Source organism: Cajanus cajan, chromosome 3 (assembly GCF_000230855.2).
Source record: "Cajanus cajan strain Asha chromosome 3, NIPB_CcT2T_4, whole genome shotgun sequence".
In the NCBI taxonomy this organism is placed as follows: domain Eukaryota; kingdom Viridiplantae; phylum Streptophyta; class Magnoliopsida; order Fabales; family Fabaceae; genus Cajanus; species Cajanus cajan.
In genome coordinates, this window is record NC_138519.1 from 74797196 (window position 1) to 75085553 (window position 288358).

At 32.3% G+C, this 288358-nt stretch overlaps 26 protein-coding genes, 2 non-coding genes and 2 pseudogenes across 81 annotated transcripts in view; 20 read left to right on the forward strand and 10 right to left on the reverse strand.

Annotated features, from left to right (window-relative positions):
- Nucleotides 1-24024: 24024 nt before the first annotated feature.
- LOC145956463 (uncharacterized) lies at nucleotides 24025-24588 on the reverse strand. The gene has a single exon (XM_083072067.1). It carries the CDS (start codon nucleotides 24586-24588, stop codon nucleotides 24025-24027), a length of 564 nt encoding a protein of 187 aa, XP_082928193.1.
- A 1416-nt stretch (nucleotides 24589-26004) lies between these two features.
- LOC145956464 (uncharacterized) lies at nucleotides 26005-26550 on the reverse strand. The gene has a single exon (XM_083072068.1). The coding sequence runs from the start codon at nucleotides 26548-26550 to the stop codon at nucleotides 26005-26007; it is 546 nt and encodes a 181-aa protein (XP_082928194.1).
- A 7842-nt stretch (nucleotides 26551-34392) lies between these two features.
- Nucleotides 34393-36365, reverse strand: LOC109789191 (aspartic proteinase nepenthesin-2). Its single transcript, XM_020348092.3, has one exon. The coding sequence runs from the start codon at nucleotides 36115-36117 to the stop codon at nucleotides 34516-34518; it is 1602 nt and encodes a 533-aa protein (XP_020203681.2). The 5' UTR covers nucleotides 36118-36365; the 3' UTR covers nucleotides 34393-34515.
- Nucleotides 36366-39228: 2863 nt separating this feature from the next.
- LOC109789180 (GLABRA2 expression modulator-like) lies at nucleotides 39229-41773 on the forward strand. 2 transcript variants are annotated; one of them, XM_083071307.1, is made up of 3 exons: nucleotides 39229-40090; nucleotides 40274-40542; nucleotides 40839-41773. In XM_083071307.1, exons 1-3 carry the CDS (start codon nucleotides 39769-39771, stop codon nucleotides 40989-40991), a joined length of 744 nt encoding a protein of 247 aa, XP_082927433.1. In that variant the 5' UTR covers nucleotides 39229-39768; the 3' UTR covers nucleotides 40992-41773. The 2 variants fall into 2 exon arrangements, with proteins under 2 accessions (XP_082927433.1, XP_082927432.1); XM_083071306.1 differs by having other exon boundaries at nucleotides 39233-40090; nucleotides 40818-41773.
- Nucleotides 41774-43850: 2077 nt separating this feature from the next.
- On the forward strand, nucleotides 43851-48768 carry LOC109789181 (uncharacterized). 3 transcript variants are annotated; one of them, XM_083071305.1, is made up of 7 exons: nucleotides 43851-44153; nucleotides 44500-44616; nucleotides 44871-44984; nucleotides 47504-47562; nucleotides 47611-47868; nucleotides 48332-48385; nucleotides 48496-48768. In XM_083071305.1, exons 1-7 carry the CDS (start codon nucleotides 43910-43912, stop codon nucleotides 48538-48540), a joined length of 891 nt encoding a protein of 296 aa, XP_082927431.1. In that variant the 5' UTR covers nucleotides 43851-43909; the 3' UTR covers nucleotides 48541-48768. The 3 variants fall into 3 exon arrangements, with proteins under 3 accessions (XP_082927431.1, XP_082927429.1, XP_082927430.1); XM_083071303.1 differs by having other exon boundaries at nucleotides 43852-44153; nucleotides 47504-47868; XM_083071304.1 differs by having other exon boundaries at nucleotides 43855-44153; nucleotides 44500-44592; nucleotides 47504-47868.
- Nucleotides 48769-56322: 7554 nt separating this feature from the next.
- Nucleotides 56323-61528, forward strand: LOC109805414 (uncharacterized). 3 transcript variants are annotated; one of them, XM_020367473.3, is made up of 3 exons: nucleotides 56323-56833; nucleotides 57060-57194; nucleotides 61072-61528. In XM_020367473.3, the coding sequence occupies exons 1-3, from the start codon at nucleotides 56449-56451 to the stop codon at nucleotides 61293-61295; spliced, it is 744 nt and encodes a 247-aa protein (XP_020223062.1). In that variant the 5' UTR covers nucleotides 56323-56448; the 3' UTR covers nucleotides 61296-61528. The 3 variants fall into 3 exon arrangements, with proteins under 3 accessions (XP_020223062.1, XP_020223063.1, XP_020223064.1); XM_020367474.3 differs by lacking the exon at nucleotides 61072-61528 and adding an exon at nucleotides 58156-58817 and having other exon boundaries at nucleotides 56329-56833; XM_020367475.3 differs by lacking the exon at nucleotides 61072-61528 and adding an exon at nucleotides 58038-58819 and having other exon boundaries at nucleotides 56335-56833.
- A 139-nt stretch (nucleotides 61529-61667) lies between these two features.
- Nucleotides 61668-64423, reverse strand: LOC109805413 (2-oxoglutarate (2OG) and Fe(II)-dependent oxygenase superfamily protein). Its single transcript, XM_020367472.3, has 2 exons — nucleotides 63592-64423; nucleotides 61668-62119 (listed from the first exon to the last, which is right to left on the reverse strand). The coding sequence occupies exons 1-2, from the start codon at nucleotides 64387-64389 to the stop codon at nucleotides 61871-61873; spliced, it is 1047 nt and encodes a 348-aa protein (XP_020223061.1). The 5' UTR covers nucleotides 64390-64423; the 3' UTR covers nucleotides 61668-61870.
- A 5920-nt stretch (nucleotides 64424-70343) lies between these two features.
- Nucleotides 70344-79490, forward strand: TIC40 (hydroxyproline-rich glycoprotein family protein). 3 transcript variants are annotated; one of them, XM_020368249.3, is made up of 14 exons: nucleotides 70344-70783; nucleotides 71625-71736; nucleotides 71929-71986; nucleotides 72085-72102; nucleotides 72802-73093; nucleotides 74142-74248; nucleotides 74331-74367; nucleotides 75332-75404; nucleotides 76551-76591; nucleotides 76957-77002; nucleotides 77501-77595; nucleotides 77943-78046; nucleotides 78166-78213; nucleotides 79081-79490. In XM_020368249.3, the coding sequence occupies exons 1-14, from the start codon at nucleotides 70591-70593 to the stop codon at nucleotides 79135-79137; spliced, it is 1281 nt and encodes a 426-aa protein (XP_020223838.1). In that variant the 5' UTR covers nucleotides 70344-70590; the 3' UTR covers nucleotides 79138-79490. The 3 variants fall into 3 exon arrangements, with proteins under 3 accessions (XP_020223838.1, XP_020223837.1, XP_020223836.1); XM_020368248.3 differs by having other exon boundaries at nucleotides 74151-74248; nucleotides 74331-74394; XM_020368247.3 differs by having other exon boundaries at nucleotides 70345-70783; nucleotides 74331-74394.
- A 500-nt stretch (nucleotides 79491-79990) lies between these two features.
- LOC109805509 (uncharacterized protein At1g65710) lies at nucleotides 79991-82878 on the forward strand. The gene is made up of 2 exons (XM_020367597.3): nucleotides 79991-81469; nucleotides 81688-82878. The coding sequence occupies exons 1-2, from the start codon at nucleotides 80249-80251 to the stop codon at nucleotides 82627-82629; spliced, it is 2163 nt and encodes a 720-aa protein (XP_020223186.1). The 5' UTR covers nucleotides 79991-80248; the 3' UTR covers nucleotides 82630-82878.
- Nucleotides 82879-83338: 460 nt separating this feature from the next.
- On the reverse strand, nucleotides 83339-88532 carry LOC109806691 (nodulin MtN21 /EamA-like transporter family protein). The gene is made up of 7 exons (XM_020369164.3): nucleotides 87910-88532; nucleotides 87761-87808; nucleotides 85703-85825; nucleotides 85007-85156; nucleotides 84471-84642; nucleotides 84152-84212; nucleotides 83339-83851 (listed from the first exon to the last, which is right to left on the reverse strand). The coding sequence occupies exons 1-7, from the start codon at nucleotides 88471-88473 to the stop codon at nucleotides 83749-83751; spliced, it is 1221 nt and encodes a 406-aa protein (XP_020224753.1). The 5' UTR covers nucleotides 88474-88532; the 3' UTR covers nucleotides 83339-83748.
- A 5179-nt stretch (nucleotides 88533-93711) lies between these two features.
- LOC109806545 (NDR1/HIN1-like protein 6) lies at nucleotides 93712-94939 on the forward strand. The gene has a single exon (XM_020368985.3). It carries the CDS (start codon nucleotides 93966-93968, stop codon nucleotides 94704-94706), a length of 741 nt encoding a protein of 246 aa, XP_020224574.1. The 5' UTR covers nucleotides 93712-93965; the 3' UTR covers nucleotides 94707-94939.
- Nucleotides 94940-96196: 1257 nt separating this feature from the next.
- On the forward strand, nucleotides 96197-99200 carry LOC145955901 (uncharacterized). Its single transcript, XM_083071308.1, has 2 exons — nucleotides 96197-96356; nucleotides 96547-99200. The coding sequence occupies exon 2, from the start codon at nucleotides 96552-96554 to the stop codon at nucleotides 98994-98996; it is 2445 nt and encodes an 814-aa protein (XP_082927434.1). The 5' UTR covers nucleotides 96197-96356; nucleotides 96547-96551; the 3' UTR covers nucleotides 98997-99200.
- A 1067-nt stretch (nucleotides 99201-100267) lies between these two features.
- LOC109806389 (Ubiquitin carboxyl-terminal hydrolase family protein) lies at nucleotides 100268-103256 on the forward strand. Of its 2 annotated transcripts, XR_002240379.3 has the most exons (3): nucleotides 100287-101868; nucleotides 102735-102857; nucleotides 103057-103256. XR_002240379.3 is itself a non-coding variant. In XM_020368778.3 (2 exons), exon 1 carries the CDS (start codon nucleotides 100594-100596, stop codon nucleotides 101842-101844), a length of 1251 nt encoding a protein of 416 aa, XP_020224367.1. In that variant the 5' UTR covers nucleotides 100268-100593; the 3' UTR covers nucleotides 101845-101868; nucleotides 103057-103256. The 2 variants fall into 2 exon arrangements, 1 of the variants encoding a protein (XP_020224367.1); XM_020368778.3 differs by lacking the exon at nucleotides 102735-102857 and having other exon boundaries at nucleotides 100268-101868.
- Nucleotides 103257-104325: 1069 nt separating this feature from the next.
- Nucleotides 104326-106585, reverse strand: LOC109805437 (uncharacterized). Its single transcript, XR_014432647.1, has 2 exons — nucleotides 105034-106585; nucleotides 104326-104948 (listed from the first exon to the last, which is right to left on the reverse strand). It is a non-coding gene; the product is annotated as an uncharacterized LOC109805437 (transcript).
- A 4005-nt stretch (nucleotides 106586-110590) lies between these two features.
- Nucleotides 110591-124962, forward strand: LOC109805638 (lysine-specific demethylase JMJ26). Of its 2 annotated transcripts, XM_020367809.3 has the most exons (11): nucleotides 110593-111312; nucleotides 112154-112253; nucleotides 112355-112487; nucleotides 112967-113030; nucleotides 113128-113860; nucleotides 114878-115207; nucleotides 122115-122888; nucleotides 123419-123491; nucleotides 123574-123659; nucleotides 123846-123965; nucleotides 124739-124962. In XM_020367809.3, the coding sequence occupies exons 1-11, from the start codon at nucleotides 110666-110668 to the stop codon at nucleotides 124814-124816; spliced, it is 3138 nt and encodes a 1045-aa protein (XP_020223398.2). In that variant the 5' UTR covers nucleotides 110593-110665; the 3' UTR covers nucleotides 124817-124962. The 2 variants fall into 2 exon arrangements, 1 of the variants encoding a protein (XP_020223398.2); XR_002240330.3 differs by lacking the exon at nucleotides 123419-123491 and having other exon boundaries at nucleotides 110591-111312; nucleotides 124739-124757.
- A 495-nt stretch (nucleotides 124963-125457) lies between these two features.
- Nucleotides 125458-131463, reverse strand: LOC109805392 (putative metal-nicotianamine transporter YSL7). Of its 2 annotated transcripts, none has more exons than XM_020367448.3 (6): nucleotides 130879-131463; nucleotides 128469-128632; nucleotides 128156-128253; nucleotides 127934-128068; nucleotides 127460-127649; nucleotides 125458-126753 (listed from the first exon to the last, which is right to left on the reverse strand). In XM_020367448.3, the coding sequence occupies exons 1-6, from the start codon at nucleotides 131234-131236 to the stop codon at nucleotides 125668-125670; spliced, it is 2031 nt and encodes a 676-aa protein (XP_020223037.1). In that variant the 5' UTR covers nucleotides 131237-131463; the 3' UTR covers nucleotides 125458-125667. The 2 variants fall into 2 exon arrangements, with proteins under 2 accessions (XP_020223037.1, XP_029128669.1); XM_029272836.2 differs by lacking the exon at nucleotides 130879-131463 and adding an exon at nucleotides 130319-130412.
- A 3145-nt stretch (nucleotides 131464-134608) lies between these two features.
- On the forward strand, nucleotides 134609-136300 carry LOC109805776 (NC domain-containing protein-like protein). Of its 2 annotated transcripts, none has more exons than XM_083071317.1 (2): nucleotides 134609-134900; nucleotides 135440-136300. In XM_083071317.1, the coding sequence occupies exons 1-2, from the start codon at nucleotides 134807-134809 to the stop codon at nucleotides 136075-136077; spliced, it is 732 nt and encodes a 243-aa protein (XP_082927443.1). In that variant the 5' UTR covers nucleotides 134609-134806; the 3' UTR covers nucleotides 136078-136300. The 2 variants fall into 2 exon arrangements, with proteins under 2 accessions (XP_082927443.1, XP_020223566.1); XM_020367977.3 differs by having other exon boundaries at nucleotides 134619-134900; nucleotides 135443-136300.
- A 744-nt stretch (nucleotides 136301-137044) lies between these two features.
- LOC109805777 (GRIP/coiled-coil protein) lies at nucleotides 137045-138969 on the reverse strand. 2 transcript variants are annotated; one of them, XM_020367980.3, is made up of 3 exons: nucleotides 138755-138969; nucleotides 137547-137658; nucleotides 137045-137311 (listed from the first exon to the last, which is right to left on the reverse strand). In XM_020367980.3, exons 1-2 carry the CDS (start codon nucleotides 138893-138895, stop codon nucleotides 137590-137592), a joined length of 210 nt encoding a protein of 69 aa, XP_020223569.1. In that variant the 5' UTR covers nucleotides 138896-138969; the 3' UTR covers nucleotides 137045-137311; nucleotides 137547-137589. The 2 variants fall into 2 exon arrangements, with proteins under 2 accessions (XP_020223569.1, XP_020223568.1); XM_020367979.3 differs by having other exon boundaries at nucleotides 137045-137316.
- Nucleotides 138970-139089: 120 nt separating this feature from the next.
- LOC109805775 (FLUCTUATING-LIGHT-ACCLIMATION protein 1, chloroplastic) lies at nucleotides 139090-165152 on the forward strand. Of its 8 annotated transcripts, none has more exons than XM_083071310.1 (13): nucleotides 139090-139238; nucleotides 139966-140360; nucleotides 140685-140790; nucleotides 141519-141574; nucleotides 141760-141921; nucleotides 142111-142194; nucleotides 143049-143162; nucleotides 143252-146866; nucleotides 147157-147205; nucleotides 147365-148170; nucleotides 148256-148339; nucleotides 164501-164600; nucleotides 164741-165152. In XM_083071310.1, exons 2-8 carry the CDS (start codon nucleotides 140010-140012, stop codon nucleotides 143372-143374), a joined length of 996 nt encoding a protein of 331 aa, XP_082927436.1. In that variant the 5' UTR covers nucleotides 139090-139238; nucleotides 139966-140009; the 3' UTR covers nucleotides 143375-146866; nucleotides 147157-147205; nucleotides 147365-148170; nucleotides 148256-148339; nucleotides 164501-164600; nucleotides 164741-165152. The 8 variants fall into 8 exon arrangements, with proteins under 8 accessions (XP_082927436.1, XP_082927437.1, XP_082927439.1 ...); XM_083071311.1 differs by having other exon boundaries at nucleotides 147365-147971; XM_083071313.1 differs by having other exon boundaries at nucleotides 147365-147464; nucleotides 147779-148339.
- An 8599-nt stretch (nucleotides 165153-173751) lies between these two features.
- On the forward strand, nucleotides 173752-180734 carry LOC109794337 (retrovirus-related Pol polyprotein from transposon TNT 1-94). Its single transcript, XM_083072069.1, is given in 10 exon segments — nucleotides 173752-174187; nucleotides 174290-175716; nucleotides 175801-176448; nucleotides 176578-177626; nucleotides 178147-178211; nucleotides 178666-178721; nucleotides 178907-179068; nucleotides 179259-179342; nucleotides 180194-180307; nucleotides 180397-180734. Coding segments are annotated over 10 exon segments (4164 nt in total). The 3' UTR covers nucleotides 180520-180734.
- Nucleotides 180735-190740: 10006 nt separating this feature from the next.
- Nucleotides 190741-196685, forward strand: LOC109800640 (uncharacterized). 18 transcript variants are annotated; one of them, XR_014432656.1, is made up of 6 exons: nucleotides 190741-191382; nucleotides 193604-193652; nucleotides 193814-194781; nucleotides 195730-195922; nucleotides 196035-196134; nucleotides 196275-196685. XR_014432656.1 is itself a non-coding variant. In XM_083071318.1 (2 exons), exons 1-2 carry the CDS (start codon nucleotides 190849-190851, stop codon nucleotides 191699-191701), a joined length of 555 nt encoding a protein of 184 aa, XP_082927444.1. In that variant the 5' UTR covers nucleotides 190741-190848; the 3' UTR covers nucleotides 191702-191849. The 18 variants fall into 18 exon arrangements, 1 of the variants encoding a protein (XP_082927444.1); XR_014432649.1 differs by having other exon boundaries at nucleotides 193814-194413; nucleotides 194698-194781; nucleotides 195730-196134; XR_014432654.1 differs by lacking the exon at nucleotides 195730-195922 and having other exon boundaries at nucleotides 193814-194413; nucleotides 194698-194781; nucleotides 195923-196134.
- Nucleotides 196686-203978: 7293 nt separating this feature from the next.
- Nucleotides 203979-206885, forward strand: LOC145956465 (FLUCTUATING-LIGHT-ACCLIMATION protein 1, chloroplastic-like; annotated as a pseudogene). The gene is made up of 6 exons (XR_014432750.1): nucleotides 203979-204060; nucleotides 204779-204834; nucleotides 205020-205181; nucleotides 205372-205455; nucleotides 206306-206419; nucleotides 206509-206885. The product of XR_014432750.1 is annotated as an FLUCTUATING-LIGHT-ACCLIMATION protein 1, chloroplastic-like (transcript).
- A 3987-nt stretch (nucleotides 206886-210872) lies between these two features.
- On the forward strand, nucleotides 210873-227436 carry LOC109819312 (lysine-specific demethylase JMJ27-like). 12 transcript variants are annotated; one of them, XR_014432674.1, is made up of 10 exons: nucleotides 210873-211363; nucleotides 211458-211507; nucleotides 211590-211648; nucleotides 211849-211897; nucleotides 212056-212155; nucleotides 212470-213033; nucleotides 223136-223464; nucleotides 225319-225400; nucleotides 226075-226149; nucleotides 226346-227428. XR_014432674.1 is itself a non-coding variant. In XM_083071320.1 (8 exons), the coding sequence occupies exons 6-8, from the start codon at nucleotides 223207-223209 to the stop codon at nucleotides 226079-226081; spliced, it is 342 nt and encodes a 113-aa protein (XP_082927446.1). In that variant the 5' UTR covers nucleotides 210875-211363; nucleotides 211458-211507; nucleotides 211590-211648; nucleotides 211849-211897; nucleotides 212056-213033; nucleotides 223136-223206; the 3' UTR covers nucleotides 226082-227436. The 12 variants fall into 12 exon arrangements, 2 of the variants coding, with proteins under 2 accessions (XP_082927446.1, XP_082927445.1); XR_014432673.1 differs by having other exon boundaries at nucleotides 210875-211363; nucleotides 212056-212662; nucleotides 212950-213033; nucleotides 226346-227417; XR_014432670.1 differs by having other exon boundaries at nucleotides 210875-211363; nucleotides 212056-212862; nucleotides 212950-213033; nucleotides 226346-227416.
- Nucleotides 227437-236558: 9122 nt separating this feature from the next.
- Nucleotides 236559-238671, forward strand: LOC109792611 (putative metal-nicotianamine transporter YSL7). The gene is made up of 5 exons (XM_020352060.2): nucleotides 236559-237108; nucleotides 237268-237431; nucleotides 237644-237741; nucleotides 237825-237956; nucleotides 238464-238671. The coding sequence occupies exons 1-5, from the start codon at nucleotides 236559-236561 to the stop codon at nucleotides 238669-238671; spliced, it is 1152 nt and encodes a 383-aa protein (XP_020207649.2).
- Nucleotides 238672-242189: 3518 nt separating this feature from the next.
- On the forward strand, nucleotides 242190-242939 carry LOC109792519 (putative metal-nicotianamine transporter YSL7 pseudogene; annotated as a pseudogene).
- A 5997-nt stretch (nucleotides 242940-248936) lies between these two features.
- LOC145955902 (FLUCTUATING-LIGHT-ACCLIMATION protein 1, chloroplastic-like) lies at nucleotides 248937-254250 on the forward strand. Of its 2 annotated transcripts, none has more exons than XR_014432675.1 (4): nucleotides 248937-248955; nucleotides 249488-249571; nucleotides 250423-250536; nucleotides 250626-254250. XR_014432675.1 is itself a non-coding variant. In XM_083071321.1 (4 exons), exons 1-4 carry the CDS (start codon nucleotides 249284-249286, stop codon nucleotides 250746-250748), a joined length of 345 nt encoding a protein of 114 aa, XP_082927447.1. In that variant the 5' UTR covers nucleotides 249136-249283; the 3' UTR covers nucleotides 250749-254250. The 2 variants fall into 2 exon arrangements, 1 of the variants encoding a protein (XP_082927447.1); XM_083071321.1 differs by lacking the exon at nucleotides 248937-248955 and adding an exon at nucleotides 249136-249297 and having other exon boundaries at nucleotides 249478-249571.
- A 6206-nt stretch (nucleotides 254251-260456) lies between these two features.
- LOC145955903 (uncharacterized) lies at nucleotides 260457-261355 on the forward strand. The gene has a single exon (XM_083071322.1). It carries the CDS (start codon nucleotides 260563-260565, stop codon nucleotides 261100-261102), a length of 540 nt encoding a protein of 179 aa, XP_082927448.1. The 5' UTR covers nucleotides 260457-260562; the 3' UTR covers nucleotides 261103-261355.
- A 3150-nt stretch (nucleotides 261356-264505) lies between these two features.
- On the reverse strand, nucleotides 264506-264578 carry TRNAE-CUC (transfer RNA glutamic acid (anticodon CUC)). Its single transcript has one exon. It is a non-coding gene; the product is annotated as a tRNA-Glu (tRNA).
- Nucleotides 264579-266101: 1523 nt separating this feature from the next.
- Nucleotides 266102-275091, reverse strand: LOC109795446 (auxin response factor 8). Of its 2 annotated transcripts, XM_020354964.3 has the most exons (15): nucleotides 274874-275091; nucleotides 274441-274515; nucleotides 274114-274229; nucleotides 273860-273958; nucleotides 273711-273767; nucleotides 273454-273609; nucleotides 273295-273379; nucleotides 272409-272499; nucleotides 272153-272317; nucleotides 271945-272067; nucleotides 271531-271606; nucleotides 270493-270640; nucleotides 267603-268609; nucleotides 267334-267524; nucleotides 266102-266633 (listed from the first exon to the last, which is right to left on the reverse strand). In XM_020354964.3, the coding sequence occupies exons 2-15, from the start codon at nucleotides 274481-274483 to the stop codon at nucleotides 266462-266464; spliced, it is 2529 nt and encodes an 842-aa protein (XP_020210553.1). In that variant the 5' UTR covers nucleotides 274484-274515; nucleotides 274874-275091; the 3' UTR covers nucleotides 266102-266461. The 2 variants fall into 2 exon arrangements, with proteins under 2 accessions (XP_020210553.1, XP_020210543.1); XM_020354954.3 differs by having other exon boundaries at nucleotides 274441-275091.
- Nucleotides 275092-286081: 10990 nt separating this feature from the next.
- PQL3 (PsbQ-like 3) overlaps nucleotides 286082-288358 on the forward strand; it is a 2655-nt gene continuing 378 nt past the window's right edge. Inside the window, exons 1-3 of one of the 4 annotated variants that reach the window (XM_020357500.3) lie at nucleotides 286082-286198; nucleotides 286481-286917; nucleotides 288317-288358. The exon at nucleotides 288317-288358 is cut by the window's right edge and continues 378 nt beyond it. In XM_020357500.3, coding sequence (XP_020213089.1) covers nucleotides 286492-286917; nucleotides 288317-288358 — 468 coding nt within the window. In that variant the 5' untranslated portion in view covers nucleotides 286082-286198; nucleotides 286481-286491. The other 3 variants (XM_020357508.3, XM_020357516.3, XM_029270849.2) reach the window with 3 other exon arrangements.

Consider the following 288358-nt stretch of genomic DNA (forward strand, 5'->3'; position numbering starts at 1 on the left):
CATGTGGCGCCATACGGAAGATTCACAATTCATCGTTGGTGACCCTAAGGTACACCTGGTTACATCACTGGTGACCCTAAGGTACACCTTGTTAGCATGTTACATCGTGGGTGACCCTAAGGTACACCTTGTTAGTCGTGGGTGACCATAAGGTACACCTTGTTAGCATGTTACATCGTGGGTGACCATAAAGTACACCTTGTTAGTCGTGGGTATGCGGCCTCAGCGGCACACCTGGAGTAATATATGCATATGATGCATGTCATACATTTATAATCTCATTAACTCAACATTTAACTTATTACATAATTTCATTTAGTACATCATATCATTATTTGTCATAGTAACATAATCATAGTTTGTCTCAATAGTCCATTCTTAGGTCTCATGTCATTTGTCCATATTTCACGTGGTCATGTCATCAATACTCCTCATAAGGTCCGCACAGGAATTCACAGAGATCCAGAGAGCATTCTTGTTCATATTAAACCTCATTTATTATTAACATTAATTTTATATTCATTTATTACTTTCAACAAAGAACAAAGTAGAATAAATAGAAAATCGGACAGAACAACGGCACCTTCAACAAAAACAAAGTAGAGTAAATAGAAAATCAAACAGAACAACGGCACCTTCAACAAAGAACAAAGTAGAGTAAATAGAAAATCAGACAGAATAACGGCAAGGGATTGGGGCCAATCCGACAAACAACTATCCAACAATTATCCCCACACCCCTGAGCGAGGTTCTCACTCCCCCCCTTACCTGGATAAGCAGAGCTGAAACTTAGGCAGAGCCTCCTCCTCTGGATTCCCTCTTCCTTTCTCTCTCTCTTTCTTTCTCTTTCTTTCTCTCTCTCTCTCTCTCTCTCTCTCTCTCTCTCTCTCTCTCTTCTCTTTCTCTCTCTAAAATTTCACTTTCTTCCTCTGTATAAAAATTTTCACCCCCTGCCCCTATTTATAGGCAATCTGACGCACCCGGAACGGCCCGTACTGATTTCGGAACGGCCCGTTCCGGATCCTTCAAATCTGGGCAAAATTTGTAACTGGAACAGCCCGTTCCAAAATCGAAACGGCCCGTTCCCAAAAAAACCAGAACGGCCCGTTCTGAAACCAGAACGGCCCGTTCTCAATCTCAGCAGAACGGCCCGTTCTCCTTCCGGAACGGCCCGTTCTCCTTCCAGAACGACCCGTTCTCCATACCGGAACGGCCCGTTCCAAGGCCGTTCTGGGACTACAAAAACCTCACATTTTCAACATTTGGAACGGCCCGTTCCACTTTTGGAACGGCCCGTTCCGAAACCCAAAATACCCCTATAACTTTATTAAAATTACGAAAATGCCATTAAAAAAATAATAATAATAAAAATTTGGGTGTTACAATTCTCCCCTCCTTTTAGAAATTTCGTCCCCGAAATTTTACCTGAAAACAGAAATGGATGAGCTTCTCGCATCTTGCTTTCTAATTCCCATGTAGCACTTTCTTCAATATTTCCTCCCCAAACGACCTTAACCAAAGGGATTTCCTTTCCTCTTAGTTGTTTCACTCTCGTGTCATCAATCCTTAGAGGAACCGTTTCATAAGTAAGATTATCCTTCAACTGAATGTTGTCAAACTCAATGATATGGGAAGGATCATGGACATACTTTCTGAGTTGGGAAACATGAAAGACACTATGGAGATTTGAAAGAGATGGAGGCAAAGCAATTTGATAGGCCACTTCACCGATTCTTTTAAGAATTTGATATGGACCAATGAAACGTGGAGTAAGCTTACGGGATTTCAGTGCTCTGCCTACTCCTGTCCAAGGAGTGACTTTAAGGAATACATGATCACCTTCTTTAAACTTAAGGTCTTTTCTCCTCTTGTCATTATAACTTTTTTGCCTACTCTGAGTTGCTCTCATCTTCTCTTGGATCATCTTAACCTGTTCAGTAGTTTGTTGAACTATCTCAGGTCCTAACATGACATTCTCTCCAGGTTTTACCCAACATAAAGGTGTTCTACATCTCCTACCATACAGAGCCTCATATGGTGCCATCCCAATACTAGAATGGTAGCTATTATTGTAGGTAAATTCTATCAAAGGTAGGAAACTATCCCAACTACCCTCATGTTCTAAGATGCAAGTCCTCAACAAGTCTTCCAAAGATTGTATGGTTCTCTCAGTTTGGCCATCTGTTTGGGGATGGTAAGCTGAACTCAATCTAAGCTTAGTGCCTAAAGTCTTATGCAAACTCTCCCAAAATCTAGAGGTGAACCTAGGATCTCTATCAGACACAATACTAGTAGGAACTCCATGCAACCTCACGATCTCACTGATGTACAACTTGGTTAACCTCTCCAAAGAGTACCTAATATTAATGGGAATAAAATGGGCAGACTTAGTCAATCTATCCACAATGACCCATATAGCATCCAAGTTCTTCACAGTCTTAGGTAACCCAACTACAAAATCCATAGAGATGTTATCCCACTTCCACACAGGCACATCTAGAGGTTGCATCAAACCTGAAGGTTTTTGGTGTTCTACCTTAGCTTTCTGACATACTAAGCAAGCATACACAAATTCCTCCACTTCCCTCTTCATCTTAGGCCACCAAAACATCTTCTTAAGGTCTTGGTACATCTTAGTGGCTCCTGGATGGATACTAAGGATACTCTTATGACCTTCTTCCAGGATTGCTCTCTTAAGTTCTGGCACACTAGGAATGCACAACCTATCCTTAAGTCTCAAAACTCCATCCACTCCAATTCTAAACTCACTTTTCACACCTTGATTCAACTTCTCTACCCGACTCAATAAGAAAGGATCCATCTTCTGACCTTCTCTAATCTCATCTATCAAGCTATTAGTCACTCTTAAAGCTCCCAACTTAATACTCTTAGAGGTCAACTCACACCCTAAGCTCATATCCCTAAACTCCTCAATCATTTGCATTTCCCTAATCATCAAGGAAGACATTCTCAAAGATTTTCTACTCAAAGCATCAGCTACAACATTAGCCTTGCCAGGGTGATAATTTAATTGAAAGTCATAATCCTTAAGAAACTCTAACCATCTCCTCTGCCTCATATTCAATTCCTTTTGGTCAAACAAGTACTTAAGGCTTTTATGGTCACTAAAAACCTCAAATCTAGACCCAAACAAGTAATGTCTCCACAACTTGAGCACAAAAACTATTGCAGCTAACTCAAGGTCATGGGTAGGATAGTTTTGCTCATGAATTTTAAGTTGTCTTGAAGCATAGGCTACTACCTTACCCTCTTGCATAAGCACTCCTCCTAAACCCAATTTAGAAGCATCACAAAATACCTCAAAAGTCTTACTAGGATCAGGTAACACTAACACAGGAGCACTAGTTAATCTCCTCTTAAGCTCTTGAAAACTCTCCTGACACCTAGAATCCCACACAAAAGGTTGGTCTTTCTTCGTCAGCTTAGTCAAAGGAAGAGCTAGCCTAGAGAAATTCTCTATGAACCTTCTGTAATAACCAGATAGTCCTAGGAAACTCCTAATCTCAAATACTGATTTAGGTGTTCTCCACTCTAACACAGCTTCTACCTTAGCAGGATCTACAGCTATTCCACCCTTGGATATCACATGTCCTAGAAAGTTCACACTATCCAACCAAAATTCACATTTTGACAATTTAGCATACAACTGTTTCTCCTTAAGGGTTTGAAGAACGATCCTAAGGTGCTCAACATGCTCTTCCCTAGTCTTGGAATACACTAGGATATCATCTATGAAGACCACTACAAATCTATCCAAGTAAGGGTGAAAGATCCTATTCATGTAGTCCATAAAAACACCAGGTGCATTAGTCACACCAAAAGGCATAACTAAATACTCATAGTGCCCATAGCGGGTTCTAAAGGCAGTCTTAGGAACATCCTCAGTTCTCACTCTAATCTGATGGTATCCTGACCTTAAATCTATCTTACTGAACACACAAGCTCCAACTAGTTGATCCATAAGGTCATCTATCCTAGGCAAAGGATACTTATTCTTAATGGTCACTTTATTCAGTTGCCTATAGTCTACGCACAACCTCATGCTCCCATCTTTCTTCTTAACCAATAAAACAGGCGCTCCCCAAGGCGAAACACTAGGCCTAATGAATTGTTTTCCTTGTAATTCCTCTATTTGTCTCTTAAGCTCAACTAACTCTTTAGGGGACATCCTATAGGGTGCTATAGATATAGGTGGGGTACCTGGTACTAAGTCTATGCTAAACTCAATCTCTCTCTCAGGTGGTAAACTAGACACATCCTTAGGAAATACTTCTGGAAATTCTCTCACTAAGGGAATCTCATCTAGCTTACTATCAGTCTCAACACTACAAAAAAAAGTCAAATTTCCCACGGATTATTTCCCACGGACCAAAATCCGTCGGAAATTTCCCACGGATTTAAATTCGTGGCAAATTTCCGACGGAATTTCCCACAGATTTTTACATGAAGGAATTTCCGACGGATTTAAATCCGTGGGAAATTTCCGACGGAATTTCCGACGGATTTATATCCGTCTGAAATTTTCGACGGAATTTCCCACGGATTTAAATCTGTCTAAAATTTTTGACGAAGTTTCCCACGGATTAAAATCCGTCTGAAATTTCTGACGGAGTTTCCCACGTCTAAAATTATTAAATAAAATTTAAGCCAATTATTTTTCAAATGCAACCAATCTTAATCGCATCAATACACACAACAATCCACTATATAATGTTTTCATTATTATATGGGTGTTTTCAAAATATAAATAAGATAAATATAAATCAAAGTGTGTGAGGTATGACTTATATTACCTATATATAATTATATGTTTAGGTTATTATAAATTATAAACTAATTAGCGTAAATGTGTTTTTTATTACTTATCTTGAAAAATACCAACACATGACGTTCAAATTTAAGAATAACACATCTTTTCTTTAATTTTTAAAAATCACTCATCTCTTTAAAAATAACGTTATTAATTAAATAAGGGGGAAAAAGTTAAATTATGTTCTGCAAATCATATGTATCTATCATTTATTTGTAAATTACATCCAATATGTCATTTTGATGAAAACTTTCATTGATCTTCAATTTTGAAAATAAGATTTTTTTCAATTCATTTTTAAAATTATTACTTAAATTTAATATATTTTTTTAAATCACAGTGTGCATGATATTTAAAATAAATTTCAAAAAAGTTGAAATAATGAAATAAGAGATCAAATCTCATTTAATTATTGATATTTGTATTAATAAATTATTTTCTCTTAATAGTATATAAATAGTATTATCTTATATAAGTAGTTGTATGTGCCTCTTAAATAAATAAATAAGAAAATTAATACTCACTTAAAAATTTGAGAAGAGATATATGTATGACGTTATTGAGAAAAACTTCAAGTATGGGTTAATGAAATTTTTTCTAGATTAAATCTTCTTTATTTTAAACTTAAAAGATTAAAGTTAAAATAATTACACTAAATAATTATTTTTGTTCCTAATAACTGATTGATTTAAAAATCTCTTTAAGTTGTAGTAATTTCTTAAATTTACATTTTATTGATTTCTGAATTTTATATTTAAGTAAATCAGTAAAATACAAAGTAACGAGTATAAATATGAGTATTTAAAACTTCAATGAATCTATATATAGAAAGTAGAGATAAAGACAGAGAAAATGAATAGAAGAAAAATAGTTAAATATATAGTTATTTGATTATCTATAGTAATAGATAAAGGGAAATATACGTCATCTTGTAACTGATTTTGTCTAATTTTATTTGTAATAATATGATTATATATTTAAATAGTTTAATTTTAATAATTTTTTAAATATATTTTTGTCTTTTCACTTAAAATATTTGAATTTCTATATTTTAATTTGAATTATTTTTTAAGTATATTTTTGTCTTTTTGTCATAAATTTTTGAATTTCTATATTTTAATTTTAATAATTTTTATTTCTATTATTTATTAATTCTTTTCATTTTAAATATTTTATAACATTAATAAAATTTTATAATTTTAATCTCTCTAATTTTATCTTACTTTTTATTTTATAAATATAATTTGGATTATTCATTTTATAATTAAATTAAATTTTTTAAATTTTTATGAGTTTACATTCTAAGAATGTATTGAAATTCTTCAATATTTGATTATTAGATAGCAACAACATGGATATTCTGATTATTAGACATTATGTTATAATTCTACTACTAATCGTACTATATGTTATTTTTAAATTTGAACTCCTAAACTTTATTTGTTATGTATGACATTTTATTTTGTATGAATGAATTTGTTTTGATTTACATAATTATGATTGATTTAATATCTTTAAATAGGATAATTATTTAATAAAATTTTGAATTTAAAAAAAATAATTTTTCATAGAATTTCCCACGGATTTCCCACGGATTTATCCATGGGAAATTACCCACGGATAAATCCGTGGGAAATCCGTGAGAAATTCTGTGAAAAATTATTTTTTTTTTTAAATTCAAAATTGAGGAGTTTCAATACATTCTTAGAATGTAAACTCATAAAAAATTTAAAAAAATTAATTTAATTATAAAATGAATAATCTAAATTATATTTATAAAATAAAAAGTAAGATAAAATTAGAGAGATTAAAATTATAAAATTTTAATAATGTTATAAAACATTAAAAAAGAAAAGAATTAATAAATAATAGAAATAAAAAATTATTTAAATTACAATATAGAAATTCAAAAATTTAAGACAAAAAGACAAAAATATACTTAAAAACTAATTCAAATTAAAATACGGAAATTCAAATATTTTAAGTGAAAAGACAAAAATATACTTAAAAAATTATTAAAATTAAATTATTTAAATATATAATCATATTATTACAAATAAAATTAGAATATATAAAATAAAAATCATTTAAGGGTATGATTATCTATTATTTTTTAGACAAAATCAGTTACAAGATGACGTATAACTTTATATTAAATGTGAATTTTGTAAATTCAACCGTTAAATTAAAAATATTTTACTCTTAAATCATATATACAAAATGTTATATTAATCGAAGATGATTTCTTATAAAACAAAATTAAATATGTTGAAAAATTTATATTTTCGATGAGAAAATTTTTTGTAGGAAAAGCTATATTATTGATGAAATATTTCAGACAAATTTATATTTGTCGAAAATGTAAGAACTGGTTTTAAATTTGATATGAAAATATTATGATATTATTAGATAAGATTTTAAGTTAGTATTTTATTAATAGTTGATAATTAAAAAATAAAACAAGGATAAATACATTTTTTGAATTTTATATGTTTGATTTAAGATAACTTATAAAATAACTCTTTGGTAAAGTTATTCCGCTTAGTAACTCATGGCGTGTGTTGAATTTTATCGATCTAATTAATTGTTAAATTAAAAGTTACTAAATTTTACTAATAATTAATATAAAAAATTAATTAGTTTTGGAATAAATTATTTGTGAATTAACAATATAATTGAAACATTAATTATTTTAAATTATTTAACTAAAATCTTATTGACAATTTACTATATGATCTTAATATTTTTGTATAATTAATATCTGATTTTACTATATGATCTTAATATTTTTGTATAACTAATATCTGATTTTAAATTTGATATGAGAATATTATATATAATTAGATAAGATTTTAAGTTAGTATTTTATTAATAGTTGATAATTAGAAGAAAAAGAAACAAGGATAAATACATTTTTTGAATTTTATATGCTTGATTTAAGGTAAATAAATATATTAAATTAATTAATAATTTATTTAAAATATTAAAATTTAATTTATAAGTATGTATTAAATAAATATTTATAATTTTTTAAATTATATTATCATTATAAATTATAAAATTAAATAATTTAAATTATAATTTTAAATATAAAAAAGTAGACGTTAATTATAAAAGTAAGTACATATAAATAAATAATAATTAAATATATTATTATTATTAATTATTATTATTTGTAATATACAATTATTATATATTATTATTATAGTACAAATATGAGATTGTATATTTGAGAATGACTTAAATAAATTAATTTGTACAAGTTATACTGACAACATACATATACATTTCGGTAGCTTACTCATAAGAACTTCACAGTTAAGCGTGCTTGACCTGGAGTAGTACAGGGATGGGTGACCTTCTGGGAAGTTTCCCAGAAATTGCACAAGTAAGGATAAAACACACTAAATAATGAAATATCGTGAAATAGAACCCTTGAGAGGCCAAATATGAGGGTTGTTACATTAATAAATTTATTAAAATTAAAAAAAATTGTAATTTTAGGGTAATTTCCCACGGATTTATCCGTGGGAAAGTTACCCACGGATAAATCCGTGGGAAATTACCCACGGATAAATCCGTGGGAAAATCCGTGGGAAAGTTACCCACGGATTAAAATCCGTGGGTAAATTTCAGACGACCAATTTACCCACGGATTAGTGTCCGTCGGTAATCCGTCGGAAATGCCTCATTACCCACGGATTTTGGGCATTTCCCACGGATTTTTGCCGTCTGAAATACCGAATTTTCTTGTAGTGCAAGTGTTAAAGAAGCTAAGATCATGTACACTCTTTCATTGTCTTTTAAACAAGTTTTAATGTCAGCAGCACTAAGAAATTCCGTACTCTTACATTCACCAAAGGAAATAGATTTCTCAAAGCAGTTTAAAAGGACATGGTGAGAAGATAACCAATCCATGCCAAGAATTACATCTAATTGACTAAGAGGCAAACAAATTAAGTCAACTAGAAACTGCTTATCAGAAACTGTCAAAGGACATTTCAAACACACTAGGGATGTAGTCACAGGACCATTAGTAGGGGTTTCAATAACTAGATCAAAATCTAACAAAGACACAGGCAAATTCAATTTTTGGACACAAGAGACAGAAATAAAGGAATGAGTTGCACCAGAATCAAATAGTACAACAAAAGGAGTCTCAGCTATGAAACAAGTACCTTGTATCAAATTTTCTGACCGAGAAGCTTCAGTACCACTAAGAGCAAATACTCTCCCCACAGTCTTTGGACGCTCAGTTTGCGAACCCGATCCAATAACACGTGTTCTTCGTGGTTCAGGACATTGGGTACTGATGTGACCTTTACCATTGCAGTTGAAGCAGGTAACTTCCCTGTCACGACACTCAGACTGATTATGACCAACAAGTCCACACTTCCAGCATCTTACTGAAGGAGTGGACACAGACCCTCCAACACTTCCAGTAGCACTAACAGTGGATCCTCTAGTAAGCAACTTGCTTTTATTAGCAGCAGCTTTACTCCCTTGAAATCTATTAGAAGCGGAGTAAGGCTTGCTCCTACCCGAAGTACTAGAACTCACAGCACGGATAGGACCTCCGACTCCTTTATAAAAAGCAGCACGAGCACGGTTGTCATGATCATAAATGCTGCACTTATTGACCAGAGTGGGAAAGTGATATATCTCCTGATAGTTAATTGCAGTTTTCACTTCAGGACGCAGACCATTTACAAATTTTATGCATTTAGCTCTTTCACCACCCTCACCATGGTAGTGTGTGCAATAACGAACCAAAGCATCAAATTTGGCAGCATACACAGCCACTGTGTCGTTCCCTTGATTCAGCTCAAGGAATTCCATTTCTTTTCGACTTCTCACATCATCCGGGAAATACTTCTCAAGAAAGACCTTCTTGAAGTTGTCCCAATTCAAGTGCACCCCTCCATCAATCATCCTCCGAAGTGCTCCTTCCCACCAAAAGTGAGCATCAGCAGTCAACATGAATGTGGCCAACTTCACCTTCTGAGCGATGGGACAATCCATAACATTGAAAATTTTCTCTATTTCTGTTAGCCAATTCATAGCAGCATCAGGGTCATATCCTCCTTTAAAGGTAGGTGGGTGATTTCGTTGAAATTGCTCCAACCAGTTAGGAGTAACTTCAGTCCTATTGTTATTATTCATAGCTTGTGCTAATGCTTGAAGAGCATCGGCAATCGCACGATCATTTCTACCAGCCATAGTCTAAGAAAATAATACAATCAATAAACATAATCAATCATCATACTAGCATACCAACAAGTTTAACAATCAGTTTAGTCCATCATTCATGTACCAAATAAACATAGTAAATCAAGTAAGCATAGTAAACTCATAACTCACGGTCGATTAGATCGACCTGCTCTGATACCACTAAATGTGACACCCTCTACCCCATTATTAATATACAACAAATGTAACAATAAAATATTTCTTTTCTTCTTTTTGGGTAAATAAAATCTTTCATAGTTGACAAATATTTCAAATATCACAAGGTAGAAGATTCACATTCGTAACTCATAAATCATAACTCCAGTGTAGAAATTATAAAAGAAAAGAAGTTAAGATTTTCAATACAATTTAGTGAAAAACAAGAAATCATATATATACAAATAATAATAAAGGAAATATAAATTAACTCCAGTAAAGGTGGCAGTGCCTCCTAGTTAGGGATTAATTTATACTCCCAAATCATATAATAATAAATATAACAAAGATGTACATTTTGGTCTTTTCTCAAGAACGTTCAAAATTACATAAGAAGAGAAAATTAAAGCTTTTAAAACAATAACATCCCTAAAAAAAACAAGCCTAGCTATGCCCGATGTCACATCCTATCAGAGCATGCCCCACTGAAGCCTTAAGCCTCATCACCAACATCCCCATGATGCTGATCATCTGCAACACAATTTAAAACATATACAAAAACAACAAGGGAGTGAGAAACATCTCACTCAGTTTCAGGTGCAGAAATAACTGCTAGATAGCACACACACCCACAACATATATAAGTCACATGTAAACAATACATAAATAGTCAATATCACATATATATATACTCATTTATCATGCTTATGATGTCATGGACTCAACTCATAAATGCATGCATGTGGCGCCATACGGAAGATTCACAATTCATCGTTGGTGACCCTAAGGTACACCTGGTTACATCACTGGTGACCCTAAGGTACACCTTGTTAGCATGTTACATCGTGGGTGACCCTAAGGTACACCTTGTTAGTCGTGGGTGACCATAAGGTACACCTTGTTAGCATGTTACATCGTGGGTGACCATAAAGTACACCTTGTTAGTCGTGGGTATGCGGCCTCAGCGGCACACCTGGAGTAATATATGCATATGATGCATGTCATACATTTATAATCTCATTAACTCAACATTTAACTTATTACATAATTTCATTTAGTACATCATATCATTATTTGTCATAGTAACATAATCATAGTTTGTCTCAATAGTCCATTCTTAGGTCTCATGTCATTTGTCCATATTTCACGTGGTCATGTCATCAATACTCCTCATAAGGTCCGCACAGGAATTCACAGAGATCCAGAGAGCATTCTTGTTCATATTAAACCTCATTTATTATTAACATTAATTTTATATTCATTTATTACTTTCAACAAAGAACAAAGTAGAATAAATAGAAAATCGGACAGAACAACGGCACCTTCAACAAAAACAAAGTAGAGTAAATAGAAAATCAAACAGAACAACGGCACCTTCAACAAAGAACAAAGTAGAGTAAATAGAAAATCAGACAGAATAACGGCAAGGGATTGGGGCCAATCCGACAAACAACTATCCAACAATTATCCCCACACCCCTGAGCGAGGTTCTCACTCCCCCCCTTACCTGGATAAGCAGAGTTGAAACTTAGGCAGAGCCTCCTCCTCTGGATTCCCTCTTCCTTTCTCTCTCTCTTTCTTTCTCTTTCTTTCTTTCTCTCTCTCTCTCTCTCTCTCTCTCTCTCTCTCTCTCTCTCTCTCTCTCTCTCTCTTCTCTTTCTCTCTCTAAAATTTCACTTTCTTCCTCTGTATAAAAATTTTCACCCCCTGCCCCTATTTATAGGCAATCTGACGCACCCGGAACGGCCCGTACTGATTTCGGAACGGCCCGTTCCGGATCCTTCAAATCTGGGCAAAATTTGTAACTGGAACGGCCCGTTCCAAAATCGAAACGGCCCGTTCCCAAAAAACCAGAACGGCCCGTTCTGAAACCAGAACGGCCCGTTCTCAATCTCAGCAGAACGGCCCGTTCTCCTTCCGGAACGGCCCGTTCTCCATACCGGAACGGCCCGTTCCAAGGCCGTTCTGGGACTACAAAAACCTCACATTTTCAACATTTGGAACGGCCCGTTCCACTTTTGGAACGGCCCGTTCCGAAACCCAAAATACCCCTATAACTTTATTAAAATTACGAAAATGCCATTAAAAAAATAATAATAATAAAAATTTGGGTGTTACAGGAAACACCGTTTCGTTTCATCCTTGATTGTATAGTGTCAATTTGGTAGTAAGTGGTTCACTCCAGTTTGACTACCAATGAAATAAAACTTGTCACCATTGTCCTTAGTGATACACTGCATCGTCTTTAATGATACACTGTATAGCCCAAATGTTTAGCCATTGAAGTTATCAATCCCCATTAACAATAGAGAAATTCTACGGTACGCACTATAATTGTGGGGTACCGGAACAATCATTTTTTATTTATTTATAATTATTTGTTTTATTTTTTATTTTAATTTAATATTTTTAACAATTTATCTGTATCTTTATATTATTTTTATATTTTTTAATTTATATCTTAATATAGCATCTATTATAATTAAAAAGTTTAATATTAATATTTTGTTAATATGTTTTAGTTTTTCTTTGGTGATAACTTTTTTAAATTTATAGTATAAATTAGTTTTTCAGTTATATTATTTATTTTTTTTATTTTAATATTTTTATAATATTATTATAATTTTTTGTTTTTAATTTTTTAATTTGGTTAGATATAAATAAAATTTATTATGAAAATTGACCTTTTGATTATTTTGTTTTAAATTATTCTTTTTGATTGATTTATTTTATACAAATTTTTAATTTAAAATTTATGTTGTTTTGAATTTATTTTTTAAAATTTATTTGTTCACATCATGTGATGTACCAAAATCCTTCAGTTTTCATGGGTACCGTAGCAGTTCCCTTAACAATACCAAATATAGTGTTTGAAATATTTTGTACTTTATTTTTTTTTATACGAAATTCTGGAACCAGAACGGCCTGTTCTGAGACCAGAACGGCCCGTTCTGAGACCAGAACGGCCCGTTCTGGTTACACTGTTAGTGTGTTAATTTTGATCCTGGAACGGCCCGTTCCAGGTACAAAATTTACACACCATGTATTCCAGTATTTTGGGATCCACCTATGTGGCATCCACCTGACATCCACGTAGCCACCAGTTAACTTCGTTTAAATCATTTAGACGGAAGTCCCAAATTGCAATGATTTAAATTATTGGGGACCAAATTGAGACCTAAAATTAAAGTAGGACTAAATTGAAACAAAAAAATATTATAAGGGACCAAAAGAGGTTTTTAACCTTCTTTTAATTAACTTGTTTTGTACCCGGTCAAAAAGGTGACAAAAATGCATATATTTAGTATATAGTTTATCTATATATATGTTATAAATTATGATTAGGCTATATTTTGTATAATATATTATCATATATTATAAGAGAAAAAATTCACTTATTTTAAAAATAAATTTTGATAGATTTATTCTATTTAATAAATTATATTTTTATATTAAATTTTAACAATTAATCTAACTTTTAAATTAAAAGTTTTTAATGGATAAATTAAGTCTACAAATTTTAAAAAAATTGAAAATTATATAATACTTCATTATATAAAATTCAAATAAACATATAAAGTATTTTTTATAAGCCTGTCAATTTGAATTAATAAAATGAAGTATTAAATTTTTTTTGTAGAGTTTTAAAAATTTATAGACCTAATTTATACATTAAAAACTTTTAACTTAACCGTTAAATTGTTAAAATTTGATATAAAATATGAATTATTGAATATAATAAGTTTACTAAATCTTACTCTTAGAATATGTGAATCCTTCTTTATAATATAAATTTACCAAAATTTACTATTAGTAACAATTATTTAATAATAATAAATTAATTATCTCTATTTTATTATCTAATAAATTAATTACCAACAAGAGTTATTTATGCAAATGTACGTGATATTCGACTGGCCGGGAATTGGGTATACAACTGAAACAGAAAATATATGCTTCTTATACATTATTTTCCTTTCAAATATGAAGTTTACATATATTAGTATGAAAATAATATTTGTTTACGGTATAATAACCAATAGAATAAAGTTATAAAATAAAAAAAAAAAAAAAATATATATATATATATATATATATATATATATATATATATATATATATATATATAATCCTATTCATACATCCAAAAATTTTTATTTTGGTAACATAAAAACAAGTTTTGTGTAATTATTATTTCTTTATTTGTTGTTTTTATTACGTCTCATTTTATAAATATCTATTTTTCCCCTTTCTTTCATCCCTAAAAGATTTTAATATTTTATACATTCAAAAGATGTATAATATTTTTATTCCTAACTTTTTTTCTAAAACGCATAAGCATATACTATAGTGTTTGAGTTTTGCCGTGTCATTATGTAATTGGTATGACATCATAAGTTGATGATCACAATTGACAAATGAAAAAAATACTACATCTTATATATATATATATATATATATATATATATATATATATATATATATATATATATATATATATATATATATATATATATATATATATATATATATATATATATATATATAATTTCATAAAACATAAATAAATATTTAAAATTATGCATAAAATTATGATTAATTTTCATTTGTTTTAATTTTATACAAAACTATTCATTTTTAAAATTTTAATATTACAAAATTGTATGTCTCTAACCAGAATTTGATGAAAAACTAGAATCATATAATTTTTTTATATTAAATGTAAGTGTTAAAAATAAATAAATATTTTCCAAGAGTTTAAAACAAAAAGATATATTTAAGTCAAATATTTAATATTTTAATTTAATAAATGAAAAAAAAAATTTATTGTTGGGGGAATTTAAAATTATTCTTCTCAATGAATCATGTAATGTTGTGTCAATAGATAATTAGCCTTGAACACTAACATGTAACATGTAGATAATTTTGTCCTTTAAACATGTAGTCACGAATTCAATTTCTAATTAATATACATGGAAAAAATACTTGTTATGAAAATCAATAATTTAAATAGATCTTAATATTTCAGATGATTAATTTTTATTTTTCAATTAAGAGATACCTTGTTTAAAAAAGAAAAAGATTAACCTCGACAAATACAACATGACGACGTAGCATATTTTTGTTCTGGCTTCATTGAGTTAAAAACTAATTCTGTAATTCTATTTGTAGCAATGTGATTATTGTTGATTTGATGAGTTTTTATACCCATAAAAATGGAATATGAAAATTTTCCAAAATAAGTCATTCTCACATATATACAGTGTGTGAGTGCAACATATTTAACTACTACACAATCCATCAAGTCAGCATATCGACCTTATCACGCGGAATAGAATTTTGATAATTTGCATGGAGTACATTGTTAGCTTCGTTTTTAAGCAATAAAGTGGATATATTCCCACACTACATCGGAACGTGTCTGCAACTCTATAAAATACGATCAACTAATCCTATCAATAATCATCAAAGAAGGTATATATAGAAAGAAAAAAAAACTAGAGAGTTTGGAAAGAGATCGATTAATTTTATGATCGAGAAGGAATACAAAATTATCTTGATGATCATATCATAGTCAGAATATATACTAGCTATAGTGTGTGACAGAAGTGGTTTATATATATAACATTACTGCAACCATGTCATTCTATGGTGAAAACTACTACCGTGGTGCATACAACAACTCATTTAGCAACGGATACAATGGTCCTCAAAACTTCTCTGGTGCAGCTGTTAACAGTTTCAACCCGAACCAAAACTACTCTGGTGCAACGCTTCAAAGTTCGGCACGTTCAACTGCAGATTTTAACACTAGTTACTCAGGTTACTCCAACCAAAATCTGTATAAAGAAAATTCCACCTATTCAGGTCTCTTTCAAACAGATAATAACTATCGCTTATCTAGCCCACAAAACCGACATATCCCAATTGTTTTTCATCATTCACCCGTTCATGTTATTGCTCCCCATGCTAAGATTCACTATCATTCAGGTTAATAGTATTATGATGAATCTCTAGGATGATATAGTTATAGAACTTTACAAAATAGTATGGATAAGATGTTATATCAGTGTAACTTGTATAAAGAAAGAAAAAAAAAATATTAATATGTATACAGATTTGACTATTGCAAGAATATTTACTTTGTGTTTGTTTTATTCTATTTCTGAATTTCAAAATGAACATAATTTTACTTTCTTATAATTTTGTCTTTGAACAAAACTAGACAATGATACAAATATGCTCTTAGTCAATATAAAAAATGAAAACTTTAAATTTAAATTATATGATCTCAATACTATTATAAGTTAGTTGAAGATTACATGAATCATGTATAATTTTCTTTTAAATTTGACCGTTCAAATATATAGTTCTTATTTGTTATAATAATTAAGTGTTATCATTACCTTAAAAAAAAAAAAGTGTTATCATGTAAGACACGTACTCTTTATGTTGGGGTTTTGTGGATGTCAATTAATTATTAGGGTTTCTCTTGTATCATGAATTAATTTTCCAGCTACTTGTATAAATTAATGTACCCTTATATGAATGAAATAATTAGATACCTGGCTTTCTCCTTAACTCTCTTTTTCTATTATCTATCCCTTTTACCTTCTATTTGTCTAGTTTCACAACACATTACCTGCATGATTTGCATGTTTGTGAAGTTTTTTCCACCACTATTTTCTATTGATCAAATCCCACATGAATAGGGATGGGAAAAAATATATTTCAAAAGTTTTTTTTTTTTTTACAAAAAGTTTTTTCTTTCTTCAAATTTTACATTTTCGAGTGAGAATATGTATGAAATATAATGTTCTCAAGGTGTTATTATACATTTGAATTTGTTGTTCATATAACATTACCATTAATCTTGCTGTACAAAAAGATAAATATCAAAACGTCATAAGTGTTATAATATATTAATTATAGTTATAAAAACTAAGTAAAATTCTGACACCTATAGTGCAACAATTGTAGCACCCTATACTAAACTTCACCAAACTCCATCATTTTATTTGCATAAAGAAAGTGGTTAGAAGTTTACGTAGTGACGAATCGGGTGAAAGTACAACACTTTTCTTATTTACTTGTACCATTTGTAGTAAAGTTAGCCAGACAATTTCAACCTTCTTTTAAATTAAGGTGAAGACTCCATTTCAAAGTTATTAACCAAATTTTTCTCCTTAACTTAAAGTTTCATTAAATGACGTACACTTTTACCTTGTAATTAGGGGTATTAAAGAAGGTTAAACTAAACTAAATTATATTAGTTTCACTAAACTATAAAAGTAGTTTACCTAAATTCAACTAAACTATAAAATAATCCAAAAAATTAAATTAAATTATTTTTCAATTTAGTGAATTATATTTTTAATAGTTCGAATTACAGGAGAATTTAAACTAAACCAAACTTTTGTTTACTATAAATTTAACTACATTATAATTTTTTATTTTAAATTATCTCTTATTTTCAAACTTATACTAATAAAATAAATTATGTCCAACATAATTGAATTTGAAAACATTAAAATCTTTTAAGTGATAAACTAAAATCGTTTACCAAAAATCACTTACAAAAAATTAAGGAAAAATAATTGAAACTCCCTAAAGAAGTAATTATGAAATCACTAGTCAATGTTCTATCTACTTGAACTATACTCTTGATTGAATTAAACTATTTTTGTACTCTAAATTAAATTTTTTTCTTTTGATTTGAACTAAACGAAACTAATTTTTATAGTAGTTTAGTTTTTAAAACCAAATTTAAGTTCAATTTAATTTTTTATATAGTCTAATTCAATTTAATTTGAAATAACTTTTTAAGAGTCTGTTCCTGTGTTAGGATACACACTTCAATTATCCTTGCTGTAGCGGGTCAGATCCTGGGTCTCGATCTTCTCGTTTCTATCCGGGTAGTCCGATGTGAAGGGGGTGTGCCTGCAAAGACACTCCAACGCTCAAGTAAGTGTTCAGCGTAATAAATGCGGTAGTTAAAAGTTGATTACATACCTTGTTGGGGTCCTATTTATAGTGATTCTTATTGGGCCGTAATTAGGGATTGGGCCCCGAAAAATTAGAGGGGTTAATCCGATGCATTACGTTAATTAAGCTCTTCGTAATCTTGGCGTAATCCCGTGTCTCGGCCGAGCAAATCGACACGTTTTGTTCCGTGAGTGGTCGGTGGGCTCGGGTGTTCGGTTTTGTCGGTCCCGGACTCGGGTATTCGGCCGAGTTGTTTACTAGCAAGGGTGTTCTGCCAAGTCGGCCTCCATACGGTATACAACCCCCGCAGCGTCGAGGATGGGAAAGACGAAGACGGTCTGAGCTGTGAGGTGGTGGTCTTCGGCGTAGGAGGATAAATGTTATCATCGATCGCTAGTGGCGATGCGCGCGTTTCCATGACTTCAGTGGTTGTGCCAGGACGTCGCATTCGGCTATCATGTTTAACCGACTATTTTAGTCGATAACGTCATCGTCGTTTAGCTGGGCTCTGATGGTATGCCGAGACCTCAAGCTGATGAAGTCTTTGCCGAGGTCTCGCTATGCGGGGTCTATGCCGAGACCTCGGCAGCATGAGGCCTGTGATCTCCCTGGGTGGAGTTTGTGCCGAGACCTCGGCTGGAGGGGGTCTGTGCCGAGATCTCAAGCGTCGAAAGCCATAGCTGAGAACTCGGTGGGTGTGGTCTGCCACGTTGGCCCTAGCGGTTACGAGTCTATGCCGAGACCTCAGCAGGATGAGGCCTGTGATCTCACTAGGCAGAGTCTGTGCCGAGACCTCGGTTGGGGGGGTCTGCCACGTAGGCCCTAGCGGTTACGGGTCTAACGGTTATTAAATCTGGACCGTTGGATGATCTAGATCGAACGGTTGCGGCTTCGGCGCGTCTGTTCACCTCCCTCGTTTACCTTGCCTATAAATAGGGGGGATGTTTGAGAATTTACTTGCAGTAAATTCTCCAAGGTCTCTAAGTTCAAGTGTCTGTCCGAGCCTACCGATCAAAGGTACAATTTTGTATTTTTTTATTTCCTAGTAATAAATGGGTAGGGACTATTCCTCGACAAGGAGCTGGACGTCCTCGGCGGCGTCGGGTGTCGCGTTTGATGGAGAGGGGTCGGGTTCGAGTGAGATATCAAGGTTGCCTCCGCTGCAGTGTGAAGTGGTATTTCCCTCCGGTCGTGCCGAGGAGGAGGATAGTGGGGATGAGGTGGTCGAAGTATCGCCCCCGGTTACTTTGGTCGTGGCTTTGGCTCGAGCTACCAAGGTGGATGCCAGAGGTTCAGGCTGTGCAGACCAACAACCCGTTCATGCCGAAGACAGTGGGGATGAATTGGAGGTACACGGCGATAATCGGGGCAAAGGCGTGGCTGGACCGAGCACTAGGACGAAGGCGAAGATTGACTACGGCACCGTGGAGATAACCGGATATGAGTGGGTGGATGGGGAGGTCGGCATATACTTCTCGTCTCTCTCGAACCAAGGGTTATTGGACACCTTCGTGTCTTTGGAGAAGTGTTTCGGGAGTGGCGAAGATGAGTTTCCACTACTTGCCGAGGCGTGCGAGGATGAGGGGCCGAACATTGATTTCATATTCATGGAATCGGAGCCCGATGAGGAAGACTACTTTTATGCCTACATGTGTTGGTTCGATGACCTTTGCATAAAGCTCCCATTTGATGACTTTCAGATGGGAGTTCTCCGGGCATTGAATGTGGCGCCGACCCAACTACATCCGAACGCCTGGGCGGCCATGCAAGCGTTCCGGAATTTATGCTTGTGCCTGGGCCTTACACCCCAACCACTAGCTTTTCTCTATTATTATATATGTCGTCCGAGCAAGACGGTGAAATGGGTCTCGTTAGCTCGAGTGCCGAAACGTGGGTTTCTCCGGGCCTTTACCTCCTCTTATAAGGGGTTTAAAAGTGGGTTCTTCACGGTTCGCTGGGGTCTGGAAATGAGGACCTGTTTTTACGACCGAGAAGACTCTCCTTTATGCCCTTTCTATTGGACGAGGCGGCCGACGCGTTTCGAGGTGATACCCTCATCAAAGCTCCCTGCCGAGGACAAAGAGATTGTAGATCTCCTGGACAAGTTGCCGAAGGGTTTGCCTGTCCGAGGCCTCTTGGACATTTTTGAAACATCTCACTTTGAGATGGCTTTGCTAGGTATGTGTTTTAGGCTTCGGTTGTTTAATCAGTTTTAAATTGATGTTAAGATTTATTTTGTTGCAGGTTTAATGGTCGGAGGCAATTTAGATGTGACCGCTATGCTCGCCAAGAGGGCGAAATATGCAAAAGCCAGTGGGAAGGTGCCACCGGCAAGGTCAGCCTTGAAGTTGCAGCGGGATAAGCCCCCCAATGTGATCATCCCTCTGGCCGACGCAAAAAAGAAGGGAAGCACTTCTCGGGTGCGTGCAGCCGAGCATAACATAGAGCCGGAGCGTCTGAGCTCTTCCAGCAAGTGCCCGAAGCAACTATCCTTGGAGCAATCGGGTTGCGGTGCTTTTGCTATTCCAGCTGTTGTTGTTGGTTCAAACTTCCTCGCCTCGAATGTGCAGACCGAGAACCTGGTCAGCCTAGACCTCACTACTGGGGGAGGGTTGCAATACTTGGAGGGCATGTCGACTGAGGCCGACTATAAGCTCTTCTGTGAGCTTGATGCTCGGACTTCTCTCATCGCCAATCATGTTATGATGAGTCACGCCGTCTCAGAGGAGAGGCTCCATGGCCGACTCAAGGAGGCCGAGACCACGGTGAAGGAGGCGTTAGCTGCAAACGCCAAGGTAACCGAATCGGCTGAAGAGTTGAAGAAGGTCACCGACGCCCACAGAAGGGAGGCCGACGACCTAAAGTTGGTCGTTCAGAGATTGAAGGTCGAGGCCGCCACCTCCGCGAATGAGATTGCCCGGCTGAAGGAAGTCGCTGCCAAGTTTGAAGCCGAGGCCACCGAGAAGATCCTTGAGCAGCACGACGCCGGATTTCGGCATGCGGTTCGACAAGCCTTCTATTACCGCGAGGTCCCGACTGATTTTGAATTTGACGTTAGTCGGGACGTCTATGGTGGCAAGTTCATCATCTATGCCGAGTTCTCCCAAGGGGCCGAGCCTGACGAGGAGGCTCCTCGTCGAGGCATCTCTACTCAGGTCCTGGTGCCGCCGACCACGGAGGAGAATGACCCCATCATTGATGTGGTCGACGATGGGAACCCGGAGGACTCGACCGCGGTGTAAGGGGTCGGCTCTGGTAACAGTAGTCTAGGGTTAGGATTTTTTGTTGATTTTTTGTAACCGGGCCGTTAGTGCCTTTTGTAATTTGGCCATTAGCGCCGGTGGACAAGTGATTTCTTGTAAGCAGCCGTTATGGTCGGCCATACTTTATACTTAAATGATATTTTTCTTTCCAATTTTTTGCATGTTTATAAGCGCCTAGTAATGGAGTCATAAACCGAGTTGTATGTTCAGCCGAGGGGGTGAATTTTTTGGAATTAGTTGATTGCTGCATCGTGTGTTCGTTTACACGAAGTGTGGGGTATGCGAGAGCGTTCGGCTAGAGAGTGGTCGGTTTATTCGTGCTCGGTTTTAGAGTGATCGCGAATCGCAAACATGCGTGGTTGGTTCGAGTGTGATCAGGCTGATCGTGCTTGGCCTTGGGATGTCGGGTTATGCGACGTGTGGAGTGTTGAGTACGAGAGTGCTCGGCTTGAAAGTGTTCGGTTTGAACGTGTTAGATTTAGCAATTTGATACGCGAAGTGCGGAGCGTGCGAGAGTGTTCGGCCTGGGCGAGTTCGACCTAAGCGTGTTCAGCCTTAGGGTAGGTCGCGATTTAATACGCGGTGTTGGAGCATGCATGAGTGCTCGGCTTAAACGTGCTCGACTTAAGCGTGTGAGGCCTCGGAGTCGAGTCATGATTTAATATTCGAGGCATGTTGGATTGCGCGAGAGTGCTCGACCTCGGAGTTGGATCATACGATCATGCGTATTTGATCTCGCGAAAGCGCTTGTCCTAGGTACACCTTTAGTTGAGGAGGGTACTCGGGAGGGAAACCTGTCGAGCTCGAGTACGCCTGTGTATGGTCGGCCGAGGGTTGCTCAGTGTTGGCACATGTCGTAGTGTTCGGCCTAGGTACATCCTTAGCCGAGGAGGGTGCTCGGGAGGGAAACCTGTGGGGCGCGAGTGCACTAGTTTGAATGGTCGGCCGAGGATTGCTCGGTGACGTCTTGTGTCGTAGTGCTCGACCTAGGTACATCCTTAGCCGAGGAGGGTATTCGGGAGGAAAGCCTGTGGGACGCGAGTGCACTAGTTTGAGTGGTCGACCGAGGATGACTCGGCATCGGCATGTGTTATTCGAGGTCGGTCCTGCATGAGCGTGACCTAAGCATATATGCATGGTTAAATAGGAAACGAAATATCAATGTTAAAAAATGTCTATTAATAAAGTGCCTCGTTAAAAACCTTGCCGACCCAAAACCCTCCTTAGAGAAAAAAAGTCGGTCAAGGAAAAGAGTGCACTATTACATCAGCTGTAATACACTTTCAAATGTGAGGAGTTCCAAGTTCTCAGAATTGGTTCTCCTGATAGGTATTCTAGCTTGTATGCCCCGTTGTTTAAGTTGTGTCGCACTTGGAAGGGTCCGTCCCAATTTGGGGCAAGTTTTCCTTGTCTTGGATCTTTTCTTGCTTCGCCTGTGACTCTCCAAACGAGATCTCATTCGCGAAATTCTTTAGGCTTCACCTTGCTGTCAAATCTTCTCTTGTAGCGCTGCCTGGTGGCCGAGGCCACCACCAGAGCGCAGTCTCGAACTTCTTGTAGAACATCCATGTTTGCTCGGAGCTCGGCTTCGTTGTTCGATTCGTCAAAGTGAGCTCGGCGAAACGATGGCTCTCCAATCTCCACCGGGAGCATTGCGTCGGATCCATATACTAGTCGGAAGGGGGTCTCTTGCGTGGTTGACTGGGGCGTGCATCGGTAGGCCCAAAGTACCTCGGGTAATTGCTCGGCCCATGCTCCCTTTGCCTCTCCTAGCCATTTCTTCAACTCTGCTAGGATGACTTTATTGGCTGACTCGGCCTGATCGTTCATTTGTGGGTGCTCGACCGATGTGACCTTGTGCTGTATTCCTAGGCCGGCTAGGAACTCGTTGAGTTTTCGGTCGGTGAATTGGAGGCCGTTGTCGGTCACTAGGGTGTGTGGGATTCCGAACCGGGTGATGATGTTCCTCCACAAGAATTTTTGAACTTGATGAGCCGAGATGCACGCCACGGGCTCGGCTTCAATCCATTTGGTGAACAGATCCACGGCGACGATGAGGAATTTGCATTGCCCCTTAGCAACCGGGAAAGGTCTGAATATGTCGGCCCCCCATGTGGCGAACGGCCATGCTGGGGGAATTCAATGTAGCTGCTCGGCTGGTCGGTGGATCAAGTTGCCATGTTTCTAACATGGTTGGCACTTCCTTACAAACATTGCACAATCGGTGTTCATGGTCGGCCAATAGTACCCGACTCGCAAGAGTTTGGAGACTGTCGTCCTTGCTCCTGAATGCATTCTGCAAATGCCCTCGTGTACTTCTCTCATCACGTAATCGGCCTCGGTGGGGTCTAGGCACTTGAGTAGGGGGGTAGAGAAGCCACGTTTGTATAACTGCCCGGCAATGACGATGTATCTACTGGCTTGAGTCCTCGACCGTTTAGCTTCGGTCGGGTCGTCCAGTGTGATTCTGTTGGTTAGGAATGCCTTGATTTCGGCCCGCCAGTCTTGGGGGTCGTTGGGATCGGCGTGATCGGCACCGACACTTCCTACCATTTACGCCTAGACACTAGGGTGGTCGATCTCTTGTTGGATGATGGTTCTTAACTGTCCTGGCTTCTTGGTCGCGGCCAACCTAGCCAACTGATCGGCTCGGGTGTTGTCTTCGCGCGGGATGTGTTCGACCAACACCTCCTGAAAGTTCGCCTTCAACTTTTGATAGGCATGGTAGTACTTCATCATGTTGTGGTCTTTTACTTGGAAGTTACCACCCACTTGTTCAGCCACCACCTTGGAGTTAGTTCGACATTTGATCCTTGATGCTCCCATGTCCTCGACCAACCTTAATCCGGCCAGCAAAGCTTCATACTCAGCTTGATTGTTCGAAGCTTTGAACCGAAAACGTAAGGATTGTTCTAAGGTTATCCCTTTCGGTCCCTCTAAGATCACTCCTGCCCCGCTCCCCTGGCAATTTGAGGAGCCGTCCACATGGAGGGTCCACCAGTGCTCCTCAAAGTGGTCGTGCGGGTGGAGTTCATTTATAAAGTATACCAAGCATTGGGCTTTGATCAGCCCTCTCAGCTTGAAGGTGATGTCAAATTGTGAGAGCTCCACTGACCAGGCCATCATTCTCCTTGCGAGCTCGGGCTTGCCTAAAACCTTAGAGATCGGGCAGTCGGTGTGTACCACTACTCGGTGGCTTTGAAAATAATGTCGTAAGTGTCGTGAAGTGTGTACTAAGCCGAGGGCAACTTTTTCTATCAGTTGGTACCGGGTCTCGGAGTCCTGTAGGAGTCGGCTAACAAAGTATATGGGAGCTTAGGTACCTTCCTTTTCTTGTACCAAGACCGAGCTGATCGCCTCATCGGATACAGCCAAGTATACTAGGAGTGGGCTTGAAGGATCAGGTCTCGTTAGGATCGGCGGCGTCGCCAGGGTTGCTTTCAACGCTGCAAAGGCTTCCTCGCATGGTTCGTTCCACGAGAAGGCCGAAGCCTTCCGTAGAAGCTTAGTCATCGGGCTGATCTTGTCGGCTAGACGGGGGAGGAATCGGGACAATGCAACTAACCTTCTGAATAGTCGTTGCATTTCCTTGAGATTGCTTGGACTCCGCATGTCTAAGACAGCTCGACATTTATCTCGGTTCGCCTCTATTCCCCTAGCCGATAGCATAAACCCAAGAAATTTGCCTCTTTTAACTCCGAAGGTACACTTCTCGAGGTTGAGCCTCATGTTGTGCTTGTGTAATTCATCAAAGATTTTGGCCAGGTCCGTTATATGGTCGGCCAAGGAATTGGACTTGACCACCATGTCATCCACATAGATCTCGATGTTTCGGTCGATTTGACCTTGAAACACCTTATCCATTAACCTCTGGTAGGTCGCCCTGACGTTCTTCAACCCAAACGGCATCACCTTATAACAAAAGTTGGCGTCCTCGGTTATAAACGCCGTCTTCTCTTCGTCGACCGGGTGCATCTTTATCTGATTGTAACCGGGATAGGCATCTAAGAAGCTGAAGATAGAGTGTCCGGACGCGCCGTCTACGAGTCGGTCGATGCAAGGGAGTGGATATGCATCTTTGGGGCAGGCTTTATTAAGGTCGGTGTAGTCGGTACACATTCTCCACTTCCCATTCGCCTTTTTGACCAACACCACATTGGCCAGCCAGGTGGTGTAGGTGACCTCTCTGATGAATTTTGCTTGCAACAGTTTCTGCACCTCGGCATTGGCGGCCTTTCTCTTCTCGTCTCCCATCTTCCTCTTCTTTTGCGCAACTGGTCGGGCGTCTCGGCATACGGCCAGTCGGTGGCATAGGAATTTGGGGTCTATTCCCGGCATGTCCGACTTCGTCCATGCGAAGAGGTCTTTGTTGTCTCGAACCACTCGTTTGACCCGGTTTGAGTCGACCTCGCCCAACTGAGATCCCACGTGTGTTACTTGTTCGGGTGCTCGGCCTAGCTAAAAAGGAATAAGATCCTCCGCGAGCTCGATCCTCTCTTCCTCACCTATCCGAGGGTCGAGGTCAATGCTATCTGTCACCTACTGCCTTACTGCGTTCACACCTTTCGTCTCCAGGGGGTCAGCAATTGACTGTACCTTTAGGCTAGAGAGGTAACATTCTCTTGCCGTCTTTTGGTCGGCGTGCACGGTTATCACCTGTCCATCTCTCGATGGGAACTTCATGCACAAGTGAGGGGTCGAGACGATGGCTCCTAGCGCATTAATGGAGGGTCGGCCCAGTAGGATGTTGTACGACGTGTTCGCATGCACCACGATGTAGCGGATTTTGATCTCTCGCGAAGACTTCTGGTCGAAGCCGAAACAAGTGTATAGGTCAATGCATCCTCTCGTCATCACTCTTTCGCCTGAGAATCCTACTAATGGCTCGTGAAACGGTTCTAGGCTCTCCTCCAGGATCCCCAGCTGCACAAAGGTATTCCAATACAAAATGTCGGCCGAGCTCCCCTGATCGACCAAGGTTTTCTTTACAATGCAGTTATGCATTTCGACCGAAATCACCATGGGGTCGTCCTGAATGGGATCGACGCCCCAGAAGTCTCGATCGGAGAAGGTTATTGGCGGCATCCTCGGCGTACTCGGCTGATTCACACTATTTACTGATCGCACTGCTCGGAGGTGCCTTTTCCTTGCGGAAGATGTGGAACCTCCCCAGCAAAGCCTCCGGCTATTGTGTTTATTATCTTCCTCGGCCGGTCGTTGTCTTCTCGGGAATGCCGTGAGTGGTCTCTCCTTTCTGCTGACCGGGATCGGTGGCGTCAATCTCTCGGTGGTGGTGCTTCCCGAGAGTGATGGTCTCTCCCCCTTGACTAGTGGTCTTGGGGGGTGACGAAGCTCCTGAGGTGACCTTGCTTGATAAGGTCCTCAAGCTTGTCTTTTAGCGCAGAGCATTCTTCCATCGAGTGCCCCCTATTTCGGTGGAATCGGCACGTCTTAGCTTTGTCGACTCTAGGGGGTGTGTTCGCCCGTTTCGACATCACAAGAATCTCTGATGCGAGGGCCTGCTCCATCACCTTAGCCCTACTCGCATTGAGGGGAGTATACGCTGTGTAGCGTGGTCCTTGTGGGGGGTGATCATTTGAAGGCTCGACATTCGTCTTTTTCGTCGGCTCTCGGCCGGATTCCTTTCGGTTGTAGCTCTCCTCGGCCCTAACTTGATTTCGGGTTTCTGCTAGCTCTTCCATTTGCATATACTTTTCAGCTCGGCGTCGGAGATCATTCATATTAACGGGTGGCTTCTTGCACAAGCTATTCACGAATGGCCTCGGCCTGAGGTCAGTGCTCAGTCGGTCCAACGCTACGGCGGGGTTAAGATCGTCGATTTCCATGGAAATCTTGTTGAATCGGTCCATGAAGCTTCTCAGACTTTCCTTCTTTTCTTGACGGACCCCGCTAAGGCTAACGAGGTCATCTTGTACGGCTTGCTCGTCGCGAATTGAAGAGTGAATTGAGATGACAACTCGTTGAAGGAGTCGATGGAAGAGCTCGGCAATCTCGTGAACCAACTCAGGGCCCTTCCTTTCAGCGACGTGGGAAATATTCGGCACAAAGCCGAGTTGTCTTGAGTGGAGAGGGTCGCCTATGTCAGGAAGACGTTCAGGTGTTCATCGGGATCGGTAGATCCGTCGTACTTCTCAATTGGAAAACTCTTCCAATGATCCAACAGGGTTGCTTCCATTATCCTTCGTGAGAAAGGGTGTCTTAGGGAGTGAACGCTGGTGTCGGCTTTGTTACCTATCAAAGAGGTAATTGGTGTTCGGGTCACATGGTCAGTTGGGGCATGGTATGCCGACTCCTCTTGGAGAGTGGGAGTTGACGGCACGTAAGTTTGGTTCAGGCTCCAGAGCTCGGCGTTTTGCCGACGCAGCTCGGCCAGCTCTCAGGCATCGGCTTCCCTCTGTCTTTGGATGACCGCCATTTCCTCGCGCAATGCGCGCAAGTTGTCTTGGAGGTCAGGCTGAGCTCGGTCAATATTCGGCTGGACCTCTTGTATCACGGGTTCCGGTTGCGTCTGAGGCATTCCGTACGGATAACGTTCTTGGTTGTTCATGGCGGGATTGTTTTCGAGGTTAGGGATCGGTTGGGTTGTTGTTGATTGTCCTTTGCGTGTTTCTACCATGTCTCGGTCTCAGTTGTAGAGTTCTAAGGGGTTGAAAATGTCTCCTCGGCCCGGTGGGCGCCAAATGTTCCTGTGTTAGGATACACACTTCAATTATCTTTGCTGTAGCGGGTCAGATCCTGGGTCTCGGTCTTCTCGTTTCTATCCGAGTAGTCCGATATGAGGGGGGTGTGCCTGCAAAGACACTCCAACGCTCAAGTAAGTGCTCGGCGTAATAAATGCGGTAGTTAAAAGTTGATTACATACCTCGTTGGGGTCCTATTTATAGTGATTCTTATTGGGCCGTGATTAGGGATTGGGCCCCCGAAAATTAGGGGGGTTAATCCGATGCATTACGTTAATTAAGCTCTTCATAATCTTGGCGTAATCCCGTGTCTCGGCCGAGCAAACCGACACGTTTTATTCCGTAAGTGGTCGGTGGGCTCGGATGTTCGGTTTTGTCGGTCCCGGACTCGGGTATTCGACTGAGTTGTTTACTAGCAAGGGTGTTCGGCCAAGTCGACCTCCATACAATATAGAGTCCTATGCTCCTTTTTATGGGTAAAAAATTTGTTTCAACTTAATTTAATTCTCTTGAGTTTGAATTATATATAAATATGTAGTTGTATTAAATGTTTAAAAGAAAAAACAGGTGATTCATAAAAATAAAATTTTAAATTATTGTAAGTATTTTTTTAAATGTTAAATAATTTGATTTATGAAATCAGTGTGTTTTTAAATGAAGTTTAATTTTAATACATTGTTTATATATAGTCAAATCAATTAAAAATTATTATAAATATAATTTATCAAATAATTATTTAAAAGATAATACTTTAATTGTTCATGTTAATGTGTAATCGAATATCAACATTTTAAAAATTTTAAAATATATAATTTTATTTGTAATAAAAATTATCGTACTACAATACTGAATACAATAATTATGTAAAAATCATTATAACAAATTTTTTTTAATATAGTGCACTAAACTACATATTATAATAGTTTAATTTTTTGAGCAGAACTTAAAATATAATTTATTTTAGTTTTTATAAAAAAGTAGTTTAATTTTTTATAATTTAATTTATTTTTCAAAATAATTTAATTTAAAATAATTTAATGAATACCTCTACTAGCAATCAGTAAAAAAAAAATACGAAATGTCTCTTAATTTTTTTAAAAATAAAAAATAATTATTTAAGAGATTTTTTTTCTTAAAAATATAATAATTCACTAAAAATAGAAACTAAAAAACAGTTATATAATGACATCCTTTATACCATGTAAAGATAACGTCACACAATATTTTTCAAATCACTAGTAGAAATCAACGACATCAAAATCTTAAAAGCACATTATGTGGTAGCTATAGGGGTCAATAATCAACAATATTCTAACGATTAGAACTCTTATTCGAACTCAACCTTTGTTGATATGTGAACCATATTTGGCAAAACTCTGCGAATATATATAAATGTACACACTGCTGGAATCCACCTTGTAACACTGAGCAGAAGTGGAAATGGAATCATCAATAAATTCAAAAGACTATCACATTTTAAAGTGAGATTTTTTAAAATAAATAAGAATATTTTTGATAATTTTTTTTAAAAAATATATATTTAAAATAATAATTATATTTATATATCTTTTAAAGATGAATATTTTATAGTAATTTTTTTAAAATTATAAAAAGTGACTTTTAAATTATAAATTTTAGAAAAAACTATATATAAAAATATATTAATGTACAATTTTTTTAAGGGAAAATAAAAACTTTGTTCACCTCATGCTGTCATTTTGTAATTGGTTTCACATTTTTGTTATGCAAAAGTAAAGTCACATTCACATTGGTAAATGTCTCCACTAACATTTTTTATATTTAGTTTTTTTTTATATATGTATTATAAATTTATAATAATGTGTTCATGTCATATTAAAAATTAAGTATTTCTACCTTTTTTTAATTTTTATTTTATAAAAAAGTCAAAGTTAATATATATATTTTTTGAAGTATTTATTTATAGTATTTATAATACTCTCTCTATTACATAATTATAAATATCGTGCTCAAGAAAAAATAAGCTCTAATAAGTTTCTCAATGTAATTACCTTTTTTATTTATACCTTTCACAATATTCTTTAGAAAATGGATACTATATTATATTGTTTATAATAAATAAAATTAATCACAGGTTTCTTTATTTTTTACCTATATAAAATAATTTAGGACAATACTTATTTTAGGATGGAGAGAGTACTAATAATAGTTAAGTCAGTAAAATAATTAAAAAGTGATGATTGACCCAAATTTATATTATACTATTTAAAAAAAAAGTTAAAATTTTGATATAGAATATAAGTGATTAAAGAATTGTTTAGTTACTTATATAAAAAGAGATATTTTTAAAAGTGTTAAAATGAAAAAATCATTCAATATTTTAAAATATGAAATATCATAAGGAGTAATTTAATATATATTTATATTTCAAAAAATGTGAAATTATATATTTAATACTACATATTTATTTATGAGTCATTATGCAAAAGACAAACAAAAGGTGATGATCTCAAAATAATTTGACTATCAAAAAAATATTATGGTAATAAAACTTTTATAAATTAACTTATATATAAACTAACTTCAACTTATGTTATTTTATTTTTCTTTTTTATTTTCCTCTCTTAAAAGTGTTTTTAAAAAAATTTACTTGAACAAACTTCATATATCTTAAATAAACTTCACAAAAACATGAATGAATACTTAAATTTACCCATAAAAATAGGATTTTTAAATTTATTTTGATTTTTATAATTTTTAAATCCTGATATTAAAAAAGTCACGTGCTTTTAGCCTTAATTTGATTATAAAAAAAAAGAATCATATAATTTTTATTAAATGCAAGTCATATATATATATTTAATATTTTTCATTTAATAAATGAAAGAAATAAACAAATTAATTATCGTAAGGGAATTTGAAATTATTCTTCAACATGTGTCGATAGAATAATATTAGCCTTTGGCAAATGCAATAATAAGGGATATGTAGCTTCATTCATATAAACCATATCATGTCGAATAGAATTTGGTTACTATAGCATGGAATATATTGTAAGCTTAGTTTTTAAGCACCGAAGTGGATATATTCCCTACACTGGTTCATGAATGCAGAATTAACGTGTCTGCAACTCTATATAATATAGTGTTACCTAACCGAAAATAAATCAAGCCTATCAATAATAACCAAATTGGGAGGGAAAAAAAAGAAAGAAGTTGAGGTTCAAAAAGAGAGACCAACCTTATGATCAAGAAGAAACACAACATGTTCTTGATCATATCAGAATTAGAAAACTAGTGTGTGGAAAAGAAAGTGGTTGTGAGTATATATAGAAATAAGGAAACAGTTATAATATTACTGCAACAATAGTTATAAGCATGTCATTCTACAACCAAGTTCCAGATGCATACAACAACTCATTTAGCAACGGATACAATGGGCAACAAAACTACAGTGGTGCGGGGATTAACAGTTTCAATCCGAACCAAAATTTATCTGGTGCAAGGCTTCAAAGTTTGGCACATTCAAGTGCAAGCTATGGCAGTAGTTACTTAGGTTACTCCAACACAAATTTGTCTCAAGGAAATTCCACATATCCAGGTTCCTTTCAAGCTGAAAATAACTACCGTTTATCTAGTCCACATAACCGACATATCCCCCTCACGTTTGATCATTCGCCAGTTACTGTTTTTGCTCCCTTTGCTGAAATTCATTATCATCTACGTTAATATTACGTATATATATGTGCTGTGTTAAATAAGATCAGTTCTCATTTTAAAGAATGGAAGAACTTTGAATTATAATTTTGCAGCTGTGGTTGAAAATCTCACATCCAATAATGATAAAATTAACATTATAATCTTACAAAAGTTTATAAGATTGAGTTAGATTCCTAGATGTCCATCCATAATTAGAATTTCACTTTTATTATGAATTTTCCAGCTACTAGAATAAGTATCCTTTATATGAATGAAATAAGATAACTCCTCCTCTGAACTCTCTTTTTCTATACTTTACTCTCTATATCTTTAATTTACCTTTTGGTTGCATTGCTTCATAACACGTACGTTCAGCACATGATTATTCACATTCTGGCATGTTTCCCAAGCTTGAATTTGTTTGTGAAGTTTTTTCCCCGTAAAACATAATTTTTTAATGCGTAGAACTTGTAAGCACCGTTGCTTATTAAGCAACCCAAATAATATACTCAGTGTCAAGTCATCCACTCTAATGCAATTTTTTTAAGTAAAATATCTTAATAAGCAACCCCAATAAGGACCAGCATTGAAAATGCTCTAAAATAACAAACCTCCACCAAAAACATAATCAATATAAATAGTTAATTAATGAGATGAGAAAATGTGTTAAAATTTAAAAATTGAACGGTAAACAAATGTAATTTTAAAAATTAGATAAAAACATTTACGAAATTGTAAAATATGAGTGACAAAAAAAGTGTCATTAAATCTTTTTTTTTTATATAGTTTTTTATATATATAATTATTCAAAGAATGTGGTGGTTCCTATCGGGAAGAAATTTCAAAGTCCCTTATGTCTGTAGTTGAACATTTTGATACTGTATTAGGAAGAAAATCAAATCATTCTCTATCCTCTATCCTTAATGTCAGTGACAACTATAAAGTTCAAATTTCTATCAATGGTTATGTATTTCTTAATATTTATTCTTAATTATTAACTAAAAAAAATATTATGAATCATGCATTTTAAATACTCAATATTTAAAATTTCAAATTTAAGGATAAGTTGTATTATATCTGTCTTATTTATAAAACTCAATTTTAAACAATTGTTCGTTCTTTTCTTTATATAAGACATAATTCATATTATTTCATATATTAATTATTTTATATTAAAATATTTCTAATTAAAGTATATATATTTTTAATTTAGTAAAATGTATTAATTATAATATCTTAAAGAGTATGCATTCTAATTGATTAAGAGAAAAATAAACATTAATCAAGAGAAAGAAATAATATAATATATGCACTTTAATTGATTAGAAGATACATGCGTTAATTAAGAAAAATAAATTGTGTAAGGGTATTTTTTTTTAAAATATAAATAGGAAAAATTTACTGTTATCAAATAAATTAACTATTTTTCTTAATTTTTATGAATTAGATAATTAAATATTATATATAATAACAATGGTAATAATATAATATCCAATATTTCTACTTAATACTAAATTATTAAAAAAAAATATTTAATTATCATGATTATATAATAAATAATAATACGGCGAACAATTTAGTTTTCATTATATATATAGAGATGATAAAAAGATAATTAAAATGCCCCTTGTTAAAGTCTAAAATCCATTAATGTGAAGAATATTTCAATTTTGATTCTTAATCGAAATGATTTAATAATGCAATCAAGAATTTGAGTCATTAACTCAAACACTAAGTAGGTTTAATAGTGAGGGTTAAAATAATATACATAATACGATTGTCTTTTTATAATTTTTACATAAACAAAAAATATTTGATTGATGACATATTCTCAAAGAAAAAACTGTAACATAATGAATGAATGACTGACAAGCAATCTTGGTTACTTCCAAAAGGGAATGGTTCCTTTTCAAACTTTCTGAACGCGAAAAAATCTCCATGTTGAAAATCCACAACCCCGTGTGTTGAAAATTGCAATCAACACAAGAGTACTACAAAAAAACCAGTAGATAAGTTACATCGACAACGATATTGTAGTACACAAATAGAATAGTAGCTATCCATATAAAGTTCACACGAGAGCTTCAATTCTTTGGATTAACTTCTTGCTTGGAGCCTTAAAGGTTGTCAAAATTACTAGTCTAGGATTCGAAATATATCACATGCCAGACATAAGGGACAAACCAACTAATTGACTTGTTCTCATACTATATAATATTGGCCACATACCTAACCATCACCCTCAAGTGTCAACCCATGAATGACTTTTAATCTTTATCAAGTGTTTAATCAACACCCCACATTCCCTGCAATTACAAACAACTGTTAACATATATTTTTTACCGAAGTAAATTATGGTGGAGTCGGATAAAAACTATTACAAATAATAAGATTGTCTCTTTGAATATTTAACATAACCATATATACATGACTTCTAATATTTCCGAGTCCCAATAATTGAGCAAAGACAAGTAGACAACTATATGTTTGATGCATGTAGGACTATACAAAAATCAATTTTCTGATTATTTGTTTTGAGTGAAATAGCATACAATAAACTTTGGTCTTCCATCTTATTTTGATTGAACTTGAAGAATAGAAAAGAAAAAATATAAATAAAAGCTGACAATCAAAACCCTTTAAATTCCATTTCCCACACCCCTAATATGATGCTAAACCTCAGCACACTTTCTGGGAGAATATCCCAGTCTAGACCTTTTCACATCATACAGAATGTGAAAATTCTGCTGTAACAAGTTTCCAATAATTGTAAGTTGAGAGTGATTAGGAGTCTTTATAATTGCCAAACAAATAACTTCATTAGGTTCATATTGGTAGAAGTAGTTTTCAGCAGGGAAATTCCACACAGCCCCATCAGCAAAATGAATCCCAAATTCAGGCAGCTCCAATTGCTGCGCTCCTGACACATTGTAACATGGAGACATAATAAAACCATCTTCAGAAACTTGATGCAGTTTAATTCTCTTCTCAAATGCTTCTTTGATGATACCATAAGCAGGGTCAGGGAAAAAAGCCAAGGTAGAGCCTGAATCAATAATTGTACCACCACCAGCACCTTGTGTTGACCAATTCCAAGTTTGTTCAGGAATATCAAGCACTTCCCCACCAACCATGATGGACTTTATCCTAAGATAGTAAAATGTATCATCTGGACTTTCTTCTCCATCAAGCAATGAAGTGAAGTTGAAATTGTTGTGGTTGTTCAATAGCTCCTTGTCCTCACCAAAGACCAACTTGCTGCTAGTACTTGTGTTGCTGAATATGTCAGTGAGACAATAAGAAAATGAGTGACCATAAATTGATTGCATCTGTGAGGCAAAGGATAGGGGTCCTCTCCCAAGTCCTAGTATTCCATCAGCCCCATGAAAAAAGCCCTTATTCCAATGACCACAACCAAACATCATATCCACCACATGTTTAAACTTTTCCTTCCCATTATTAGGCCATGTGAGATTCACAGTAAATGTTTCCAATGCAAAATCTCCTGTTGTGTTTGAGCCATCTGCATAGCCATAGAAGTAAGGACATGTTTGGTTTTCATCTTTGCAAGGCTGAATAGGGTCAGGGGAAGGAACAAGTTGACACTGGTGATCATAGCAGGTTATGTTCCTATAAGAATTTGAGTCCTTGGGGTTATAAAGGGGTCCATTTTGTTCAAAACAATCATAACAAGGATCACATTGAATCCAAGTGAGGTCACTGCCAGTGTCAAGTATCAACCAAACATGTTTAGGAGGTGTTCCTATAAACATGTCTATGAAATACTCTCCTGTGCCAAGAGAGGCCCCAGATTCCAAGGTTGCCATGATGTTGCCTGAAAACTCATCTTTAGAAGATTCCATTGATTCTAAAACATCATTAGCAGGGTTGTTCTGCTTCTGGATGGTGATACTCTCCTTCACTTCTTGATACCTTGAGATGCTGTTTGTGTACTTTTTCTCTATGACTTTTCTGTGAAGAGTCTGAATTCTGATCAAATCCCTCATTACAGAGTCTTGCGCTTGTGTTTTAGGCTCATTCCCATGATTGATTGGCCTTTTCCTTAGGTGTAACTTTGCTGATATAGCACCATCTCCATCTTCTTCCTTTGTTAATCTGGTTGATTCTGAAATTTTGGCTTTCTTGAAAAACTCTTTGTTGGTGAGAGTTGGATCATTGTTGTGATCATTTTGAGCATCAACTTCGGTGTAAGCTTTGAAAGTGACACAGAAAATTGAAAGGAGGACCAAAATAAGGGCAACTTTCATGACCATAGTGCTGCTTTAATTCTCCTTGTTTGATGTAATATACAATATAACTAAACGATGGAAAACAAAACTTAGGTACTAATCCTAAGGCCTGTAAAATGGGGATAGACACAGTATTTTCTTTCAATTTCTAAAAGACAAGAAAGAAACATGGACAACAATTCACTAGGAGTTGCGAAAGCATATATTTGATTAAGGTCTAAAAAAATACAGAAGGAGAAACTTTGATATGCAAAATAAATAGAACATGAAACATATGATGATATGAAGGGAAAGGTAGAAAGGGAATGAGTGAAGTTTTAGGCTTTTAGCTGAAAATAGGTTTGATTAGGTGAGCTAAAAGACAGAGAAAGTGAGTGATATATGTGAAAATTTAGGGTAGTTTGAATCTGGGGATCATGTATATGTTGGTTACAATGAAATGAAAAGGACTCATCAAGTGTTATGGGTCATGATCACTACAGACAGGTGGTTTGATTATTTATTTATTTACTTTTACCAAATTGGACTATTTACTTGGAATTTCAGGGAAAGTCCAAACTCAAGCGTCACATGTAAGATTTTGTAATCTGCATGTATAATTTATCATAAGAAACACATTTTTTTTAAATCCCTCTTTTCAACAAGGCCTATTTTATTACTTATTTTCTTTTTTAAAATTACAAAGTTTAGTAGGTCATACACCCTATTCAATAAATCATTCTCATAATTTTATAATTGATGTATTTATTAAATATTATATATGATTATTGTATTTATTAAATTTAATTAATATAAAATATATTTATTAAATGTATTCATACCAATCTCTCTATATATATATATATATTTAAAATATATGATTAAGCCAGATACACAAGATTTTTTAGTTTATACCAAATATCTTTTTTCATAGACAATTTTATTCAAATTGGATAAAATCATTACTGACGACGACAATATTCTCTTTTTATATATCTAAAACTTGAATTTGATACCATTGGTTAAGTTGGAATAATACTTTAGTTATTGATTGATGCACCCGATAATAAATATGCAAGAGGTACAAAAATTAATATAACATTAATGTTACTAATAAAACATTATATAATATATAAATAAGTAGATTTTTTCCTTATATATTATTATTTATTGCTTTTTTAACTATAATAAAGAACTTTTAAATAAAAGTGGTTTCTTTCTTATATAATATATTAATAATTCATTTACTCATTAATTAAATATTTTATATAATTAACTTTGATATAACAAAAATTTGTAGTATTAGCCCTCAAGTTGTAGAGAGGCAACAACAATCTCTTTCAAGAGATCATATTTTGTTCTATAATTAGAGACAGGTAGTGATATATATAAAAAACACTCTAATATTTAAATCATAAGAGAATATTAGGATTTTTTTCATATGAATTACGTTAGATTTATCTATACAATCTAAAAAAGAAATTATTTTAACACAGTAATGTTATATCGTTAAATTATTTTTTTCATATGAATTACGTTAGATTTATCTATACAATATTACAATCACAGTAATGTTATCTCATTAAATTATTTTAACACATTTTTTTAAAAGAAATTATCATAACGAGTTAAATAAATGTAAAGTAAAAGTAGAACATAACATGAAATTCCTTTTCAAATGTGATCAGTACGTGGTATGCAACTATGCATCCATATAAGTGTGAACTAACCAAGCACTGGACAACGAAAATTGAAATGATGAGAGTCATTGAAATTTGGATCAACTTGCAGGGGATGGTCATCTTGAAATCTAATATCTCCTATTAAAATTCCATGTGTCATTAAAAATAATGAAATAGATTTTCTAACAGTAATTAATCGTCAATTATATGAATAACCTTCGACTATTCTTTCATTCGTTCTCTTTCTTTTTCCTTTGGGGTTGATGCTTCTGAATTTGAAGTTGACACATCATGGTTTTAAATATAATTAACACTCCAAAAAGTCTTGGACAAATCTTTATACTGTGTGCTCGTTTTAAGCATGAATAATGTCTCAAAAACTAGAAAACCAAAACATGTCACATGTTATAGTATAGATATATAGAAAAATAGGTGTAACTAGCTGGGGTTGGTGTGAAATGTGAATTCAACTTTGGTCATTGCATCACCCAATGCGACTTTTGACTCTATATATGATGCTAAAAGACAGCGATTATTGTTGGGATTGTAATTAATTGTTGCAAAATCCCAAATGTTGTTTATTTGGTTAATGTTCTATTCAACTAATTTAGAGGAATTCTTCAAAGCTATACTGTTTCATTGACCTAATCGACACATTAATAAATAATGGAATTCTCAAAACCATTTTAACACCCTTGATTTCACTAAATATTTAAGTCAAAGCTCAAAACTCTTGTTTATCATTAAAAAATAAGAATTATAAATCTGAGCAATATGATCATATATAAATAGTAAAAACTAAAAGTTAGTTAAAAAAATATATAATTCTTTAGTCTGATTCTTCATAAATCAAATTTTGTGGTGTGGGCCCACCTCTGAAGAAAAGCCCAGCCCATCCCAGCCCAACACAAAAGAGCCTAATAGTGGCGGTAAAGTCTGGCGCCATATGAAAAATAATCAGTGATTTAAAATTCGGATCGAATCGGCTGGTCGGACCGGTTGGACCGGAAACCGGTGGTCCAGCCGGTTCGAATCTTAAGTTGGATCGGTTATGCAATTGACCCGTTTCAAACTGGATTGAACCGGTTAATTTTTCGGTTCAACCGGTGAACTGGTAGGTCAAACCGGTTCAACTACTTTTTTTCTTATTTTTTTTAAATTTTTTTAAGGGACCATAAACTACAAAAATAATAATGAAAATTCAATCTCTTAATAAAAGAGCAAAGAGTCTTATTAAATATAACAATGACTATTTGTTCTAATGTATTTGTTTGTAATATATACAACTTAAATAACTTCTATAACATATTATTAATTTTAAATTATATATTTAATAATATAATATCTATGTAGATATTATATATATTATTTTGTGATATCAATTGCAAACATATTATATATGTACATATTATTTATATTTTTAATTTGTATTAATATACAATTTAACATGTAATTTTTTATGTATTTTTTTATAAAATAAAAATAAAAATAATTTTAAATAAGATTAAAAAAATTGAAATTTAAAAATAAAATATAAATTTATAAAAATTTATAAGTATAAAATATATTTAATATGAATATTTTTTTAATAAAAATAAATAAAAACCGAGTCATGCGATTCAACTATGACCCACCAGTTCAACCTTTGACTTACTGACCCAGTACTTTAATCGATTTGATAACCAGTCCGATTTAAAAGTATGAAAATAATAAAACCCAGCTCTGTCTTTTCGAAAATGAATTAAAAAAATAAGTTGAAATTTAGTAGAATCAATACCTTCTTATCCTCACTCAATTTTATTCATCAATCGTATTGGAAATATTGAAAGGGAATCCATCATCTATTATATATTTGATTACAAGATTCACTGTGACGCTTCTTCTCCTTGACGATTTTACATTATTTATTTCGAATTTGGACAATGTTCTCTTTCCGGCCTCTCTCCAACACTAATAACTATTAAATATATTTAACGGCTCAAAACTAAGAGTGTGATGATTACAAAGGCATGTTATGATGAGCATGGAGAAGGAAGATGTTGGGAGTCGGATATACTCACTGTTGTATTTGAAGGCCACAAAAGTGAGTCACGTTATCTATACAAATGATGCATTCAACAACGGCCATGGCAACCAAAACTTGTCTTCTGCAGACATTCTATCTTCTGTTCAAGGCAAGCAAACATCCTCTGATGCATCTCATACCAACAACGTTGATTCAGTCAGGAGGAACCAGTTTTCATCCCGTACAACTATTACTTTAGATTCGGTACTCGGCAAATGGGGGAAGAAAGCCGCCGAGACCACTAAGAAGGCCGGCAATATGTGGCAGCACTGTATGTATTCATTTCCTCTCATTCTTTTCTTTTTTCTTTTGTTGGAAAATAAATGAGAGATTAAAAGTGGACAAAACTTTTTGAAAAGACTGAAAATTGAATCTTAAAATAGTTAAGGAGGAAAAACTTATTTAACCCTAAATTTTTTCTTCTGTTTTTTTAATGTAATTTTGCGTGGAGCAGTAAAAACGGGTCCGAGTTTTGCTGATGCTACTGTGGGAAGGATCGCTCAGGAAAGTAAGGTTCTTGCAGTAGGGTACGAGAATATCTTTAGGCAAACATTTGAGACGGTTCTAGAAGAGCAGCTTCTGAAAATCTATGCATGTTACTTGTCCACCTCTGCTGGACCTATCATGGGAGACTTATATTTGTCAACTGCAAAGCTTGCGTTTTGTAGTACTAACCTACTTTCTTACCAAGAGAATGACCACACTCAATGGACCTATTATAAGGTAAAGCTACCTCCAACACTCTTCCTTCAATGGTTGAAAGGTGTGACGTGTGACATAATAGAATAGGACATAGTAGATATATGTGAATGACTTATTTTCTATGATTACTTGCTAAAGATGCAGGATATTATTAAACAATGTGTAGTTCATAATTTTCATCTATTTTCTCATATTCCTAGAAGATGATCCTAACACATGTTTACTTCGATCCATTGTCCTATATATTTCCATCATGATATGTAGTTTATATATAAATACTTGCACTCATGCATTAGGTGGTCATTCCATTGCACCAGCTGAGAGCAGTAAACGCGTCTACAAGCAGGATCAATCCATCTGAAAAATATATACAGATTATCTCTGTTGACGACCATGAATTTTGGTTTTTGGGCTTTGTGCACTATGACAACGCTGTTAAAAATATTCAAGGAGCATTGCAGCTTCGCTGACACACGCGTACGGGATCGAAAAGCACCGTGTATTATTTATTCCAAAGAAGGTTTGTGTTATTAATAAACCATCCTTCGTAGAAACATTTAAGTGTGTTTTATCTTTATATGCTAGGTTGCTAGTCTAGTTTGTTGAGCTGTTATAGTATTAAAATTGAAACTCATTCGGTGTACGTGATTGTATAGATAAAAGGAGCAAAACCAGATTAGAAAGCATTAAATTCTGTTACAGCACACACGCCATACTAGTTTTAATATTATTTTTTTTGACAAATACTAGTTTTAATGTTAACTACATGAATTTGGTGTATTGACTATAAGTGATATATATGGTGTCCTGGCTTTTTGAACTTTTTTGCTTTTGTGTAATGATTAGAATGGGACTTGGCCGAATTAAATGTAAAAATTAAATTATATTTTGACCGTTGTATTTTGCTAATGGGTGTTGAATTATGGTACTATTATTTGTTGAATTCTTTTTGCTGCAAAGTTGTACATAAGAAGTTGTTACAGAGTTACAGTGACATTTATAGCAACTTATTTATTATTGAATAAATATAAAAAAAAAATTTATTAATTTATTTTTCTCTTCATGTAGAGGAATGGTGATGTGGAGAGCTGAATATGAAGATTAGATATGAAGAAAATCGTTCTAGAGCCTCTCATATATTATTTAATTCATTTGGTGATGCTGAAGGACATGTAAGAGGCCACAATAGATTGGAGAAAACATGGTGGAGCCATCTATTAGCAAATTGAATTTTAGCTCCTTTCTTGTCAAAGTTTATACAAGTTTTTATATACAAGTTAGAAGTATGTTTTAGAGTTTCTCTATTAAAAATAAAAAATCTATTAAAAATAAAAAATACTTTTTAATAAAGAAACTCTCAAAAATACTTCTAAACTTGTATTCAAATAAACTTCAAGTATATTAAATTATAAAAATGACTCAATTATTATTCATGATCATATTATGTTATACACATATATAATACATTGAGACAATGACGTGCACAAAGTGAGGAGGTGATTTATCAATTACAATCAACAAAATTATCACATTGTACTAAAAAAATTTATTATTTGTTATTTTAATCATTTTTAACTAGTTGTTTTACTTTATAGTATGTTTTGAATTATGAATGGTTTGACACTGATTTATATATGTTGGATTCTAAGTACTATTAAGTACTATGATAAATATTAGCATGATCTTTTAAATTTATTTTATATAAGTTTCATTTATATAATATTATTAATTAATTTGCACCGGCATATATGATATTGCATAATAATTAAATTAATATATTTATAAATAATAAAAAAATTATTAATGACAAAATATTACTCATGGATAACTTATTGGTTATATAGATAATGAAGTTTGGTGATTATTTACAAAACTAGTAGTTATAAAGTTTGTTGATCATTACTGATAGATGATATATTAGTAGCTTTAACAGATAGCAAATTTTGAGTAATTACTAGTATATAATCTGTCGATAATTAAGTTGATCATTCTTATTAATGAATATATTTATCTTTGATACTTACTGACAAATATACCCATCAGAAAACTTAACATGTTTTACCAACAAATTCTATTGGTGATCATCAGTCATATTTTCATACTGATTATCTGTTGGTATAGATATTATTTTCTATGAAAGTATATATCTGTCGAAAATTATCGACAAACTAAAAATAACGAAATTATTTTTTGTGATACCATATAATCACTTTACTAAACCCGGTTATAATTACCTTTTCCTAGTTAAGTGTGGACCATCAAACACCTCAATCAAAAGCAGTAATATCTTTTTGGTTTTTTGGTGAAGAGCAGTAATATCTTTTATATATACTTTGCACAGGAGCAAACGAATGATGAGTATTAATATCCTCACTCATATCTAAATTGGCTACATGAGAGTATAGCAAACAATAGTTCTCTCTCTTATATCCAAATAAACTGAAAACATATATTCAAATTTAAAAGTGATATCCTAATGACTTCATTATTTAAATTAGTTAAAAAAAATTAGGATGAAATTCAGTAGAATCAATACCTTCTTGTCCTCTTTCCTAACCCCCCTTTTGAGGGAATCCATCATTTTTTATTTGATCACAAGATTGCAATCTTATTATGCCCTAATACATTTTCATTTGGACAACTTCACTTTCACGCTTCTTCTCCTTCACACCCACCGATGATTTTACATATATTCTGTCTCATGCAAAACTAACACTGTGTTAAGACACATTGAATTTTTCTACTTTAAGAAATCATGCAGGTAACATCTGTAAACTTTATTTTTAGTTGTAAGCAGTTAGGATTTCACAGGCACGAAAAGTGGTTCTCTATAATCTCAACAAAATAAAGAGAAATATTTTTTGTTTCAAAGATGTAAATATCATTAAAGTAAGTTGTTATCTTTCTAAACAATTTTTTTTACAACCACGGTCATAAAATCAAACTTTTGTGAACGTGCTTAATTAAAAAAAAAAACACGGTTATCTTCTGATATTTTAGTTATAACAAATTAATGACTAATCATTAATGTAGAAGTTGATTATATATAGCTTACATCTTTCATATATGCATGTTCTTTTTTTGCGATGTAAAGTTTGGCTGTGAAGTCAATATTATGGGGTGGCTTTTATTGAATTACTACACGTGACCCAATGAGCATATGCAAAATATTAAAAACAAAGAAAGACGTTGCATGGATAAATTATTGGGCAGTGGATGCTCCACTCCGAAGTAGGTTTACATAAAATATTATTAGCTTGGTTTCCAAGCCAAATAGTGGAATAATAACATTAACGGGATATGAATTTTCTATTCATGTATAAAATAAACGCAATGATAAGGAAACATGTCACATCAAAGTACTGAAACAGTGTTGTGACTTGTGAGCATGGAGAAGGAAAATATTCGGAGTCGGATATCCTCACTATTGCATCTGAATGCCACAAAAGTGGTTCATGTTACCTACACAAGTGATGCATTTAACAACAAAGCCGATGGCAGCCAAAATTTCTCTTCTGCAGACATTCTTTCTTCTGTTCAAGGCAAGCTAACATCCTATGATGCAGCTCATAGCAACAACGTTGATTCAGTCAGGAGGAATCACTTTTCATCTCATGCAGCTATTGCTAATGGTAATCATGTTTCATCCAACCATGAGAATCAACCTCAGCCTCTCTTCACCATCCTATCTATCTCTTAAACTTTTATCATAAATCTCGATCCAATCCATATAAAAAAAAAATCAAAAAGAAAGTCTCTTCACCAACTTTTCTGTGTAAGTAAAAATTAACTAATAATATGATTAAAATATATAAGTGGGGATAATACTTACTTTATACACTAGTTTTGTAGCTAGGATTGAGTTACATCATAATTTACAATTCTTAAAATCATATTAATGTTTATTTCTAACAATTGTTATTGAGTCTTTTGGAAAGTTTAGAATTCATGCAGGAATTAACAGCACTGGTGTTTCAGGCAGCTGGGAGCATAACCATATGAAGAATCAGCCTGTCATGACACCGTACCATGCTCCTCATTCCGTTCCTGCCACTACTCCTCGCCCTATTTGTAGTATCTCCATCCCTACTCTCAGTAATTAATCTTTGATCATAAATTTCAAATCGTTTCATTCTTAAAATGAAAATTACTTTTACTAGAATAGATAGATAAGAATTAAGAAGCTTATTTTTATATGAGAGTCAAATGAACAGACTTGAACTATAGAAATATATATAGATTATCAAAATTTAATATCATGTGACAGAAACAGAATAAAAAATATCATCTGATTTTCCAAAAAAAAAAAAAAATTCTCACACATGATATATAAACATCCTCTGATGCAGATAACAACAACGTTGATGCGGGCATGTGGAATGAAATATCATCTGATGTCAGTGTCAGAAATCACTCTGCTCCTCGTCCTGTTTCCTATCCCACTGTCACTGTGCTTATTCATGGTATCACTAACCTTTGGTCATAAATTTCAATCCATTTTTTTAATTGATTTTGGCAAAAACTGAAAAGTCACTTTATCAAATTTAGTTGAATTCCTTATAATTATACACATTTTTCCCCCAATTATATAAATCTTCTGATCTGATTCGATCTAGCTTAAATTAGTTTAAATTATTTTCATATTTTTTAATACATAAACGTTTCAACATAAAAAAAAATAATTTAATAAAATTTTAAATGTAATTTGAAATAGATTTATTAAATTATATTAATTAAACACAAGTTCAAAAACTTCATAAAAACGTAAGTCTAAATTTTAATATAATTTCAAATTAATTGTCAACTATTCACTATATATATGTCATATTTTGAAACTAAAAAATCCTAAATTAATTAAGATATATGAATAATGTAGAAATTTTAAAACAAAACATTATATTAGAATATAGATAATTTTGGTTTATTTCCATTTTTCATATTTTAATTCAAACGGCCTGTGGCTGGGCCCGTGCTTCTTTATTGATAATTTTGGTTTATTTCCAATTTTCATATTAAAACGGGTGGGCCTTGGCCCATGCTTCTTTATAAATTGTTTGATTATTTCGTAAAATTAAAGAGTTTTGTAAAAAAAATTGAAACAAGAAAAAAGTAGTATAAATTATAATATGTAGAAATTTTAACAATAATCTTTAATAAAAATTTAAAAAAAATATTTTTTAATTATTGAAAATAAAAATTACTTTTAATTTTCTGTGTAAAACCACAAATATTTATAAATAAAAAAAAACATTATATGTTAAATAATTATTTATTAGCAGATACATATTCAAATAATTATGAAACAAGGAAAAAATTTGGATTCCTTCTAAAGGTATCTGGACCCGCCCCAGCTTCGAAACATTCATTTCTTCTAACAATTTGTTTCAGCTATTGCTCATTTATAACTTACTCTAAAGTCACCATGAACTGTTTCTTCTCTTATATAAATCTACCTACATATCCATAAAAGCTTTTAGCATTATCATCCTATTCACTAAGTTGTCATAAATAATAGTACAATGAGAGTAAACATTAGGATAAGAAATTTTAAGAGTAATTCACTCTTTTCTTTGAAAAATTTTAAATATTTTGAGATTAGATGCTTTAATTTGTTTGAATCAATAATTTTTATAAAAAAAAATTTGAAATTCAACTATTTATGAAAATTTCTAAAATTGTAAAATTTCAAAATTTTCATATTTTTTCTATTTTATCACACCTACATATTTTCATATTTTTTTTGTCTTTCCTTCTCTCTCCTATTTCTCTCTTCTCTTCATCTCTTTTAAAAAAGTAAGAATTTTAAAATTTTTTACCCTATCTCACCTATATCTTCATATTGTTTTTCCTTCTCTCTCGATCTTTTTTGTTCGTCCCTGGAGTATCCACCGCCGACAGCAGTGACTAATCTCCTCGCTACGTTGGAGGCACCTCAAAGGGTGGGATAGTTGGCCTCAAGATTTAACGCGGCTGCATACACAAGGCAGGATTCGAACCCCTGACATTGCTTAAACGTGGATCAACCCCTACCGCTGAACCACACGCTTGGGGTTGCCTATTTCTCTTTTATCTTCATTTCTTCCGCTTTCTTTTTTCTCTTTTTATCTTTTACCTCTCTTTTTTCTTTCAAAATCAATATAAAAATATCAATATTTTTAATTATTAAATAATTAAAATTATTTAAAAGTTATTAAATATTATCTAATATTATTTTTTTAAAAAATTATTAAATATTTAATAATTTACTAATATTTATTGTTATAAAGTTTAATATTAACATTTTAATATATATATATATATATATATAAATATATATATTTAAAATCAATTTTACTTTTAGTGGAAATCAAATTACTCTACCCAACCTAAGAATTTTAAATTTAACAAATTTAAATTTATTTATCCAAATAAAATATTTAAAAAATAATAAAAACTAAAATCAAAATAATTTAAATTTTAAAATTTTACATCCCAACAAACTTTAAAAATTGTGATTAAGTACCGATTTATATAATTGTAGCTATTTGGACCATCCATAGCGGAACAAGCCCCCCTTCTAGGGCCAAATGTTCCTATCATAAGTCTGCTGTCATCGTTAGGGTCATTGCATCCGGGGTATTGTCCGTTTTGGCACTTGTTGAACCGTCATGGTTTTATCCTTTAAAAGGCGTCTTGGTGGGTTAAGGAGAGAAGGTGTTTATAAACTACCATTTACCTCAATTTCTAAACGATGTGGGACTTTTAGACATATCGGAACAAAAACTAAAATAAAAGTAAAATATTCTAAGAAATGTAAACACGAAATAAAAGTATAAAAAGTAATTCAATAAAGCTCTCACTTTTTCACTTTTTTTAATTAACAAGACTTAACTACCGTGCCTTATATAATGATCATGATCATTAATCCTTTGATTAGAAATTTTTACATATCCGTTCAATATAATTTATCACTGGTTAATGACGTGATTTGATGATTGAATAGTTTCCCCTGAGGAAAATGGTGAAGATGAAGATGAAGATGAAGATGAAGATGAAGATGATGATGATGATGATGATGGTGATGGTGAGTATTCAGAAAATGAGTATTCAGATGATGATGATGGTGATGGTGAGTATTCAGAAAATGAGTATTCAGATGATGAGGATAGAGAGTTTGAGGATTTAGACGACGAGGAAACAGATAGGAAGGTAAAAAAGCACGTTCATGTGGGTTTATTACAGCTTAAGGGAAGGAAAATCATAACAACTGTTGAAGGAATAAAGAAAAAGCATAACAAGATACTCAAGGACCTCATGGAACAATGTTCTTGTAATGGTCGTCTTGTCAACGACCCTCAGTTTGGCAAGGTTTGTGTTATCTTCTTCCCAACTAATGCATTATACAATACTATTTAAAACTATAATCAATAAAAATAATTAAATTATTTAATCATAATTAATGATATTATAATTTAAAATTTTATTCTAAAACTACTTATAAAATTAAATAGTGTAAATGATAATTATATTTAATAATACTACTCAAAAGTCAAGAAACAAAATTCTCAATTAATAGACATAACTTATAATGTTAGTTGTTCAATATATAAATACATTCATTTTTATGAAAAATAAATAAATATTAACTCATTAATACTAACATTGTAAAAAAAATTATACTATCAACTAATCATAAATAATTATTTATATAAATTTTAAAATAATTTTAAAATTTGTGATTGAATTATAGTATAAATTTATTATATATTGTGTGTGCATAAATTATTTTCTCATGAATGAAAGGCTAAAGATCAATTTTGTATGGATGCAGGTTATAGAACTTTTCGGAGATCAAAGAAGGACTGTATCTTCTTTCCTTGTTCAGGTAAAAACATGTTAAGTATATTGCAAAATTAATGTGGCAATTGTTCTTACTAAAGAACAGTGCAATTCATGATTTATTTGTAAATTCCTGTGTTTTGATGTTACAAACAGGAGGGCATAGTAAAGAAGAAACATGTCAAAATTCATGGTTTCTAAGGCCTGACCAACAAGCTACAGTCAAAGACATTTGCTTATAAATTTATATTCAATCACTCAATCGTATAAACATTATGTTATATTGTTGTTAAGTGTCTAAATACTCTATCGTTTACTTATTTTGGATCGTTGTTGTGTGTGCTAGCTTCTGTGACAATTATCTTCAATAACTTTGTTACTGTTCCTCCCTGTGCAATTGACTATGTATACGCTGAATTTTTTTTATAAGCCAAATATTATTATATACTACTGTGTCTCTATTATTTTAAAACAAAGTGATTATTAATTAGTTAAAAATTTACAAAAATAGGAAAGTAACCACATGTATTTTTAATAATCACTCGTTATTATATATTTTTATTATTTATTATTTATTAAAAATAATTCAGGGAGATAAAAAAGTATCTTTTGTACTTTAGTATGTTATAGATAAAGCATCCAAATACAATATGTATTAATATTGAGAAATGTTTCAGAGATAATAAAAAATGAATCCATTATATTGAATTGATTGCCATTGTTTAACAAATTAAGGAACTCTAGATTAATTCTATGTGATAAGGATAGAGTCAAACTTATTCTTATCTTGAACTAATTACTCTCGTTATTACTGATATATGATTAGTTAAAATAGAGTAAACTTTAGTTCTATGGACATTTGGGATAAATTTTACCGAAAGTATTTCAATGAGAAAAAAAAAAAGGAACTTTTTATATAAATTGAAATTAATTTATACAAAAAATAGTTTTAACTTGTAAAACAACTTATTTTATTTTTCTCTTTTATAAGTGTTGTTTTGAGAAAATTGACCCTATATGAATAGTTATGGTTGGCAGAATCAAAATGCCTGTAGATACGAAGTCAACAGTCCAGGATTAGAATTCACCCACGCTAAATACCATAGAAATTCCATTTATGAATTTAATTTATGATGTAAAAAATTATTATTAGAAGGTAGACTTGGAAGAATGGAATGGATACATGGCTTATTTTTCATTTCAATTAAATGGTATTTGATAAATTTTAAAATTAAATAAATGAAATGAGATTTTATTATATATTCATCTATGATTTTTTCTTCTTCTATATATTGTTATTTTATCAAATACTTCTTTGGGTCAAAGTTTTTATTTTATCAAATATTTAACTATTTTATATGAATTTCAGTCAAAAAAAAAACTTATATGAATTAAAAAAAGGTTAAAATGCTTTTTTAATTCCTATATTTTTACTTACTTTACTTTTTAGTATCTATAGTTTAAAATTGACATTTTTAGTCTCTATATTTATCTTTTTTAATTTTTGTTTCAAACAGATATTTCTACTTCCTATATTTACAAATTCTTTTAGTCCATGTTGTTATTTTTTTTTTGTAATGTTATGTACTTTGTGTTGATATGATAAAAATCTTCAATTTTGTAAGAGTAGAAAAAGGTGTCTCAATAATAAACTTTATAAATGAGAGTACAAAAGAGACATAAAGTATCAAGGGGTCTAATATAGAATAATTATAGCAAAATAAATTTAACATAAGACATATAAAATTGAATTAATACACTTATCATATCAACACAAAAGAGATATCGTTACAAAAAAAAAATGACATAAGAATTAAAATGATTAAAAAATATAAGTATAAGAACTTAAAAAATGTATCTTAAATTATAGAGATTAAAAAAATAAATATAAAGATTAAAAAAATCTATTTTAAACTATAAAATTAACAAATAAAATAAGTAAAATTATAGAATCTAAAATGTGTATTTTAATCATTAAAAAATATCAATATATTAATACTTTCAAAATTCGTTTAATGGTTATGATTATGAAATGAATAATGAGAAAAAGTGTTTTACTCTATATAGTTTCTTAATACTTGTATTAGGAATGGGACAACCTCTTCGGCCAGCCAACACGTGAAAACAAGGAAGCCAAGAAGAAACTTATTAATCAAGTAACACTAAACTATTCGGCTATGGTGCAAACCGAATACCCAACCCATCCGACCTTGACATGACCCAAGCATACATTTGGTTAAATCCTAGAACCCAACAATAGTATCACTTGAACCAAGAAAGGACACTTCAGGTAGGACACCAGTCAAATACCTATTCGGGCGTGGCATAAGTTGAGCATGTACTCGGCCAACAAAGAATAAGTTACCCTCTAATTAATCTGACCCACGTTAATAGTAAATTAAATAATAAATACCCACGTCACCATGAATTAAGATTTAATTTACTAATTATCCAAGTCATAATCAAGAAAGTCCATCAGACTCAAATACGTCACTATAAATAGGAGATTGATGAAATAGGAAAGACAGGTATGATCATTTAATACTACTGCATTTAGTGCTTTGAATCAAACACTTACTTGAACGTCGAAATATTTTTGCAGGTACCCACCCCACTACTCAGAACAAGGATTCGGGCTATTATTATCTCAGAGTTTCAAAGATTAGCAAATTGAGGAAAAGGTTAGCAAGGAAATGTTTCTTACATAAACAATACTTAATCAAATGTGCATGATTTACAAATACATGCAATATGGTACATGTGAATCACAGGACTATCTCGCGATCACGACTTAATTATCCGATGAATTCGAACTAAATTAAAAATAAAAAACTGGACCTTTTTTTTTAATAGCAAAGATTTTAACAGTTACAATTAGCATTAGAGTTAATCACTTATACACTGTCAGTGTAAAGTTTTTTTATACTGGCAACCAATTATATCTCTTAATTGTGTCATGTCACTGTTAAAAGTAAATGTGTTTACAGTGACATGACACAATTAAGAGATATAATTAGTTTTTAGTATAAAAAAACTTTACATTGGTAGTGTATAGGTGATTAACTCTTAGCATTACACCTGGGATATGATTAGCGAATTTAAATGTTTTATCTAATTAATAATATAATTAATTTGATAACATCTTTATATATATTTATATATATATATATATATATATATATATATAATTATAGGAGCGAGACAAGGGTGTTGAAATATATTTTAAAGATTAAATATAATTTTTCCTTCTATATAATTTATCACTTTCATTTTTAGTCTTTGTAAATTTTTTTGTTGTTATTTCATTTTTAATATTTTATAATATTTCAAAAATAGTTTTTACTATCAACTTTCATTAAAAAGAATCTCACATGACAAACTAAATATATATTATATGCATTATGTTCCACTTCATTATTGATAAATTGATTTTAATTTTTTTTAAACAAAATTTCAAAATACACTTCAGTACACCCAAATTCTCACCCTTGCAATCACACCTTGCTTCTCTGATCCAAATTCGTTGCCACAAACCCTAAAGCCCCCAATCCCAATTTGAATTCCCCCAATGAGGAGCAAATTCTCACAATCTGCAATCTTGATAATGAAACTGAATTCGTCCTCAATGACCAGGGTTGGCCCAAGCATAAGATTGCTCAAGCTTTAACTTTAGGCCCCAAAAATATTTTTTTTACTTATAGAACTTAATTAATTAGTTGTATTAGTACTAACTTTGGTTTGTTGACCATTGTAAGTCTAGTATTGTAAAAATTGGGTTTGATCCTAGTATTGTAATTTTTTGCTAAAAGTTTCTTTTTTATAGGTGACTGTTGATTTTCTTGTCTCTCTCTCATCTTTAAAAAGGTCAAACTTCAAAACTTGCTTAAAGCCTCAAAATATGTTGGGTCGGTCCTGTCAATGACCAACACTTTTGCAAGGTCATCACAGTCTCCACCTCACCATGGAGGTTAGAGCGTTCACAACTCTGTTAGTGTCGTTGTCAATGTTGTCTTCTCCAAGGTCAAGAAGAATTGCGTTAATTAGCTCAAGACATCAAGAACGTTATCACCTACCATTGTCACAACAACAAGTGAGACACCTCAACAGAGAAGGGAGGTCGGTGATCTAGCTTTGTCACCATTGACAACCAAGGCACAACGTTCAACGACATAAAAAGGTTGTGTATAAAGAGTACAATAAAATAGTAATAGTAAAGTGTATTTTAAAATTTTGTTTAAAAAAATTAAAATTAATTTACCTATGTGACAATGGTAAAATAGAATATAACAAATAAAATATATATTTCGTTTGTCATGTAAGATTTTTGTTAAGAGAAATTAATGATAAGAATTATTTTTGAAACGTTAAAAAAAATAAGAATAAGATAATAACAAAAACAATTACTAGAACTAAAAATGAAAAAAAAAATCATAAGGACAAAAATTATATTTAAATATATTATTAATGTTTATCCACCAACTAAATTTTTAAGTAGGAATTTAGCATTTACAACTCATTGAAGAAAAAAAAAACAAATTATATTTATATTTTACGTTATATAAGAAAACTTTATTAAATATATTAATATTTATACTTGTTAAATGCTCTTTATTCTAGAGATAATATTACATGACACTAGATTATATTAAGGTCTCATCAATTTTCACATTATACATAATCGAGTTGTATTAATTTTTTTAATTAAAAAATAATTAAGTAAGAAGTTATAATTCTTTTTTACCAAATTGACCTTATAAGATAAAATATTATTTCTAATTGTAGAATCATGTTCAAAATAAGGATCGACCATCAATTTTTAATTAAGAAACATAAATGCTAAACTACTTACATTATTAAATTATTGAGTTTGATATTTCAAGGGTAGTCTTTGGTCGAGATTGAGTTGATCGGAAATGCTCTTGAAAAAAGAAGAAAAATAAAATAAAATAACGATGACAAGACGCTGGATGTATGTTTTATTGGGATATCTAAAGCAGTGGTCACTACTACCCTAATAAAAATACTTTGTGACACTCTCTATCTAATATGCTTAAATTCAATAACAAAACTAAATCTAAAAGTAATTACTATGAATTCTTCCTAATTACTATGCAGTTAAGTATTCTGTGGAGGAACCTGAAGATCAACAACTGACATCAACTTATGCTTATCCAGATGAATTGCATGCAAGGATTTCCATTATGCAAGAGTTAGTTTTGAGTCTTAAACACGAAATTCCTGAGGAAAGAGGCTTGCATATAAAGCAGAAGAGGAGATCTATAGAGACGTGGCTATGCTTAAAAGGCAGATGCAATATCAAGACTAATTCTTTTACCTATTTCCAAAAGGAAAGTAAAGACTTGAAGAAAAAGTTATAAGAAGGATACGACAATTAAGGGGGGGAATTTATAGGTATTTATTGCTTATCTATTTGAGTTGCCAAATTTTGTGCTCTAATTCTCAATTCAAAACACATCATCTTAATGTAGAAACATATTATCAACATTATTTTTTATCGCTTCAATCAAAATTTACATAATATGCTTGTTTGAAAATTCACATGGCTTTATACTCTGATTGATTTGCTTGTTTTTTTCTACAGTTTGATTGTTATTATCTGCTCTGATATAATTATATGATCATAAGAGTATGCTTTGATAGGTTTTGATGATCATACATGCATATGTATTTTTAAGATATGGTTTGATATCACTATAATATTTATTTTTTTGTGCCTTGATGAAAATTAAATCATTTGTCTTGTAATCAACTAAGATTATATAATCTTTTTAGAAAGAAAATGCATATCTTTTGATCTTTTTCAATAAAATTTTGTAACTGATTATCATCATAAAAATAGAAAATATTAGATCATAGGATGATTAATTGCCTTCTAATGTTTTTGTAGCATTTTGTGCCCCCAACTTCATTCCAGCATCTTTGTGTCATGTAGGTGAAAATTATATCTTGTTAATGAGTTAACAACAAATTATATATACTAGATTCTGTATAAATATCAAGATACATTAATAACTCGACAGCATTAAGATATGCTACCTGCTCTCTTGCATTTCAAGAAAAATCTTGATGCTCATTTGAAGACCTCTTGAAAGCTTGTACATGAAATTGGTGGATAGAAATTACAATATGATACCTTGAATAATTTATTGTTCAAATTCACACATTTGTGTCATTCTCGGTTTGAGTTGTAATCCAAGATCCATATGAAAAAAGTATGATGATATAAGGAGTTTTGCATGATAAAGTAATTTTACTTCCTTTCACCCACAAGATACAAGACAGGCCATGAGGCCAGGAGAGAAATAAGCTCTAACCTAAGAATACAGCACAAGTGCATCAATATTTCGTTTTCCTATGACCCTTGGTATACCATGATAATACATAGTCTCCATAAACAGCATCTCGACATTTAGCAGGTGATGACTCATTTATCAATTCAGAAGCAGGGGAAATCTTGACTGTCTTAGCAGGGTCATGAAATGTTGCCACAGAGAGCCTTACTCTATCAGGATTAGTAATTGCTCTATGCTCACAGTTCCTGTACTTTTTCTTCGGTTATAATCTGGTGCCAAAAGAATTTTTTGTTAGTAGAATGGAAAAAATTTCAACTTTTTTTCTTGTTGAATTAAACCCAACTTTTATTTAACTTAATGAATGAATGATCTAGCAGGAGAAAATATATAAATCACAAATCATCAGAATCCGCTGTTAAAAGGGCACATTGTAGAATACTGAATACCATATTTACAAAGTAAAATGACTCTAACAAAGGCTTATAACTCAGTCAGAAACATTGTTTGCTAATTTAACTGAACTCAATGAATCAAAAGGACACTGCCATTTTTACCAGATAATCATTCTATAAAGAAAAAACACAATCTCTTTTCAGCAGATCAATTTTTCACCATACCCCATTTTTCATATTGGAGTGGAACAGCTTGCAATATTACATATAATATAGTATTCAGTAAATCATAATTGAGTGATAATACACGTACAACAATTTATACTGTATCAATTCAATCAACACTGGCCGCAAATAGGTCATCCTAGCCATTATTCCTTTGCAATGCACTTATGCACATATAATGTTTTACTTTTAAGACAATTGCACAGAATTTATGCTATACCATACTCGTGCCATTTGCTCCCATATATCCGTTTGGTCATGCCCAAGAATTTAAAATTTAAAATTAATGTCTTCCCCAAAACCCTTCAAGCAGCTAGTTTTTAAAAAAATTATAGTTAATAATATTGATAGAACAATCTAATTATATATTGTTGAACCAATAAATAATATATAATTAAATATATAATTTTAAATAAAAATACTATATAAATTATTTAGGCATGCATGTGGGTGCCGAACTCTGGACCATAAAATATTAGGAAATTGGTATGGTATCCATGAAAATTGAAGGATTTTGATACATGTGAATAAATAAATTTTAAAAGATAAGTTTAAAATAACATAAATTTTAGATTAAAAATTTGTATAAAATGAATCAATCAAAAAGACTAATTAAAAAAAATAATTAAAAAGTCAATTTTCATAATAAATTTTGTTTATATATGATAAAATTAAAAAATTAAAAACAAAAAATCATAATAATATTATAAAAACATTAAAATAAAAAAAATAAATAATACAACTGAAAAACTAATTTATACTATAAATTTAAAAAATTATCACAAAAAAAAAAACTAAAACATATTAACAAAATATTAATATTAAACTTTTTAATTATAATAGATGTTACATTAAGATATAAATTAAAAAATATAAAAAAAATTTATATAGATAAATTATAAAAAATATTAAATTAAAATAAAAATTAAACAAATAATTATAATAAAAATAAATAAATAAATAAAATAACTGTTCCGATATCTCATAATTATAGTGGGGTACGCAGAATTTCTCAAAAATACTATTAGCTTGGTTTCAAAGCCAAGTAGTGTTATAATAACCATATATTTTGCATGCTCCAAGCATTCGTCTATGGAATAAATGAAATGATTGATAAGTAAGAGGAAAGTGTAGCTAGGGACGAAAAGGGGGAAAGGAAAGTTTGGAGGAAGAGTCAAATGAGCAATGAGAGGAGAATTCGTCCTCGGAGTTGGACACTATTCGATCTGAGTGGCACAACACTGGTTTTTACAAGTGATGCATTCAACAACCAAGGCCACGGCAACCAAGATTTATCTTCTGCACACATTCTTTCTTCTGCTCCAGCCAGCAGGAACAACCAAACATCCTCTGATGCACCTCATAGTAACAACAACGTTGATACACGCAGGAGGAGCCAATTATCATCTCATGCAGACGTACCCATCACTAGTACTGATCATGTCTCACCCAGATGGGACCATATCAAGAATCCACCTCCACCTCCAGCTCCACTCCTAGTCCCACGTTACCAACCTTCTCCTCTTCACCATCCTTCTTCCTCTCCTCGCCCTTCAAATTATGGTACCCATATCTCATTATACTTTAACCATATCCACCTCTCAACAAATTCACTTAGAGTAACTCAATTTTATGATATATTATCCATGTGGATATCCAACACATCATACATCATGCTCACACCAAGAACGGAACATTTAGAGCCAAAAATTTGCATGAACACTTGTTGAGTTAGATTTTAGACGAGTTATATAAGTTTCTTAATTTCAATCCATTTTTTCTCATGCAGGCACTAACCGTGGTACTGTTTCAACCAACCGGGACCATATGAAGAAGAATCAGACTGTGAGTCCTTACCGTGATCCTATTGCTGTTTCTCATCAGTTTCTTCTTCGTCCCACTGCTACTCCTCTGTCTCTTCGCGGTATCCATCTCTCACTAAAATTTGAATTCTTTGACCATAAATTTCAATCCAGTTTTTGCAATGTCATTTTATCAAATTTGGTTAAATTTCTTACCTGGAAGGGGTGACCAAGAAAAAGGTTGAGTTGGGTTTATATCTATTCCTTCTCATTCTGAAATTTTATCAGATTATTTATTTAAATTTGAATTCAACCAGATCAATACTCAAAATATATGAACTCATGCCGGATTAACTCAACATTATAATATAATATGCCAATATTAATATTATAATATATTGTACAATATACATTTTTAAATAATTAATATTCTTATAAATATAATATTAAGTTATACAAAAAAAATCCGTTAAATAAAATAGTTTATTATTGATATACAATTGTCAAAAAAATTTAAAGAATGTAAGATAGTAAATGAAGCTGGAAAAATATGAATTCAACCTAAGAAAATGTTTCAATGAGTCAAATTTAAAACCTAAACTCCTCTTTTCGAGACTAGATTAAATCTTATTCATCTTATTATAAAATTTGAAAACTATGGGGATATGTGATTTTGTTAAAAAATTATTGAATTAAAAAATGTATTTGTGCTAATAAAAATTGAAGAAATTTTATCTCTGCTGGAATTTTATTTATTTTTTTTGTTTTATGTGAGTTTTTCAAGGAACAAGTTTATATTCTAACATATATAGGCAGAATGGTCTTTAACAAACATTTGTCTTTGTCCTATATAACTCAACTAAGAAGAAGAAGACGGTGATGAAATGTTGTGCTTGTAAATCTAAGTAGATTTTGAATTCTCATCTTTCTTTATGCATCTTGTTTTGCTTAAAAATATTTTGAAGTGGAAATTAGACTATGTCGGGAGATGCGACCTAAAACAATGGATCATGGGAAAGAGGTTAAAATTGTGATAAAGAATTTCCTCTTATAACATGAAATTCCCTTGTGCAAATCGCTTAGTCACACAATACGAGTCGAATCTCAACATGCAAAGTACATGGGAACAAATTTCCACACGCTTCATGAACAAGGAAGGAGGAAGCAATTATAATTGTGCTTCAAGGAAGTTCTTGGCTACTGAGAATCACATGCCCCGTTAGGACACTCGAGTCTTCAGCAAGCAAACCAAATTGCACAAGTGTCAAACTTGGTGTGTCCAAGTACCGTTTCTGAAGAAACTTACAAATATTTACTCAAATTCAATTCTATCCTATGTAGGTTATAAAGATGTCTTTAATTTTTTGTAAAAGTTAAAGCAAAGACTTCAAAGATAATAAAATTGGATGTTTAAGATTTTCCTTTTGAATAAAATTGCAGAAAAAATAATTTGTATGAATATGAATAAAAGCATTTGAATTTGATTTCGCTAGATCATCTTCACATATATTGGACAATCAATTGTTAGTTTTTAATTCAAATTATTCCAATAATCATAAATTTAATGAAATTCTAATTTTTTTAAGTGTGAAAATCTAAGTTTTTTTGATTAGTCTCCCAATATCATCTAAATTTAACCAAACGACTTGCATTATAATAAGAAGTTAGAAAAATTGGCTAATACCTAAGTTTTATTAATTTCATCTTTCAATTCACATATTTAAAAGCATTTTTCAATAAAATTCAGTCTTAAAAAAATCATGGGTGATCAAACCAAAATAACCATTAAAAATAGAAAGAGAGAAAATAAATAACTAAATAAAACATTAATAATTAATTTTAAAAAAAATAAATACATGGATTTAATTGAGTTACATCAACATCTAAAACGAGTGAGTTTAGTTACTCATGGTCATCAAGAAATTAAAAAAGGATAAAAAGACACATATGATGAATGGAGATGTCATGAAGGTGTCATGTAATCATCCTTTTTCTATAAATAAATAAATAAATAAAATGTCATTAGAATGTGAGATAGGTCATAACTTCTTTATTGGGCCTTTAAATAATAACAGTAATAATGATTCTTATCAGATGTGTGGTTAAATGACAAAAAGTGTTGCTCAAGCAAAACTATTTTATCTTTTGGAGTTTGACTCTCTTAAGTATGATTACTTCTCATTTAGGTTTAGCTATTTTTATTTGTCTTGCTTAAGTGATCAAAAGTGGTTCACGTGAGTTAGAGTCCATCTTTCCACAAATTCCTTCACCCCATAAAAGATAACCAAAACTAAACTAAGAGTAAATAAAACTCAGAAAAAATTTAAATTTATTTATTTATAATTTTACAAAAAAAAATTAACTTCAAAAAAAGTTCTAAAAGCATACAAAATAATAATTTTCATAATATATTTAGTAAAATCATAAGGAAATATATGTAAAGTCTACACAATACAACATTTAGAAAATCACAAGCAATGTTAAATAATAACAAAACATACAACTCGTCATGTAGAGATCATAGTGATTTAAGATTTAAGGACTACGTATATCATAGTCATTTTGAGAATTGTTTATGACATATGTTCATAACTTCTTTATATAGTGATTTTATGGCAAGACAATCTAATATTTTGTTACATAATTAATGTAAAGATTTAATATCTTATATTTATAATCTCTAATATGAGGTCATTGCTCACATACTAATCTCAATATATTATTGTTATCCATATTAACAAAAATACTTTACTAGATATATTTAAGAACTATTTTACAAATTTTATTATGTTATGATATGCACATAAATGAAATGCTCTATATCATTTATAAATGAATAAAACAAGATGCTAAAGTATATTATAATATGATGGCCACCAGGACTTGCACCACCAATATTAACCAAGTCTTATCTTGTACGTTTGTCTATTTAGACAATTATGGTCTAAGTTATACCACTAAGTTTTTTGTTTGTAAAATTGTTTGAAATTGTAAAAAAAAATACTTAGGAATGAGCCAAAGAGAATTGTGTGAAAAAAAAATGCAATTTTGAAATTAAAAACAGATGCTATATCAGTTCTAATTTGAACTAGTGTAAAGGAAATTTTGTACATCATTTTTTAAAAAAAAATTAATGTAAAATAGTTGTTTTAAATTATAAAAGTAACATCACATTACTTGCTAGGTTGGTTACTATACAATTGGTTGAACAATGTAAATAGTGATTTTGCTGAGGTGAAAGCATACAAAAAGTAGAAAAGGTTGATACAAATCACGAAACCACTGCCCCAAGCTATGATCCTGTCATTAGTCCTTACAATTACGAGTGGAAATACGGATACAACACGAATTTGAATGCTCCAGTGTTCAAGTACAGGCCTGTGAAGAGTCTGAAGACCAATTGCACGGTTGAATAACAGATCATGATGTAGAAATTTTATGTGCCTACTAAGATCCTTATTCTACATGGAGATCACGCTTAACAACACTGAAAATTTTCCAGAATGCCAAGGTTGGAGAGAATAAGATCGAGACTTATTTTTCACCTTAATTGAAAAGAGGAAGGCTATAATCAAGGACCTTGTCAAGATTAAGATGAATTGTGAAAGAAGAGGTCATAACATTTCCCTTTGTCTTGGAAGCATTCACACAACATTTATCAAGCCTAATAAGATGACCAAGCTTACCTTTGAACAGAAGGTCACGTGTATCACTAACAATGTATGCAAACAGTTTGTTTGAATACAAACTTAAAGAGTTTATTTAGAGTCTTTCTACTAAAAATAAAGAACTTTTTGTGGTGAAAAAAGTTGTCAAAAATTCTTTTAAACTCGTATAAGTTTTATGTCAAAGAAAAGAAATATCATTTTCCTATGAGGCAAATCAGGATAACAAGGAGAGCCTTGAAGTGTGCAGAATTTGAAAGAATTCTTCCTAATTAACATTCGTTTGCCAAAACTACCTATCCATTTGTTCATCCTTTTCTAACACATTTTGCAGAGAATCCTGCAGTTGAGTATTCTGTGGAGGAACCTGAAGATCAACCACTGACATCAACTTATGCTTATCCAGATGATTTGCATGCGAGGATTTCCATTATGCAAGAGTTAGTTTTGAGTATTAAACACGAAATTCGTGAGGAAAGACGATTGCGTTTAAAGGCAGAAGACGAGATCTCTAGAGACGTGGCTATGCTTAAAAGGCAGATGCAGTATCAAGACTAATTCTTTTACCGATTCCAAAAGGAAAGTAAAGACTTGAAGAAAAAGTTATAAGAAGGATACGACAATTAAGGGGAGAATTTATAGGTATTTATTGTGATAGATAACAGTGTTTTACCTTTATCATATGTGATAAGTTAATGAAAGAAATAATTGTAGCATTTTGTGCCTCAACTTCATTCCAAATATCTTTGTGTCATGTAGGTGAAAAACTATATCTTATTAATATTAGGTTGTGTATAAATATCAAGATACATTAATGCCTCGACAGCATTAAGATATGCTACCTGCTCTCTAGCATTTCAAGAAAAATCTTCATGCTCATTTGAACTATGGACCTCTTGAAAGCCTGAACATGAAATTGGTGGAGAGAAATTACAATCAATGTTTATGATACTTTGAATAATTTATTGTTCAAATTCACACATTTGTGTCATTCTCAGTTTGAGTTGTAACCCAAGATCCATATGAAAAAAGTATGATGATATAAGAAGTTTTGCATGATAAAGTAATTTTACTTCCTTTCACCCACAAGATACAAGACAGGCCACGAGACCAGGAGTGAAATAAGCTCTAACCTAAGAATCCAGCACAAGTGCATCAATATTTCGTTTTCCTTCAGGGCCCTTGGTATACCATGATAATACATAGTCTCCATAAACAACATCCCGGTATTTAGCAGGTGATGACTCATTTATCAATTCAGAAGCAGGGGAGATCTTGACTGTCTTAGCAGGGTCATGAAATGTCGCCACGGAGAGCCTTGCTCTATCAGGATTAGTAATTGCTCTATGCTCACAGCTCCTGTACTTTCCATTGGTTATAATCTGGTGCCAAAAGAATTTTCTGTTAGTAGAATGGAAAACTTTCAACTTTTTTTCTCATTGAATTAAACCCAATTTTTATTTAACTTAATGAATGAATGATCTAGCAGGAGAACATAGTTAAATCACAAGTCATCAGAATCCGCTGTTAAAAGGGCACATTGTAGAATACTGAATACCATATTTACAAAGTAAAATGACTTTAACAAAGGCTTATAACTCGGTAAGAAACATTGTATGCTAATTTAGCTGAACTCAATGAATCAAAAGGACACTGCCATTTTTACCAGTTCCAAATAATCATTCTATAAAGAAAAAACACAATCTCTTTTCAACAGAATTTTTCACCATACCCCATTTCCCCTATTGAAGTGGAACAGCTTGCAATATTACATATAATATAGTATTCAGTAAATCATAATTGAGTGATAATACACGTACAACAATTTATACTGTATCAATTCAATCAACACTGGCCGCAAATAGATCATCCTAGCCATTATTCCTTTGCAATGTACTTATGCACATATAATGTTTTACTTTTAAGACAATTGCACCGAATTTATGCTATACCATACTCGTGCCACACATTTGCTCCCATATATCCGTTTGGCCATGCCCAAGAATTTAAATTTTAAAATTTAAAATAAATACCTTCCCCAAAACCCTTCAAGCAGCTGGTTTTTTAACTCTCAAAGCACTTCAAATAAATGGCAAGGCAACTAATATTCTCTAAAACACTTAATTTCATATTAGAAGAATGCTGACACACTCATTAAATTTTCTTTCTTACACACTTACACTTTCATCTATTAGTTCAAATTCCCGTAACTCTCACTACTTTGGGAATAAAACCCACCAAATCAGAAATGTGACCCAGTGAAACTCTCGTGAATTTCACCAAATAAAAGAGTGTAAAAAGAAAGTGTTGTAGGGTCTATTGCAAGCATATTTCTTCGTATGAAAAGCACAACACAAAGTACAAAAAGGACAAAACTTAAACAGTGTATGTGTAAATCCGTGGTGAGTTGAACTCACCATGACTTTTAGAAGCAAAAAATAATTACTTTTACGGTGAATTCACCATGATTTAATTATCCACCATGGTTCTCTACCACCAAATCAAACACACTAACAATTCTTTACTCTTTTAAATCAGAATTAGAATTTCATCTTCGTACTCAAAACATGGAAGGTTTACATTAGATGTCAATTTTGCCTAACAATACTCGATACAACTACCTCAAAACATACAAATTCCAAAATCAATACTATAATTACGCAACTGTTTCTTCCAAACATCACTATCCGGTTACTGAGATAAAACTCCAATTCTGATCGAAAAACAACACCAACAACAGTATATAAGAAATCGTAGCTAAGTTTTGTTTAAGTCGAATGCAAAAATCAAACTTTCAACCAAATTCCCAATTTCATTGCGAGAAAGTAGAAAGAAAAGGGGTGCATTTGTTTACCTCAGTTTGATCAGCCAAGAGAACAAGAACAGCATCCTGCAAGGGCTGAACATTGACCCACGTGTCACCCTTGAGAACCTGAAGCCCGCCAACATCATCCTGAATGAGAAGCGTGATGGCCCCCATATCCGAATGGGACTGCAACCCCAGCGTGAGGTCCGGTTCGGGACACGGAGGGTAATAACTAACCGTCACATTCTGATAAAACTCCCCAACCGCATCTTCAATACGCGAAGCTCGCAACCCAACACTCTCCGAAATCACACCCAGCACCTTCTGCGCCAAACCCTTCATCTCCTCGCTGTACCTCGCCACCGTCTCCCGGTACTCGGGGGGAAACTCCGGCCACCGGAGAGGGTTCCGCCGCGAGAGGGGGAGCGTGTGGTGGTCGAAGTAGTCCCTCCAATCCAGCGCGGTGGAGGAGGACTCGGAGGTGGAGGCCAGCATCTTGCTTCCGTATCCCTCGGAGGCGGGGGCGGCGGGGGAGCAGGCGTAGCGGAGCTTTTCCGGCATGGGGGTGTCGATGAAGAAGGAGAGGGCGGCGCGGCGGAGAGCGGCCAGGAGGGAGGGCGGGACGCCGTGGTTGGTGACGTGGAAGGCGCCCCAGTGGCGGCAGGCGTGGGCGACGGCGGCGAGGTCGAAGGAAGAGAGGTCGATGACTGGAAGGGTCTGTGTCGGGTCGGGTTGGCGAACGGGTCGGGTTTGCGGTGGTTGGATGTATTGGGGCGGGACCCGGGAGAGACCCGATTGGGCGAGAGATTGCACCCTCGTCACGTTCCCTTCGTCGCTTACTTCCATTGGATAATGGAATGAGAGTGGCACGGATCGCTTAATAACTATTTTTTTTATATATTTTATACTATTAAAATTAAAATAATAAAAATATATTAATTTAATTGATATTATGATTAATTTATTAATTTTAAGTTTTTAATTTTAATTAAAAATATTTTTAACAATTTTTTAAAATAAAAAAGTATAATAATAAAAAAAGATAAAAATTAAGATAATTACTGAAAAAAGTATCGTATAAATTTAAATTAATATATTACATGAAATGTCTATTGTTGATCTGCAATCTGCATCATTCACCACGGATTCCAATTCTCTCACGGCAAGGCTCTAAATTTCCAATCATTTCTCCATGTTTATTCTTCTCACTTAAGATCTATTATTAAGTCCAGTGATAAAATTGTGTGTATATATAATATAATGAAATAAAGCTTCTTTTAATCAAAATAACAAATTTAAAATTTAAATAAATTTGACAATAGAGAAATAGTAATTTCCCATGTAAAATAAAAGTCAAAATAAATCTTTCAAAAGTGTTCACCATTTGAAAATATGTCAACGGTGAAAGAGAATAAGAAATGAAATTAAAAGTTGAATTCTGATACTGAAAGGAGGACTGCACAATTAATTTAAAAAGATTGTTACATCACGCCTCAGTTTATGAAAGTACAAAAATTTCTATCCATAATTTTTATCCTCAAAGGTTGTTTATAGAGAATCTTGTAATAAAAAAAAACATTTGAATTGAAGCAACATTAGTAAGTCAGTTTGATGTATATGAATAAAATATGTTGAATGTGTCAAACTTTTTACAACTATAAATTAGAGTTTAAAGTACCAACGATTAAATGATACTTTTTAAGATTTTTTTGTAATTCACGCTAATGATAACATATTTGACATAAAAAAATTATTTCTTTTTCAATATGCATGAAGTTAGAAAAAGTTTAAACTTATTTGGATATAAGTTAAATACAATATTAATGTATACTTTTTTCATTTGTACGAAGAGTTAATTAACTATATATTGTTAGTGTAAAGTTTTTTTACACTGACAATTAATTATATATTTTAATAATATTATGTCAGCTGCTTATTTAATGAAATAATAATAAATTAAGTAACTTTAAAAGATATGATTGGTTGTTAGTGTAAAAAACTTTACACTGACAGTGTATAAATGATTAACTCTTGTATGAATATCTATATCAATTCATATCTCAACATTACAAACTTATGTAAAGACTCATATTTACATGTCAACTTATTATATCTCTTCTCTTCAACAACTTGTTTAAAGTATTTGAAAAATTGGATAATATACACATTCAAATTCATGCAAGACTTAAAATTAGAATTCAAACATTTACTAAGTTGAGCACTTCACATTCCAAGTGTAAATTTTTCCTTCATGTGACATAATACTCATTTTTCTTAATTTAATTCAATTGTTATCATGAGCATTATAGTCTACTCAAACTCTACTTCAATGTCAATGTTATACATGCATTTTTTGAAATCTCTTACAAAATAACTTCTTTCTTTCATTAAATTACCAAGGTGCTTAATTCCATTTTGAAACAAGTGTCAAGTACATAAATCATTGTACAATAATACTACACCAAAAATCGTAGTACCTCTATAATGGTTGAAACTGAAGAAGAAAAAAAAATAAAACAAGTGACCTGTTGCATGATTGATACAACATGTAGTATCCAATGACACAACATCACCAAAATACCCATAATCCAATAACATATTTATATTAGCCCAATATACATTTGTGATTTACTTGTCTATATCTATTTAGTATACATGGAAGAAAGACAAGGTCTCCAACAATTATCGCTGAAAATATTGTAAAAAACATCCTATTTCACCATACACCATACTTTTTTGTCTTTTTGCTCTGAGATGATTTTTAACATCTATTTGTGTGTATCCAATTTTAGCTTTATGTCTTGCATGTGTACTCATTAGTTGAAATGTTGGCTTTTGTCTTGATTCAAAGTTATTTGTCCAATCAATTTCATAAGTTTATACTTCAGTTGTCTTTTTTATGCAATGCAAGCATGTGCATTGTTTTTGAAAGTTTGCAAAGGGTGATTATCTTTTCATATCTACCCTTGGTTTCCAATCAACATTTAAAGATTTCATAATATACTTCCTAGCAAATGAATGCAAAAATAAATAAATAAATAAATAACTATAACTTTCAATATATACTTGTACATTTTAAAATACCTTAATTTCATTATCATATAACCATAAACTAAAAAGAAGTAAACAAAACAAATTTAATTTAAGGGTTTTAAATATAAGTTGAACTATTAGATAAATGAATATTACAATATTGTTTAAGTACAAAGAATTTTTTTTAATATAGAAAACGTCCTTACCAAGATGTCATATAACATCTTTTAATGCTCTACAACAACTAACCATGGAAGCTCCTTTGCAATAGTTATGGAGGATGCTTCACAATAACTATGCTCGACAACCATGCAGGGTGCTCCGCAACAACTATGGTGAGAAACACCTTCGAATTCATGGAAGTAATCATAGGAGAAGATGAGTTGTCAAAGAAGATGAGACTTTGTAGTTTCTTCATTTGCAAGAAGCTTTCTCACTTTGTAAATGTATATAAATGTTAAAAGTATTTATTGATACATGTCAAAATCTTATTTGCTTTTATTATTTGATGGCCAAATCATTCAAAAGTTAGAGTAACTTTTGAGCACTAGAGGCAGGGGATTCAAATTCCATCCACCATTGCCACTCATCCCATGAGCAAAAACATGAACCACCATCACTACCTCTCCATCAAACTCTGGCAACAAATGATATCCTATCATCAAAGCATTTAATATGTACTTCACCATGCCTCAACCTGTGACCTATGCTCCTTCTTAATGGCAGGCCTACAAACAGTTGGTGGGTGCATAACTTTAAAGATAATACATGTATTTGTGTTGTGTTATGATTTTTCACCCCCTCTAAATTTATTTGAACTCATTGCCCCTAATTTTCTAATTGTTGTTTATTTTTTTATTAGCTAGTTTATTTATTATATTTTAGTCTTTTTTTAGCTCACTTTTTATTGTTAATGAGTGTTTTGTAATTTTTTTAAAAAAAATTATAGCTCTAAGTGTTTTGTAATAATTTTATGTTGGGAGGGAAGAGTAACTCACTCAATACACCACACTGCCTCCCTTGTCTTCTTTCATAATTTTTGTTGGGAAAGGTAAAAAAGGCAATGATGAGCTGGATTATGATCAACAATACAATTATACAAATGAGCTACAACAGATGTCTTGAAGGTATCATCTACTTATATGCATTGGGATGACATAAACACCTTTAGCAAAAGACATGTGTTTGTTTGTTTTATTCTATTCCCGAATTTTAAAGCCATGTTGAACGTAATTTTACTTTGTTATAACTTTTTTATTGAAAGAAACTAGAGGATGATACAAACATGCTCTAAAAACTTGTCGGTCAAGAAATCTATATTCTAAAGTATTATTTTTATTTTGATAACTTAAAAAATATTTCGTGCAAAATAATGAAAATATTTCCTTTAAATATATAATTAACTTTAGTATAATTTATAATAATTTTTAAATTAATAATCAAATACGTGAATCAACAGATAAATTGTTAAAATGCAACATATTTATTTTTATTAAGAGATGAAAATATTTACTTTAACATAAGATATGAAAATATGTAATATTTATATCTTATCGAGGGAATGTTAGTGTAATGGGTATTTTGATAATAATCATTTTATAACAACAGTTAACAGATTTTGATGAAAAATTTTGAAAATTGGTCAAATATTATATATTGAAATTTGTTAAGGGAAGCACAAACAGAACATTAGTATTTCAAGAGAGGAGGTGTAATTTACTTTATATTTTAACATAAGAGAGGAGAGTAGTGCAATATTCTTAATTTATGGGAGGGTAACATAATGTACTCATTTATTTATACAAATATTGAAACTAATTATACATATTATTAAATAATGAATTAAAATAAATCAATATGTACACTACATATTTTGTTTTCCCTATACGTTGACACGGTCAAAAAACCTAGTTTACTTTCAGGATAAAATTGATTTTGATGCCTTAATAACCGTATGAATATGTATAAAAAATAATCTTAATTAAATATTTTATGCTTAAATATATTTGTATTTCTTTAAATTTAGAATAAATTTATTTTTAATCTTTAAGATTAAAAATTGATTTTTTTAGTCTTATAATTTTTAAAAATATAATTTTAGTCTCTCAAATTAAAATAATTATGTAGTATTAATTGAGCTTAATTTCATGTTTTTACTAACAAGAAAATTAGTATATGAATTTTGTGTAAAATTTTTTAAAGATTCACCAACGAAATTTGACTATAAAAATTAAAACAAGATTTCTTTAAATTATAAGGATTAAAAAAATCTATTTTAAATTTGAGAAATCAAAATAAATTTATCCTAATTTTTAAAAACTAAAAATATAATTAAACCAATATTTTATATTGAAAGATGTATATATGAAAAATAATTCTCAACCAAATTGTTCGACTCAAATGGTTTAGTCACTGCATGGACCAATTCAATTAATTAGTTTGGTGAGTGATTTGTTAAGCTATATTTATACTAAAGTTTACTCCATTAAGTGTCCATAATTTCAATACCATTTTATTTTTAATAACTTCTAAAGAAAATTGTAAGAAACTATCATAAATATTAAAGCAGTAAAATTGTCATAAAAAATTATTATTTTCTCTAATTTTAACAAAGGCACAAACTACCTATTAATTATATATAAATTTTAGGATAATTTATTCCTATAATTATATCTGGACCACTTTTACTTTCATTATCTTTTATTTATGTATTTATTTATTTTCTCTTTCTTTTTCTATTTTAATAATATTCAATTTTCAAACCTCATTTTTTTTTTAAATAATCACTTATTATTCTTTTATTTTTATTTTTAATTAGAGAGACATGAATTGTTTATTTTTCTCATGATTTAAAATAACAAAAGTAAATTAGAGTTGTTCAGAACTAGTCAAAACATAATTGAAAGATTTTTTCTTTTTAAATGTAGATTGAAAAGTTTAAAAGATTATTTTTTTACAAATACTTTTATTAAAGAACTTTTTTAAAAGTATTTTAATAAAGTTTAAAGTTATTATCATTCAATATAATTATATTAACTTATACATAAAAAGTAGAGAATTAGATAATGTTATATATTTAATTAATTTTATATGAAAACAATATAAAATTAAAATTACATTAAAAATATACTTTTATATATTATACACAATTCACTATCTCGCATGATAATGATTTAAAAAATTTAATTTTAACGAGAACATTTGTGAGACGACCTAAAAAATTTCTTTAACTATGTATTTATTTCAATTTTTATTTATTATATTTATTTATAAATTAAAATTTAATATTTTAAAATAAAATATCAATAATTAAAAATAATTATATATCAATATAAATTATTCATCATAAATTTAAAATATAATTTATACATTTAAAATATTTTTTTTACAAATTTGAAATATTATTTATACATTTAAGTAAATATATAATACTTATATAGTTTTTTTTTATAAATTTTATTTATATATAATAAACATGTATCATTTACATTACACATATATCAATTATTTTTAATTTATTAAAATTATAATGATGATTATAGAATTTGAATTTAAAATTATATGTATATGTCAGTTAAAATACTAATTATAACTATCAAATTATATTTTTAATTTAAAATAAAAAAATTAAACACCTCTCCTTTACTAATCTGGATTGAAAATAATAGGAAAAAATAAATGTCACCAAGTATTCTATGTTTCTATGAGTTTAATTTCTACAAAAGACATCGTTCTAATATTTGTAAAGTTCGTAGTTTTTGTTTTGTTATATTTTTTTACTTATCCCTACCAACCAAAACTAAAACCTTCACTCGCCACTTCCCAAACTTGAAACCCCATTTATTCAAATCTCTTAAAGTTCATAAATTTCGCAAAAATTGGAATCCCCTTTTAATTCCAAAACCCACCACTGTCACTCCTATCACTACTGATTTCCACCGATTCAATCCATTTGTTGTTCTAAATTTCTGTGTTGTTTGACTTTGGGTTCCATAGCTTGGAAGCCAAAAGAAGATGGAGAAGCTTAACTTGGCCCTTGTGTCTTCCCCAAAACCTTTGATGTTGGGTCATGCTTCTGCTAAAGACGCTTCAGCCAGAGACGTTTTTGGGAGAAAGCCTTTCTCTTTTGGGAGGGCCTTAGTTGCTCCTCACCGTTGCAGATTCCGTGTTTCTGCACTCTCTTCCTCACATCATGGCGCAAAATCTGGTATTCAGTTTTGGAAATCTATTTTTGTTTTATTACTATTCTCTTTCTCTCTGTGTGTGTTGGGGGTGGGGTGGAGTTTATTGTTAGAATTTATGTTTGGTAGGAAAGAGATTCACTGGATTTTGATGGGGTTCAATCCAATGAAATGTGTGTTGTTGACTTTGAGGTGAATTGATAGGTCAATGATGCTGTTGATGTGGTTGTTTTGTTTTGTTTGTTTCTTCTTAAGTGCAACAATTTAAAGAAAAAAACTGAATTGAACATGTTGATTCTTTTTGGTATGTGACTAGAGCTATGAATACAATATGTTGACATTTTCGGGGGTTTAAGGGTGTGTTTGGATAAGCAGTTAAAAAAAAGGCACCTTTTGTTATATGGCCTTTGTTTTAGAATGTATTCTTTCTGACTTTTAAGAAAAGTTTAAAACTTTAATCCTATCCGGGATTTTGGCTTTTGAACGTGTTAAGATTATGTGTTTTTATGATAAAACACTTTTTTCTTAAAAAAGTGCAAACAGATGGCCCAAGTTTTAATAAAACACTAAAATGTTTTTGCAATTAGTTTTACTATTAGCATGTCGTGTTTGTGGACGGGATTGGATCCTGAATTTTGGAGCAAGGACATGCCCAAGGTCGATTGTAGTTGATAGAATTGTAAATCCATGGATAAATATTAGCTGCATGTCTGTGTATTTTGAATCCATTTTGGCAATGCATAATTATCGTGTGTGTTGACTTCTCTTCTTTTGTTATTAATGAGTGCATGCTGTACAAGTTTAATATCTGTCAATATTTTTAACTCATCTCTTAAAACACACAAGTAATGCATGCTGGGAATACAGTGCAGGAGAAGCTGATAGTGAAGCGTTTTGCTAGTGTTTCTTCTTCAAGGGGTCAAGAAACAACATCAATTGGAGTTAATCCACAATTAGCACCACCTCCGTCTTCAACTATGTAATCATTGACTATTTTTTTCTTTTTTTCTTTCGTCTTTTGCTTATTAATTTTCTTTAGAATCGTTTTGTCTCATGTTTTTATGATGGTTAATACTGGAGGTGGGTGTGGTTGATGTATATTTTATTCATTTCAATTAGTTGATATGTTTTTCGGTTCACATTCTTATTTGTCTATTTACTATATTTCTAGAGGGTCACCTCTCTTCTGGATTGGTGTTGGTGTTGGATTTTCTGCACTGTTTTCAATGGTGAGAACCGAGAAGCATAGTCACAACTCTACTTTACTTACACTGAAGAGTTTATCTTTGCTGTATGTTTAATAAATTGTGTGTTATTGTTTTCGCAGGTAGCTTCAAGATTAAAGGTGAGTGCCACTTTATTGCAAGGCATTGAATATTGATATAAGCTGGTTTGTTATTTGAGTTTCACTGTAACTGTGGGTGTAAGATGTAAGAAATTTTGAAAATCACGGATATAGGCTGCTGCATTCTTTGAGTTATGACATAACCTATAAGGTATAGGGACCATAGCAAGTCCGAGGAGTGGTTTGTTGTTAGAGTAATAAGAGCATATCTTCACCTTCAGATCTTAAATGAATAGTTGAGATTGGAAAGTAACCATCATGCAGCTTTTTTAAATGACACATGACCTTTTAAATAACTTTTAATCTTGGGAAGTATAATAAGAATACATCATTCTGAGAGTTTTATTGAATTTGAGATTTTGATTTATCTTTATGACAATCTGGGTATTGTTTGTGATGCCATCTTTTAGTATTTGTATTTCTTTGTGAAAGGGATGGGAGCATGGATCAGAAGTCAAGATTAAGCCCAAAAAGTACGTCTTGCAAGTCTTATAGCCTAAACTTGTAAGACATTTTTGTGCTTAATCTCAGCCTCTTGATCCATGCGCTCAGTCCTATCACTTCATCAGTTCTTGTAGATGCCCTGTCTAACTCTAACATTATTTTTCAAGGTTTTTGACAGGGTTCTTTGTAGAACTATAAGAACTAACCCTGAACATTTTACATAATTTAAACATTTGTCTTTTGATTTTCTTTTAGAAATATGCAATGCAACAAGCTTTCAAGACCATGATGGGCCAGATGAATTCACAAAATAACCAATTTAACAATGCTGCCTTTTCTCCTGGATCTCCTTTTCCCTTTTCAACGCCTTCAGCATCAGGGCCCACTACACCTGCTAGTTCTGCAGCTACACAATACCAAGTACCTCCAGCATATAATGCATCTCAATCTACTGTCACAGTAGATATACCTGCAACCAAAGTAGAACCTTCCCCAACTACTAATATTAAGGATGAAGAGGAAGTAAAGAACGAACCCAAAAAAATTGGTAACTAACAATCTCTGCTTAGCACTTCTATTTCTTTCTTGTTGGATGAGACATACTACTTGTGAAATTTATAAATGTTGAGATGATGTGTCCACTAGGAGATGAATATTTGGTTTTAGGTAAATTAAAAAAAAAGCCCATGATAGGCTCTTCATTTTATCTTTACTGCCTACATATTAGATTTACTACAGTTAGCTTTTTAGTGGAATCACTGTTCTAACTTATAATTGATATAACTCCGCTAACATGCTAGACAAGATTAAAGGGGAATTTGGTTTTGCTATGCTCAACTTGATATCAAAACATTCTTTTTGTGGAATCTTCCAAATAGTATTGCCAACTGGTTCATCCTACCATGAACGGTTCATTATTCTTGCCGATAAGATAATAAGGTTAAGCTTTCTTACTTCTGTTGTATCTGGGATGAATGTATGTCACTATTGTTTGAACTCCTTCCTGCATGCAAGTGTATCTCTCAATTATTTTTGTCTTAATTTTAGTGGCAAGCTACTGAGTATTAACTGTGAAACTAGAGAGCACATGAACCCATCTTTTAGCTCCCTTACTTTTGTGTAGTATTTGAGATGAGGCATGAGTGTATCTGTACCTATTATTTGCTTAACCTTTCTTGTATGCTAGTTTGCTAACCCACATGTTTTTCAGTGACTTGTACTCGCAATGTACTGTTATATCAAATTAGAGGATGAGCCAGTGAGTCCACAGCAATCATATATTCAGAAACTAAATTTAGAAAATGGATAATGTTGAGAAATAGAAAGTGGGAAATTAGGAATGAGAAAACCAAATGCAGAAGCTTAACTGTTAGAAATTGCTTCATATTAAAAATATTTGAAATAATTAATAACACTATTTCAATCAAGATAAGCTTTTTTTTTTTTTTTTTAAATAATTCTTCTGCAATGAAAAGTGAAGATGGAAAACATAGGGAGTCATAAGTAGCAGATATGATATCTGATGTTGTCTGATTTTATATTCATATAAACGTTGAATCTTTTTTTGTTAAAATTCCTCAGATTTTCTATTATAGCTTTTGTAGATGTTTCTCCTGAGGAAACTGCGCAGAAGAGTCCTTTTGAAAATTTTAAAGATGTTGATGAATCAAGTTCAGTCAAGGAAGCCCGGGTTCCAGATGAAGTGAGTTTTTGAGATATATGTTTTTGCTAAAGAAGTTCAGTGACTTGTGTTGTTCTTAATATGCAATATGCATTTATTGAAGGTTTCTCAAAATGGAGCACCCTCTAACCAAGGTTTTGGTAATTTTTCTGGTTCTCAATCTACAAGTAAGTAGAGTCCTTTGAAATTGAAAATGTCTACAATTTGGATTTATTGGTGGAAAACCCCATGTAATGTGATTGATAAGAACCTTAGGAGAATCAACCACTTTACTTTGTGCCAACTATTTTTCTTTGATAACTTTTGCTTGGCCCTCTAGGCTAAAAAATGTGTTCATGTGTTCCACTTCTGCCCTTTTTTTGTTCTCCTTCCTTTTCTTGTTTCTTCTTGTTGACACTTCTAAAATCACCGGCCCACCACATCTGCCACTGTACGAATACTTCTGTTTGGCAGCTCTGGCATCCACTTGACTGGCTGCGCACTAGTCAAAATGGGGTTGCAGAGTGTGTTGGGATGTTTTAGGATCTAATTTCATGGTATGGGACTTGATTCCCACATTGAAAGTAGGAGATTCTAGTGTGGTGTTTATTAAGGTCCCTTGGGCTCTCCCATTACAAGAGCTAGCTTTTGTGGTGTGGTTCATTCAAGGCTCTTACAAGAAATACATCTAGGAAATATGTTGGCATGAAAAATTGTTTTATATCAGTCCTTCCAAATAAGTTGCTCTTGGCATTATTATGATAGCAAATATTGATTTAATATTGCTATCATCGTTGAGTTTATGATGGATCATGTGCACTTCATATGTCTCTAGTTTTTCTCTTTACTATAAATTCATTCTTGTCAACTATCATATACTTTCTGGCTCTAAATATTTCATTACCTGAATTGAAATGGTGTCATCAAACAAATTTGTTTAGTTCCAAAATGGATCATTTTCTAATCATGTTGGTGCTACTGGCTTATATCAATTTAATTAAACCTTGTTTGTTGTCTTGAAATATTTGTTGTTTTTGCAATTATCTTCCTCTAATGTTTCCTTCAATGGGCTGCTTTCTGGGTTAATCAAATGTCCTAAATGTGTCATTTTTAATTTTTGGACAGGAAAATCAGTCTTGTCAGTGGAAGCTCTGGAGGAAATGCTGGAGGACCCAACAGTGCAGAAGATGATTTTTCCGTAATATTAGTTCCTTCCATCTTATATTGATTATAAATTTTCATTTCCAGGGTGTGTTTGGGAAAGCTGTAAAAATTAGATTATTTCAATAATCGATTATTGTTATAATCGATTATAATCTGAGAAAAATTTATTTGGGTAAATTTTCTGACAAGTGATTTGAAGATATTTAATTTCGTTTGGATACAACAAAAAAATCAGTTTGACATAAAAAAAGCTGTTTAGAAATAATCATTGATGATCACTTTATGAATATCTAATTTTTTTTTTTTGTATTTATAATATCGAACAATGTGATGTATATATTCTTTCAACTTTGTTAACTTTAGTGAAAAAAAATATACCATATACTTTTTAATACACATAGAAGGGATTGATTGATTATTTACGGTGCCACTTTGTATATGTGCATAGTTTCAAATTTCTAGCTTCATAAAAACAGCTTATTTTTCAAGGAAAAAAGCTGTTTACAAATTTAAGTTATCCTAAATCCAACTTTTTTTTTGTTTTGCAAACAGCTTTCCTCTAACAAAAACAGCTGAAATGGGAGATTTGATCTCTCCCAAACACTCACTAAATAGTTATCGTCTATTGTGGCTTTGTCAGCACAGTATAAATATGGATATGTTTAAACTTTAAGTAGGTTCTAGTTTTAAATATATTGAAGTCTCTAATTTTAGAAGTGCTGATGACAGTGGTACTAGTCCCTGTGATATTCATAATTGGGGTTTGAAGTGGTTCTGTTTTTTTGTTTATTTATTTTGAAACATTTACTTTGGAAGTTTAGATGTGTCTAAAATTCTACCGGTGCTTGTAATTATCTTTTTACTGCATCCTCTTGGTACTTTGCCTATGATAGTTTTAGGGGAAACATGTACTTCTGTATGCTTTCATTTCTAATAAAAACTCTGTATCCAAAAAGAAAGTGTAATTGGTTTGCCGGTAGCCTTTTAATTGTTGATCATTAAATGGAGCTAACTTATGCTGTGTCTGATTCTTACATTCTCAATAAACTGATTGCCGATGTGATTTTGTTTATGATTACTTGTTGAAAATTTACAGATATGACTTACATGCTTGTTTAGATTATTTATGGACCTTTTCCACTTATCCTACAGAAGTAACTTTTTTTTGGTTCTGTTGCAGCTATTTACCCGAGGAAATGAGGAACCCTGCTACCTTCAAATGTAATTCTCTACTTTTAACAGTTTTCTGCTAATCAGAGTTTTAAGATTCATCATTTGTGCAGAGTGTAATTTTCATTGTTTAGCACCTTCCTGGAAATAAATCATAGTTAACAATAATGCCGACTTTGTTATCACTTTTTTACATGTACAATATTGTCTATATACAACAGTTCTATGTGGATTTCCATTTTCATTTTTTTCCAACATGATATAATGGACGCACTTTATGTAGTTTGAAAATAGTTTGTGGGTCAAAAGTGATTTTTTTTTTCTTCTTCTCAACTGGTAGATATTAATTTCTACTTGACATCTTAATATAATTGGTCATTGAGTAATAGTTTCTGTACTGTTACTGTTTTTAATAGGGATGCTTAAGAATCCACAGTACCGTCAACAACTTGAAGAAATGCTGTAAGTTCTTCATACTGTTTATTCAGAACCATTTTGTTTCATCAATATTCTCATTCACCATGGATTCAATTGTTATTTGGACAGCTAAGCTTCTGGGAAAATGCTTACCTGCATTAAGCTTGCTTGACATATTTCAAGAAAAAATAGTTTGCTGGTGAATGAAAAAGTACTCTAAAATTCACAATCCAGTTATTAGCCTCTAAAATTCTCATTTAGTTGATTTAGCTTTAATGTTGTTAGGAATTAGGAAATAGGATTCACGTGCTTTTTAACTACAAGTGCTCAGTTTTTAGAGTTTACTAACAATCACATTCCATATCATTGCATTGACTGAGATCTTAATTAGCTGATAAATGTATTTTTATTTGTTATTTCCATCTGAAGCTTCATCCTATGTGCTGCACTTAGATAAATCTATGCATATTTTTGTAAATTTATGGTATAAAATCTTCTCGGATGTGTAAAGAGATTCATATGTTTCCTCTTTTTTTCTTTCAGAAACAACATGAGTGGAAACACTGAATGGGACAGCCGAATGATGGACACCTTAAAGAATTTTGACCTTAATAGTCCTGAAGTCAAGCAGCAATTTGGTAGGTTATTATAATAATATTGTTATGTCTTGCAAATTCACTAGCTAATCTTATTACTTATTGACTTGAAAACATTCTCAAATACATAATCACCTTTTTCGCTTCCGTTCTGTGGGAATTATATCTTCTACTTAGTTGATCATCTTGATTCTTGAAGATCATCACCAATTGCTCAATAGTTTCCCTGTCTCTAGGTTTAGTTAATCAAAATTTCCAAAGTTGCGAGACTGATGATTTAAGTATTTGATAATATCGCCTTCTATATTTCCTTTCAAATGTTAATAGCTTAAGTATGAACTTTTCTTCCCACTATTAGTCTTTTCTGAATATATTTATACTTTCACCAGATCAAATTGGGCTTTCTCCAGAAGAAGTCATTTCAAAGATTATGGCAAATCCTGATGTTGCAATGGCATTTCAAAATCCTAGAGTTCAAGCAGCTATCATGGATGTATGTTCTAATTTAAATATTTTATTGGTTATTCATATCAAAACTCTGTTCTAATTTAAATATTTTATTGGTCATTCATATTTTATTGTTCTAATTTAAATATCTTCCTGTGCTTGCAGTGTTCACAGAATCCGATGAATATTACTAAATACCAAAATGATAAGGAGGTATACGTTGATACTTCTCTGGCTTCAATTTTGTTTTCCCTGGAGGAATGTACTTATTGAGTTTGGTTTTTTCAACTTGTGTTTCCTGTTGGCTCTGTTGCATGCATGGGTTCTCTATTCCACACACTACCTTCCGATCCTTATTTTTTGGTCTAGATTGTAGTTAGTTTCAGGTTTATGTCAGGTGACAACCTTTTGATGACTTTCAATGAGACTACGTAGATAAGTTGATCATATTGGAATTACTAAATTTCCATGGTTCAATAAATTAATCAATGACATCATGTGGAGAAAATAAATATATTTTTCCCCCTTAAGAATTGATAGAGAGGTTCTAGTCAATAGCTTTTAATAGGAATATTTTGAATTTGCGTATGTTTCACCATGTTTCTAATGAATAATGCTATAATAATTATCCTTTCAGTAATTTCTAATGAATACAAATAAGGTTTAAGTCCTTAAACTAATAAAGTTGTAATTGGGTCCTTCATCTTTTTATATTTTTGTAATTTAGTCATTGTGGTTTGAAGTTCGTTTAGGATCTATGAAATTTCACAATATTTTTAATATCAGCATACTTAGACAACCATATTAGATTATCATAGTGTTATCATCCGTATGTATTAAGAATATTTTATGAAATTTTATGGATTTCAAACAAACTTTTTATCCCAAGGACTAAATTACAGAAATTTAAAAATATAGAAAGACTTGATTACAATTTTTTTTAGCATAGGGACCTAAATGAAAAATTCTAAAAAATCTCGGGGACTAAATGATATCTTAAACCTATAAACAATGTTAATGTATAAAGATTTGGATCTTGAATGTTTCCTCTAATGATGTTTTATGATCTTAACATTTCAGGTTATGGATGTCTTCAATAAAATATCAGAACTCTTCCCTGGAGTAGGTTCACCTTGATGCATCTGTGCGTTGTTGCTGTTTACTGGGTCAAGTTATGCATGCCTTTTCTGATGAGCAATGAGATTAGCTCTGCCTAACCACAAGAAACTAAGCAAAACTCATGCTCATGGCTGTATACTGCAGGCTCATGGTTACAGCATCCATTCCGACACGCCGACAGTGACTGTATGGCCTGGGCTAAAATGTTGCCATAGTTGGATTTTTTTTGTTTCACTAAAGTAGTTGAGATTGTAAATTGATGTTTTATGTTTCATTGAATATTTTGTTGGAGGCATTGCACCTGCAATGTGGTTTTTGAGTACTTACGTGCCGTTAAAAATGTGAATGCCACGCATAATCTTTTATTTTTATTTTTTATTGTTTCACATAATCTTTAAATAAAGCACAAGTTGCATGAGATTAAACTATTATGTAAGCGACCAAATAAGTTCCAACTATTGAATACTCAATGATGAACCGTATAATCAAGGGCTATGCATTGGAGTGCACATTTGGATAATGTCAGTGTTTATTTCTTTTTTAATTTTTGTAATTTAAAAAGTTTGACTGTCTTTTCCTTTCAAGCGTTCTTGTACCATCACAGTTGACTGGTTGGTAAAGGCAATTGCCAGATTTGTTGATGAAGTTGTGTAGACTAGACACTCTTGTTCATTACAAATTCCAAACGTGTAGCCGTTGCTTATTAATTTAACCAACAAAAATAAAATACAACACGGCAAGCAAATGAGTATAACCGTTGTACCAAATTTGAATGATGACAGAATAAGAAGGGCAAGCAAAATGCTATTTAATATTTATTACTGTATGTGGTAGTGGTACGTCCATGTATGGTCAAAAAAGACATTATGATATTTAAGTTAGTGATTTTGTGGGGTCAGAGAACCCAACTTGACCCTTAACGGATCTGTGTGTTGCAGCCCGCTCTGCATTTCAAATTTTGAATATTTTCTCTCTCTCTCACAAATAAAAAGGCTACAATCTTTTTTAAAAATTGATTCTTGGACAGCGTTCCACACCCCCTATTCTATTCCATTCTCCTTTTCTTTCTTTCTTAACACCATTTCACCTTCCATTTTTCTTCAGGTGAGAATCTTTCTCTCAAAATTCCATGGGTGCATGTTTCAGTAAGAAGAAAGAGTCTTCTCCTTCTAACCCTTCCCCTCTTGCTGCAACCAAGTCATCTTCTTCCACAGCACCTGCTGTGCCTGAGCTGAAGAGTCCTTCTCTTAGTGGTGTCACTGTTTCCAAACTCAAGGTGGAAACTGACCCAGAAGTGAAACTGAACAAGGAGAACACTAAGAAAGTGGAAGAGAAGCATGAGACAGTGCCAGAAGGTGAAGGGCATGTGAAAAAAGAGATTTTTATCATCAAGCACAGGAAGAGCCATGATGACAGAGAGAGAAACTCCAACACAGCTCAGCAGAACGCCACCACTGAATCAATGTGTGACAAAACTGCACCAGCAGCACCACCACCAGCAGTAGTAGCAGTGAGGACTTCAAGCTGCACGAAAGAAGAGGTGGATGCTATTCTCATACAGTGTGGGAGACTCAGCAGAAGCTCTTCAGGCAATGCTGTTGCTGCCTCTGGAGAACACAGGAGAAGGTACTCAGGCTCAAAGAGAAGCTACGATTTTGACCACTGTGACAATGACACCATCTCCAATGAAGAGGACACAAGGAAAGCCAATGCAAGTGAAAACAGCAGTGAATTGTGTGAGGATGACAGACATCAATACCGGCCGCGGCACCGCCAGTCGCCGAGTCCAAGGCCTTCTTCTCATGAAAGGAGGAGAAGAACACCAAGCAGGGAAAGAGAGCAGCAACAAAGATCAAGCAGTAGAGAGAGGAGAGTCAGTAGATCTCCTGGAAGAAGATCATCAGATAACACCACACCTGCTGCCAATGCAAGAAGCAATAATAGCAACGCTGTTTCTAGGCCTGGAAAAATGGTTTCTGTGCCTGCCACTGTCTCTTCACTAGTGATGGATAAGAGTAACAACAATGGTGGTGGTGAATCTGCAGCAGCCACTGGCATCAAGAGGATCACAGTGAAGAGAAATGTTGGTGCTGCCTCGCCACGATCTCAGTCTCCTGCAAGAGCAATTGGGAATGCAGCAAATGCTGGTAAAGCATTCAATGAGAGTCAGCAGCAGCAGCCATCACTTAGCCGCAGCTCTTCAAGGAAAGCAGAACAATCACCTTACAAAAGAAATCCACTCAGTGAGATTGAGCCTAATTCCCTTGCTTTTCCACATTCAACACCCAACAACAACAACAGCAGGGTGCAAAACAAACCCAGAAAAGAATTTGAAATTGAAGCTACTCAGGTATTACTCTCTCTTTAATATTTGGTTCAGAATTTCTCAGGTTTGAAGATTTTAACAAACTTGGATTGACTTGAAATTTTATCAGTATTTAGAAAAAAATTTCATTCATTTTAGTGACTAACTCCAATTGACATGAGATTTTGTTCATGTATAGTAATTGAGTAGTCTTATTGATGTGATTAATGTAAATTATGCAATGGTGTTTTTCCTTATTGCAGAAACCAAATGGCGGCAGAACTGTATTGGACAAGGGCATGATTGCAAATTGCAAGACAAAGGTGCAACAAGAGGAAGATGTGAAAATGCAGCCTTCAATTACTGATAATATTGTTGTGAAAACAATGGTGCCACCGGGGGTTGACAACCTAAAACCTCACACATTAACAAGAAGCAGATCTGCAAGGCGATCCCGGGATTTAGACCTAAACCCTGAAGCTCTATTGAATCCTCCACAGTCCTACACTTCACTGCTGCTTGAAGATATCCAGAATTTTCATCAAAAGAGCACACCTTCTGTTCCTCTCCCAGCTTGTGTTACCAAAGCTTGCTCTATCCTTGAAGCTGTTGCTGATCTCAACTCTAACACCAACTTGAATTTCTGTGGTGCAGAAGACAGGAGAAGTCCACCATCTTTTCAGTGTAGTAGGAATGATTACAATGTTCCGTTGAGTGCCAATGATTATGGGAAAGGGGAGCCTGATGCTGAGGACCCTGTTGTAGAATCTATGTTAGTTGTCAATGATGATGATGTGATGGAACCAAGCTTGCATAAGTATGTGACATTGAATAGGGGTGGTTCATTTGGTGGGGTGGACATGGACGATCAAGAGTCTTCAGGAAGCAACAGCTTCACGGTGAGTAGTGGTCAACAGCACTGGGGGATTTCTTCTTCATCATGGGAACCAAGTTCTGTTGAATCAAAAGATAGTTGGACTTCAAGATTGAACTGCTCCAGAGAGGAAAGTCTGAAAAGTCCTTTAGGCTTGGAAGGGAGGGTATCATCTGAAGCAGGGTGTGATGTGGATGGAGTTGGGAAGAGATTGAATAGCAAAAGGAGACAGTGTGATCATCAGCACGGCAGTGGGATAGGGCGTGGCAGGCTTGGTGCCAATAAAGTTCTTCACAACATACCTGTTGTCACAGCATCTACACCCACATAGATGTGTTGAATGAATTCACTTCCATGTTGTAACTTAAATACTCGACAAGTTTAACATTCCTTCTGTTTGGAGTTGCCCACTTTGCAGCCAGTTCTCATTTAATTAAGGTCAAAATTAACAATTCTGACCACTCATCTCTTCACTTGTAGCTTTATGTTTTTTATTTCTTCAAATTATAAACAGGTGATTGGTCATACTTTTTAGCTTCATATATATCAACTCGGACAATGATATATGTTACAATTCCAATGGTATATGTTATAATTTTCAAACGGAAATGGATATAAAAGCTGGTAAGTGAAATTAATTAACAGAGTTTATTACAGTTGTGGTATTGTGTGTTCTATAATCTAATCTTGGGGTCTCGTCATCGTGTATGTTGCAGACTTGAAATTGACTTCTGGCTAGCGCAGCTTTTCTGCATTTTAATGTAAAAAGTTCTGGTTTGTTGCAATGTTATATTTGTTATGACTACTGATTTTGATTAGTGCTTTAATATAAGTTTATTTCGCTTTATAAATTTGGATATTTTCATATTTAAGTGTTCTTATGCGCATAAACTAAATAGTACAAAAATTATATAGCTTTTAGTCTAATTAAATAAAAGTAGCATCATGGCACCATCATTGCAGATACTAGTATCAACATATGCTATTAGTCCACACTATAACACAAATATAGCATTTCCTACTTGCTATTGTGCTGAATATAGTCATGGGCCCAATATGTATATTTCTTTCAGAGCAGGTTCACTATACACAAAATTTGCAATAATAATATATACATTTTGTTCAGTCTTATTGTAATGCGTAAGCCATCTTATACAACAAAAAAACACCTTTACGGAAACAATTCATTCCGATGGAAGGCTTCCAAGTTTTTGGTATATTGCCTAGGAAGAGGCTGGAAGCCAAAATTAAATAACAAAACAAAATTGTATTTACACCACAAAGCATGATCACAAGGGCTCAGTTGTATATCACTCAAATTTCTCCTCTGCGCGTGTCCAACCTTGCTTCTAGCATTCCCAATTTGAGTTCACGGTAAACATCTAATTCCCCGAGAAATTATTTTCCATCGGATGGGATTAGGTTGAAAGAACCAAACAAAAATGGCAATTTATTCAGAATTGTTTCTGAAATTAACCATGTATATTCCCACCACAGTTACTAAGGCCCCAGCTAGCTGTACAGAAGAGAAAGTCTCGCCAAGATAGAGAAACCTAAAATACCAAAGCAAAATGTGAGTCTTACAAATGTCCTCAGAGAGGCACATAAACCTGAAATATGAAAGAAAATGCGAATTGCTAGAGGAAATACGAGTAGCAAAAGTATAAAAATTAGTTATGACCTTGAGCGGTCAAGACTTCAAAAAATTATGAAGGATGCCACTGGATTGTTATTCTCTTCCAGAATTTATAGATGTAAAAGGTGGTTACTTTTTCTCCTTAATGACCTTACTAGTCAAAATCTGAAATTACTTGAAAATCATCCGACTCTTTCCCATTGTCAGGTGGCCTTACCCAAAAATTGAAGCAAACATTGGGGTCAAAAACGTGAGTGAACTGAGCTTGGTCAAGCTACCTGCAGTGCATCACAAATGCAACGTCAATATGGTGTTTTATTTTTTATGGGATCAATATGGATTTTGAAAAGGAAATTCCAAATCTGAGTACAAATTAAAGCTAGAGCTGCAACAATAATACGGTCATTACACTATGAAAGAAAAAATGAACCATTTTGGATTTAACATGGAAACTGGAATTTGTATAACTTACGAGATCATAAAAGGAAATTCAATGATGAAGAAAAGAAAGATCTTGAAAGGAGAAACATACAGACCTTTAGTTGCACTATAAAAGAATACACCATAGCTGACAGCGCTTCCAAAAATGGATGTGTAGAGGAGAGCCAATATATCAGTCGAACTGTACTCTTTAAGACTGCCACTCACAGCAGGGTCATTGTTAAGAACTGAGAAAAGCACAAGTGGGAGACCACCAATAACCATATGCTGCAAAATAGAGTAAAGTTTTAAGCTATATGCTTACACAGAGTTCTTAAACCATACTTTATTTTGCTATAAAACTTCCTCCATTGCCTGCCCCTTTCCTCTTAGATAAGTTTTTTTTTCTTTCTTTTTCTAGTTTCAGATCCAAACTTATTGTTAAAATATATGATACTCTAAACACATCTGCAGAAATAAATATTGCTGCAACTATCATGAACCATAAAATAGAGTCCAGCATATCAAATTCATAATTTAGCAAAAATTGAAACACGCACAAAATCATTCAGTTAAGTTTCATAAGTATATAACAATGGTAATCAGCATAAAATTAAGAAACACTAAAGTCTAAAGGGGATTTGAAGCACACCCATCCAGTTGCCATGACAGGATCAGAGTATTTTGAGACCCACCGAACCATGACCGTGCCGACTGCCATACTCTGAGCTGCAAGAAGCATCCACCACTCGCCACTGCCCCACAGTGAGAAGTTGCTTTCATCAAATGATAGGACGGGTAACTGCAACGAATTCATCACTGCTTGCATTACTAAATAATACGTAGAAGGTATTTGACAGGCTCACAGAAATTGTATATTATCTCCTTCCCATTTATTTAAATATTTTAGCCTCTTTTTTTATCTCCAAAACAAATGATGTTTTGAAATTTTAAAGTCTAATTGATATTTTTTCTCAAATATACCCACATTTGTTATCCCACCATTATAAATATAAGTCAAATATATTAAACAAAGATATTTTGTCCAAATATATTAATATTTTACTTCTATTAAAATTTTTTTGTCCATGTATATTTATTAACCTTTATCCTTAAGCATCTCAAGATAGGAAAGCAGGTAATATTTCAAACCAAAAAAAACAGTAAACTTGGTAACTGTGAATCTTCTAGATACCATGGTAAAAATTGCAATACATATCTTTTAATCCTTAACATCCTTCTAAATCAAATATATAAGAATTCAACTGCTAATTCTGGGCTGTGCTTTAAGACACGATAGTTAATTTACTGATTTTTTGTTAGAATTAAATGCAGAATCAAAGTTTACCTCGAGTAGTACAAGTCCTATGACACCAAGTGCAAGCCCAACAGCTCCAACAACTCCAATTGACTCACCAAATAACAAAGCAGCAAGTACAGCCACAGTCAAAGGCTGCGAATCAATTATAACCTGCAATATATCCACGTTAGATAATTAAAGCAAGCAAACATCATTGCTGTCAGATGTGGAAAGTAGAATTTGAATCAACATTCACTAAAATCAAATTACTAGGGGTATACGGTAACCGACCCAATGAGATTGATTTGGATTTTTTGAGGTTCGGGTTATACCCGACCCGATAGAACCTGACACTACATGTGTTTTTTTTATCCGTGATACAACTCCACTCAGTAATAATAATAATAATAACAATAATAATCTACAGTTTAGTATAAATCTATTTTGAATTTTAGAATGTATTACTATTATTATTTGCCATTCGAATTGAAAACATTGTAACAAAATCAAATGCCTTTTAAATTTTTTTTATATAAAAATCTTAATTGTTTAGGGTGATAACAATGTAATAAGTCAACAAATTTATTTTAAAATTTAATTTGTATAATTATTAGTTTTATGTATTTATAACATTGCATTTATAATAAAATATCAAATAATTTAAATTTATTCTAAAATGTTTAATTTTTTGAAAATAATAAATTCAATTATATTAATTCAATTAGGTTGGACTAGATTTTTTAATAAAAATGCACAAATTTGATTCAGTTTAACTTGTTAAATTTTGATCAAATTGAGTAACGTATTAATCAAAATCCAGTCTGACCACTTACATCCCTACAAATTACACCCATAATAATTCAATTATATCCCCTAGGATACACATATACAAACAGCATTTTAGAGCATCTACATAGGTTCTTATTTGTGAAAATGCTTATAAAGCAATTGACGTCGAACTCGTACACCAACACAAACTAGATATAAGCAATGGTTGCTTAGTTAAAACACTGAGGTTATATAGCATTAAAAGGAAAAGGGTTTTATAAAATAAAAAAATTGTGTTGAAAACCTTTTGTTGTAGAGATATTGAGTTATTTGTGAAAATTTTAGTAAAATTTCAAAGTTGTTAAGCTGGAGAAAAGTGCAGCCTAAACTATATTTACCCGGACGCAAATATAAATTAAAAAAATGTTTAATGAACTAAAATAAAAGCAAATTTTAGGTAACGACATCCTTAAAATATCCTTCAGTTAATTAAGATGTTATTTCCAATGTCTCCATTTTATTTTTGATATCAAGTTCCAATTAAAACAATTTAGGAAAGAAAATTGTTTTTGTAATAATTACTTTAAAAATTATTCCTAAAATGATTTATAATTAGTTGACTGTATTAAAATTATTAAACTTATAGTTTATCAAAAGTAATCTCAAAATAATATTGGTTTAATTTTCATTTGCTATAGATGTAGTAATCATTTTTACATTATTAATCAGTGGAAAACATCCTAGACTTTTGCAATAGTTATTATAAATTATTATAAAAGTCAATAACAATAACATTCATAACAATGCACGATTGAATGAGATTCTAAAAAAAAAAAATTGTGTATCCATCTATGTTGCCATGATTAATAATAAAGTCTTTTATCCCAACTATGATTTTTTTTAATCTACAAAGCTTGACCTTATTTATGAAATATTAACTCAATCCAACTCGCACAATGCTTTGTCTTTTATAAATAAATGAGTATTTCTATATTTCATCCTCTAGTAGCTAAATTTAGAGCCTTGTATAAACTATACTAATCCCATGGTTTATAAAAAAATTGTGCCGACTGGTTAGCTAAATTGGAGTTAATGGTTGTGAGCCTCTTATCCCATTGTAAACTTCCCCGATACAGATGTTTCATATACTTGTATAAACTCTAGGAGCTCTTTTTCCTAGGGTAGTTAGTTTTTTTTTTTTTTTCTGTTTTCTTTTGTTGCTCCTTGTTTCTGTAATTCCCATTCATCAAATAAAAAACTCAATTCAACTTGCAGTAGATAAGAGGATTAATAACAGGAATTAAAGTTATTGAATTGATAATAGTAGTAGCAACTTACACTGCCCAAACCAGCGGAAGTCCTCTGCAACCCTTCTGCTAGAAAACCCTGTTACAATGCGCATAAATCAAAGTCCAAAAGAGTTCGCATAGTAAAAAGCACACACATCACACATGACACATGCAGCGAGCGAAATTACGAAGAAGGACCTGAAAGCAAGCGGCATCGACGAGGGCGAAAAGCGTGATGGAAATCCACGCATTGAAGCCTGAGGGGAGAGGCCTCCCTCTCCACGCGGCGAACCCCACCAGAAGAAACCCCGCCGGAATGAGGCGAAAGGCGGAAACGAAGAACGGACCGCATTTCGGAAGCACCTCCTTCATCGCCACCATCGTCGTTCCCCAGAAGAAGAACGGCGACACCAGCACCGCCCATTCCCAAAGCGCCTCCGCCAGACACGGCGCCGACGGTTCCAATTGCGGTTCCTTCTCTTCCGAATTGACCAGACACTCCACGTCTTGCCCCGTTCCCACGCAGTCCACGGCGTCCGGCGGAGGCGAACTCGGCGACTGGGTTCCGAAGGCGGTTTTGTTGGAGCATGGAACCCTAAATCGGAGGGAAGAGGGGGATGCGGTGGTGAGAAGGAAGGAGGGAGGGGGGAATGGGAGGGTTTGGATGCGGAATTGGGAAGTGTGGGGAGTGACAGAAGAGTGGCGGGTGGTGGTGACGGCGAGGGTGGCGGAGGGAGAGGAGCACCACCACGACGACGCCATGGTTGGAGTGAGAGTGGGTGATGTGTTGCGTTTAGTATCAGAAACAATAACGATAAATTTGTGGTCCTTATGAATTAAATATATTTAAGCCAAATTTTAATATTTACCGATTACTATAGAAATTTACTCACAGGCATCGTATATTTTGAAACTAAATTAAAGATATTTTGTTTGATAGAAAATAAAATAGATTTTTTTTCCTTCAAAAAAAAATAAAATAGATTTTTTCTTTTTATATTTTTAGCATAGGATAAATATATATATATATATATATATATATATATATATATATATATATATATATATATATATTCTCTACGTTGTAATAATTAACCCTTTTTTATTCATATTTTGTAACGTGTATGTCATGAAAAGAGTGTTGTTCCTCATTCTTATTTTACGACGTGATAATAAATAATAGCACAAAAAAAATCGTTGTTCTTCGAGATAAGGTTCTCAACTTTAGGTGAGAATTATAGTAACATAAAATTTAATTATCTTACATGAATAATGATCCATTATAACTTTAAAAAAAATTATTTGTTTAGAAAGAAGGATATTTGTATAGCAATTTTTTTTGGTAGTAAATTTGTTGATATTGTAAGTATAATTACATTTTAAGTATTGTTTATTTTAATTTACATCGGATAGTTATAATTTTATCTTTGAAAAGTTTTGATAAATTAAGAGAAAAGAGTGTTTATAAACTATTATTGGTCATAACTCCTAAATAATGTAAAACTTTTGAGCATATAAGAATAAATCTCTTAGTTGATACTAAGGGTAAGAGTAGTTTAGAAAATGTTTCAATTTAAAAAAAAAAAAATACTAGAGATAATCTAGTTGTTTGTCCAAATTCAGAATATTCAAAAGTATATTATGGTTATTTTTACCTTATAGTGAAGACTTTATATTTGATTATTATGTTTCTTAAGCCTTTAAAATCACAAGATTTTGTTAAAATTACATCTTATTATTGAGTAACATATTTTGGTACTCAATTACGATAATTAATTATTAAATTTAGTGTGTGATACGAGTCTTTAATTGAAAAAATGACGAGTTACTTTGAGTACAAAAATTAAGTTGGTTACAATTTTTTTTTATTTACAAAACTCTCCAAATAACACATGTCACTTACAATATTGGGATAATCTACTTGCCTACCAATTTATAACATGAATACGTAGAGACTAAATCAAATAATATTTCAAGTAACACATCTCAGTTATAAGTTGAGATACTTCACTTGCCAACCAACTTATAGTATGAGATGCATATAAGCTAAGTCAAATAATATCTTCAATAACACATCTCAATTACATGTTGGGATAGTCTAATAATAAAACTATAAAAAAAGACAATGTAATTTTTTTTCTCGTAAATTTTGTTCACTTACAAAAAAAAGTTTTTTTTAAAGTTATGTAAATTACTTTTTCATCTCCTCAATTAAATGTTATAAAATAATTTGAAAAAATGTTATAAATCATGTTTCCTATTTACCTTTCACTAAAATAATACATTGCCAATAAAGTTTGATTGAGTTGGTAAAATATAAATTTATATCTTACAAGAACATGAAATTGATTTCTCCTACGAGTGTGAAGGCATTGATAGTAGATAACCTAATTGAACTTTGAATCCTCCTCTAATCATTATAAATATTCGAAACTTAATTCACCTATTATTTTTTTATATAAAAATTAATACATTTTAAAGAAAAAAGGAAGGGATGTAGGGAAGTAGGGAAGGGATCTATTTCTTTAATAAGTAATCTATTTTAAAGAGTAAATATTCTAATATGCGTTCACATTTTAATAAATTCATGATTTATGATATAATATAAATAAACACATAATACCACCTATTGATTTTCTTATCAATACTATATTACAACATTTTTTTTACTCTTACTCGTTTAATAAGTTTCAAATTCATGAATCTCAAGCGTGTGGTTCAGCGATAGGAGTTGATCCATGCTTAAGCAAGGTCAGGAATTCGAATCTTGCTTTGTCTATGCAGCTGCGTTAAATTTTGGGGCCAGTTATCCCAAGCTTTGAGGTGCCTCCAAAGAGAGGAGATTAGTGACCGCTATCGGCGGTGATACTCCAGGAACGGAAAAAAAAAAAAAAAAAAGTTTCAAATTCATGAGAGGCGAGCCGAAGTGGTTGTGGTTTTGGGCTCAAATTTAGTTGTGGCTGACTCAGATCCATTGGGCTTAGCTAAGGAAAGGGATTTAGCGAAATACACCAGCACTTACAAAAAAAAAAGGCGATTTTTTTGGTTTATATTATTGTTAAGTTAGAATAATCACGCACCACTATTTATCGTTAGTGATAAAAAAAAGTTTTTAATTTTTAATTTTTTTTATGAAAATTGAATCCAGTATATATCATATAGAGTTCACAACGCTTAACACCCAATTTAACTAACTAATTATTAGACTCCTTTGTTATAACTTTATTTTAAGTGCATTAACTAATTTTTTTAGGTTTAAATTCAATTTAGGTTCTTAAAGTTACGCAATTGAGCATTTTTGGTTCAAATTTTTTTATTATAAATTTGTTTTCTTTAATTTTTGAAATTAAGCGATGTGTTCACTCATTATCATGTTATTCAAAATTAAACACAAAATACTCATGTACCAATGGATGACTTAGTCATGCTGATTTTTATATATGCAGAAAATAACATTGTGTTTTACTATATATATATTATGTTTTTCTTTAATTCCAATTAAAAAGTATAATCTATTTAAACAATGTTTTTTAAAATTTTAATACTATTATTATTCTATATGTCTAACTAACTGTTTGGCAATATACTAATTATTTAATTTTAAATGATATGTTAATAGGTGAAGTATAATTTAAAAAAAAAACATGGGGATCAAAATTGCATATTTATGTATAATTATAAGGATCAAAAGTGGATTTAAGGTTTATTTTTTTAATAAGAAAACGAAGAAGTGTTCAGCAAAGAAACAAACGAAAAAGTAAGAGCAGAAGATTTCCAAAGACTGCTTAATCCAACATGTTTTGTCTTTATGATGATAAGATTTTAGTTACGTAGCAATTTAGCATTGACATATAAAAAAAGACACACACTGGACCCACAGGGTTAGGTGAGTCATTAATATTTAAAATTAAATTAGTACACTTGTTGGTTAATTTATATGCTTTCCTTTTTTTTATTATATTATTTTTATGAAACTCTAACAATGAAGACTCAAGAGCCATCTACGACTTTATCTTTGGAACGCGTTATACACCGCGGGGCTGAAAAAGCATCATTGAATTTAAACCTTTTAAAACCTTTATTTGGATAAAATACGTGGATGCTTTTCACTCAAGCAACATATGTGATGTAAGTTGATTATATTAAGGAAGAACAGAAATTAATTGTCATGTGAATAATAATGGGATACAAGAGTTTTGTTCTCTATTATTCATGAGAAAGAATCTATGCAATGCGTTGAAAATAAACTAAGTAGTGTTTGGTATTCCCTTTATGTGTGTTTTTTTTTTTTCGTATAAGGCAATTCAAATGTTTTGACATTTACACCCACCACCTCATTTTTTGGTTTTGTATCATAGATAAAATAGGGAATAAAAAGAAAAAAATTAAAACCAAGTATGAATACATGAAAAATTTAATAGACTTGGCTATACCGTATAAGTTGAAATATTGCATTAAGAAGAGTTTATTCAAATGAGGGATGAAATTGTCAAACATTTGTGATGTTCGATTTGAAACTCCGGAACAGTTTTGAGTGCACGGCTACTCCTTTTCAATGGTTTATAAGTTTGGGAATTTCCTTCGGATAATGTAAATCCCTTTAAACGCCCTCTACAAATAGAAAAGTAATACTATAAATTCAGATACAAATAAAAATTAATAAGTTTTCAAAAATATGTAGAAAATAGCAAGTTATTGCAATTGCCATTGCCACTGAAAGGATGTATTTGAGTTCTATTTACATTTGATTGCTAAATTTTATAATATTGTTTTTAAAAGATTTTTATAACAAAAATATTATAATGATTAGGTGAATAAAAAATAATTTATTAATGTTCATTTACCTTGATATAGTATAATATATAACAAGTAAGGGATTGACAATATTTTGAATCATTTTATAGAATGGAAAAATTATTAAATAATGAGAAAAAGAAGAAAAAATTATACACTTAATTTGTGATAAATTATCTTATATAATAAATTATATTCAATTGTACGTTTACTTCTTTTATTTTTTTTCAATTTATAATTTTGATTTTTCTATTTTAAAATAAAGATATTTACATCTTCTAATTTTAAAAATATAAAATTTTAATTTTCTATCAAATTGACATCTACAAATAGTTAAATCTTAACATTTATTCATATTCAAGTGATAATATTTAATAGCATGACATTTAATGATAAAAAATTAAAAAAGACATGTAAATAAAATTTACTAACAAAATAAATATTAATTACTCTTTAATATTATATATATACATATATCATGTCATTAAATATCACATTAAATATCACACACATAAATAATAATAATCAAATAATATCAAAATTTAATGATTAACCCATATCAAATTAATATTAAAATTAAAATTTCACATTTAAAAAAAATAAAGAAATCAAATGTTTCTATTTTAAAATAAAGATACAAAAATTACAAATTGGAAAAAAATAAAAAATACAATTTAACCAATAAATTAATTTTTTACGATACTTATTTTAAAAAGTTATATATATCAACTATGATATTTTATTAATTAATAACAATATATGTTCGTTAAACTCTTAATAATACGTGCCATTTTAAAATTAAAAGATGAATCTTCTATCATTAATACACGTAAAATAAGCATCATTCATACCATATGATTTATTATATTTTACTTTCTCATATAGCATTTTTTTACAAGATATAGCATTTTTTTGTATATAAATATTGGTTCATAGTGACTTTTTGCATAAGGTCGCTAATGTATCGTTGTCTTACATAAGCAGGAAATAGGCCAATTATATGCAAAGAACTGACGTAGTGTAAACAGTATTACAAGAATATTGATTCCTATCTAAAATTACTTACAAACAATAATAAAGTTAGTTTGACCACTTCGACGGCATAATATTGCATCACTATTATAAAGACACAAGTTGAATAATTGGCACATGCGGTTACCAAGTCTCGATGGTGACCCTTCCAATTTTTAACCCTTCAAGTTAAACAATATTAATCAGAAGCTTCAACCCTTCTCAGAGGCCATTACCTGCTCCAAATACGCGTTCATCTTCTCACCCTATTCATCAAACTACACGCATTAAATACACCTAGAGAAGCCAAAAAAGAAAGGAAACAAAGAAATATATCATCAACACAGCTTTGTCTAGTGTCTAGTCTCTAGTGTCTACCACATACAAGATCAAGATCACACGTATAGTATATGATATCTTTCTTTTGATAATTTGACTGCAAAAAAAATATGTCAGATCATCAAAGAATTCATCCGGTTCATGATGTGGAGGCACCACACAGACCATTGGTGCCTGAAAACACTGCAAAATCTGACAAGGGTACTACTGATCTTCCTCGGCGAACATTTCCTGTGATGCATTCAAAGCCACCAAAGAAAAGAAGAAGCTGTTGCTGCAGGTTCCTGTGTTGGACACTCACCACGTTGTTGATTCTGATAGTTGCTATAGCCATCACTGTAGGGATCCTATACCTTGTGTTCAGGCCTAAGCTTCCAAAATACTCGGTGGACCATCTCAGAATAAGCCAGTTCAATGAGTCTGACAGCAACAACAGCCTCTATGCCAGCTTCAATGTGAGAATCACTGCAAGGAACCCTAACAAGAAGATTGGGATATACTATGAGGGTGGAAGCCACATAAGTGCTTGGTACATGGACACACAACTGTGTGAAGGGTCCTTGCCAAAGTTCTACCAGGGTCACAGGAACACCACAGTGCTTGATTTGAGTCTCAGTGGCCAAGCACAGGATGCTAGTGGCTTGTTGAGTAGGATTCAGCAGCAGGTGCAAGAGACCAACAATGTTCCACTCAATCTTAGGGTTAATCAGCCTGTGAGGGTTAAGCTTGGGAAGTTGAAGTTGTTCAAGGTTAAGTTCAGGGTTAGGTGCAGACTTGTGGTGGATAATCTTGGTGCTAGTGAAGATATTAGAATTTCCAGCAGTAGCTGTAAGTTTAGGCTTAGGCTATGAATTCATTAGTACATGGTATTGTTCATTAGTATAATATATGTGCCATTGTTCTGTTATATATTATATTACTATTTTGTTTCATCTTTTTATATATGGTTTGTATATGACTGAGATTTTTCATAAGCGGTGGAGAGGGTGATCGATCAGATGTGGGTTTTTCTTTCCATTGGCAATTTGAGATACATTCTTGTACTTTGATTCTGTTTACTCAGTTACTATTTCTTATTCACAAATTAGCATATGTTATTACCGATTTTACATGTTCAATACTTCAATCAATGAAATATATATATATATATATATATATATAATATTTTATGCAGTCTGTAACATAGCACACACAGCGGTTTCTAGATATATATTAAGGTTGTCAAAATTGAAATTTTACTTAGGATTGAAAAGAAAAAACACATAAATTGTGGAATTATAACACCGACAATGATATTTTATCTAAAATATATAAATTTTATTCAAAATCTATCTTAAATTGCTTTTTACCGATGCTGATTGTCTTTGTTTCTAGGATCAGTTTTATAATTGATAGATAGATAAATAGACTTAAAGTAAAGAATTATTAGATGAGTTCTTTTTTATCTAAAAAAAAAATGGAAAAATTATTATTATAATTTAAACATAAAATTACTTATTAAGTTATCATTGTCAAATTCATTTAACATTTCTTTTTTCAGTTGTAAAACTAATTCATTTAATCCTAATTTATTGAGGTTTTCTTAAGAAGTGATTAATATTTATAGTGTGTGTTTGGTTTCAATTTTGAAACGCAAATTCTTCATCTCTTTCCATGTTTAATTATCAATTTATGAAAAAGTTACTATTTTCTCCTTCCGATTAAACGTGAAAAAAAAACGGGGTAGTATCAATATTTTGTTGGCTTTAGCGTGTTTTAACAAACTCTGGAAAACACCTAAAAAAAAAAAAAAAAAACTAACTCTGGGAATGGCGCTACCATCTAAGTTACTCTAAATTTGTCAACAAAACACCTACATTTGAATACGAACCACTAATCCACCATTATTTTTAGGACACGATATCATCATGATCGGGCACCACCTAAAGTGGTGCAAGTACCACTACCACTATCCTTCTCAATTTTGAATAAACCCAAATGAGAGTATTCTAGATCGTATATATTCCTACATGAATGGAATGACCAAGGACGGAGCCAAGGGGGGACCTACGGGTGCCACGGCCCCTCCAACAATTTTAATTTTTTTTTATATACATATATATTACTATATGACACCCCCTATTTTTAATATAAACTCATATGTATAATTAAATGAATAACCCAAATTTATTTTTTTATTCAACTTTTGGACTTCTGGTACGGCCTGCTATGTGGTATCACTTTGGAATTTTTTTTTTTTTAAAAAAATGTAGCGCCTCATTTGATCATTCCAATTCTTGCCTTCTCAATTCTCAAGTAACACTGGCAATAGGAATAGGATTGGGTAGTGACTATTGACTAGTTAGCATCACAATTCACAGCTTGCACCACGTCAATCAATAATCATCAATTCGTCATTGATTCTTATTTCATAACAACACCTGCACCGCATCATTGGTTCTTCAATCTCTCCTTGGCTCCTTGCGTCTTCAATCTCTCTTTTTATTTTAGTTCTTCAAAAGGTAAATTAACACTTCTTTTTTGTTACTAATATTTTAATGAATGTTTTCTTTTAATTGTTTTAATATTTTCCCCTTTGCTATTATGCTGAAAACCCTTTTCCCCTCAATTTAATTAGAATTTGTTAAGAGTGTTACTGTGTTAGTGTTGTTGCCTATTTCGTATGATTTTTATAGTTTTAAATTCTTTTAGGTTCAATGAAGATGAGGAAGACAACTATTGAATCATTTTTCAAAAGAAAAGAGAGAGATGATGAAGAAACACTGTCTAATACACCAATTTCAAATTTAGATACAAATGTTGATGATGTTGCTGAAGTTGATGAGCAACAGCCACCTCCTCCCAAAGCTTTGAGGACTGAACAAGAAACAATTGAGAGTGGTACCTTGATTCGCGATCCTGGAAAACGTTTACAAATTTGGAACTATCCTATTAATCAACAAGATGATATTCGTAGGGCGTATGTGAAGTTTGGACCATATCAATTTTTAATGGATTTGTATCCACTTTCAGGTCTTGAAGATCATCCTCGCCGATTTCAAGCTCATTGGTTTAGAATGTTTTCTTTGTTAGAATATTCACCGGAAAAAGATGCTGCCTATTGTTTTCCATGTTTTTTATTTTCTAAAAAACCAAGTCCATTCACTTCGGCAGGATTTAGAAATTGGAAGAAAGTGAATAATGGAAAAGATTGTGCATTTTTATCTCACATGGGGAAAAATATTAATTCTGTTCACAATGCTGCTCTTAGATGTTTAGAAGATTTCAAGAATCAATCATGCCACATTGATAAAGTGTTGAACAAGCAAACTTCACAGCAAATTCTAAGCAATCGGTTGCGTCTTAAAGTATCCATCGATGTGGTTAAATGGTTGACATTTCAAGCTTGTGCTTTTAGAGGACGTGATGAGAGTTTGTGGTCAACAAATCGAGGTAACTTTCTTGAAATGATTAAACTCTTAGCTTCTTATAATAACGAAGTAGATCAAGTTGTCTTGGAGAATGCTCCTCAAAATGCAAAATACACTTCACCTACTATTCAAAAAGAAATTTTAAATGTTTTTGCTAGAAGGGTGCAAAATGAAATTCGAGAAGAGATTGGTGATGCAAAATTTTGTTTGATTATTGATGAAGCTCGAGATGAATCTAAGAGAGAACAAATGGCTATTGTTATTAGATTTGTTGATAAGAATGGATTTGTTAAAGAGCGCTTCTTGGATTTAGTACATGTGAAAGATACTACATCATCCACTCTTAAGCAAGAAATCTGTTTAGTATTGTCTAATCATAATCTCAACATTGAAAATATTAGAGGCCAAGGATATGATGGAGCTAGTAATATGCGTGGAGAGTGGAATGGTTTGCAAGCTCTTATTCTTCAAGAATGTCCTTATGCATATTATGTACATTGTTTGGCTCATCAGTTACAATTAGCTCTTGTTGCTGCATCTAAAGATTCAAGTGATGTTCATGCTTTTTTTCAAAACTTGAGTAGGATTGTTAATGTTGTGTGTTCTTCTTGCAAACGCAATGATGAGTTACATGATGCTTATGAGACTGAAATTGCACGTTTGGTTGCAAATGATGAGATTGAAACTAGGAGGGGAGCTAATCAAATTGGCACACTACAAAGACCTGGAGATACTAGATGGAGTTCTCATTTCAATTCAATATGTAGCCTTCTACGCATGTTTAATGCAACTACTTCAGTTCTTGAAGATTTGGTGGTTAATGGAACTGGCTCTCAACGAGGTGATGCTACTTATGCTTTCAGAGTATTGATGTCTTTTGAATTTGTTTTCATTTTACATGTTATGAAAGAAATTATGGGAATCACAGACAAGCTTTGTCAAGCTTTGCAGCAAAAGAATCAAGACATTGTGAATGCTATGTGTTTGGTTTCTAGCACAAAGTCACTAATTCAAAAGTTAAGGGATTTTGGTTGGGATTCTCTTTTAGAAAATGTTAACTCTTTTTGCAATAGCCGAGGTGTACCAATTCCTGATATGAGTGCTACTTACTCTGACATAATTCGAACTCGGCTTAAAAAGGATTCTGTGACAGTTGAGCATCATTATCGTGTAGATATATTTACTGCAGCGATAGATTATCAATTGAAAGAATTGAATAGTAGATTCAGCGAGCAATCAACTGAACTTCTTATGTTGAGTGTAGCTTTGGATCCTAAAGATGCATTCAAATCATTTAATGCTTGTGATATTTGTAGTCTAGCTAAGAAATTTTACTCTTCAGATTTTTCTGACCAAGAAATGATTCATATGGAATATGAATTGCAACATTATGAGTTTGATGTGCCAAAGGATCCCAAATTTCATAATTTGTCAACTCTTGGTGAATTATGTCAAAAACTAGTAGAGGTTGGCAAATCAAATGTTTATCCTTTAATTGATCGATTGATACGACTTGTTCTTACTCTGCCCGTGTCAACAGCAACTACAGAACGTGCTTTTTCAGCTATGAAGATTATAAAAACAAGTTTGCGCAACAAGATGGAAGATGGTTTTCTTACTGACTACATGATTGTTTATATTGAGAAGGAGATTGCACGAAGATTTACAACTGATATGATAATTGATGATTTTTACTTCATGAAACAACGACGGGCACAACTTAAGAAATAAAGGTACATACTTGAATAACTTGATCTTGCAATATGTTCGATATATTTATCAAATGTAAATATGAGAAATAATTTTTATTAAATTATGTTAATTATTATCTAGTTTTGTCAGATAATATGCTTTTGATACTTTAATTTTCATTTATTATAAATTATATATTATTTATTCTCGGCCCCCCAGTATTGAAATCCTGGCTCCGTCCCTGGGAATGACTTCACCCAAAACACCCATGTTTTTGCTTCATTTACATATAGTGATCATATGAAAAAACATGATGATATGGGCATGATGTGCAGCAACCTAGGCTTCCACGGTGGGCAGATATGTATATAGATGAGAAAGTGTACCTAGATGATCACTCTAAAATGATTAAATTAGAAACTCGTAATATCTAGAAGAACTAAAGAAGAAGAAAAATTCATTATGACAAATAACTCGAGTAGTTTTTAAACCTATATTTGATGGACTTGTCCTAGTCCATTGGGCTAAATTATCCCTATTTTTTGGACTGAAATTCAAATATTCATCCTAACTTCATTAATGGGTTGTTTGAGCTGGACTCAATATGTCATCTTTAATCCCCATTCCACATCTCTCAAACTCTTCTCCTTTCTTACATTTCTTTTTTTTAGGTTAGTTTCATTATTTATGTATATATAAAAAAATGTTTATTCATGAAAATAAATTGATTGTTATTATTAGTCTAATTATCTAATAGTTATTTAATTTTTATATATATATATATATATATATTAATATATATTAGACACGGTGTAAGTTTGAATGTTGTAAAGAGAATGATCCATGTCAAATTAAAGCTTTAACGAAATCAAACAATTTTTTTTTGTAACATGTAGATTTCTAGTTTTGATAAGTAGATACACTGCAGCTTGGTAAAAGTTTAAAAAATCCTCTAAAAAAATTGTTTAAATAAATTACATAAACAGATTATATGTAATTATTTTATTTATATAAAATAATAAATATAATACTTAATTAAATTGTGCAATTAAAATTACACTCTAGATAAAAGAGAAGATTAAAATCTCCCTCAAAATTTTTAAAGAAATTGATAGTTGATTCTAATCTATATGAGAGTGGTACTTTATCTAATATAAATTTTTATTAAAAATAAATGATCTTATTTATAAATATTATATATTACTTTAATTATTTTAATATTTATTTATTTCATTAGTTATGTGAGCACTGAGCACTAAACTAACTAATTTAAGAAAAAAAATTAAAAATACTAAAAAATATAAGAATAAAAAAATAACATTTTTTTAAGAGATACAGTCGCATCTGCAAGAATTTAAATCATATTTGAGTGAAAAACAAAACGGTATAAAAATTATGAGAAATGAAGTGTAAAATAATTTTGTTTACTTATGTTAGTCTCATAGAGTTAGATTATCTGCATTCTGCAGTGTTAAGCAACCCAAGACTCTCCAATAACAAAGCTGGAAACTTTTGCACCACAACATTCATCTCTTCACCGATTCTCCATAATCGGTCGGAAAATCGGATACTTATCCTGTGAGAGTGAGCCCCGCGTTTGGTTCGGTTGGTATTTGAGTCTCAGGTGTTCGACGAAATGTCAAACCGAGTTTGCATAAAAAAGGGGTTGTCGACACTAACTGGCGTGAAGTTTGTGGGCAAACAGGGACACCCAAATGATTTTTCCATGTGTGTTCGATCCAAAACAACGTCTGCTCAGTATGTAGCATCGAGATTTCGAGACCCCACGTTTGAGAAACTCATGGAAAACTACAAGAACCTTTTCAAAGTCATTGCCATTCAAGACCTCATTCTTGCCAACCCAAAGAACCCCTCAGTCTCCATTGATTTCCTCTCCAAGCTCTCCCAGAAGCTCCACCTAAACCGCGGCGCCACTGCCTTCCTCCGCAAGTTTCCTCACATCTTCCACATTTACTATGACCCTTCCAAATTGAAGCCCTTTTGCAGGTTAACTGATGCTGCTCTTGATGTTTCGCGGCAGGAGGCAGTGGCCATCAATGCCTCTTTGCCTGTTGTTGTTGAAAGACTTGTTCGGATACTGTCCATGTCTGCATCCAAAGTGGTGCCTCTTAGAGCTGTTTTCAAGGTCTGGAAGGAGCTTGGGCTGCCCGATGATTTTGAGGATTCAATCATATCAGCTAATTCTGGTGTTTTTCAGCTGTGTGATGCGCCGGAAGCGAATACGCATTTGTTGAAGCTGGTTGGTGGTGTTTCCAGCAATGGTTTAAGGGCAGCTGTTGAGGATTGGAGGGTTGTTGAGTGCTGCAAGGACGAATGCAGTGTTGATAGGATGGAAATGCAGTTCAGTTTCAAACACGGGTATCCTCCCGGGATGAGGTTGAGCAAGAATTTCAAGGCTAAGGTGAAGGAATGGCAGAGGTTGCCATATGTGGGGCCTTACGAGGTAGTGAGTGAGAAGAAGAAGTCTAAGGCTGGAATGATGGCTATGGAGAAGCGGGCAGTGTCAATTGTTCACGAGTTCCTGAGTTTGACAGTGGAGAAGATGGTGGAAGTTGAGAAGATCAGCCAGTTTAGAAAATGGTTAGGGATTGATTTAAATATAAGGGATCTGTTCCTGGACCACCCTGGGATTTTCTATTTGTCTACGAAGGGTAAAAGGCATACTGTTTTCCTGAGGGAAGCTTATGAACGAGGGTGTTTGATAGAACCCAATCCTGTCTATGATGCAAGAAGAAGGCTACTTGATCTTGTTGTTTTAGGACGTCGGGGCCTGCCAGCTATTAATTCGAAGTTGCAGGATACAAGCAGCTGCAATGAGGTTGGACAAGAGGAAAACCAGCAAAGACATGACTCATTACCATCCTGACTAAAGCATTACAGCCATGTTAAGGTGCCTTGTTTATTTGCTTTTCCATGTTTAGGGTTGCATAATTTTCTTGTGTGTTGCTTTTCGCATATAAGTACCTAAAAATGCAAGGATTACAACTTTGATTCTGACTTGGTTAAATGCTCTGCTTAGATCAGTTTGATATATAGGAAGACATCCTAATTAATGAGATGAATGGATGGATGAAACTCTGAGCATAAGTTAACTTCATCATGTTACTTGGTTTCATCTTGTTCTGAAAACTTCTTTGAAACTGTATCTGACTTTTATTACATTGAAAGGTGCTAAACTATGGTTCCCTGCTTATCACAGAAGCTTTGCTATAGAAACCGTAAAGAATATAAATTTCTTGTTTTTTTTATGCACTCCTAACACAGCACTTGGCTTGAATGGCTCAACAAATGAACTCTTAGTCAAATCATTATTATATTAGTGATGATATACTAATAATTGTATTCCCATAGTGTCGCAAGTCTTGCTTATTTTTGACATAGTTACCTTAACCTGGTTTCAAAATGACATTAAACAATTTATTTCAAGGTATAAACCAGAGCTTTTATGGCATGCCAAAAACAAACAAAAGCAACAAAGCCTTATTCCATTAGGCAGGTATTGGCTATGTTGATTAATTTATTCCATTGTGATCTATCAAAAACCCAAATTTCAACAAAATAACATTTAGATCAAAGACTTTCAAGGATTTCTGTTGATGCGTTCTTGGGTCTTATTTTATCCCTGTTGAACTATATTCCATTTCATCCACTTGCTATGAGAAATTAGGTTATTTTCGATGGATTTTTTTTTGTCTTGTAATAAGCAGCTGTCTTACCCGATATTTTTTTCTTCTTCTTGTTTTGCTCTAATTGAAGGAGAATGATGATTGGGCATTAGCCCAGGCAAGATGGGCATTTTAAACAAGGATGGGAACTTGCTTACGAAATTACAGAACATTAATTTATCTTTTCATTTCGAGGTTGAACAGAAGGTCAAAGGTGAATTCATTAACTTCTTTGGTTTTAATTGTGTCTAGAGAATTTAGGCCCTTAGGATAGTGGTAGCTGGTTGGAATGAACAATTGTTGAGGACATCAATATTGGCATATTGTTATTTGTGTTCATCTCTGTAGCTGGAAGTTTGAATCTAGATGTCTAATCATTTTTTTTTAATATATATCTATTATGTTTCTTGCAGTGCCTTTGAACTTTTGGAGAAACAAGCATCTTAGGAAAAGCAAGCAACCCTGCTGGCGTTATGACTAAATGATGTTGTTTTTTGTTCTGTTGATATAATTCATTCGAAAGTTGTATTCATGCAGCTTTGCATTTTAGTGTAATTAACTTATTTTAAATGAAAGAATGAAAGGATCTTTTGGAATCAGAGTACAAAGAAAACCTGATCCTTCTAGTATTTCTGCTTGCTTGTATTATCATTACTTTTGGAATGTATCAGCTAGTACTGTTCCCATATCAGTTACATAAATAACTTTTTGTGCCTTAAATGATTGAATCGAAAGTTGGAAACTAATTTTCGTTTAAGCTTTTAAAATTGATGTTCAACACATCAAACGTAGCATTCATGTTAGTTTCGGATCCCCACCTGCTGCAAGAATATGTGATTCTAGTTATGACTCCCTTGATTATCATATTACAGTTACATCTGAGATCTGACTTAAACCTAGACATATTATACACATATGTTTTGTACCTTCTGCATAGGAGAATATGGAAAAGATTAAAACCATGTTCTGAAATTCACTAAACCAGGAAAATGAAGAACCAATTCTATGGTTAGCTTGATCATTCCTCTAACAAAAAGCTTAGAAAGCGGTTAACTGGTCGACCTGTTAATTGGTCACGATGTCTATGATCGGAACAATTCATTACATTTTTTAATTGTTTGGAAGATGTAACTCAAGGCCCGTCTCTGAACGTGTCTTTTGACACCTTTTTCCTTTTCCTGTTGATGAATGTTATTTGTAAGTATGACATTTGTACTTTTAATATTGTTAGATGTTTTATAATTTCATGGATATACTACAGCTTGATCATGCCAAAGAAAATTTCGTACACTGGTAATTGACTTTGTCTGATGTCTGGACCTTATGCTCACCGTGTATTGGAATCAGAATTGAATTAGAATGCAGCATATCTCAATGCCCAAGAACTGCTGATCCTTCCATCAATGAGTAATAATTATTAAATCTTAATATGCCATCAACTACTCTTACCCTTTCAACCATAACTCAAAATTTGAAACAGTTTATAACTATACTCAAATATAACTCCAGTAGTTCCTACCAAAAAGAAACTCAAGTAATACTTAAGTACATATACTCAAGTAAACAAAAAATTTGGCTTCTATGAAAAGACGTTGCACAAACGTGCATTAAATATTGCTAACTATTAAAAAATAATGCAATATATTTTGGCATGCAAATAAGTAACGTTACCATAATCCAACTGTAGACAATATGCAAGGTCATTATTTGAATATTTTATAGAGGCACAATTTTCACCCTTCTGAATTCTTCAGTTCAAGATGTCTAGCCAAAAACAGGAAAAAAAGTGTCTTTCTTTTTTATAGTGTATAAAACACAGATATTGACCCCCCATTCACAATTGTACCTTACTGTCTGGACCACACAAAATTGACAGCTTTGTTTCTTGGCAAAAAGCCTAAAACAGCTATAATATAACCATTGCTTGACAAAACCCATAACGGCTATGTGATCAACCAGATTACAGGAACAAACATGATGGCATAGTAACAAACAATGAAATGTTACCATTTAACACGGGTTCAGTCACACACGGATATGATATGCAAGTCCAAATTTCAGGAAGGAGAAAATAAGAATATTTTCAAGTGTTTGATTTTCTTGAGACAAACTTGTGCCCTCTCAAGAACCAAATCGACCCTATCTTTCCTCTTGTTCTTCCTGCTTGAGAAATGCTTCATTACATCAATCTTGGGAGTTTCAAGCTCAGAATTTTCATCAACCTTCCCATCAGTTACGACTCTCTCTGCTAAACCAAGTTCTGAACCATGGCTACTACTCTTCCCTTGCTCCAAGCTGGTGGATTCTGTTTCACACAAATGACAAAAAAATCTAAAATCCATATGCCTCTTAGCATAACAAAATAGAAGTATAAAAAGTAAAGAAAAAACCTTGTGTATCTCTAAAAGCAAGGTTGCAGTGATTGTTTTCTGGAAGCGGTTCAGAATCCTGGTGCTTGGACTGGAGTTGAAAGATGAGGGACCTGAGCTCATGCTTTAGAAACTCATGTTGGTTGGGATATTGGGCTTCAAGCATCTTCAACTCTTCCTTTGCTTGTTCTTCCATCATTTTCCCTTTCTCATCATTTCATGGTTTTTCCTAGTTAGGTCCACTCCATCATAAAGCTCCCTCTCTTGCTTTCTCTCTCTGACTCTGCCACTCCCTATTAGCACTGATAAAATATTGATGACTCAAAAGCATGAGGTGATGGAAGTAGTAAACTTTTTGCATTTATCTTTGTTTTTATTTGGCTAAAAACCAACCCAATCCATCATTTAGTATTCACTCCATTATTTATTTCTGTTTTTGTTTGGTTAAAATTTTCATTTTCTATTTAATCTCAAGATTTCGTAGTAAATAAGATAAAATTAAGTCTACTTATTTATTTACATAATATGTTTATTTAAATAGGACTATTATGTATTATAATAGTATAATAATAGTAGTAATTGGCAACAAAAGGCAGAAAAACAGGAAAACCAAACAGCATCGGGTATTGGCATTGGGTTTTTGAAAAGTTATGTCGGTTTCTATTGGAGTTTCTATGCAAGTTTTATTTGTTGGTCTATTTGGTGGGAAATTGAATAGTTTATCAGTGCCAGAAGGACAAAGCATTAAGTATGGGGAAGTGCCATGCAAATAAAAGTTATTAGTCGAAGGCAGATTATAATATTATGTATACCAGTAACTTTGGACCGCATGTGCGTATTGAAGATCCATTCATTCGCAAGGAATGTTCCAAACAAATTGTCTAATGGATCTTTATGTTCCTTTTTGTCTTATTGTGAATTTGATCAATTAGTATTTTATGTTTTATTATGTTCTATGTCGTTACTTTCAGTTCAGTCTTGAAAAATAGTATAACTTTAGCCACTAAATAGTGCCCAACGATGAGTGAAAAATGATTTGAAAATAAATAATATAAAAATTATAGTTGTTAAGTAAAATCGAAATAAGTGAAAAATAGAAACATATTAAAAATTTAAATAATATTTTGAAAATAAAATAATTAAATTTAAATATATTATTACTATATATATATATATATTATTTTAATAATAATAAACATTTTTTATTTTTATATTTTAAATCATTTAGTTAAAAATAAATAAATATAACTTATATATATTACGTTAAATATTTATAATAATATATAATAAGTTAATCAACTATCTATATACATAACCGGCCATGACAATTGATTATATATTATTATAACCATCACATATTTGTTGGTATGATTGATTATGTATATATAACTAAAAACAAAGTGATGTTATTTATTATCTATGATATATATAAAGATAATAATCTGATTTGATTTGATGTATATATTTATTTAAATAATTTTATTTTAAAATTTTTAAATAATAAAAATAATATTAAAAATTAATTATCTTTATAACACAATATTCAAACTTAAAATTTTAAAGTTAGAAGACTGAATATACTACCAATTAATATAGTAAATATTAATAATTTTTAAATATTTTTATTAAATAAAATGTAAAAACACAAAATATCAATTATGAAAAAAATAGTTTGAATTATATTTTTAATGTAATACCAATGTGAAAAACACAATATAAGTAGTTTTAATTATTTTCTTTTATATCGGCATCACATACTACATAGAGTGAAATAGGCCTTCTTTAATAAAAGAATGAGTAAAAATAAAATACAACACAATATTATGTGTTAATTACTTAATAAAGAATATTGTCTCAAAATAATCGCATTATCATAATTTGTTTTAAAAATTACATGGATGTGGTGAATGAGACAAAGTACTTTTCACTTTTAAGTAACCAAATAAAATAAAAAGGTGAAACGTTTGTGAAAAGGTGTAAGAAAGGAAAAAGTGAGAAAGTGAATTTTTTTTATATATATAATGGACGTTGTGCATCATTTTCCACGCTTGTGAGTATGAAAAAAAATGTCAAAATAGTTTCATTGACAATTCAAAAAAAAAATATCAAACGAAATTATGTAAATTTTTATATCATTTTTTAATTTAATTTATACTTCAATAAAATAGGAAAAGAATATCATGTCCTTTTGAGAATATCTGAACTTATGTCCTTTCCTCGAAATATATTTTAATGGTCCCAACATATGGTCCAAGTAATAACATTTGTTCATTTATTACTAAAAATAACACGTGCCGGTTGAAAAGTAACATCCTATTGAATAATTTACTTTATAAAAGTTAAAATTGCAAGAGGATCTTCCTAAAAGATAAGTTTCTAAAAAACTTGCATATTATCACATATAGAAAAGGCTAACAATATATTTTGAACACACTTTTATTGATTAAGAATTAAAAACACATAATTTTATAATCATCAATAATTTTTGTTAAATGCATTAAAGTATTTTTGTTTAGAAATTGTATTATGTTATCCTGCTTCATTAGTCACGAAAGTAACATCCTGACCAAGAGTGTGATACATTTTTTCGCTAGTGTTTCATTTTGTGGTTTTGTAAAAAAAAAAAAAGAACCATTCAATGGTTCAAATAGTATGTAGTAGGTTCTAAAATTAAATTTGTTGTGTTATAATAATTTTTTTATTGATAAAAAATATAAGTATAAAGGTGAACATGAATTGACCCGAGACTTGGGATGTCAATATGGCATGAACACAAAGTATTAGTCCTATGTTATGAGACATAAAAACTTAAAACAAATGCATTTTAAGAAGTAGAATGATTTTTTTTTCAACTAAAAGCTTATTTGACCCCTTAAAAAATATAAAATAAAGAAAAATACAAATATAATTGGACAGAAAAGAAAATGAGTGAAATATTTAGAAAAGTGGAAGGCCTAAACATCACCATTCACCACTTTATCTATGAGAATTTGGATTCTTTCTTACAATATTTTCTCTCCAACTATATATAGCAACATTAATAATCATTAAATATATCTAAAGACTCAAATTTAATGTTATAAAAATCATTTAAAAAATTACATTAATTATAAGATTAAATTTGAATCATTAGATATATCTAATGATTATTAATGTTGTTGAAAAGAGACTGAAAAGAAAATATTGTAAGAAACAATCCAAATTCCAGGCTATAATGCATGAACATTCAACACAACCTCATATTTATTTAAAGAAAAATGATTTTGTAACGCTCGATTCTAACGCCCAATTTATATAATAATAATTATATATTTTCTTATATAATATTTTCACAATTAAATCGTTAACAATATTTTTTTTTTAATAAAGATAAAGGTAAAGAACAATCATATTTTGTGAATTTAATACATGATATATCGTTCTAAAATATTTACAATAATGTATTATTTTACACAATATATTTTTCTTTCACTTTTATTACAATATTTACATTGATAGTGAAAATAAATTTACAAAAATTATAATATATTCATCAAATAGCCTCCACATTCCAATTCCTTCTAAGGAAGACAACAGCTATAACAACTGCAAAATAATCTAGAATCCAAAGTAGATCCATCTATTTTGTAATATATTTAATTTATAAAAACAAAGAAAAGAGAGGAGTAACAACAATATCCAATAAATACAATAATTCAAAAGAATAAACAGAATTATTTATAATCAATATTAAACATATATATATGTATATATATAAATATAAATATATATACAACTCATATATTAGATTTTCATGATACAATAAAATTTGAATTATACTTGTAGTGACTAGTCAGGATAAATGAGCATCATCAAAATATCAATCAATAAAAAGATATTTCACCTTAACCAACAATAGGATATTTCACCTTCATTCTTTACTCATTTAAATCTCCAAGGTCAAACCTCCAGCTACAAATAATTTAAACTTTATCTTCTATGGCCATAGAACAATATTTATCTTCATAAATACGTGAAGAAATAACAACAAAACGAGTCCAAGATATCACAACTATATCATAGTTGATTATCAATATATTTACAATAAATATATTTACGTAAAAAAGAATATATTAAGAATATCACTTATATAAATAAAAATGACAATCATTATAAAATAATCAAACAATATAAAATATGAACACCTTAATAATTATTATAGACAAAAATAATCAAAGGTTAAGCAAATAAATGAGGTTAGGGACACCCCACTAAATAAATATGCATAAAAAATAACAAATAAATAAAAATAGTAGTAGATAAAATTTTAAAGAGATAAGGTTCTCCTCCCCCTTACCTAGGAGCTAAAACTTGAGCAGAACCTCCCCCCTCTGGATTCCCTCTTTCTTTCCCTCTTTCTTTCTCTTTCTCTTTCTCTCTCTCTCTTTCTCTTTCTCTCTCTAAATTTCCACTTCTGGCTGTATGATTTTTCACAGCCCCCTGCCTCCTATTTATAGGCAATCTGACGCACCCGGAACGGCCGTACTGAATTTGGAACGGCCCGTTCCGAATCTTTCAAATGTACGCAAATTTTTGAACTGAAACGACCCGTTCTAAAATCGGAACAGCCCGTTCCCAAAAAGCAGAACGGCCCGTTCCGAAACCAGAACGACCCGTTCTCAATAATGTAAGGCCTAATTGTATTAATATTAACCTCAATAATATATGTATATATATATATATATATATATATATATATATATATATATATATATATATATATATATATATATAGACATAGCTAAAAGAACACATGTATGATAATATTATACATTATACCATATCATAAGTACTTATTATTACAATATTTTACAAAACGCGCGTAGTCACTTTTCTTACCTATATATATAGTACAGATTATTGCAAGCCTATTCACACATCATATTTTTATTTTTCTACTTCTATACTAACTACAACTAAGTCCATGGATACAGAATCTTATTTCCAAATTAGGACGTCTAAAGACTGTAAAAATATTAAAGACTCTAGTGTTTCACCTCAAACTTTTGGCATACTATATACTAGTATCCAAATTCCTCTACTTCTCTTTTCTCCTTAAGCCATGCTTCCGCTGCACAACTCTGATACATTTTAGTATATCCTAAATAAATACTAAAAGTACTTTTATGTCCTTCTTCTAAGATCATCTTCCTTAATTCGAGATTACTAAGCACATAGATTCTATCTTTGAATCTCAAAGCATCATCAACTTTCAAGCGTGAAGGGCTATCTATACCTCTACCAATCTTTTTCAATTAGCTCACTAAAAAAAATTTAACTCCTGAGTCCTCTAATCACATCTATTAATCTATTAGTCCTTTCAACATACTCAATTCAATGTTCCTAAGGGTGAGCTTACACATCACGCTTAAACTTAATACAAAAAATTCATTTCGAATGAATAAAATAATATTTTAAATTATAAAATATTAAATTAAAGAATTATTTTATAATAAATTTATTAATTTTTCGGACTATAATTGGGACAAAATTTCGGAAACCGTAGCTCTTATTTAAAAGCTCTCAACGCCATTCTTCTCAATTCCAAAAGGACAGCACGTAGTAATAATAATAGTAATAACAATAATAATAAATCAGAAAAGTGGTGAGAGTGATGCCGCGGAGTGAGAGTGAAAGCGAGAGCGAGAGCGAGAAGAAACCTCCGAGAATAGAGCCGCCGGGCGACCTCCGATGCCGGCGGCGCGACGGCAGGTCATGGCGGTGCCGCCACTGGAGGATTCACGACCAGCTCTACTGCGAGCACCATTTCCTTTCCTCCAGAGCCAGGTACTCTCACGTTGAACAAACCAAACCTAAGGCTTCCACTTCTTCACCGCAAATAGACAATGAGAAGAATAAGAAGAACAATTCGAAGAGGCTTCGCGAACCAGACGAAGCGACTGTTCCGGAGAAAGCCAAAACGAAGAAGGTGAAATTCGAAGCGGAACGAGAACGAGAGCGGAAGTCTCCGAACGAGGAAGTGGTGCCGTTACCAGACCGGAAAACTAGGAGCAGAGAGAAGATCAAGCAAGCGCTTATTCTAATGGATGATGATTTCGACACCGACGAAGGAAAACCGGTGAAAACCGCGAGGACGAAGTCGTCTTCTTCTTCTTCCTGGAAGTTCAACGACGCGAAGCAGAAAGCCTCTGTCTCCGAGTCTCGAATGTGTCATCAGTGCCAGAAGAGTGATAGGACCGTTGTTCACTGTCGGAATCGGAACTGTTGCAAACGATTTTGCGTCCCATGCATTCGGAGATGGTATCGCTTCGAACCTTCGTTTCCTTATGTTCCTTTGTTTTCTTGCATGAGAAGCTGCTCGAGGACTTGAAATTGTATTCAGTTTATTTGATTTTTAATGTGTTGTTTTGTGGAATGTGGTAATAGGATTAGGATGCATGCTTCTATGCCTTACGGTGTTCATTTGTTAATGAGCGATATGTTTTAAGCCATTAAACTTTGAACTGTGTTTGTGTGAGCTGATTATAGCAACTCAGTCTAGGATTTTGGTCTGCTACTATGGGTTTCTGTACGCTACACTGACGCCGAAGCTTTTGAGAGTAGCTTTGGGAGAGATATGAATCCATTCTCCCTCAACGCAAATCCGAACATGCTAAATATGATTTGTCATGTATATTATGCCATCTTGCGTAAGTGTGTTTGGTTCTACATCGGTGCAGGACCATAATCATGTCAAAACCATGTTTAATGTATAGCTTCTGAATTTTTTTGTCATTTATGTGCGTATTCAGCCCTTCAATGTGGAACCAAACACTGGCTAAATGTATTTTAGTATGATATTGGGCAATGATATATAGCTAAAGCAAACTGAAAAGAAAATCGAACATGGTAGAAACATTGAGGCTTTTATTGCAAATAAGGTGTCAATTTAAATATCTGGAATGTATGGTTTGGAATTTTCTCTCGTGTCTTGCGAGGAAGCATGTTGCAAGTTTCTAGAAGTTCAAGTGTGTGTTAGATGTTTTCCATTACAAGAATAGTAAATTGGACTTTTATTTCTCATTGAAAATTTTCTGCTTGAAACGGGAACATTTACTCTCCCATTCCTCCCTGTAAAATTTGTCTCTTTTGATTAATACAGGTATCCACAAATGTCCAAGGAGGAAATAGCTGAATCTTGTCCATATTGTCGAGGTAATTGTAACTGCAAGGCATGTTTACGTAGAAAAGATGTAAATACGGTAAGTACTTGCAAAATGGATATGCCATCTCTTCATTTCAGGCTTTCTCTTATCTTATGTGAGAAACAAGTATAGTGTGATTGACTGACTATGTACTTAAGGTTTCTGGAGTGCCTCAAAATGAAGATGAAAAGATTCAACATTTGAAGCATTTGTTGCGAGCATTGTATCCTTTTCTGGAACAATTTAATCATGAGCAGCAGTTGGAAATGGAGATGGAAGCAAAGAGTAAAGGTATGTAATAGTTATATTGGTCCTAGCTTCACTACAACATAAATATCATGTTGATGTAAGCCTGTATTTATAAAAGTGTTTTTTTATTTGATAATTGATGATGCCTGAAATATTGATTTTATAACAGCAAGACTGGCATCAGTTGCTATTAGTAATTAAAGATTGGTCTTATTATGATCACTGTTATTGATTGTTGTGTATATGTGTGTGTGTGTGTTGGGGGGGGGGGATGGTCTGGATACTATGTTATTTTTATTTATTCATTATATCTCAACTACAAATTTACACTTGTCTTGTAAGTTGTAACCCTAAGTTTCTTGTATTGTGACTAGCTAATTTATCTGTAGAGACTGAGGAGATAGAATGTGTACACATGCAAGCATATTTTGTAGATTTTTAATTTAATCTATAGTAGTTTAGCTGATTGTTATATTACATGCAATGCCAGTATATCTATTAATTTGTTGCTTTAATGGCAGGGTTACTGCTTCCCGATGTAGAAGTTGTCCAAATCGACTGTTCCAAATATGAACGTATTTATTGGTTAGTTTCTTTTCAAAATCATTTTATTTTACTTAACGTATGTTGCTGTGTTTTTACCTCATTGTCATTACCCAATGCTACTGGTGATCATATGCAGCAACAATTGCAAAACCTCTATTATTGATTTTCATAGGAGCTGTCCGAATTGTTCATATGATCTTTGCCTTACTTGTTGCCGGGAAATTCGTGGCAATTTCTTGCCAGGGGAATTAGTTGAGCAGTGTATTGATGCTTCTAATGCTCATTCGCATAATGGAGAGCCTTTAGATCTGCAGTCATGCAACAAAGAATCATCAGACATTTGTCTTGAGTCAAGCCCTGTGAGACCAAAGTATTTGTGGAGGGCTATGAAAAATGGTGCGATCCCCTGTTCACCAGAGGATAATGATGGTTGTGGATATGAATATCTTGAGCTGAAGTGTATATTTCCTCAAAATTGGATTTCAAAGTTAAGGGAAAAAGTGAAAAGATTAATCAAAGTACATGGACTAGAAGGTATGCCCACAGTTCCTGCACGGTGCAATTCTTGCTTCAAATCTCTTGATGAAATTGACTCCATCAATGACAAGTTGCGACAAGCTGCTGCACGAGAAGGCTCAAGTGACAACTATTTGTACTGTCCTTCAGCTAGTGATGTTAAATGTGGGGATCTGGAACATTTCCAGGGCCATTGGATTAAGGGAGAGCCCGTTATTGTTAGGGATGCTCTTGAATTAACCTCTGGCTTGAGCTGGGAGCCAATGGTAATGTGGCGTGCAATGCGTGAGTTGACTTATCATGGTTCCAAACATTTGAATGTGAAAGCAATTGACTGCCTAGATTGGTGTGAGGTCAGTCATATTATATATTTTGGATGCTTACTTTTTTTTTTTTTTTTAATGTATTTTAATAGAGGTTCCTAATTATATGTTTTTGGTCTATTTTGGAGCTAATGCATGAGGCATTTATATATATGATTACAAGGTAGATTCTGTTCAAGGTTTGTTTTGCTCTGGTTTTGTTGTTTGTTTGATCTGGAGGAATGTGAAAGCTCTTACGTGCATATACATTCCCTTTCCCCCTTTAGTGCTTTGCTGCTTCTGCAACTTGAAAAGAATTCTTAATTTTTGTTGATTTAAGAAAAAAAATTGTATCCTTTTATTTTTTATATTTTCCTTTTTTCTTTAATAAATTCTTTTATCCCACAAAAAAGGATACTCTAGATTTTGGCATTTACTATTTACTGTATATATTTAAAAAGTCTCATTGTATACTATAGATCTTTGCTGCCACCATTGTCACAAAAAAATCTTTAAAATATGAGAACTTTGTAGCCAATTAATGACTATACAAATAGATTATATGCCCGTTTGGTTTGGTGTTTGGTAGAATTGGTTTTGAACCATTCAATGTGATTGAGATGTGTGCCTAAACATTAATCTGAACTTATGTAAGAATTGAATTTAACTTTAAAATTAAAACAAACAAGGACTATGTATGAAGTTAGGTAGGTTGGTTGTCATTCTTTCCATTATATAAAATCCTGAGTTAGAAATTTAAAATTTTCTTAATAAAATTGCATAAAGTATCAACAAAAATTAGTTATTGTTATTAGTTCAAATTTACCTAATAAAAAGTTGTTTTCCACTCTTTCCTATTATAAAATGAAATGAAAAAAGGTGACATTTTTGTAATTGCAAGTGAAAAAAGAAAATGAAAATAGTCAACATTTTCTTAAAGTAAGCAGGCCTTTTTTTCTGCCAGATCTAGTCTCTTTAATTGTTCAGTAAGCATCATGTGTGTTTGCTTATCATTGTAATTTAAACTGGTAACGTGCAATATTTTTATTAAGCCTTGTGAACATTCAGGTTGAAATAAATATCCATCAATTTTTCAAGGGATACTCAGAGGGCCGTGCTCATCGTGACTCCTGGCCAGAGATGCTCAAGCTCAAAGATTGGCCTCCATCTAATCTATTTGAGCAGAGGTTACCGCGTCATGGTATGGAGTTTATTAGTGCCTTACCCTACAAAGAGTATACGCATCCTCGCAGTGGTTTTCTTAACTTGGCCACAAAGCTACCAGAAGAGTCTTTGAAACCTGATTTGGGGCCAAAGACATATATAGCATATGGCTTTGCTGAAGAGCTTTTACGTGGAGATTCGGTGACCAAGCTTCATTGTGACATGTCAGATGCGGTATGTAAAATTCATTCAGTAGAGCTCTGGTTAGAAAATAATTTCTCAGTTTATATTAAACACAAATGAACCAAAATCTGAAGTTGTGAATGCACTATTTTTAATAAAGTTCATAGTTCTTTTTAGCAAAGGGACTTGCTTTTGTATATAGGTTGGTGGTCTTAAGGTCATTACTTGGCATGATAGAATTTGTGGTTAATGTTTTCATAGTATCTCCTCCAATTTTAGTGTTGACTCTAACTAGTCATTTGGTCCTTTAAAAGCCAATTTTATAACCAGTGACAATCACGAGGCTGACACACACACACACACGCACCCAGACAAGCACCACAGAATCCTTTTCTCAACAGTTGTTTGGAGCAAGTGCTATCAGTTATATAAATATATAAGTTGACCCCTAATGGTGATTATCTAATTGGAACTGGATAAAAAATCATAGAAATTATTGAAATGGAGGAATTTTTATTGAATGAAGATTTCTCTTTTTATGGAATGTGAGCCTTGTAAGAGGAACACCATTCCTAGCTTAGTGATGAAAATAGGAGATCATACTGTGCCACAGGTCACCCGATTTAGGCATCTTGGGGTAATACCTATGATTCAAGCAGGTAGAAGTAGAAGAAATGAAAATATGAAATGCTTTAGGTGTTATCTATGAGAGAAAGCTATATTGACCAAGGTTAAGTGGAAATTTTTACTCTATAGCTTGATGTTGTGTGAAATTGAATGTTGGGTGGTAAAATGTGGAGATAGTAAATTAAAAAATGACAATGTTGCATTGGATGAGTAGACAATGTTGCATAGCTTTAAGACTAGTGATGTTGTATGAAATTGAATGTTGGGTGGTAAAATGCGGAGACAGTAAACTAAAAGACGATATTGCATTTGATAAGTGGACTAGTGACGAGATAATTAGGAATAAGCACACCAGATAGAAAGTTAGGTTAACACCTATGCTACAAAAGATGCTAGAAGCTTGCATTATGTGATTTAAGCATCTGCAGAGGAGATTTGTGGAAGCTTTAGTAATGAGATGGGAAAAATGATAGGCAAAACCATTAAAAAGGATTGAGAGGTCAATACTTTTATACTGATAATTTACAATAGGACATTATGGTGGTGTTTGATCCATGTAGTTGACACTATCTGTTTGAAGATTTGTTTCTCTAAATCTGAATCAATGTCATTACTGAATCTAGAAGAAGGAAAAGCAGAACGAAGCTCTCTCCACTCCAAGATGTTCAAGAGATCTGATTTTCTGTTACAAATTATATTCTAGAATCATCTTAACCTGGCACTTTCTCTCCCCCATCCATCTGATATATGTTGTTCCTTTCCCTGATCAATTAGGATCTCCAACAGTCTATTTCTGACTCAGCTTTGTGCAACACTGGAACTGCCTAAGTTCTATTCCCCTTTGCTCACCCATATCACTTCTGCTATACATCTTTTTAATTGGGGATCTGTTCAAACTGTGCAACTCCATTTCCTGATAATGTTAGGCAATGAAGTTATTTTGTCCATGTGTTCTGAGAGTGGGCTTGAGGGTGTCATTAACAATCAAGTTGTCAGGGGAAGAGATATGAATGATTTTATATTTTATTTCTAACATGTCCCTTCATGCAAGTGCCCATTGGGCTTGAAGTGTGTTGAAATTAAACATTTTTATTAGAAGAATGGGAGCAATGAGTTTTGAACTCTAGATCACTAGGTTGTGGAGACCTTGATACCATGTCTTGAACTGACTATCCCATAAGCTTAAGCTGTCAGGGAAATATACATGAATAATTTAATGTTATATTTCTGCCAAAATGCTTCATTGTAAACTCTGGGCATGCTGGTATATATTAGGTAAAGTAGAGCTGCTAAGAAGTGTTGTTGAAAGCATGGAGGCAAACCTGGTTTGCATCTAAGCCAATAATATAATTTGCCACTAGTGAGGTAGTTATCACAATTGATGGACTTGCTGATTTGTTTCAAGTCATAGTAGCTCTGACTCTGTCAATTCTCGTGATCTATATTCATTTCCACTTCATACCTGATAGAGACACAGAAATAGTTCTGGTCAAGTTGTATTATTCAATGTAAAAGGAGCTGCTAGAGCTGTTAAAAAGAAAGGAAAAATGCATAAACCAGAGCCTAGGACTCCTAGAGAGATACTCTCCTGGCTGTTGCAATGCGAAATGCCCAAAACTGAATCCTTTCTCGCCTCCCCGCCTGCTACTAAATTTCTGCTGGATAACAGAATATCACCTTGTGCACTACTAGCCCCGTCACTAACTCTCCCCTGACCTTATTTTCTTTCTTCAGGTGTACACCCTCCATATTATAGGCCTTTTTGGACTCAAGTCCAGCACTTTATTCATTTCATGCTCTGTTCTGATTTTGGGCCCGAGAATCCCATCACAACTTGCAGTTAAAACTGGTAATAGTTTGAATGTAGAGGACTGGGAATACTGCAGGACTGTTCATTCCCTTTTCATATTGGAGATGGCCGCACCCTTTGAAAAATATGGGCCAAACAGAATATGGCCTGGTCCAAAAGCAAATGTAAGTGCAAGTGATGAGACACCCTTGAAGATGCATGCATTCTTCTCCATCTAAATGCACCAAGGAATAACATATATTGCAACTGCCAGAATTTTGTTGTCCTTGCTTTAGCCAAAAACTTTTGAATCAAACCAACACAAGCTGCTCTAAAGTGGAGCTCACCCGTTGCTTGTAGAAGTTCCAACAGGCTTTTTCCAAAGAAAGTAGGCTGCATTGCTATGTGTTATGATCCAAATGCAACGTATATGGGACTTGAGTCCCACTTTAGAAGCATGGAATTTTAGTGCAGAGTTTATTATATGGCCTCAAGCTCTCCAACTACCAGGACTAGCTTTTGTGGTGTGGTGTGGTTCTCTCTAGTCCCAAAGTTCTTATCAATTGGTATCAGAGCTTTTAACCACACTTAAGTTGTGTGGTGCATGACCAATCTGCATGGATACCTGGACTATGGAGCATGGTAGGATGCTAAGACTTAGGATCCAATTGCAAGGTATAGGACTTGGGTTTCCACACTGGAAGTATGGAAAGTGTGGGGCTTATAAGGCCTTAGGCTCTCCAGTTACAATGGCTAGCTTCTGTGGTATGGTTCTCCCAAGCTTCTTATCACAATGCAGAAATAAGGGTTGCATTGTTCATAAATATTATCTTCTTTCTGAAGGCTTACTTTCTCAAAACAAGTTATCACAAGTTCTTGAACAAACTACTCGATTTGAGAACCTTGACCAATTCATGTACTTTGAAGTTTGAACTAATCTTCTTTGTGCTTCACTGCCTAACGACAATTATTGCTGCTTGGTCATCTTTTGACGTATTTGTTGCTGTTTCTTGTGTGTGCAAGTAAATGAATTACATTCTTATGCAAATATGAAGAAGAGGTACTGGTGCAGGCTACGCATATGCATATTGAAAGAAGAATGATCAATTGTGTATTCGATGGAGCTTTTTGATGACCAATCATCTTAAGGTAGTAGTATCATATATTCTCTACATTGCAATGTGATGGTTGACAATTTGTTGTTTGAATTAAAAGGGTTTCATCATCCATTTTAGAATATTTTTGTTGAAATTATGGGGAAACCTCCCCGTTCATTAAACTGTGTACCAAATGAAATAAAGGAAAAAGGGATTAGATGGGACATCTGAGAAGAGGTCTGAGTGATGTTAATATATTATGACTTATGAGTGGATAATACAATGTATATGATATACTCATCTTATATACTTATTTCTACTAATACTCTGGAATCACTGGTCATGCACTAGTGTATTACAACTAGTTCAAACCAAGCTTGATACTCCTAAAACTATAGGAATTCTATTATTCTAATTTTGACTGTCTATCATACCACATCGCACTCATAATGACATGAGTGTGATAATACAAGGTATACGACATAAACATTAAATTCTGGCCTAATTCATCTATTTTATAATAATTATTCTAGGTCACATACTAGCGTACAAATAGCTAAGTCCAGCCTAATAAGTAATAACTTGCTTGAATTCGAAACAATAGGAATTATAATATTCTAGCACACCCCATCTTGCTGGAATTTACACAGGTATAGATCTTTCAAATCATGATTCTGGTCTCATTGTTGATGATTTAAGTCAACCCATTGCTTCGAGAAAGGGTGTTCGATCATGCATCACTTACCCTATTAAAAATTGTGTTGCCTGCGAATAGCTACTAACTTCATACATTGTATATGTGTCTACTCTCGACAGCACACAAGTTCCCAACTCTATCGAAGAGGCACTAAAGATTCTTGCATGGAAGTGTGCAGTGGAAGAAGAAATCAGTGCACCAAAAGGCAATGGGACCTGGACACTCAAAACTACCTCAATGATAAAGACTCATGGGTTGCAAGTGGTTATTTATAGTCAAATACAATGCAGATGGAAGCATTGAAAGGTAGAAATCAATGGCCACTTCATCAACTTTACATGAAAAAAAGCCATGGTGATCTAGAAGAAGATGCATTCATGGATGTCATGAGGCCAAGAAAACTCCAACAAATGAATGATATGTGAAACTAAGAAGCTTTTATACCGGAAAAAACAGTCACCTCATGCTTGGTTTGACATATTTGCAAAGCTCATTATCTCACATGGGTATAAACAATGTCAAGCTGATTACACAGTTTGTAAAGAAGACACTTCTGCTGACAAGGGGAGATATAAAAGATTAGTTGGCAAGCTAATTCTTAGGATTTTGCCCTACGGTCTAACTAAACCTCAAAAAACCAGCTTGTTAGGTGAGAATTGTCTAAGCTTTATAAGCTTTACTTGAGCTATATTTCTAGTTGATGTGGGAGTGAGTGGGACTAAGCCCCCACCTTTGAGTTGGTTTTAGGGGTTATCCTAAAATACCTAACCAAGCCCAATTGTTCTCAACTTAGCATGCTTAAGAGCTCTGTCTAACTCACATCTTTGGAATTTTCTTCCAACACCCTTCATTCAATACATACGCCTGTTATTTTTTAAAAATTCCTAAACTATCCTTTCTTTAATCTCTCCAGAACACTCAATCCGAATGGTTAAAAATGTGTTATAGATCACTCAATCCAGAATGTTAAATGTATTCCAGGACAGCCATTTTGGAATGTTAAAAATGCACACCCAATTCAAAATGTTAAATGTATTTCGAAACACTCATTCTGGAATATTAAAATTGTCTTCCAGAAAACCTAATACAGAGTAAAAAATGTGTTCGGAGAATTTGTTCCAGAATAGGAAAAATGTATTCTGGAATATAAAAAAATATGAATGTTTCTGCCAAGGCCCAATCCAACTGAACTGAAGAACAAGTGAAGAACATGATAGCTGCAACTATGGATAGTCACCACATCTGATGAAAGTCTGGGATTTAGGAAAATATCATTTCTGCAACTATAGTTGATGAGTGCAAAACAAAAAATGAATGGTGCAGGAAGAAAATCCCCTCATCTTTTTATAAAGCATAGTGAATCACCAATTTAGTTTGGAAATTGTAAGAATCAGATAAACTGTTCCTTGAAATTAACAAAATGGTCTCTAAAACTGTATATCGTCAATTAATTTAATCCCTCTATTAGTTGGTGTCATCTAATGTAGTTAAAAATACTAAGTGAGTTGACAAATTAAGTGCATGTGTGATAGTCATCTGGGTAGACATGTGACTGCCACATCACAATGTCTCTTCCCTTTGTCTAATGACCAACAAAGGAGGAGCAATCTTAGCCATTGAGTGAACAAAATCATCACCTTGTGTGGTGCCTCTCTACCATCTTTCATTTGTGGTTCTCTCCCCCCGCCCCTGCTACTTGATTGTGAGCGTCATCTTTGTAAACCTCAGCAAGTCACATTTCTTTAATCATGCATGCTTGGTATAACTTGGTTTCTGGGGCTACTGTGGTGAGATTTCCTCACTGGATAAATCAAAAGATGTGAAGCTAATGGAAACAAAGATGCCGGGAAAGGGAAAATTGATTATTATTCTACCTATGTTTTGGTCATTTTCATCCTTGTGACATGACATCCACATGTGTGCTTAGTTTGCTATGACCCAGGCACGTACCTGTTAACTTGATCTTTTTGACTGTTAGATGACACTAGATAACAAAGGGACCAAGTTGATAGACAATTTACAATTTCAGGGACCCAGTTTTGCCATTTTGTTAACTTGAGGGACCAATTTAACTGACCGTTATAATTTCAGCGATTAAATCGGTGATTCACTGTACATAACACATAGCAGAAAATAAGTTTTATAATGGACTCTTTAACTCTACATCCATCATACTGTTGGAGAAACTATGTAGCAAATGAGCACTTCTAGAAAGATAGCCCAACAAATATAGCATGATAGGAATGATGTATAGCCCCCATTAGCCCAAAATTTAATTGAAATGTTGTATCACCATCAGAGACACCGCTAGGAAGATGCTACAAGGGAACAAAAAGGCACCACTGGAAGAAGTTACAGGTGCAATTTAAAATTGCCACCAGAAATATGGCCTCTGGAAAAATCACCAGCGATGAAACCATACAAATGATACAATAACAACTCTAAACACTCCAGATGAATTAAAACAGCCTTTGGAAAGCTTCAAACAGCATCAACCACTATAGGATATAAAAAAATCTTCTAATACGTGTTTAATGTTCAAGGCTGAATTTGGCTTGAATTAGCTCAATGAACTGATGAATGTTAGCTGTGTTATCCATAGATAGTGTTAGAGGACGTAGGTTTTGTTGTCAAGTATGCATCTATTGTGTGATTGATTTAAATAATTTATTTTAATTATTATTTGCAACTATTAGATTAAATTCCAGCTTTTAGACATCTGATTTTATTTTATTTTTTATTTTCTAGGTAAATATTTTGACACATACTGAAGAGGTGACCTTCACTTCTCAACATCTTACCAAAATAGAGACGTTGAAACAAAAATATGCTGCTGAAGACCTAAGTGAACTTTTTAAGGTTTTGCAGAATGATAATTCTACAGTGAAGTGCAAATCCATATCAGAAGATAATATTTCATTGCAGGCAGCTGATGACTTGTCAGTTCTTAATGGGTCTTCCCTTATCCAAATGTCAAGAATGGATAATGATGGGCCCGGCAGAAAGCATGCCACTGTTAAACTAACAAATGATTGTACTTCACAAAATAGGAGAAGAAAAGAAGTGCAAGATGAGATTACTAACAAAATAGGAGCAAATTCAGGAAATTCATTGGAAAAGGAAACCGGTGAAATGATAAACTCTGAAGAAGGGAATGCAATTATTGTGAGGGAAAATGTAGTTAAATCACCACATGATTTTGATATGAAGTCAGAATTATATGCTACGAGTACCAAGTTTCAAATAGGGAAAAAGGATTGGAAGGCGGAAAATGTTGGGGATGTGAAAAAATTTAATACTGTTTTTTCCATTGGGCATACTTCAACGGAGGAGGTGCAGCAACAAGATGCTGGATGTATTAGTCATCCTGTGGACTCTGTAAATATGCACATTGGACAAGAATTTGCCGAGGGAGGTGCTGTCTGGGATATTTTTCGGAGGCAAGACGTGTGCAAGCTTGAAGAATACCTTAGGAAGCATTGTAGGGAATTCAGGCATCTCCATTGTTCTCAAGTGGATCAGGTAATTACATAATTTTTGAAAATAATGCTGGTCAGGTTTTGATTTTGAATAGTTTACTCTTATTTATTTATTTTTTCTTTTCAATTAAGTCTTTTTCTTAATATACCTTTTGAATCAAGATATTCTTCTATACTAAAAGAAAAGAAAATTCTATTCTACTCTGCTCTTGATTTTTTTTAATTAATAATTGACAATATCTCAAAATACTAATGCTTTGTTTAAATAAAAAATATGTATCAATTTTCTCTTGGGAGGGGGAGTTGTCATCAAATATGAGTCTTTCTTAATTTTGAGATTCAATTCAAGTATTAGTTTTATTTGAATATTTTCATTGGAAACTGCATATTTGTTAGGAAATTGCATGTATAGTGTTTTTGTTAGGAAATTGCATTTATATTCACTTCTGTTAAATGTAACTAATATTGAGATCAATATATATTGTTATGTTATATCTTCATCTTATAGAATAGGTTTTATCCTAGTCTTAAACTATCTTGATTGTTATTTTATATCTTCATCTTATGGCATAGGTTTTTCACCCCATTCATGATCAAGTTTTTTATCTGAATTCTTATCATAAAAGGAAACTCAAAGAAGAATTTGGTTAGTTCTTTATCTATATTTATTTTGTCTTAGATAGAATTTCACCATCTTCCCATTTATGCATTCGAGGGTCCTGTTACAGGAGTTGAACCTTGGACTTTTATACAAAACCTTGGTGAGGCTGTTTTTATACCTGCCGGGTGTCCCCATCAAGTTAGAAACTTAAAGGTGTGTTCCAATTCTAAATTATGTCCATTTATGTCTTGATTCTATTTTGCGCTGTTACTAATTGATGTGGGTCTTTCAAACCATGCCTATCAACAACAAATGCATGCCTGTCTTCCCTTTTCCATGTTAATTACTTTTTAGTTGTAATGTTATTGACATTAACATTGTATTGATGGTTTTTGGCAGTCGTGCATAAAGGTTGCTCTAGACTTTGTCTCCCCTGAAAATATCCAAGAATGTATTCGTCTGACCAACGAATTTCGTACTCTTCCATCAAGCCATAAAGCAAACGAAGACAGACTTGGGGTATGCATTCTTATAGCATGTATCACTCTAGACTTATATATATATATATATATATATATATATATATATATATATGTATGTATGTATATGTATATGTATGTATAATTTTCCCCTCATTATGTTGTGCCAATCTATTTGGCCACTTAAACTATGATCGTCATGATATAGAATAAGTATGGCTTTCTGGGTAGCATGAGTCAACCTTGATAAAAGGATATCTGGATTTGATAGGTTATATAGAAAAACTACATGGTTTTGAAGTTGTTTCTACTGCATACTGCATTTGGACCAATTTAATGGGGCATGGGTTGTAATTTTATTTTTGTCCAAATATAGTTCTAGTAATTGTGACTGTAGTTATAATACCAATCAATCGGTTCTGTCATTATTACAACTTGATTTTAATCACATTCAAGAATGAAAAAGCAACAAATATAATTGATGCTATTAAAAGTGGGCACTGTTCGAACAGATTTATTTGCAAAGTGCGGGCAAATTTTTGTATTGTGCAGTTTTACTTCTACGACTAATCTGTGTCAAGTTGTCATGTTCATGTACCTCACTACATTGATTAGTATAATTGAAGTATAGTAGTTACAGCAACTCTGTTTCTCGCTTAACATGGGTATCTATCGTTCACATCCATAAACCATACATCTGGGCTAATTTGAATAGTTGGCATTGTTGTGTATATGATCTCTCCCTTATTCGTGTCATAAAAATGGTATGGTAACCAATATTGTCTTTTTTCTTTTAATTTCTGTGTGCTATAGGTGAAGAAAATGTGTCTCCATGCATTAAGCGAGGCTGCAGACCATTTAGAGCGGAGCAGCTCGAAGAGTAGAAATTAACATGTAATTCCGTAGTACATGTACATAATTAGGTCGATATGTATATCTTATCTACTTACACATTAAACTCTGCTAATTAAACTTTGAACTTGTTAGACGGTGGTTTGAAGGCGATAAATGAGTGTTCGTATCTTTTATTAATGAAAGCGCAACTCCAGATTCTCGTTTGGCTTGATCATTGTCATTTAAGTGTATATGAATATGGATTTTGGACCTTCTAATAATTATTGAATCTGGAGAATTGAGTTTTTTTTTCCCTTTTAAATCTTGATAGGTTTTTCTACACTCTTTAAGGTGCAGATTCTGTCACAAGAAATTGGTTTTTAAGTTCTAACCAGATATAAATATTTAAGGTTGAAAAGCTTTTTGTTCGAGTACTAAGATAAATGGTATCGTTAAATCTGATAAATAAACATACAATTATCCAATTAATTTCATGGACTTTGCAACAGTACAGTTTATTTCACTAAATTAAGATTTTATCTTAATCGAATTTGGGTTTTATTACCGTTATTCTTTAAAGCTGAATTATTGGTGAATTTTTTTATTAGAGCATATATAATAGGAGGGTAATACGCCTTAAACTAACTGATAATAGTGATGTTCAATGCTGGCAATAATTTGAAAATTTTATTGTGCTATTTTTGGTGCAAAAATATGTTCTGTACGTGTTGAAACACTTCATATTCATGTTAATTCACAAAATGAAACCGATAAAAGTAGGTCTGGTCCATACACAGTAACATCTAAACATCGGAGGGGTTGACTGACGTAAGAGTATCTAGCTAAAAAGTTGCTAAAATTAATGTATATCTTCAAACAAAAAGATACATAAAATTAACAGGGTGGCCTCAAGATCCTAAGAATCCATCCACCTTTGCATTTACCTTTCTGGACAAAAATTTCATGCAGATAGGTGGCTTCACTCCTGCCAGAGCCAGAAATGAGCTGGGAAGTGTCCAAATCCCATCCCCACAAATCAAACCAGAAGCTACAGCTGATCCAAATGTATCAGCCTTAACCCTGTCAACCTTCTTCCAAACAAATAAGATCAAGCTTCCCACACACATATCAATGGCAAAATAACTTCCAATATAAAAGGGTATTGCCATAGCCATAGGAACAGGAATAAATTTGGCCCACTTTTCTCCAACCAAATCTCGAATAAGATTAATAATTATTGCTGCTATAAAGAACGCACTACAAAGGAGTAGACAATATTTTGGCAGAGATGAGAAGCCATCTACTCCCAATATTGACATATTACGGTAAACAATAGCGTAAGGGGCAGGATATTGTGAGCCAGGGACTCCAAGGTTTCCAAAGGCCTTATAAAAAAGCCAGAAAACACAAGGAGATATAACGCATCCCATGATTGTTCCAAAAACTTGGCTCACAAACATGGACCTTGGTGAAGCTAATGTCATGTAACCTGTTTTGAAGTCCTGCATCAGATCAGATGCTGTGGACACAATATTCATCATAACTCCACATGCAGCCAAACCAGCAAGAATACCACCATGAGCGGCCCCTGCCCATGCACCGATTGTGAAGATGGCCAATTTTCCATAAGTGGATGCCAGAGACCAGTCTGTTAGTCCACACCCATAGGCATTACAAAATGCTAATGCTGGTGCAATCACATAAATCACAACAATATAATACCATTTGAGCTGGTGGAAGATGCAGGGAACAACAACAACAGAAATTATTGCAATAATAACATAACCACCAATAGCAAACCAGGCAGGAATTTGGTCTCTGAGGAACATATCAATTCTACACCGATCATCATATGAAAGCGACGAAGGTGAGTCACTAGATGTGTCCAAGTTTTTTTTTGAAAATTGGTTATACAGACCAAAAATAGTACGACCAAGAACCTTGATAAAGTTGTATAAGCCGTCACCAAGAATCATTGCTATTGCTATGAAAACCTGTTGTTAAAAGGTACATTATTATAATCAACATGAGGATATGTTATTCAATTAGCTACCATACCATTTACTTAACAATAGGATGATACTTTAGTGTCATATTATTGATACTAAATGTACTAATTTTGTCCAACTTATTCATCACTAGATGTTTTCAAGGGTCTCATTACCCTCTTAATACTTGTATTATAATCTGCCACAACTTTAACAAAGTTAGTTTCATAGTGTTAATTCAAACTATATGCATGTCAGGAAATAAGTTTTATTATTATTTTTTTTTTGTAAAAATGCTTTCTCAAAAAGTTGGAAAGATTCAAGTAATTGTTTTTCTAAAATAACTTAAAGAAAGCACAAAATAACTTTCAATGCAAATAACTAAAATTGTCAAATTACAAAATAAACAATACAATCCTAATTATGAGTATAACATAAGGCCCTAGTGATTGAATTACTTGTGTGTCTACAAATTTCTATCTTGTTTGAGAGAGTGATTACTGAACACGAAAACTACGTATAAAATGATTGTTTATCAATAACTCATGACCAATTTGTTGATATTTTAATCAAGAAAGTTCATTTTTGCAAATAATTTGAATATTTATTGTAGTAGCAAATGTTCTTAGTCAATTCTTGGAATATTATCCATGTAACTTTGATCACAATGAAACACAGCTTTTGAATTTTTTAATTGTAAAAAACAACTTACTTTGTAACCTTGAAGGCCATGCAAACTATTTTGCTTGAGCTCTGCAGAGTACCAATCTCCTTTTCTATCTTCAATGAGAGGCCACATGATAGCCCAAGAGATAATTCCACCAACCAAAAGAGATATATTGATTATATATGGGCATATCATCCCAACCCCCACATATGTAGTCGAAAAGTCGAAGAAGAACCTGTTATGTAGATAAATAATTGATAGAAAAGGAACTAAAATACATACACAAAACTTATAATAAATACTGAATTTTAATATTTTTATTTGATTTATTATTAAAATAAAAGAGGTAAATGACATAATTTTCTGTTTCTCCTTTTAAGGATTTAAGTAAAATCAAGTTAGTGCCTCCAATTTTATATGTTATAATGTAATAATAGATACCCTTCAAGTTCTTTTTCTAATTTTATTTCACATATTGATTTTTTTCTTTATTCAAATAATATATAGTGAGTCACATACTGTTTTTCATAGGCTTCTAGACCAAATGTAGGGAAGCTTTTAAATCCACATCCATCACTAGCACCGTAAAACCATTGGAAGAAACCCCATAAAAAGCTAACGGAGAAGAACTTTCCAAGCACATATACTTGCTTCCTAAAATAGACAAGAATTGAAAGCATCTTATTGATATATTTATAAAGAGAAAGAAGCTTATGCAATAACAAAGGCACGAATCCTTACCTAGCTAATTTGGCACCCTCTGTTGTATGAAAACTATTGATAAGATGGGCAGTTGCAGTACCACTAGGATATGTCAATTTGAAGTCTACGATCATAATCTAAAAACGAACATTAAAAGGAAAAGTAGAATTTAACATGCACAAGAACTAAATGGCATGCAAGCAAATTTAAAATTAGACATTGAAATTATAACTTTATCCTATATTATAATGGCTCTGGTTATAATTAATGAATGATGGTAAAACTAATTCTTTGATCATATATTTTTCCGTGAATACATTGTTCATCACTTGGTGTCGTCAGATTTTTATACCTTCCGAAGTGGAACCACTGAAAAAAGGCCAAGAAAACTAACGACAGATACAAATGCTATCATCCATCCTAAACCTGGTTCCTTAATATTCTGCTTAGTGCTATCTTCTGGAGATTGTTTTGCAATTTCTGAACTCATTGCAAAGATGTAGTTACCAAAACCACCTATATATTCAAGCAAATCCAGTCAACAACAAAAGAAGCTTCATTCCATCATAATTGCAATCAGAGCATTGCCTACAATTTCAGCATAGTATTCTTCTCAAATCAATGTAAAACCTAATAAAGGTAGTAGATACAACACTATTCAGCTTGGCGGGAAAGATGGGTAGACTAATATACAACTTCAAAAATTCTTACAACCCTAATAGCAAAAAGTAGTTATTAATTCTAAGATACTAAAACTCCAAAGATTTAAATCATAATTTAATAAACTGGAAAAAATGTGTTTAAAAATGGTAAGAATGTCTTGTAAACTTCGTAGCAAAGTGCATGCATGCAAAGTTTTAAAAGAACCATAAAGTTACAAGATGTATTGTTTTATTGACAACATGATTAGTTATTTAGTGATAAAGTTAGAAGAACTGTGTTTAAGTATCTAATCATAACGTGGTTAGTTACTTCAACGCAGTTCTTCTTTAGGTACAGTTAATATTATTATTCTTTGGTTAGAATTACAATTTTATTCTCCAAATTAGATATACTTCCAATTCATCTCAATGAAGATGTCACGTTTGTGATTATCATTTCATAATCTTGAAAGGGCATGGAGTTGTAGCAGGTCAAATTTTATTAGTCAACATATATATATAAGGGAAGATTTAATTATAAATTAACATGACAGAAAAGTAATTTGAAAACTTGAATTCTCTCTTGTTTTACGCATCTCAATTTAGTTATTTCTACTTTAATATCATGGAAAGTGAGACATGAAAAATCTCAATACGCATATATGGCCAAGTTTATCAAAGGTGAAGTACTGGACCGTCCTTATAAAATACTCCGTATTTTATATTTTAAACATGCATATTATTATTTCTGAATTAGATTGGAATAATGTCTGTCGTCCGAATATAAAATACTTTTCCTCCCATTAGAAAAAGTTAAAATATAATTATAAATTTATTTCAGTATTTAAGTGAGATAGTAATAACTAAATAAAATATTTTTTTAAAAATGATTATAGTTTAAAATAAGAATTTAATTTCTATGTACAAAATATAAAGACTTTTACACTATCAAATAAATAGAAATAATTTCATATATAACGTTTAAAATGATTATTATAAAAGTCAATAAGTTTAATACATAATTATTCATGATTCAATGAAAATATAAAAAAATATTTATATTTTAATTGAAGATTGTATTTTAATTATTTTTAAAATAAATTAAAATACTTAAAGAAGCACGTACGCAAGGCATATAATATAATATAAGATGAAAGAGGTGTTTGTCCTTTCCACTTTCCACTTTTCGAAAAGGTCAAGAGGTAGATTTTTCTGACCCCAGGCAGCACAACACAACACATACAACATAATATAAAAAATAATTATTAAATTAAAAATAAAATGTGACAACAATTCCAACATGAAAAATGATTTACAAACACTGACTTGCTAATATATATTTAGAAAAAGAAAAATAAAAGGAGAGAAGAAATAGAAGTAAAAATAAAAATATAACAAACTAAACAAAGTAATACAACATGATATAATATAAGAAATATATTATAAAAATAGAATGATAACGAGATATTTATATATCAAGACGTCCATATTAATTTTCTCATTAAATATTTCTCATCATAGATTCACTCTTTTCTTTCATCTCACTTCTGCATCACATTACCTTATTATTTCTATTTTCACCTCAATTCACTCCAAAATGAGCGTGAATGAATATCATTGCCCTTGATATTCACAAGATGCATGCAACCGCCATCCTAAAATCCAGTAACCCACAAATTAAACTAATTTTAATATAAAAAACTATATTAACAAAAAATACATACATTAATTTAAAAAAAAAAAAAAAAATTCTACGTGTTGTTTGAGACTTTTTCCGATCAAACTTAAAATTTCACTTTTACTAAACGATCAAATTAATAAAGGCCAACATCAAAGTTTAACACTAATTAGTAAAATAAAACCCTAATTAGTTTGAGTTAAAACAAGGCCTAAAATACTTGCACCAAGCTTTTATGATGCTAGAAGAAGATCTTGATGAGATCTATCACGTACGTAACGGTTTCACGAATATATGAACGTGACTTGCATTTTTCATTTCCCGTTTTGAAGATTTCCAAACTAGGTAGCGACCTTGAATGTCTCATTGAATAAAAGAAAACTGAAAAAGAGAATTTGATTGAATAGGTAGGATGGATGCAAGAGAGAAAGAAATGAAATTACCGCTGAAGGCAATGCCACTGGCTGAGACAACACATGTCTGAATAACTGTGTTCTCCTGACGAGTAAATGGTTGCGTTATGATTCCAGCTTTAGCGACCAATTTTGTCCACATCTTGACGAAAAAGAACCCTAACAAGCCTGCTGATATGTTTAGCGAGGGAATAATTCCCGTCGTTAAATTGAGCTTCATGACGATGAACGTGAACAACACTGCCAACACTAGACTCACTACCATTGCTCTCACAGTTATTTGTTTCTCCCATCGTGGCACCGCCTTCCCCTCAAACGCCTTCTCCCCTGATGTTGCTTCCGTTACCTCCTCCTCCTCCTTCTCTAAGTCGCCATTCTGCAAACCCATTTTCTTTCTAACTCTCAGATCTCTCTTTCACAATTCTCCTCACCTTCCTTCACCTTTTTTTTTTTTTTTTTCCTATTCTTTTTTTTATAATAATAATAATAATATAAAACATTAAAAGTGTTTTGTTCTTATATATACCATGGAGTTTATCATAAGTAATATTTAATTTAGTTATCCATTATTTAAAAATTTTAGGAGGCGTCAAACTTATTATTATCATTATTGTTTATTTTTTAATACCTATGAAAATAGATTAATAAAGTGTAATTAATCAAAGGTAATTGTATTTTGTTATAATTAAGAGTATTTAAATATTCCCTCGATTATTGTACAAAAATTTTACGCGACAATTATTTTGAAATGATAAAGGCAATTTTTGTTTACTTGCATTTTAAAATTTAAAATCTATTCTTAGTTGTGCAAAGGTTCAAAAATAAATTTAAGAAATAATTATTTGTGTACTAATTTTAGAACTATGCTGATAGGGAGTGTATAATGTGAAAATGTCATTTTATATGAGAATAAAAATGTTCAATTTAACATTTAAATTAAAACAAATAATTTAGATTAAAAATTTACAAATAAAATTATCACATACTTCTATCATCATAGTTATTTCTATTATTATCATTGTTACTATTATTATTAAAAATTTTGTCACCACCATCATTACATTTATTACTAGCACCTTTACTATTACTATTAGTAGATTATTGTCACCATTGTCAAATACCCTTTATCATATAATTAACCCAACTTTTATATTCCTCTCAATCTTTATTATAAGACCCAAATGATAAATTTATCAAGATTACAAAAATTTAGGTTTTTTGGTTATGATTAATAAATATGCTTTAAAATTTTACTTCTTCTTTCCAAAACTGTCCCTAAATTAATTAGACGTTATATGTTTTCAAATTTTTGCATTCTAAGAACAAAAATAGGAGATTACTTATATTTTAAGAGACATACATTAAATGAATTTAATTTATTTATTGAATTTAAAAATGCATTTAATAATGATAATTTTGTAAAGTCAAAATTAATGTTTTAGAAATAATGGATTGAGTCTTATAAAAAAAAATACCAAATCAATTCAAAATTTTAGGTTTTATAATAACAACTAGAGGAAATATTTCCTATCTTAACCATCAAATAGCTGTAAAAATTAAAAAAAAATCATAAGTATCAAATATATATATATATATATATATATATATATATATATATATATATATATAGAGGGAGGGAGAGTTCACTTATTGAAAAAATAAATCTATTTAGACTTATTTCATTTAATAATTTATGTTCTATATCAAAATTTAATGATCCAACTGTTAAATTAAAAATTCTTATTACATAAAAGTCTTCAAATTCTTAAAAAAAATATTAGATACCTCATTTTATTAGTTCAAATTGACGGATAGATATAAAAATATTTTATACGTTAATTTGAATTTATGTAACGAAATATCATATATTTTTAATCTTTTAAAAAAATTGTAGACCTACTATATACATTAAGAACTCTTAATTTAATAGTTGAATTATTAAAATTTAATATAAAATATAAATTATTGAGTGAAGTAAGTCTATTAAGACTTACTTATAGTGTAAGTGTATTTCTTTTAACACACACACACACAAACACACATATATATAGGGGAATGCTAATATACTCCCACTTATTTTTTAGTGGGAGTATGTTAGCAACCTACACCAAAATTTTAGGACAAAAAGACCACTTATTTCTTTTGATTTAATTAATTCGTACAAAGGATATTATAGTAAATTAATTTAATTTTAAATAAAAATAAAATATTTTCTCTCTCTTATTAATTTCATTCTTCAATTCATTTATTTTTTCTATTAATTAATTTTTATTTGTTCAGAGAGAGAAGGGGGAGACATCATGAGAGATGAGAGAGAAATGAGTTAAAGATGAAATTTAATAAGAGAGAAATAAATAAGTTAGATAAAGAATTTAATAAGAAAGAGAAATGAGTTGAAGAAGGAATTTAATAGGAGAGATAAATGACTTAGTGAAAGAAATTAGTAAGAGAGAGAAAATATTTAATTTTTATTTAAAATTAAATTAAATTACTACAATATCCTTTATATAAATTAACAAAAAAAAAGGTGATTTTTTTGTCTTAAAATTTTGGTGTAGATTGCTAACATACTCCCACTAAAAAATAGGTGGAAGTATATTAACATTCCCCGTATATATATATATATATAGGCATGGCAATCTAACTCGCCCCGTGGGTACCCGCCCGAACCCACCCCGATTTGAATGGGAAAAACCAGTGTTTATCGGGTTCGGGTTCGGGTTCGGGTTTTTCCCGATTGATAAAATCGGGGGCAGGGGCGGGGGCGAGGATGTTAATACCCACCCCGCCCCCGCCCCCCGCCCCCGCCCCCCGCCCCCCGCCCCCCGCCCCGCTTAATAATATAATTAAAAAATTATTTTTATATATATATAAACCAAAATTAGAAATATTTATATGTAAAAATTTATATTATCTTACTTTTTTTTATTTTTTTTTAAATTTTTCATATTTACTTAAAAGAAAAAAGAAGAAGAAAAAAAAGGGACGGGGGCGGGGGGTGGGGCGGGAATGGGGACCCAGATTTTATCCCCGGCGGGTATCGGGGATGGGGAACGTAAAACCCGCCCCCGCCCCGCCCCGCCCCGTTGCCATGCCTATATATATATATATATATATATATATATATATATGAGAGGATTATAATTACACCGGTATAACTTTTACTAAGTATTACACCGCTCAATAACTCTATATTAATTGTGAATTTTGTAAATCCAACCGTTAGATTGAAAGTTCATATCTCTTTATATGTGTATATCAAATTTTGAGAAAATTGAACAACAATTTGAAGGTGATCAAAGTGTTCATATTTTTGTATATTTTAAAATAAATATATTACGTCAATTTTGTTTTATAAAAATGAAGTATCAAATCATCTTAGATTAATGTAAAATTTTGTATATATGATCTAAGAGATTTGAACTTTCAATCTAACGGTTATATTTACAAAATTTACATTTAATATAAAGTTATTAAGCAGTGTAACACTTGGTAAAAGTTACACCGGTATAATTATAACCCCCTCTATATATATAGATATATATATATATATATATATATATATATATATATATATATATATATATATATTAATGTTTTACAATTATTAAAGTCAGTTTAATAGTCAGACCTAATAGTGGGGAATTGAAATAGAATTCTGAGAATCTTTGTTATAATTCTCATATAAAAAAATATGTGCATTAACGTTGAAATTTAATAAATATGGAGCGTAGGTGATAAATGTGATATCGAAGAAAGTGAAAGGAGTGGAAGGCAAGAAGGCGGTTCCTTGAGTTGTAATTCAAGAACCTGGTTCTCATTCATATATAAATATAGATATATAGCATTCACTATCCATTTTCCCATTCTTCATCTATTGAAAGCCTACACACACACATATCTGAATCTGATAATCCAGTTGTGGTTGGCATATTTGGTAACCAATAATCAGAGGAAAATGGGAGTGCTTTCCAACAAGATTGATCGTCAACAATTGAAACCTGGCGATCACATCTACTCTTGGAGACAGGCTTACATCTATGCCCATCACGGTCATCTCTTTTCTCCTCTATTACTCCTCTTTTTCCTCTAATGTTGCAAATTTCTATACAGATTCATTCATTTTCAAGTGTTTTTCTTAAATCTCAATTTTAAGTCTCATTGACACCCAATACATATTTTAAAAACAATTTGTAGCATTTTTGCACCATCCATTTCAAATTTGCAAATTAGTGGGAGATTAATGCTCAGATAACATTGGTAAGAAAAAATGCAGAGATAACGTTGACCCTTCAGCATGTAGTCTGAAGTATTTATAGATTTGTGTACATAAAAAATATTTATTGGAAGTCTGCTCCTTGAACAGAGCTAAGTATCTCAAAGAATTACTTTTATAGCTTTCGACAGAGATTTGTTTCATTCAGAAAAAAAAAAAACAATTTCCAGAAAATCTCAAATTTGTTTAGTAGAGAATTCAGAGTAACAAAGATTTTATTCAGAACAATTCCAGAATCAAAATGCATTTTGCTGTGTAATTTATCAAGTTATAAATGATGAATGTTATTGAAAATTTCATCTTCTGGTAAGATAGCAGGAATATATGTAGGTGAGGGAATGGTGATCCACTTCACCAGGGGAGTAGGAGAAGAGATCGGAAGAGGAACAGTCTTTGACCGTCTTCTTATAAGCTCACCACCCCTTCATGCTTCTTCTGACACTCCATGCCCAAGATGTGGTGACCGAACAAGGAGTAATGGTGTCATATGTTCTTGCTTGGATTGTTTTCTTTCTGGTGGTTATCTATACTTATTTGAGTATGGTGTGTCACCTGCATTTTTCCTAGCCAAAGCTAGAGGAGGCACTTGCACCACTGCACCTTCTGATCCAACTGAGCATGTCCTTCACCGTGCTTTGTTTCTTCTTGAGAATGGATTTGGTGGCTACCATGCCTTCAAGAATAACTGTGAAGACTTTGCTATTTACTGCAAAACAGGTTTACTCGTCACAAACATCAGTGTGGGGCGGAGTGGACAAGCAACATCTTGCATGGCTGCCGCAAGTGCTGTAGTTTCTTCACCACTTAGATTTATGACAGCTAGCTTTGGGGGTCTTGCATTGGTTGGATGTGGCATGTATTGTGTTAGCCGATATGTTTCTGATATTGGAGTACGCAGTGATGTAGCTAAAGTTCCAGTAGAGAAGATATCAGAGATGGCCAAGGAAGACTGACTAGAGTTTTACAAAAGTCAGTCATTTATGATGTTAAGTTTGACTTATGTTCTAAAAATGCCTTTGTTAAAATATTTACAAAGTTTCATGGTATAACATCTTTGAAAAAGATTGTTATTTGTTTGTGCTTGTTCAGCAGATGTAAGCTTAACTGCTCTTGCCGGATTATTAATTTTATACGATGTTCGGAAGAACTTTATAAAACATGTTTGAAAATGGCTTGCATGACTCATTAACACTTTCTCTTATTACAACAAACTGTTTGATATAACTTTGATATCATTTTTTTTATTTCAATAATTTTTGTATTCATATTTGTGACATAAATTCATAATCACTTAAATAATTTTGTTTGCTTTTGATCTCATCTTTGTTCACTGTAATGGAGAGTCCTAGTTGTGTTGTAAAGAATACGGACTAGTTTGCATTTTACCATCTCACAAATAGATAGTAGTATTAGTTTGCCTTTCGTAGAAGGAACCATCCAAGAAAAAAATAGAAAAGTAATACCTTAACACAATTTGCTATTAAGATGAAAAAACATCTTTCTCTTACATTCGTCACATTTTAGTTTCAAAGGACAGAGAATGTCATACTGCTTAATCAGCTTAGATAAACTTTAACAATGAAAATCTCTTAAAACAAAGAATGTTAATAGCTTCATCAACTTAGATAAACAACCAAGTAGTAATGAAAATTGATAACAATAGATTGATGAGAGAATTTGTTAAAATAAATTTGCACCAAAGATTTAATAATTGAACCATATTTAACTTACACAAATAGATATTGTTTTGATAGAAACGAAGAACAAAAAGTTTTAGTTACTGTCCTTACAAAAACTCTATGTTTTATTTATTTAAAAGAAAACTCAGAATCCGGATTTAAACCACCCGATTAAAGAACTGTTATGCAACATAAAAGAAATTAAATATGATCTCTAAATATCCAGTTTGATAACTTGCTATAAAACCAAACGTAATCTTTCATTTTTCTACTTAGGAAGAAATTAGAAATTAGAAAAACGATAAAACCAACATCCCCTAAAGATGTCACCTAAAGACTTTTCCATTCCCTAAAGATTTTTCTTCAGGTGAAAAGGTTTCGATTACATATTCAACACATCCTAAAGCACATATATGTCATCTACTTTAAGATAATGATTAAGAAACACAATAAACTGTAAACAACATTTGAGATCGTGGAGGGCCATCCCAGTCTCAGCACTTCCATCCTAGGCTAGGGGAAAGGAGAATCGAATGAGAAAGCAAGCCTCACCAAAAAGAAATAGAGAGACACCAAAAAAAGAAAAGTGCTGCAGACCTTTTTACTTGATTTTGCTATAACTAAGTGGAATGGAACATTGTACAAATATTGTAGTTTGAAAGTTTCACATGTGCCTATAAATTACATGTAGATACAAATACAAAAGGAAATCCACAAATCATTGCATGGTGTGCTAAGAATACCTCCATGGACGAAGACATCCAAACTGACCAAGCATCAACTCTTCTAAAAAGGCCAAAACTCTGGTCCACCGGGCTTCTTTACAAACAGTTGATTGTATTCAGGCCTTGACGTCTGCAATTGATGTAAACACATACTATTAGAAAATTAAAATGGGGCAGATATTAGGGGAGTTTCGGGGTGAGAGGCAGTTTAGATGGAGAAACGTGCCATGTTAAGCATTTAGGAACGCGTTTAGGTAAACAGCTTGTTAAAAGTACTTATTTAATAATCTCTTATTACATGAGAGCTTCTGTGGTAAATTTGACTATAACATTAATTGAAATAAACTAAAGAACAATTTCACAAGCTGAAATAAATCCTGTAAAAGTTCTTCCAGTTTTCAAATGGATTGAACCATCAAATACTAAAAGCCAAAATAGTAGCAGGGCTTAATGAAATTTGGTTATATTAATCATTTGGTTCCACTTCCTACACTATGCCAACTATCGTTTTAGTTTCTACACCTAAAAGTTTTAGTGAATATCTTTTTTTTTTGTTGTTAGATTTCTGGTTCCGTAAAACTGTCACAAAATATCGAAATTATTTCTGGCAGTTTTACAGAACCTTTTGTGGACTTTTACAGAATCAGAAATCTAACAGGACTAAAACATTAAAAAAGATCACTAAAACTTTTAGGCATAGAAACTAAAACGATAAATTGGCGCAAATACAAGGACCAGATTATTAATTAAACTAGAAATTTCATACTGAATCTAGTTTTATAGTTTACATCACATCCCGTGGGTGACTACTTTAGCCGTAGGCATATCATTTCAACAAAAACAAAGTAACACATTTCACAGATATAATTTTAAGATCTTTTGACCAGAAGGGGTATCCATCCAGAGAAACCTCAGCAAATTAGTACGAAGGAAAATAAAATAAACCATTTTCTCATGTATCAAGGAGATAGACAACCCTAATACGCTGTGACTATCCAATGATTAAAACTTTAATTGAATTATTCATTCACGAGAAACATACTGAACCTACAAAGAATACAATAACAGGGTCCTTAAAAATTGAGATCCCCATTTGAGCGTAATTTTAATTACATGAACATGGAAACACAGACACGATGCCCATATAGAAAAGAAGGAAAATTTGAGGAAACGGCACAAATGGGTATTCAGAAAAGGACGAGAAGAAGGTTATAGTGCGAACTTACGATGTCTTTGAAGACGAGATAAGCGACGAAGAAGAAAAGAAAGAAGAGGATCTCAAACTCGGCGTGTCTCACGAAGGCGAAGACCGCCCCAACCACCCGAGTCAATAACGACTCGTTCCGAGTCTCGCCTCGCCTCGCCATCGCTGTTCTCTCTCTCTCTCTCTCTCTCTCGCACACTTCCAAAATTCAAGAATCTCTCTCTCTCTTCGCCACATAAAAATGGCAACGGCAATGTTTTTTTCTCTTCAAACGGACCCGGGTCGGGTCTAAAATACCCGCACCGGCCAAGTTAATATATGTTTCTCATTCGGCCCAAAACGACGTTAACATTTGACGTTTTGTTTCCTCATCAATCGTTGGTCACCACCATTTCAAGGTCCCTGTGTTTGACCTTTCGTTTGACATTTTGTTCTTCATGAAGGAATCGAATTCATATCTTCTCTTCTAAGCTTGGCGTGTGTCGTCAATGACTCGCACTCATTCGGTAATTCATAATAATAATAATAATATTGTGAAGTGATGAATTGCTTATATTTACAATTTGTCTTTGTTCATATATGTAATGAATATACTTTGATTATTAATCATTCCATATGAATTATTACATCTCAATTCTCCTTGATGTTGTCACTTGTTATGTTGTACACCAGTTCTACGTATTAGATGAGTATTGGTGTGCATAAGATAACTGCCTCCATTATTGTTGCATTTGATTTTTGTTCATGATCTTATTAGTTAACCTCAAGGAAAAAAAATGATCCCCAATCTCTCTGGAGAATTGTTTTTTGCACCTAGCTTAGTATATATTGCACCAATCATGTGTTCTGGAACACTCATTCCGGACCAATGATGATGGATGCAAGAATAATAAACTGGGTGCAGGAGTCATCCCTCTGATTCTCTGACATATTCTGATCTAAATCTTAGAATTTAGGTGTCCAATAGACCCAATAACAATTGTTCCGGTTTAAATTTTAGAAAGTAATTTTAACTTAATTCAACCTCTCAAGCTTAGGGTTGCCCCTATTTATATAAATCTTTTTGGCCGTATTACTATCTCCATATTAAATCTTAGACATCCCTTTACAAAATAAATATGCTTTAGAAAAAGGACATCATTTTTCCTCATCATTATTCATTAGAATTAATATTTGATTCAATTACATGCAGAGTTAGAAAGTTCTTCACTAAACACATTTAGTTGAATCCAGGACTTTATTTAATTTGCATTGGTATTGGTCTATTGGAAAGACAAATGGCGTTGCAGAGAAGATATGTCACTGCTAGTGCTATTGCATTGTTTGTACTTTTGCTGTTGTTGTTCACTTGCAACCTTAATATGGCTTGGGCCTCCTCTGGAGGTGTGATGGGAGGGAGTTTCTTCGATTCGGATTCAGAGTCTTCTTCCTCAAAATCATACACTAGTGATTCAGAACGTGCAATGGTGCATCATTATGATAATCATGTCCCTTCTCCTGATGCTGAGCTTGCAAAGGGAAGTCACAGCGGAGTGCCCGTGTTGTTTTTGATCTTCATGTTGGGTATGTTTTTGTTTGGATACTATAAAGACACCAAAGGAAATTCAGTTACTGTACTCAAGCTTCAGGTCAGTAACATTTGTTTCTGTGATCCCTCTTCAACTACTACCTATGAATCTTTGACTAATGAGTTTTGTGCTGAGTATGTACAAGTGTTTGCTGTCTCACATTTATAAATAGCTTCAATAGATGGGATTTAGATTTAGGATAATGCTTGCTTTTGTGCTCCGTTTATGTAAGTGTAATTACTTACTAGTTTGTTAATTTTGGCATGCACTATAAGCATGATATATTCTTGTGAAGTGTAAGAGAACATGCATTATGAAAGGCATCGGCTCAAGTGGGTTTGTTTAGGGTTTTTGTTAATCATATTTTTCTGTGTCTTATTTAAGGTTGCGATGTCCAGTGGGATGGAAAGCTCAATAAAAAAGGATCTTACTAGGATTGCAGAAACTGCAGATACATCCTCTCGGGATGGTGTGAGCTATCTATTGACAGGTAGTTTTAGGAATTGCTTGTTATATTCTTCTCATCATGATGTGGGTCATCAAAGGAATCTAACTCAATTGGTTGAATAGGGTGCGTGAATGTTATAAATTCCCTTAATATTGTTGTGTTTGATTCCCATGGAACAAAAAGTCACGATGTGGGTCTTGTGAGATAGTTTTTATATGGTTTTGCTGAACCTATGTGAAAATAGGTGTTATAATGCATTTATGTTGTTTGGTGACTTTGGTCAATTGGTGTGGATTAAGTTGGAGGGAGGTTTCATTTCCTTGAGTTTCTTTTTCCTTAGACATGGCTACTAGTTGTAGCTGATCAAGTTCAGGGAGCACTATTATTATGGGAATAACGCTTCTTGCACACTCCTAAGAAATCATCTAGTGGTATAATTCATGAACAAGTTGGAAACCACTATTATTCGATGGTGTGTGAAAACATGTACATAGTTGTGCTCATGTTTGTGTATGTTATGACTTCTGGGTGAGATGACTTTTATGATTCAGTGTGCAAAGAGGAGATTTCTTTATGATGTCAAGGTTTTCCTAGGAAATTTCTTGCCTCTTATTCTGTATACCTTAGTTATTATTACAATCTAGTTTGAAAGGTCTTTTTTCTCTATACATCAATATTTTGTTCTATGAATTAGCTAACGTTGAACTTTCATTATTTGTGCAAGGCTTTGTATTTGACATACTTGATATTTGACATGTGACATGTGACAGAGACAATACAGAGTTTGGTTCGACATCTTGGTTACTGTATTGCAGGATATTCATTTGTAAGTCCATTCCTTCTACCAAGGTCAAATTGCAATAGCAATTGTTGGTTATAAGTTAATATATATGCATCTTAGTTTTAAATAGCTAGTTGTTGGGTTATTAGTTAGTATCTATGTATCTAAATTTTATATTGCTAGGAGATTGTAACTCTTAGAGGTTATCTTTAGTGAACAATCTTTGGCAGGAGGATCTAAAGCGAAGTAAAGAGGATGGGGAGAAATACTATAATCAATTATCAGATGAAGAAAGGGCGAAATTTGATGAAGAGACATTACTTAATCTGAACAATACAGAAAAGAGAAGTACAAAAACCCAGAATGATATGTTTAACAATGAATACTCAATGGTATGGTCTGATTATTGAAAAGCTAATCTTAAATGTGCTTCAGTTTCTTGGAATTCAGCATGCAAAATGCTTACTGTGATGAGCATTACAGAAAAAAAGTGTTCTCTACTTCAATTTCAGCCATTAGAAAAATCATAATTTTGCATAATATCAGCAATATAGCTATAACCAATTAATAGTCTATTGCAGTTTGATGTAAAGGAGATTAAAGAGGGAAGGAAAATATTTGAAGAAGAGAGACTTCTCAATGGGTTTGGCAACGAATACATAGTGGTATGGTATGATCTCTTTGTGCACATACTATTCCTGATTAAAATTTTGTTTGTGTACAGCAAAAACTTTCATTTCACTCCTAATTTAAGCATTATAAAATTTCAAGTGCTTTAGTCCCACAATTTTTTCATGCTTCCTTGCTCATATTTGTATCATCTAACTAGGGTTCACATAAGTGAAGATTTCAAATTGGATGCATCAACTCAATTTTATTTTGAAAATATTACTAGATGTAACTCATTTCCAAATGTATTTTGATAGGCCATTAACACACCTATATTGGTATGTAGGAGAAGAGGAAAATATGATTTTCCCAATAGTAACAAAGGCTTTGCTCCCTGATTTCTCAGTTAACAGTGCTCAGTTTATTTTAGAATATATCACTATTCAACATTTATCCGTTGTTTAGTTGCAGACAACAAATGAGAGGAGAAAAAAGAAAAAAAAAAAAAGAGTATAAAAAAAAAATATATCTGAATTTTTTTTTACAAATAGGAAAAAATGTTTAAATCAGTTTCATTCATTTTATTTCTCGTCTAAAATCCATGTTCTATCATATAGGCTCGTTATTCACCAACATGTCCACATATCAAAGATGCAAGATCTTTACCTGCTTTATGCTTTCATTGTATCAAGATATCATCTTAGGAAAGATTAACTAGAGAGGCATGTGGTCCAACTCAATTGCTTGATCCTTATTAGGCACACATTTATTTCATTTTTATCTTTGGATTGAAAATTTTGAATCCATAACACGTATCTTCTAAAATCCCTTTTTCTTGTCAAAGTTGAACAATGCAAAAAGAAAAGTTTTTGCATTGTTTGTTCTTATGCTTGAGATGTACTTATACCAGATAACAATCTTGGTTGCTGCTAAAGGAGCACATAAGCTTCCTAACATAAATGGGGCTGAAGATTTGAAGATAGCCTTACAAAAGCTCAGGAGCCTTCTCTCAAGCAAATTATTAGTAAGAGATCAGTCATTAAGTTAGTATATTTTTATATAATTAGTGTTATTTCTTCATTAATAATAACCAGAAGCTTGAATTTCTTAAAGGCTGGTGAGGTGTTGTGGACCCCACAAAAGGAGGATGACACCCTTTCAAAACAAAAACTACTTGAAGACTACCCTCAATTAGCAAAAGGCATGAGAAGCTTTCTAGTTAAGAAACACGAATGAAACAAAAAGGGCAATGTGAGCTTGGTTCCGTTTGGTGTGTCAAATTATTCCCTAACTTCGATTTTTTCAGGTTTTAAAAATTAAAAAATCTTTATACAATAAATATAATTTGAATATTTTCTTAGGTTTTATATGTTAATCTTTTTTGTTTGTTACATTTAATTGTATTGCAAATCGTTAAAGAAATTTAACCTATATTATTATTTTTATATGAATTTAATTAATAACAATGTAAAATCATTTTAATACTACCATTCAATCATTTATTACTATTAGTAGTAAGATTGCATATTCTTATTTTAATTGCTTAAAAAATTTATATCTAGATAATTTCTATTTGTTGATAGTGGAATATAAAAAATAAACATTTTATATAATTAAAGTCTTATTTATTTATGCATCATTTGTATTTCAAAAAAAAAAATCATGGAAAATCGCATAACCCGAAAACAATTCTTACAAATAAACATAGATTAGAAAACGAACGACATTTGTTTCCTAAATGAAGTTCTACAACGTAACATTCTCGTAAAATAGAAAAACAACGGATACACCAAAGATAAATAACTATAACAAACAAGGTTGAAAAGTCAAAAGTAGTTATGAAAGATTATCTTTTTAAAAGATAGTTTAATTACTAACTAACTTGTCCTAAGAAATTGGAACTCATTCACATTGAACACACATGCACTATCTTTGATTTTTATTAATAAGATTAACTATTAACTAGTAATTTGTTATCTTATTTTCTCTTCACACTCAATATCTTTTCAAGTTTTCAATCTCTCTTTGGCATGACCTATCTTTGTATTGTCACCGTCATGGTACTGCAAAGGCACGTCCTTGCAGGGCATTTATAATTACCTCTTACTCCATCGACGACACTTCCTCAAATACCATCATCAACATCACTAAGATCCAATCTTTCATCCCTCTTAATATCATTGAAAACCCCCCCTCCGACCTCTTCTACCTTTCAGAACTCGAGCGTATCACTCCATGTGTCCCCCTAGGATTATACTCTGTTCACCACTACTCTTCCCTTCATGATCGTGCCAAGGACGTCGGTAATGTTGCGCTAGCTCTCTTCCTCGCTGTTGTTTGTGGCGCCATAAACACCTTAAACATGTATTTTAGTAATTGGTATTGTTACAATGTCCAAGTAGAGGAGAGAAATTATTATCATCGGAGTATGGAGTGTCTGTGGAACGAATTGAGAAGCAGAAGTCATGGTTGATGTCACAGTGCTCTTGATACCATGTTAGAGTTCTGTCATGGAGTAGAGAAAAACAGACAAAGTGTTTATCTTAATTGATGCACAACAGAACAGAGTACAACAAATGAATAAATTATCTTAATATAGATACTATTACAACCCTTAAAAATAAGGATTTATGACTATTTATTATTTCCCTTTAAGGCCTGTTTTTTTCCATATATGACTAATCTTGTATGTGACATTATAATTGTTGTCGGCTCAAGTTTCTATCTCTAATAATGGAATTTGTTTTTAGTAACTCATAAATTTGAGATTTCTTTAAAAATAAAAACTAAAAATGATTACACAATAGTATATTCCTTTATTATATATTAGTGAGATTCAACAGTTCGTGTCTTTATATATTCTATTTAAATAAAAAACAACTTGTTTATTGGTGTAACTCACTTATTAAATTAACTTATCTATTGTGATAATTTATTTTTTTATTAAATTTAATATTTATAATTAATTTTATTATTATCCATTGAAGTGTATAGAAATTTTAGTGTGTTTTATTTATAATTAAAACATTTGCAATTAAATATTAAATTTATATATATATAGGGAGCATATCAAGTGAGAGGGAATTTATTATGAGAGATGAGATGTTAAAATATAACCCTTAAATTAATTTTCTCTCACCTGATTAAACCTCAAATTTTCTCTCACAAATTTTCTCTCACTTGATTAATCTAAGGATTATATTTTAACCCTCTCATCTCTCATAATAAATTTCCTCTCACTTGATATGCTATATATATATATATATATATATTAGTAATATAATAATCATGTTTATACTTTGAGGTTTCATTTGCCAGTATATCAATAATAATTACACTTTTTACTCACTTCGTTATAACATCAATATTTTTTTTAAGCTAAAAACCTATTTTGGTCCCTTATATAATTGTTTGTTTCAGTTTAGTCCTACTTTTATTTTTGGTCTCAATTTGGTTCTTAATAAATTAATTGGTTTCAATGTCGGACTTCCGTCTAAATTATTTAAACGGAGTTAACTGTTGGCCACGTGGATGCCACGTAGATGCCACGTAGATGCACAGGTGGATGCCAAATTCCTTGAAAACACCTTGAACCAGAATAGGCTGTTATGGGTGCACACTTGGTGTGTTAATTTTGCATCTGAAACGGGCCGTTCCAGATGCAAAATTAAGCACCACGAGTAGAAAAGAACGGTCCGTTCTGAAACTAGAATGGGCCATTCTGGATGCAGAATAGCCCGTTCCAGAACTATAATAATTTTGAAAATATTTTTATGATAAAAATTTTAAAATTACTTATATTTATAAAATACAATTATATTATAAATAGAATGATAACTTTTCCTTTTTCTCTTTCTGAAGAAATATTTAAGTGTCACTTAATAATTTTTTGCAACTTATTTAAAATTAGAGGAATAAAATGATAAAAATTAATAGGATAAATATAATAAAATTATTAATTTATTTTTAGCAAAATTAAATGTGTTAAAAAAAATTAACATCTACGTAACATCCACCTATGCATTTACGTGACATTCACGTGACCAACAGTTAATTCCGTTTAAATAATTTAGACAGAAATCCTACATTACAACTAATTAATTTATTAAAAACCAAAGTGAGACAAAAAATAAAAATAAGATTAAAATAAAATAAATAATTATTATAAGGGATCAAAACAGGTTTTTAACATTTTTTTTATAAATAAAGCATATGTGAATTCATAGTAACATATTAATATACACATAATATCTGTCTATGCTCCTTTTCACTGCAAAACTTCCTCTCCTCCCTTCGTAATACGTTTGTCTCAAGGCACCGCCTTCCATCTTCTCTAAACACCAGAAACCACTATCAACGGGAGAAAGAACCACCGTCTCCACCATTTCATTACTTAGGGTGTCTACAATCGGCGTAATATATGTCTATGTAGCAAAGTATTGTTTTTAAAACTTGACCTTATATCTATCTATGCCCATTTTCACTGGGCAGCTTCCTCTCCTTCTTTCGTAATACATTTCTATCAAGTCAGTGCCTTCCATCTTCTCTAAGCACCGGAAACCACCATCAACAGGAGAAAGAACCACCATCTTCTCTGTACCTCAACCATCGTAGCGAGTTTGGAATCCAGTCTGTTCCAGTCCCCTCCACTCCTTGGCAACACCACGAACACTCACATCTTCATCCTCCGACCACCACTCCTCTCACCGTCCTTCTCGAAGTCGACAGGTCAGTCATTTCATTTTCCACTCTCACTGCGTTTGTTGACTTCTCGAAGTCGAAGTCGTAGTGAACCTGTCTATTCCGATCTTTCCAAGTGTGTTTGTTTTTTTTTGTTTAGTTAGAGTCTTCTCTTGCTTATCTGTGTATGTGTGGTTGAATTGACTTTGCTGCACTTGGCTTTGGTTTCGAGTTAATTGTTGCATTGAATTTTGTAGTGTCTTCACTATTGAGTGTTGCAAGTTATTGTCAGTGCATGATTACGTTGCTTATAAACCTTTTTTATAATGACGTTGTAGGAGAAGTGCTGGAGATGAGGAAAAAATGGTATTTCTGTATTTTAATCCAGTAAGTTGTTAGTCTTTTGTCTGTGCTTGGAATTATAAACAAAAAAAAGAAAAGGAAAAATAAATAGGCAAGGTTGTTATTAACTTTCAGTAGTTTTCTGCATTGCCAACATTAGTTAAGCCATATTCTTTTGTTGTTGTTGTTGTCTCTAATAAGCAGATTGGGTGGCCTTCTTCGTTACCTACAAATGAGAAGGGACTGTTTGCAAAAAGAGTTTTGCAGCAAAAGGTTTTGTCCTTACGCTTGATCTTGATGAATGGTATAGTACTAATAATCAGTGTGCTTTTTTACTTTGTTGTACGAGGAATGCTAGGTATATTAAATGCAATTAGTTAACTAGGACTGTGTTGTTGATGACAACATAGAGTTGTGCTGAAACTGTCCTGATTCCGGTGAATTTATAATTAAAGATCTGGTGGCAACAACTTAAGATAATAATACATGATGACATTTCTCATAAAATGCAACGTCTCAGAAAATGAAGCAACAATTGCTTGCTGACAGAAGCCACAGAACACAATATATAAATTAATAAATGGTTGGTGTCATGACTCTTAAACTTATGTGTATTAGAGTCCACGTAAAGATCATCACTATTCACTAGCTTTTGAACACGTTGGAGATCAAAATTGAAAGAGTCTTCGGAAGAAAAAAGCGCAGACAGCCAACAGGTTCATGGAAAACGGAGACAACCCTAGAGGGTTCAACAAGTATGTCTGTTCCTCTGTATTAGGTGCCACTACTGTCTCAGCTATATTTGGTTATGGTGAGTATGTACGTACATACTTAAATCTCAAATATGTAGTTTTGTCAATCTAATCACTAACAAAAGTGCTTTTATACATTTGTTGTGACTTTGATTTAGAAGAATATTTTTCAGGAACATGTATATAAAAAGAAGAAAAAAATATAACTAATGTAAATTAAATGACCTGAAATTGTTTGCTCACCTTGCTTGGACTGAGGTTCCTATCTAACACTCTTCCTATTCATTTATAAGATGAATTTCTCTCCCCTAATTAGTATTTCTTTACGATATTGTGAAAAAAGGTACGAGCAAGTCACCTACGTGGTGATTGCCATTACAAGCGGGAACTACTAAGAGGTTTCATGAAACTACGAGGGCATGAACAGGTAAACTTTTTATACCCCTTCTTCATTAATACAACTCAACTATTAGTTGAATGATTTCATAGATTAAACTTGGTATCTTTTCATGGCTACAATATTTAAACAACTGCTTATTGCATTTGCACTAGCATATTTTGAAATTGATCATCAAATAAAAGGTCCAAAGGGATAACAAAATTATAAAATTGAGGAATTCAGTCATTATCATTTTATTTGAAATAAAAATTTTAATTGAAGGCTATGTCTATTGACATTACTAATATGACCCATGTAAGCAATTAGTTAATAAAGGATTAAGACGTGGAAAATTAAATCCTCATCTTTGTTGGTATCTAAATTACTGAGAGACAATCCAGACATGACCACCCCTCTTGTTATTTGAATCCTCTTAATCATATGAACCTCCAGGACTACCAATTTTGTTGGAAGGTTTTCTATAGCTCTGCTAAGAATCTAATTAGATCTTGTATCATGCTTGACTGATAAGTATATCAGATATGATTAGAATACTGAGAATAAGGTTATAGCATCAAGGTAGAAATTGAAAAATCACTGACCAGTTGAAGCCATTGTCATCCATGTCAAGTTTTTGAAGACTTGGTATGGTAACTAGAATTTTATCTGCTTGCTGGAGATTAGTCCAAATGTCTTGTGTTGTTGGAATATAAAATATAAACAGAGAGTAGACAACACCTATGCTTTGATTAAACATTGGTGAAGGAATAATTGAGTAGAGTTCATAGAAACTTATGCCTTTTGTTTTGCTCCTTGCCACATAATGAAATGGTGGTATTTCTAATTTTGTTGGATGCAAGCACGAGTTACTAAATCTCTCCTCCTATATGGCCACTCTAGCAGATGAATTTAAAATCTAATAGTGTATAGCATACGCTTAGAAGATGATATTTCAACCATTCTTGATTGCATTTGTCAATGAAAACTGAAGCATGGTTTTTTCTTTGTTTACAGTTTTAATTTGTGATAAAGTTGAATGGAAGATTGGTCTAACTTATGGGATGTAAATAATGGTAAAATTATTGACTACAAAAATTAGAAAGGCTTAATATAACTTGCCATCCTCAATATTTGCTTCATGTGCATTGTACTCTAAAGGCAATATAAACTTATTTGGAGTGTGAGTCTCTCCTTACCTTTGGCCAAGGTACAGTATCCTGTGAAGTGTATTATAGAAATCCTGTTCCTAGGTGATGATGACTTTGGTCAACAACTAACCGATGGGCTAATCCTTCATTTTGTATGAGATGCCTTTTTAGATGGATTGAACCTTGAGTCTAGTCTAGAGCAAGGGTGGTTCACACAAATGATATAGCTGAAGGGGTTAAAAAACATGTGGAAGCATAATTTGTAGTGCCATATGACTGCTACTTCTTTTTCCTAGTGCTCAATATAACTTGTTCTTTCTTTTAGGGAGCACACTAGGTACAATTTTTGTTTTCCTCAAAATAATGTATGTTGTTATTCTGTTATGCATTTCTCTCTTTGCTTTAGTATATTTGAGATTTTATACGTTTTTTTGTGTAATTTGTTCAATACTGAATTAATGTAATGGTACTTGAAGGAATGTGTGAGAAGAAGAGTTTTGAAATCTCTGTCTTCACTACTGAAATAATGTAATGGTACTTGAAGGAATGTGTGAGAAGAAGAGTTTTGAAATCTCTGTCTTCACATCCCAGTTGCTTTGGTCATGCTGCCAAGGATTCTATGGAAGCCATATGGGATATCTGTTACAACGATACACAACCCTTTGATAGAGCTCCTTAAAATCTACATGGCTGGTGCTAGCTTAGAATCATAATAACCCATTGTTGGTTTCTTATTTTGCATGTAACATTATTCAGTCAAATCATAGCCACATTTCAGTGGCTTAGTTAGTCTTTCCTGATTTATTGTTATAGAAACCTTCATTTTCAGGGTTCTTCCAAGTGTGTTGATGGTTTATTCTTTATATAGTTCCTGTACTAAGAATATTATGAAATTTGTCGATAAAGACTTGCTTGGATAAAAGATGCTATATTACTTAGCTCTAGAAGAAGGAATCTGAATCATTTTCAAGTACAAATTAAATATACATGTACATATATGGAATGTATAAATTATTATTTGTCAATTTATAATAAGAATGCCTTTTTAAAATAATTTTACGTATATTTTTAAAGTAATAAAAATGCACCAGTTTAAATGCAGAATGAAGTGCATTTTTTGGGGATTTAAGACTGCCAGAAAATGTAAAGCAAGTCAAACAAAAGCACAATTTTGTGGTGGTTCAAAACCGCTAGAAAATGTAAAACAATTCAAACACCAATTTTGTGGTAAAATTAAAATGCATTTTGTGGCTGTTTAAAGTGATTGAAGTTTCTGACCAACGGTTATAAAATATGCGCCACAAATCATGTATTTTTTTTTTTTTTTGTAGTGAACCCTCCGTATAATATCCAGTATAAATGAGGTATTTTGTGTCTCTATTAAAAATAAAATTAAAAAGAAATTAAGTAATAAAAATATGTTAATTCAATTGGTACTGCAATTTATTCTCGAGTCTTGGATTTCATAAGTATTACATAGGTTTTAAGATCAAAATTCTGAAGATTAAGAACTTTGACAATTTCTAAACACTTTTATAATTATTTTAAATTTTCTTAATTTTAGAGATCATTCATATCATATTATACACCTAAAATAACAATCTATTCTTCATGATTTAAAAAAAATTACAACAAACGAAGATAAAAAGTAATTATGAAGGATTTTAATTAAAAAAATAGTTTAATCACTAACTAATTTATTGTACAAAATTAAATCTCACTCACATTGAGGATATATGCACCATTTTTATTTACAGATTATACTTTATTCTAATTAAAAACCTTTGACCAAAAAATAAAAAGTTAGACCGAAACTGTTGATGAAAAGATTATATTTGCATTTAATAATTATTTATTATTCGAGAAACATATTTTCCATCTGGGTATCTGTTGTGAATGCACTATTTTTAATAAAGTTCGTAGCTCTTTTTAGCAAAGGGACTTGGTTTTGTATATAGGTTGGTGGTCTTAAGGTCATAGCTTGGCATGATAGAATTTGTGGTTAATGTTTTCCTAGTATCTCCTGCAATTGTAGTGTTGACTCTAACTATTCATTTGATCCTTTAAAAGCCAATTTTATAACCAGTGAGGCAGTGACAATCATGAGGTCGACACACACACATGCACCCATACAAGCACAACACAATCCTTTTCTCAACAGTTGTTTGGAGCAAGTGCTATCAGTTATTTAAATATATAAGTTGAACCCTAATGGTGATCATGTAATTTGAACTGGATAAAAACTCATAGAAATTATAGAAATGAAGGAATTTTTATTGAATGAAGATTTCTCTTTTTATGGAATGCGAGTGTAGTAAGAGGAACACCATTCCTAGCTTAGTGATGAAAATAGGAGATCTTACTGTGCCACAGGTCATCTGATTTAGGCATCTTGGGGGTAATACCTAGGATTCAAGCAGGTAGAAGTAGAAGAAATGAAAATATGAAATGCTTTGGGTGTTATCTATAAGAGAAAGCTGTTGACCAAGGTTAAGGGGAAATTTTTACTGTATAGCTTGATGTCGTGTGAAATTGAATGTTGGGTGATAAAATTTGGAGATAGTAAATTAAAAAATGACAATGTTGCATCGGATGAGTAGACAATGTTGCATAGCTTTAAGACTTGTGATGTTGTATGGAATTGAATGTTGGGTGGTAAAATGCGGAGACACTAAACTAAACGAAGACAATATTGCATTGGATAAGTGGACTAGTGACGAGATAATTAGGAATAAGCGCACCAGATAGAAAGTTAGGTTAACACCTATTCTACAAAAGATGGTAGAAGCTTGCATTATGTGATTTAAGCATCTGTGGAGGAGATTTGTGGAAGCTTTAGTAATTAGAGGGGGAAAATGACAGGCAAAACCATTAAAAAGGATGGAGAGGTCAATAGATTTCTACTGACATAATTTACAATAGGACATTATGGTGGTGTTTGATACATGTAGTTGACACTATCTGTTTGAAGATTTGTTTCTCTAAATCTGAATCAATGTCATTACTGAATCTAGAAGAAGGAAAAGCCTAACAAACCTTTCTCCACTCCAAGATGTTCAAGAGATCTGGTTTTCTATTACAAATTATATTCTAGAATCTTCTTAACCTGGCAGTTTCTCTCCCCCTTCCATCTGATATATGTTGTTCCTTTCCCTGATCAATTAGGATCTCTAACTGTCTGTTTCTGACTCAGCTTTGTGCAACACTGAAACTGCCAAAGTTCTATTCTCCTTTACTCACCCATATCATTTCTGCTATACATCTTTTTAATTGGGGATCTGTTCAAACTGTGCAACTCTATTTCCGGATAATGATAGGCAATGAAGTTATTTTCTCCATGTGTTCTGAGAGTGGGCTTGACGGTGTTGTTAACAATTAAGTTGTCAGGGGAAGACATATGAATGATTTTATATTTTATTTCTAACATGTCCCTTCATGCAAGTGCCCATCGGGCTTGAAGTGTGTTGAAATTAAACATTTTCATTTGAAGAATGGGAGCAACGAGTTTTGAACTCTAGATCACTAGGTTGTGGAGGCCTTGATACCATATCTTGAACCAACTATCCCATAAGCTTAAGCTGTCAGGGAAATATACATGAATAATTTCGTGTTACATTTCTGCTAAAATGCTTCATTGTAAACTCTGGGATATTTTTCGAAGACAAGACGTGTGCAAGCTCAAAGAATATCTTAGGAAGCATTGTAGGGAATTCAGGCATCTCCATTGTTCTCAAGTGGATCAGGTAATTACATAATTTTTGAATATAATGCTGGTTAGGTTTTCATTTTGAATAGTTTACTCTATTTTTTTCAATTAAGTCTTTTTCTTAATATGCCTTTTGAATCAAGATATTCTTCTATACTAAAAGAAAAGAAAATTCTGTTCTACTCTGCTCTTGATTTTTTTAATTAGTAATTGACAATATCTCAAAATACTAATGCTTTGTTTAAATAAAAATTATATATTCAATTTTCTATGAGGAGGGGGAATTATCATCAAATATGATTCTTTCTTAATTTTGAGATTCAATTCAAGTGTTAGTTTTATTTGAATATTTTCATTGGAAACTGCACATTTGTTTGGAAATTGCATCTGTAGTGTTTTTTCTTAGGAAATTGCATTTATATTCACTTCTCTTAAATGTAACTAATATTGAGATCAATATATATTATGTTATATCTTCATCTTATAGAATAGGTTTTATCCTAGTCTTAAACTATCTTGATTGTTATTTTATATCTTCATCTTATGGCATAGGTTTTTCACCCCATTCATGATCAAGTTTTTTTATCTGAATTCTTATCATAAAAGGAAACTCAAAGAAGAATTTGGTTAGTTCTTTATCTATATTTATTTTGTCTTAGATAGAATTTCACCATCCTCACATTTAAGCATTCGAGGGTCCTGTTTTGAACCATGGACTTTTGTACAAAACCTTGGTGACGCTGTTTTTATACCTGCTAGGTGTCCCCATCAAGTTAGAAACTTAAAGGTTTGCCAATTCTAAATTATGTCCATTTATGTCTTGATCCAATTTTGCGTTGTTACTAATTGATGTGGGTCTTTCAAATCATGCCTCTCAACAGCAAATTGCCTGCCTGTCTTCCCTTTTCCATGTTAATTACTTTTTATTTGTAATCTTATTGACATTAATATTGTATTGTTTGTTGGTTTTTGGCAGTTGTGCATAAAGGTTGCTCTAGATTTTGTCTCCCCTGGAAATATCCAAGAATGTATTCATCTGACCAACGAATTTAGTATGCTTCCCTCAAGCCATAAAGCAAATGAAGACAGACTTGGGGTATGCATTCTTCTAGCATGTCACTCTGGACTTGTATTTCTACATTTTTTTCATATATATATATCTATATATATATATATATATATATAATTTTCCCCTCATTATGTTGTGCCAATTTGTTTGGCCACTTAAACTATGATCGTCATGATATATAGAATAAGTATGGCTTTCTGGGTGGCATGAGTCAACCTTGATAAAAGTATATATGGATTTGATAGGTTATATAGAAAAACTATATGGTTTTGGAGCTGTTTCTACTGCATACTGCATTTGGACCAATTTCATGGGGCATGGGTTGTAATTTTATTTTTGTCAAAATATAGTTCTAGTAATTGTGACTGTAGTTATAATACCAATCAATCGGTCCTGTCATTTTTACAACTTGATTTTAATCACATTTAAGAATGAAAAAGCAACAAATATAATTGATGCTATTCAAAGTGGGCACTGTTGAAACATTTATTTGCTAAGTGTGGACAAATTTTTGTATTGTGCAGTTTTACTTTTACGACTAATCTGTGTCATCTAGTAGTTACTAACATACACCTATGTATTTTCTATAATAATCTAGCTAATTCTAGAAGTTTGTATCATATTTTAACACTCCTCCTTGATACAAATTTCTCTAACTCCTATCATAGTGCGAAACTGTTCGAATCTTGCTCTCGGTAGTACCTTTGTGAATATGTCAGCAACTTGCTCTTCGATCTTACAATACTCCATCTTGCTTACTTTAGATGTTTATGCTTCTCTAATGAAGTGATCGCAATGTGTTTTGTTCTGTTGTGATGTACTGGATTTTTTGTCATTCCTATTGCTGATTTATTGTTGCAGTAGATTGTAGTAGGCCCATCTTGTTATTCTCCCATTTTTGCAAGTATTCTTCGTAGCCAAATTGCTTGACTTATAGTTTCAGCTGCCGCAACATATTCTGCCTCTGCGGTTGATTGTGCAACTGTTGCTTGCTTTTTTGATGCCCAAGAAAATATTCCTGATCCAAGTGAGAAGGCATAACCAGAGGTGCTCTTCATGTCATCTAACTATCCTGCCCAATCACTATCGGTGTATCTGAGCAAACTTGAGTTGGTCATGGTTTTGTACCATATACCAAACTCCTTTTTACCTTGTAGATATCTTAGAATTCTTTTAGCTGCTCCAAAGTGAATTTGGCTTGGGCTTTGCATAAACCTTGATAAAAGACTTACAGCATACATTATGCCTGGTCGTGTGGCTGTTAAATATCGTAAGCTTCCAATAACACTTCTATAGCAAGATGCATCAGCATCTGGTGGTCCATCATCTTTTTGTAGCTTTTCCTTTGTCACAAGCAGAGTAGTGATAGTCTTGCAACCACTCATCTTGAACTTCTTCAACAGAGCTTCAATATATTTCTTTTGAAAAATTAATATCCCTTTCTTCTTTTGACTTACCTTAATACCAAGGAAGTAGTTCATCAAGCTAAGGTCCTTCATTTCAAATGTCTTCATCATGTTTTCTTTGAATTCTATCATCATCTTCATATTGTTCCCTGTGTAGATAAGATCATCTACATACAAGTAGACGATGAGTGTGTCATACTGACCTTGGGTCTTGATGTATAGTGTTGGCTCACTCTTACTCATCCTGAATCCATGATCAGTGAAGTATTGATCTTTTCTACTGTACCATGCCCGAGGAGCTTGCTTCAAACCATATAAAGCTTTTCTAAGCCTTAGTACTTTGTCTTCATTACCCTTGCTTATGAAACCTTGTGGTTGCTCTACATAGATCTCTTCTTGTGGTACTCCATTGAGAAAAGTGGACTTGACATCTAGCTGGTAGATATTCCAGCCTTTTTATGAAAGTCATCGATTCAAGTGGGTTTGTTTAGAGTTTTTGTTAATCATATTTTGCTGTGTCTTATTTAAGGTTGCGATGTCCGGTGGGATGGAAAGCTCAATACAGAAGGACCTAACTAGGATTGCAGAAACTGCAGATACGTCCTCTCGGGATGGTGGTAGTTTTAGGAATTGCTTGTTATATTCTTCTCATCATGATGTGGGTCATCAAAGGAGTCTAACTCAGTTGGTTGAATAGGATGCGTGAATGTTATAAATTCCCTTAATGTTGTGTTTGATTCCCATGGAGAAAAAAGTCACGATGTGGGTCTTGTGAGATATTTTTTCTATGGTTTTGCTGAACCTATGTGAAAATAGGTGTTATAATGCATTTATGTTGTTCGGTGACTTTGGTCAATTGGTGTGGATTAAGTTGGAGGGAGGTTTCATTTCCTTGAGTTTCTTTTTCCTTAGACATGGCTACTAGTTGCAGCTGATCAAGTTCAGGGAGGACTATTATTATGGGAATAACGCTTCTTGCACATTCCTAAGAAATCATCTAGTGGTATAGTTCATGAACCAGTTGGAAACCACCGTTATTTGATGGTGTGTGAAAACATGTACATAGTTGTGCTCATGTTTGTGTATGTTATGACTTTGGGGTGGGATGGCTTTTATGATTCAGTGTGCACATAGGAGATTTCTTTCTGATGTCAAGGTTCTCCTAGGAAATTTCTTGCCTCTTATTCTGCATACCTTAGTTATTATTACAATCTAGTTTGAAAGGTCTTTTTTCTCTGTACATCAATATTTTGTTTTATGAATTAGCTAATGTTGAACTTTCATTATTTGTACAAGGCTTTGTATTTGACATACTTGATATTTGATGTGTGACAGAGACAATACAGAGTTTGGTTCGACGTCTTGGTTACACTGTTGCAGGATATTCATTTGTAAGTCCATTCCTTCTACCAAGGTCAAATTGCAATAGCAATTGTTGGTTATAAGTTAATATATATACATCTTAGTTTTAAATAGCTTGTTGTTGGGTTATTAGTTAGTATCTATATATCTAAATTTTATATTGCTAGGAGATTGTAACTCTTAGAGGTTATCTTTAGTGAACAATCTTTGGCAGGAGGATCTAAAGCGAAGTAAAGAGGATGGGGAGAAATACTATAATCAATTATCAGATGAAGAAAGGGCGAAATTTGATGAAGAGATATTACTTAATCTGAACAATACAGAAAAGAGAAGTACAAAAATCCAGAGTGATATGTTTAGCAATGAATACTGAATGGTATGGTTTGATTATTAAAAAGCTAATCTTAAATGTGCTTCAGTTTCTTTGAATTCAGCATGCAAAACAGTTATTGTGATGAGCATTGCAGAAAAAAAAGTGTTCTCTACTTCAATTTCAGCAGTTAGAAAAATCATAATTTTGCATAATATCAGCAATATAGGTATAACCAATGAATAGTCTATTGCAGTTTGATGTAAAGGAGATTAACGAGGGAAGGAAAATATTTGAAGAAGAGAGACTTTCTCAATGGGTTTGGCAACGAATACATAGTGGTATGGTATGATCTCTTTGTGCACATACTATTCCTGATTAAAATTTTGTTTGTGTACCAGCAAAAACTTTCATTTCACTCCTAATTTAAGAAGCATTATAAAATTTCAAGTGCTGTAGTCCCACAATATTTTCATGCTTCCTTGCTCATATTTGTATCATCTAACTAGGGTTCGCATAAGTGAAGATTTCAAATTGGATGCATCAACTCAATTTTATTTTGAAAATATTACTAGATGTAACTCATTTCCAAATGTATTTTGATAGGCCATTAACACACCTATATTGGTATGTAGGAGAAGAGGAAAATATGATTTGCCCAATAATAACAAAGGCTTTGCTCCTGATTTCTCAATTAACAGTGCTCAGTATATTTTAGAATCTATCACTATTCAACATTTATTCTTTGTTTAGTTGCAGACAACAAATGAGAGGAGAAAAAAGAAAAGAAAGAGTATAAAAAAATATATATCTGAATTTTTCTTTTTTACAAATAGTAAAAAATGTTTAAATGAGTTTCATTCATTTTATTTCTCGTCTAAAATCTATGTTCTATCATATAGGCTCGTTATTCACTAACATGTCCACATATCAAAGATGCAAGATCCTTACCTGCTTTATACTTTCATTGTATCAAGATATCATCTTAGGAAAGATTAACTAGAGAGGCATGTGGTCCAACTCAATTGCTTCATCCTTATTAGGCACTCATTTATTTCATTTTTATCTTTGGATTGAAAATTTTGAATCTATAACTCGTATCTTCTAAAATCCCTTTTTCTTGTCAAAGTTGAACAATGCAAAAAGAAAAGTTTTTGCATTGTTTGTTCTTATACTTGAGATGTACTTATACCAGATAACAATCTTGGTTGCTGCTAAAGGAGCACATAAGCTTCCTAACATAAATGGGGCTGAAGATTTGAAGATAGCCTTACAAAAGCTCAGGAGCCTTCTCTCAAGCAAATTATTAGTAAGAGATCAGTCATTAAGTTAGTATATTTTTATATAATTAGTGTTATTTCTTCATTAATAATAACCAGAAGCTTGAATTTCCTAAAGGCTGGTGAGGTGTTGTGGACCCCACAAAAGGAGGATGACACCCTTTCAAAACAAAAACTACTTGAAGACTACCCTCAATTAGCAAAAGGCATGAGAAGCTTTCTAGTTAAGAAACACGAATGAAACAAAAAGGGCAATGTGAGCTTGGTTCCGTTTGGTGTGTCAAATTATTCCCTAACTTCGATTTTTTCAGGTTTTAAAAATTAAAAAATCTTTATACAATAAATATAATTTGAATATTTTCTTAGGTTTTATATGTTAATCTTTTTTGTTTGTTACATTTAATTGTATTGCAAATCGTTAAAGAAATTTAACCTATATTATTATTTTTATATGAATTTAATTAATAACAATGTAAAATCATTTTAATACTACCATTCAATCATTTATTACTATTAGTAGTAAGATTGCATATTCTTATTTTAATTGCTTAAAAAAGTTATATGTAGATAATTTCTATTTGTTGATAGTGGAATATCAAAAATAAACATTTTATATAATTAAAGTCTTATTTATTTATGCATCATTTGTATTTCAAAAAAAAAAAATCATGGAAAATCGCATAACCTGAAAACAATTCTTACAAATAAACATAGATTAGAAAACGAACGACATTTGTTTCCTAAATGAAGTTCTACAACGCAACATTCTCGTAAAATAGAAAAACAACGGATGCGCCAAAGGTAAATAACTATAACAAACAAGGTTGAAAAGTCAAAAGTAGTTATGAAAGATTTTACTTAAAAAGATAATTTTAAAAGATAGTTTAATTACTAACTAACTTGTCCTAAGAAATTGGAACTCATTCACATTGAACACACATGCACTATCTTTGATTTTTATTAATAAGATTAACTATTTAACTAGTAATTTGTTATCTTATTTTCTCTTCACACTCAATATCTTTTCAAGTTTTCAATCCCTCTTTGGCATGACCCATCTTTGTATTGTCACCGTCATGGTTCTCCTCATGGTGACTACTGCAAAGGCACGTCCTTGTAGGGCATTTATAATTACCTCTTACTCCATCGACAACACTTCCTCAAATACCATCATCAGCATCACTAAGATCCAGTCCTTCATCCCTCTTAATATCATCGAAAACCCCCCCTCCGACCTCTTCTACCTTTCAGAACTCGAGCGTATCATCCCATGTGTCCCCCTAGGATTATACTCTGTTTACCACTACTCTTCCCTTTATGATCGTGCCAAGGACGTCGGTAACGTTGCCCTAGCTCTCTTCCTCGCCGTTGTTTGTGGCGTCATAAACACCTTAAACATGTATTTTATTAATTTGTCTTGTTACAATCTCCAAGTAGAGGAGAGAAATTATTATCATCGAAGTATGGAGCGTCTGTGGAACGAATTGAAAAGCAGAAGTCATGGTTGATGTCACAGTGTTCTTGATATCATATTAGAGTTCTGTCATGGAGGAGAGAAAAACAGAGAAAGTGTTTATCTGAATTGATGCAGCACATAACAGAGTACAATAACTGAATAAGTGTCTTAATATAGATATTATTACAACCCTTGAAAATAAGGATTTATGACTATTTATTATTTCCCTTTAAGGCCTGCTTTTTTTCATATATGACTAATCTTGTAAGTGACATTATAATTATTGTCGGCTCAAGTTTCTATCTATAATAATGGAATTTGTTTTTAGTAACTCATAAATTTGAGATTTCTTTAAAAATAAAAACTAAAAATGATTACACAATAGTATATTCCTTTATTATATATTAGTGAGATTCAAGGGTTCGTGTCTTTATATATTCTATTTAAATAAAAAGTGGTGTAACTCACTTATTAAATTAACTTATCTATTGTGATAATTTATTTATTTTATTAAATTTAGTATTTATAATTAATTTTATTATTATCCATTGAAGTGTATAGAAATTTGTGTGTTTTATTTATAATTAAAACATTTGTAATTAAATATTAAATTTATATATATATATATATATATATTAGTAATATAATAATCATGTTTATACTTTGAGGTTTCATTTGCCAGTATATCAATAATAATTACACTTTTTACTCATTTCGTTATAACATCAGTATTTTTTTTGACTAAAAATCTATTTTGGTCCCTTATAATAATTATTTGTTTTAATTTAGTCTCACTTTTATTTTTGATCTCAATTTGGTCTTTAATAAATTAATTGGTTGCAATGTAGGACTTCTATCTAAATTATTTAAACGGAATTAACTGTTGGCCACGTGGATGCATAAAGAGATACATAGATGAATGCCAAATTCCTTGAAAACACCTGTAACCAGAATGCCCCCATTTTGGTCGTTATAGGTGCACACTTGGTGTGTTAATTTTGCATCTGAAACGGGCCGTTCCTTATAATTTTTTTATGATAAAATTTTAAAATTACTTATATTTATAAAATACAATTATATTATAAATAGAGAGATAATTTTTCCTTTTTTTTATGCATCCACATAGCCAACAGTTAATTCTGTTTAAATAATTTAGACAAAAATCCTACATTGCTATCAATTAATTTATTAAAGACTAAATTGAGATAAAAAATAAAAGTGAAACTAAAATAAAATAAATAATTATTATAAAAGACTAAAATAAGTTTTTAGTTTTTTTTTTTTATATAAATAAAGCATATGTGAATTTATAGTAACATATTAATATACACATAATATCTGTCTATGCTCCTTTTCACTGCACAACTTCCTCTGCTCCCTTCGTAATTCGTTTGTCTCAAGGCACCGCCTTCCATCTTCTCTAAACACCAGAAATCACTATGGAGAAAGAACCACAGTCTCCACCATTTCATTACTTAGGGTGTCTATGGAGCAAAGTATTGTTTTTAAAACTTGACGTTATATCTATCTATGCCCATTTTCACTGGAAACCACCAACAGGAGAAAAACCACCATCTTCTCCTTACCTCAACCATCGTAGCGAGTTTGGAATCCAGTCTATTCCAGTCCACTCCACTCCTTGGCAACACCACGAACACTCACATCTTCATCCTCCGACCACCACTCCTCTCAAGACCTCGCCGTCCTTCTCGAAGTCGACAGGTCAGTCATTTCATTTTCCACTCTCACTGCGTTTGTTGACTTCTCGAAGTCGAAGTCGTAATGAACCTGTCTATTCCGATCTTTCCAAGTGTGTTTGTTTTTTTTTGTTTAGTTAGAGTCTTCTCTTGCTTATCTGTGTATGTGTGGTTGAATTGACTTTGCTGCACTTGGCTTTGGTTTCGAGTTAATTGTTGCATTGAATTTTGTAGTGTCTTCACTATTGAGTGTTGCAAGTTATTGTCAGTGCATGATTACGTTGCTTATAAACCTTTTTTATAATGACGTTGTAGGAGAAGTGCTGGAGATGAGGAAAAAATGGTATTTCTGTATTTTAATCCGGTAAGTTGTTAGTCTTTTGTCTGTGCTTGGAATTAAAAACAAAAAAAAGAAAAGGAAAAATAAATAGGCAAGGTTGTTATTAACTTTCAGTAGTTTTCTGCATTGCCAACATTAGTTAAGCCATATTCTTTTGTTGTTGTTGTTGTCTCTAATAAGCAGATTGGGTGGCCTTCTTCGTTACCTACAAATGAGAAGGGACTGTTTGCAAAAAGAGTTTTGCAGCAAAAGGTTTTGTCCTTACTCTTGATCTTGATGAATGGTATAGTACTAATAATCAGTGTGCTTTTTTACTTTGTTGTACGAGGAATGCTAGGTATATTAAATGCAATTAGTTAACTAGGACTGTGTTGTTGATGACAACATAGAGTTGTGCTGAAACTGTCCTGATTCCGGTGAATTTATAATTAAAGATCTGGTGGCAACAACTTAAGATAATAATACATGATGACATTTCTCATAAAATGCAACGTCTCAGAAAATGAAGCAACAATTGCTTGCTGACAGAAGCCACAGAACACAATATATAAATTAATAAATGGTTGGTGTCATGACTCTTAAACTTATGTGTATTAGAGTCCACGTAAAGATCATCACTATTCACTAGCTTTTGAACACGTTGGAGATCAAAATTGAAAGAGTCTTCGGAAGAAAAAAGCGCAGACAGCCAACAGGTTCATGGAAAACGGAGACAACCCTAGAGGGTTCAACAAGTATGTCTGTTCCTCTGTATTAGGTGCCACTACTGTCTCAGCTATATTTGGTTATGGTGAGTATGTACGTACATACTTAAATCTCAAATATGTAGTTTTGTCAATCTAATCACTAACAAAAGTGCTTTTATACATTTGTTGTGACTTTGATTTAGAAGAATATTTTTCAGGAACATGTATATAAAAAGAAGAAAAAAAATATAACCAATGTAAATTAAATGACCTGAAATTGTTTGCTCACCTTGCTTGTACTGAGGTTCCTCTCTAACACTGTCTTCCTATTCATTTGTAAGATGACTTTCTCTCGCCTAATTAGTATTTCTTTACGATATTGTGAAAAAAGGTACGAGCAAGTCATCTAAGTGGTGATTGCCATTACAAGCGGGAACTACTAAGAGGTTTCATGAAACTATGAGGGCATGAACAGGTAAACTTTTTATACCCCTTCTTCATTGATACAACTCAACTATTTTAGTTGAATCATTTCATAGATTAAAATTGGTATCTTTTCATGGCTACAATATTTAAACAACTGCTTATTGCATTTGCACTAGCATATTTTGAAATTGATCATCAAATAAAAGGTCCACAGGGATAACAAAATTATAAAATTGAGGAATTCAGTCATTATCATTTTATTTGAAATAACAATTTTAATTGAAGGCTATGTCTATTGACATTACTAATATGATCCATGTAAGCAATTAGTTAATAAAGGATTAAGACATGGAAAATTAAATCCTCATCTTTGTTGATATCTAAATTACTGAGAGACAATCCAGACATGACCACCCCTCTTGTTATTTGAATCCTCTTAATCATATGAACCTCCAGGACTACCAATTTTGTTGGAAGGTTTTCTGTAGCTCTGCTAAGAATCTAATTAGATCTTGTATCATGCTTGACTGACAAGTATATCAGATATGATTAGATCAATACTGAGAATAAGGTTATAGCATCAAGGTAGAAATTGAAAAATCACAGACCAGTTGAAGCTATTGTCATCCATGTCAAGTTTTTGAAGACTTGGTATGGAAACTAGAATTTTATCTGCTTGCCGGAGATTAGTCCAAATGTCTTGTGTTGTTGGAATATAAAATATAAATAGAGTAGACAACACCTATCCTTTGATTAAACATTGGTGAAGGAATAATTGAGTAGAGTTCATAGAAACTTATGCCTTTTGTTTTGCTCCTTGCCACATAATGAAATGGTGGTATTTCCAATTTTGTTGGATGCAAGCACGAGTTGCTAAATCTCTCCTCCTATATGGCCACTCTAGCAGATGAATTTAAAATCTAATAGTGTATAGCATACGCTTAGAAGATGATATTTCAACCATTCTTGATTGCATTTGTCAATGAAAACTGAAGCATGGTTTTTTCTTTGTTTACAGTTTTAATTTGTGATAAAGTTGAATGGAAGATTGGTCTAACCTATGGGATGTAAATAATGGTAAAATTATTGACTACAAAAATTAGAAAGGCTTAATATAACTTGCCATCCTCAATATTTGCTTCATGTGCATTGTACTCTAAAGGCAATATAAACTTATTTGGAGTGTGACTCTCTCCTTACCTTTGGCCAAGGTATAGTATCCTGTGAAGTGTATTATAGAAATCCTGTTCCTAGGTAATGATGACTTTGGTCAACAACTAACCGATGGGCTAATCCTTCATTTTGTATGAGATGCCTTTTTAGATGGATTGAACCTTGAGCCTAGTCTAGAGCAAGGGTGGTTCACACAAATGATATAGCTGAAGGGGTTAAAAAACATCTGGAAGCATAATTTGCACACTAGGTACAATTTTTGTTTTCCTCAAAATAATGTATGTTGTTATTCTGTCATGCATTTCTCTCTTTGCTTTAGTATATTTGAGATTTTGTACGTTTTTTTTGTGTAATTTGTTCAATACTGAATTAATGTAATGGTACTTGAAGGAATGTGTGAGAAGAAGAGTTTTGAAATCTCTGTCTTCACATCCCAGTTGCTTTGGTCATGCTGCCAAGGATTCTATGGAAGCCATATGGGATATCTGTTACAACGATACACAACCCTTTGATAGAGCTCCTTAAAATCTAAATGGCTGGTGCTAGCTTAGAATCATAATAACCCATTGTTGGTTTCTTATTTTGCATGCAACATTATTCAGTCAAATCATAGCCACATTTCAATGGCTTAGTTAGTCTTTTCATGATTTATTGTTTTAGAAACCTTCATTTTCAGGGTTCTTCCAAGTGTGTTGTGTTGATGGTTTATTCTTTATATAGTTCCTGTACTAAGAATATTATGTAATTTGTCGATAAAGACTTGCTTGGAGAAAAGATGCTATATTACTTAGCTCTAGAAGAAGGAATCTGAATCATTTTCAAGTACAAATTAAATATACATGTACATATGTACAAATTATTATTTGTCAATTTATAATAAGAATGCATTTTTAAAATAATTTTACATATATTTTTAAAGTAATAAAAATGCACCAGTTTAATGCAGAATGAAGTGCATTTTTTTGGGGATTTAAGACTGCCAGAAAATGTTAAGTAAGTCAAACAAAAGCACAATTTTGTGGCGGTTCAAAACTGTTAGAAAATGTAAAACAATTCAAACAACAATTTTGTGGTAAAATTAAAATGCATTTTGTGTCTGTTTAAAGTAATTGAAGTTTCTGACCAGCGTTTACAAAATATGCACCACCAACCGTTCTTGGCGACCGTGGATTTGACGATTATTAATGATGCCGGAAATACAAATTATGGCGGTTTTTAACTCGCGAAACTATTAAAATAACTGTCACAAGTCATGTATTTTTTTTATAGTGAACCCTCTTTATAATATCCTAGTGTAGTTGAGGTATTTCGTGTCTCTATTAAAAATAAAATTAAAAAGAGATTAAATAATAAAAATATGTTAATTCAATTGGTACTGCAATTTGTCCTCGAGTCTTGGATTTCATAAGTATTATTTTTTAATTTTTTAATAATAAAAAGGTATAATGATTTGTTAAATCAGGGGATTAATGTCGTTCCTAAAAATATGAGTCTTGTGGCAGTCTTCCATAATTCTTCCAAAGCGAATAATGAAAGAAATAGCGATTTGGAATATGTCCCATGAGAAGATATGTACGTGCTAGTGGTATTGCATTGTTTGTACTCGAACTTCATGTTAGTAACATTTGTTTTTGCGATCCCTCTTCAACTACTACCTATGACTAATGAGTTTTGTGCTGAGTATGTACAAGTGTTTGCTGTCTCACATTTATAAATAGCTTGAATAGGTGGGATTTAGATTTAGAATAATGCTTGTTTTTGTGCGCCGTTTATGTAGTGTAATTACTTTCTAGTTTATTAATTTTGACATCCACTATAAGCATGATATATTCTTGTCAAGTGGGTTTTGTTAAGAGTTTTTGGAGTGGTGTTTTGGATTTGGAGATCATTTCATGCGCTTATCAGAAATACATTACAAATTATTATATAATTAGTGGAGTCTAGCCTTTTTAAGAATAAGGTACAGCGTGTTTCACTCTAAATTTCTCTTAATCCTAAATGAAGTTGTATAGTATAAGATTGTTCTAAAATAGAAAATCAAGATATACAAGAAAGCATCATAATGAAAGGAATAATGAAGTGGACTATGTGAATGTTAGCATAAGTAGAAGAGATGAAGCCTATGAGCTGTACAGTTCACTTGCTACGTTGCATCCAATAAATAAATAAATTAAATTACATGCAGGTCATTCTCGTGGTCTTCGCGGCAACTGTAGATGGCCAGGTAGACCGGGACGGACAAGTAGAGGAAGAAGAAGGCGATGAAAAAGGGGGACGCGCCGTCGTGGCTCTGGCGGAGAGGATCAGGAATACCATCACCACCACCGTCTCTGCCATCGAGTGACGAGCCATAATAGGTTTCCTATCTTCAGTTTCCAGAGATTCCCACTTTCTATCACAATTCAATTCACCATTTTAATTTAAATCATCCTTCACAACATGTAACGAGCATAAGGCTAAGGAGGGGAACCATCCCTCAAAAGCCGGCCCAAGAGGTTGGAGAACCTCCCGCCTTATAAGGACTCCTTGGTGAGGAGACCTCCCCGATGTGGGACTTGTTACATTACCACCCCCTTCGAAAGCCAGCGTCCTCGATGGCTGCACTCCACGGTACTTCACTCACCGGCACTTCACTCGGCCTTCTTGCCGGTCAGAACCCTCCGATGGTCAGAACCCTCCGTGGGTAGCCCTTCTCGATTTGGCTGGCTCTCAATGAAAGCACCATTGTAACGAGCATAAGGCTAAGGAGGGGAACCATCCCTCAAAAGCCGGCCCAAGAGGTTGGAGAACCTCCCGCCTTATAAGGACTCCTTGGTGAGGAGACCTCCCCGATGTGGGACTTGTTACACAACATAACTGCTTTGACTCTTTCTTCTTTTAAACTATACATTTTAAATTCTCTTAATTTTAGAGATCATTCATATCATATTATACACCTAAAATAACAATCTATTCTTCATGATTTTAAAAAAAAAAATTTACAACAAATTAAGATAAAAAGTAATTATGAAGGATTTTAATTAAAAAAATAGTTTTCAAAAATAGTTTAATCACTAACTAATTTATTCTACAAAATTAAATCTCACTCACATTGAAGATATATGCACCATTTTTATTAACAGATTATACTTTATTCTAATTAAAAACTTTTGACCAAAAAATAAAAAGTTAGACCAACACCGTTGATGAAAAGATTATATTTGCATTTAATAATTATTTATTATTCGAGAAACAAATTTTTCATCTGGGTATCTGTTGTGAATGCACTATTTTTAATAAAGTTCATAGCTCTTTTTAGCAAAGGGACTTGCTTTTGTATATAGTTTGGTGGTCTTAAGGTGATATAGCTCGGCATGATAGAATTTGTGGTTAATGTTTTCCTAGTATCTCCTGCAATTGTAGTGTTGACTCTAACTATTCATTTGATCCTTTAAAAGCCAATTTTATAACTAGTGAGGCAGTGACAATCATGAGGTCGACACACACACACATGCACCCATACAAGCACAACACAATCCTTTTCTCAACAGTTGTTTGGAGCAAGTGCTATCAGTTATTTAAATATATAAGTTGAACCCTAATGGTGATCATGTAATTTGAACTGGATAAAAAATCATAGAAATTATAGAAATGAAGGAATTTTTATTGAATGAAGATTTCTCTTTTTATGGAATGCGAGTGTAGTAAGAGGAACACCATTCCTAGCTTAGTGATGAAAATAGGAGATCATACTGTGCCACAGGTCACCTGATTTAGGCATCTTGGGGTAATACCTAGGATTCAAGCAGGTAGAAGTAGAAGAAATGAAAATATGAAATGGTGTTATCTATAAGAGAAAGCTGTTGACCAAGGTTAAGGGGAAATTTTTACTGTATAGCTTGATGTCGTGTGAAATTGAATGTTGGGTGATAAAATTTGGAGATAGTAAATTAAAAAATGACAATGTTGCATTGGATGAGTAGACAATGTTGCATAGCTTTAAGACTTGTGATGTTGTATGAAATTGAATGTTGGATGGTAAAATGCGGAGACACTAAACTAAACGAAGACAATATTGCATTGGATAAGTGGACTAGTGACGAGATAATTAGGAATAAGCGCACCAGATAGAAAGTTAGGTTAACACCTATTCTACAAAAGATGGTAGAAGCTTGCATTATGTGATTTAAGCATCTGTGGAGGAGATTTGTGGAAGCTTTAGTAATTGGAGGGGGGAAATGACAGGCAAAACCATTAAAAAGGATGGAGAGGTCAATAGATTTCTACAGACATAATTTACAATAGGACATTATGGTGGTGTTTGATACATGTAGTTGACACTATCTGTTTGAAGATTTGTTTCTCTAAATCTGAATCAATGTCATTACTGAATCTAGAAGAAGGAAAAGCCTAACAAACCTCTCTCCACTCCGAGATGTTCAAGAGATCTGGTTTTCTATTACAAATTATATTCTAGAATCTTCTTAACCTGGCACTTTCTCTCCCCCTTCCATCTGATATATGTTGTTCCTTTCCCTGATCAATTAGGATCTCTAACTGTCTGTTTCTGACTCAGCTTTGTGCAACACTGAAACTGCCAAAGTTCTATTATCCTTTGTTCACCCATATCACTTCTGCTATACATCTTTTTAATTGGGGATCTGTTCAAACTGTGCAACTCTATTTCCTGACAATGATAGGCAATGAAGTTATTTTCTCCATGTGTTCTGAGAGTGGGCTTGAGGGAGTTATTAACAATTAAGTTGTCAGGGGAAGACATATGAATGATTTTATATTTTATTTCTAACATGTCCCTTCATGCAAGTGCCCATCGGGCTTGAAGTGTGTTGAAATTAAACATTTTCATTTGAAGAATGGGAGCAACGAGTTTTGAACTCTAGATCACTAGGTTGTGGAGGCCTTGATACCATGTCTTGAACCAACTATCCCATAAGCTTAAGCTGTCAGGGAAATATACATGAATAATTTAATGTTACATTTCTGCTAAAATGCTTCATTGTAAACTCGGGTATTTTTCGAAGGCAAGACGTGTGCAAGCTCGAAGAATATCTTAGGAAGCATTGTAGGGAATTCAGGCATCTCCATTGTTCTCAAGTGGATCAGGTAATTACATAATTTTTGAAAATAATGCTGGTCAGGTTTTCATTTTGAATAGTTTACTCTTGATTTATTTTTTTCAATTAAGTCTTTTTCTTAATATGCCTTTTGAATCAAGATATTCTTCTATACTAAAAGAAAAGAAAATTCTGTTCTACTCTGCTCTTGATTTTTTTAATTAGTAATTGACAATATCTCAAAATACTAATGCTTTGTTTAAATAAAAATTATATATTCAATTTTCTATGAGGAGGTGGAATTATCATCAAATATGATTCTTTCTTAATTTTGAGATTCAATTCAAGTGTTAGTTTTATTTGAATATTTTCATTGGAAACTGCACATTTGTTAGGAAATTGCATGTGTAGTGTTTTTTCTTAGGAAATTGCATTTATATTCACTTCTCTTAAATGAAACTAATATTGAGATCAATATATATTATGTTATATCTTCATCTTATAGAATAGGTTTTATCCTGGTCTTAAACTATCTTGATTGTTATTTCATTCCTTCATGTTATAGCATAGGTTTTTCACCCCATTCATGATCATGTTTTTTATCTGAATTCTCATCATAAAGGGAAATTCAGAAGAATTTGATTAGTTCTTTATCTATATTTTTGTTCTAGATAGAATTTCACCATCTTCCCATTTATGCATTTGAGGGTCCTGTTTTGAACCATGGACTTTTGTACAAAACCTTGGTGAGGTGAGGCTGTTTTTTTACCTGCTAGGTGTCCCCATCAAGTTAGAAACTTAAAGGTTTGCCAATTCTAAATTATGTCCATTTATGTCTTGATCCAATTTTGCATTGTTACTAATTGATGTGGGTCTTTCAAATCATGCCTATCAAAAGCAAATTGCCTGCCTGTCTTCCCTTTTCCATGTTAATTACTTTTTAGTTGTAATCTTATTGACATTAATATTGTATTGTTTGTTGGTTTTTGGCAGTTGTGCATAAAGGTTGCTCTAGATTTTGTCTCCCCTGAAAATATCCAAGAATGTATTCATCTGACCAACGAATTTAGTATGCTTCACTCAAGCCATAAAGCAGATGAAGACAGACTTGGGGTATGCATTCTTCTAGCATGTCACTCTGGACTTGTATGTCTACATTTTTTTCATATATATATATATATATATATATATATATATATATATATATATATAATTTTCCCCTCATTATGTTGTGCCAATCTGTTTGGCCACTTAAACTATGATCGTCATGATATATAGAATAAGTATGGCTTTCTGGGTGGCATGAGTCAACCTTGATAAAAGTATATCTGGATTTGATAGGTTATATAGAAAAACTATATGGTTTTGGAGCTGTTTCTACTGCATACTGCATTTGGACCAATTTCATGGGGCATGGGTTGTAATTTTATTTTTGTCAAAATATAGTTCTAGTAATTGTGACCGTAGTTATAATACCAATCAATCGGTCCTGTCATTTTTACAACTTGATTTTAATCACATTTAAGAATGAAAAAGCAACAAATATAATTGACGCTATTCAAAGTGGGCACTGTTGAAACATTTATTTACTAAGTGTGGACAAATTTTTGTATTGTGCAGTTTTACTTTTACGACTAATCTGTGTCAACTGGTCATGTTCATGTACCGCAGTACGTTGATTACTATAATTGAAGTATAGTAGTTACAGCAACTATTTTTCTCGCTTAACATGGGTATCTATGGTTCACATCCATAAACGGTATATCTGTGCTAATTTGAATAGTTGGCATTGTTGTGTAAATGATCTCTCTCTTTTTCATGTCACAGTAATGGTATGATAACGGTTAGTTTATGAATTATCAAATAGTAAAAACTTCTTTGATTGGTAGAAAGAATGGGGAGGCAAATTTATATTGATAAGCTTACTTGAAAAAAATTAGTTTAGAGAAATAGTTGGAATAGATTTGAATGGAAATGACTTACTAGTTACTTGGATACAAATGTTGGGTACATGGCGTATTTATAGGCCTCAACACCATCATTCATGTTTTATGTAGAAGATTCTAGAGATATCTACATAATTCTAGAATTTATATCATCTAGTAGTTACTAACATACACCTATGTATTTTCTATAATAATCTAGCTAATTCTAGAAGTTTGTATCATATTTTAACACTCCTCCTTGATACAAATTTCTCTAACTCTTATCATAGTGCGAAACTGTTCGAATCTTGCTCTCAGTAGTGTCTTTGTGAATATGTCAGCAACTTGCTCTTCGGTCTTACAATACTCCATCTTGATTACTTTAGATGTTTATGCTTCTCTAATGAAGTGATTGCAATGTGTTTTATTCTGCTGTGATGTACTGGATTTTTTTGTCATTCCTATTGCTGATTTATTATTGCAGTAGATTGTAGTAGGCCCATCTTGTTATTCTCCCATTTTAGTATTCTTCGTAGCCAAATTGCTTGACTTATAGTTTCAGCTGCTGCAACATATTCTACCTCTGCAGTTGATTGTGCAACTGTTGCTTGCTTTTTTGATGCTCAAGAAAATATTCCTATCCAAGTGAGAAGGCATAACTAGAGGTGCTCTTCAAGTCATCTACCGATCCTGTCCAATCACTATCGGTGTATCCGAGCAAACTTGAGTTGGTCATGGTTTTGTACCATATACCAAACTCCTTTTTACCTTGTAGATATCTTAGAATTCTTTTAGCTGCTCCAAAGTGAATTTGGCTTGGGCTTTGCATAAACCTTGATAAAAGACTTACAGCATACATTATGCCTGGTCGTGTGGCTGTTAAATATAGTAAGCTTCCAATAACACTTCTATAGCAAGATGCATCAGCATCTAGTGCTCCATCATCTTTTTGTAGCTTTTCCTTTGTCACTAGCAGAGTAGTGATAGTCTTGCAACCACTCATCTTGAACTTCTTCAACAGAGCTTTAGTATATTTCTTTTGACAAATTAATATCCCTTTCTTCTTTTGACTTACCTTAATACCAAGGAAGCCCATCAAGCTAAGGTCCTTCATTTCAAATGTCTTCATCATGTTTTCTTTGAATTCTATCATCATCTTCATATTGTTCCCTGCATACAAGTAGACGATGAGTGTGTCATACTGACCTTGGGTCTTGATGTATAGTGTTGGCTCACTCTTACTAATCCTGAATCCATGACCAGTGAAGTATTGATCTTTTCTACTGTACCATGCCCGACGAGCTTGCTTCAAACCATATAAAGCTTTTCTAAGCCTTAGTACTTTGTCTTCATTGCCCTTGCTTATGAAACATTGTAGTTGCTCTACATAGATCTCTTCTTGTGGTACTCCATTGAGAAAAGCGGACTTGACATCTAGCTGGTAGATATTCCAGCCTTTTTATGAAAGTCATCGGCTCAAGTGGGTTTGTTTAGAGTTTTTGTTAATCATATTTTGCTGTGTCTTATTTAAGGTTGCGATGTCCGGTGGGATGGAAAGCTCAATACAAAAGGACCTAACTAGGATTGCAGAAGCTGCAGATACGTCCTCTCGAGATGGTGGTAGTTTTAGGAACTGCTTGTTATATTCTTCTCATCATGATGTGGGTCATCAAAGGAGTCTAACTCAGTTGGTTGAATAGGGTGCGTGAATGTTATAAATTCCCTTAATGTTGTGTTTGATTCCCATGGAGAAAAAAGTCACGATGTGGGTCTTGTGAGATATTTTTTCTATGGTTTTGCTGAACCTATGTGAAAATTGTTAGGTACAGCTGCGTACAGCTGCCACCACCTTTCGGTGGTTTTCTAATTTTATATTAGAAGCGGGTCCCACATAATAATAAAATAATATTAAAAGTTTAGGAGAAATTACGAAAATGCCATTGGGACTTTCCTATAAATAGGGAAGCTGAAAACCATAATTTTCATCCCAAATCTTCTTCTCTTCTCTCTTCCTCTCTTATACACTTTGAGATCTGTTCTCGGTAGTAGTAGTCTCCTAATTCAAAGGAGTAAGTTATAGAGAGAGAAGTGTTGTAATTTCCTCCCTTTCAGTAAATAATATTTTTACTGTGGTTATTTTCTCCCTTGTCTCTTTTTACTCATCTCTTGTTTTAGCTGTGAGTAACTATTAAGCCTACTCTGGTCATAACAAGTGGTATCAGAGCCACTAGGTTGTTTATTATTCCGCTGTGGTGTACATTGGTATAGTATCGGAGAAAATTCTTAGTATGCTCTGTGGCTGCAGTATTGCCTGATCAGTCACATCAGAAAAGAATTATTCTTGTTACTGGATTTTATCATTGTTCCAGTAGGCGGTACTATTCTAGTGGAAGTTACTTAAGTCGGTTTAATAGAAGAAATTATGGCAGCAAAGTTTGAGATAGAGAAGTTCAACGGGAACAATTTTTCCCTGTGGAAATTGAAGATAAGAGCAATTTTGAGAAAAGACAACTGTCTTAAAGCAATTGAAGGCAGACCATCAGATATTACTGATGAAAAGTGGAGAGAAATGGATGACAATGCTGTTGCCAATTTGCACTTAGCAATGGCTGATTCAGTTTTGTCGAGCATAGCAGAGAAGACAACAGCAAAGGAGATTTGGGACACGCTCGTAAAATTATACGAGGTCAAGTCACTTCACACCAGAATATTCTTAAAGAGGAAACTCTACACTCTTCGAATGAGAGAGTCCACAGCAGTGACGGACCACATCAACAATCTGAATACGCTATTTGCTCAGCTTTCAACAGCTGATTTCAACATAGTGGAAAATGAACGTGCGGAGCTTCTACTTCAGAGTTTACCAGATTCATATGATCAACTCATCATCAACATAACAAACAATAATGTTGTTGGTCGTCTATCCTTTGAGGATGTTGCCGGAGCTATTCTTGAAGAAGAGTCCAGGCGAAAGAATAAGGAAGACAGACTGGAAAGTTCAAAGCAAGCAGAAGCTTTGACGATGATGAGAGGAAGATCAATGGAACGTGGCTCCAGTGGGAGTCAAAATCATGGTAGATCAAAATCTCGAGGAAGGAAGAACCTCAAATGCTATAATTGTGGCATGAGAGGGCACATGAAGAAAGATTGTTGGCACAAGAAGAGTGGAGGAGGGAAGAATTCTGAAGCGTCAACCTCTCAAGGTTGTGTTGCTAGTACCCAAGAAGATGGAGAAATCTTGTACAGTGAAGCAATAAGTTCCAGAGGCGAAAAACAACTCCATGAATGTTGGATATTGGATTCAGGTGCAACCTGGCACATGACTCCAAATAGAGATTGGTTTTGCACTTATGAATCAATCTCAGGAGGATCCGTATTTATGGGAAATGATCATGCTTTGGAAATTGCTGGAGTTGGTACTATCAAATTAAAAATGTATGATGGTACTATTCGTACAATTCAAGGGGTACGACATGTGAAGGGCTTGAAAAAGAATCTATTGTCCATTGGGCAACTAGATGATCTCAAGTGCAAGATCCACGTTGAAGGTGGAATCTTAAAGGTAGTTAAAGGCAATTTGGTGGTGATGAAAGCTGAGAAGATCACATCAAATCTATACTTGCTTTTGGGAGAAACGTTGCAAGAAGCAGATGCATCAGTTGCAGCAATAAGTCAAGAAGAGGCAACGATGATGTGGCATCGTAGACTAGGACATATGTCAGAGCGAGGCCTGAAAATTCTTGCGGAACGTAATCTCTTGTCAGGGCTTAAAATGGTAACCTTACCATTTTGTGAGCACTGTGTGACAAGCAAGCAACATAGATTACAATTTGCCAAAGTAACTACAAGGAGCAAACACATACTTGACTTGATCCATTCTGATGTCTGGGAATCACCAGAAATTTCCATGGGAGGAGCAAAATATTTTGTATCATTTATTGATGATTATTCCCGGAGATTGTGGGTGTACCCAATCAAAAGGAAGTCAGATGTGTTCCCAGTATTCAAGGAATTTAAAGCACAGGTGGAACTTGATACTGGAAAAAGGATTAAGTGCTTGAGGACAGATAATGGAGGAGAATATATAGATGGTGATTTTCTGGCATTCTGCAAGCAAGAGGGTATCAAGAGGCAATTTACAGTTGCTCATACACCTCAGCAGAATGGGGTAGCAGAGCGGATGAATCGAACTCTCCTAGAAAGGACAAGAGCTATGTTGAGAACTGCAGGATTAGCCAAGTCTTTCTGGGCAGAAGCAGTAAGAACTGCTTGTTATTTGATCAATCGCTCACCATCAACAGCAATTGGTTTAAAGACACCAATGGAGATGTGGAGTGGAAAACCATCTAATTATTCTTCATTACATGTGTTTGGATGTCCTGTGTACGTGATGTACAACTCCCAAGAAAGAACAAAGCTGGACCCAAAATCCAGGAAATGTATATTCTTGGGTTATGCTGACAATGTTAAGGGGTATCGCTTGTGGGATCCCACTGCCCACAAGGTTGTTGTCAGCAGGGATGTAGTCTTTGCAGAAACTGAACTGCAAAAGGAGCAGGAGAATGACAGCACTATCAAAGACACTAGTATAGTGGAGATAGGAGGAAAGTCTAAAAAGGATGACACCTCTGAAGCAGAACAAGAGCATGAGGAACAAGAACCAGATGAAGCCAATGATGAAGAAGTTCAACAAATAAGACGTGAGAGAAGGAGACCATCTTGGCATTCAGACTATGTTATGGCAAGTCATGATGCGTACTGTCTCTTAACTGAAGAAGGAGAACCATCAACCTTTCAAGAGGCGTTGAGGAGTTCTGATGTTTCTCAGTGGATGGCAGCAATGCATGAAGAAATAGAGGCCTTACATAGAAATAAAACATGGGAACTTGTTGATCTTCCAAAAGGTCGAAAAGCCATTGGTTGCAAATGGATCTATAAGATCAAACGTGATGGCAATGATCAAGTGGAGAGATATCGTGCAAGATTGGTGGTTAAGGGATATGCTCAGAAAGCGGGCATTGATTTTAACGAGATATTCTCGCCAGTTGTCCGATTAACCACAATCAGAGTTGTTCTGGCTATGTGTGCTGCATTTAATTTACATCTTGAGCAACTTGATGTAAAGACTGCTTTTCTTCATGGGGAACTCCAAGAAGAAATATATATGCTCCAACCAGAAGGCTTTAAAGAACAAGGAAAAGAAAACTTGGTTTGTAGGTTGACCAAATCTCTGTACGGTTTAAAGCAGGCGCCAAGGTGTTGGTATAAGAGATTTGATTCCTTCATTATTAGCCTTGGTTACAACAGACTGAGTTCAGACCATTGTACGTACTACAATAGGTTTGATGACAATGATTTCATCATCTTGCTGTTGTATGTGGATGACATGTTGGTGGTAGGCCCCAACAAAGATCAGATCCAAGAATTGAAGGCACAATTGGCTAGGGAGTTTGATATGAAGGACTTGGGACCGGCAAACAAGATTTTAGGGATGCAAATTCACCGAGATAAAAAGGATAGGAAGATTTGGCTTTCTCAGAAGAATTATTTATTGAAAGTCTTGCGGCGCTTCAACATGCAAGACTGTAAGCCAATTTCGACCCCACTTCCTGTCAGTTACAAATTATCCTCAAGTATGAGTCCTAGCAATGAAGCAGAGAGGATGGAAATGTCTCGAGTGCCGTATGCATCAGCGGTGGGAAGCCTTATGTATGCCATGATTTGTACGAGACCAGACATTGCACAAGCAGTGGGAGCGGTCAGTAGGTTTATGGCAGATCCTGGTAGAGAGCATTGGAGTATTGTAAAGAGGATCCTTAGATATATCAAAGGAACCTCAGATGTTGCATTATGTTTTGAAGGATCGGAGTTTTTTGTCAGAGGCTATGTTGATTCAGATTTTGCAGGAGATCTGGATAAAAGAAAATCTACTACTGGTTATGTGTTTACACTTGCTGGAGGAGCAGTGAGCTGGTTGTCTAAGTTACAGACTGTTGTAGCTCTATCTACTACAGAAGCTGAATACATGGCAGCTACGCAAGCATGCAAGGAAGCAATTTGGATTCAAAGGTTATTGGAAGAACTCGGGCACAAGCAGGAGAAAATTACTGTGTATTGTGACAGTCAGAGTGCCTTGCACATTGCAAGGAATCCAGCCTTTCATTCCAGGACAAAGCACATAGGAATTCAATATCACTTTGTTCGTGAAGTAGTAGATGAAGGAAAAGTGGATATGCAGAAGATCCATACAAAAGACAACATAGCAGACGTAATGACAAAGCCTGTCAACACTGACAAGTTTACATGGTGTCGATCCTTATTTGGCCTATTGGAAACATAAGCAACATGAAGTATCAATAAAGAAGAAATGGTGTGAAGATATGATTAACTTAATCATAATCTTCAAGTGGGAGAAATGTTAGGTACAGCTGCGTACAGCTGCCACCACCTTTCGGTGGTTTTCTAATTTTATATTAGAAGCGGGTCCCACATAATAATAAAATAATATTAAAAGTTTAGGAGAAATTACGAAAATGCCATTGGGACTTTCCTATAAATAGGGAAGCTGAAAACCATAATTTTCATCCCAAATCTTCTTCTCTTCTCTCTTCCTCTCTTATACACTTTGAGATCTGTTCTCGGTAGTAGTAGTCTCCTAATTCAAAGGAGTAAGTTATAGAGAGAGAAGTGTTGTAATTTCCTCCCTTTCAGTAAATAATATTTTTACTGTGGTTATTTTCTCCCTTGTCTCTTTTTACTCATCTCTTGTTTTAGCTGTGAGTAACTATTAAGCCTACTCTGGTCATAACAAAAATAGGTGTTATAATGCATTTATGTTGTTCGGTGACTTTGGTCAATTGGTGTGGATTAAGTTGGAGGGAGGTTTCGTTTCCTTGAGTTTCTTTTTCCTTAGACATGGCTACTAGTTGCAGCTGATCAAGTTCAGGGAGGACTATTATTATGGGAATAACGCTTCTTGCACATTCCTAAGAAATCATCTAGTGGTATAGTTCATGAACCAGTTGGAAACCACCGTTATTTGATGGTGTGTGAAAACATGTACATAGTTGTGCTCATGTTTGTGTATGTTATGACTTTGGGGTGGGATGGCTTTTATGATTCAGTGTGCACATAGGAGATTTCTTTATGATGTCAAGGTTCTCCTAGGAAATTTCTTGCCTCTTATTCTGCATACCTTAGTTATTATTACAATCTATTTTGAAAGGTCTTTTTTCTCTATACATCAATATTTTCTTTTATGAATTAGCTAAAGTTGAACTTTCATTATTTGTACAAGGCTTTGTATTTGACATACTTGATATTTGATGTGTGACAGAGACAATACAGAGTTTGGTTCGACGTCTTGGTTACACTGTTGCAGGATATTCATTTGTAAGTCCATTCCTTCTACCAAGGTCAAATTGCAATAGCAATTGTTGGTTATAAGTTAATATATATACATCTTAGTTTTAAATAGCTTGTTGTTGGGTTATTAGTTACTATCTATATATCTAAATTTTATATTGCTAGGAGATTGTAACTCTTAGAGGTTAGCTTTAGTGAACAATCTTTGGCAGGAGGATCTAAAGCAAAGTAAAGAGGATGGGGAGAAATACTATAATCAATTATCAGATGAAGAAAGGGCGAAATTTGATGAAGAGACATTACTTAATCTGAACAATACAGAAAAGAGAAGTATAAAAATCCAGAGTGATATGTTTAGCAATGAATACTGAATGGTATGGTTTGATTATTAAAAAGCTAATCTTAAATGTGCTTCAGTTTATTTGAATTCAGCATGCAAAACGGTTATTGTGATGAGCATTGCAGAAAAAAAAGTGTTCTCTACTTCAATTTCAGCCATTAGAAAAATCATAATTTTGCATAATATCAGCAATATAGCTATAACCAATTAATAGTCTATTGCAGTTTGATGTAAAGGAGATTAACGAGGGAAGGAAAATATTTGAAGAAGAGAGACTTCTCAATGGGTTTGGCAACAAATACATAGTGGTATGGTATGATCTCTTTGTGCACATACTATTCCTGATTAAAATTTTGTTTGTGTACCAGCACAAACTTTCATTTCACTCCTAATTTAAGCATTATAAAATTTTAAGTGCTGTAGTCCCACAATATTTTCATGCTTCCTTGCTCATATTTGTATCATCTAACTAGGGTTCGCATAAGTGAAGATTTCAAATTGGATGCATCAACTCAATTTTATTTTGAAAATATTACTAGATGTAACTCATTTCCAAATGTATTTTGATAGGCCATTAACACACCTATATTGGTATGTAGGAGAAGAGGAAAATATGATTAGCCCAATAATAACAAAGGCTTTGCTCCTGATTTCTCAATTAACAGTGCTCAGTATATTTTAGAATCTATCACTATTCAACATTTATTCTTTGTTTAGTTGCAGACAACAAATGGGAGGAGAAAAAAGAAAAGAAAGAGTATAAAAAAATATATATCTGAATTTTTTTTTTTTACAAATAGTAAAAAATGTTTAAATGAGTTTCATTCATTTTATTTCTCGTCTAAAATCCATGTTCTATCATATAGGCTCGTTATTCACCAACATGTCCACATATCAAAGATGCAAGATCCTTACCTGCTTTATACTTTCATTGTATCAAGATATCATCTTAGGAAAGATTAACTAGAGAGGCATGTGGTCCAACTCAATTGCTTGATCCTGATTAGGCACTCATTTATTTCATTTTTATCTTTGGATTGAAAATTTTGAATCCATAACTCGTATCTTCTAAAATCCCTTTTTCTTGTCAAAGTTGAACAATGCAAAAAGAAAAGTTTTTGCATTGTTTGTTCTTATACTTGAGATGTACTTATACCAGATAACAATCTTGGTTGCTGCTAAAGGAGCACATAAGCTTCCTAACATAAATGGGGCTGAAGATTTGAAGATAGCCTTACAAAAGCTCAGGAGCCTTCTCTCAAGCAAATTATTAGTAAGAGATCAGTCATTAAGTTAGTATATTTTTATATAATCAGTGTTATTTCTTCATTAATAATAACCAGAAGCTTGAATTTCCTAAAGGCTGGTGAGGTGTTGTGGACCCCACAAAAGGAGGATGACACCCTTTCAAAACAAAAACTACTTGAAGACTACCCTCAATTAGCAAAAGACATGAGAAGCTTTCTAGTTAAGAAACACGAATGAAACAAAAAGGGCAATGTGAGCTTGGTTCTGTTTGGTGTGTGAAATTATTCCCTAACTTCGATTTTTTCAGGTTTTAAAAATTAAAAAATCTTTATACAATAAATATAATTTGAATATTTTCTTAGGTTTTATATGTTAATCTTTTTTGTTTGTTACATTTAATTGTATTGCAAATCGTTAAAGAAATTTAACATATATTATTATTTTTATATGAATTTAATTAATAACAATGTAAAATGATTTTAATACTACCATTCAATCATTTATTACTATTAGTAGTAAGATTGCATATTCTTATTTTACAACAACAACAACAACAACCAAGCTTTAATCCCACTAGGTGGGGTCGGCTATATGGATCAAACGACGCCATAGGGATCTATCATAAATCATCTCTCTTGATAAGGCATTGATCTCCGTGTCCTTTAGCACTGTTTCCCCTATAGTTTTCCGAGGCCTCCCTCTCCTTCTAGCTCCAACAGTAACCTCTATCTCATCGACCCTCCTCACCGGTGCGTCAGCCGGTCTCCTTCAAACATGCCCAAACCATCTAAGACGGGACTCAACCAACTTCTCCACAATAGGTGCAACCCCCACACTTTCTCGGATGCATTCATTTCTAATCCGATCTTTTATCGTGTGTCCGCACATCCACCGTAACATCCTCATCTCGGCTACATGAAGTTTATTCTCTTGTTACCCCTTTGCGGCCCAACACTCGGTCCCATATAATATAGCCAGCCTAACAGCAGTACGGTAAAACTTTCCTTTAAGCTTAAGAGGCACCTTTTTATCACATAGCACCCCGGACGCCCTCCTCCATTTCATCCAACCCGCTTGGATCCTATGATGTACATCGCCTTCCAACTCTGCATCTTGCTGAACAATAGATCCCAAGTACTTAAACCTTGGGACTTTTGTTATTGCTTGCTCTCCAATCGTCACCTCCTGAGCTGCCCTTGTGTTCCGCATACTAAACTTACACTCCATATATTCCGTCTTACTTCGGCTTATCCGCAAGCCATGTTCTTCCAGGGCTTGTCTCCATCTTTCGATCTTCTCATTTATCTCTTCCCTAGAGTCTCCCGTAAGAACAATATCATCGGCAAAAAGCAATTGCATATTCTTATTTTAATTGCTTAAAAAAGTTATATCTAGATAATTTCTATTTGTTGATAGTGGAATATCAAAAATAAACATTTTATATAATTAAAGTCTTATTTATTTATGAATCATTTGTATTTCAAAAAATAAAATCATGGAAAATGGCATAACCCGAAAACAATTCTTACAAATAAACATAGATTAGAAAACGAACGACATTTGTTTCCTAAATGAAGTTCTACAACGTAACATTCTCGTAAAATAGAAAAACAACGGATACACCAAAGGTAAATAACTATAACAAACAAGGTTGAAAAGTCAAAAGTAGTTATGAAAGATTTTACTTAAAAAGATAATTTTAAAAGATAGTTTAATTACTAACTAACTTATCCTAAGAAATTGGAACTCATTCACATTGAACACACATGCACTATCTTTGATTTTTATTAATAAGATTAACTATTAACTAGTAATTTGTTATCTTATTTTCTCTTCACACTCAATATCTTTTCAAGTTTTCAATCCCTCTTTGGCATGACCCATCTTTGTATTGTCACCGTCATGGTTCTCCTCATGGTGATTACTGCAAAGGCACGTCCTTGTAGGGCATTTATAATTACCTCTTACTCCATCGAGGACACTTCCTCAAATACCGTCATCAGCATCACTAAGATCCAATCCTTCATCCCTCTTAATATCATCGAAAACCCCCCCTCCGACCTCTTCTACCTTTCGGAACTCGAGCGTATCACTCCATGTGTCCCCCTAGGATTATACTCTGTTCACCACTACTCTTCCCTTCATGATCGTGCCAAGGAAGTCGGTAACGTTGCCCTAGCTCTCTTCCTCGCTGTTGTTTGTGGCGCCATAAACACCTTAAACATGTATTTTAGTAATTGGCATTGTTACAATGTCCAAGTAGAGGAGAGAAATTATTATCATCGGTATATGGAGTGTCTGTGGAACGAATTGAGAAGCAGAAGTCATGGTTGATGTTACAGTGCTCTTGATACCATGTTAGAGTTCTGTCATGGAGGAGAGAAAAACAGAGAAGTGTTTATCTGTAATGATGCACAACAGAACAGAGTACAACAAATGAATAAAGTGTCTTAATATAGATACTATTACAACCCTTAAAAATAAGGATTTATGACTATTTATTATTTCCCTTTTAGGCCTTTTTTTTTTTCATATATGACTAATCTTGTATGTGACATTATAATTGTTGTCGGCTCAAGTTTCTATCTATAATAATGGAATTTGTTTTTAGTAACTCATAAATTTGAGATTTCTTTAAAAATAAAAACTAAAAATGATTACACAATAGTATATTCCTTTATTATATATTAGTGAGATTAACGGTTCGTGTCTTTATATATTCTATTTAAATAAAAAGTAACTTGCTTATTGGTGTAACACACTTATTAAATTAACTTATCTATTGTGATAATTTATTTTTTTATTAAATTTAATATTTATAATTAATTTTATTATTATCTATTGAAGTGTATAGAAATTTGTGTTTTATTTATAATTAAAACATTTGCAATTAAATATTAAATTTATATATATATATAGGGAATATATCAAGTGAGAGGGAATCTATTATGAGAGATGAGAGGGTTAAAATATAACCCTTAAATTAATTTTCTCTCACTTGATTAATCTAAGGGTTATATTTTAACCCTCTCATCTCTCATAAACTAAAATTAAATCTTGCAGGAAAATAAACTAAAGTCATGGAAAATTCAATGATGGCTGCTAGAGATGTCAATTATTGCCTCATTTCCTGTTTTTAGGGTCCTCCCTGACCCATGTGTTGCATCTCTCTTTTCACATATCGGTAAATATTGTATTATAGGATCATATATGGATATGTTAAGAAAAAGATGGGATATGTTGTGACTTATGTAACATCACCCTTATAGCCTGTAGGTGATTCTTTTGTTGATACTTGTGACTCTTCAGTTTATTCTGCATATACACTTCGTACACTTCCTGTTCAAATTGAAATAAATTTATGAGTCAACCATTGACTTAACTCCATGGTGAATAAATTTATAACCATCTCTCTATTGTGTCTTTGGTAGACTGGGATTTGGGAATTTTCATGGGATGTGATAGAACCATTTGCATTTTTTTACCACAACCACAGGGTTGGTAGGCTATGCCTGTTTTTTACTAACTTCAACAGACCCTACTTACCAAGAGTTCGTGATAAGAACTTTTTTGAACCGGTTACCTAACATTAGCAGGGTTCGGTATAGAACTTTTACATGGTTTGTTTTATTTATATCACCAAATCCATGAATAACCACAATTTGAACAAGGTTATCATACCCAATGTGCGACACTGAGTTCAGCTAGAATTCTGTCCAAATAGACAACTAAATGTTTATCAATATGTAAAATTTATGGACAGAAGTCTTTGTAAAACTCCATAGTACGTCCCAATGTTAACAAGTGTCCAATTTTCTCATCTCTTATAAACTTGGTATATTTATTATATGGTGAACAAAGGAAACCAAACTTGAGGAAGGGAACAAAAGAGTAACTTTTTACATGAAGCATAAAATTCTTCTAAAATAGAAAAAGAATAACATTCGAAAGCGAATAATGAAAGATATAGTGATTTGGACTATGTCCCATGAGAATAATCTAAAATAATTGTTGCAGTTTAAATCTTAGAAAGTAGTTTAACTTAATTCAACTTTACAAGCCTAGGATTGCCCCTTATTTAAATAAATCTTTTTGGCCATATTACTATCTCCAACACTAAATCTTAGACACCCCTTTACAAAATAACTATGCTTTAGAAAAAGGACATCATTTTTCCTCATCATTATTCATTATAATTAATATTTGATGCAAGTAGATTGCAGAATTAGAAAGTTCTTCTACTAAACACATTTTATTGAATCCAGGACTTAATTTAATTTGCATTGGTTTGATCTGGTAGCTGAAAAGACAAATGGCTGGCGTTGCAGAGAAGACATGTAACTGCTAGTGCTATTCCATTGTTTGTACTTTTGCTGTTGTTGTTCACTTGCAACCTTAATATGGCTTGGGCCTCTTCTGGAAGTGTGATGAACAAGGGGGTCATCACAGAACTCCGGGTGGTCTTCGCGGCAACTGTAGATGGCGAAGTAGATCGGGAGGGACAAGTAGAAGAAGAAGGCGATGAAAAAGGGGGTGCTTAGTTGATTCTTAGGTGTGGAGAGTTGTGGAATGTAGAACATGTGGTATTGGTAGGAACCGAAGGATTGGATCTCCGTCATGCTGCTGAATGTGTTGGAGGAACTGTTATGGATGGAGTAGGTTGTAATTATGAAGGTCTTGTAGGGACGCGCCATCGTAGCTCTGGCGGAGAGGATCAGAAATACCATCACCACCACCGTCTCTGCCATCGAGTGACGAGCCATAATAGGTTTCCTATCTTCAGTTTCCAGAGATTCCCACTTTCTATCACAATTCAATTCACCATTTTAATTTAAATCATCCTTCACAACATAACTGCTTTGACTCTTTCTTCTTTTAAACACATAGGTTTTAAGATCAAAATTCCGAAGATTCAGAACTTTGACAATTTCTAAACACTTTTATAATTATTTTAAATTTTCTTAATTCTAGAGATCATTCATATCATATTTTATACACCTAAAATAACAATCTATTCTTCATGATTTTAAAAAAAATTACAACAAATTAGGATAAAAAGTCAAAAGTAGTTATAAAAGACTTTACTTAAAAAAATAGTCTTAAAAGATAGTTTAATCGCACTAACTAATTTATTCTACAAAATTAAATCTCACTCGCATTGAACATATACCTCATTTTTGATTTTCAATAATAGTAATTACTAATTAATAATTTAGTATTTTATTTTTTCTCTTCACTCAATATGTTTTAAAATTTTCGACCCGTCTCCAGTATAACTCGTATTTTGGTTGTCACAGTCATAATTCTCCTTGTGGCGACCATTACGACAGCATGTTCTTACAGAACATTTATAATTACTTCTTACTCTATCAATGATACTTTTTTCAAACACCTTTGTCAACATCTCTAAGATCCAATCCTTCATCCCTTTTTACATTGTCCAAAAACCTTCCTCTAACCTCTTCTACCTTTCAAAGCTCGAACTTATCACTCCACACATACCCATAGGGTTATACTCTGTCCACTGCTCCTCCCTCTATGACCGTGCCAAGGACATTTGTAGTGTTGCCTTAGCCCTCCTCCTTACACTTGCCATATATGACTAATCTCATTTATGATATATTGTAACTATTATCAACTCAAATTTTTATGCATAATAATAGTGTTTATTTTTAACAAGTCATAAATTTAGAATTTCTTGTAAAGTGAAAACTAAAAATATTACACAATCTTATATTTCTTTATTATTAACCAGTGAGATCCAGGTGTTTTCACATCTCTCTATATATATTTTATTTAAATAAAAAGTAACTTATCTATTGGTATTATTTGTTTTTTGAATTAATTTATTTATGATAATGTATTTTTTATTACATTAAATTTAATATTTATGATTAGTTTATTTATTATTATCTGTTGAAGTTTATAGAAATTTTAGTGTAATATTGCATAATTATAGTGTATTTTTATTATGATAAATTTGATATTTATAATTACAATATTTGTAAATAAATTCTACAAAAAAATTGACATGTTTTTATATATAATAGTAATATAGTAACCATGTTTATACTTTGAGGTTTGATTTGCTGGTGTATCAGTAATAATTACACTTTTGACTCATTTCGTTACAATTCCGGTTCATATTACTTAGCATGTCAGTTCATTTTTTTTTTTAAACAAAGTATGAGTTCATAGTAACATAATAATTAGGCAGTGCAACTGACGGACATAAAATAAATATTTTCAATAACAATATATAATTTATAAAGAAGGTATTATTTGATGCTTAATCTTTATTTTACACTTTTCTAACACTGACAATCAGCTTTAGAGTGTTTTTACAGGTTGTCAGACAGTCTCACTCTCATTGTTTCACTGGAATTGACTTTCATGAAAAATTCACCGAAAATTATATATTTTAATTATGAAATTACTGGTTCAAGTGGTGTTTGACATTAGATTAAATTATTATTTTAACTCTTAGAAATATTATATTGTTATATTAATTAATTTTAAAAACTAAGAAATTATTAAAGAAAATTAACTCATCAATCACATTAATCTATCCAAAATTTTAAAAATGTATATAGTATGCAATATTAACATGTGTTTTAAGATCAAAATGACTAGAAATTATAAAGATTATGAACTTAATTAGCTAAAATAATTGTAAATTGTTTTATTACTCACATGGAGAAAATTAAAATTAAAATCAAAAGAATAAAGATTTATATTTGACTATTTTGTTAGTAGGATTAAATTAGAATTTAAATCAAGAACATTATAATTAAAACCAAGAGAATAACATAAATTAGAATTAAAATTAATCACCGACTTTGTTGATAAGTTATATTGAGAAATCTCACTTGTTACTATCAATAATGTCTTTTATTTAATCATTCTTTTTATTTTTCATTTACAAGACTCATAAACTTATTTAAGATATTTGAATTCATTTTTAATTAGATCATAAGTCTTATTATAATTTCTTCCTTCTTACTTGTTAAACAATTTATAATCTCAAATGAAAAACTTTAAAGAAAATAATAATTGATTCTATATTATCATACTGTAATCTAATAAAAATTTTACAAAAAAAAAAAAAGTTAGACCAACACAGTGTTAGTGAATTAAAGATTAATTATATTTGTATTTAGCAATTCTCTATTATTCAAGAAACATTTCAAAAACATATTTGCCATCTCATTATCTTCTCTATTAGAAATTTAGCTACGTCATCACATACTTTAGTACATGTTTGATTTCTATTTTTAAATACAAGTTTTTCTTCTCTTTTCACGTTTAATTATAAATTTACGAAGAAATTACTATTTTTTCTTCCGGTTAAATGTGAAAAATTATGTTTTGACGTGGATAGAAACATTTGGTTTCACGTTTCGTAGGCGTAACTCACATAAACAACACGAAAATAAAACGCTACAATTTTTTACCTCCGCGTCAAATTGATTAAAACATAGATCGATTACGTGAATTCAGACATGCACTTACTCCAATATCTGAAACATATCCCTGCTAACACAAACATGCCACATCCAATCAACGCAAAAGCACCAAAGCTAGTAGTGCTCGTAAAAATTAGTGACGAACAAAGTAAAGCACTAGCAATAGTCAAGAGAGATGTTTCTTGTCCACTTTGCCCCTACATCGATTTTTGTGACTGTGACGACAACCTAGCTTGTTTTGCAGTACATTGCAAAGTCTTCACAATTATTCTTGAACAAATTGTAGCCACCAAATCTATTCTCAAGAAGAAACAAAGCGCGGTGATGGACATGTTTAGTTGGATCATCAGAAGGTGCAGTGTGGTGCAAGTGGTCCTTTAGCTTTGGCAAGAAAAATGCTGGTGAAACCCCATACTTAAATAGGTATAAGTAACCACATAAAGAAAACAATCTAAATAGGCCCGATCATCAGTCGGGGGGCTATTTTTGATCAATAAAGAACTCGGGTTTTGGCAGGTTCAACCCATGCGGGTTACGAGTTCATCGGTTGAGTTCATCGGTTTTATAAGCTTTCTCTAGTGTCTCATGCTACCCTCTATCGTCACCCTTCGTCAGTCTCCGTCACTAATTTGTTGGGAGAAATCGCTGAGTTTCAAATCTCTACATTACCACCCTTGTCAACCAGAGTAGGGAACAAGGGGGCTTCTAAGTGACGGTAGCCATGGCAGGGAAAGATTGAAGAGAAGAAGATGTTTATGGAGTGAAGAAGAAGAAAGAAGAAGACGAAGTAACAGAAGATGGAACGGAGTGAAAAAGAAGAAAGAAGACGAAGAAAGAAGAAGACGAAGTAACAAAAGATGGAATGATGAAGACGAAGAAGATAAACGGTCGAATTCGAGATTATCGGATGAGAAAATTCTAACACCGAATCTGATCGTTCAAATCCGTTTGAACTCGAAAGCTGCATCTGAAAAAATCTAAAATACCTTAGAATCAATCCTCTTCATCCAACCTAACCGTCAGTTTCGAATTGGCTGGAAAATTTTGCCCGGGCCTAAATCCAAATACATGCAATGTAATGCCCTAAAAAAACAAAAACTTATATGCAGACTCCCACTTAAGTTTCTCAAGATATAACAAGACCTTTCCATTATTAGATTGGAAATGTTGAACTAGTAAGTTTCTCAACAAAAATAATTTTTTAAATCATACATATACACATTTTAGATTATAAATTGTAAAATTTAATCAAAATACAAAAGAAAATTTTAAATGTTAAAAATGTAAATATATATATATATAATAATAATAATATAATTTGTAATGTAAAAAGTTTGTAATAATATAATTATTGTAAGAAATTAATGTTTTTATATTTTATTTTAAAACTAATATAATAATTAATGTTTTATGATGTTTTTTTTTTATATTAATGCATCGTTATATTATGTAGAAATATGTGGGAGGAAAATAATTATTTCAAAAGTTATTTCTTAATATATATATATATATACATATATATATATATATTGTATTTATACTTATATATAAAAAATAATTTCTTGTTTTTTTTATTTTTAAATTTTTGAATAATAAAAAATAATATTAAAAATTAATTAGTCTTATAAATATAAGATTCAAACTAGAATTAAGGTCTAAAGATTAGATGTAACACCCAATGATTCAATAAATATAGATAATTTTTAAATATTTTTAAATAAATAAACAATCACATAATGTTTCGAATTCACTAATATTTACCTATTATAAAATAAATAAATTTTGATAATCACTCAATTGATTTTTAATTTTATATTTGACATTATTTATTATCGTTAAATTTAACAAAATTTCTTCTTTCAAAACTTTTTGAAAAATAAATTTTTATTTTTATATCAATACTATTATCTTTAGAACAAAAAAATTAAAATTTAAAAAAAAATATATATAAAAGTACGAAATACCTATTTTCCTACTAATTACTAGCAAGAAAAAGGCACTTCGTGCCTGCATTGTATTAAAAGAAAATAAATAAATAAAAAGGAAAAAATGAAAATTATTCATAAAAAAGGTAGTTATTGAAAATAGAAACCTAAAGTAGTTATTAAAAGTGATATCCCCATTATATATTAGTATTAGTATTAGTATAGATTTATTAGTTTCAAGTTCTTAAATTTGATTAAAAAATATTTTTTTTATAATTTTTTTAAAATAAAAGGGTATAATGGTCAAAAACAGTGGAGACCAAGGTAGTTACTGAAAAAGGTATCCACTTTATATATTAGTATAGATTTAGAACAAAAAAATTAAAATTTAAAAAAAATAATATATAAAAGTACGAAATACCTATTTCCCTATTAATTACTAGCAAGAAAAAGGCACTTCGTGCCTGCATTGTATTAAAAGAAAATAAATAAATAAAAAGGAAAAAATGAAAATTATTCATAAAAAAGGTAGTTGTTGAAAATAGAAACCTAAAGTAGTTATTAAAAGTAATATCCCCATTATATATTAGAATTAGTATAGATTTATTAGTTTCAAGTTCTTAAATTTGATTAAAAAATATTTTTTTATAATTTTTTAAAATAAAAAGGTATAATGGTAAAAAAAAATGGAGACCAAGGTAGTTACTGAAAAAGATATCCCCTTTATATATTAGTATAGATTAATAAATGAGATTATTCTAGCTGATTTTCCCATTTTTAGATAATTTTATTTTTATAATTATCCATATACAAACTACATATTTTTTATTCTTTGTATAAATTTTACTTTAGAATCATTTTTATTTTTTATATGTAGTCATTATTATATTAATTTTTACTATTTTTTTTAAAATAATTTAGGAAAATACTTGACTCCTTTGTGATACTACAGATTTGTTGGATGAGACGGTTATTATGAGAGGGGTATCACCTATTTTGACTTGAGTTTTTTTTTTTTTTTAATTTTGAATAAGAAAATTAATTGACTTGTCCTTGGAAGCTACACCATTGGAAACTGACCACACGCAAACAAAAACGTTCACATTTTTCATCCATTTCTTATCTCCATTCTGACCCTTCTATTCTCTCATCAGTCATTTTTGGATTTCAATTTCATGATGTCTCGTCTCGCGATCGCCGTCGTGCTCGGCGCCTTCCTCCTCTCCCTCTCCGCCGCCCCCGCGACGGCGCGTCCCTGCAGGACCTTCATAATCTCCTCTTACTCCTTCCGCAACCCTTCCTCGAACACCTTCGCCACCATCACCGAGATCCGATCCTTCACGCCTCTCTACGTATCAGACAGCAACGACCTCTTCTTCCCCACCCGCCCCCGCATCGAAGCCGAGCGCGTCAACCCACGCGCCTCCCTAGGGTTTCCCTCGGCTTACGACTTCTCCTCCCTCCGCGACCGCACCAAGGACATCCTCAGCGTCGCCCTCGCCCTCCTCTTCGGCGTCGGCTGCGGCGCCCTCACCGCCGCCACCATGTACCTCGTCTGGTCCGTCTTCGCCACGCGCCACCACGACTACCGCGCCACCTACGACGACGACTCCTCCTCCGAGGACGACGAGATCCAAACCACCAAGAAGCTAGGCTACGTCCGCATTCCTGCCGCCGATTCCGCCGCCGCGCCACCGGCCAAGGGTTCGGTATGAAAATTCTTAAAGCTCTCAATATCCCTTCGTGAACGCGTGGATTGTTAATAATTATAGGTGAATTGAATAGGGGAAATGCCATATGTGTTTGTGTCTCTGGTTCTTCTGTGTTTACTTCTGAATTTCATGTATTTGCGTTGCTATAGTTCTAATTGGCAAACCCTCGTCTTTAGTGTGGTGTTGGTTTTATGTGTTGATTGTTTCAATGCTGAAGCCTTGGATATCCAATTAATCGTATTTATTTATTTATCTAGTCGCGTGTTTTCATTTTTCGTCATTGTGTTTTATGCAGGTTCTTGTGATGTGTGATTAATTTATTTATGTCAATTTCGTGTGTATTCGAGTGAGTGTTTGTGAATTCATTTGCCAAAAGTGATTCTGATTAGGATTGATTTTGAAGTGAACTGATTTATGTTCGAGGTGTTTGTAAATTGATTCTGTTTAGAATTGATTTTGATTTATGTTGGGTGTTTTTATTTTAAAAGCCAGTAAGTAGTATAATTTTGTCAGTATAAAATTCATTTTTTTGCAACACAAAATTTGCTTCAACTCAATCAATTTTGTGCCCGGAATCAATTAATTTTCTTCTTAAAACCGAACGTGTGTATAAAAATTAACATTTACCTTACCTAAACATGAAGCCAAATGAGGTACTTTATTTTGGGTAGAGTAAGTGTTACTCGTCTCAGGGAAAGAGTTCAATTCTGGGTAAAGGTTTTAGTGCTCTGGTACCATATTTTTGAAGTAAAAAGATGGATAAGTTACTGTTTCTAGTTGGTTTGTTCCTTTTTTTTTTTTTTTTTCCTTCCCTGAGTTTCTTTCTGTATTATTTTGCATCCATTGAACTAAGGTTGTCAAATTCGAAAGTTTACATTAACTTATGAAGCTTTTGTAGACTTGAGTCGTAGGCTACTCTCTTACTAGTAATAAAAAATATTTCAACTGTATAAATATTATTAAAAAAATACTAAAAAAAACCTATTAATGGCATAAATACATATAACATAATACTCTTAACACAATAATAATTCAACATTTCAACTCTGTAAGTAGTTATTTCCTTTTTGGATGTATATTTGGGGTGAAAAATTTTCTATACTTTATTTTCTAATACTAGTGATGTAATTGGTGTCTATACATTATAATTTTAGGCGGCTGGATCTTCTACTTCTTTTTGAAAAATAGTTATGGATGTATGTAACAAACTTTATATGTATAATAAAGATATGACTTACCTTAAGTTCTTGCATATAAAGTTATATATCTTTTAAATTATCATACTCCTTTAATTATGCTTATTTTTCCGATAAAGATTTAATCTATCAATATATTTTGGAAAGTGAAATTGTAATAATTCTAGTTAAATGTTTTAATATGCAATGATTTAAATTTTAAATACCATTGCATTTATACATATTTTTCAGAAATTTTATTATTGATTATATTTTGCTAGAATTAATATATTTAAATAAATTAAATGTTAAAAATATAAATATATTAGTAATGATTTTGGGCGTCACAATTTTGGGTCTATAAGAGCATTTCTCTTGATTTCCATTGGAAATCTATGTTTTTGGAAGAAAAGGAATTTTGTGCTGGTGGTGTTGGGTCTAGAGATTGTGTAGGGTTTGGGTTTGTAGGAATAAGTCTCTTGATTTTATGGTGGAAATATAAGTTGTTGGATAAAAAAGGAATTTGTAGTTGGTGGTGTTGGGTCTGAAGATTGTATAGGGTTTGGGCTTGTAGGAACATTGGGGAGAAAGATAGACACTAGAAGAGAAGGGGTTGGATAATATATATAAAAAAAACTTACATATTTTCAAGTACGTGAAGTAGTGTATGCAACAAATGAAGAGTTAGTAAGAGTAATCAATGAACATATAAAAGTTTTATATTGGTTTATCTCAATTACCAAAGTTACGTCTAACATATAAAAGTTTTATATTGGTTTATCTCAATTACCAAAGTTACGTCTAGTTCTCAATCTAACCAAATTAAGTTCTACTAACTTTTAGCAAAGTTATAAGTATTCTTTTACCAAGTTACTTCTCTTGCTTATCTGTATATGTGTGGTTGAATTGACTTTGCTGCACTTGGCTTTGGTTTCGAGTTAATTGTTGCATTGAATTTTGTAGTGTCTTCACTATTGAGTGTTGCAAGTTATTGTCAGTGCATGACTACGTTGCTTATAAACCTTTTTATAATGACGTTGTAGGAGAAGTGCTGGAGATGAGGAAAAAATGGTATTTCTGTATTTTAATCGGGTAAGTTGTTCGTCTTTTGTCTGTGCTTGGAAATAAAAACAAAAAAAGAAAAGGAAAAATAAATAGGCAAGGTTGTTATTAACTTTCAGTAGTTTTCTGCATTGCCAACATTAGTTAAGCCATATTCTTTTGTTGTTGTTGTTGTTGTCTCTAATAAGCAGATTGGGTGGCCTTACCTACAAATGAGAAGGGACTGTTTGCAAAAAGAGTTTTGCAGCAAAAGGTTTTGTCCTCACTCTTGATCTTGATGAATGGTATAGTACTAATAATCAGTGTGCTTTTTTACTTTGTTGTACGAGGAATGCTAGGTATATTAAATGCAATTAGTTAAATAGGACTGTGTTGTTGATGACAACATAGAGTTGTGCTGAAACTGTCCTGATTCCGGTGAATTTATAATGAAAGATCTGGTGGCAACAACTTAAGATAATAATACATGATGACATTTCTCATAAAATGCAACGTCTCAGAAAATGAAGCAACAATTGCTTGCTGACAGAAGCCACAGAACACAATATATAAATTAATAAATGGTTGGTGTCATGACTCTTAAACTTATGCGTATTAGAGTCCACGCAAAGATCATCACTATTCACTAGCTTTTGAACACGTTGGAGATCAAAATTGAAAGAGTCTTCAGAAGAAAAAAGCACAGACAGCCAACAGGTTCATGGAAAACGGAGACAACCCTAGAGGGTTCAACAAGTATGTCTGTTCCTCTGTATTAGGTGCCACTACTGTCTCAGCTATATTTGGTTATGGTGAGTATGTACGTACATAATTAAATCTCATATATGTAGTTTTGTCAATCTAATCACTAACAAAAGTGCTTTTATACATTTGTTGTGACTTTGATTTAGAAGCATATTTTTCAGGAACATGTATATAAAAAGAAAAAAAATATATAACCAATGTAAATTAAATGACCTGAAATTGTTTGCTCACCTTGCTTGTACTGAGGTTCCTATCTAACACTCTTCCTATTCATTTATAAGATGACTTTCTCTCCACTAATTAGTATTTCTTTACGATATTGTGAAAAAAGGTACGAGCAAGTCATCTACGTGGTGATTGCCAGGACAAGCGGGAACTACTAAGAGGTTTCATGAAACTACGAGGGCATGAACAGGTAAACTTTTTATACCCCTTCTTCATTAATATAACTCAACTATTTTAGTTGAATCATTTCATAGATTAAACTTGGTATCTTTTCATGGCTACAATATTTAAACAACTGCTGTTTGCATTTGCACTAGCATATTTTGAAATTGATCATCAAATAAAAGGTCCACAGGGATAACAAAATTATAAAATTGAGGAATTCAGTCATTATCATTTTATTTGAAATAACAATTTTAATTGAAGGCTATGTCTATTGACATTACTAATATGACCCATGTAAGCAATTAGTTAATAAAGGATTAAGACATGGAAAATTAAATCCTCATCTTTGTTGGTATCTAAATTACTGAGAGACAATCCAGACATGACCACCCCTCTTGTTATTTGAATCCTCTTAATCATATGAACCTCCAGGACTACCAGTTTTGTTGGAAGGTTTTCTATAGCTCTGCTAAGAATCTAATTAGATCTTGTATCATGCTTGACTGATAAGTATATCAGATATGATTAGAATACTGAGAATAAGGTTATAGCATCAAGGTAGAAATTGAAAAATCACAGACCAGTTGAAGCCATTGTCATCCATGTCAAGTTTTTGAAGACTTGGTATGGTAACTAGAATTTTATCTGCTTGCTGGAGATTAGTCCAAATGTCTTGTGTTGTTGGAATATAAGAGAGTAGACAACACCTATGCTTTGATTAAACATTGGTGAAGGAATAATTGAGTAGAGTTCATAGAAACTTATGCCTTTTGTTGCCACATAATGAAATGGTGGTATTTCCAATTTTGTTGGATGCAAGCACGAGTTACTAAATCTCTCCTCCTATATGGCCACTCTAGCAGATGAATTTAAAATCTAATAGTGTATAGCATATGCTTAGAAGATGATATTTCAACCATTCTTGATTGCATTTGTCAATGAAAACTGAAGCATGGTTTTTTTTTGTTTACAGTTTTATTTTGTGATAAAGTTGAATGGAAGATTGGTCTAACTTATGGGATGTAAATAATGGTAAAATTATTGACTACAAAAATTAGAAAGGCTTAATATAACTTGCCATCCTCAATATTTGCTTCATGTGCATTGTACTCTAAAGGCAATATAAACTTATTTGGAGTGTGACTCTCTCCTTACCTTTGGCCAAGGTACAGTATCCTGTGAAGTGTATTATAGAAATCCTGTTCCTAGGTGATGATGACTTTGGTCAACAACTAACCGATGGGCTAATCCTTCATTTTGTATGAGATGCCTTTTTAGATGGATTGAACCTTGAGCCTAGTCTAGAGCAAGGGTGGTTCACACAAATGATATAGCTGAAGGGGTTAAAAAACATCTGGAAGCATAATTTGCACACTAGGTACAATTTTTGTTTTCCTCAAAATAATGTATGTTGTTATTCTGTCATGCATTTCTCTCTTTGCTTTAGTATATTTGAGATTTTATACGTTTTTTTTGTGTAATTTGTTCAATACTGAATTAATGTAATGGTACTTGAAGGAATGTGTGAGAAGAAGAGTTTTGAAATCTCTGTCTTCACATCCCAGTTGCTTTGGTCATGCTGCCAAGGATTCTATGGAAGCCATATGGGATATCTGTTACAACGATACACAACCCTTTGATAGAGCTCCTTAAAATCTAAATGGCTGGTGCTAGCTTAGAATCATAATAACCCATTGTTGGTTTCTTATTTTGCATGTAACATTATTCAGTCAAATCATAGCCACATGTCAATGGCTTAGTTAGTCTTTCATGATTTATTGTTTTAGAAACCTTCATTTTCAGGGTTCTTCCAAGTGTGTTGTGTTGATGGTTTATTCTTTATATAGTTCCTGTACTAAGAATATTATGTAATTTGTCGATAAAGACTTGCTTGGAGAAAAGATGCTATATTACTTAGCTCTAGAAGAAGGAATCTGAATCATTTTCAAGTACAAATTAAATATACATGTACATATGTACAAATTATTATTTGTCAATTTATAATAAGAATGCATTTTTAAAATAATTTTACATATATTTTTAAAGTAATAAAAATGCACCAGTTTAATGCCGAATGAAGTGCATTTTTTTGGGGATTTAAGACTGCCAGAAAATGTTAAGTCAAACAAAAGCACAATTTTGTGGGGGTTCAAAACCGTTAGAAAATGTAAAACAATTCAAACAACAATTTTGTGGTAAAATTAAAATGCATTTTGTGTCTGTTTAAAGTAATTGAAGTTTCTGACCGGCGTTTACAAAATATGCACCACCAACCGTTCTTGGCGACCGTGGATTTGAAGATTATTAATGATGCCGGAAATACAAATTATGGCGGTTTTTAACTCCCGAAACTATTAAAATAATTGTCACAAGTCATGTATTTTTTTTATAGTGAACCCTCTTTATAATATCCTAGTGTAGTTGAGGTATTTCGTGTCTCTATTAAAAATAAAATTAAAAAGAGATTAAATAATAAAAATATGTTAATTCAATTGGTACTGCAATTTGTCCTCGAGTGTTGGATTTCATAAGTATTATTTTTTAATTTTTTAATAATAAAAAGGTATAATGATTTGTTAAATGTGGGGATTAATGTCGTTCCTAAAAATATGAGTCTTGTGGCAGTCTTCCATAATTCTTCCAAAGCGAATAATGAAAGAAATAGCGATTTGGACTATGTCCCATGAGAAGATATGTACGTGCTAGTGGTATTGCATTGTTTGTACTCGAACTTCATGTTAGTAACATTTGTTTTTGGGATCCCTCTTCAACTACTACCTATGACTAATGAGTTTTGTGCTGAGTATGTACAAGTGTTTGTTGTCTCACATTTATAAATAGCTTGAATAGGTGGGATTTAGATTTAGAATAATGCTTGTTTTTGTGCGCCGTTTATGTAGTGTAATTACTTTCTAGTTTATTAATTTTGACATCCACTATAAGCATGATATATTCTTGTCAAGTGGGTTTTGTTAAGAGTTTTTGGAGTGGTGTTTTGGATTTGGAGATCATTTCATGCCCTTATCAGAAATACATTACAAATTATTATATAATTAGTGGAGTCTAGCCTTTTTAAGAATAAGGTATAGCGTGTTTCACTCTAAATTTCTCTTAATCCTAAATGAAGTTGTATAGTATAAGATTGTTCTAAAATAGAAAATCAAGATATACAAGAAAGCATCATAATGAAAGGAATAATGAAGTGGACTATGTGAATGTTAGCATAAGTAGAAGAGATGAAGCCTATGAGCTGTACAGTTCACTTGCTACGTTGCATCCAATAAATAAATAAATTAAATTACATGCAGGTCATTCTCGTGGTCATCACAGAACTCCGGGTGGTCTTCGCGGCAACTGTAGATGGCGAGGTAGACCGGGACGGACAAGTAGAGGAAGAAGAAGGCGATGAAAAAGGGGGACGCGCCGTCGTGGCTCTGGCGGAGAGGATCAGGAATACCATCACCACCTCCGTCTCTGCCATCGAGTGACGAGCCATAATAGGTTTCCTATCTTCAGTTTCCAGAGATTCCCACTTTCTATCACAATTCAATTCACCATTTTAATTTAAATCATCCTTCACAACATAACTGCTTTGACTCTTTCTTCTTTTAAACTATACATTTTAAATTCTCTTAATTTCAGAGATCATTCATATCATATTATACACCTAAAATAACAATCTATTCTTCATGATTTTAAAAAAAAAAATTTACAACAAATTAAGATAAAAAGTAATTATGAAGGATTTTAATTAAAAAAATAGTTTTCAAAAATAGTTTAATCACTAACTAATTTATTCTACAAAATTAAATCTCACTCACATTGAAGATATATGCACCATTTTTATTTACAGATTATACTTTATTCTAATTAAAAACTTTTGACCAAAAAATAAAAAGTTAGACCAACACCGTTGATGAAAAGATTATATTTGCATTTCATAATTATTTATTATTCGAGAAACAAATTTTTCATCTGGGTATCTGTTGTGAATGCACTATTTTTAATAAAGTTCATAGCTCTTTTTAGCAAAGGGACTTGCTTTTGTATATAGGTTGGTGGTCTTAAGGTGATAGCTCGGCATGATAGAATTTGTGGTTAATGTTTTCCTAGTATCTCCTGCAATTGTAGTGTTGACTCTAACTATTCATTTGATCCTTTAAAAGCCAATTTTATAACCAGTGAGGCAGTGACAATCATGAGGTCGACACACACACACATGCACCCATACAAGCACAACACAATCCTTTTCTCAACAGTTGTTTGGAGCAAGTGCTATCAGTTATTTAAATATATAAGTTGAACCCTAATGGTGATCATGTAATTTGAACTGGATAAAAAATCATATAAATTATAGAAATGAAGGAATTTTTATTGAATGAAGATTTCTCTTTTTATGGAATGCGAGTGTAGTAAGAGGAACACCATTCCTAGCTTAGTGATGAAAATAGGAGATCATACTGTGCCACAGGTCACCAGATTTAGGCATCTTGGGGCAATACCTAGGATTCAAGCAGGTAGAAGTAGAAGAAATGAAAATATGAAATGCTTTGGGTGTTATCTATAAGAGAAAGCTGTTGACCAAGGTTAAGGGGAAATTTTTACTGTATAGCTTGATGTCGTGTGAAATTGAATGTTGGGTGATAAAATTTGGAGATAGTAAATTAAAAAATGACAATGTTGCATTGGATGAGTAGACAATGTTGCATAGCTTTAAGACTTGTGATGTTGTATGAAATTGAATGTTGGGTGGTAAAATGCGGAGACACTAAACTAAACGAAGACAATATTGCATTGGATAAGTGGACTAGTGACGAGATAATTAGGAATAAGCGCACCAGATAGAAAGTTAGGTTAACACCTATTCTACAAAAGATGGTAGAAGCTTGCATTATGTGATTTAAGCATCTGTGGAGGAGATTTGTGGAAGCTTTAGTAATTGGAGGGGGAAAATGACAGGCAAAACCATTAAAAAGGATGGAGAGGTCAATAGATTTCTACAGACATAATTTACAATAGGACATTATGGTGGTGTTTGATACATGTAGTTGACACTATCTGTTTGAAGATTTGTTTCTCTAAATCTGAATCAATGTCATTACTGAATCTAGAAGAAGGAAAAGCCTAACAAACCTCTCTCCACTCCGAGATGTTCAAGAGATCTGGTTTTCTATTACAAATTATATTCTAGAATCTTCTTAACCTGGCACTTTCTCTCCCCCTTCCATCTGATATATGTTGTTCCTTTCCCTGATCAATTAGGATCTCTAACTGTCTGTTTCTGACTCAGCTTTGTGCAACACTGAAACTGCCAAAGTTCTATTATCCTTTGCTCACCCATATCACTTCTGCTATACATCTTTTTAATTGGGGATCTGTTCAAACTGTGCAACTCTATTTCCTGATAATGATAGGCAATGAAGTTATTTTCTCCATGTGTTCTGAGAGTGGGCTTGAGGGAGTTATTAACAATTAAGTTGTCAGGGGAAGACATATGAATGATTTTATATTTTATTTCTAACATGTCCCTTCATGCAAGTGCCCATCGGGCTTGAAGTGTGTTGAAATTAAACATTTTCATTTGAAGAATGGGAGCAACGAGTTTTGAACTCTAGATCACTAGGTTGTGGAGGCCTTGATACCATGTCTTGAACCAACTATCCCATAAGCTTAAGCTGTCAGGGAAATATACATGAATAATTTAATGTTACATTTCTGCTAAAATGCTTCATTGTAAACTCTGGGGTATTTTTCGAAGGCAAGACGTGTGCAAGCTCGAAGAATATCTTAGGAAGCATTGTAGGGAATTCAGGCATCTCCATTGTTCTCAAGTGGATCAGGTAATTACATAATTTTTGAAAATAATGCTGGTCAGGTTTTCATTTTGAATAGTTTACTCTTGATTTATTTTTTTCAATTAAGTCTTTTTCTTAATATGCCTTTTGAATCAAGATATTCTTCTATACTAAAAGAAAAGAAAATTCTGTTCTACTCTGCTCTTGATTTTTTTAATTAGTAATTGACAATATCTCAAAATACTAATGCTTTGTTTAAATAAAAATTATATATTCAATTTTCTATGAGGAGGTGGAATTATCATCAAATATGATTCTTTCTTAATTTTGAGATTCAATTCAAGTGTTAGTTTTATTTGAATATTTTCATTGGAAACTGCACATTTGTTAGGAAATTGCATGTGTAGTGTTTTTTCTTAGGAAATTGCATTTATATTCACTTCTCTTAAATGTAACTAATATTGAGATCAATATATATTATGTTATATCTTCATCTTATAGAATAGGTTTTATCCTGGTGTTAAACTATCTTGATTGTTATTTCATTCCTTCATGTTATAGCATAGGTTTTTCACCCCATTCATGATCGTGTTTTTTATCTGAATTCTCATCATAAAGGGAAATTCAGAAGAATTTGATTAGTTCTTTATCTATATTTTTGTTCTAGATAGAATTTCACCATCTTCCCATTTATGCATTTGAGGGTCCTGTTTTGAACCATGGACTTTTGTACAAAACCTTGGTGAGGCTGTTTTTATACCTGCTAGGTGTCCCCATCAAGTTAGAAACTTAAAGGTTTGCCAATTCTAAATTATGTCCATTTATGTCTTGATCCAATTTTGCGTTGTTACTAATTGATGTGGGTCTTTCAAATCATGCCTATCAACAGCAAATTGTCTGCCTGTCTTCCCTTTTCCATGTTAATTACTTTTTAGTTGTAATCTTATTGACATTAATATTGTATTGTTTGTTGGTTTTTGGCAGTTGTGCATAAAGGTTGCTCTAGATTTTGTCTCCCCTGAAAATATCCAAGAATGTATTCATCTGACCAACGAATTTAGTATGCTTCACTTAAGCCATAAAGCAGATGAAGACAGACTTGGGGTATGCATTCTTCTAGCATGTCACTCTGGACTTGTATTTCTACATTTTTTTCATATATATATATATATATATATAATTTTCCCCTCATTATGTTGTGCCAATCTGTTTGGCCACTTAAACTATGATCGTCATGATATATAGAATAAGTATGGCTTTCTGGGTGGCATGAGTCAACCTTGATAAAAATATATCTGGATTTGATAGGTTATATAGAAAAACTATATGGTTTTGGAGCTGTTTCTACTGCATACTGCATTTGGACCAATTTCATGGGGCATGGGTTGTAATTTTATTTTTGTCAAAATATAGTTCTAGTAATTGTGACCGTAGTTATAATACCAATCAATCGGTCCTGTCATTTTTACAACTTGATTTTAATCACATTTAAGAATGAAAAAGCAACAAATATAATTGATGCTATTCAAAGTGGGCACTGTTGAAACATTTATTTACCAAGTGTGGACAAATTTTTGTATTGTGCAGTTTTACTTTTACGACTAATCTGTGTCAACTGGGCATGTTCATGTACCGCAGTACGTTGATTACTATAATTGAAGTATAGTAGTTACAGCAACTATTTTTCTCGCTTAACATGGGTATCTATCGTTCACATCCATAAACGGTATATCTGTGCTAATTTGAATAGTTGGCATTGTTGTGTAAATGATCTCTCTCTTTTTCATGTCACAGTAATGGTATGACAACGGTTAGTTTATGAATTATCAAATAGTAAAAACTTCTTTGATTGGTAGAAAGAATGGGGAGGCAAATTTATATTGATAAGCTTACTTGAAAAAAATTAGTTTAGAGAAATAGTTGGAATAGATTTGAGTGGAAATGACTTACTAGTTATTTGGATACAAATGTTGGGTACATGGCGTATTTATAGGCCTCAACACCATCATTCATGTTTTATGTAGAAGATTCTAGAGATATCTACATAATTCTAGAATTTATATCATCTAGTACATACACCTATGTATTTTCTATAATAATCTAGCTAATTCTAGAAGTTCTTATCATATTTTAACACTCCTCCTTGATACAAATTTCTCTAACTCTTATCATAGTGCGAAACTGTTCGAATCTTGCTCTCAGTAGTGCCTTTGTGAATATGTCAGCAACTTGCTCTTCGGTCTTACAATACTCCATCTTGATTACTTTAGATGTTTATGCTTCTCTAATGAAGTGATTGCAATGTGTTTTGTTCTGCTGTGATGTACTGGATTTTTTTGTCATTCCTATTGCTGATTTATTGTTGCAGTAGATTGTAGTAGGCCCATCTTGTTATTCTCCCATTTTTGCAAGTATTCTTCGTAGCCAAATTGCTTGACTTATAGTTTCAGCTGCTGCAACATATTCTACCTCTGCAGTTGATTGTGCAACTGTTGCTTGCTTTTTTGATGCCCAAGAAAATATTCCTGATCCAAGTGAGAAGGCATAACTAGAGGTGCTCTTCAAGTCATCTACCGATCCTGCCCAATCACTATCGGTGTATCCGAGCAAACTTGAGTTGGTCATGGTTTTGTACCATATACCAAACTCCTTTTTACCTTGTAGATATCTTAGAATTCTTTTAGCTGCTCCAAAGTGAATTTGGCTTGGGCTTTGCATAAACCTTGATAAAAGACTTACAGCATACATTATGCCTGGTCGTGTGGCTGTTAAATATAGTAAGCTTCCAATAACACTTCTATAGCAAGATGCATCAGCATCTAGTGCTCCATCATCTTTTTGTAGCTTTTCCTTTGTCACAAGCAGAGTAGTGATAGTCTTGCAACCACTCATCTTGAACTTCTTCAACAGAGCTTCAGTATATTTCTTTTGACAAATTAATATCCCTTTCTTCTTTTGACTTACCTTAATACCAAGGAAGCCCATCAAGCTAAGGTCCTTCATTTCAAATGTCTTCATCATGTTTTCTTTGAATTCTATCATCATCTTCATATTGTTCCCTGCATACAAGTAGACGATGAGTGTGTCATACTGACCTTGGGTCTTGATGTATAGTGTTGGCTCACTCTTACTAATCCTGAATCCATGACCAGTGAAGTATTGATCTTTTCTACTGTACCATGCCCGACGAGCTTGCTTCAAACCATATAAAGCTTTTCTAAGCCTTAGTACTTTGTCTTCATTGCCCTTGCTTATGAAACCTTGTAGTTGCTCTACATAGATCTCTTCTTGTGGTACTCCATTGAGAAAAGCGGACTTGACATCTAGCTGGTAGATATTCTAGCCTTTTTATGAAAGTCATCGGCTCAAGTGGGTTTGTTTAGAGTTTTTGTTAATCATATTTTGCTGTGTCTTATTTAAGGTTGCGATGTCCGGTGGGATGGAAAGCTCAATACAAAAGGACCTAACTAGGATTGCAGAAACTGCAGATACGTCCTCTCGGGATGGTGGTAGTTTTAGGAACTGCTTGTTATATTCTTCTCATCATGATGTGGGTCATCAAAGGAGTCTAACTCAGTTGGTTGAATAGGGTGCGTGAATCTTATAAATTCCCTTAATGTTGTGTTTGATTCCCATGGAGAAAAAAGTCACGATGTGGGTCTTGTGAGATATTTTTTCTATGGTTTTGCTGAACCTATGTGAAAATAGGTGTTATAATGCATTTATGTTGTTCGGTGACTTTGGTCAATTGGTGTGGATTAAGTTGGAGGGAGGTTTCGTTTCCTTGAGTTTCTTTTTCCTTAGACATGGCTACTAGTTGCAGCTGATCAAGTTCAGGGAGGACTATTATTATGGGAATAACGCTTCTTGCACATTCCTAAGAAATCATCTAGTGGTATAGTTCATGAACCAGTTGGAAACCACCGTTATTTGATGGTGTGTGAAAACATGTACATAGTTGTGCTCATGTTTGTGTATGTTATGACTTTGGGGTGGGATGGCTTTTATGATTCAGTGTGCACATAGGAGATTTCTTTATGATGTCAAGGTTCTCCTAGGAAATTTCTTGCCTCTTATTCTGCATACCTTAGTTATTATTACAATCTAGTTTGAAAGGTCTTTTTTCTCTATACATCAATATTTTCTTTTATGAATTAGCTAAAGTTGAACTTTCATTATTTGTACAAGGATTTGTATTTGACATACTTGATATTTGATGTGTGACAGAGACAATACAGAGTTTGGTTCGACGTCTTGGTTACACTGTTGCAGGATATTCATTTGTAAGTCCATTCCTTCTACCAAGGTCAAATTGCAATAGCAATTGTTGGTTATAAGTTAATATATATACATCTTAGTTTTAAATAGCTTGTTGTTGGGTTATTAGTTACTATCTATATATCTAAATTTTATATTGCTAGGAGATTGTAACTCTTAGAGGTTATCTTTAGTGAACAATCTTTGGCAGGAGGATCTAAAGCAAAGTAAAGAGGATGGGGAGAAATACTATAATCAATTATCAGATGAAGAAAGGGCGAAATTTGATGAAGAGACATTACTTAATCTGAACAATACAGAAAAGAGAAGTATAAAAATCCAGAGTGATATGTTTAGCAATGAATACTGAATGGTATGGTTTGATTATTAAAAAGCTAATCTTAAATGTGCTTCAGTTTCTTTGAATTCAGTATGCAAAACGGTTATTGTGATGAGCATTGCAGAAAAAATAGTGTTCTCTACTTCAATTTCAGCCATTAGAAAAATCATAATTTTGCATAATATCAGCAATATAGCTATAACCAATTAATAGTCTATTGCAGTTTGATGTAAAGGAGATTAACGAGGGAAGGAAAATATTTGAAGAAGAGAGACTTCTCAATGGGTTTGGCAACGAATACATAGTGGTATGGTATGATCTCTTTGTGCACATACTATTCCTGATTAAAATTTTGTTTGTGTACCAGCACAAACTTTCATTTCACTCCTAATTTAAGCATTATAAAATTTTAAGTGCTGTAGTCCCACAATATTTTCATGCTTCCTTGCTCATATTTGTATCATCTAACTAGGGTTCGCATAAGTGAAGATTTCAAATTGGATGCATCAACTCAATTTTATTTTGAAAATATTACTAGATGTAACTCATTTCCAAATGTATTTTGATAGGCCATTAACACACCTATATTGGTATGTAGGAGAAGAGGAAAATATGATTAGCCCAATAATAACAAAGGCTTTGCTCCTGATTTCTCAATTAACAGTGCTCAGTATATTTTAGAATCTATCACTATTCAACATTTATTCTTTGTTTAGTTGCAGACAACAAATGAGAGGAGAAAAAAGAAAAGAAAGAGTATAAAAAAATATATATCTGAATTTTTTTTTTTACAAATAGTGAAAAATGTTTAAATGAGTTTCATTCATTTTATTTCTCATCTAAAATCCATGTTCTATCATATAGGCTCGTTATTCACCAACATGTCCACATATCAAAGATGCAAGATCCTTACCTGCTTTATACTTTCATTGTATCAAGATATCATCTTAGGAAAGATTAACTAGAGAGGCATGTGGTCCAACTCAATTGCTTCATCCTTATTAGGCACACATTTATTTCATTTTTATCTTTGGATTGAAAATTTTGAATCCATAACTCGTATCTTCTAAAATCCCTTTTTCTTGTCAAAGTTGAACAATGCAAAAAGAAAAGTTTTTGCATTGTTTGTTCTTATACTTGAGATGTACTTATACCAGATAACAATCTTGGTTGCTGCTAAAGGAGCACATAAGCTTCCTGACATAAATGGGGCTGAAGATTTGAAGATAGCCTTACAAAAGCTCAGGAGCCTTCTCTCAAGCAAATTATTAGTAAGAGATCAGTCATTAAGTTAGTATATTTTTATATAATTAGTGTTATTTCTTCATTAATAATAACCAGAAGCTTGAATTTCTTAAAGGCTGGTGAGGTGTTGTGGACCCCACAAAAGGAGGATGACACCCTTTCAAAACAAAAACTACTTGAAGACTACCCTCAATTAGCAAAACGCATGAGAAGCTTTCTAGTTAAGAAACACGAATGAAACAAAAAGGGCAATGTGAGCGTGGTTCCGTTTGGTGTGTCAAATTATTCCCTAACTTCGATTTTTTCAGGTTTTAAAAATTAAAAAATCTTTATACAATAAATATAATTTGAATATTTTCTTAGGTTTTATATGTTAATTTTTTTGTTTGTTACATTTAATTGTATTGCAAATCGTTAAAGAAATTTAACCTATATTATTATTTTTATATGAATTTAATTAATAACAATGTACAATGATTTTAATACTACCATTCAATCATTTATTACTATTAGTAGTAAGATTGCATATTCTTATTTTAATTGCTTAAAAAAGTTATATCTAGATAATTTCTATTTGTTGATAGTGGAATATCAAAAATAAACATTTTATATAATTAAAGTCTTATTTATTTATGCATCTTTTGTATTTCAAAAAAAAAATCATGGAAAATCGCATAACCCGAAAACAATTCTTACAAATACATAGATTAGAAAATGAACGACATTTGTTTCCTAAATGAAGTTCTATAACGTAACATTCTCATAAAATAGAAAAACAACGGATACACCAAAGGTAAATAACTATAACAAACAAGGTTGAAAAGTCAAAAGTAGTTATGAAAGATTTTACTTAAAAAGATAATTTTAAAAGATAGTTTAATTACTAACTAACTTGTCCTAAGAAATTGGAACTCATTCACATTGAACACACATGCACTATCTTTGATTTTTATTAATAAGATTAACTATTAACTAGTAATTTGTTATCTTATTTTCTCTTCACACTCAATATCTTTTCAAGTTTTCAATCCCGCTTTGGCATGACCCATCTTTGTATTGTCACCGTCATGGTTCTCCTCATGGTGAGTACTGCAAAGGCACGTCCTTGTAGGGCATTTATAATTACCTCTTACTCCATCGACGACACTTCCTCAAATACCATCATCAGCATCACTAAGATCCAATCCTTCATCCCTCTTAATATCATCGAAAACCCCCCCTCCGACCTCTTCTACCTTTCGGAACTCGAGCGTATCACTCCATGTGTCCCCCTAGGATTATACTCTGTTCACCACTACTCTTCCCTTCATGATCGTGCCAAGGACGTCGGTAATGTTGCCCTAGCTCTCTTCCTCGCTGTTGTTTGTGGCGCCATAAACACCTTAAACATGTATTTTAGTAATTGGCATTGTTACAATGTCCAAGTAGAGGAGAGAAATTATTATCATCGATATATGGAGCGTCTGTGGAACGAATCGAGAAGCAGAAGTCATGGTTGATGTCACAGTGCTCTTGATACCATGTTAGAGTTCTGTCATGGAGGAGAGAAAAACAGAGAAAGTGTTTATCTGTATTGATGCATAACAGAACAGAGTACAACAAATGAATAAAGTGTCTTAATATAGACACTATTACAACTGTTAAAAATAAGGATTTACGACCATTTATTATTTCCCTTTAAGGCCTGTTTTTTTCCATATATGACTAATCTTGTATGTGACATTATAATTGTTGTCGGCTCAAGTTTCTATCTATAATAATGGAATTTGTTTTTAGTAACTCATAAATTTGAGATTTCTTTAAAAATAAAAACTAAAAATGATTACACAATAGTATATTCCTTTATTATATATTAGTGAGATTCAACTGTTCGTGTCTTTATATATTCTATTTAAATAAAAAGTAACTTGCTTATTGGTGTAACTCACTTATTAAATTAACTTATCTATTGTGATAATTTATTTATTTTATTAAATTTAATATTTATAATTAATTTTATTATTATCCATTGAAGTGTATAGAAATTTTTGTGTTTTATTTATAATTAAAACATTTGCAATTAAATATTAAATTTATATATATAAATTTAACCCTCTCATCTTTCATAATAAATTCTCTCTCACTTGATATGCTATATATATATATATATATATATATATATATATATATATATATGTTAGTAATATAATAATCATGTTTATACTTTGAGGTTTCATTTGCCAGTATATCAATAATAATTACACTTTTTACTCATTTCGTTATAACATCAGTATTTTTTTAGGCTAAAAACCTATTTTGGTCCCTTATAATAATTGTTTGTTTCAATTTAGTCCCACTTTGATTTTTGGTCTCAATTTGGTTCCTAATAAATTAATTGGTTTCAATGTCGGATTTTCGTCTAAATTATTTAAACGGAGTTAATTGTTGGTCACGTGGATGCACAGGTGGATGCCAAATTCCTTGAAAACACCTGGAACCAGAATGCCCTCGTTCTAGCCGTTATGGGTGCACACTTGGTGTGTTAATTTTGCATCTGAAACGGGCCGTTCCAGATGCAAAATTAACTCACCACGAGTACAAAAGAACAGCCCGTTCCAGAACTATAATAATTTTGAAAATATTTTTTTATGATAAAAATTTTAAAATTACTTATATTTATAAAATACAATTATATTATAAATAGAGTGATAATTTTTCCTTTTTCTCTTTCTGTCTGAAGAAATATTTAAGTGTCACTTAATAATTTTTTGCAACTTATTTAAAATTAGAGGAATAAAATGATAAAAATTAATAGGATAAATATAATAAAATTATTAATTTGTTTTCTTTTAGTGTCCTCTAAATTTTTACACTCATTTAAAAAAAATATTTTATATGTTATTTTGAATTAATTTAACGAATTATCATATGATTTTTAATTTTTAAAATTTTTTTATCAATTTGATCTATATATGAAAAGCTTTTTAATTTAACAATTAAATTTTTAAAAATTTGATATAGAACATTAATTATTAAGTAAAATAAATCTATCAAGACTTAATCTTGAAGTAAGTAAATTTTTTCTTCATTAAAAATGAAGATAATTTTACCACAAAATAAAAAATAATTAAACAATAAAATAAAATATAAAAAAATATATTAATGTATTTATTATATTAGATATAAAAAGATAATTAAAAGATAATTAATAATATATATTTTATAAAATTATTAATATTTTATATATAAAAAAAGAATGAAAAATTTTTTAGTAGGTGCAAGTGCCTCCACTATGATTAATTTAGATTCGTCCCTACATGTGGTTGTATGGAGAAATGTAGGGGTGTGCAAAAAATCCAAATTGATCCGAACCAATCCATAACCGATCAGATCCATATTGAAAAATTCGATCCATTTTGAAAAAAAATTCGAACTGAACCACTTTATAAAATCGGTTCAGTTATCCGATCCATTTTTACAAAGTGGATCGGTTCGGTTCGGTTTGGTTTTCTAAAAAAATCGATCCATGTATGAGTAAAAAAGTAGATAACTGCACCGTACCGAACCGATTAATTTCAAAAAAACGATCCATATTTTAAAAAAACCAAACCGATCCACCTTTATAAAACAGTTTGGTTCGGTTTGGATCGATTTTTTGAAAAAACCGATCCATGAACACCCCTAGTGAAATATTAGTCCTGTGTATCCTCTTCCTTTACTTCAGGTTCTACCTCTTCAAGAATAGGTTGTTGTTGTTGGGGTACATCATTAATGACTTCAAGAAAAAATATCATGTCATTTCATCCTTTACAATATAGTGTCAATTTGGTAGTAAGTGATTCACTCCAGTTTGACTAACAATGAAATAAAATCTGTTACCATTATCTTTATTTTTAGTGATACACTGCATTGTCATTAATGATACACTGTATAGCCCAACTGTTTAGCAATTGAAGTTATCAATTTTTATTGACAATATTACCAAATCCAGTGTTTGAAATGTTTTGTACCTTGGGTCTTTTTCCTTTCACGATTTACAACCGTGAAGTATAATCATTGATAGTTTATCTTTAATAGTCTAGAACCAGAACGGCCCGTTCTGAAACCAGAATGACCAGTTCTGGTTGCACTTTTAGTGTGTTAATTTTACACTTAGAACAGGCCGTTCTGGATGCAAAATTAACACATCAAGAGTGCACCCAGAATGACCCATTCTGGTTTCAGAATGGGGCGTTCTGATTTCAGGTGTTTTCAAAAAAATTGGCATCCACGTGACATCCATTTATGCATCTACGTGGCCAACAGTTAATTCCGTTTAAATAATTTAAACAGGAGTCTTACATTACAACTAATTAATTTATTAAAGACCAAATTGAGATAAAAAATAAAAATGAGACTAAATTAAAATAAATAATTATTATAAAGGACCAAAATAAATTTTTAACTTTTTTTTTTTTTATAAATAAAGCATATGTGAATTCATAGTAACATATTAATATAAACATAATATCTGTCTATGTTCCTTTTCACTGCACAACTTCCTCTGCTCCCTTCGTAATACTTTTGTCTCAAGGCACCGCCTTCCATCTTCTCTAAACACCAGAAACCACTATCAACGGGAGAAAGAACCACCGTCTCCACCATTTCATTACTTAGGGTGTCTACAATCGGCGTAATATATGTCTATGTAGCAAAGTATTGTTTTTAAAACTTGACGTTATATCTATCTATGCCCATTTTCACTGGGCAGCTTCCTCTCCTTCTTTCGTAATACATTTCTATCAAGTCAGTGCCTTCCATCTTCTCTAAGCACCGGAAACCACCGTCAACAGGAGAAAGAACCACCATTTTCTCCGTACCTCAACCATCGTAGCGAGTTTGGAATCCAGTCTATTCCAGTCCACTCCATTGGCAACACCACGAACACTCACATCTTCATCCTCCGACCACCACTCCTCTCAAGACCTCGCCGTCCTTCTCGAAGTCGAAGGGTCAGTCATTCCATTCTCCACTCTCAGCGCTCCGCGATTCTCTCTTCATATTCCGCTTCTCGCGTTCATTAACTCTTTTCTATTGCTATTTTAGGGTTCTCATGGATTCGCACCGCGTCGGAAAGTGTCTCGCCTTCGATAAAGGTATTGTGGCTGATTCCGCATCCATCGTCTACGTTTTTGTGATTCCATGTAATGCGCTGTAATTTTTCTCCTGTGTCCATAGCGTTCGAGAAGCTCGGGCTCGATTGCGCGAACTGGAGTGAACTGGAGTGATCTTTCCAAGTGTGTTTGTTTTTTTTGTTTAGTTAGAGTCTTCTCTTGCTTATCTGTATATGTGTGGTTGAATTGACTTTGCTGCACTTGGCTTTGGTTTCGAGTTAATTGTTGCATTGAATTTTGTAGTGTCTTCACTACTGAGTGTTGCAAGTTATTGTCGGTGCATGACTACGTTGCTTATAAACCTTTTTATAATGACGTTGTAGGAGAAGTGCTGGAGATGAGGAAAAAATGGTATTTCTGTATTTTAATCGGGTAAGTTGTTCGTCTTTTGTCTGTGCTTGGAATTAAAAACAAAAAAAGAAAAGGAAAAATAAATAGGCAAGGTTGTTATTAACTTTCAGTAGTTTTCTGCATTGCCAACATTATTTAAGCCATATTCTTTTGTTGTTGTTGTTGTCTCTAATAAGCAGATTGGGTGGCCTTCTTCGTTACCTACAAATGAGAAGGGACTGTTTGCAAAAAGAGTTTTGCAGCAAAAGATTTTGTCCTTACTCTTGATCTTGATGAATGGTATAGTACTAATAATCAGTGTGCTTTTTTACTTTGTTGTACAAGGAATGCTAGGTATATTAAATGCAATTAGTTAACTAGGACTGTGTTGTTGATGACAACATAGAGTTGTGCTGAAACTGTCCTGATTCCGGTGAATTTATAATGAAAGATCTGGTGGCAACAACTTAAGATAATAATACATGATGACATTTCTCATAAAATGCAACGTCTCAGAAAATTAAGCAACAATTGCTTGCTGACAGAAGCCACAGAACACAATATATAAATTAATAAATGGTTGGTGTCATGACTCTTAAACTTATGCGTATTAGAGTCCACGTAAAGATCGTCACTATTCACTAGCTTTTAAACACGTTGGAGATCAAAATTGAAAGAGTCTTTGGAAGAAAAAAGCGCAGACAGCCAACAGGTTCATGGAAAACGGCGACAACTCTAGAGGGTTCAACAAGTATGTCTGTTCCTCTGTATTAGCTGCCACTACTGTCTCAGCTATATTTGGTTATGGTGAGTATGTACGTACATACTTAAATCTCAAATATGTAGTTTTGTCAATCTAATCACTAACAAAAGTGCTTTTATACCTTTGTTGTGACTTTGATTTAGAAGAATATTTTTCAGGAACATGTATATAAAAAGAAGAAAAAAAATATAACCAATGTAAATTAAATGACCTGAAATTGTTTGCTCACCTTGCTTGTACTGAGGTTCCTATCTAACACTGTCTTCCTATTCATTTATAAGATGACTTTCTCTCGCCTAATTAGTATTTCTTTACAATATTGTGAAAAAAGGTACGAGCAAGTCATCTAAGTGGTGATTGCCATTACAAGCGGGAACTACTAAGAGGTTTCATGAAACTACGAGGGCATGAACAGGTAAACTTTTTATACCCCTTCTTCATTGATACAACTCAACTATTTTAGTTGAATCATTTCATAGATTAAACTTGGTATCTTTTCATGGCTACAATATTTAAACAACCGCTTATTGCATTTGCACTAGCATATTTTGAAATTGATCATCAAATAAAAGGTCCACAGGGATAACAAAATTATAAAATTGAGGAATTCAGTCATTATCATTTTATTTGAAATAACAATTTTAATTGAAGGCTATGTCTATTGACATTACTAATATGATCCATGTAAGCAATTAGTTAATAAAGGATTAAGACATGGAAAATTAAATCCTCATCTTTGTTGATATCTAAATTACTGAGAGACAATCCAGACATGACCACCCCTCTTGTTATTTGAATCCTCTTAATCATATGAACATCCAGGACTACCAATTTTGTTGGAAGGTTTTCTGTAGCTCTGCTAAGAATCTAATTAGATCTTGTATCATGCTTGACTGACAAGTATATCAGATATGATTAGATCAATACTGAGAATAAGCTTATAGCATCAAGGTAGAAATTGAAAAATCACAGACCAGTTGAAGCCATTGTCATCCATGTCAAGTTTTTGAAGGCTTGGTATGGAAACTAGAATTTTTTCTGCTTGCCGGAGATTAGTCCAAATGTCTTGTGTTGTTGGAATATAAAATATAAACAGAGTAGACAACACCTATCCTTTGATTAAACATTGGTGAAGGAATAATTGAGTAGAGTTCGTAGAAACTTATGCCTTTTGTTTTGCTCCTTGCCACATAATGAAATGGTGGTATTTCCAATTTTGTTGGATGCAAGCACGAGTTGCTAAATCTCTCCTCCTATATGGCCACTCTAGCAGATGAATTTAAAATCTAATAGTGTATAGCATACGCTTAGAAGATGATATTTCAACCATTCTTGATTGCATTTGTCAATGAAAACTGAAGCATGGTTTTTTCTTTGTTTACAGTTTTAATTTGTGATAAAGTTGAATGGAAGATTGGTCTAACCTATGGGATGTAAATAATGGTAAAATTATTGACTACAAAAATTAGAAAGGCTTAATATAACTTGCCATCCTCAATATTTGCTTCATGTGCATTGTACTCTAAAGGCAATATAAACTTATTTGGAGTGTGACTCTCTCCTTACCTTTGGCCAAGGTACAGTATCCTGTGAAGTGTATTATAGAAATCCTGTTCCTAGGTAATGATGACTTTGGTCAACAACTAACCGATGGGCTAAACCTTCATTTTGTATGAGATGCCTTTTTAGATGGATTGAACCTTGAGCCTAGTCTAGAGCAAGGGTGGTTCACACAAATTATATAGCTGAAGGGGTTAAAAAACATCTGGAAGCATAATTTGCAGTGCCATATGACTGCTACTTCTTTTTCCTAGTGCTCAATATAAGTTGTTCTTTCTTTTAGGGAGCACACTAGGTACAATTTTTGTTTTCCTCAAAATAATGTATGTTGTTATTCTGTCATGCATTTCTCTCTTTGCTTTAGTATATTTGAGATTGTATACGTTTTTTTTTCGTGTAATTTGTTCAATACTCAATTAATGTAATGGTACTTGAAGGAATGTGTGAGAAGAAGAGTTTTGAAATCTCTGTCTTCACATCCCAGTTGCTTTGGTCATGCTGCCAAGGATTCTATGGAAGCCATATGGGATATCTGTTACAACGATACACAACCCTTTGATAGAGCTCCTTAAAATCTACATGGCTGGTGCTAGCTTAGAATCATAATAACCCATTGTTGGTTTCTTAATTTGCATGTAACATTATTCTGTCAAATCATAGCCACATTTCAATGACTGAGTTAGTCTTTCATGATTTATTGTTTTAGAAACCTTCATTTTCAGGGTTCTTCCAAGTGTGTTGATGGTTTATTCTTTATATAGTTCCTGTACTAAGAATATTATGAAATTTGTCGATAAAGACTTGCTTGGATAAAAGATGCTATATTACTTAGCTCTAGAAGAAGGAATCTGAATCATTTTCAAGTACAAATTAAATATACATGTACATATATGGAATGTATAAATTATTATTTGTCAATTTATAATAAGAATGCATTTTTAAAATAATTTTACATATATTTTTAAAATAATAAAAATGTACCAGTTTAATGCAGAATTCAGAAAATGGAAAGTAAGTCAAACAAAAGTACAATTTTGTGGCGGTTCAAAACCGCTAGAAAATGTCAAACAATTCAAACCACAACAATTTTGTGGTAAAATTAAAATGCATTTTGTGGTGGTTTAAAGTGATTTAAGTTTCTGACCAGCGTTTACAAAATATGTGCCACAAACCGTTCTTGGCGACCGTGTGTTTGGTGGTTATTAATGATGCCGAAAATACAAATTATGGCGGTTTTTAACCCCCAGAAACTATTAAAATAATCGCCACAAATTACATATTTTTTTTTTGTAGTGAACCCTCTTTATAATATCCTAGTGTAGTTGAGGACTTTCGTGTCTCCATTAAAAATAAAATATAAAAGATATTAAATAATAAAAATATGTTAATTCAATTGGTACTGCAATTTATCCTCGAGTCTTGGATTTCATTAGTATTACTTTTTAATTTTTTAATAATAAAAAGGTATAATAATTTACTAAATGTGGGGATTAATGTTGTTACTAAAAAAATATATCCTTTTTATATATAATATAGATAGATGATATCTATTATAACTTGTAACAATGTGAATATGTATAAATTAATAAACTTCATTTTTCTTTATGTTCAATTACTTCGGTATTAGAGCTTGTTTAATTAAAAAATAATAATATCTTATAATATTTTTTATTTATTTAAAATTAGTAAATAAATAAATAAATAAAAATCATAGTTAGAGATTCCTAATTATATGTTTTTGGTTTATCTTGGAGCTAATGCATGAGACATTTATATATATGATTACAAGGTAGATTCTGTTCAAGATTTGTTTTGCTCTGTATCGTTTTATTTTTCATATTTTCCCTTTTTCTTTAATGATTTTTTTATCCCACAAAAAAGGATACTGTAGATTTTGATATTTACTATTTACTGTATAGATTTAAAAAGTCTCATCGTATAGATCTTTGCTGTCATCATTGTCGCAAAAAAATCTTTAAAATATGAGAACATTTGTAGCCAATTAATGACTATACAAATACATTATATGCCCATTTGGTTTGGAGTTTGTTATAATATTTCTTAGTTCTAGGAAATTCAGATGCAATTCGAAGAACAGAGATTGAGTTAGGGAACCTTACAAGAGAAAAGATTCCGAAGGGTTTATTGCGTGTTTGAGAGATTACAAGGAGATGTGGATACAACAACAAGCGTGCCTCTAATTGTTTACGGGCTCTCTATTTAACTTCCCAAAATTGAATCTAACAATTTCCCTTAAAATGTGGAACACATGTAACTAACTCAACCAACTGCTAGTAATATTATTCCTTAGCTTTATTTCATATCAATGCCCCCTTCTTGTCAACATCCTTGTCCTCAAGGATAGAATAAAGGGTACTTCTTCTTCAAGTCATAGTAAAATTCCCAAGTGGCATCCTCGGGAAGTTGGTGCTTCCATTTCACAAGAACTTTCGTTACTGCTGCTCCCTTCCTTTTAACTATCATCCGATCCAAAATTTCTTCAGGCTCCTTCTCTGCAAAAGCATCTTCAGCTTGATATGGCAGATTGGTAGAAGTTACTGCATCTCCAATGTGTTTCTTGAGTTGTGAAATATGGAATACATTATGAACTTTGGACTGCACAGGAAGATCCAACTTGTAAGCCACTGCCCCAATGCAATCAATGATTTTATAAGGACCAAAATACTTCGGACTCAGCTTAGCATGTCTCCTGTAGGCTACAGAAATCTGTCTATAAGGATGCAACTTCACATATACTAAATCACCAATCTGATACTTCTTATCAGTTCTATGTTTGTCAGCTAATTGTTTCATTCTTTCCTGGGCTCTTCTCAAATGAAATTTGATTAATTTCAACATTTCTTCCCTTTTCCTTAAGCTTCTATCGACTAACTCCACTTTGGACTCTCCGGGAAGGTAAGGAAGGTAAATAGGAGGTGGTTGGCCATACATGATTTCATAAGGAGTAGCCTTGATAGCTATGTGATAGGTAGTGTTGTACCACCACTCTGCCATAGGAAGCCACTTAGACCAATTTTGAGGGGAATCTGCACACATGCATCTAAGATAGGTTTCTAAACATCTATTCGCCACCTCAGATTGCCCATCAGTCTGAGGATGATAGCTTGTTGAAAGCTGAATCTGAACTCCTTGGAAAGCCATAAAATCCTGTCAAAATTGACTTACAAACACAGGGTCTCTATCACTGGTAATTGAATCAGGAAACCCATGTAGTTTGAACACATTATCCATAAATGCCTGAGCTACTTCTCTTGCAGTGTATGGATGTGATAGAGCTGTGAAATGAGCAGCTTTACTCAACCTATCCACCACAACCCAGATGACTTGCTTACCGAATGAATTAGGCAAGCCCTCTATAAAATCCATTGTAATATGCTGCCAAATCTGATCAGGTATAGGCAATGGTTGCAACAATCCAAGGGTGGCAGAATTATCATATTTACATTGCTGGCACACAGAACATTGTTGAATAAATCTCCTGACATCACTGATTAGCCCTTTCCAATAAACTACCGATTTCACTCTCTTCATGGTGGCATTGATTCCTGAATGACCTCCTGTAGCAGATGCATGCAACCATACTAACAAATCTTTTCTTAATTCCAGGTTATTCCCAACCACAAGTTTCCCTTTCCTTCTCAATTCACCATTCTGCCACTTGTAGTGTTTATGAGAGTCTGAATTTTTTTGCACTTAACTGATCAAATTCTGCAAGCTCACATCGCTAAGCCAGTATTCACGAATCCTATCAACCAACTCAGACTGCAACTGCTGAATAATCAAACTACTGCACTCAATAGGACTTATTCGAGACAAGGCATCTGCTACTACATTATCTTGACCCTTCTTGTACTCAATTGAAAAGTCAAATTCCATGAGTTTCGCTAGCCACTTCTGCTGGAAATTTGTAGTCAGCCTTTGATCCAAAATGTATTTAAGACTATAATGATCTGTTTTTACTATAAAATGTCTATTTAAAAGGTAATGTCTCCACCTTTGTACAGCAAAAACTACAGCCAACAACTCCTTCTCATTTGTGGAGAGAGATTGTTGTTGTAAATTCAATATTCTACTAATGTAAGCAATAGGATGGTGATCTTGCATGAGTACGGCTCCAATTCCCCCACCTGAAGCATCAACTTCCACCACAAAAACCTTGGAAAAATCTGGAAGTGCTAAGATAGGAGTGTTACTCAGCAATTCCTTGAGCCTCTGAAATGCTAGTTTAGCATCTTGAGTCCACCTAAAATTATCCTTCTTCAACATATTCGTTAGAGGCTTAGCTATAACTCCATATCCCTTCACGAACCTTCTGTAATAACCGGCTAAACCCAAGAATCCCCTAAGTTGCTTAATAGTCTGAGGTAAAGGCCATTTAGTCATAGCTTCAATCTTACTAGGATCCGTAGCCACTCCTTCAACTGAAATAAAATGACCCAAATATTCCACCCAATTCACAGCAAAATAACATTTGGATCTTCTAGCAAATAAGTAATTATTCCTCAAAGTTAGAAGGACTAATTTCAAATGATTCAAATGTTCTTGCAAGTTCACACTGTAGATAAGAATGTCATCAAAAAAGACTAATACAAACTTCCTTAAAAACTGTTGGAACACTGTATTCATAAGGCCTTGAAATGTTGCAGGTGCATTGGTAAGACCAAAGGGCATTACCACATATTCATAGTGTCCCCCATGAGTTCTAAAAGTTGTCTTGTGTACATCCACAGGGTCCATTCTCACTTGATTGTAACCAGCCCTTAGATCAATCTTTGAAAAAATCGTAGAGCCATTTAATTCATCTAGTAAATCGTCTACCAAAGGAATTGGAAACTTGTTCTTCACTGTACTCTTGTTTAATTCCCTATAGTCCACACACATTCTCCAGGACCCATCCTTCTTGCTCACCAAAACTACAGGGCTGGCATAGGGGCTACTGCTGTCCTGGATGACACCAGATTTCAAGTATTCCTGTACCAATTCATCTATGACATCCTTCTGATTTTTAGCATACCTGTAAGGCCTTTTATTTACTGGATTAGCACCTTGCACCAGTGGAATTTTATGATCATGACCAGGTCTAAATGGAGGTAACTGAGTTGGCTCTTCAAATATGTCATCAAACTCTTTTAACAGTTGGTCCATTTCTTCCGGTAAAGAAGGCTGGGCAGCATGAGTAGTTAAAGACTGCAATAATCCTCCCTCCTCTTCACAAAGCTGTAGCATGGAAACATGAACACCCTCACCCAAGGCCTTGTTGAGTTGTTGTTTCTTAGCAGTCTTAACACTCGTAGAAGGAGACCCTCTCAACACATGCCTCTTACCATGGACCTTGAAGTCCATTGTCAACTTAGAAAAATTACAAGTAATATCACCCAATGCGACTAACCACTCAATTCCTAAAACCAAATCACAGCAACCTAAAGGAATCAATAACATGTCCGAAGTAAATGTAGTTTGCTGAATAGACCAAGTGAAGCCTTTCTGTTGAAGATTGAAGAATCTACATCTGGAAGATGTTCCCTAGAAGTTTTAGTTTTGATGTTTTGCTCATGTTGCTTTTTATTTTAAGCCTATGTCAAAAGGATAATGTATTGATTGTTTAAAAGATTAGGCTTGTATGTGTTTGTTTGTTATGTGTTAAAAATTAGTAATTAACATGAAGGTGAAAATATCATAATACTCATTTTTCTTATTTCATTCATTGTTGAGAACATGAAGTATTAATTTACTGAGTGTTTGAGACTTTAAATGAAAACTTGAAAACATCAGAAATTTTCTGAGTTAAGGAATAGATTACCTGAACTGGTAATAGATTACCTGACTCATGTTGAAAAACTGATTGATACTGGAATAATCGATTACCATGTGTGGTAATAGATTACCAAACTGATTCTGATGATTTCAAGAGGAAAAAGGATCGTGTTAATCGATTATCTCTTTAAAGTAATCGATTACCTCTGTTCCAAATGTGAGTTTTGTGTTATTCTGGCATCGTGTTAATCGGTTACCATGTTAGGTAATAGATTAAAACAGGAGCTGAAACAATTAGTTCAGTTATTCTAACTCGTGGTAATAGATTACCATCACAGGTAATAGATTATCTCTGTTATGAATATAACTGAAATAACTGTTTCCTTGCACATGAAAATTGTCTTTAAATAAGATTAAAAGTGAAGCTTTTAAAAAGAGAATTTTCACAAACGAAAAAAGAGAGATACTTACACGAACTAGAGAGATTTTTTTTTAATACACATTACTGCAAAAGAGAAAAAGATTTTCTGAAAAAGAAAGAAAGAACATATCTGCTGAAAATCAACTTTTGGAAAAAGAAGTGTGCAAGATCAATTCAAGAAGATGAAGTTCATATAGAAAATTCATTCTAAACTGGTTTACATTGTTGAAGATCATATCTACACGAACAGGTGTACTCGTTTCTGATCTTTTATTGTTTGAATGGTTTTAACTCTTGAGATTAGAGAATCTCTGGAAGAGTTGTGTAAAGAGAAATCTTGAGATAGGTTTTTCTCAAGTAGGATATTGTGGGATCAATATTCTTGGGTTATATGTTTCTTGTGGAGTCAAGAAATGGTTTGTTAATCTTGTGGGTGTCAAGATTTGCTTGTTAAATTCATTGATTGGATATTGCTTGTGCAGGGTGCATGTAAAGAATATCAATAGTGGATTTGACTGGATTTAGAGGTGTATCTAAATCTGAAACTGGATGTAGGCCTTTGGATGGCTGAACCAGTATATATCTTGGTGCATGATTTTCTTAACTCTTACACTCTTTACATTCTGTATAAGTTTCTTGATTAATGTTGTATGAAGAAAAACATTATCTGCAGAAACTGAACTTTAAAGATTCTTGGTAATTGATAAATTCAATCTTTACATATCTTGTATTAATTGTGTTATTCAAATCTTGTTGGATAAGCTGTGCATATATAACTCTGAATTACTTTTTATGTTTAAAGGTTTGTTTTAAATCAAGATTTGTTTGGTAAAGATTTAGAAAGCAAACAAGAGAAGGAAAACTAACATAGAATCTATTCAACCCCCCCTTCTAGATTCTAACCGTAGGGACCAACACTTTCACCATACAAGAAATTGTAAGCTTGGACCCATCTGCTACCACAACACTTAAAGGCTCCCTTTCTTCAATCTTGCACCCATACTTCTTAGCCACTTGAATATCCAAGAAATTGTGTGTGCTACCACTATCGATAAGGATGTGCAAAGGTTTTTTCTTATAATACCCCGTAATCCTCATGGTACGAAAACTAGCAACTCCTGTCAATGCATTAACCGATATTTGTGGTTCCCCTACTGTAGGTCTGTCATTTACATTAGCCATTGTCTCCCACTGGTCATCCTCATCATCAATCTCCAAAACATGCACTTGCAACTTCTTGTGAGTCAAACTATGTTCAGGTGAGTAAGGATCATCACAGAAATAGCAGAGACCCTTGGCCCTCCTTTCATCCATGTACGCAGGGGTCAAACTCTTCCCTGACCTTGCTTTAATCCTACTAGCATTAGTTCCTGTACTGGAAGAACTAGAATTATCAACACTCAATGGGCGATGACCCAATACCCCTTTCTGCTGTTTATTGATCTCATTACTCACAGAACCTGAAGTATTAGCAGCCTCATACAATCTTGCTAACGAAAAAGCCTTATTTACTGTAGTTGGTTGAAACATCCTTACCATCATTTGAATATCCTTCTTCAGCCCTCCCAAGAAATAACTAAGCAAATACTCCTCAGACAAATTCAAGCGAGTAATAATAGCATCAAACTCCTCATAATATTCGATGACCGACTTTTTCTGCCTCAATTTCATTAAATCCGCCATTGGATCATCACAAACATCACCAAACCTTTCAAGAACCAGTTTCTTGTACTGAAGCCAAGGCAAATTAGAGCAATTAGTCGTTTTATCAATAGTTGTGTGCCACTGTAAAGCCCGACCCTCCATATGAACAACAGCAAGTTTAACACAATAGTCCTCAGGTGTATTATCAATAAGAAAAAAATTGTCACATTGATAGAGCCATTGGTTCACATTCTCACATTAAACCTGGGAAAATCAATCCTAGCGAGCCTAATTCCACAATAATAAGAAGACCCACGATTCTGTCCATGAATACCAGCTGATCCTGATATATTGCCCACATTACCCATCAGTTCTTGCAACGTTTCTTTCATAGAATCAGTCAAGGTTCGTTGTATCGAACCCGCAAGTTCCACCAAACGATCCTCCAACTTCGCTGATAACCGTTCTTCCAATTCCCGCATGGCTGCCGCATGACGAGTTGATTCAGCCATAGAAGGTTAGTCCACTGAATCGTCCCGGCTCTGATACCAATTGTTATAATATTTCTTAGTTCTAGAAAATTCAGATGCAATTCGAAGAACAGAGATTGAGTTAGGGAACCTTACAAGAGAAAAGATTCCGAAGGGTTTATTGCGTGTTTGAGAGATTACAAGAAGGAGATGTGGATACAACAACAAGCGTGCCTCTAATTGTTTACGGGCTCTCTATTTAACTTCTTAAAACTGAATCTAACAATTTCTCTTAAAATGTGGAACACACGTAACTAACTCAACCAACTGCTAGTAATATTATTCCTTAGCTTTATTTCATATCATCTTTGCTGTCATCATTGTCGCAAAAAAATCTTTAAAATATGAGAACATTTGTAGCCCATTAATGACTATACAAATAGATTATATGCCCATTTGGTTTGGAGTTTGGTAGAATTGGTTTTGAACCATCGAATGTGATTGAGATGTGCGCCTAAACATTAATCTGAACTTATGCAAGAATTGAATTTAACTTTAATTGTTCATAAGCATCATGTGTGTTTGCTTATCATTATAATTTAAACTGGTAACGTGCAATGTTTTTATCAAGCCTTGTGAACATTCAGGTTGAATAAATATCCACCAATTTTTCAAGGGATACTCAGAGGGTCGTGCTCATCGTGACTCCTGGCCGGAGATGCTCAAGCTCAAAGATTGGCCTCTGTCTAATCTATTTGAACAGAGGATACCGCGTCACTGTATGGAGTTTATTAGTGCTTTACCCTACAAAGAGTATACGCATCCTCGCAGTGGTTTCCTTAACTTGGCCACAAAGCTACCAGAAGAGTCTTTGAAACCTGATTTCGGGACAAATAGATATGTAGCATATGGCTTTCCTGAAGAGCTTGTACGTGGAGATTCGGTGACCAAGCTTCATTGTGGCATGTTAGATGCGGTATGTAAAATTCTTTCAGTAGAGCTCTGATTAGAAAATGATTTCTCAGTTTATATTAACCACAAATAAACCGAAATCTAAAGTTGTGAATGCACTATTTTAAATAAAGTTCATAGCTCTTTTTAGCAAAGGGACTTGCTTTTGTATATAGGTTGGTGGTCTTAAGGTCATTGCTTGGCATGATAGAATTTGTGGTTAATGTTTTCCTAGTATCTCCTGCAATTGTAGTGTTGACTCTAACTATTCATTTGATCCTTTAAAAGCCAATTTTATAACCAATGAGGCAGTGACAATCATGAGGTCGACACACACACATGCACCCATACAAGCCCAACACAATCCTTTTCTCAACAGTTGTTTGGAGCAAGTGCTATCAGTTATTTAAACGTATAAGTTGAACCCTAATGGTGATCATGTAATTTGAACTGGATAAAAAATCATAGAAATTATAGAAATGAAGGAATTTTTATTGAATGATGATTTCTCTTTTTATGGAATGTGAGTCTAGTAAGAGGAACACCATTCCTAGCTGTGATGAAAATAGGAGATCATACCATGCCACAGGTCACCTGATTTAGGCATCTTGGGGTTATACTTAGGATTCAAGCAGGTAGAAGTAGAAGAAATGAAAATATGAAATGCTTTGGGTGTTATCGTGAGAGAAAGTTGTTAACCAAGGTTAAGGGGAAATTTTTACTGTATAGCTTGATGTTGTGTTAAATTCAATGTTGGGTGGTAAAATGTGGAGATAGTAAATTAAAAAATGACAATGTTGCATTGGATGAGTAAACAATTGTTGCATAGCTTTTAGCTTTAAGACTTGTGATGTTGTATGAAATTGAATGTTGGGTGGTAAAATGCGGAGACAGTAAACTAAACGAAGAAAATATTGCATTGGATAAGTGGACTAGTGACGAGATAATTAGGAATAAGCGCACCAGATAGAAAGTTAGGTTAACACCTATTCTACAAAAGATGGTAGAAGCTTGCATTATGTGATTTGAGCATCTGTGGAGGAGATTTGTGGAAGCTTTAGTAATTAGAGGGGGAAAATGACAGGCAAAACCATTGAAAAGGATGGAGAGGTCAATAGTTTTCTACTGACATAATTTACAATAGGACATTATGGTGGTGTTTGATCCATGTAGTTGACACTATCTGTTTGAAGATTTGTTTCTCTAAATCTAAATCAATGTCATTACTGAATCTAGAAGAAGGAAAAGCAGAACAAACCTCTCTCCACTCCAAGATGTTCATGAGATCTGGTTTTCTATTACAAATTATATTCTAGAATCTTCTTAACCTGGCACTTTCTCTCCCCCTTCCATCTGATATATGTTGTTCCTTTCCCTGATCAATTAGGATCTCTAACTGTCTGTTTCTGACTCCGCTTTGTGCAACACTGAAACTGCCAAAGTTCTATTCTCCTTTGCTCACCCATATCACTTCTGCTATACATCTTTTTAATTGGGGATCTGTTCAAACTGTGCAACTCTATTTCCTGATAATGATAGGCAATGAAGTTATTTTCTCCATTCTGAGAGTGGGCTTGAGGGTGTTATTAACAATTAAGTTGTCAGGGGAAGACATATGAATGATTTTATATTTTATTTCTAACATGTCCCTTCATGCAAGTGCCCATCATGCTTGAAGTGTGTTGAAATTAAACATTTTCATTTGAAGAATGGGAGCAACGAGTTTTGAACTCTAGATCACTAGGTTGTGGAGGCCTTGATACCATGTCTTGAACCAACTATCCCATAAGCTTAAGCTGTCAGGGAAATATACATGAATAATTTAATGTTACATTTCTGCTAAAATGCTTCATTTTAAACTCTGGGATATTTTTCGAAGGCAAGACGTGTGCAAGCTTGAAGAATATCTTAGGAAGCATTGTAGGGAATTCAGGCATCTCCATTGTTCTCAAGTGGATCAGGTAATTACATAATTTTTTAAAATAATGCTGGTCAGGTTTTCATTTTGAATAGTTTACTCTTGATTTATTTTTTCAATTAAGTCTTTTTCTTAATATGCCTTTTGAATCAAGATATTCTTCTATACTAAAAGAAAAGAAAATTCTGATCTACTCTGCTCTTGATTTTTTTTAATTAGTAATTGACAATATCTCAAAATACTAATGCTTTGTTTAAATAAAAATTATATATTCAATTTTCTATGGGGAGGGGGAATTATCATCAAATATGATTCTTTCTTAATTTTGAGATTCAATTCAAGTGTTAGTTTTATTTGAATATTTTCATTGGAAACTGCACATTTGTTAGGAAATTGCATGTATAGTGTTTTTTCTTAGGAAATTGCATTTATGTTCACTTCTCTTAAATGTAACTAATATTGAGATCAATATATATTATGTTATATCTTCATCTTATAGAATAGGTTTTATCCTAGTCTTAAACTATCTTGATTGTTATTTCATTCCTTCATTTTATGGCATAGGTTTTTCACCCCATTCATTATCATGTTTTTTATCTGAATTCTCATCATAAAGGGAAACTCAGAAGAATTTGATTAGTTCTTTATCTATATTTATTTTGTCCTAGATAGAATTTCACCATCTTTCCATTTATGCATTTGAGGGTCCTATTACAGCAGTTGAACCATGGACTTTTGTACAAAACCTTGGTGAGGCTGTTTTTATACCTGCCAGGTGTCAGAAACTTAAAGGTTTGCCAATTCTAAATTATGTTCATTTATGTCTTGATCCAATTTTGCGTTGTTACTAATTGATGTGGGTCTTTCAAATCATGCCTATCAAAAGCCAAAAGCAAATTGTCTGCCTGTATTCCCTTTTCTATGTTAATTACTTTTTAGTTGAAATCTTATTGACATTAATATTGTATTGTTTGTTGGTTTTTGGCAGTTGTGCATAAAAGTTGCTCTAGATTTTGTCTCCCCTGAAAATATTCAAGACTGTATTCATCTGACCAACGAATTTCGTATGCTTCCCTCAAGCCATAAAGCAGATGAAGACAGACTTGGGGTATGCATTCTTCTAGCATGTATCACTCTGGACTTGTATTTCTACATTTTTTTCATATATATATATATATATATATATAATTTTCCCCTCATTATGTTGTGCCAATGCCCAATCTGTTTGGCCACTTAAACTATGATCGGCATGATATATTGAATAAGTATGGCTTTCTGGGTGGCATGAGTCAACCTTGATAAAAGTATATCTGGATTTGATAGGTTATATAGAAAAACTATATGGTTTTGGAGCTGTTTCTACTGCATACTGCATTTGGACCAATTTCATGGGGCATGGGTTGTAATTTTATTTTTGTCAAAATATAGTTCTAGTAATTGTGACTGTAGTTATAATACCAATCAATCGGTCCTGTCATTATTACAACTTGATTTTAATCACATTTAAGAATGAAAAAGCAACAAATATAATTGATGCTATTCAAAGTGGGCACTGTTGAAACATATTTATTTGTTAAGTGTGGACAAATTTTTGTATTATTTTCAATAACAATATATAATTTATAAAGAAGGTATTATTTGATGCTTAATCTTTATTTTACACTTTTCCAACACTCACAATTAACTTTAGTGTGTTTTTACAGGTTGTCACATTGTTGCACTAGAATTGACTTTTACAAAATATTTACCAAAAAGTACATATTTTAATTATGAATTTACTGCTTATAACCGTGTCTGGATTAAATTTATGACCGAATTAATTTTAATAACATCAGACTAAACAATTGTTTTAACTTTTAGAAATATTACATTGTTATATTAGTTTTAGAAACTAATAAATTATTAAAAATTAACTCATCAATCATATTAATCTAAAATTTTAAAAATTATGTGTTATGTAAGTAATAATATTAACTTATATTTTAAGATCAAAATGACAAGAAATTATAATGATTAAAAACTTAGATAAAATAATTGTAATTTTCTTTTACTCGAATGGAGAAAATTAGAATTAATATCAAGAAAATAAAGATTTTTTTTTTACTATTTTGTTAGTAGGATTAAATTAGAATTAAAATAAGGAGAATAACATAAATTAGAATTAAAATCACCGACTTTTGATAACTTATGTTAGAGCTGTCAAAACGGGCCAGTCCGGCCCATGTGGATTGGCCCACCTTGACCCACTTTAAAATGAGTCAACCCAACCTGACCCACTTTTGATTTTCTAAAAAAAAAAAATGGTCCGGCCCAGCCCACCACGGGTTGGTGAGTTATACGGGGCAGCCCACCAGCCTACCAAAAATTAAAAAAGAAATTATCAACAAAATTCAAAATTTTAAATTAATTATAAATTAACATAATAGTCATAAAATTAACATCATTAATAGTCATAAGTCATAACTCATCATACAAAATTAAATATAAATCATGATAAAAGTCTAAAATAAAAATTTTCAATATCCCATCATACAAAATTAACTACAAATCATACTTAAATTTTTATTGAAAAAAAAAATGGTGGGTTGGTGGGCTACCGGGCCCACCACGGGTTCAGCCCCGGTGGGCCGGGTCAAAGTGGGCCGGGTTGAAATATACCCACCTACTATAAGGCAGATGATAAACACACCTCCACTCTCGTATAAATACACCCCCTTTTTAAAAAAAATATATATATAATGTCTAAATTACCCTTAAAAAAAATATAATTCCTAAATTTACACCTCCCTTCCCCGTATCTCCGTTCCCCACACCCCCTTCCCCGCACCCCCACACCCCACACCCTCTTCCACTTGTGATTTGTGGCGGTTATTTTAGCAGTTTCTGGTGGTTAAAAATCGCCACAAATTGCATTACCCGCGTCATTAATAACCGCTGGATCTACGATCGCTAAAACCGTTTGGGGTGGACATTTTGTGAACGCTAGCTTTGAGCGCAAGAAAATTCAATCTCTTTGTGGCGGTTTGAAACCCCCACAAAATGCATTTTTATTTGACATGTTCTGATGGTCGGAAATCGCCACAAAATTGCAGTTCTATTTGACTTGTTTGTCATTTTGTGGCGGTTTTACACCGCCACAAAATTCATTTTAATTCTGTCTAATTCAAAGTTTCTGACGATTTTAAAACCGCCACAAAAATACTATTATTTTTACTTGTTTACATTTGATGGCTATTTTAGATTGCCAAAAAATATATTTTTTATTTTTAAATCGTCAAAAATACACTTTATTTTACAATAATTTTTTATTTTTAAAATATATTTAAAATTATTTTAAAAGCGCATTTTTATTATAAATTGGCAAATAATATTCTATATATTTTAGGTATTTATCAAATTATTGTTGAAAATTAACACTAACCATATTAATCATTAAAAATTAATGACTATTATATTGTTATTTAATTCATGTACCTTATATATAAATAAAAAATTTATTTGTCAAACCGCCACAAAGAGATTGAATTTTCTTGAAAAAAGCCAGCGTTTACAAAATGTCCACCACAAATGATTTTTTGCGATCGTAGATCCGGCGGTTATTAATGACGCGGGTAATGCAATTTGTGGCGGTTAAAAACCGCCACAAACTGCCAAAATAACCGCCACAAATGGCACATTTTTTTGTATTGGAAGGGGGGTGTGGGGTGTGAGGTGCGGGGAAGGAGGGTGTGGGGTGCAAGGAAGTATTATTAAATTGTTCATTTTAAAGACAATGGTGAAGTATTATTAAATTGTTAATTTTAAACCCATATAATACCAAAACATAATATATTCAAGATGAATTTCACTTAATATTAAAAATTAGTTTATAATTACTCTAAAATCCAAATATTAGATGATATAAAAGCATCAAAACATTGGTCATTATGCTTTCAAAGTGCAAAGACTTCATTGTTAAATTCTTTTATGTGGCTTTTTACTTCTTCTAAATAGATTATTATTTATGTTCATCTATCAAGCCACAATCACAGATATATTGGTTTTACATAAAACAAATGGAAATAAAATTTATGGTCTATAGATATTGGTATTAAGTATAAACTATAAACCAACCTCTTCTCCTTTACAAATGGACCTCTGCGCAATTATTGTTGCTTGGCCATCTTTATCCTGCAAGCAAAATATGCAAGGTTTTAAAGATAAATCTTTAGATTCAATGTTACACACAGCACTAAAGCAGAGGGGAAGAAATGCCCTGTTTGTTTTCAAGGTTAGAACCAAAAAGTAGCAACATGAACAGAATCTAGACAGTCTAAGTACAACAAAACATGTTGAATACAATAAAAAGGAATAATTGTGAATTTAATAATGATGTGAACACCAAATAAGCAGCTGATACTAAGATTAATAACTTACTCTAAAGGCCAACTCTAGGAAAGAGAATTGTTCAACTAAGGACTATTCTAATCATATTCTTAGTTAATGTCACACACTATAGTATGAAAAAGCCACATGCTTACTAACAAAGCAAGCACGGAACGAGAACTTCAACCAATCAAAGGTCTAAAGGATCTTGTAAAAACACAAGGCAGCCACATGGATAACATGAATTCTCATTTTCTTTTTCTTGTTAAAATAGAAACATGATAATATATACAAGGCCAAAGAAAATTACTTTAATCATAATCTTTGGGGCATCAAATGAAGCCAAGTATGCTAACAACTCAAACCAAATCAAATAGTAAATAAAATAAAGATAGTTTTGCCCCACATACCTCATCTCTTTTGAAAGCTTTGGCATTAGGACAACAAGAATGATTCAACCAACTTTGCAAGGGAAAAAATGCAGTTCCTAAAATAAAATTCAACTTTATCACTCAGCATTTAAATATAATGATCAAAATGAATGAGGATATAACAAATGAAAATGCATTGTTCCTATGATCAGTTAGGTAAATACTATTATGCTTTACTTTGGAGAGTCAGAATGATAATGAAATATAGCAGTCACAAATAAAACTTCATCAACACATTACATCTGAAAGTAAAAATAAATTCTAGGAACAGATGCATAATTTCCTGTTCAGTTAATTACTTAATTAGTCTATCAAAGGCTAACTTCTAACCACTCATCAAACAAAACCTATCAAGCAACACTTTTAACTTGAAGATCGATTTGCATTAAGACAATAAAACAAAGACACAGCATGAGCTTCAGCAATGATAAGACAGTTCAATATTAAGAAAGGAATTATCTGCAGATGTCACCATACAAACTGCAGCGAGTAAAATAATACTGGACCAGAGATAGAAGAAAATGATAGAACAGAAATGAAATTGTACTATATTATTCATTAGCTGCATTACGATCAATGTGATTGAGAAGTGGAAGATGATACAATGGTTACTTTCTAAGGGTATTTGAGAGACCATTATCTCTCCCAACAACCAAATTGCTATTGCCAAAATACAAGCTAACTAACTACAGTTAATGCTCTGTTGTATTGAATAATGTCAATTGATTCCTTGCTTCCAACCTATTCCTCCACTTGTAGATCTTATTTGTTGCAAGTATTATAATAAAATCAGTACCTTCACAATAAATAGAATAATTTTCACCAAGGCCATCCAGAATTGGTTGTGTAATTTTCTCAACTTCTTCCTGCCATTAATGTCAGAAAAAAGTTGTTTTTTTTTATATATAAAAAGCTTGTTATTTTTGGGATAATGCAGTAAATCAAGCAAACCAAAGTCTAACCTTATTAGGATATCTCAAATCATCGATACTCCACGGGAAAAGCTACAACCAAATCCCTGGCAATATAAACTCATAATTAATATTCAAATAAGTATAATCTAAAATTTAAAATCTAATTCTGATACTTAGTTTAACTCAATGGTTATAACTATATTTACAATTTAGGCAAAAAAGTATGCAGCTTAAACAAAATAAGAGGACACAGAAAAGCTAAAAACATAGAATTTCCAAATAGCCTCTTGGAACAAATTAATTGACAAGCAAAGGAATCATAGCAGTAATATTTTACTTCATTGATTCACCACATAACCTAACACTTTTTGTGTGTATCCCTCATATTTCTATTCTAGTCCCAGATTTCCCGATTTCATAACGAGGTTTTCATCTCATAAGCGAAACGCATAACTAGGTATGTTCGTAAATCAATAGTTAAAAAAGAGTCTTGAGAAGAATGAATTTAAATAAATGAAAGTATAAAAAGTGGGGAAGAATGAAAGCAAGAAACAGAGCAGAGAATACCTAACAGAGAAGGAGGTGTGGCGAGGGAGTGTTGGAACGGAAGGTTCAAAACAAATTAAAAGCGCTGTGTTGTTAACATTCTTCCAATATTTTAAGGGAGGTGTGGGGTGTGGTGGTGCGGGGAAGAGGTGTAGGGTGCGGAGAAGGGGGTGCGGGGAAGGGGGTGTGAGGTGTGGGGGTGCGGAGAAGGGAGGGTGTGGGGTGCGGGAAAGGGGGTGTAGATTTAAGAATTTCATTTTTTTAAGGGTAATTTAGACATTTTATATATTTTTTTTAAGAAAGGAGGTGTGTTTATCATTAGCCCTACTATAAAACTTCAATTTTTTTTTGCCTAGCCGGGCCCGTTTTCAAAGTGGGTCGGGTTAGCTCACGGGTTCTGACCCACTTTTACGGCTCTAATTTATGTCGGAAAATCTCACTCATTACCCTCAATAATATCTTTTATTGAATCATTCTTTTTTATTTTTCATTTACAAGATTCATAACTTATTTAAGATATTTAATTCATTGTTAGTTAGACCATAAGTCTCATAAGTGTCTTTATTCTTATGGTTACACGATTTATAATCTCACAAAAAACATCTCAAAGAAAATAATGGTTAAATCTGACTTTATATAGATTATACTTTATTCTAATTAAAAAAACTTTTTACCAAAAAATTAAAAAGTTAGACCAACACTGTTGATGAAAAGATTATATTTGCATTTAATAATTATTTATTATTGGAGAAATTTGCCATACGGGTATCTTCTTCGTAGGAACTTTAGCTACATCATCACACCTTACTCCAATATTGGAAACATATCTCTGCTAACACAATACATGTCAAATTCATTCAACGCAAAAGCACCAAAGCTAGTAGTGCTAAAAAAAAATAGTAACGAACAAAGTAAAGCACTAGCAATAGTCAAGAGAGATGCTTCTTGTCCACTTTGCCCCTACACCGATATTTGTGACTCTGACGACAACCTAACTATTTATAAGTTTATCAGAGTTAAAAGTAGCTTAATCAGTGTTTAAAAAACCGGATCAAACCGGCCGGTCGGACCGGGAACTGGTGGTTTAGCCGGTCCGAACTTTAAGTTGGATCGGTTATGCAGTCGACCCGTTTCAAACCGAATTAAACCGGTCAATTTTCCGGGTCAACCGGTAAACCGGTGGGTCAAACCGGTTCAACCACTTTTTTTTTTTTAAGGGACAATAAACTACAAAAATAATAATGAAAATTGAATCTCTGAATGGAAGAACAAAGATTCTTATTAAATATAACAATGACTACTTGTTCTAATGTATTTGTTTATATAATATACAACTTAAATAACTTTTATAGTATATTATTAATTTTATATTATATATTTAATAATATAATATATATGTAGATATTACATAAATTATTTTGTGATATCAATTGCAAGCATATTATATATGTACATATTATTTATATTTTTAATTTGTATTAATATACAATTTAACATGTAATTTTTTTTATATTTTTTTACAAAATAAAAATAAAAATAATTTTAAATAAGATAGAAAAATTGAAATTTAAAATAAGATATGAATTTATTAAAATTTATAAGTATAAAATATATTTAATATGAATATTTTTTTAATAAAAATAAATAAAAACCGAGTCATGCGGTTCAACTAGTGACTCACCGGTTTAACCTTTGACCCACTGACCCAGTACCTTAACCGGTTCGATGACCGGTCCGGTTTTTAAAACTATGAGCTTAATGTATGTTTCGGGTACATTTTTCAAAGTTTTAATCTTTATTTAATTTAAAGTATGTTCTCCTTTTCTTTTGTCATTGTGAGTATTGAAAGAACTATTTTACTTCAATTTGTTAAACAACCACATATACAAAAATCAATTAAGTTATCAAACATCATAAATAATATTAATTAATAATAAATCTCTAATAGATGAAGTATTTTATTTGGTAGACATTTGTGTAAAGATAACAAATCATCTTTCATACATTCATCTAATTAAATAGTCTTAAAACTTTTTTCCAACAAAGTCTGTTTTTATTATCATTAAAATTTTATAATTTGAGAAATTTAAGGTCATTTTTGATTTAATAAAATATTTTAGACCTGAACGATAACTAAAACTTTATAGTAATTATCTTTCATACTGAAGCAATTAATAATAGATTTTTTTTTTAAATATAAACAAGTCTATTTCATTTCACAAATAATCTGTTGTAAGATACAAGGTGGGATGAATCTAACATTTATAAGGCCAAATAAAGATAATGAGGCTTTGGCTAAGTTGTGGGAGCCTAAGAGTGAAGTTTACTACACAATTTGATAAACTAAGAGAGTCCAACATCTACCGTTAATATCTCCTTATTTGGAAGCATCAGCCTGAGGCATATTTATGTTGTAAACAACTCTTTGACAATCAAGGTCGATAACAACATTATATATAATAGAAAATATATATGAGCTTCAAAAGTTATTTTTTTTATTTCTAAAATATAAAATGTCTTATTTTAATATAAATAAAATAGATAAATAATAAATATTTCAAAGACATGTTACTGTTGTTGAAATTTTCTTGAAAAAATATTCAATCTAAACAAATGTTATCATGATGACATATAAAGAATCATAATCATTCAAATATGTGTGCATCATAATATTATTTCTACTTTATTTTTGTGTATATATAAACCTTGTTGATAGTGACTCAAAGTATGTGTTTCCCAGTCTGATGGGTGTCGTTTGTCATCTTATGGTTTTGTGAATGGTCTATTCAAATTCAATCATATAGATTCAAATTGTTTCATTAGTTTTACGGATTGTGCATCTAATCTTATGGATAGCCTGTCTTATTAATCTGATGAATTTTATCTTATAGTTTTATTATAAATCGTTTGTTCAATTTGTTTCATGAATCTTATTGATTGATTGTTTCTATTTAGTTTGATGAGTTGTTTGTTGAATTAATCTTATAGATACTGTGAACATATTCACCAAAAAAGAAGGAAAATAGAAGGCAAAATTTGTAGTCCTTTATTTGATTCAGTGTTTGGTCTCAATACTGAATACTGAATTTTGAGCAACGTCCCACAAAAACTGGCATACGTGTCGAGGAAAGGACAGATATCGTAATGTATTTCAAACAGTACCTTCGGTTATTGACCACTCAGCAATGCAATTGTGCATGTCAGTTGGAAATAACCTCCTGTGATGCAACAGAGCATGACCTTTCTCTGTTTATGGTTATACAATGATATGTATGGAGGTACAGCATATAAAACCATGTCCTTTCTATTTACGATTATACAACAATATGCATGGAGCTGTGCCATTGGACTTCATTTTAACAAGAATAATTAGAGATTCTTATAACAATAACAATCTATATAATTTTTTTTCATTTATTAATGTGTGAAAAATTATTTATACATTTTATTTACTTTGATCGGTGTGTATAGGGTATGCAAATGATAATAATACATGCATCATTGCAAGAGTATCTCATATAGTTATTAACCGTTTGAAAGTTTATCAATAAGTTAAAAAGTAGCTTAATGTATTCTCAAGTACATTTTTTTAAGTTTTAATCTTTATTTAGCTTTATTTTTTATCTAGTTATTTATTTTTATTTGATTTTAGAAATAAAATTACATAATACAATAGGTGTTTAAAAAAATATAATTTTTAATTAAATATTATAACTGTGATTAATTCGTGATTTTTTTTTTCTTCTAGCTGTTAGATTCAGTTTAATTTAATTTAATGAACAATATTCATTTAAAATGAATTGGACAAATCTTTTTATTATATTTTTTTTTTCTTATAGTCAATAAAACATAAAATACTAGTTAGATAAATAAGTTTTCTCTTTTTCTAGCAAGAAATATTGCCACCATTGATTTTTTTTTTTTCACAATTCTTTGAGCTTAGATATTTATTTTAGTACATGTATTTGTTATAAATTAAAATACTTGACATTCTTTACCATTAATATTAATTAGATAATCGCATGTAGAGTAAAGCAGCATAATGATGCAGAATATATTTATTTATAATATTTTTAACTTGTTAATTTGATAATAATTAACTATGTTATTTAGGATATCGCGGCATCTTTTGTTAAAACAAAAATAAGAGTTTTATATCTTTGTTATTTTCTGGTTTTAAATCGGTTAATTTATTAGGATTATCTATTTAAATTAGATTTATGTAAGAATTTATATTGTTACGAGACTTTATATATTACTTGAACTGGTGTAATAATAATAACTCGTATATTGCATAGTGCTGAATTTTTAATTTTTTATTTTTTATTTTTTATTTTTTCATTTTACATAATACACATTGTATAGAAATTAAAATGGAGATATAGTAGGAATATAATCCGCGTAATATATATCTATGTATCAAAGTATTATTTTTAAAACTTTACCTTATATCTATCTATGCCCATTGAGCTTGGAATCCAGTCTATTCCAGTCCACTCTACTCCTCCTTGACAACACCAGGAGTACTCACATCTTTCATTCTCCATTTTCATACACTCACATGCCGCATTCGCTTTCCTTCACTTTTTGCAACTTGGCATAACCGTCTTCTCCGCGCCTCACTGTCCTCACATGCCGCATTCGCTCTCCTTCACTTTTTGCAACTTGGCATAATCGTCTTCTCCGCGCCTCACTGTCCTCGCATGCCGCATTCCTTCACTTTTTGCAACTTGGCATAACCGTCTTCTCCGCGCCTCACTGTCTTCTCCGCGCCTCACCGTCTTCTCCGCGCCTCACTGTCTTCTCCGCTTCATCCTCCGACCACCGTCTTCTCAGCGCCTCACTGTCTTCTCCGCGCCTCACCGTGCTCCGCGATTCTCTCTTCATATTCCGCTTCTCGCGTTCATTAACTCTCTTTTGAGTAGCTTTGCTTGAAAATAGTAAAATGGTAGCAAAAAGACGTCAAAAGAGATATAAGAGTGGTGGTGATGAGTCTCAGCTAAACACTGGGCCATCAACAAGTGACGCAGCCCAAAAAAAGAGTAGAAGTGAGGGAGATGAAACTGAAACTCCTATCTTTCCAAAACCACCTTTACCGCCTTCAAAAAGACGTGCTAGCACCGAAATAGAACTAGTCGGAGGTGGTGAACACATTATTCAGTGCAATGAAGTCGCACTCGATAAAAGTTCATTGACAATGGAGAACATTTTTGATCGTGTAGCTCCTATGAAGTTGAGAAAAGAGGTGATTATAAGAGGGATATTATTAAGTTTCTTCATGTCTACCATGCTCATATTTGTCATCGTCAATATTAGCATAACCACAGGAACTGTCCACCCCATCAACACTTACGTGGGAATAGTAACATTTCTATTCATGGACATATGGATGAAAGTGTTAACTAGAATGGGTTTAAGGAAAATAGCTTTTACTCGGGAGGAGCATACACTTATTCACATAGCTGTTGTGACAGCTAGTACGGTTGCCTTCAATGGTATTTCCTTCTCTGTTCTGTTTTAATTTTTTTTACTGACTAATTGGTGAACTATAAAGGTTTAAAAAATACTATGCTTGTAGTTGATGCTTAATAGCTAATGCAATTATGATAAAATGAATCTTTTTGTTGACATTTTGTTTGAATTTGTTTGAACAGCTGGCTTTGGTAACTACCTCCTTGGAATGAGACCAGAAATTGCAAAACAATTTGGAGGAGCTAACACTGAGCAAGATATCAATGACCCGAATATGAGTTGGATAATTCCATTCTTATTTGTTGCTAACTTGTCGGGCTCGTGTTTACTTATTCCACTCTTTAAGGTACACTAATCTATCTACATACAATGTAAATAAATAATATATATATATATATATATATATATATATATATATATATATATAATTAACTTTGTCATTTATTAATTAATTATAATTATAATTATACTTGCTTGCACAGGTATAGTTTTCTATGCATGCATGAATTTTTTTGTTGGTTACAACATGTTGATGAGTTTCAACGGTTGTTGTCACAGATCATGATAGTAGACCTCAATTTGTCATATCCCAGTGGTACTGCAACAGGTCATCTAATCAACAATTTACATATACCAGATGGAGTCACACAAACTAAGTAAGGATTCAAGCCTTTAATTTTATAAATATATCAATAAGATGCTTTTAATTTAACTATATTTTTTTGTGTTTTGTTCTTAGGAAGCAAGTACGTGTGCTGAAAATCTTCTTACTCTGTAGCTTTCTATGGGGCTTCTTAAGATGGAGTTTCACTCGTGGTGTTGGATGCGGATTAGTTCTCCCTATATTTGGTCAAGAAGCCTATGAACACCAGTATGTTACTCAACTACATGTTATTAATGATTCACGTCTCTTATATGAATACAGGGTATTCTATAAATCGTAGTATTGGGAAACAATTCAAATAATTGAGGGAGGGGTTTGAGTTTCACTTTTATATAACTTGTGAGGGAAAATTTTCAAAAATATATATATAATACATTTTTTAAATAATGGGCATCTTTGTGATTTTTTTTATATTTATGTAAGTTGACTTGTTTGTGTTCTCGTTGTATGTATGCGAATAGGAAAGCCTTTTATTTATTTATTAACACACAGAAATGGATAATTTCTTATGTATAAGTTGGGTGTGGATTAGCCAACAATTTCATTTTACGCATATCTTTAAAAGTGACACATATATATATAAATATATATGTATATGAATATACCATTTTCCTTTTTTATTTTAAAAAGAAACTGATTAAAATATTAAATTTATTTTAATTAATTATTATATATATTAATTTTTTATTTTTTTATTTTTTATCTATATAACAGGTTCTACCTGGAACTCTCTGCTGCATACATAGGAATCGGGATGATGTGTCCACACATGATCAATGTGTCACAACTAATTGGTGGAATTCTCTCGACTGCTATCTTGTGGCCTCTTATTGAGGCTAAGAAAGGAGATTGGTACTCCTCGGAGCTCAAGGCAAGCAGTATGTATGGTCTTCAAGGTTACAAAGTAAGCTATCTTGTATAGTTTTCATATTTAAAAATCGCTTCATTATGATAGAAGAGTCTATGCACAGACAACATTACTTCAAAATATAATAGTTTTTTTAGAATAAGTTTAGTCATGATATTTCTTAATAACATCTTTTTCTTTATGTAAGAATGAAAGAAAACTATATTTCTTGTATTATCTTTGTTGTGCATACGATGTATACATATACATATATTGTTATAGTCTAGAAAAAATTAATCTCATAACCTTCCTAATATAATTCCATAATTTAAGGAATGACACATAACAAGGATATACATGATATAGTGAAACAAAATTATGATACACGAGATATGCTAAAATTATAATTATAATTTCCATGAGCATGTTGACAGTGATTGAGAAGAAAATATTTCTTTCCATTGATAAATTTTCTTATCTGTGAAAGGGAACTATAGAAAAGTATATATACAAAATATTGAAGCTGTTGAAACATAAATAAAACCTAAACAAATTCTTGTTGTAACCTAAATAGAAATTATTCTGTAACTGACTTAAAGAATTCAGTTATAGGAAAAAGAAAAGATATAATTATTTTATGCCTAATACCCCTTCTCAAGGTGGGCGATGAATGTTAATGATGCTCAACTTGGAAATAGCATGTTGAAATGCCTAAGAAAAAATCTCACTGTAGTGAACTTGGCTACAGGGGAAAAAGTTTCAAAATAATCAACCCCTTCTTGTTGTGTAAAGCCCTTAGCAACCAAACGAGCATTGTATCTCTCTATGGAGCCATTTGCCTTATGTTTGATCCTATAAACCCATTTGCATCCAATAGTGTGCTTTCCTGGAGGAAGTTTCATCAAAGTCCAAGTTTGGTTTCTCTCTAAAGCCTGAAGTTCAGTCATCGTAGCCTGCCTCCAACAATCATGTTGACTTGCTTGTTTGAAACTAGAAGGCTCAATATGTGCAGAAATAGAATGACAAAAAGAGATGTGGTCAGAAGAACAATTAGCATATGACATGTATAAATGTAAAGGATAAGGGATGTTGCAAGTAGTGTCAGAAGAATCATGAGTATAACAATGATATTGATCCAAATACCCAGGTCTAGTCTTTGTCCTTAAAGAAACCCTTTTTGCAACAGGATTTTCAGAATCTGCATCTACTGAAATTGATTGAGGTACCTCAAGAGGAGATTCTAAGACAGATGAGTCAATATTAGGATATAATTCATATTGTGTTAGATTAGTGTCATTAGAATTCATTGTGGTATCAAAACTAGTATCCTTTTTAGAAACAGAAACATAAGGAAAAATAGTTTCATGAAAAACTACATTCCTAGAAACTGAAATAGATTTTGAGGAGAGATTAAAAAGTACATATCCTTTACCAGTTTTGTAACCAAGAAAAATTCACTTTGATGCTTTAGGAGCTAATTTTGTTCTTCTGGTAGTAAGAGTTGAAGCAAAAGCAAGGCAACCAAAGACTTTTAGAATAGAAAGGCCAGGTTTCATATTAGAAACCATTTCATAAGGAGATTTTAGTTTCAAAAACGGTGTAGGCAATCTATTGATGAGATGTACCACATGCTTCATAGCAAAAGACCAGAAAATGTTAGGGATTTTGGATTGAAATAGTAAAGATCTACACACATTTAAAATATGTTGATGCTTTCGCTCAACAATTCCATTTTGTTGAGGTGTTTCTATACAAGTGGTCTCATGTAGAATACCTTTAATATTGTAAAAATCAGTGAGAGAATTCTTTTCCATTATCAGATCTTAATCTTTTTAGTTTGTAATTAAATTGATTTTCAATAAGTAAAATAAAATTTTGTGAAAGGTTTCTGATTTCCATTTTAGATTTTAATAAATGAATCCATGTGAATCTACTATAGTCATCAACAATTGTTAAGAAGTATTTGTAACCATCAATAGAGGAAACAGCCAAAGGTCCCCATATATCAACATGAATAAGCTCAAAGAAATTTTGTGTTCGAGTAGCACTATTTGGAAAAGATAGCTTCTTCTGTTTTGCAAAAGAACATATATCACATGCATGAATAGGATAAAAAGATAGGTAATCATATTGAGAAGAAAGAACTTGAACAATTTTATTTGAGGGATGTCCTAATTTTATATGCCATAAGGAATTATTCTCAATAGTGCTAACATTCACATTGTTTTTATGATGTAAAGTACAATCAGTAGTTTCAGCAGAAAGACTAGCTAAGGTATTAGGCTGCAATAGATGAAATAGCCCTTGAATCTTCTTAGCTACTCCAATCATCTTGAAGGTTGGGTTCTTCACAATAAAACAATTAAGGGGACAAAATAGAACAAAACAATTAAGAGTAGACATAAGTTTAGGAATTGAAATCAGATGCACAGTAAAATCTGGAACATACAAAGAATTATGTGACACTAAGTTACCAAGGTGAATAGTTCCTGAATGATTAGCAATAATAGTACTGCCATTTGCCAACCGAATAGAGATAGTCTTAACGGAATGGAAAGTAGTAAAATAAGATTTAGAAAGGCAAATATGGTCTGTGGCACCACTATCTAGAATCCATGAAGGTGGAAAATAATTAAAACTTGTGGAATTCACAGTGCAATGATGTGCATGAGTCATATTGGGAGAGGAATCTTTGGACTGCTGCAGGAGAGCCAAGAGTGCTTCACATTGCTCTTTAGAGAAACCAAAAGTGTTCTGAGATGAACCAACCTCCAAGGTGGGACTTTCTTAAATTACAAATGGATTAGAATCAACTACGTTAGCAGATGGAGTTGAACAAGTTGATGAATCTTTGCTATTAGTCTTGTAACCAGTAGGGAAACCATATATTTTGAAGCATGTTTCAATAGTATGATTTGTCTTTTTGCAGTTAGAACACCATTTTGTGTTCCTGCTAGAACCTCTACCAAACTTGTCACCACCATGACAGTGATTGAGAAGAAAATATTTCTTTCCATTGATCAATTTTCTTATCTGTGAAAGGGAACTACAAAAAGTATATATACAAAATATTGAAGCAGTTGAAACAGAAATAAAACCTAAACAAATTCTTGTTGTAACCTAAACAGAATTTATTCTGTAACTGACTTAAAAAATTCAGTTATAGGAAAAAGAAAAAATATAATTATTTTATGCCTAATACATGTATATCTCCAACAGTTTATAGCTAATTGAGATTTGATTGGTCTTACCAATGCATTCTTTAATTTCAGGTTTTCATACCTACAGCAACAATTTTCGGGGATGGTATATATAATTTGGTCAAAGTTGTTGGCCGCACCTTTTTTGGTTTGTATAACCAATACTACAAAAAAAGTAGTGGTCAACTTTCATTCGACAAAACCTGCAGAGTTGATAGATTTCAATACCCAATAGCAAGTGGATTTCTTGTTTTGATTTACATCATTTTTTTAGTAATCATTATTGTCATAGTTAATCATTTGCTCCCGTGGTATCATGTTGGCGTAATATACATTATTACGCCCATACTAGCATTTTGTAATGCATATGGATGCGGTCAATCAAACTGGTCCATGGCATCCACTTATGGTAGAATGGCTATCATCACTTTCAGTGCATGGGCAGGATCATCTCATGGTGGTGTTATAGCTGGCTTGACTGCATGTGGAATGGTGATGAATATTATGTTCACCGGATCTGATATGATACAGGAGTTTAAGACAGGATACATGACATTAACTTCACTGAAGAATATGTTTATAAGTCAAGTAATTGGAGTGATAATAGGTTCAATTTTATCTCCTTTTACTTATTGGTTACTTTGTAGGGGCATTCAAGATGTTGGCATACCTGGTTCTACATATCCTACCCCTTATGGCCTTATTTATCGCAACATGGCAATATTAGGAGCAAATGGTTTCTCACATTTTCCAAAGCATTGTCTCACCCTTTGCCTTGTATTCTTTTTTGGAGCAATGATCATGAATTTTATTCAAGACAGTGTAGATCAAAAATGGGCCAAGTTTATTCCTAATCCTATGGCTATGTCAATAGGTGTTTTGGCACGGGCCATAGGAGGTGCTCCAGATTCAGTAGCAAGTAATTTTGTCCTTGATATGTGTATTGGTGGTTTAATTATATTTATTTGGCAGAAGATTGACGGTATTAGCGCAGATGCATTTGGATCAATCGTAGCTTCTGCATTAATTTGTGGTGAAGGATTATCGACGATTTCTACTTCATTGCTTACTTTTGGGAGAATTAAACCACCTGTTTGTATGAAAGTTTTATCCAAAGAAGAAATGAAAAAGTTGGGGATATGAAGATGTCCATGATTGAAGTTTCAGCATTTTAATTTTTTTTTTTTTAAATGTAACTCAAGACTAGCTGTTTATAATGTATTTTTGACTCTTTAATTTGATTAATGAATGCTATTTTACTTATTGTCATTTGATTCATCATTGAGTAATGAAAGTTATCATTTCTGTGCTTGTTCAGAAAGAGTTAGCTTATTTATAGTATGTTTAGCCAGATTACAAACAATTGCTACAACGCAACATTGAGATCCATTTCCTAAGCTCAAAATACAAGTGATTTCTGTGTTATTCATCATTGCTCATTCAAGAAAATTCTTAGATCTGACTAGAAGCAGAGCTTATGTTAATAATCTGCCTGATTTATAGTTAATAAATGCAAAGAACTTTATTTTGGTGAAAAAATTGTAAGCAATTAAGCTTTGTTTAGCACAATTATAATCTGTTTGGATTCAGAGAAAATAAATTTGAATGAAAAAAATATTTGGAAATTATCCTTAAATGATTAAACTGATTTCATATATCTGTTTCAAACCTCGTTGTAGGAAGCTTTCAAAAAGATACATGAGTGAAATTACATTTGGATAATTCTTTAGTTCCATCGAATGCTCTGATAAGATAATACACATATTATCATTGCATAATAAATTATGAAGTGTTACTCTATCTGCTATCCTGATCACTTATTACTAATTTTCAATTTCTGTAAAAGTCCATAGGTGATTTGATAAACTAAAATTAAATCTTGTAGGAAAATAAACTAAAGTCATGGAAAATTCAATGATGGCTGCTAGAGATGTCAATTATTGCCTCATTTCCTGTTTTTAGGGTCCTCCCTGACCCATGTGTTGCATCTCTCTTTTCACATATCGGTAAATATTGTATTATAGGATCATATATGGATATGTTAAGAAAAAGATGGGATATGTTGTGACTTATGTAACATCACCCTTATAGCCTGTAGGTGATTCTTGTGTTGATACTTGTGACTCTTCAGTTTATTCTGCATATACACTTCGTACACTTCCTGTTCAAATTGAAATAAATTTATGAGTCAACCATTGACTTAACTCCATGGTGAATAAATTTATAACCATCTCTCTATTGTGTCTTTGGTAGACTGGGATTTGGGAATTTTCATGGGATGTGATAGAACCATTTGCATTTTTTTACCACAACCACAGGGTTGGTAGGCTATGCCTGTTTCCACAGACCCTACTTACCAAGAGTTCGTGATAAGAACTTTTCTGAACCGGTTACCTAACATTAGCAGGGTTCGGTATAGAACTTTTACGTGGTTTGTTTTATTTATATCACCAAATCCATGAATAACCACAATTTGAACAAGGTTATCATACCCAATGTGCGACACTGAGTTCAGCTAGAATTCTGTCCAAATAGACAACTAAATGTTTATCAATATGTAAAATTTATGGACAGAAGTCTTTGTAAAACTCCATAGTACGTCCCAATGTTAACAAGTGTCCAATTTTCTCATCTCTTACAAACTTGGTATATTTATTATATGGTGAAAAAAGGAAACCAATCTTGAGGAAGGGAACAAAAGAGTAACTTTTTACATGAAGCATAAAATTCTTCTAAAATAGAAAAAGAATAACATTCGAAAGCGAATAATGAAAGATGTAGTGATTTGGACTATGTCCCATGAGAATAATCTAAAATAATTGTTGCAGTTTAAATCTTAGAAAGTAGTTTAACTTAATTCAACTTTACAAGCCTAGGATTGCCCCTTATTTAAATAAATCTTTTTGGCCATATTACTATCTCCAACACTAAATCTTAGACACCCCTTTACAAAATAACTATGCTTTAGAAAAAGGACATCATTTTTCCTCATCATTATTCATTATAATTAATATTTGATGCAAGTAGATTGCAGAATTAGAAAGTTCTTCTACTAAACACATTTTATTGAATCCATGACTTAATTTAATTTGCATTGGTTTGATCTGGTAGCTGAAAAGACAAATGGCTGGCGTTGCAGAGAAGACATGTAACTGCTAGTGCTATTGCATTGATTGTACTTTTGCTGTTGTTCACTTGCAACCTTAATATGGCTTGGGCCTCTTCTGGAAGTGTGATGAACAAGGGGGTCATCACAGAACTCCGGGTGGTCTTCGCGGCAACTGTAGATGGCGACGTAGACCAAGGTTCACTTCTCTTAAATGTAACTAATATTGAGATCAATATATATTATGTTATATCTTCATCTTATAGAATAGGTTTTATCCTGGTCTTAAACTATCTTGATTGTTATTTCATTCCTTCATGTTATAGCATAGGTTTTTCACCCCATTCATGATCATGTTTTTTATCTGAATTCTCATCATAAAGGGAAATTCAGAAGAATTTGATTAGTTCTTTATCTATATTTTTGTTCTAGATAGAATTTCACCATCTTCCCATTTATGCATTTGAGGGTCCTGTTTTGAACCATGGACTTTTGTACAAAACCTTGGTGAGGCTGTTTTTATACCTGCTAGGTGTCCCCATCAAGTTAGAAACTTAAAGGTTTGCCAATTCTAAATTATGTCCATTTATGTCTTGATCCAATTTTGCATTGTTACTAATTGATGTGGGTCTTTCAAATCATGCCTATCAACAGCAAATTGCCTGCCTGTCTTCCCTTTTCCATGTTAATTACTTTTTAGTTGTAATCTTATTGACATTAATATTGTATTGTTTGTTGGTTTTTGGCAGTTGTGCATAAAGGTTGCTCTAGATTTTGTCTCCCCTGAAAATATCCAAGAATGTATTCATCTGACCAACGAATTTAGTATGCTTCAATCAAGCCATAAAGCAGATGAAGACAGACTTGGGGTATGCATTCTTCTAGCATGTCACTCTGGACTTGTATGTCTACATTTTTTTCATATATATATATATATATATATATATAATTTTCCCCTCATTATGTTGTGCCAATCTGTTTGGCCACTTAAACTATGATCGTCATGATATAGAATAAGTATGGCTTTCTGGGTGGCATGAGTCAACCTTGATAAAAGTATATCTGGATTTGATAGGTTATATAGAAAAACTATATGGTTTTGGAGCTGTTTCTACTGCATACTGCATTTGGACCAATTTCATGGGGCATGGGTTGTAATTTTATTTTTGTCAAAATATAGTTCTAGTAATTGTGACCGTAGTTATAATACCAATCAATCGGTCCTGTCATTTTTACAACTTGATTTTAATCACATTTAAGAATGAAAAAGCAACAAATATAATTGACGCTATTCAAAGTGGGCACTGTTGAAACATTTATTTACTAAGTGTGGACAAATTTTTGTATTGTGCAGTTTTACTTTTACGACTAATCTGTGTCAACTGGTCATGTTCATGTACCGCAGTACGTTGATTACTATAATTGAAGTATAGTAGTTACAGCAACTATTTTTCTCGCTTAACATGGGTATCTATCGTTCACATCCATAAACGGTATATCTGTGCTAATTTGAATAGTTGGCATTGTTGTGTAAATGATCTCTCTCTTTTTCATGTCACAGTAATGGTATGATAACGGTTAGTTTATGAATTATCAAATAGTAAAAACTTCTTTGATTGGTAGAAAGAATGGGGAGGCAAATTTATATTGATAAGCTTACTTGAAAAAAATTAGTTTAGAGAAATAGTTGGAATAGATTTGAGTGGAAATGACTTACTAGTTACTTGGATACAAATGTTGGGTACATGGCGTATTTATAGGCCTCAACACCATCATTCATGTTTTATGTAGAAGATTCTAGAGATATCTACATAATTCTAGAATTTATATCATCTAGTAGTTACTAACATACACCTATGTATTTTCTATAATAATCTAGCTAATTCTAGAAGTTTGTATCATATTTTAACACTCCTCCTTGATACAAATTTCTCTAACTCTTATCATAGTGCGAAACTGTTCGAATCTTGCTCTCAGTAGTGCCTTTGTGAATATGTCAGCAACTTGCTCTTCGGTCTTACAATACTCCATCTTGATTACTTTAGATGTTTATGCTTCTCTAATGAAGTGATTGCAATGTGTTTTATTCTGCTGTGATGTACTGGATTTTTTTGTCATTCCTATTGCTGATTTATTATTGCAGTAGATTGTAGTAGGCCCATCTTGTTATTCTCCCATTTTAGTATTCTTCGTAGCCAAATTGCTTGACTTATAGTTTCAGCTGCTGCAACATATTCTACCTCTGCAGTTGATTGTGCAACTGTTGCTTGCTTTTTTGATGCTCAAGAAAATATTCCTATCCAAGTGAGAAGGCATAACTAGAGGTGCTCTTCAAGTCATCTACCGATCCTGCCCAATCACTATCGGTGTATCCGAGCAAACTTGAGTTGGTCATGGTTTTGTACCATATACCAAACTCCTTTTTACCTTGTAGATATCTTAGAATTCTTTTAGCTGCTCCAAAGTGAATTTGGCTTGGGCTTTGCATAAACCTTGATAAAAGACTTACAACATACATTATGCCTGGTCGTGTGGCTGTTAAATATAGTAAGCTTCCAATAACACTTCTATAGCAAGATGCATCAGCATCTAGTGCTCCATCATCTTTTTGTAGCTTTTCCTTTGTCACAAGCAGAGTAGTGATAGTCTTGCAACCACTCATCTTGAACTTCTTCAACAGAGCTTCAGTATATTTCTTTTGACAAATTAATATCCCTTTCTTCTTTTGACTTACCTTAATACCAAGGAAGCCCATCAAGCTAAGGTCCTTCATTTCAAATGTCTTCATCATGTTTTCTTTGAATTCTATCATCATCTTCATATTGTTCCCTGCATACAAGTAGACGATGAGTGTGTCATACTGACCTTGGGTCTTGATGTATAGTGTTGGCTCACTCTTACTAATCCTGAATCCATGACCAGTGAAGTATTGATCTTTTCTACTGTACCATGCCCGACGAGCTTTCTTCAAACCATATAAAGCTTTTCTAAGTCTTAGTACTTTGTCTTCATTGCCCTTGCTTATGAAACCTTGTAGTTGCTCTACATAGATCTCTTCTTGTGGTACTCCATTGAGAAAAGCGGACTTGACATCTAGCTGGTAGATATTCCAGCCTTTTTATGAAAGTCATCGGCTCAAGTGGGTTTGTTTAGAGTTTTTGTTAATCATATTTTGCTGTGTCTTATTTAAGGTTGCGATGTCCGGTGGGATGGAAAGCTCAATACAAAAGGACCTAACTAGGATTGCAGAAACTGCAGATACGTCCTCTCGGGATGGTGTTAGTTTTAGGAACTGCTTGTTATATTCTTCTCATCATGATGTGGGTCATCAAAGGAGTCTAACTCAGTTGGTTGAATAGGGTGCGTGAATGTTATAAATTCCCTTAATGTTGTGTTTGATTCCCATGGAGAAAAAAGTCACGATGTGGGTCTTGTGAGATATTTTTTCTATGGTTTTGCTGAACCTATGTGAAAATAGGTGTTATAATGCATTTATGTTGTTCGGTGACTTTGGTCAATTGGTGTGGATTAAGTTGGAGGGAGGTTTCGTTTCCTTGAGTTTCTTTTTCCTTAGACATGGCTACTAGTTGCAGCTGATCAAGTTCAGGGAGGACTATTATTATGGGAATAACGCTTCTTGCACATTCCTAAGAAATCATCTAGTGGTATAGTTCATGAACCAGTTGGAAACCACCGTTATTTGATGGTGTGTGAAAACATGTACATAGTTGTGCTCATGTTTGTGTATGTTATGACTTTGGGGTGGGATGGCTTTTATGATTCAGTGTGCACATAGGAGATTTCTTTATGATGTCAAGGTTCTCCTAGGAAATTTCTTGCCTCTTATTCTGCATACCTTAGTTATTATTACAATCTAGTTTGAAAGGTCTTTTTTCTCTATACATCAATATTTTCTTTTATGAATTAGCTAAAGTTGAACTTTCATTATTTGTACAAGGCTTTGTATTTGACATACTTGATATTTGATGTGTGACAGAGACAATACAGAGTTTGGTTCGACGTCTTGGTTACACTGTTGCAGGATATTCATTTGTAAGTCCTTTCCTTCTACCAAGGTCAAATTGCAATAGCAATTGTTGGTTATAAGTTAATATATATACATCTTAGTTTTAAATAGCTTGTTGTTGGGTTATTAGTTACTATCTATATATCTAAATTTTATATTGCTAGGAGATTGTAACTCTTAGAGGTTAGCTTTAGTGAACAATCTTTGGCAGTAGGATCTAAAGCAAAGAGGATGGGGAGAAATACTATAATCAATTATCAGATGAAGAAAGGGCGAAATTTGATGAAGAGACATTACTTAATCTGAACAATACAGAAAAGAGAAGTATAAAAATCCAGAGTGATATGTTTAGCAATGAATACTGAATGGTATGGTTTGATTATTAAAAAGCTAATCTTAAATGTGCTTCAGTTTATTTGAATTCAGCATGCAAAACGGTTATTGTGATGAGCATTGCAGAAAAAAAAGTGTTCTCTACTTCAATTTCAGCCATTAGAAAAATCATAATTTTGCATAATATCAGCAATATAGCTATAACTAATTAATAGTCTATTGCAGTTTGATGTAAAGGAGATTAACGAGGGAAGGAAAATATTTGAAGAAGAGAGACTTCTCAATGGGTTTGGCAACGAATACATAGTGGTATGGTATGATCTCTTTGTGCACATACTATTCCTGATTAAAATTTTGTTTGTGTACCAGCACAAACTTTCATTTCACTCCTAATTTAAGCATTATAAAATTTTAAGTGCTGTAGTCCCACAATATTTTCATGCTTCCTTGCTCATATTTGTATCATCTAACTAGGGTTCGCATAAGTGAAGATTTCAAATTGGATGCATCAACTCAATTTTATTTTGAAAATATTACTAGATGTAACTCATTTCCAAATGTATTTTGATAGGTCATTAACACACCTATATTGGTATGTAGGAGAAGAGGAAAATATGATTAGCCCAATAATAACAAAGGCTTTGCTCCTGATTTCTCAATTAACAGTGCTCAGTATATTTTAGAATCTATCACTATTCAACATTTATTCTTTGTTTAGTTGCAGACAACAAATGAGAGGAGAAAAAAGAAAAGAAAGAGTATAAAAAAATATATATCTGAATTTTTTTTTTTTACAAATAGTAAAAAATGTTTAAATGAGTTTCATTCATTTTATTTCTCGTCTAAAATCCATGTTCTATCATATAGGCTCGTTATTCACCAACATGTCCACATATCAAAGATGCAAGATCCTTACCTGCTTTATACTTTCATTGTATCAAGATATCATCTTAGGAAAGATTAACTAGAGAGGCATGTGGTCCAACTCAATTGCTTGATCCTTATTAGGCACTCATTTATTTCATTTTTATCTTTGGATTGAAAATTTTGAATCCATAACTCGTATCTTCTAAAATCCCTTTTTCTTGTCAAAGTTGAACAATGCAAAAAGAAAAGTTTTTGCATTGTTTGTTCTTATACTTGAGATGTACTTATACCAGATAACAATCTTGGTTGCTGCTAAAGGAGCACATAAGCTTCCTAACATAAATGGGGCTGAAGATTTGAAGATAGCCTTACAAAAGCTCAGGAGCCTTCTCTCAAGCAAATTATTAGTAAGAGATCAGTCATTAAGTTAGTATATTTTTATATAATTAGTGTTATTTCTTCATTAATAATAACCAGAAGCTTGAATTTCCTAAAGGCTGGTGAGGTGTTGTGGACCCCACAAAAGGAGGATGACACCCTTTCAAAACAAAAACTACTTGGAGACTACCCTCAATTAGCAAAAGACATGAGAAGCTTTCTAGTTAAGAAACACGAATGAAACAAAAAGGGCAATGTGAGCTTGGTTCTGTTTGGTGTGTGAAATTATTCCCTAACTTCGATTTTTTCAGGTTTTAAAAATTAAAAAATCTTTATACAATAAATATAATTTGAATATTTTCTTAGGTTTTATATGTTAATCTTTTTTGTTTGTTACATTTAATTGTATTGCAAATCGTTAAAGAAATTTAACATATATTATTATTTTTATATGAATTTAATTAATAACAATGTAAAATGATTTTAATACTACCATTCAATCATTTATTACTATTAGTAGTAAGATTGCATATTCTTATTTTAATTGCTTAAAAAAGTTATATCTAGATAATTTCTATTTGTTGATAGTGGAATATCAAAAATAAACATTTTATATAATTAAAGTCTTATTTATTTATGAATCATTTGTATTTCAAAAAATAAAATCATGGAAAATGGCATAACCCGAAAACAATTCTTACAAATAAACATAGATTAGAAAACGAACGACATTTGTTTCCTAAATGAAGTTCTACAACGTAACATTCTCGTAAAATAGAAAAACAACGGATACACCAAAGGTAAATAACTATAACAAACAAGGTTGAAAAGTCAAAAGTAGTTATAAAAGATTTTACTTAAAAAGATAATTTTAAAAGATAGTTTAATTACTAACTAACTTATCCTAAGAAATTGGAACTCATTCACATTGAACACACATGCACTATCTTTGATTTTTATTAATAAGATTAACTATTAACTAGTAATTTGTTATCTTATTTTCTCTTCACACTCAATATCTTTTCAAGTTTTCAATCCCTCTTTAGCATGACCCATCTTTGTATTGTCACCGTCATGGTTCTCCTCATGGTGACTACTGCAAAGGCACGTCCTTGTAGGGCATTTATAATTACCTCTTACTCCATCGAGGACACTTCCTCAAATACCGTCATCAGCATCACTAAGATCCAATCCTTCATCCCTCTTAATATCATCGAAAACCCCCCCTCCGACCTCTTCTACCTTTCGGAACTCGAGCGTATCACTCCATGTGTCCCCCTAGGATTATACTCTGTTCACCACTACTCTTCCCTTCATGATCGTGCCAAGGACGTCGGTAACGTTGCCCTAGCTCTCTTCCTCGCTGTTGTTTGTGGCGCCATAAACACCTTAAACATGTATTTTAGTAATTGGCATTGTTACAATGTCCAAGTAGAGGAGAGAAATTATTATCATCGGTATATGGAGTGTCTGTGGAACGAATTGAGAAGGAGAAGTCATGGTTGATGTTACAGTGCTCTTGATACCATGTTAGAGTTCTGTCATGGAGGAGAGAAAAACAGAGAAGTGTTTATCTGTATTGATGCACAACAGAACAGAGTACAACAAATGAATAAAGTGTCTTAATATAGATACTATTACAACCCTTAAAAATAAGGATTTATGACTATTTATTATTTCCCTTTAAGGCGTGTTTTTTTTTCATATATGACTAATCTTGTATGTGACATTATAATTGTTGTCGGCTCAAGTTTCTATCTATAATAATGGAATTTGTTTTTAGTAACTCATAAATTTGAGATTTCTTTAAAAATAAAAACTAAAAATGATTACACAATAGTATATACCTTTATTATATATTAGTGAGATTCAACGGTTCGTGTCTTTATATATTCTATTTAAATAAAAAGTAACTTGCTTATTGGTGTAACACACTTATTAAATTAACTTATCTATTGTGATAATTTATTTTTTTATTAAATTTAATATTTATAATTAATTTTATTATTATCTATTGAAGTGTATAGAAATTTTTGTGTTTTATTTATAATTAAAACATTTGCAATTAAATATTAAATTTATATATATATATATAGGGAATATATCAAGTGAGAGGGAATTTATTATGAGAGATGAGAGGGTTAAAATATAACCCTTAAATTAATTTTCTCTCACTTGATTAATCTAAGGGTTATATTTTAACCCTCTCATCTCTCATAAACTAAAATTAAATCTTGCTGGAAAATAAACTAAAGTCATGGAAAATTCAATGATGGCCGCTAGAGATGTCAATTATTGCCTCATTTCCTGTTTTTAGGGTCCTCCCTGACCCATGTGTTGCATCTCTCTTTTCACATATCAGTAAATATTGTATTATAGGATTATATATGGATATGTTAAGAAAAAGATGGGATATGTTGTGACTTATGTAACATCACCCTTATAGCCTGTAGGTGATTCTTGTGTTGTTACTTGTGACTCTTCAGTTTATTCTGCATATACACTTCGTACACTTCCTGTTCAACCTGAAATAAATTTATGAGTCAACCATTGACTTAACTTCATGGTGGATGGGAGCAATTTGGGGAGAATATTAAGAAATTTCCTGCCTAAATGGAGACCTTATACTGGATTCTGCAAGTGCTGGTATGCAACATTTTAGTTTAGTCTTTTCATGTGCTAGTCTGAGACACATATTCTCTTGCCCTTTGCTAAAAGTGCCAAAGATTATTTACCAATAGTCTGTCTGGATTATTTATTTGAACAGTTTTATTGGTTTGAGGCTAAAGCATGCGCTAACGAGGCATAAATGGGATTAGTTTTAACGATCTTAAGTGTAGCTAATTTGTTATATTTCAAGTGCACTCAACCTGCTTTGATGTGGGACAGTTATTTTTTTTGAATCGGTTACTATGCTTTTAACTAAAACCACTTGAGAATAATAAATATGCGGTTTGAAGGTAAAAAATAATAAAAATGTGGCTGCTTCAATTTTAAGATCTACCTTCAATTCTCTATTGTGTCTTTGGTAGACTGGGATTTGGGAATTTTCATGGGATGTGATAGAACCATTTGCATTTTTTTACCACAACCACAGGGTTGGTAGGCTATGCCTGTTTTTTACTAACTTCAACAGACCCTACTTACCAAGAGTTCGTGATAAGAACTTTTTTGAACCGGTTACCTAACATTAGCAGGGTTCGGTATAGAACTTTTACATGGTTTGTTTTATTTATATCACCAAATCCATGAATAACCACAATTTGAACAAGGTTATCATACCCAATGTGCGACACTGAGTTCAGCTAGAATTCTGTCCAAATAGACAACTAAATGTTTATCAATATGTAAAATTTATAGACAGAAGTCTTTGTAAAACTCCATAGTACGTCCCAATGTTAACAAATGTCCAATTTTCTCATCTCTTATAAACTTGGTATATTTATTATATGGTGAACAAAGGAAACCAAACTTGAGGGAGGGAACAAAAGAGTAACTTTTTACATGAAGCATAAAATTCTTCTAAAATAGAAAAAGAATAACATTCGAAAGCGAATAATGAAAGATATAGTGATTTGGACTATGTCCCATGAGAATAATCTAAAACAATTGTTGCAGTTTAAATCTTAGAAAGTAGTTTAACTTAATTCAACTTTACAAGCCTAGGATTGCCCCCCTATTTAAATAAATCTTTTTGGCCATATTACTATCTCAAACACTAAATCTTAGACACCCCTTTACAAAATAACTATGCTTTAGAAAAAGGACATCATTTTTCCTCATCATTATTCATTATAATTAATATTTGATGCAAGTAGATTGCAGAATTAGAAAGTTCTTCTACTAAACACATTTTATTGAATCCAGGACTTAATTTAATTTGCATTGGTTTGATCTGGTAGCTGAAAAGACAAATGGCTGGCGTTGCAGAGAAGACATGTAACTGCTAGTGCTATTCCATTGTTTGTACTTTTGCTGTTGTTGTTCACTTGCAACCTTAATATGGCTTGGGCCTCTTCTGGAAGTGTGATGAACAAGGGGGTCATCACAGAACTCCGGGTGGTCTTTGCGGCAACTGTAGATGGCGACGTAGACCAAGTGGGAGCAGGCGAGGAATAAGAAGGCGATGATAAAGGGGGTGTTTAGTTGATTCTTAGGTGTGGAGAGTTGTGGAATGTAGAACATGTGGTATTGGTAGGAGCCGAAGGATTGGATCTCCGTCATGCTGCTGAATGTGTCGGAGGAACTGTTATGGATGGAGTAGGTTGTAATTATGAAGGTCTTGTAGGGACGCGCCATCGTAGCTCTGGCGGAGAGGATCAGAAATACCATCACCACCACCGTCTCTGCCATCGAGTGACGAGCCATAATAGGTTTCCTATCTTCAGTTTCCAGAGATTCCCACTTTCTATCACAATTCAATTCACCATTTTAATTTAAATCATCCTTCACAACATAACTGCTTTGACTCTTTCTTCTTTTAAACTATACATAGGTTTTAAGATCAAAATTCTGAAGATTCAGAAGTTTGACAATTTCTAAACACTTATAATTACTTTAAATTTTCTTAATTTTAGAGATCATTCATATCATATTATACACCTAAAATAACAATCTATTCTTCATGATTTAAAAAAAAAAAAAAAAAAAAAAAAAAAAAAAAAAATTACAACAAATTAGGATAAAAAGTCAAAAGTAGTTATAAAAGACTTTACTAAAAAACAAAAGTCTTGAAAGATAGTTTAATCACTAACTAATTTATTCTACAAAATTAAATCTCACTCGCATTGAACATATATGCACCATTTTTTTATTTTCGTTAATAATAATAATTACTAATCAGTAATTTAGTATCTTATTTTTTCTCTACACTCAATATGTTTCATCGATCCAATCCTTCATCCTTTTTACATTGTCGAGAAACCTTCCTCTAACTTCTTCTACCTTTCAAAGCTCGAACTTATCACTCCACACATACCCATAGGGTTATACTCTGTCCACTGCTCCTCCCTCTATGACCGTGCCAAGGACATTTGTAGTGTTGCCTTAGCCCTCCTCCTTACAGTTGCCATATATGACTAATCTCATTTATGATATATTGTAACTATTATCAACTCAAATTTTTATGCATAATAATAGTGTTTATTTTTAACAAGTTATAAATTTAGAATTTCTTGTAAAGTGAAAACTAAAAATATTACACAATCTTATATTTCTTTATTATTAACCAGTGAGATCCAGGTGTTTTCACATCTCTCTATATATATTTTATTTAAATAAAAAGTAACTTATCTATTGGTATTATTTGTTTTTTGAATTAATTTATTTATGATAATGTATTTTTTATTACATTAAATTTAATATTTATGATTAGTTTATTTATTATTATCTGTTGAAGTTTATAGAAATTTTAGTGTAATATTGCATAATTATAGTGTATTTTTATTATGATAAATTTGATATTTATAATTACAATATTTGTAAATAAATTCTACAAAAAAATTGACATGTTTTTATATATAATAGTAATATAGTAACCATGTTTATACTTTGAGGTTTGATTTGCTGGTGTATCAGTAATAATTACACTTTTGACTCATTTCGTTACAATTCCGGTTCATATTACTTAGCATGTCAGTTCATTTTTTTTTTTAAACAAAGTATGAGTTCATAGTAACATAATAATTAGGCAGTGCAACTGACGGACATAAAATAAATATTTTCAATAACAATATATAATTTATAAAGAAGGTATTATTTGATGCTTAATCTTTATTTTACACTTTTCTAACACTGACAATCAGCTTTAGAGTGTTTTTACAGGTTGTCAGACAGTCTCACTCTCATTGTTTCACTGGAATTGACTTTCATGAAAAATTCACCGAAAATTATATATTTTAATTATGAAATTACTGGTTCAAGTGGTGTTTGACATTAGATTAAATTATTATTTTAACTCTTAGAAATATTATATTGTTATATTAATTAATTTTAAAAACTAAGAAATTATTAAAGAAAATTAACTCATCAATCACATTAATCTATCCAAAATTTTAAAAATGTATATAGTATGCAATATTAACATGTGTTTTAAGATCAAAATGACTAGAAATTATAAAGATTATGAACTTAATTAGCTAAAATAATTGTAAATTGTTTTATTACTCACATGGAGAAAATTAAAATTAAAATCAAAAGAATAAAGATTTATATTTGACTATTTTGTTAGTAGGATTAAATTAGAATTTAAATCAAGAACATTATAATTAAAACCAAGAGAATAACATAAATTAGAATTAAAATTAATCACCGACTTTGTTGATAAGTTATATTGAGAAATCTCACTTGTTACTATCAATAATGTCTTTTATTTAATCATTCTTTTTATTTTTCATTTACAAGACTCATAAACTTATTTAAGATATTTGAATTCATTTTTAATTAGATCATAAGTCTTATTATAGTTTCTTCCTTCTTACTTGTTAAACAATTTATAATCTCAAATGAAAAACTTTAAAGAAAATAATAATTGATTCTATATTATCATACTGTAATCTAATAAAAATTTTACAAAAAAAAAAAAAAGTTAGACCAACACAGTGTTAGTGAATTAAAGATTAATTATATTTGTATTTAGCAATTCTCTATTATTCAAGAAACATTTCAAAAACATATTTGCCATCTCATTATCTTCTCTATTAGAAATTTAGCTACGTCATCACATACTTTAGTACATGTTTGATTTCTATTTTTAAATACAAGTTTTTCTTCTCTTTTCACGTTTAATTATAAATTTACGAAGAAATTACTATTTTTTCTTCCGGTTAAATGTGAAAAATTATGTTTTGACGTGGATAAAAACATTTGGTTTCACGTTTCGTAGGCGTAACTCACATAAACAACACGAAAATAAAACGCTACAATTTTTTACTTCCGCGTCAAATTGATTAAAACATAGATCGATTACGTGAATTCAGACATGCACTTACTCCAATATCTGAAACATATCCCTGCTAACACAAACATGCCACATCCAATCAACGCAAAAGCACCAAAGCTAGTAGTGCTCGTAAAAATTAGTGACGAACAAAGTAAAGCACTAGCAATAGTCAAGAGAGATGTTTCTTGTCCACTTTGCCCCTACATCGATTTTTGTGACTGTGACGACAACCTAGCTTGTTTTGCAGTACATTGCAAAGTCTTCACAATTATTCTTGAACAAATTGTAGCCACCAAATCTATTCTCAAGAAGAAACAAAGCGCGGTGATGGACATGTTTAGTTGGATCATCAGAAGGTGCAGTGTGGTGCAAGTGGTCCTTTAGCTTTGGCAAGAAAAATGCTGGTGAAACCCCATACTTAAATAGGTATAAGTAACCACATAAAGAAAACAATCCAAATAGGCCCGATCATCAGTCGGAGGGCTATTTTTGATCAATAAAGAACTCGGGTTTTGGCAGGTTCAACCCATGCGGGTTACGAGTTCATCGGTTGAGTTCATCGGTTTTATAAGCTTTCTCTAGTGTCACATGCTACCCTCTATCGTCACCCTTCGTCAGTCTCCGTCACTAATTTGTTGGGAGAAATCGCTGAGTTTCAAATCTCTACATTACCACCCTTGTCAACCAGAGTAGGGAACAAGGGGGCTTCTAAGTGACGGTAGCCATGGCAGGGAAAGATTGAAGAGAAGAAGATGTTTATGGAGTGAAGAAGAAGAAAGAAGAAGACGAAGTAACAGAAGATGGAACGGAGTGAAAAAGAAGAAAGAAGACGAAGAAAGAAGAAGACGAAGTAACAAAAGATGGAATGATGAAGACGAAGAAGATAAACGGTCGAATTCGAGATTATCGGATGAGAAAATTCTAACACCGAATCTGATCGTTCAAATCCGTTTAAACTCGAAAGCTGCATCTGAAAAAATCTAAAATACCTTAGAATCAATCCTCTTCATCCAACCTAACCGTCAGTTTCGAATTGGCTGGAAAATTTTGCCCGGGCCTAAATCCAAATACATGCAATGTAATGCCCTAAAAAAAACAAAAACTTATATGCAGACTCCCACTTAAGTTTCTCAAGATATAACAAGACCTTTCCATTATTAGATTGGAAATGTTGAACTAGTAAGTTTCTCAACAAAAATAATTTTTTAAATCATACATATACACATTTTAGATTATAAATTGTAAAATTTAATCAAAATACAAAAGAAAATTTTAAATGTTAAAAATGTAAATATATATATATATATAATAATAATAATATAATTTGTAATGTAAAAAGTTTGTAATAATATAATTATTGTAAGAAATTAATGTTTTTATATTTTATTTTAAAACTAATATAATAATTAATGTTTTATGATGTTTTTTTTTATATTAATGCATCGTTATATTATGTAGAAATATGTGGGAGGAAAATAATTATTTCAAAAGTTATTTCTTAATATATATATATATATATATACATATATATATATATATATATTGTATTTATACTTATATATAAAAAATAATTTCTTGTTTTTTTTACTTTTAAATTTTTGAATAATAAAAAATAATATTAAAAATTAATTAGTCTTATAAATATAAGATTCAAACTAGAATTAAGGTCTAAAGATTAGATGTAACACCCAATGATTCAATAAATATAGATAATTTTTAAATATTTTTAAATAAATAAACAATCACATAATGTTTCGAATTTACTAATATTTACCTATTATAAAATAAATAAATTTTGATAATCACTCAATTGATTTTTAATTTTATATTTGACATTATTTATTATCGTTAAATTTAACAAAATTTCTTCTTTCAAAACTTTTTGAAAAATAAATTTTTATTTTTATATCAATACTATTATCTTTAGAACAAAAAAATTAAAATTTAAAAAAAATAAATATATAAAAGTACGAAATACCTATTTTCCTACTAATTACTAGCAAGAAAAAGGCACTTCGTGCCTGCATTGTATTAAAAGAAAATAAATAAATAAAAAGGAAAAAATGAAAATTATTCATAAAAAAGGTAGTTATTGAAAATAGAAACCTAAAGTAGTTATTAAAAGTGATATCCCCATTATATATTAGTATTAGTATTAGTATAGATTTATTAGTTTCAAGTTCTTAAATTTGATTAAAAAATATTTTTTTTATAATTTTTTTAAAATAAAAGGGTATAATGGTCAAAAACAGTGGAGACCAAGGTAGTTACTGAAAAAGGTATCCACTTTATATATTAGTATAGATTTAGAACAAAAAAATTAAAATTTAAAAAAAATGAATATATAAAAGTACGAAATACCTATTTCCCTATTAATTACTAGCAAGAAAAAGGCACTTCGTGCCTGCATTGTATTAAAAGAAAATAAATAAATAAAAAGGAAAAAATGAAAATTATTCATAAAAAAGGTAGTTGTTGAAAATAGAAACCTAAAGTAGTTATTAAAAGTAATATCCCCATTATATATTAGAATTAGTATAGATTTATTAGTTTCAAGTTCTTAAATTTGATTAAAAAATATTTTTTTATAATTTTTTAAAATAAAAAGGTATAATGGTAAAAAAAAATGGAGACCAAGGTAGTTACTGAAAAAGATATCCCCTTTATATATTAGTATAGATTAATAAATGAGATTATTCTAGCTGATTTTCCCATTTTTAGATAATTTTATTTTTATAATTATCCATATACAAACTACATATTTTTTATTCTTTGTATAAATTTTACTTTAGAATCATTTTTATTTTTTATATGTAGTCATTATTATATTAATTTTTACTATTTTTTTTAAAATAATTTAGGAAAATACTTGACTCCTTTGTGATACTACAGATTTGTTGGATGAGACGGTTATTATGAGAGGGGTATCACCTATTTTGACTTGAGTTTTTTTTTTTTTTTAATTTTGAATAAGAAAATTAATTGACTTGTCCTTGGAAGCTACACCATTGGAAACTGACCACACGCAAACAAAAACGTTCACATTTTTCATCCATTTCTTATCTCCATTCTGACCCTTCTATTCTCTCATCAGTCATTTTTGGATTTCAATTTCATGATGTCTCGTCTCGCGATCGCCGTCGTGCTCGGCGCCTTCCTCCTCTCCCTCTCCGCCGCCCCCGCGACGGCGCGTCCCTGCAGGACCTTCATAATCTCCTCTTACTCCTTCCGCAACCCTTCCTCGAACACCTTCGCCACCATCACCGAGATCCGATCCTTCACGCCTCTCTACGTATCAGACAGCAACGACCTCTTCTTCCCCACCCGCCCCCGCATCGAAGCCGAGCGCGTCAACCCACGCGCCTCCCTAGGGTTTCCCTCGGCTTACGACTTCTCCTCCCTCCGCGACCGCACCAAGGACATCCTCAGCGTCGCCCTCGCCCTCCTCTTCGGCGTCGGCTGCGGCGCCCTCACCGCCGCCACCATGTACCTCGTCTGGTCCGTCTTCGCCACGCGCCACCACGACTACCGCGCCACCTACGACGACGACTCCTCCTCCGAGGACGACGAGATCCAAACCACCAAGAAGCTAGGCTACGTCCGCATTCCTGCCGCCGATTCCGCCGCCGCGCCACCGGCCAAGGGTTCGGTATGAAAATTCTTAAAGCTCTCAATATCCCTTCGTGAACGCGTGGATTGTTAATAATTATAGGTGAATTGAATAGGGGAAATGCCATATGTGTTTGTGTCTCTGGTTCTTCTGTGTTTACTTCTGAATTTCATGTATTTGCGTTGCTATAGTTCTAATTGGCAAACCCTCGTCTTTAGTGTGGTGTTGGTTTTATGTGTTGATTGTTTCAATGCTGAAGCCTTGGATATCCAATTAATCGTATTTATTTATTTATCTAGTCGCGTGTTTTCATTTTTCGTCATTGTGTTTTATGCAGGTTCTTGTGATGTGTGATTAATTTATTTATGTCAATTTCGTGTGTATTCGAGTGAGTGTTTGTGAATTCATTTGCCAAAAGTGATTCTGATTAGGATTGATTTTGAAGTGAACTGATTTATGTTCGAGGTGTTTGTAAATTGATTCTGTTTAGAATTGATTTTGATTTATGTTGGGTGTTTTTATTTTAAAAGCCAGTAAGTAGTATAATTTTGTCAGTATAAAATTCATTTTTTTGCAACACAAAATTTGCTTCAACTCAATCAATTTTGTGCCCGGAATCAATTAATTTTCTTCTTAAAACCGAACGTGTGTATAAAAATTAACATTTACCTTACCTAAACATGAAGCCAAATGAGGTACTTTATTTTGGGTAGAGTAAGTGTTACTCGTCTCAGGGAAAGAGTTCAATTCTGGGTAAAGGTTTTAGTGCTCTGGTACCATATTTTTGAAGTAAAAAGATGGATAAGTTACTGTTTCTAGTTGGTTTGTTCCTTTTTTTTTTTTTTCCTTCCCTGAGTTTCTTTCTGTATTATTTTGCATCCATTGAACTAAGGTTGTCAAATTCGAAAGTTTACATTAACTTATGAAGCTTTTGTAGACTTGAGTCGTAGGCTACTCTCTTACTAGTAATAAAAAATATTTCAACTGTATAAATATTATTAAAAAAATACTAAAAAAAACCTATTAATGGCATAAATACATATAACATAATACTCTTAACACAATAATAATTCAACATTTCAACTCTGTAAGTAGTTAGTTCCTTTTTGGATGTATATTTGGGGTGAAAAATTTTCTTTACTTTATTTTCTAATACTAGTGATGTAATTGGTGTCTATACATTATAATTTTAGGCGGCTGGATCTTCTACTTCTTTTTGAAAAATAGTTATGGATGTATGTAACAAACTTTATATGTATAATAAAGATATGACTTACCTTAAGTTCTTGCATATAAAGTTATATATCTTTTAAATTATCATACTCCTTTAATTATGCTTATTTTTCCGATAAAGATTTAATCTATCAATATATTTTGGAAAGTGAAATTGTAATAATTCTAACATAATACTCTTAACACAATAATAATTCAACATTTCAACTCTGTAAAAAGGTCAAGTAGTAAACTACAATAATAAAGTGTTTTAGCATATTAGTACTAAATAAGATTAAACTACATAGATGATCAAATTATATATAATTTTGTTAAAACATTAGTTCCTAAAGTGAAAATATTTCAAAAAAAAAATTAATTTCTTCAAATCATTTTAGTCATTGTAAAACACTAACACTATGGGGTCAATGGGGTAAAAATTGCATTTGATTTCAAATTCGCTTCTTAATTCGAGAGTTTATTACAGTTTACAATAGTTTAAAGAGTTTATCTGAGTTTACCAGGAAAAGAGTTTGTTTGAGTTAACTCCTTTTCTCTAATTAGGATCTTAAACTCATTGTTGTTATGAGTTTACTAGTTCACTTTAGGATTTGACAACCTTACATTGAACAGTCTGGGGTTGTGTATTTTTATTCATGTCGTTGAAATCAGGGGGCTTTTATTCTAATATTTTAGGAGCAAATGTTGAAGCTTGTAGGTAAAGAGTTAAACTAATTGAACTTTTCGATTCAATTCACTGAATTTCTGCTTTTGCTATGTAACTTGTGAAAGTATTGGGTTCGAGAGGTGTTTGCAGATGCTATCTGGTTTTCTGCCAGATTTTGAATTAATAACTGGAATTATAAAAATTTTAAAAAAAATTAGTTAGAGAAGTGGTGACTGGCGAGTAACTGTTATGAAAACGTAAGTATTGTGAATGTGAAGTCTAATTGTAGCATGTATACTAGGTCATTGGCCTCTAAAACAACGAATAGACCGTAGTACATGATGGAATTGTTGTTAAACATAATGGTGTATTTAGTATAATAGGGGTTTGTTGAGGTTATGATTTTATGTTGAAGGCCCTCCTTTTTAATTCATGTGCAGCCTTTTTAAGTCAGTAAAATATAATACAAGAATGAAATAGGAGCTATATGTTGATGTTCGGATTTTTGGAACATTATTACGAGGATCGATCAATTCATGCTGTAGAATACTACAGCAATGTAGCGAAAAAAACCTGCATGGTAGCACTAGTATCTTTCCAGCAAGGCTCTACTGAGTGGAAAAAATACTAATCAACTTTGTGATTTTTTGTTAAAGCTAAACGTGCTAACCTTTGATTTTCAGTTCTTCTGTAGAAGCAAAATAAATCATCAACATCAAACATATAATACTCGTTTCCTGTTAGATTTTATTATTTTATAAACAGCATAATAATAATGTGAATAGCGGAAAATAATGCCTTCGTTACATTTCATAAAAACCTCAATTCAATTTAGTTGGTACTACTTTGTTGTTATAATAATAGGAAGGGATGATCGAGTGTTTTTCTGATTTAATTTTATTTTCTAAAACAAGGGGAAATTTTCCAATATGAAACTATTTTTATGCGTCATGGTTGGTGCTCTAGAAATTATTGACATTGACCACTTCAAATTATACTGATATTGTGTCCGAAAAATACATAAATACGAGTATGAAAACTGGACATGTTCGTGTGATTTCATCAAGCCTTATGAATTATCTTCTTAATTTACCCATGCGATTATTGACTTAGTAACTTTTCTATATTTATGTTTTACTCTCTACCTATAACAGAATTATACGGACTAATAAGTAATTTAGCTGATTTTATTACTTTTATAAAACATAATACTAATTTTACCTTTCTTATTATTAAATTATATTGTACTTATTATTAAATATTTTTTTGGGTGAATATACTTATAAAATTATTATTAGAGTTGAAATTTTACACTACAAAATTTATGCACCAATACCAATAAAATTAATAAATGTAGATGGAATTTTACAAAGAGCTATTATTTTTCTAAAAATTGTCTTATAATAAAGACCGAATTGGAGTGCGGCAGACATTCTTTCAAGAGACATTTGGGTGGACAATTAATATCAGACATGGTATAAAAAATGCATTTTTACAAGTAAGTTATCATAAAACTATATACTTGAATAACACAACTAAACAACTTTTTTTATTAATAAAAACTTAGGATTCCGTTGCCGGGACTTGAACCCGGGTCTCTCGGGTGAGAGCCGAGTATCCCAACCAACTAGACTACAACGGACTTGCTGACTGTCATGCTTTTAAAATAATCTTTAGCAATTTTTTATTAGAACTGTTAAAAAAAAGTTTCATAATGCTGTCTATTTGAGACGAGCCAGAAACAAACAATATAGCCCAGTTATAAACTAAAACTATTTTTTTTATTTGTGAAAATGCAATAATTGATATATTGGCTTAATTGCATTGTTATTACTTTCATAATACAATTCTGTAATTTTGGTCTCTAGATTTTAAATGAACAATTTTAATTCCTTAAATATTGCATAATTGTTATATTAAAGAAATCAAAAACATTTAAATTTAATATATTTATATTATTTAATATTTATATTTATTAATTTCATAATTGGTATGTTTATATTATTTTAACGAGATTCTTATATTAATAATACTATTGCTAATTATACTAAACTGAATGTTATATTAATAACCCTACTGGAAATTACACATTATTTTGCTATTTACAAAAAGAAACGATGAAATTCTCCCCCACCCCCAATGTAAAAACCAGATGTAATTGTGCTAAAAATAAAAGGCCAGATAAAATAAGCACAAACCATATTGAAGACTGAACTCGTGAAAGTAAAAAATGATAAATGAAGCATTTTTATGGGAAGACTCAACATAAAGGAAAGTAAACAGAAAACATTCTTTTTTATCATCTTTTGGTTTCCTTCTTAACGTTTATTTTTTCTTCTAACATATTTTCTTATTAGCCGTCATTCATAACAATTTTCGTATAAAATCCTTCATACCAAAAATTTGTGATATGCCATAATCCAACAATAATACATAGCCAACAATTTTTGAGTAGTGAGGATCTATTGGAAAAAATACGTTAGTATATCTCTAAACCTTTGGGAATTTTTTATTTGATCCATAAATTAAAAAAATGTAATTGGACCCTGATCTTTTACAATTCTATGTAATTTGATCACTGAAATTAATAAAAACACCACAAATTGTTACTTTTGTGAAGGTTAAGTCACTATAATTTATTATTAACTCTTAAGAACTCATTTACAAGTAGAAAATATATAGAAGATTAAGAACCAATTATGAATATCAAGTTATAAAACTTAATTAGATTTTTTAAAAAAGTTTAGAGACTTGTATTAAAGAAAAAAAAAAAGACTTTCTCAAACAAAAAAAAACATGGTAACTAAAAAATTAGTTAGCATTATTTAATTTTACAAAAGCAACCCATTTACCTAAACCCGTCATTAGAACTAAATAAATTAAATAAATAAATAAAAACAAGACTCATTAGAAATACAATATCAATTAAATTAGGAAATATTTTGAAAATGACATCATTAAGACCAACATTAACTTTTATTTTTACTTTACTTATTTGCTAGAAGAGGGAGTATTAGTACAAAGTTCAACACCAACAAAACAGTAATTTTTTATAGAGCATTGACGAATAATGCTCAACCCTGCACAAATTACAAACAGCAGAGTAGCATCTAAGAGACATTTCAGAATGGTTTCAATGAAAATATAAAAATACAACTCATCCAATTGAATTAAAAGTTCGACCACTTAGCTGGGAAAAAAGAAGTAATTGCATTGTAGAATACAAAGACAGCTCAAGCATAAACAGCCTCCTCTAGTTTCCTATTTAGAGTACATTAGTTCATGCAAAAGTTTAATCACATACTCTAAAATAGCTGTAACACTAACTCTAGCCTGCAGTGCCCCAAGTTCAAATTGGCACAGAAGCATGTCCTAAGTTTCTTTTTTTTTATATCATAAATGATTAAATGTATACTTTCTTCAATGCTGATAGAAATAATAAAGATGGCGAAAAGGGGTAACTGATCATACACAACATGTTCCAACCTTAGTAATAAACGTGTAGAAATACATGTTTCAATAATCTCAGTACTCAAGTGAGCCAATAGATGGTGGTCCAGAAACAATGTCCTGAGATTCAGCACCATTTAGCCTTTGTCCTGAACTTAGTGCAAGGGATTCTACTGCTTGTTCCCCCATTTTCTGAATGTCTTCAGGTGAAAGTATTTTGATATACCAAACATTATTGACAAATGATCTACAAGATGTAAAACACACCAATGAAGAAAATGTCAACAAACATGAACCGAGTGTAGCATGCTTTTTAATTAAAAAATGATTTAATACATTATTTGGTTCCTGAAATTTTTGGAAAATTTCAATTAGTCCCTAAACTAAAAATAATTGTACTTAAATCTGTCCTCTTTCTATATTTTTGTAATTTAGTTTTGGAGTAAGGAATTCATTTGCAATGCATGAAATTTCACAAAATATTATTTATATCTTCTTACTTGAACAACCACATTAAATTGGCATTCCATATTATCATTCATCACGTGCATCAAGTTTTAATCCCTACTGGCTAAAATTCCCTTATAACCTCCCTAATCATAAAATTTTGGAATAGTAAAGAATTTTTACAGGTTGAGATTAAAACATGATATATATAGATGATGATATGGAATACAAATCTGATATGGTTGTTCATAGATGATGACATAAAGAATATTTTGTGAAATTTCACAAATTGTAAATGATTGCTTAACCCTAAGGACTACATTACATAAATATAAAACATAAGGACTTAATTACAAAAAAAAAATTAGTTTAAAAACCTAATTTAAAGTTTGCTAAAAAATTCAGGGACCAAATGATATATTAAGCATTAAAAAATCAAGAATGGAATATTTCAATCACAAAGCAAGTTCATTGAGCAAAAAACTAGTAATAGTACTTACTCCCACGGATCGTCTCCAAGGAGAAGAACATCATTCTCCCTGTCAACGAACACAAGCTGCCAGCCTGATCTAAGAGGGTCTTCTAACTTCCCCTCAATTCCAAACATCTGACCCAACTCCTCGCGAAGTTCATGATAGCTGCTGAACCGGGATATGTTAAGTGAGCGCCCAACTGACCCTGATTTGTAAACCTGTGGAATGACAATTCAGCAACACGATTAAGTGAAAATATGGGGCAGAAAAAGCTGCAGAATACTTAAAAAGCATACCTTGACAAAGGTTTGAGACTGGTTTTGTGGGTCAACGTGCCCTACACTTTGCAACAACTCAGATGTATCTTGCATGCATCCATATAGAGAGCCCTGAAAGCCAGACTCCCCTAATGGCATTGTTGATGAATTAGTGTCAGCAGACGAGGTGGTGTAACCAGGGACCGTGGTGGGAAGGAGAAGGCCAGATGAATCAATATTGACGCCAAAGAGTGTAGGATTTTGGGCATCTGAATTACAATGTGGTAGCACCATTGCAGAATCTTTTCCAGAATATTGTGCATGTGACATAGTGCTTCCATAAGCATTGACCTGACCAGGTGCATACTTTTGGGTCCACTGTTGTTGGGGTAATTGTTCGGTCAGCAAGGACTGTCCGCTCCTTGATAAGTTCAAGAGACTGCCACTTCCTTCAGGACAAAGTGAACTAAGCATGTTTTGTCCTGGGGAAACCGAAGCCGGGAACTTCATGCTCGCATCCAAGAAATCCGGTTTCGAATACGATGGTGAAGGAACACCAGAGTGTTGTCTCTGATGGAGCTGATCACCTGGAATTAAAAGCGTGTCTTGAAAAGTATGTTGCTGCTGTTGCACTTGGACTTCTTGATTGTTGTGTGGTTTCTGAAGGAGGTGCTGAGAAAGGTTCTCAGTCATCATATTGGCTTGTGGCTGCAGCAAGTTGGAAGACGCCGATTGTTGAATTGTTTGTTGCTGCTGAAGTTGCAAAGGAGAAGCATTGTTGTTTCCTGATTGTTGAAGGTAGTGGAAAGGCTGTTGAAAGTTCATCATTTGTTGCTTCATGAGATATCCACTACCTAGGTTCTGCAAGCCAGCTGCCAACATAGCTTGGTACTGTTGATTCTGATCGTTTCCAAGTAAAGATGGATCCAGTCTCTGCTGCATCCAGGGCAACATACCAGCTCCTTGAAAATTCAGAGAGTTGAGACCTTGGTCTACATGTCCACCTCTCAGCCACATTAGTCCATTAGCTGCTTCATCTCTACCATCTGTAACAAGATCATTAGTGAAGAAAGGAGGCAGAAGAAAACGCTAAAAACAACCATATCATTCGCTTGGAAAGAGAAGGGATGAATGACACAACACCACCTAAATGTGGATTAACAAGCAAATCTAAATCTAATCCGTGTTATGTACATAAATTGAAGAAATATGAAAACTAGAAAACTAATATGGCTAACTTGATTTCCATTTATAATAAACTAGTATTTTAGACTGTGCAATGCATAAGCTAAATGTTATTTATTATGTATAACTAAAATTTATGATAAATTAAATATACAAATAAAAATTATATCTGAATATATAAATTATATTTAAAATTTGAATAAAAAGACATTTTTAACCATATTAATTATATTTTAAATTTATGATAAATAATTTATATTATGACATAAGATTATTTTTAATTATTGATAATTTATTTTAAAAATATTATAATTTATAAATAAACATGATAAATAAATAATAAATTAGATAAAAAAAGTTTAAAAAAATCTCTACAAAACCCTTTCATTAAAAAAATGTCTAAAAACACTCTTATTAAAGAGAAGTCCCTAAAAGTGCTCTCATACAATACAGTCATTCATGTTTAATATATAGAGGTTGATTGTGAGAAAACATAATAATCTGAACATTTGTAACATACACATACATTTTGTCACAAAAATATCAAAAATAAATCATATTATGTTTGGTAGAAGGAAGAGACTATAGAAAATGTAAAACTTTCCCTCTAATGAGTGGAGAAAAGGAGAAACGTAAATATAAACTTAAAATATCAATATTTATCAAAAAAAAATCACTCCAAACCTAGATATTTAAGATAGAGAAAGAAGGATTTGACTAAGGATATTTAAGGCTGTCTCAGTAAGTTTAAGCATTCAATGGTCCAGTCCAGTCTAAAGTTTTGAATAGAAAAGATCCAAAAAAGGATAGGAATAGGATATGTCTTGGATATGTAACACAATACAGATAAGCATACTAGATATTAGATACACAAGCCAAAATGCTGATATTTAGGATACTTGCTGCCTAGATCTCACTAGGAATAATTTCATTTTTTTACTAAAATTTAAACAATTAGTTACTTAACCAGTACGATACACGTGCCTCCACATGGGTGATTTGGCTGCTTTTGCATGTTTTATAAGCAAGTAAAATATATATTTAATTTATAAGGTAATTTCTATTTAAGAAACAATGCTTGTGGTTAACTTATGAAACAAGCAATGTGTAAAGTTATATCTATTTTGAGGAATGCTAGCAATACATTTGTCTTAACACACTCCTTATTGGTTAAAATTTATTGAAAACTACAAAATTAGGATAGAGTCTTTAAATAGGATGTGGAATCCATTAAATTTTGTGTTTTTCAATAAACTTCAACCAATTAGAATGTGTTTAAAAGAGTGCTTTGCTAGCATTTTTCATCTATTTTTAATGAGAACATAACAATAAAATGAAAATCTTTGGGTAGCAACACACTCCTTCTAACATACTTCTACTATTGCTTAAAAATTTGTTGGAAACTACAAAATCATAAATGAGGCTCATAAATATAAAGTGGAACACATAAAATAATGTGATTTCCAATAAATTTCAACAAACAATAAAAATTGTGTTCAAGAGTGTTTCATAGAACTGAGTTGCTAGCATTTCTCAAAAGGCAATTCATTGCCCCATCCAAATCCCCAAAAAAAAAACTCTTAACTGTTTCGGGAGGATACATATTCTCAAACCTAGAGATCCTCCTATTTGGGAGAAAATCTCCTTTTATTAAAAAAAAATTATGTTGTATATTACTAACTTATTGTTAATTAGAATGAAATCTATAATAAAAAAAAAGTAAGCACGGAGAAAAAAAAAATACCATGCAAAGATGAGGTGCCAGGATGCCATGGACGTTTCAGTCTGAGGGGAAATAATGATGGATACATCGGGAATGTTGTTAATGGCTCAATTTCCCATAGAGACACTCGGGGTTGTCTCTCTCCAGCTGTTGATTCATCCCAACCAACCTATCCACAACAGAATAAAGGATTAAGCAATAGCAATTCTTTTAAAACATCTAATGAAATCAAACCCTGAAATCTTAAAATGCTGTCACTGTAGATCAGTCTTCTGGGACAATCACAAAGGAGCATAGTGTTATGCCTAACATTCCTTATTTATATAATAATAATAATAACAACAACAACAACGATAACAATAACAATAATCAGAAATCAGTAAAACAAGTTAACACATGAATCATGATAAGAAGAAATGCGAAATAACCTAAATATGCATCTATAGTTCCCTGTGCATGAGACAAATAACAATAAATTGAAATGGCTTTTCAAAAATAAATAAATAAAATTGTTCATAGCATTCAAAGTTCAAACAACACTTCTCTCAATTTAATGTTCATTTAATAAGGCAGTACATAAGCCCTTGATTGATAGTATAAAATGTTTTTCATTTTAATGATTGAATATTCAAAATTTGACAAGCTCCAATGCATCGTAGGGTATTTCAACTAATAGCTGAATAATAAAGGCAACTAAGACTACAGAAAAGATGCAGTACTCACTACTCAGACACACTGCAATAAATCTCATGGCTTAATTTTTTTTTTGCTAGGCAAAAGTGAATAATATTAAAAAGGGAGTACAAGGGGAAATCTCATGGCTTAATGAGAAGAAAGAAATACCAAATAAATTATATGAAACACGATTAGATATTATGATTAGTATGGAGAAGCGCATTCTTCAAACATGGTCAGTTATCTAAAATGACTACATCCATATGCACAGTCTATATAACAAGATGTGTAATTGCAAAGTGGCATTAAATTTTACACAATAACTAAAGGTACTCTATATGCTGCCATATAGTCTTTTGAATACATTACAATGTGTTTCCTTACCTTGACAGAACGCCAATGAGAATTCGGCCATCGAACAGAATCCAAATCACTTATGCCAGTTATTGTACCCATATACCTGCAAAAACAAAGATGACACAATGATAAGAAAAGGAAAAAAAGAATAATATCTTTCCACTAAGTCTCCACTCTCCACTGTCTTCAGATGGCAATTTGCAAACCTTCCATTTTTTGTCTCATTTACAAAAATAAAAAATAATAATAAATGCACATGACATTTCAACCATTTTACAAGCAAAGGCAAGCTATTTCTATCTTGATGTTTCTTAAAGGCACAGAGTCTCATAAGCATGACTATCTTAACTGGTCTAAGGGTTGGATTAAATATCTCTAGATATTCAAGAACAAAAATATTACAGTTGCTTAAGGAAAAAAATAACTGATGTGTGCCAATACCTGCGGACACTTGACTCTTCAGTTTCAAAAAGCATCCTGAAACGCATACCAACAGAAATACGTGTATGGTACACAGCTTTGATATATTTCGAGAGTGGTATGACAAACTCAGATGGACTAGCCCTGCCGATGATGTAACTGTTAAAATAAGCATTCTAATTTCCTATGGAGAAGTATCATAAGTAGAAAGTTTGACAACATTCACAACCTTGGATTGTAGAACACAGTAAAACAGCTATTAGTTGCTGCAGCATGGGCAGCGGCTGCAAGAAGTCCAATGTGCATGCTATCACTGGATAGAACTGATGATGGCATTACAGTTTGTGGTCGATTGGCACGACGTATTCCTAGAAGAAGCTGATTCTTCTCATTCCTAGAAGTAAATGTACATAGGAAAAACATTAAAAGAATCAATCTGCAGCATTCAGGGGGTAAGAAAAGGTTGCTTAAAGAGGTAAAAGTACCATATGAAAAGCACAGAATCTCCAGCAACAAGTCTCTTGGCACTAACAAATATACTCCAGCCTGTAGTAAGAAGATGCCGTTTTGGCTGTCCTGAAATAAAAAGAATGCAGCAGGCACACCAGTAAGTAGAAAAAATACCATTGAGCTAATAGTTTGTGATCATGTATAAGGTAGAACAATTATTCATAACACAAGCACACATCTCTAACTTAACAATTGTGCACTTAAACTTAAAAGATTTGTTTAATGCTTCTGTTCTAGTAGAATGAATGACTTTGAAATAAAAAAAATAATTAGGCAAATTCATGGCTTAATTTAAAACAAGGAAATGAAAGGAATCATTTAAAATAGTCGAGGTCAGCTAATTGAGTTTCTGAAAGTTGATATTAGAATATAGAATCTAATCTTGAAGCTGATGGATTTGCATACACATCAGTTAAATTCATGAAAACTACAGAAGGAAAATCTAGCGAGTAGTAGTTATCAAGACATATCTGACACAAGTACAAACAGGAGGCTTCCTAGATCATAGTGATTTAAGATAGGTGACATTAAACTGCAATCCCCTGCACTCTTTCAAAGTTTTTAAATAGGTCCCCCCCCCATAGTTTAAAAATTATAAAGGTGCCTAATTTCAATCATTTTTAATTGAGTCCTGTAGGGACCTGACAATAATCTAGATTCAGGGACCACATTGAAAACATTTTTAAAACTAAGGACCTACTTATAGTTTTTAACCTAAAAGAACTAATTTAAGATATACTAGACAGTGCTGACTAATAAAGTGTCTTGCCTCAAAATCTTAAGCAAAAGTCCCTAATTCACATAATAAACTAACAACTGACAAATCATTAGACTTAAATCCACAAGAAACTAGAATCCTACCCCGAAAAATATGTCGAAATTTCCACTCAACATCATGGAGATCCCTAGCAATAAGCTCCTGTGCCGGTGGTTGCTGTGAGAAATCCTGTATAGCACAGATATAAGATAAATGCATCTATACCCAACCAGTGTCAAACACAGGCAAAATATGAACCCTACCAGCGGAGGGAAAACTTTCTCAGCTGCACGACGAGGAACAGAGAATCCCCCATGTGTGCTGGTGTCACTGGCTGTTAATGTCTTGCAAAAATAGTTTGATGGCTGCTTACTTGGAATCCCCAATTCCATAGGAAGAAATGTATCCTTCTGCTCTTGCTATATCAAAAGTTAAAAAAGAAACGTTAGTTCCAGAATCATAAAGATTAAAGAGAGGGTCACAACCCACAAATCAAGCTGATCAAAGAACAACATGATACCGGGGTCAACGGCTGCAATGTCATTTGAGCATATACTTCATCTGTTTCAATATCTGCCTGAAAATTAACACATGCTCCAGTTCACTGAGTTTCCTCTACTATACCTCAACCATCATATATGACTAATAGAAAAAACATAATATACCCACATGCATTGTGACATTATGAAGTTGGCAAATCAACTGGGGTGGCAGGCTAGGATAATTGGGAATGTGTCCATCAATTTCTCTATTAGTTGTGGCAGCAACCTGGAATCCACATTCAGCACATTCATCTCAATTTACATTTATAGAATCTAGTGAATTGGCTTGAACCTCAAGTTTTTAATAACATTCTGTATCTTCTGTATTATGCAAATTGACACAATCAAAAGTAGAGTAAGTAGTTAACAAAAAACAAAAACCTGCTCACTATGACCCTGAGGGAAGTAAACCACACGAGTCCCAGCAGTTGGTAGGGACACTAAGGGCCCCGCGCATGCATGCCATAGCTCAGAATTCAGACACTTCTTCTCCCCTCCTATCATCATTACTCACACATCAAATTATAAAAAAGAGAAAAAGAAAACAAAAAACTTACTAGCATGTTCAAGCAACACAAAAGGGGCATGAAAGGGACACCTAACATTTATATACATGTATGACAAGAAGCCAAACTAAGAGCACTGAATGTTAGCTCAATTTAACAAAAATAAAAAGGTAAAAAGAGATAATTAGAATATAATGGATACCTTCATGTCCCTGCTGCCCCAACCCTGATGTTGAGAGCTTCATATCATCAAGCTTTACCTTCTTTTGTTTTTCTCCTTTACACAAAGACACACTAGCATATATATCAACCAATCACATAAACACATAAAACCCTAGCTCAAAGCCACTACCCTCAATTTGCTTCAAGCCATTGCATAAGCATTCCCCAACATCCTCCTCCACCATGATGCCAATGCACTCACTCCATAGTCCACACCCAGAAACACAGCAACCTTAAGAAAATCAAACAAAACCCAAATCCAAACACCACAACATCCCAACAAACTCACAAGCACCCCAGAAACAAAACAGCCCTCCACACTTCCAACAAGAAGCAAAAATTTGTTTTTTTTTTTTTCCCACTCCTTTTTTTGGCAAATTTCAAAGCAGAAAGCAAACCCAATTGTAGTTAACCTGCTGCAACGGTGGCACGTTCTCCGAGATCGCCATGAAAGCTGAGAATGAAGTGTGGTGTTGAAACTAAAGGCTCTCTTTTGTGGCCTATCACTTTCGATTGAGACCCAAGTCAGGATTTTTGGCTTTGAACCAATGCTTAGAGAGAGAGAGAGAGAGAGTGTGAGTGTGTGAGTGATGAGAGAGGAGAGAGAAAGTGACAGAGAGAGAAAAATAAAAGAAGGGTCTTTGCCATATATAAGGGGGTCCCGACCGAGCTGGACATGGTGCAGTAGAGAGAGAAAGCGTAGGAGAGAGAAAATCCATGTTAGAGGGTTATGGGCTGATGAAGCAATCTCAGCCGTTGGATCTTCCGTACTTGAAAATCTGGAGCGTTGATTTGGAGTGATGTGACAGCAGGCATGTGCCACCATCCTTCACCGGTCGCTGTCAGAAGTACGGAGTATTGAGAGAAAAATATTAGTACCATAAAATAATTGTTTGTTATTATTATTATTATTAAATATTTTTCGAAAAATAAAATATCTGTGAGAAAAGAGAGAGAAGGTAAGCGCGTGCTACGCAAATGGATGTGAAGGGTAATAAGTAGAAGAAAAAGTTAAAAGCAAAGAGATTATCATCATTCAAAGCTATGTATTCCTTAACCACTTTTCTCCAATTTGCTACAACGCATGAAGAATGGAACAGATGAATAAATATATATATTATTTTACCTTTTTGTTTTTTTCTTAGTTCGTCTTTAATTTAGTTTGTTTAAAAATAACACCAGCATTTTTTTTAACAAGTTTTAATAAAATTAAACATTTTTAAAGATTTTTTTTTTTAACAAGGCTAAAGTGTGTTGTTATAATGACAGTTGAAATTTTAGTAACAGTTGGAGATTCTATATTCATCAATAATGTGGCTAAATAACATATATTATTAGGGCACACTAGCTTAAAGTTACTATCCTCGATTTGTTTCATGTTATTACAAAAGATTCTACAAAATCTTCATTATAAATTGAAATTATAGAGTTAAGTTATGCCTAAAATCCATGTTGTAAGGGTAAATTCAAATTTAAAAATCTTGTTTTAAATAGAGTTTTAATTGAATGAGGATGTTGATTTTTTTTATAACTAATATTAATATAAAATTTTTATTAACTTTGTTATAATAAGATTAATCTATTTATTTGTCATTTTTAATAGTATCTCTATTAATTGAATAGTGATAGTTGACACTTATATGATAATTAATGAAAGACTATTTTAGAATTGTGATATTGAACTGAAATATTAGATGACAAGATTTAAATTAACTGTTTTGTAATAAATAAAAAAATTATTTAGTTGTACTTTTTGATTTACGTATAACTTATTCCTTCATGTTACGTGTTTGTTTGTTAAAATTTAATTATTTATTTATTTTCTAAATTTTTATTCAACTATTGAGACTTCGGCTAGTAATCTTGTTTTTAATTCTCATATCTATTTATAATGCTCTCTAAAAAGTGTTTATATTTTTTTTAGTTTATTTGATTTATTATTTCATAGTCAAATAGACATAACTCTTATTAAGAACTAGTTATTTTTCAATCATGTCTGATTGATCTGTCTTAACAAAATGATTATCAACCGAGTGAATAAGTTTTAAAAAAAATGTTTAAATATATATAATCTTTTCTCCCTGAAAACTTGAGAGTATGAGTGAACTAAGTAACATCCTTTTAATTAGAAGATTCTTAAGTGTCTTTTCTAAGTATGTGTCTAATTTATCATAGAAGAGAAAGAGAGTAACATGTAGATAAAATAGCATATTTATTTATTTAATAAGGAGAGTAAAAGAGTAACATCTAGATAAAATAGCTTCTAAATTAAAAAGGATAAAAAAAAGATTTTAAGTAAATTAATGGTGATAAAAAAAAGGAAAAAAGAAAAGTTACGAGCTTATAAGCCTTAAGTTATTTTAATTAGTTTATGAAAACAAGTGGCAAGCTTTTAAAATAAGCTCGCATATCAAACAAACTTATTTTTGTTAAAAAAGTTTATAAGTTGGTTAAAGGAACTTATAAGTTCCTTAAATTAATGCCTTTGCCAAATACATCCTATATGTTATGATCTAAAAAACTAAAAACTTATAAGTTATACTTATATGGTTTAATTAAAAGTATTTTATAAAATTAACTGATAAACTAATTGATTAATGTAATAAGACATATTTCTTTATTTAATAGTGAGAGTAAGAAAATAATATGTAGATAAAATGATTTCAAAATTTAAAATAGTAAAAAGGATTTCAAGTAAATTAATGATGATAAAAAAAGAGAAAAATGATAGAACTTATAAGCTTTAAAATACTTCAGTTAACTTATAAAAATAAACTATAATTTCTTAAAAATAAGTTCTTATACAAGCTTATCTTAATTAAACTAATTTATAAATTAATAAAAAAATTATAAACTCTTCAAATTTATTGTCAAAAATACTCTGTCTTCATAAGCTAATTGAAGTAGTTTATTATTTATGAACTTTTTTTTTATTATCATTGATTTACTTATATATATATATATATATATATATATATATATATATATATATATATATATATATATATATATAAGCCCTTTTGTTTTCTGTGTTATTCTCTCACTCATTATAAAAAATTATATTGTCATTTTTCATTTATCAATTAAATTATCAATTAATTTTATCAAACACTTATAATTCAACCAACTAACTTATAAATTAATTTTACTAAATACTCTAATTAACTTATAAATAAATTGTAATTTTTTAAAAGATATTATCCCACTAAATAATTTATTTTAATTAAACTAGCTTATAAGTAAATTAAATAAGTTTATAAACTCTTCAAATTAATATATGATGAAAGACATTCAAAAACTCATACAGTTTATACATGAATTAAGAATGTTTTTTCTTCTAATTCTATATGTAAGTTCCATGCAAATTGAATATGGCTAAACGAATTGATTGTTATTATAAGAATATTATATAATTGTGAAACTGAAATCTTCTATTACAAGAAATATATATGTTTTATTCTGCAACTAAAAACTCATACAGTTTATAGAATAATAACTTGCTTGGGTGTGTACATACATATGGATGTCAAAAATATTCGCACTTGCGAATATTTGCGAGTAAAATATGTTATGGATAATAAATAGATAGGCTAATTGGATACTCGCGGATAATGAGAACGGATAATTTTTTACCCGTTTATAAACGGGACGGGGCAGGTATTATGATATTCATACCCGCAGGTACCCGTTTAATAATATTTCTTAAATATTCTAATTATCTTTGTATCACATAACCCTAAAACTACACTTTCTCATCTTATTTTCTTACAAAAGTGAGGTTGATGAAGTTGTCAACATGTGTTAAGCATGTTATAGAATTATGTTGGATGTAATTTGATTAATTTTCTAGCTTTGATTGGACCAATAAGATTTATGTATTTTAAGTTGTTTACTTTTGTTTGGAATTATGAGATTGAATTATTGTAGCTTTGTGGTGAAACTCTAACTTACTTGTGAGATTAATGTATTTTAAGTTATTGATTATCTTGCATTTTTATTATTATTTCAACAAAATTAATATTAAATACAAGTTCAAAATTAACACTGAATTTTTATTTTTAATATTTCAATGACATTAAATATAAACTTAAAATTATTTATAATATAATTTTTTTAATTTCTTAAAAAATTTATAAATATCCATGAATATTCGTGGGTATTTAAGAAATTCATGAATACTTATTTAATGGATACCTGCACAAATATGAAATGGGTATAGGACCAATTTTCATTCAGCAGGACGGAGACAGATTTACTATTACCTGTCCTCAGGAGCCCCATTGTCATCCTTATACATATCTAACATTAATCAATCGTAATAATACAATTTTTTGAAGTTGTTCAGCTTCTGGGTTATATTATTCAACAATTCCCATGTTTTAAAAGAAATTAGTCTAATTTTGAACTGAAAAATATTCATAATACAATGTTATTGGATTTTACTAATTTCACTGTGAAAATAAAGTTACACTTTAATTGACTAATTTGTTGGTTTCAGTATTTAATTATTTTGGTACACAATGTTAGAATAATGATGCTTTTCTCCCGAATTGCTCACTTTCTAAGTTGTAGCACTTAAGTATCCTTTCATCTAATATTATAGTTATTTTTTCTTATTACACACTATAATAAATATTATATTAATACAAAAATTTATTATACATATATTTGATATATAATTATACATAATTTTAATATTAATTTTAAATTATATTTAACATATTTTATATATAATTATAATTTATATTCATACTTTTGAATAATATATCAACATATATTATATTAATTATATAAATAAAAAAAAATTTTAATAACACATATTATATTATTATATGATATATGTTATTATATGATAATTTTTTTTATAATAATGATATAATGAATTATAATTAATATAAATTAAATAAATATGTACAACATGGACCACTAGGTAGTGAGTGTATTATAAAATTACTGATTAAATCTCACATTACATTCACTAAAGATACGGTTAGAGTAGAGTTTATTGTTTAAAAAAGAAATTAAACAATCCTAATGACGTATGTACATGCAAAGTCAGATACTTCTTTTCTTCTATGTAGATAGTTCCTCCTTCAAGTCCGTCAACCTCCAAGAACAATAGTAGTATACGAAAAGACATTTTTACTAAAAAAAATATATTATATAATGATATATATTTTTATATAATATTTATAACTAAAAACTACTTCTACCTACAAAATTAAATCACTCATATTTTTTTTAATATTTCAGACCAACTTGACTAATCATCTTGCAATTTCAAGAACTAAGATGTTAATAATTTTCAATTACCATTTTATCATTTGTTAATTTTAGGGATCAATATAATCAATTGTTATAATTTTTATATAAGGACTAAATTGATGGTTGAGTATTTTATTCATCGTGATTATATTTCTTTCTTTTTCATTTTGTTTATCTCAAGCAAATTAAAATAACATTTTTATTCTATTAATTTTTCTTTATTTTCATCCCTTCTTTATTTTTTTTTCCTTCTCTTCTTGTTCAAATTAAGGCATAAAAAATATAATATTTCATGCATGTGTAAACACATTCAAATTAATCAAATAAAATTTCAATACGATTTGAATTATATATATTGCTACATATGAATACTGTATTAAAATCAAATTCAAACCGTACACGTAAATTAATGCATGTTTCAACAAACTTATTTTGATAAATTATTTTTTTTCTATTTTTTGAAAAAACAAAAAATAATCATATCTCAAAAGTAATTTGTATGGCCAAATATGTAATTAATAAATCATTCCGCGTAAAAACAAAACTATAGATGATGAATACAGTGTGAAGAGAAGAAAAAGATACTATATTCGTATCATTTTGTCTTGCAACCTTAAAATGAGCATTTAACTTGAATTTTGACAAACTCAATGACAATGATGCATGGTATAAACTATAAAGGAATTTAACAGTAATGATAATTATACCATGAATTCCACTAAAAGAATAACATAATACTTTATTTGTATAAGATTTTACGGTACGTATATAGAACGTTATTGATTGCAAAATCTTAAAACTCATATTGAAAAAATAGTTGAACATTATTACATAACTTTATGAACATATACACCACTAGTCCACAAGCATGAGCAATGTATATGTTCTGGTATGCCTAAAGGTCTCACATCGCTTAGGAGACGAGGCTAAGGGTAATTTATAAACACTCTTCCTCTTTAACTCACCGAGACGCCTTTTCAAGGACAAAACCGTGAAGGCCCAACGAGTGCTAAAGCGGACAATACCTCGGATGCGGTGACCCTAACGATGACAGCAGACTTACCGTAGGAACGAGGCTTGTTCTGGTATGCCTAAAAGTCCCACATTGCTTAGGATTCGAGGTTAAGGGTAGTTTATAAACACCTCTCCTCCTTAACCCACCGAGGTGCCTTTTAAAGGATAAAACCGTGATGGCCCAACGAGTCAAAGCGGACAATACCTCGGATGCAATGACCCTAACGACACCCTTCCTCCTTAACCCATCGAGACGCCTTTTAAAGGCTCCTAGGTCTCTCAACTCCCAACTGCACCTAGGGCACCGACTCCCCGACCTGCCACACATCGGTCGCACGCACCAACGAATAGGTCGGCCCATGAAGTCAGCAATGCTCCTGCCCAGGCCCCTGGAAATCGGGCGAGCATTCGTCGCCATCCCTTTGTGGACGGCATCATGGAAACGCCTCTACCTTTTGGCTGAAAGCCCCTCCACCTCGGACACGCGCTAGGCGACGTCGGTCAAGACAAGGACCGCTATCCAAACAGGTCACAACTGACCTCGGGCCCAAGGCCCAACAAAACCCTAATTTACACTAAGGTACGTGCATTACTTATACGAGACTCATACATCCACAAACACTAACTTTAGCATCGGAGTCTCTTTTGCAGGTACCACCCCCGCCTTGGAACAGCAAGCGTACCCAGTGAAGGAGGCTCACCAATCTTGCCCAGCAGATCGTCCCCTACGACCGATCTCCGGTAAGAATAGTATATAATTAAACACTTTAAAAGAAAGTAATATGGATATTTTTATTTATTTATTTATACAATGAGCATATGTTTATTATTCAATGTTTTTTTATCCGGTGGGGTTGCACCAGAATGCAACACAACAATATATTAGCTGCACAACCTTTTGGAAAAAAAAAATGTTTAAAGGTTCCTGTAACTAGTTCTATATAATATACCAATCATCACAAAAAAAAAAAAACTAGATATATCAATTATATATACAAAAGTAAGAATTTAAATCCTCTCAAGTTCTCAACTCTCATATATTATATAAGATAAAATCACAGAATAATCATAATAGATCATTCATTATTATTTATGTAAAATTCAGTGACTTAATTTGTTTTTTTTATAAGGTAATATATTTTTTTTATTAATTATTACTTCTCTCCTTTAAATTATTTTTTTAGTATTTAAAAATGTCTCAAAATGATTAATTTTTTTTTAACTTTTTTATGCAATATTAATTATTTTTCATTAATTTAGTATTTTTTCATAAATTATTCAATTACTATAACTAAAAATAATATATTTATTACGAGTGAAACTATTTTAATAAGATTGTATAAAAAAAAATATACTTATTATTATCCTTAATTTATATATAAAAATCTCAAATTCCCGTTATTTTGAGGCTAAGAGAGTAAGATATCGAAAGATCCTCTTCCTTATATAGTAATTGTAACAATTATTTCTCCCTTTAATTTGTTTTCATTGCTAGCTGGTGGCATATTTAGAATAGTATATATGAATATTCCTTTCTTCAAGTTGTCTCAGAAAATATGCCAGCTTTAATTATTTCTTAAAATTAAAAAAGGCAACCAAATAAACAGTACTTTTATTAATTAGTATTTAGTAGCATTGTAAATTGAAAAAAAAAATCTTACTATGCATGAACAAAAACAAAGAGGGTATGTGGTGAAAAGAAGTCAAATGCAAGATTGGTGTTCACATGCATCTTTGTCTTGTGGGTCACTCATGCCAAACCCTTCCAACTGTCATTTAATCCAAGGAAGCATATATATTAGTGCTATGTTTGTTAAATTTTTTTAATAAAAAGAATATAAAAACGTCAAAGATGTTGAAAATCCCTTCCAAAGTGTGCACATAAACAGTCAATTTTGAGATCCCATGAAGTGTGAAAATTGTAAGACCAAGCATGGCTAAGAAGAAAGTTGTCGTGACTGTGTGAGACATGAATAAGTTGATTTTGTTGGCTTATAAATTAGTGTGATCTTTTGTATTTACTATTTGGTTTTGATGTTGTTTCTGTGACATTAACACGAATAATTGAGGTTTGTACTTTTATAATCTCCCCCATTGTTTCTATCAATCTTTTCACATTGACAAAGGTATTGTTGATAGGAGACATTGCTAGTTTTTTCTTACTAATAAGGAAACATCCAAGTTAATTCACATCATCCAAATAAGTGGCGTTTTTGTGGGGTTTTAGATCAATGATAGTTAATAAGAGTTAAAGGCATGTTCAATGAAACTTCTATTTCACTTTTTTTAATGCTCAATATTTTAATAAGGGCAAAAAAAGTAAATCAAAAGGGAAAGCAATAATTACGTAACGTCAACATGGCTTCAATTCCTTACTTCCCATAACAAGGAAAAAATAATTAGAGAAAAAAAAATGGGAAGTGAGGTTGAAGATTTTTTGAAAGCCTCAAACTATGATTAATAATTTTATTCTTCGTTTGATCTTCATCACGCATAAAAAGGTCAAAAATGATGGCGAAATTAAACAGGGAATGGAATGATACCCAACTTCCCAAATTTTTTTAGGATAAAACTTGGACCTGATTTCATTATAATTTTGTTTAGCATACCATATATGATTAACATAGTACATTAAATTTAATTTATTTGCATTAAATAAGTTTGGCTCCACGATTGGATTAAAATATTTGAAGCAGCCGGACTCAAGTTGGTCTAAGTAGGTCGTTGTTTATGAATTTCCTTAGATAAATTTCTTCATAAGTTTTTTTTAGAAAGTAATAAATAATTTTTATTATTATAAAAATTAACTTTTACATAGACTAATTCAAAGAACCTCTTTTATTTTAATGTCTCTAAAAATGTGATTTTTGATTTATGTATAAGTTATTTTGAAGCTAATTTCATTTGTCCTAGAAATAATTATGGGAAAGTTTATCATAACAAAATGTAAAAAAAAAGGGCATTTTTTTTAGGAAAAATATGAAAATATTAAATGAGTTATGCCAATTTTTTTCACATTTACGTTGGAAAAATTGAATAATAATTCTGTCATTTTTGTGAGGGAAATATCATTCTTAATGTCGTTAGAATGCTCGTTTACATCTTTTGATAACCTAACCACCAATTTCATTCTTTCTCACCAAACAGCACTATATAGTATATAGGTTTGAAAGGGAGAGGCCAACCATGAATTTACTACCTAACGTTTCAAAGAAATGATTAAAAAAAAAAGTACTTGTATAAATTAAATTATATAAAGTTTGTGTTAGATGGAAATTACTAATAAAAACTTGTTGTAACTAAATTTAATTAATTGATTAAAACTATATTGAATTTAATTAAAACATATTAACAGGATAAAAACTTTTGTAATTATTAGTGTTTGAACATTTCTAGAAGACTTAGACCCACATGAATAAATATATTAGTATAATATTATCAAGTCCAATTACTGAATTACAAGACAAAAGAACCAACGTCCTATAGGCTATGGGGATAAAACCTTCCAACCCTACATTGATGTCCATACAGTTGCAAAGTATGAAAATTGATACATAATCTATTAATATTTAACTATATAAATAACGAAATTCACTCACAATCTGGATTCGTATGTAATTAAAATATTAACTTTTGTTATAGTCACATTAAAAGTCACATGTGAGATAATTTTAACTAATTCACTTCTACACTAATAATGCATCAAAATTTAATTTTAAACTCGTTATAACATTACAAGTTATTTGTTTAGTAAAAAGATTAATTTTAAATTATTAATTATTTTAAATAAATATAATTACGAAATATCATTTGAATGAAATGAAAATATTATAAATAAAAATTAAATTTAAATGATCAATATTAAAGAAGTAATGTGATTCATTAAAAATAGATTAATTCTTAAAAAAATCTTTATTCGATACTAAATCTTCTTTGGCGCTATTGTAGTAAAAAAAAATTTACTTCCTCTTTATGTAAAATCACTATTTATATATTTTTTTTTACTGGAAATTAGAAGTTTAGAATAAATATTAGTAAAAAAAAATTATGAAATAATAAAGAATTATAAGATTTAAAGTTAAGATATGTTATACTAGGAGTGGATAGAAACCCGATCCAATGACTTGATTAACCTAAATTAAATTAAAGAAAATAAATTCGAGCTGATTTAAATTATTGGTTTAATTTAAATTTTAAAATTACAAATTCAATGACATTGCTTTGAGTATAAGATTTGATCAGGTAGAACCTAAACCAACTTAAATATGAACTTATACTATTTGAGAAAATAATTTTTATATTATGTAATTCTATAAGTTTTATAATTATAAATTTTGAGATTATTCATCAACACTAATATAATTATGTTGATTCAGTTTTTTTTATCAATTTTATTTGGCTTAAAAATGTTTTTAGTCCTTCAAATTTAAGATAAATTTATTTTTGGTCCCTCAAATTTAAAACTGTTGTTTTTGGTCCCTGTAATTTTCAAAATTTTTGTCTTAGTCCCTTAGGTCACCAATAACATATTTGAAAGTGACTAATTAAGACAGATATGCAATATCAACCAGATTTAATGTGATATTTTCACTAATAAGAATACTAATAGATAGATTTTATGCAATAATGTTTCATAAATTTCTTCATAAAATTTGAATATAAGGACTAAAATAAGATTTTTTAAAATTACAGGGACTAAAAATAACAATTTTAAATTTGAGGGACTAAAAACAAATTTACCCTAAATTTGAGGGACTAAAAACATATTTAAGCCATTTTATTTTTATCCATACTAATAATAATAAATTATCTTATTTAGTACTCACTTTTATCCTTAATAATTATATACAACTTCCAACAATTTTACAAATTATTAGAATAAATTTGTTTTTTTTCCTTTCTCTTTTTTAACGAAAAAACGTAATGCCTTTTTCTACCAATAATATATAAATTAAATAATATTTGTTTTGGTTTCTCTCCGAAAATGGGGCTACATGCCTATATATCACCCTTCTAGCCTATCCTCAAGACCACTACTGTGCATAGTAACATTAGGGTCGTGTGTTTCACTTTTTTAAACTAAAGGAAAAAATTTGGATTTTTTAAAAATTTCAAATAGAAACTTGATTAAATTTTTTCACAACAATTTAAAAAGGAAATTAATTGAAATATTAAAATTACATATTTCCACTAGTGAAATACTGTTGCAGAACTCTTTAATAAAATTCAAAATTCAACTATTCTTATTCTATCACACGTTCTAGCCTTTTCACCGAAAAAATAAAAATCACACGTTCTAACATGAAATCTGTGATTAAAATTAATCTAGATACAAATCTTAATTACATTGAGTAATTGAAATTTAACTAATTTTATTATAATCAACGGGAATGCCACGATAATAAAGCAAATTTGGCGTCCATACAATATGGCTTCATCTTTGATCCAGATAAGGTAAGGTTCGTTCTTTACCTGCTTCTACTTTCTATTCCAACCCATTCATTTTCTTTTACTCTTCTGCCATCCTAATTTTCTGTTCAAGATTTCAATCGCAAAAGGAACCAACTTTGCATTCAATTTGTTATGGGTCGATCTAATTTCCTTTTCGCTACCATGCTGTTTTCATCATAAAACATCGTGCCCAATCACATTAAAGCTGTCTTTTTTATTCTTTTGTCAAATTTAGGAACAACAATTCATGTGAAGTAATTACTAATATGTTTGATGTTGTTTGGAGTTAGTTCCCAGTAACATGGAATTAAGGCCATTGATTTTGCAACCCAACTTGACACACTTGTTTCCAACATTCACATGCTGTGTCAAACCCCCTTTTCAGCAGAAGGAATTATTCTCGGTGAAAATCAGTAGAAGGGTGTCCTTGATTTTGGGGGGTGAAGGCATATTTCGGACACAAAGTGCAAATGCATTTGAGTTTAAATTTGTGGCCCCTGATATGACAATTGAAGAGGCATTGAGTGGAGTGAGGGGTCATGCACAAGATTTGTTACTAGTTAGAGATTTGTTAGAGTTAGGGTCATGGAAAGCAGCACAAAAGACACTGAGACAGAGCTCAACACTTCTGAAGAAGGATATCTATACCATAATCCAAAGCAAGCCTGGTGTTGAGAGGCCCCAACTAAGGAAGCTCTATTTTACTCTCTTCAACAATGTAACTAGAGTAAGTGCTGCAACATGTGGAAGGTGCATTTTCAATCTCAGTCATAAATGGTTCACACATGTATTCATTACCTGGTCTATTTTTTCTTAAATCTTGGAACCAGTTATCCCATCCTTTGAGGTGCTTCTAACGTAACGAGGAGATTAGTCACTGTTATCGATAGTAGATACTTCGGGACGAAACAAAAAAAATATTTTTTTTATTCTCAAACAATTGTCATTTTAGAATCTCCTAGTCTAATTAATATTTTTTTTTCTCAATTATACCACTATTTAATAGATGTTTTCTCCATCAATTGTTCACTTGTCTTTTACAAAAACGAGTTAATAGAATTGAGATAACGGGATATTAAATATGGGTTGTTTAATCCAAATTTACATCTATTATTTTTTTTAAAAAAATTGTGTGTATTAACTTTCAATGATTAAGGTTTTGTTTGGAGGAGAGAAAAGAATAGAAGAGAATAAAAAGGAATAAGTGAGAATTGATTTGATAGGAATTAGGTAAGAAATTGAGTAAAATAAAATGAAATTTGTAGTTGTTTAGTAGAGTGAAATTAAGTAAAAAATAGAGTGATTTTAATAGTTACAATTACTATTTTACCCTCACTTTATACTATAATAAAAATTAATATTTTTTACTTTATATAATTTTACACATTTTTCAAAATTCACAAGAATTTCTTCAATAGAGAGGATATAAAAAATGACACCACACACAAATATTTTTTTTCAAATCCACTCTACTCTAGTCCATTCTCCCATTAAATCACCTCCACCGAACATTGCCCAAAGATATGTGATGGAAGGAGTATATGCTATGTAATCTGCTTTGATTTTGACCCATTTGTATACCTCCATTCCATCAATTATTAAATGTATAGTGGTTTTACAAACTTATCTTTACCCGGGATTCATACATAGATGGCCAAGTTTGATTTTGTTCAATTTTAATGTTGAGCATCTATGTATGACTATATAGTTAAGATTAAAACAAAGTAAATTTTATTATGAAAATTGAAAAGGAAGTACAATCATAGGAAAAACGGGAAACGAGGGCAATGGAGGGATTAACCTGAGTGAAGAAGCTCTTCATTTTGTAGAGTCAAATAGATAATTTTACATTTTCTATTTAGATACTTACAGAGAGATGACCTACCATATGAATTACATGTTATTGATGGGGGGAACTGATTTGTGCTTGTGCATGATCTTTTATCAAATGTATGAATAGAATAATGGCAGATGCTTATTAGAATCTATTTGTTGAATTGTTACTTGATATTCAAATTGGATTTCTGATTAACTTTGACAAACAACTTTGCCACTGAATATTTATTTTTGTTGCTGTGTAAATGGTTATTAATTGACAATTATTCATGTGGTGTAAAACAATGCAGCTAGATTATGCAGCAAGGGATAAAGATGCACCACAAGTTTGG

Coding starts and splice junctions, on each gene's coding strand:
- LOC145956463 (XM_083072067.1), bottom strand. CDS start 24,588: ATGGCCTGGTCAGTGGAGCTCTCACAATTTGACATCACCTTCAAGCTG.
- LOC145956464 (XM_083072068.1), bottom strand. CDS start 26,550: ATGCCGCCAATAACCTTCTCCGATCGAGACTTCTGGGGCGTCGATCCC.
- LOC109789191 (XM_020348092.3), bottom strand. CDS start 36,117: ATGGTCATGAAAGTTGCCCTTATTTTGGTCCTCCTTTCAATTTTCTGT.
- LOC109789180 (XM_083071306.1), top strand. CDS start 39,769: ATGATGAGCATGGAGAAGGAAGATGTTGGGAGTCGGATATACTCACTG. Junction 40,091..40,273: donor CGGCAATATGTGGCAGCACT/GTATGTATTCAT, acceptor TGCGTGGAGCAG/TAAAAACGGGTCCGAGTTTT. Junction 40,543..40,817: donor CTCAATGGACCTATTATAAG/GTAAAGCTACCT, acceptor CTCATGCATTAG/GTGGTCATTCCATTGCACCA.
- LOC109789181 (XM_083071303.1), top strand. CDS start 43,910: ATGGAGAAGGAAAATATTCGGAGTCGGATATCCTCACTATTGCATCTG. Junction 44,154..44,499: donor TCATGCAGCTATTGCTAATG/GTAATCATGTTT, acceptor CTGGTGTTTCAG/GCAGCTGGGAGCATAACCAT. Junction 48,386..48,495: donor TATCTTCTTTCCTTGTTCAG/GTAAAAACATGT, acceptor TGTTACAAACAG/GAGGGCATAGTAAAGAAGAA.
- LOC109805414 (XM_020367473.3), top strand. CDS start 56,449: ATGAGCAATGAGAGGAGAATTCGTCCTCGGAGTTGGACACTATTCGAT. Junction 56,834..57,059: donor TCCTCGCCCTTCAAATTATG/GTACCCATATCT, acceptor TTTCTCATGCAG/GCACTAACCGTGGTACTGTT. Junction 57,195..61,071: donor TACTCCTCTGTCTCTTCGCG/GTATCCATCTCT, acceptor CACATTTTGCAG/AGAATCCTGCAGTTGAGTAT.
- LOC109805413 (XM_020367472.3), bottom strand. CDS start 64,389: ATGGAAGTAAGCGACGAAGGGAACGTGACGAGGGTGCAATCTCTCGCC. Junction 62,120..63,591: donor TCTTGGCTGATCAAACTGAG/GTAAACAAATGC, acceptor TTTTGGCACCAG/ATTATAACCAATGGAAAGTA.
- TIC40 (XM_020368247.3), top strand. CDS start 70,591: ATGGAGAAGCTTAACTTGGCCCTTGTGTCTTCCCCAAAACCTTTGATG. Junction 73,094..74,141: donor GAACGAACCCAAAAAAATTG/GTAACTAACAAT, acceptor TTTCTATTATAG/CTTTTGTAGATGTTTCTCCT. Junction 78,214..79,080: donor AATACCAAAATGATAAGGAG/GTATACGTTGAT, acceptor TTAACATTTCAG/GTTATGGATGTCTTCAATAA.
- LOC109805509 (XM_020367597.3), top strand. CDS start 80,249: ATGGGTGCATGTTTCAGTAAGAAGAAAGAGTCTTCTCCTTCTAACCCT. Junction 81,470..81,687: donor TTGAAATTGAAGCTACTCAG/GTATTACTCTCT, acceptor TCCTTATTGCAG/AAACCAAATGGCGGCAGAAC.
- LOC109806691 (XM_020369164.3), bottom strand. CDS start 88,473: ATGGCGTCGTCGTGGTGGTGCTCCTCTCCCTCCGCCACCCTCGCCGTC. Junction 85,826..87,760: donor CTTCCGCTGGTTTGGGCAGT/GTAAGTTGCTAC, acceptor GATATATTGCAG/GTTATAATTGATTCGCAGCC. Junction 85,157..85,702: donor TAGGACTTGTACTACTCGAG/GTAAACTTTGAT, acceptor AATTCGTTGCAG/TTACCCGTCCTATCATTTGA.
- LOC109806545 (XM_020368985.3), top strand. CDS start 93,966: ATGTCAGATCATCAAAGAATTCATCCGGTTCATGATGTGGAGGCACCA.
- LOC145955901 (XM_083071308.1), top strand. CDS start 96,552: ATGAAGATGAGGAAGACAACTATTGAATCATTTTTCAAAAGAAAAGAG.
- LOC109806389 (XM_020368778.3), top strand. CDS start 100,594: ATGTCAAACCGAGTTTGCATAAAAAAGGGGTTGTCGACACTAACTGGC.
- LOC109805638 (XM_020367809.3), top strand. CDS start 110,666: ATGCCGCGGAGTGAGAGTGAAAGCGAGAGCGAGAGCGAGAAGAAACCT. Junction 123,492..123,573: donor GAAACTCAAAGAAGAATTTG/GTTAGTTCTTTA, acceptor GTCCTGTTACAG/GAGTTGAACCTTGGACTTTT. Junction 123,966..124,738: donor CAAACGAAGACAGACTTGGG/GTATGCATTCTT, acceptor TGTGTGCTATAG/GTGAAGAAAATGTGTCTCCA.
- LOC109805392 (XM_020367448.3), bottom strand. CDS start 131,236: ATGGGTTTGCAGAATGGCGACTTAGAGAAGGAGGAGGAGGAGGTAACG. Junction 128,069..128,155: donor GAGGGTGCCAAATTAGCTAG/GTAAGGATTCGT, acceptor TGTCTATTTTAG/GAAGCAAGTATATGTGCTTG. Junction 126,754..127,459: donor ATGGCCTTCAAGGTTACAAA/GTAAGTTGTTTT, acceptor TTTTAACAACAG/GTTTTCATAGCAATAGCAAT.
- LOC109805776 (XM_083071317.1), top strand. CDS start 134,807: ATGGGAGTGCTTTCCAACAAGATTGATCGTCAACAATTGAAACCTGGC. Junction 134,901..135,439: donor TTACATCTATGCCCATCACG/GTCATCTCTTTT, acceptor CTGGTAAGATAG/CAGGAATATATGTAGGTGAG.
- LOC109805777 (XM_020367980.3), bottom strand. CDS start 138,895: ATGGCGAGGCGAGGCGAGACTCGGAACGAGTCGTTATTGACTCGGGTG. Junction 137,659..138,754: donor ATCTCGTCTTCAAAGACATC/GTAAGTTCGCAC, acceptor CATCAATTGCAG/ACGTCAAGGCCTGAATACAA.
- LOC109805775 (XM_083071309.1), top strand. CDS start 140,010: ATGGCGTTGCAGAGAAGATATGTCACTGCTAGTGCTATTGCATTGTTT. Junction 140,791..141,518: donor TGTGAGCTATCTATTGACAG/GTAGTTTTAGGA, acceptor GACATGTGACAG/AGACAATACAGAGTTTGGTT. Junction 143,163..143,251: donor TTCTCTCAAGCAAATTATTA/GTAAGAGATCAG, acceptor AATTTCTTAAAG/GCTGGTGAGGTGTTGTGGAC.
- LOC109800640 (XM_083071318.1), top strand. CDS start 190,849: ATGATGTCTCGTCTCGCGATCGCCGTCGTGCTCGGCGCCTTCCTCCTC. Junction 191,383..191,680: donor CGCCACCGGCCAAGGGTTCG/GTATGAAAATTC, acceptor TGTTTTATGCAG/GTTCTTGTGATGTGTGATTA.
- LOC109819312 (XM_083071319.1), top strand. CDS start 223,207: ATGCTCAAGCTCAAAGATTGGCCTCTGTCTAATCTATTTGAACAGAGG. Junction 223,465..225,323: donor ATTGTGGCATGTTAGATGCG/GTATGTAAAATT, acceptor TTCGAAGGCAAG/ACGTGTGCAAGCTTGAAGAA.
- LOC109792611 (XM_020352060.2), top strand. CDS start 236,559: ATGGTAGCAAAAAGACGTCAAAAGAGATATAAGAGTGGTGGTGATGAG. Junction 237,109..237,267: donor TAGTACGGTTGCCTTCAATG/GTATTTCCTTCT, acceptor TTGTTTGAACAG/CTGGCTTTGGTAACTACCTC. Junction 237,742..237,824: donor GATGGAGTCACACAAACTAA/GTAAGGATTCAA, acceptor TTTTGTTCTTAG/GAAGCAAGTACGTGTGCTGA.
- LOC145955902 (XM_083071321.1), top strand. Junction 249,572..250,422: donor TTGGCAACGAATACATAGTG/GTATGGTATGAT, acceptor TACTTATACCAG/ATAACAATCTTGGTTGCTGC. Junction 250,537..250,625: donor TTCTCTCAAGCAAATTATTA/GTAAGAGATCAG, acceptor AATTTCCTAAAG/GCTGGTGAGGTGTTGTGGAC.
- LOC145955903 (XM_083071322.1), top strand. CDS start 260,563: ATGATGTCTCGTCTCGCGATCGCCGTCGTGCTCGGCGCCTTCCTCCTC.
- LOC109795446 (XM_020354964.3), bottom strand. CDS start 274,483: ATGAAGCTCTCAACATCAGGGTTGGGGCAGCAGGGACATGAAG. Junction 273,959..274,113: donor CTCAGGGTCATAGTGAGCAG/GTTTTTGTTTTT, acceptor TGTGGATTCCAG/GTTGCTGCCACAACTAATAG. Junction 266,634..267,333: donor CTTGGAGACGATCCGTGGGA/GTAAGTACTATT, acceptor TACATCTTGTAG/ATCATTTGTCAATAATGTTT.